The sequence below is a fragment of the Lynx canadensis genome, chromosome E3, assembly GCF_007474595.2.
Source record: "Lynx canadensis isolate LIC74 chromosome E3, mLynCan4.pri.v2, whole genome shotgun sequence".
NCBI lineage: Eukaryota > Metazoa > Chordata > Mammalia > Carnivora > Felidae > Lynx > Lynx canadensis.
The window spans coordinates 25,823,254-26,111,611 of NC_044318.1; the positions used below are offsets into that span (position 1 = coordinate 25,823,254).

The following is a 288,358-nucleotide window of genomic DNA, read 5'->3' on the forward strand; positions in this document are numbered from 1 at the left end:
ATGATCCACTGTATCTAAAATATAAAAATATTCCCACAAACCTTGTGGACATAAAAATACCATGCCTATGAAACTAATACAAAATACAAAACACGCACCATCAAAATTCATTCCAGGAATACTCTTAAGGGCAAAATAATGGCTTTAAAACAAAACTATGGAGAACAGACCCTAGGCATTTTGGACCAGCAAAATGACTTGTTGTACGGGGAGGAAGCCAAGAAGAATTATCTGAAAACTGCACAAAACGTGGAAATGTCTGGTGTCTCTTAATCCCCGCTCACTGGGAGTGTGTTTCCTCTTAATTCGGTCTCATTTCTGAGTTGAGGTGCCATGAAGTTTCCATAGGTGCCTGACTTCCTCCTTCCAGGGTGGTTCGAGGGGCTACTTAGGAAATGCATTTATGGATTCTTACGTGGGGAAAGGATAGTACCATTTCCATCAGGCTTCCAGGTCTAAGGATCTAAGCTGTTTTCTAGGAATATTTGTTTTCTAGGAAGCTTTGGTCAAGGGGGGGAGGTGGTTACTTTCTGTGCAAAATCAAAACGTGGTCCTTTTCTTTCTTGAGTGCCTGCCTGCGTGGGGCTTTCTGCCCTCCAGTGTCTGGGCTCACGGTGTGCTCCCTGCCCTGGGAAGACGTGGTTCCCTCAGAGCAGCACATTTCTTCTTTAGGATCCTTTTTCCTTTTTTTCTCATGTAAGCCTGAGATGTCTGTGTCCCTCTGTGATATTTGGTTTCCTTTCCCTGGTCATCACAAGACTTTCTAAAGCTGGGGATGAGAAGGAGGACTGATCGTGAAAAAAGTGTGTGTTAAGTCTTAAGTGTGGATCATGGGGGGCTTCTCCAGGGACACTTAGTGTTTACTCGTCCAGTGGGTTCACTGAAGGTCTGGGAATGGAAGGTGTCTCAGCGCCGTGTCCCTCCCACATGGTTTGTGCTCAGTGGAGGTCATTCTCCACGTGCTCTGTGGGGACAGGGCACTAAGCATCTTCCACAGGAAGGGAAATGCCAAGGCTGGCGGTTGGCAGAGACAGTGTTGGCCCCCGACTTCCGACCCCAGGACCCTGTCCACTCCGCACACTCACCTCCCTCCCGGTAGAGGGCCCAGACGGAGGTGTGGACGGGCTGGAGCCCCAGCGCCGGGTGCTACTTTCCTTGTAGAAGAGATGGCTCTTGATCATCAGGATGGTTTGCACTGCGGGTACAGCGGGGCCCAGTGTTTGATGGAGAGAGTCTGAGCCAAGGTTTCTCAAGAAAACCCCAAAGCTTTTGTTACTAATGAGTGCACGCGTCAGTCAAGTTGAACTTGCAGAACAGTTCCGTTTGGGAACTGTTTATTTTTCTTTAAAGCCGTTCAGAGTTTTGATGTTTGGACTCAACTGGGACCAGTCTGGTCAGAGACACCCTGGCCTGAGCCCGCTGCTGAGGCCCCAGCACCCCTGCCTCTATTAGGTGGGCCCAGCAGCCCCAGGGAACCGGGGGCCAATCGGCAGGCTCTGTGCCTCAGACCCCGTTTTGTTCCGGTCATGCAGCTTCTGAGGGGTGCTGGGGCAGATCTGGGCAGGGATGATTCTAGAAACCTCAGCCTCTGCTCCCACTCTCTTTCCCATTCTGGTATTTTATTGGGGAAATAGGCGCATAAAGAAAACGTAAAGAAAATCCATCTCTGTTCTTTGTCTGGAAGTAAAATCAGAAATCTCCCTAATATTTTTTTCCTCTGCCTCCATATTTCAGTATAAATTGTATTTTAACACCTGCCAGGAAAATACCAACCACACAGATCTTTTACCTGGTGCGGACACAAATGGAATTCACATGTACAGCATCCGTTGTTGTTTGTTGTTGTTGTTGTTTTCTCCAAATAAATCTTTTGAATGGAGCAGCATATCCACAATATCTTCTACAGGGAGAAAGAAGTAGGCACCTCCGATTTCTCGGCGTTTTTTGAGAGTCAATGGGACAGACTTGAGCACAGTAAAGTAAAATCTGCATCTATCCCACTGCCATGTAATGATGTATCTCCTTATTACCTCAGGCTCCTTGAGGGCAAAGGGTGTGTCTTTCACTGTGCCCTCAGCATCTGGCACTGTCCGTTGATGTGTTTTGAAAAATGTTTAATATTTATTTATTGTTGAGAGAGAGAGAGAGAGAGAGAGAGAGAGAGAATGGGGGAGGGGCAGAGAGGGAGACAGAATCCGAAGCGGGCTCCAGGCTCTGAGCCGTCAGCCCAGAGCCCGACGTGGGGCTCGAACTCACAAGTCCTGAGATCATGACCTGAGCCTCAGTTGGACCCTTAACCGACTGAGCCACCCAGGTGCCCCTATTGATTTGTTGTGAACTGAGGAAGAAAAAGCTCTGTCTTGGTCATTTAAAAAATTTTTTTTTCAACGTTTTCTCTTGGTATTCCTGCACCTTCCTCCCAGCTTTGACCTATCCAAATTCTAGGTCTTAGCTTAAAATATTCATTTACAGACTTCACTGTGCATCAGGATCCCTTGGGAAGTTTATTGAAACACACTGCTGTGCCCTCTCCTCGAGTTTCTTTTTTTTTTTTAATTTTTTTTTCAACGTTTATTTATTTTTGGGACAGAGAGAGACAGAGCATGAACGGGCGAGGGGCAGAGAGAGAGGGAGACACAGAATCGGAAACAGGCTCCAGGCTCCGAGCCATCAGCCCAGAGCCTGACGCGGGGCTCGAACTCCCGGACCGCGAGATCGTGACCTGGCTGAAGTCGGACGCTTAACCGACTGCGCCACCCAGGCGCCCCTCTCCTCGAGTTTCTAATTCATTAGGTTTGGAGTGAAGTTCAATAATGTGCATTTTTATCTAACAAGTTCCCAAGAGATTCTAATTCTGCTGTTCTGGAGGCCACACTTTGGGAACTGCTTAACTGGAAAAGCCAAAGTCATGAACGAAGCCCCTAGCGTAATGCCTCACATTATTGTATGGGATGAACTTCTTAATGCAGCATATGCACTTTTTTCATTATTTCTTCACATATATTTAGCTGTTTGGATTGGAGCCCTTCTCTAAAACATGCTGCTTTTAAATTGTATTAGAAAACTGTGATAAAAGGCTCTTTGCCTAAGGTCACCTGGGTGGCTCTGTTGGTTAAGTGTCTGACTTTGGCTCAGGTCATGATCTCACAGTTCATGAATTTGAGCCCCACATTGGGCTCTCTGCTGTCAGCGCTGAGCCCACTTTGGATCCTCTGTCTCCCTCTCTCTCTGCCCCTTCCCTGCTGTCTCTCTTTCTCAAAACTAAACAAACATTAAAGAAAATCAATTACATTAAAAAAGAAAAAAGATTTTCTGTTGTCATAAAGAGCTATCTTGGTAGCCAGGGCCACTGCAGGACGAAAGTAGGTAATGTGACACCACTCTGGGAATTATTCAGTGCTCAACCTGTGCAACCACATGTGGCAGCCTGGTGGGATGCTCTTCTGCCACAAACGGGAATGAAATTTCCCTTTCTTGCTTTCAAAGCTTCGTTTGTCAAAAGATTTGGGATACACTTAGCACATTTAAAAACGTCTCATTTAGCTCTCCCTCCCTTTCTTTCATCTTCTGGTAACTATTAATCACCTGAGGGATGCCTGGGTGGCTCAGTCGGTTAAGCGTCTGACTGTGACTCAGGTCATGACTTCGTGGTTCGTGAGTTTGAGCCCTGTGTTGGGCTCTGTGCTGACAGCTCAGAACCTGGAGCCTGCTTCAGACTCTGTGTCTCCCTGTCTCTCTGCCCCTCCCCCACTTATGCTGTCTCCCCCCCCCCCAAAAAAAAATACACATTAAAAAAGAAAAAAACAGGGGCACCTGGGTGGCTCAGCTGGTAAAGCGGCCGACTTCAGCTCAGGTCATGATCTCGTGGTCTGTGAGTTCGAGCCCCGCGTCGGGCTCTGTGCTGACCGCTCAGAGCCTGGAGCCTGTTTCAGATTCTGTGTCTCCCTCTCTCTCTGACCCTCCCCTGTTCATGCTTTGTTTCTCTCTGTCTCAAAAATAAATAAATGTTAAAAAAAAAAGAATGAATAGTTTAAAAAAAAAAGAAAAAAACATTTGACAAAATGCTAGTTTTAAAATTCTTCTTTTCACACTGGAAGATGAATGAGTTTTGTCCCCCCCAAGGATGAACTTTCCACATTTTTCTTTCGTGTACATAGAAAATGGCAGAGGCAGGGAGTGGGCCTGGCACTTCTATACTATACTGGACTTTGTGTTTCAAAGTTACACTATTCATTTGAAAACTGGGGCGCCTGGGTGGCGCAGTCGGTTAAGCGTCCGACTTCAGCCAGGTCACGATCTCGCGGTCCGTGAGTTCGAGCCCCGCGTCGGGCTCTGGGCTGATGGCTCAGAGCCTGGAGCCTGTTTCCGATTCTGTGTCTCCCTCTCTCTCTGCCCCTCCCCCGTTCATGCTCTGTCTCTCTCTGTCCCAAAAATAAATAAACGTTGAAAAAAAAATTGAAAACAAAAGATGTCATAGCTTGGTTTTAATTGCTAACAATTCTTTGGGGTTCCCATTTGTTTTTTAAGCTGTCAGTTTCTTCAAATCCTTTTTCAAACGCCACACTGTATTACAAATGATGGCAATTAGTAATGTAGCGTTTCCATATTTATACCAACAAAAGAAATTCACAGGGCATAATAGCATATAACCTTGACGTTTAGTAATAGCAACAAAACATGATAAATAAAAAGTATTTTTTCCCCTGTACAGACCAGCAGAACATAAATCTATTCACGTTTAAAGAATCATCTTGGATTTGACCTACACATCCCCATCTCATTCTACGCATTTCTCAACCCTCTCATCACATCACCCGCACATTCACCAGACTACAGAGTCTGCAAGTAATCAATCCACCTAAATAGAGCTTAGAAAGTCCTCCCTCCTGAAGGTCTTCTCACTTCTCTGATAACCCCTCAAAAAAGAAAAAAAAATCATGCCCTTCACTCATTCCTTCCATGTCACGTTCACATTTCATTAGCAAATCAGCAAGATGGACTTTTTCATCTCAATCCAAACAAGGTTAGAGAGAAAGAGTTCCTCTACTGAGCATCTCGATGCTCCGCCCACGAGTCTGGGGACCCTGGGTCCTGTTCTGCTTATGAGAAGGTCATTTTGGGGCACCTGGGTGCCTCAGTCGGTTGGGCTTCTGATGTCGGCTCAGGTCATGATCTCGCGGTTTGTGAGTTCAAGCCCCGCATCAGGCTCTGTGCTGACAGCTCAGAGCCTGGAGCCTGCTTTGGATCCCGTGTCTCCTTTTCTCTCTGTGCCCCTCCCCTGCTCATGCTCTATCTCTCTCATTTATTCAAAAAATGAATAAATGTTAAAAAAAAAAGAAAAAGAAGGTCGTTTCGTGGATTAAGAGTCTACATAAATTGTGGTCGATTTCAGCCCATACTGTGTTGAATAATCAGTAAAGCTGGGAAGTGAGCTCAGTCACCAAGATAAGGATCTTTATGGCTATGAGGAGACAGCAAACACAATCTGTATGCATCAAAGTTCTTTCTGTTGGAGTTGTCTTGACTATAATACAGCTGTTGATGCTGCCTGAATGTTGGTTGGTAGTATTCGAGGAAGGATGTGATTTGAATCAGCCTTGCCCTAACGTAGACACAGGTGTAATAAAATGGTTCTGATTCCACCCATCCTTTCTATAAATGCTCTGGAGGTCCCGAAATTGCCATGATGTATTCAAGACCTGGGCTGCTGCCTTCATCACTTTCGGAGATGATCTGTCTCCTCTGCCCTTGGTCATGTTTGTCAGCTTCTCTATCCTCCCTGAATCAGCCAGAGCTTTGGCATTCTTCATGTTTTTGCCGGTGACCTTGCGCAGAGCACAGCAGATGGCCACCGTGGTCTCATCAGACAGCACACTGGGGCCAGTCCTGCCGGGAAACCTGTTGACCTGGTCTCGCATGGCATATTTACCAGTGAGCTCCTTGTTGTGAACATCCAGAGCCATGTTCCTCTGGGAAGTTGCCAGAGAAAATACAACTTTACCGTATCCATTCTCAAAAAGTTCTATAAGGATGGAGAGCCCTTCTTCTTTGCGGAAGTCTGCCCGGATGTATGCCGCAAACTCCCAATTTCCAGCAGATGGTTTCTGGAGAGACCTGGCAGAGCCTTCCAAGGCAGCTGGGCTGGAACTTTCTGCTAGAAGGTTCAGGTATGGTTTTAGCACTGATGGATGCCACGGCATCTTTGGGGGGGCTTTGACAGTCCTGGGATAGGACTGACTCCATCCCATTGATCCTCTTGTGGTGTTCTCTGTTTCTTTTTCTTCTTCTTCCCCCAGCAACTTGACTCTGAATCCCTGCTGGGAGACTTTTCCTAGTAAGTCATCCAGCCCACTCAGCCCCAGCAGCCGGCCGACAGGACAGGTTCCTCTGGGTGCACACGCAGTTCTCCACGGTCTGGCTGCTGTAATCGGATGTGTTCACGGATGTAGGGGTTGCATACCGAAGCGAGTCCACCGGCCCCTTCGCAGAAGCGCATTCACGTCCTCGTCTCCTCCTCTCCAGAGCTGAGGTTCCTCAGGCAACCTGTCGTGTTACACAGAACGAGTGACATCTGGAATTTGATTTTGTGATCATCATCCAAAGACCAGTTACTCCGTCAGAGTGTGGAATGGTCACAGGGTTTGCTAAGGTCCAGAGAGCATCTCGAATGATTGCCATCTTTACAGCCTCACGTGAGGACACATTCCAGAGAGTGCCTGTAACAAGCTCCCTCACTTCTGCGCCAGATATTCTCAACAGTCGGAGCAAGGCGGGCACCCCACCAACATTCTTCCATTGTCATTTTATTTTCATCTGTAGACTTGCTAAAACAAGGTTGCGGATGGCACCGTAAGCGTTCTGCTGAACTTGCCCAAGTCCGTGGTCCGAGAGGTCAACCAGATGCTCGATTCCCCCTACCCTACACACCTCCATTTTCACATGGCTGTCACCACAGTGCAGGTGCCGCAGGTGGACCGGGGGCTCCCCTGGGCTGAGGGGATCTGGTGCTGCAGCACGCGAATGACTTCGGGCAACTCGGGATCACACCAGGGGAACTCCCTGGGGTCCTTCTGAATGCTGTCTGTTGATAGGGCACTCGTGGTGCCCTCATCAGCTGGTGCTGGGTGCTGAAGCCTCTTACAATTGCCCTCTTGCCCTCGGTATTGTATTGGCCCGTAGGGATCTGCGTAGGTTGCCGTTGTGTTCAGAGCGTAATTATTCTTTTCGCATGTAAGGGCGCGTCGTTGGCTGGATGTGCTTTGCAGATTTCCGGCACCGGCTGAGCCTGTGCGATAGGACGCTGCCTGGTACCCTCGGAGCTCCATGGTTCTGTGGTTTGGGCTGCGGTACACTGGGCTGTAAGAGGCCCTCCCCTCACGCGTAGGATTGGTGTGTAACTCAGGAGACAGAGCCGCATGAAGGTCTTGCCCAGGCTGGCTGTGCTGACCAGCACAGGAGCTCCGTAAGTCTGTCAAGCTGTGTGGCCGAGGTGGAACCATCTTTCTGTAAATTTCATACAGCTGCTGTCCAAATTGTTCCACGTCGTGAACAGTCCTTTGAAGGAAAGTCCCACGTGTCGTGGTATGGCGATCATCCCTGGGCGTTTGGGGGATGATGACACTGCCTAGCCTTGGGATGGTGAAGCTAGTTGATTCTGTGCATCCATCAGGGTCAGTGGGGACCCTACTGGGCTGGTGGTTTAGTACTGAGGGGTTGGGCTGTTGGGATTGGAGACCTGCTGGGAGGTGACTGAGCCAATCTGACTTGCAGCTGTTGGGAGAGGTGAGTCTCTGTGAAGAGTATGGAGAGGCTGCCTGCTGAGCAGATAATGTGGCGGAGGAATATGCACTGGGGTTCAGGGGTTGGGAGTCGGACAGCCAAATTCACCACCCAGAATTCTCAGTGATCCACTTGAGGAGACCCACCTGCGCTGATAACATAGAAAGGAGGCTGCGTTCTAGATGGAACTGAACTCACTCTTCTCATGGCCTGACCCGGTGTTCATCCTTCCGCTCTTGAATTCTTCACCAAATGGTTATCAGTTGATCCTATGAATGAAGGCTGCGGGCTGTTATTTGCCTTACTCAAATTCTGGCTGTTGCGGGAACTCCCTGCTTCCTGGGATCCACTGTCAGAATTTGTGTTGAACTTGAGTTACCCAGTGATCTTTCACGGAGAGAGGAGTGTTCTGGTGAATGTTCTGGCTCTGTCCTAATGAGACAGTTGTTGTGGCGGACAGCGCCAGAAACTCTAGGTTGGTTTGCGCCAGTATTTGGCACACCTGTCACTCTCCAAGGAACGGACTTCTCAGTTGAGCTGGTGCTGGCCATACTTGGTGATTCTGCCCCAAGCCTACATCTTTCTTTTTCTTTTTTTTAATTTTTTTAACGTTTATTTATTTTTGAGACAGAGAGAGACAGAGCATGAGCGGGGGAGGGTCAGAGAGAGGGAGACACAGAATCCGAAGCAGGCTCCAGGCTCCGAGCTGTCAGCACAGAGCCCGACGTGGGGCTCGAACTTACAGACCGCGAGATCATGACCTGAGCTGAAGTCGGACGCTTAGCCGACCGAGCCACCCAGGCGCCCCCCAAGCCTACATCTTTCTAGCTGACTGGCAGCGATCCGCCTTTCCACTTTCAGATCTCAGGCGAGTCGTTGAAACGGAAGCTCCTGCTGCTGTGATGCCCAGCTAGACTAGTGGCTGTGGTCTCAGGTTCCATGCCTTCGCCAGCGGAGGCAGCTTCCTGGGCGGGTCTGTAGTTGCCCCTCCTCCACCAACCAGGCCTACTGCTTAGGAGGGCATTCCTCTTTCCAGGCGTCACTCAGGGGATCAGGGACAATCTGTGCCCAGGGGTTGCTGCTATGGCACCTGAGATATTACAAAAAGTGCCATGGCCAAGCAGCTGACACCCCTTCCCCCGAAGCGGCCTTTCCCCACCACTCCCAGGGTGCATGGACTCAGCCCCGGTGTCCCCTGTACTGTCCAGAGGCCACCGCCCAGCTGCTAGCCCACCTGTGCTGAATTCATGTTCTAAAATAACATAGTAATATCCTAACACAAACATTTATATCTAAATTCTGGACCCTGCCATGGAATTGTGCCCCGGGTGCTTATGTAACTTCACACTCTCCATATACGAAGGATGCTGAAAACCGGGATGACTTTGAAGACAGGGTAAAATGAACTGATGTCTGAACCACACTCCAGACACACAGTTGCTGCGCTTTGAATAGTCGACCCTGCAACAACACAGGTTGAAATGTGTGCGTCCACTCACATGTGGATTTTTCTCGGTAAGTACAGCACAGCGCTGTAAATGTGTCTTCTCTTCCTTATGATTTTCTTAACATTTTCCTTTCTCCGGCTTACTTTATTATAAGCATACAGTATATAATGCGTGTAATGTACAAAATATGCGTTAATCAGCTGTTTATGATATTGGGCTTCTGGTGAACAGTGTGCTATTAGTAGTTAAGTGTTTGGGGAGTCAAAAGTTATAAGGGGATTTTTCCCCTGGTGGAGAGGGTAGGGGGGGTGGGGAGGGGAGCTGGCACTTCTAACCCCTGGGTTATTGAAAGGTCAATTGTACCGATAGCAAACATGCAGGGAAAATTCGGCCGTGTTCATTATTTTACTTGAGCAAATTTGGTAAAGAAATTGCTGAGAGTAGTTTCTCCAAAAAGCCCTGGGTACACTCAATATTTCTGCAAACCTTGGAAATGGAAATTTATTAATTGTTACTGTAGAGAGCCGGAGTCGAAAAGTGAAACCACCGCGATGAATTTGTACGACGATAAAGAAGTATAAGAGAGAGAGAAGTTTGTCATTGGATAGTCTTTGGCCTTTTGAAAAGGAAAGTATTGTCCTACAAGCACATTTAAGACTGCAAGATGTCCGGGGCGCCTGGGTGGCTCAGTCGGTTGAGCTTCCGACTTCGGCTCAGGTCATGATCTCGCGGTTTGTGAGTTCAAGCCCCGCTTCGGGCTCTGTGCCGACAGCTCAGAGCCTGGAGCCTGCTTCGGATTCTGTGTCTCCCTCTCTCTCTGACCTTCCCCTATTCATGCTCTGTCTCTCTCTCTGTCTCAAAAATAAATAAACATAAAAAAAAAAAAAAAGGACTGCAAGATGTCCATGAGCCCTTCGGGGGTAAATTACCCGTGCACCTGCCCGCACCCCCACGGTGGCTTCTGAGGGAAGTGCCTGAAGTGTGCGTGGGGCGCTGGAGTTCGTGAGGCAGAAGACTGGGTGGCCGATGGACTGCATGTCAGATTCCACAGCTGTGTTTTGGAAATCAGAGTGTCTCTATGAAAGTGGCCTCGTCTGAGAGGCAACAAATGCAGAGGCCAAGGAAATAAGGGCTCAGAAAAAAGTGAGTTCATTTTCATTAGAAATTTGGTGTTTTACACTAGACTTTATTTCTATGCCATTTGCTTGGTATTCCTTCTAAAGGAGAAGACCAATTAAAAAAATTTTTTAATGTTTATTTTTGAGAGAGAGAGAGAGAGAGAACGAGCAGGGGAGGGGCAGAGAGAGGGGGAGACACAGAATCCGAAGCCGGCTCCAGGCTCTGAGTTGTCAGCACAGAGGTCGACGCAGGACTTGAACCCACAAATGGGGGGGATCATGACCTGAGCCGAGGTTGGATGCTTAACTGACTGAGCCACTCAGGGGCCCTGAGAAGGACCAATTTTTAAAACTGAAATGTCTTCTAGGGTGCCTGGGTGGCTCAGTGGGTTAAGTGTCTGACTCTTGGTTTCAGCTCAGGTCATGATCTCACGGTTCGTGAGTTCCAGCCCCACGTTCAAGCCTCTGCGCTTGACAGTGTGGAGTCTGCTTTGCATTCTCTCCTCTCTCTGCCCCTTCCCCACTCATCTTGTCTCTCTTTAAAGAAAATAAACTTAAAAAAAAAAAAACAAAAACAAAACCCCCAACCCTCCCTCCCCCGACATGTTTTCTGAGAAGTTACTTATCTTCCTGCTTGGAAACCTAACCTAACGCTGTAACTTACCTGGCGGATACTTCTCATCTACTAACTGCCTCGTAACAATTTTTGGTCAAAAGTAACAGAATGACCATGTACAAAGAGAACGGTATATGCTCTCTGTTTTAAAAAGCAAAATATGAGATCAGAGATATGGGTCTCCCCCCAAGAAAGGAATTATCTTCAAAATGAAAGGAAACTGAATCAAATCACTGACTCAAGTGCTTGTTAATGCCGTGCCATGAAATGGCTTAGTTTGTGCTGATATGAAAACGAAATTTACAAGCTTCTGAACTCTTTCAAGAGCTTGGGCCAGCTGATGATCCAATCTCAAGGTCCGAAGCAAGACCAAACTTAATTATGTTCTGTGGTTTCCTTTGTTGTGTTTCTTTCCACTTAATATAAAGAGATAAAGACTCTTACAAACTGTTTTAGTTACAGAACTTTATAGACTTTAAACCTTTCTTTAAAATTATATTTTAGAGAGGGGAGGGAGGAGTGGGAGAGGGAGAGAGAATCTTAAGCAGGCTTGGCGCTGAGCACAGAGCCTGACTTGGGGATTGACCCCATGGCCCTGGGATCATGACTTGAGCTGAAATCAAGAACTGGATGGTCAACCACTGAGCCATCCAGGTGACCTGAGCTTTATAGACTTTTAAACTTTTAAAGTCCTATGAATGTCAAAGTTTCTGCAAAGTATTTTAGATAATTGTGGAGAGGCACAATAATTGGTTGGGGTAATAGATAATAGTGGTTCCTCATTCACTGATGGCAAATGAACGTTTTGAATTTAAAATTTTTCCTTGTCTTTCTGGGTTTTTCATCTATAAAAAGCTATGAAAGCCCCAGAGTCACTTTTCATCATAAGATGACCACTATAATTAACGGACTCTTTTGTGCAGATATTTACAAGCTTAGATTAAATCAAAGTGCTGCTGATAGTTTCAAAACCTAACACAGTAGGGAGTTAGATTTTCATAACCTATGAGGAAATAGGAGACAGATGTGTGATTTGAGGAGACATTCAGGGAATCATCTATTGAATTATCAAGTGCTTACTATATTAAGCTCCCGTCCTCCTGGGAGCCTCATTTTGCAGGAGCAATGTGGTGATTGCTAGAACCAAGGCCTGTCTTCCCAGTGTAATCTGGGCAGATACTCTGCTTATATCTGATCCTCACATCTCTCTACTCTCTGGTATGGGCATATTTTATCAGTGAGGACAGAGGCTTAAGCTAAGAGTCACCTCTGGCCAATGTCCATCCACATCTGTTCACACAGGGAGGGAACTTTGCTCTGTTTCCAGAACAGCATAGAACTTGGGAAAAATGTGTATTCATATCTTCTGCTCATCACTTAACTGAATGTTTTTTAGGGGTTGAGTTGTATCGGTTCTTTGTATGTTTTGGATACTAACGCTTTATTGGGTATGTCATTTGTAAATATCTTTTCTCATTTTGTTGTCTTTTAGCTTGTTGTTTCCTTTCCTGTGCAGAAGCTTTTTATCTTGATGAAGTCCCAATAGTTCATTTTTGCTTTGGTTTTTCTTCCCTTGGGAGACATATCTAGAAAGATGCCTGTGCTTTCTTCTAAGATTGTTATGGTTTCAGGTCTCAAGTCTAGATCTTTAATCCATTTGGGTTTCATTATTTTGCATGTAGCTGTCCAGTTTTGTTGAAGGGACTTGTCTTTTTCTCATTGCTTATTCTTGCTTCCTGTGTCAAAGATTGACTATATAATCGTGGTTTATTTCTGAGCTTTCTATTCTGTTCCAATGATCTATTTGTCTACTTTTTGCCAGTGTCCTTTGTAGTATATCTTGAAATCTGGGATTGTGATACCTCCAGTTTTATTCTTTTTCAAGATTGTTTTGGCTATTTAGGGTCTTTTGTAGTTCTATACAGATTTTAAGATTATTTGTTCTTGTTCTGTGAAAAATGCTGTTGGTATTATGATAGAGACTGCATTAAATATGTAGATTGTTTTGGATAGTTTGGATATTTTAACAATATTTGTTCTTCCAATCCATGGGCATGGGGTATCTTTCCATTTCTTTGTGTCATCTTCAATTTCTTTCATCAGCGTTTTATAGTTTTCACAGTACAGGTCTTTCACATCCTTGGTTAAGTTTATTCCTGGATATTTTATTATTTTGGGTGCAATTGTAGATGGGATTGTTTTCTTAATTTCTCTTTTTGCTGCCCTGTTGTTAGTGTATAGAAATGCAATGGATTTTTGTATGCTGATTTTGTATCCTGTACCTTACTGAATTATTCTTCAGTTCTAGCAATGTTTTGGTGGAGTCTTTTGGGTTTTCTCTATATAGTATCCTGTCATGTACAAATAGTGACTGTGTTTCTTCTTCCTTACCAATTTGGATTCCTTTTATTTGGTTTTCTTGTTTCATTGCTGTGGCTAGGACTTCTAGTACTAAGTTGAATAAAAGTCGTGAGAGTGGACATCCTTGTCTTGTTCCTGACTTTAGAAGAAAAGCTGTTTTCCCCCATTGTGTCTGATGTTAGCCGTGGGTTTTTCATATAAGGCCTTTATTATGTTGAGGTCTGTTCCCTCTAAACTGACTTTGTTGAGGGTTTTTAATCATGAATGGATGTTGTACTTCATCAAATACTTTTTCTGATCAGCAGCATTTAATGCCTGCAGGGACAAGGGCCAGTGATTTTCATCTCCACATGTATGTATCCGTGATGATACCTTCAAAATTAATGAGTCGAAATGGAATTTCACAGCAACAATTCTTGGCTAAAAGTATAATCTTGACCTATCAGCTTGGATATTCTAGCTCCTATCCAGGAATGACTTAGTTTTTGATAATATGATTTTTATTCTTTCTTTTTGATGTATCACGTTGACTGACTTGTGAATATTGAACCACCCCCGCATCCATATACTCTGGAAAGTTTTAACTATAAATCCACAAATGATTTTACCTTAATTACGTGCAAGATTTCTAGTCTTGATTCTATCTCCACATGACAGTAAGAAATGTCTGTGGACCTCTTCCCTTGAAAAGCATGTCAACTATGCTTGTTGACCACAGGAAGAGCTCCACCATGAATCTTTTGGCGTTCAAGTGGCTCACCAGACAAAAAGATCTCCTGAGATGTAAATAGTGTTGAGTGTAGGAGACAGGTCTACTTTTCTCTGCAGTAAAAGACTTTGCATTCTTCAATTTCACAACTCATTCACCTCCATTCTCTGCTAACTAGAAATCTGCAGAGATTCAACTAGGAATTTGGTGAAACGGGGGCATCCAAGGGGTGTTTGGAAGGGGTCCTGGGCAATTCAACTACGTGTACTCATTCTTGTGAAATCATTCCTGGGTAGGAGCTGGAATATCCAAGCTGATAGGTCAAGATTATACTTTTAGCTAAGAATTGTTGCCATGAAGTTCCATTTTGACTCATTAATTTTGCGGGTATCATCACAGATACATACACATGGAGATGAAAATCACTAGCCCTTGTCCCTGCAGCCATTGAATGCTGCCAGTGGCAAAATATGTATGCACAACTATCTTCATGATGCAGCAGCAGAAAAATGTTTTCCAATAATCAGTACCTTGAATTTCAGTAAGAGCAGATTGATAAACAAAAACAAGACCTCATAAAGATAATAAGGAGCCTCATTACTACCAAAGTTGTAGGGGCCTCATGATGTGGGCTTGAGTGCAGCATGCAGGAAAAATCATGTGTGTGGCTACTGCTTATGAGCGTTACCCAATTTCCCCCCATCACAGCCTCACGGATGTTAGGTGTGTATGAGCACCCGGGACAAGTAAATGCAAGAGGCTGGTTGCAGGCAGAGATGAATGCCCTCAGGCCGAGGGGATCTGTGCAGATCAGAAGCCACCAAGCAGCACAACAGCACGCATCAGTATGAAGGGTGGGAAGCTTTGGCTCAAAGCCTTGACACCTATTCTAGCTTTCAAGATGGATTTGAAAAAGTCATTAGCAGACACATTTGTCATCACCCACCCTCACTGAGATAGCATGTATTACTCTACAGACATCTATTCCACACCTACTGGGTCCAAATGCGCAATGGCTCATCCTGCCCTTGGGGAGCTCACCGTCTAGCATGCCAGATGGGTATTTAAGCAGGTCTCTAGAACACAAAGTAGGGTGAAATCAAGGCCTAGGAGGGGGTTTCAAAGTGGCGTGAGGTCCCACGTGTATGGGGACAGGTGACGCTTCACAGAAAAGGGCTGTGTTAACAGAAGAGAGTTAATTCTGAACCGTCACCCTGACCAACAGCACACAATACAGCTTGCACTGACAAAGCAAAAGAAACAGCTCAATCCTTAGAACAACCCATTATAGCACCGGCACTGAGAGCACGACCGAGAACCACAATTTTTTAACTACTTTTGAGTAATGAGATGCATATAAGGTAAAAATCTTTTATTTTCTATAGGTTCAGAAGCATGGCTCACATGTGATCTGCATTTGACATTTCTAGAGGTTCCAGCTTTTTAGGAGATCAGTAATGAGAATGAGAAAAACTTACGGCAACGTTCTAACTTTCCTGCTCAAGGTGCAGCTAATGAACACTTCCAGTGACCAGGACTTCCAATCTGCAACACCGCTTTAACTGTCTAAGCTGGAGATAAAGTGTAAACCTGACTACTTAAAATCTTCCCTTGGGATTGAGTTTAGATTGTCTTCATGAAACAAAATGCACCAGTAAAATGGAACCAGTGAGGGCCATCTTAAGGATTGGTATTAAAACAGTAATTCAATTTCAGCACCACAGAAAGCGTTGTGTTCCCAAGTTATCAAGCAGGAGTACTTCTAACACTGTAAGAAACAATTTTGACTTCATAATTTTGATTGGAATTATTTTAAAACGGTCCATTTCTGTGAACTTCTATTAGCAATGAATTCTGAACGCGTATAAAACCCATCTGGGGTTTTCAAGTCAAAACCTCTTCTAGTTAAAAACTTCTATCCATAAAATACGTTTGTATGTTAAATTTGTTTTTTTTTTTTTTTTTTTTAGGTAGGCTTCACACCCAGCGTGGAGCCCAATGCAGGGTTCAAAGTCATGCCCCTGAGGTCAAGAGTCAGAGGCTTAACTGACTGAGCCAGCCAGGTGCCCTTGCATGTTAATTTTGAATGAAACCCTAATTTATGTTCTAGAATATCTTTTTGAAGATAAGCAGATTGAAAACAACTTGCATGTTGTCCATTTAAGTACTAAAATAGTTACATTCAATTATATCCCAAATCACTAAGATTTATCAGGTGTTCAGCAGAACAGGCTCTGTTCTACCCACTCCTCATGGGGCTTATTTAGTCCTGCTGCGAACTCTCCAACCCTACCAGACAACAGGCAGAGAAAAGAAGGGAGCTTGGAAGCTGTCTAGAAACACAAGCCATGGTTTAATAAAAATAAAGAGTGGTTTTATTGATAACATATAATTGCAGCTACATTAATATATATTATAAACTTTAAGGATTAGAAACCAATGACTTTATTCTTTACCGAGAATAGTCTAGGGTACGGCCATATGTTACGCGAATCTTACTTCAGCCCCACACAGTGGTCCTAGATCTATTTTTCACAAAATCAGGAAGTCACCACCCAAGCTTTGTATCAGGCCACACGTTTCATTAAGTAGAAATAAGACATTATGTTTTCTTCAGCAAATACCCCTTTTGTCACATCGTCCTATCTTCTCACATTTATCTTAATATACAAAGCTTAACTTTTCACCCCCAAGATAACGTGCATGTTGGAAAGTGCAAGTCAAGAGACAGCAGCAAAACGCTACTCTGCCCTTTGTATCCTGGATTTTTCATTTTTGTCCCAGGCCCCGCTTTATCGTTAAACTACATGAATCCCACAGTGTGATACTTTATCAGAAAAGTCTTTTTGTGTACACATTACCACAAAGATGGAAAACGTCAAACAGTCCGAGCAAGTGTTTGGCAGACTGCAGAAAGGAAAGAGGACCGTGGGAAAAGAAAACGCTTTAGTGTTTTAGAGCTGAAGAGCTTGACGGGCGTCATTCAAATTTCTCATCCCCTTCTTCCACGTCCTTCAGGTTGAGCACTTCCAGAGAACCTTTGCCTTTTGTCTCCTTTTTTATGAGCTCATCGATTTCTCTGAAGCAGCCTGGGTCAATCAGACACACCTGAAACACGGAACACAGGTGCTCAGCAGGTGCAACGGAATGAACACAGCCCCTGCTTTCTCTCAGACACACAGCACGTTCCAGATGTCTCTACTGCTACCATCCTACAGTGCAAGAACGAAGACAGAGCACAGGGAAGCAGGCAGGGCTCTAGTCTAGCCTCGCTCTTTTAAGTGCACACACAGGCCCCGCGACAGGCGTTAACCTCCCCGTCTGAGGTCGTCTCTGGACTCCACAGCCATCAAGTGAAGTGGCTGGAAGAGGAGAGCGTGGTTCTTTTGATACTACAGTTTAGCGCGAGGATTTACAGTCTGGCGAGAGCACCTCTATTTATCCACATCAGAAGGAGAAAAAGCAGCTTGAAGGCCTATTTAGAAATCACATGTGAAGTTCTGAAAAGACCGGAGAACTTCAGAATGTCAGATGTGTCCCTTCGCGTTTAGGGAGGAATGCCCAACAACAACCCCGGCCAGAGCTTGTTTATACTGGCGCTGGAGCCAAATCTCAGGGCCCGGGTTTGCAGACAACCGAATCTCTGCTGCGTCTGACACCGTGGGGCCAGGACCCAAAGACACCATGCTTTGCCGCGTCTTTAAAATGTTCTATGGGCAATGAGGCTGTCCAACTTTTCGTCTTATTTCCAATTTCCTCATAATAGAAGACTCACCGTAAAATATATTCTCTCGTCTAAACTGAGCATGGATTTAGCCAGAAAAAACAAACAATCCCCCCACCCCCAAATCCCAAGTTGTGCTTAATTTAACTATAATTTCGTTTTAGTCTGACCTTGAGATTTTTACTTAATTCCAGGTAAGATGTTTCTGGAAATGTCTATTGTTCACACCTTTAAATGTCTGTGACACATTTATGACTAGAAAACAGATGATTCTGGTAACATGGACGCAAAAGAATAAGAATATTTTTATCTTACAATTTCTAACTGCTGACTGTAGTCTTCGCTTTCTATAACCTTGATTAGGGGCTTCAGCTTTTCTTTCAGCTTCTTCCCTTCATTCACTGGAAGAAGGAACCGAAGTCTCATGTGAGCACGTTCGATCTTCATCTTCTCCTTTAACTGCTTTATCACTTCCAAAGCCTGGCGAGACCAAATTGAAAATGTTGGCAATTTCTTTGCTACCTTTGCTGCATTACTTTGTAAGGTATTCAAAACAAAGCAGTTCCCATCCAGCCAAATTAGACGGTGGTTCTTAGACAGGACACAAAGAACATAAACACCCGTAGAAAAGAAAAGATAAATTGGACTTGAAGATTACACACTTTTGGGTTTCAAAACACTATTGAGGAAGTGAAGACAGCCCATTAAATAGGTGAAAATATTAGTCAATCACACATTTGATGAGGTGCTAGTATCCAGAATATATACAGAACTCTTACAACTTGATAATGAAGAAACAAATAAAGAATGGCCAAAGAATCTAAATACTGATTTCTCCAAAGATGACCAAAGGTCAATGGGCACAATATGCTGAAATCACTTGTTATTAGGGAAATGCAAGTCAAAACCAGAATAGTACACCCAGGATGGCTGTAATAAGAAAGGTGGATTAACAACAAATATCAAAGATGTGGAGAAATCGGAACGCTTGCACACTGATTGTGGAAATGTAAAATGCCTCAGCTATTTTGGAAAATGGTCTGGCAGTTCCTCAAAAGGTTAAATATAGTTACCATATGACCTAGTAATTCCATTCCTGAGTCCAGAGAAATGAAACACGTCCACACAAAAATTTGTAATGAATTTCAGAGCAGCATTATTCATGATAGCTAAAAAGTAGAAACAACACAAATACCCATCAACAGATGGATGAATCAACAGAATATGGTATTTCCATACAATGGGTTATTGTTGAGTCCCAAAAAGGAATAAAGCACTGATATGTACTACAACAGGTATGAACCTTCAAAGGGCCACATATTGTCTGATTCCATTTATAGGAGATGTCCGGAAGAGAAAAGTCCATAAAAACAGAAAACAAATTTGCTGAACAGCTGTGAGAAGGGTATATGAGGAGTGAGTGCTAATGGCCACAAGGTTTCTTCTGGGGGTGATGGAAACGTTCTCAAGTTAGGTAGTAGGGAAGGCTGCAAAAACTTTGTGAATATGCCACTGAATTGTTCACTGTAAAAAGATGACCTTGTATGTCATGTGAATTAGATAGAAATCAAAAAAATCTAAGATGTGGAGTTGAAAAGGATTCTTTAAAAATTCAAGTTTTATCTTTAAAGGTTTGACTTGGATAGGAAGATGAGAGCTGTAGTACATTTGTGTTTAGTTAAAAAAAAAATTCCATTACTTTTCCCTAAAACCCCCATCATTTCCTTCCTCCCTCCCCCTAACCTCCTACCTTACTGCTTCCAAGTAGTATCACTTTATTATCACAGACAGATCATTTTCAATGGTTTCTTCAGAGAAAATTGATTTTCATTTGGATACTTTTCGACATTAAAAATCACTTACCTGCTGTTTTGTACTTTTATTGGTTTTGACTGAATAGTGGATGTCCTTCATGGCTCTCTCTATAAGGATAACAGTGTATGGTCTCTTTGTTTCAGGGTTCACACACTTGTCGGCCACAATGGTTGCAATGTCCCTGAACATCTGCTCCAGCTGTGTATGCCGTTCTTTATCTGATACTTGAACCTCTCCTTTAGTCAAAATCTAAAAAAACCCCAGATTTAAATGTCTTTATTGCACATTATTTGTTAACTGACCACAAGAATTAATACCTTGGGAGAGAAAATTAAATTCCATCCTCTTCAGCTACTCACATATAGGTAATAAATTGAACTTTGCCTAAATGATACACTGGATTATCTTGTGCTCTAAGATACTATTTATTTAGGTGGGGGGAGGGGAAAAGTCAATTTAGGCAAAGGTTGTAAATGGTGAAAGCCTTGAAAAGAAAATTTAATTTTAGGTATATTATGCTCAAAATATAAAAATGGACAAAAATAAGGTAATTCAGTAGAAAATTTAAGTTTTGGAGACTTTGACAAAATATATTCATGTCCTGCATTATTAAAAATGATGCCACACAAAAAGACTCCCCAAATAATCTGACTAAAACGAGCAGAGAACTCGAATAGACATTTTCTCAAGCAAGACATACAGATGGCCAACAGACACATGAAAAGATGCTGAACATCACTCCAACACCACTCATCATCAAAGGAATGCAAATCAAAGCACAATGAGTTTTCACCTCACACCTATCAGAATGGCTAGAAATCAAAAAAACAAGAAACCAACAAGTGTTGGAGAGGATGTGGAGAAAAAGGAACTCTCAATGCCCTGTTGGTGGGAATGCAAACTGGTACAGCTGCTGTGGAAGACAGTATAGAGGTTCCTCAAAAAAATAAAAATAGAACTACCATGTGATCTTGTAATTTCACCACTGGGTACTTACCCAAAGAAAATGGAAACACTGATTTGAAAAGATATTTGCACCCCAGTGTTTATTGCAGTATTATTTTCAATAGCCATGATGCAACCTAAGTGTCCACTGATAGATGAATGGATAAAGAAATAGTATACATACACAATGGAATATTACTCAGCCATAAAAAAGAATGAGATCTTGCCATTTGCAATGACATGGATGGACCTAAATGGTATAACGCAAAGTGAAATAAGTCAGACAAAGAGTAATACCATATGATTTCACTCCTATTTGTAATTTAAGAAACAAATAAACAAACAAAAAAAGGGCACAAACAAAAAAAGACTCTTAACCATAGTGGTTGCCAGAGGGGAGGTGGGTAGGGAATGGGTGAAATAGATAAAGGGGATTAAGAGGTACAAACTTCCAGTTATAAAATAAGTCACAGACATGAAAAAACAGCATATGGAATACAGTCAATAAGACTAATAACATTGCTTGGTGACAGATGGTGACGACACTTATCATGGTAAGCACTAAATTACAGAATGCATACAAAAGAAGGCAAAGTGATGTGTATTGTTGAATCACTATGTTGTACACCTGAAACTAATTCTAACACTATTAATTATACGTCAATTAAAAAAGTGATGTTACTCAGGTCATGCCTAAAAAATAACGATTCAAGTTTAACATAGCTCTTAGAACTCACCTGCTTACAGATTTCTGTCTGGTCATCTGTTCCAAATGCACTGATCAGATCTTCCTTCTTTGCAACTTGACCTTTAGAAACATTTACAAACACTGAGTGGGTCTGTAGAACTTCATCAAGGTCTTTTTCCCTTGTGACAGCAGGAGAGAAAAGTCCTAAGTGAACACACTTGAAACTTGGAAATTCATTCACATTTAAATACAAGATGGTAGTGACATAATAGTAAGAAACAACAAATACTCAGCGAGAGGGAACATTTTCAAAACTCAGAACCGTATCTGTATTCCCACTTACTCACTGGAGAAAAACGTCACGGGATCATGTATGAAACACTGAGCTGTGGGGGCAGAGGGCGGCTGCTGCCAGGGAATTCCGATCCCTAGATGGCAGCAGCGAAGACACTACGCACTTCGGTGAAACTACAGGGCAAAGATCTGTGACATCAGGATGTGCTATAGCCACGGAAGTATTTGGAAGACTAGGTCTCCACCCTTTAACATTATTTTGGCAAAAGGGCCATATTTTGGGGATTTCTTGGCTGTGGCTTTCAGGACACCAACCAATTAAAACAAAACTCCAAACCAACAACCCAAACCACACCAATTCAACAAAAAGGGAATCCTGGATTTAGGCGCTAAGCTCGGGAAAGACAGTGACTTTTCACGCTCACTGCAGGAATAAATTGTCCATTTCCTTCCCTGTCAAGACACCAGCTCGAACACCAGGGGCAGGCCGCCTCGGAGGCTACAAGCTCCGGCCAGAGCTCGGACGGAGAGGGTCACTCACACGCCGCTCCGCCAGCCAACGACTTTGTTCTTGTAGCAGGCGATTTCGAAGCGCTTCCCGGCGCGCTTCATCCGTACCACGGCCACATTGGTTAGGCGGATCTGGTTGGTGGGGGTGAAGATCGACATGGTGGCTGCTCACAGCCCTTCCCGGGTCTGGTGAACCAAGGCACACCCGTGCGGCCGGCCGGAGGGACCACCTGCGCCTCGCTGTAACGACCCGGCGGCGCGCGGCACGACCACTACCTACCCGGACCGCCGCCACAATACACCCAGTTGACTTATTGCGCAGGCGTCAGGTGTTGCGGAAACCGGGCGAGGAAAAGTGAGCAACGACGCCTGCGCATTGTGGCTTTTACGACATCGTTCGGCTCGCGACAAGAGAAGCGCTCTTCCTTGATGTAATTTACTTCCGCCAAGGAGCTCTGATTGGCTGGTGATGCTGATGTTTTAGCTACCGGCTGGAAACGTAGAGTCGGTCCCTCAGAGTTCCGCAGGTTTCGGGGTCGCGCCCTCAAACTTCTCTTACGGAAAAATTGTAAAATAAAAAACTTGAGAAAACAGTGTGATGAACCGCCATGAACCCATCGCCCTGCTTCAACGATTATCAACATTTTGCCATTCATATTCCATTCTCCCTCTTCTTTTTGGTCAGAGTAGTTTAAAGCAAATTATAAGGTTTTAGCTTTACAGTCTGTACTCCTCACAGATGAACGCAACAAGATTAACCATTATTCCTTAATATCATCTACTAGCCAGCCCATAACCCAATTTCTCGAAATAATGCTTTTTCACAATCGGTGTGTTTGAAGTGAGGTCCAAAGGAGACACAGATTACGTCTGGTTGATGATACGCTTTTAATGTGCCCATCTTTCCCAGGTTTCTTTCCTATACCACCACGCCTGTTTTGACCCTGCTTCCCTCTAGACCCGCCCCTTGCACCTCTGAGCCAATCCGAGAGGAGCCGGGAGCGCTCGGGCTACCTAGCTTGGATCTCTAAGCGGGGCTTCTCTCTGGGCCCGCCCCTTCCCCCTCTGAACCAATCCGGACGGGCTGGCGAGTGGCATGGCTGCCCCCAGCTCTCCGGGCTCCGGGTATACTGGTAATGCTTCAAGATAGTTCTGGTCGTCTCCCGGTGTCCGAGCCAGGTTCTTCAGGTCTGCAGTCCTAGTCTATCGGGCCGCAGAGCCTGGGCTCTGAGGAGAATGGGTAAGCCGTCACCCTCCCCCCCCCCACCGCCCCCCGACAGGCAAAATCGTGGAGGGGGAGGAGAGAGGGAACCGTTTTTCTCACTCTCTCCTGGCGGAGTGGCGTCCTCGAGGACCGTCCTTCAGAGGTTGTTGCACTTGTCAGCCCGGGACAGGAGCCATTGACAGCAAGGGAGGATTGATCCTTGCTTTTGACCTGGCTTTTGCCTCATGAGGTTAGGGGATGAGTTCAGAAGGAACCGTGCTTCTGACCCCAAGTAAAACGCATAGAGAACTGCCCACTTTCTTTACCCACGTGTTTGGTGGCTTTTGGTCTTTTCCAGGGTGGAGCAGCACCTGTAAACCCCAGAATTTAGGCTTCGCCTTTTGAAATTGCCTCCAGTTCAACATTTGAGGCCAGGTCCATTCATACGTCTTTCCAAAAAACGGGGTGTGAGATCCATTGCAAGTAACAGTGGGTCTTTAAAGTAAAACTAGAGCAAAGAGAATAGTATTTTTTAAAGCTTTTCTTATGGAGTACTCAAAACACAGCAGAGTTAATTCCACGTAAAGTGTTTTGACTTTGTTCACTTCTCTTGCTTCCAAGTGCTATACCCAAATGAAGGTACAATTTTGTGTTTTTCTGAGTTAGCATCGTTACGGTAATTTTATCACATGACCACATGCAGTTGTATATTATTTTTATTAGAGTTGATTTTTTTAGAATTCTTAGCCGGGTTGTTGACTATGAAGGTTGGTTTTATTTTATTTTTTATTTTATTTTTTAATGGTTATTTTTGAGAGAGAGACAGAGACAGAGAGAGACAGCATGAGCAGGGGAGGAGCAGAGAGAGGGGGAGACACAAAATCCAAAGCAGGCTCTCCAGGTTCTGAGCTATTCAGCACAGAGCCCATTGCTGGGCTTGTGACAGCTTAGAGCCAGATGTGGGGCTCGAACTCATGGAGTATGAGGTCATGACCTGAGCTGAAGTCAGATGCTTAACTGAGCTACCCAGGCGCCCCTATTTTATTTTTTATTCTTAAAATAAGGATGGGCAGCTTTGTATATGTAACTTTATGTAAAATTACATGTATGTATTGTTTTAAATTTAGATCCTTCTTTGGATACATGGGACTTCTCTTCACCTTTAATATCATTATGGATAAACAGGTTTTACATATATTTGGGCTTTGCCTTTGGCATTAGCCTTTGGATTTGTTTCCAGATTGTCATCAGGAAGCAGGTAAGTGGAGTTGGTTTTTTTTTTTTTTAATTTTTTTTTTCAACGTTTATTTATTTTTGGGACAGAGAGAGACAGAGCATGAACGGGGGAGCGGCAGAGAGAGAGGGAGACACAGAATCCGAAGCAGGCTCCAGGCTCTGAGCCATCAGCCCAGAGCCCGACGCGGGGCTCGAACTCACGGACCGCGAGATCGTGACCTGGCTGAAGTCGGACGCTTAACCGACTGTGCCACCCAGGCACCCCATGGAGTTGGTTTTTATAGGAGAGAATTAAGGCATTAGATTTATAGAGAATTTAGAGTGCAGATTTTCTAAGGTTTTCAGAAAAGCTAAAAGGAACTTTTCAGTCACTTTTATGTTTGGTCTCTACACAGGTTTTTTTTTTTTTTTTATGCCTAAAAATTTTATTCTCAGTTTTTAGAGACAAATTTATTATGAAATAAGTTATTTATGTTTTCTTTGATGGGCTGTGGATGTTTTACTCTTGAGATACAGGAAGAGTTCATAATGAAAAATTAAGCCTTCATAAGAAAAATCTATTTAGCACTTTTAAAGAGTAGTAGTCTTCTGTTTTCTTATCACTAATTAAGGATTGGAAAGTAAGTTCCTAGTCTTATTTCGATAAAGCACATTATGGATGAATGTATGTATAATTAGTTCTGTCCTGGAGGAATTGGGAATCTTTATAGCCTTAAGGATCGTAGGTCCAGCCTTTAAAGGACCTAATTATATCAAGGGATTAATATTTGAGGAGTACACCAGAAAGATTAAGAGAATAGTAAAATCGGTTATTGTCTGTGCTGTCATCACTACTGAAGTTGGGAAAAGACTCAAACTTGATGGATTTTGTGTAGTTGTTTATCTTCAAGGGCAAGAACTCAAAGGATAAATCTGTTCCAAAAGCAACTCGGGATTTGATGACAAATGGTTATATCTCTCTTCAAAAGAAGGACATCTTAGTGTCTGGAGTGAAGATTTTCTATGGTTCCCAGACTGGAACAGCGAAGGTGAGAACTTCATATGATATTTTTCTCTGGGTTTCTTGATCTTTTAGAAGATCGCTTAAAGGTATCCATTCACAGTGAACTGAATCGGTCTTCTAATTTTTTTTTTTTTTCTTTTAAATCTTCTTTTTTCCCTTCCTCAGCATACCTTTTTCCTTCCCGGGGCATTGCGTGGGTTTTTAACCCTTGTGCCCAATTCCAGCCTTGTGCCCAATTCCAGCCCAATTCCAGTCTGATGGTCACTGTCCTGAGGGGTTTTGTGCTGAAGCTTGCTTCTGCCTCAGCAGAATGGAGAGTTCTAAGCCTATTACTGATGGCGGGTGCGGAAGTAGGGGATAGTGAAAAGAGCATGTCAGCAGTAGCGTCCAGTATGGGATGGGGCCCTGACTTTCACGACGTCACACATCTACTTAATAAAATGTGTTTTGATTTAATAGCGTTAAAAGTGTTAACAGTAGACATCGAATGCTGCTTAAAGTAGATACGTGCTGCGGATGTATTTGCTGTCGGCTTCTTTGTTATGAAGGTCACAGCTATTTAGTGCTTTTTAGGAAAAGATTCTAAGGCGAAGGTGAAAATGAAGTTAAAAAGTGTCAACTGATTTTTGTGGGGTACTAAAGAGGGTCGTACTGCCCTCTTGTGGATGTTTTGTAGAATAATATTTCTTCGCTTTTCAGAACTCCAGTGCCGGCTTTGTGCCACATCATAGTTGGTCACTTAACATTAAGGGTTCAGCCTTAAGCAACAGAGGTGGGGAACCAGAAGAAATGTAAAAAAGGCATCTGAGCAGCCAAAACAAAGTCCTTATGTGTTACTTATGTGTTACTCATAAAAGATCTCAAAGCCTCTTTTTATGTGTGTTTTTAATTTTTTTAAAAGATCAAATTGACACTTGAAGACTGTAACAAATCCAGGTGTGTGGAGGGTTCATACTGAAAAGTACTTTCTAGTGAATCTCTTTTTAACTATTTCTTCTTTTTGATTCCTCTGATGGCTGTTTCTTTATGCTGTGTTTCTAGATTGATCAATGTTGGATAAAAGTTATTGACTTCTTGTATTAGTTAACACAGACTTTCCTCAAATATCAGTTGTTGGCCTCTTAGCTTAATGTCGTTGGCCATCTCATTGTTGATACGGGTTAGATGACCCTCCTAAAAGCTATGCCATCTGAATTTCTTTATTCTGCTTTCACATTTAATGGCTTCATATTTGCTGGGTGTAGATTAGTTTTTCCTTACAGCTTTGAAGGCATCACTTCATTGTCTTACCCCGGTCAGTGTTGTTGATGAAAAAGCTAGTCTCCTCATTCCTTTGTAGATGACTTGATTTTTATGTTTCCGGAAGCTTTTAGAGTCATGTCTTTGTCCTTGAGGTTTGGAACTTTTTTGAGATGGTGTCTAGGTTGGATCTTTTTTCAGCTGTTGTGCTGGACACTTGGGCTCTTTTGAAGATTTGTGAGCATTTCTGCTAATGTTTTTGGGCATATTTTTTCCCTTCCATTTTCTGTTTTTTTTTCTTTTTTTTTTATTAAAAAAAATTTTTTTTAATGTTCATTTTTGAGAGAGAGAGTGAGAGAGACGGAGATAGAGTGTGAACAGCAGAGGGGCAGAGAGAGAGGGAGACACAGGATCCGAAGCAGGCTCCAGGCTCTGAGCTGTCAGCATAGAGCCAGATGCGAGGCTCGAACTCACAAACCATGAGATCATGACCTGAGCCGAAGTTGGTCGCTTAACTGACTGAGCCACCTAGGCTTCCCATTTTTATTTTATTAAAAAAAATTTTTTTTAAACTGTTTTTTTTCTTTCTGTCATTTGTGTTGGCTGGATGTTAGAGCTTTTGGATGGGGCTTCTTTGTCTTAAATCTTTTCTCTTTTGTAACTCTTTTTCTTTCCACTTGGGGTTGTGGGATTTCAATTCCAAACCTTTTTGAATGTTTTATTTTGGTTCTTACGTTTTTAGTTGCAGAAACACCATTTTGTTCGTTTTTTTTCTACCCCTCTCCCCAATTTTGTTCTTTTTTAAAACATGTTTATTTATTTTTGAGAGAGAGCTCGTGCACATGAGTGAGTGGGGAAGGGGCAGAGAGAGGGGGACAGAGGAGCCCAAGAAAGCTCCATGCTGACAGCAGAGAGTGTGATGTGGGGCACAAACTCAAGAACTGTGAGATTAGGACCTGAGCCAAGGTCAGACACTTTCTGACCTTGCCATTTTTCTTTCCTTCTGCTTGTTCTCATCAAATTCCTGGTGAACCATGGTTTTCTGTTCATTTTTAGACAGAATGATGGGCTAGCTGGTGTGGGTTTTCTCTGTTCTTGTGTGAACAGATGTGTGTTCTTTAATTATAAATTTTTCACCGGACGCTCTGTGCAGGGTGGGTCAGAGCATACCATGTGACCTATTGGCCCCATATCTCCCTCTAACTGCCATCTCAGATTTTTTTTTTTTTTAAGAGTAAAGCGCCTTGAAAATATCTGCCACTATCTCTAAATCTCCAATTTCCCTACTCCTGTTTTTCTTGGACCACTCTTGTCAGGCTTCTATGCCCTGACGTGTTCCCGGTGCTTTCCATATTGCTAATTAGTTCTCACCTTTCATCTTACTTGGCATTCTTCTCTAGGTCATCCTCCTGCTTGGCCAGGGCTAGTCTTCCTTACTTATCATCTGCTAATTTCTCCTCTGCTTGACCTCTAAAGGTAGGAGTGTCCCAAGGCTCCGTCCTTGAGACCCTGTCTCTATTTGCACTCACTGTGCTCTCTAAGGGATCTTATTATCTAGACTGTGTTCTTGCCTCTAGATACAATTTGGGAGACTTTTTCTGTAAAGGGCAAGCCATTTTATTTTTTACGCTATGTATGTGTAGGTATTTAGGCTTTTAGTTTTTGTGGGCCAAGCAGTTTTTGTTGCAGCTGCTCAGCTCTGCTGCCTTGGCGTGGATGCAGCCACAGACAATACGTAAATTAAGTGACATGACTGTATCCCTGTAACTTGCACCTGTAGAACCAAACAGAGGGCTGGATTTGACCTGCCGGCCTTTGTTTGTATGCGCTGAGGGCCTCTGAATTTATGGTTTTCATCTGAACTGTTCCCCTCAACTCCAGACTCCCATGTCCAGTTACCTATCTTAGATCTTTATGTGATGTCTAGTAGGCATCTCAGAATTCAGATGCTCAAACTGAACTCCCGAGTTTTTTGTCCAGACCTTTTTCACTTACACTCTTTACCAACTTCATCTTTCCAGTTGCCTAGCTCAAAGAAAACCTTTGGCTTCTCTCTTTTTCCTACTCCCCTCCCCCCGTGCAATTTGTCAGCAAATGCTGTTTGTTCTACTTCCACAATGGATCCAGGTGCCAGTCACTTCTCAGCACTGTGGTTCGGGGCACCCTCAGATTTTGTCTGGATCACTGCAGTCACGTCCCCTTCATTCAGTGCCGCTCGGCCCCTCCCTCGGCTTCAGGACCCTCTCAGCTCCGCAGCCAGAGGGACTCTGAAAACTTAAGTGGAACCACATTCCCAGCAGTGACCTCCTCATTCACCTAGAGTAAGTGCCAAAGCCCTCACAGTGGCCAGGAAGCCCTCACGTCTGGTTTTCCATTATCTCTTTTACCTCATTTCCTTGGTCCCCCCCAGTCCCCCTCAGTGTTGTCAGCCTCTTTGCCAAGCCTGCCCCCTCCTTTGGGCCTTTTCACTTCCATGTTACCTCTGTTTGGGGTAGCCGCATGGCTTGCCCTCTCATTTCCTTCAGGTTTGGCTCAAATCTTTGTCTTTGAGACCACTTCTCCAGTTCTGATACCAGCTACCCAGAGTTTTTGTCAGATTCCACAGGTATAAGGGCCCAGTCTACAAGACTTGTCTCCACTTCAGATGCCAGGGGCCACTAGTCCCAGGGGCCACCTGTGCTTGTGACTGGAACAGCTATAAGTTCGATCCCACGGTCCTCCTTAGGTTCGATAATTTCCCGGAACGATTCACAGAACTCAGGAATTGCCTGACTGGCTACATTTACTGGTTTCTTGTAAAGGACACAAGACAGACACAGACAAATGGCAGACATGCATAGGGCAAGGTATGGTGGAGAGGAATGGCTCAGAGCTTCTGGACCTTCTCTGTGCACCACGTTCTCAGGGTAACAACAATGTGTCCACCAACCTAGAAACTCCCTGAAACCTGTCCGTTAGAGGTATTAATGGACATTTCAAATCATTGGCCATTGATGATTGAACTCACTGGGAACGATGGTACTGAAAGTTCTAAATCTCTAATCATGTTGTTGGTTTTGTGACGACCAGCCTCCCTCCTGTAGCTACCTGGGGCCTACCTCCCCATAAGTTACTTCATTAGGATACCAAAGTCAGTAAGTTCCAAGGGTTTTAGGACCTTTGTGCCTGGAACTAGGGGCAAAGACTGAATGCATATGCATATTTTTATCTTATGCACCTGTTCTGACACTCCCTGTGTATAATGACAACTGTCGTCATACCTGTAATACTGTATTCTTACCCTTTACCCCGATTTATTTTCTTTCATAGCACTGGTCATCCTCTGATTAACTATGTGTTTTCTCATTTCTTTGCTCTGTATCTGTCCATTAGAATGCAAGCTCCCTGAAGGCAGGGAGCATGTGTGTCTTGTTCACTGTTGTGTAATATTTCCCAGAACTGAGACTGGCATAGTAGATGCCCAGTAAATTAATAGATGCTTGGTAGGCTTGGCTTTAATCCTGGGAGCTTAGACTACTTAGCAAAAAATAGGAAGGCATTTTCCAGAGTGCCGACACCTGGCTAGAGCTTTCCCCAAACGTTGGGTTCATTTTGTTTGGAGAAGAGCTAGCAGGTGTTTTGTCTGGGGGGTAAAGGGTGGATGTTGCCCAGGCTCTGTGTGCACTTGTTCCATATACAGATTGTCTACTGATGGGCTCTTCTCTGCCCAGGGTCCCCCCCAGCTTTGGTGTAGTGGCTGACTCTGAGCCCAGAACCCCTCTGGGGTTCTGTCAGGAACAGGGACTGTCCCCTAGGGCTTTCTCCTCCTTGTCAACCTGCTTCTGTTTGCTTTTTATCTTCCAGAAACATGTCAGATTTCTTACATCCCACATTCTCTTCCCTCTTCAGGATTTCTTACCTCCTCTATGTTTATTCTAGTGGGGCAAAGCAGCTGGAATGTCAAAAGCCAATTTAGATTTAGTCCCGTATATGTACTTACAGAGTGAGAACAGCACTGTTGAATGATTGATCTCCATAAAGATGCTTGGGAAAATGGTAGAAGTGAGAATAGCGTTTGGGTTTATGATGATAAATGTCAGTGACTGCAAAAAGTTTTTCATGATAAACGCCTATTCCCTTGCTGGCAGAGGTAAATTAAGACTGTACTTTGCTTATTTAGCTCATCGAAGAGTTTGTGTGATTTTTTTTTTTTTTTTTTCCCATTAGGGATTTGCAGCAAGTCTTGCTGAAGCAGTTACCTCCCTAGGTCTGCCTGTGGCAGTTATTAATCTCCAAGAATACGATCCAGATGATCATCTAGTAGAAGAGGTTGGTAATTGTGTTAAGTTTTTTTTCAGTCCAAACTCTCAGATGTAACTGACCTCCTGCATTCTGGGATAAATAGAATCTTCAGAACAAATTTCGTTTTCATGCTAAGGCATTTCAGTTGGCTGAGTTTGCAGGGTCAGTTAGAGGTGTTGAATATATGGTGTGGGACCCGTCCCTCTGGCATGTGGTCTCTCCTGAGGTGGGGGTAAGCGTGGGGAAGCTTGGTGGCTTGAAGTTCCCTCCTCCCTCCTGAACCAACCTCATAATCCAGGGAAGACTGTGATTGATGGCAGTGTGCAGAGCACGTGAACCACGCGTGAGATTGCTGAGAGGTCAGGAGCCACTTGGGTAGCAGAAAGGATGGGTTTGGGACTTACAGAAGTCTCTCACTACCTGCGTGACCTCTGTGCATTACTTAATTATCTGTGTGGGTTTAATTTCTTCACCTGAGAAATGCCCCTTGCTCTCGTCTAGTTACACTCAGAGAAGTTTGCCTTACAGCACTGATTCTCAAGGCATGGTCCTCGAACCAGCATTCTCAGCATCTCCTGGGAACTTGTTGGAAATGCAGGCCGGCCCCGCTGAATCAAAGTCTGGATGGGGGACTGTATTTTTACAGGTGCTCCAGGTGATTCTGAAGCAGCTAAAGTTGGAGAAGCACGTAGAGCAGGGGTTAATGAACTACTTCTGTAAGGGGCCAGATAGTAAATATCATCTGATTTGGGCGCTGTGCACACAGTTCTGCCTTTGAGGCACAAAACAACCATAGGCAATGTAAATGAATGAGTGTGCTGTGTTCTACTAACACTTTGTTTTTAAAAAAAACAGGCAGTGAGCTGGACTGGGCCTATGGGACATAGTTTGCCAGCCCCTTCTTAGTCGATAGCCTCCTAGCTGTAACTGTCCATTTCTTTCTCCCATAAGAAAATGGTGGGGTGCAAATGAGTGACCTTGAATCTGCTCAGAATTTCTTGTGAAAAATTATTAGCAAACTTTGAGATTTAACTATTTTTTTTACCATCAAAATATTTCATTGGGATTTAATTATTAATAAAGGATTGCTTATAACTTATCTCATGACTTGGAATTTAAAAACAACATTTTTTTAGGGGCGCCTGGGTGGTGCAGTCGGTTAAAGCGTCCGACTTCAGCCAGGTCATGATCTCGCGGTCTGTGAGTTCGAGCCCCGCGTCGGGCTCTGGGCTGATGGCTCAGAGCCTGGAGCCTGTTTCAGATTCTGTGTCTCCCTCTCTCTCTGCCCCTCCCCCGTTCATGCTCTGTCTCTCTCTGTCCCAAAAAAAATAAATAAACGTTGAAAAAAAAAATTAAAAAAAAACAACAACATTTTTTTAAAGGTTTGTTTATTTATTTACTTAGAGAGAAAGGATGTGAATGAAGGAGGGGCAGAGAAAAGGGAGAGAGGATCCCAAGCACACTCCGCATTTGATCTCATGACCGTGAGATCTTGACCTAGGCTAATATCAAGAGTTGGCCACTTAACTGACTGAGCCCCCCAGGCGCCCCATGACTCGGAATTTTTGAGGTTCATTCAAGCAGATTGGAATACCATGGCTAGCAGGACTGAAGGCGTATTTTGTTTCTCCGTGTAGATGATAGTGCCACGTGTTAAGTTACCTTACATTTAAAAAGTTTATTACATTAATTTTTCAGATAGTTTTAATGAGATCTTTCTGTTTTTCTTCCCAACTGATTTGGATTTTGTTTCCAGTAGGGCAGTTGGAGATGATAGGAGCTGATAGTCTGAGGACTGGAATGGAATATATAGTTAAGGGCACCAGGGGTGTATTGGCAGGGGCAGAGGACTGGGTTTTCTCCCCGTGCAAAGTGTTCTTGCTCTGTTTTCTTCCACTTTTGAAAGTGAGTAACATTTTGAAAGCACCCTGTGCCCTTAGAGATTAGTATTAATGTGGATGTCAGCATTTTAAAAAGGGATTTTCTTCACTGGTAAGTTATATTGTGAATATTCTTCTGAAATAATTACTTTCTTGGTTAGGTTACTAGTAAAAACGTTTGTGCCTTCGTGGTTGCTACGTATACTGATGGTCGACCCACTGAAAGTGCAGAGTGGTTCTGCAAATGGTTAGAGGAGGCATCCAGTGATTTCCGATTTGGCAAAACTTACCTGAAGGGTATGAGATATGCTGTATTTGGCCTGGGAAATTCTGCCTATGCGAACCACTTCAACAAGGTAGGTACAAAGTAGGTGTATGTTGAATTGTAGGGATAAATTCTCTTTTAATAAAAAAAAAAATTCATACACACATTTGTGTGTGAAATAATCCACAAACTTTGGTACTTAATAATAAACTTGTTGTGTTACTCTATTACAATGGGGAATTGTTACACATATGTATCCAAGGTTGGTGCGTAGTAGGCGGTCAGTAAATTTTATTGAATAAAATGCTTATACCTCCTGTTGTCTAGTGTCTTAGTGGCCTGGATTCACGGTCATTGAGTCTAGTCTGCTGTCCCCAGGCAAGACCTTGTGGATGGAAGATCAGTGGTTCTTTGGACTGTCTCAGCTGCCTGTTCTATAGTTGAACAACCTTTATGGCTCAGGCTAACTCTGAATACCGTTGAGCTCATTGTCTTTTAATGATTAATTTTTTTTAACGCTTATTTATTTTTGAGAGAGAGAGACAGCACGAGTGAGGGAGGGGCAGAGAGAGAGAGGGGGAGACACAGAATCTGAAATGGATTTGGGCTGCAGCTCGGGAACGGTGAGATCATGACCGAGGCTGAAGTCGGACGCTTAACCAACTGAGCTACCCAGGCGCCCCAATCATTAATTTTTAAAGGGAAATAGAAGAAAAGCATTTGCTGCCTTTTATGTAGTAAGACATTGTTTTGTTTTCCTAGATCTTTTTTCTAAATGCAATTAACTTGGGCTCCTTTTCTTTTGCGTTCTATTCTCTATACTTTAAGTAATAAAAATATAGAGCCTCTCCATTCCTTGAGATTCTAAACAGTTACTGGAACTTTTTGTATATGTACCTCTTCCCAAAATTGGGCCCAGCCAGGCTCACCTGTCTTTGGTAGAATGTGAGTAGAGGTGAAAGTAGAGATCTTCTTTTGAGCTTGTTTTCATTCAGTTCTTATATCAAGATGTGTATTTCTGGCTATATTTTCAAAGGAATTAGAAAAAAAAAAAGGTAAAATTCAGATATGTAAGTGTTTAATGCCTTGCCACTCACAAAGCCTGTTAAGTTTTGAACTCTCTCTCTCTTTTTTTTTTTTTTTAATGATTTAGTTTGTGAGAGAGAGGGAGAGAGCCACGAGTACGAGCAGAGGAGGGGCAGAGAGAGAGAGGGAGAGAATCCCAGGCAGGTTCCTTGCTGTCAGTGCGGAGCTCCACACAGCTGTGAGATCCCGAGTGGCGCTGAAATCAAAAGTAGGATGGTTAACCAACCCAGGCGCCCCTTAAGTTTGTGAGCTCTTAACCATGCATCTTGGCAATCCCTGTACCTCAGCCTAACTGCTTCTTACTGCAATACGTTCAAGTTCTGAATTTATAAAGCCATGAGTCGTGCCAGACGGGCTGCACTTTCTTATTAAAGTGGGCTTTGCTACATTCTGAATCTCATTTTGCTAATGAGTTATTTTATTCTGACCATGACTTAGAATAGGAGTTTTCAGAGTATTTTTTTAGGTAGTAATCTTAACCTTAATAAAAGGGTTTGTCTGTCCCTTTGTTTAAAAAAAAGTCTTTTGCAAGGTGCCTGGGTGGCTCAGTCAGTCGAGCGTCTGACTTCAGCTTAGGGTAATCTTGGCAGTTCATGAGTTCGAGCTCCGCATCGGGCTCACTGCTGTCAGTGTGGAGCCCGCTTCGGATCCTCTGTACCCCCGCTTTTTGTCCCTCCCCCACTTGCACTCTAAATTTTTTGTAATGTTTATTTTTGAGAGAGAGAGAAGCAGAACCTGAGCAGGGGAGGGGCAGAGAGAGAGAGGGAGACAGAATCTGAAGCAGGCTCCAGGCTCTGAGCTGTGAGCACAGAGCCCCACGTGGGGCTCGAACCCACACACTATGAGATCATGACCTGAGCCGAAGTCAGACGCTTAGCCGACGGAGCCACCCGGGTGCCCCAAGACATTGAAAAAATAACAATAAAATAAAGTCTCTTGCAGAATCTTGTCCGAATGTAACCAGTGTAGCGTTTCAGGTTGCGGCTGGGGTGGAGGGCCTGCTGCCCTTCGGCTAAGCTCCCTTTTCCCAGCAGCAGCCAGTGACAGGGGTCCCCGAGGATCATGGACCTTTTGCAGAGCAGTCTACAAGCCTGTGATGCCGAGGATTATCTGTCTTCTTGCAGGTTGGCAAGAATGTCGATAAGTGGCTCTGGATGCTTGGTGCTCACCGTGTGATGGCTAGAGGGGAGGGTGACTGTGACGTGGTTAAAAGCAAACATGGCAGCATTGAAGCCGACTTCAGAGTTTGGAAGACCAAGTTCATCTCCCGGCTACAGGCACTTCGGAAAGGAGAGAGAAAACCCTGTGGCGGCAACTGCAAGAAAGGCCAGTGTGAATCATCTGCGGTACGGAGCCTCTGTGTCCCTGTCTCGCTGCTTTGCCCTGGTGTTTGGAGGTGCTGAACCTCACCTCTGCCCGGAGAAGCGCCTTCTCTGGCTTCTAGTTAGAGGGAAGCTCTGAGACTCAGGCGGTGGCGTTTTAGAGAGAGAGCGGCCTTAAGAGTGAAGCCAGTTTGTGCTGTGTGCCTTCCCACCTCTCCTATTTAATAGTTACGTGGCCAGCAGGTAGTTAATAGTTAATAGTTACACGGCCAGAGGCCTGAAGTTAGCTGAGCTCCTGTCCTCGTGTCCCCTAACCACGTCCTCCTGCTGACCTGTCTTACTGAACGATTCCTTTAGTCACTCAGACTGGAAGGCTGTCCCGTCCTAGATTCCTGTCCTCTGTCCCTCACATTCTAAACAAGTCTCTTGGCTCCTGTTTCAGGTACCTAGTTCCTTGGAAGCTCATGTCACTAGGCTGTTTCACGGCTGTCTCTCTGTTCTTTGGCACTGGGTCACTTGTGTCATTCAGGAACCACTTTACATTCTGACTCACTTTCTCTCCACCCTTGTTCCTGTCATTACCCTTTGGGGCAAAGCCATCCATGGAGGTGATTGATCCAGCCGCCCGACCTGCCAGTTGCCTGGCCTTCATACCCCCAGCAGGCATGTTCTTCACTCACCTAGGCCTCTTCCAGGGTCATCTCTGAAATTTCATGTTCCTGTGACCTGAACTCTGACCTGCCTCAGGTGTCCTGCTTTATTTACAATTCTTTTGATCCCATGCCTTTTTCATTGGGGAGTGAAAACTGCTTTCTTCACTTCTGCCCTTATCCAGGTTAGGTTTTATGCTCATTCTCTTATAAACGTCTTCAGTTGCCTTGCCTTCCACTCCCTTTTCTCACCCAAATGGCCAAACCCCAAGCCAGGTTGAAACCTCCCACCTGCCTTCCCCTTTGCCTGCTGCTTGCTCTTTGACCCTGGATTCACGACCACAGGCCTATGTATGCACTCAAACCTGCCCAGCAGTCTCCAGCGTTCTTGTGTGAGTTCCCTTTCTCACTCTCCAAGATGACTGATTAATACTCTCCATGCCTGGGGGCGCCTGGGTGGCTCAGTTGGGTGAGCGTCTCACTCTTGATTTCGGCTCAGGTCATGATCTCACGGTTTGTGGGTTCGAGCCCCACACCTAGCTCTGTGCTGACAGTGTGGAGCCTGCTTAAGATTCTCTCTCTCAGGGGGTGCCTGGGTGGCTCAGTGGGTTAAGCGTCTGACTCTTGATTACGGCTCATGTCATCATCTCACAATTCGTGAGTTCCAGCCCCACAGTGGGCTCCAGGCTGGCAGTATGGAGCTTGCTTGGGATTCTCTGTTCCTCTCTCTGCTCCTCTCCTGTTCATTCATTCTCTCTCTCTCTCTCTCTCTCTCTCTCAAAGTGAATAAATAAACTTAAAAAAACCCCAATTCTCTCTCCCTGTCTCTCTCTGCCCCTTCCCTACTGGTGTGCTTGAGAGTGCGTGCTCTCTCTCTCTCTCAAAAAGAAATAAATAAACCTAAAAAAAGACTTCTCTCTGCCCCTTCCTCCAGCTCTTGTAGGAGGCCATCAGAGATCTCTTGTAGCCCCCAACCCCATCCACACATCTTCCCCATCTCTTATGTGGCAGGAGACCGAGGGTCTGAGTCCTGCGAGAGCCGTTCTGTGCATGCGCTGGAATCAAGGACTTTGTCCCTTTGTTTATTGCGTCTCTCTCCTGTATTGTTAGTCTCTTCCATTCTGCCAGATTGTTCCTGTAAGTTTATGAACGTGCCCTGGAATCACCTGTGTTCAAACAAACAGGAAAAGCAAATATAAAACAAATGTTTCTGTTTTGTGTGTTTCAGCTGCTGTTTTGTTTTTCTGTTCTCCCTCTTTTTTTTTTAAGTTTTTTTTTTAATGTTTATTTATTTTTGAGACAGAGAGAGACAGAGCATGAGCAGGGGAGGGGCAGAGAGAGAGGGAGGCACAGAATCTGAAGCAGGTTCCAGATTCTGAGCTGTCAGCACAGAGCCCAATGTGGGGCTCCAACTCGTCAACTGCAAGATCATGACCTGAGCCGAAGTCAGACGCTCAACCAACTGAGCCACCCAGGCGCCCCTGCTGTCTTTTATAGCCATTCTTTTTGCTTATGTTTGCTTCCCTTCCCACCAGTTGGTCTTTTAATATTTTTTTACACTGTTTAAACAAATTGAGGTAAAATTCACATAACATATCATTAACCATTGTAAAGGATACAATCCAGTGGTATTTAGGACAGAGTCCTGTGCAACCACTTTTGTATGTGTTGGTACGCTTGTTCATTTTTCAGACTGGCCAGTTTCTAACTGATCTGTGTCCGTGTTTTCTGGTTCTTCTGTCGGCTCAAGTCTGCTACTGAAACCCTGTAAGGAGATTTTAGTTTGGTTCTTATGTTTTTCAGATCAAGAATTTCTTTGTTTCCTTTTTATGATTTCTGTCTTTGTGTCGATATTCTGTATTTTGACATCGTTCTCCTAGTTTCCTTCAGCTCTTGGAGCATATTTAAGACCATCGGCTTAAAATCTTTTATTTAGTGAAGTCCAGTGTCAGGGATGGTTTTGGTTGATTTCTTCTGCAGGTAGGCCAGACTTTTTTATTTCTTTGCATGCTTCATAATATTGTGTTGAAAATTGCGAGTTTTGAATATTATAAGGTATTAACCCTGGAAACCAGATTCTTTCCCCCCTCAGGGTTTATTTTTGTAGTTTGTTATGGGTTATAATTGTTTGTTTATTGACTTTAAAAACTATCTTTTTAAAGACTGCCTATTGAACATGGTTTCTTTACTTTGTATTCAGCTAGTGTTGTGACAGATTTTCTTGAATGTCATTTTTGGGTTTCCTTTTTCCTGATTCAGTGTTTACTTGGGTCTTGTAAGCCTTTGTCAGAACTCTGGGAATTAGAGTTGAGTCTATTGGTTTTTGCTTAGTTTTTAGGTGTTTCTGTGGGAGAACAGGCCCTTGGAGTTGTCTATTCTGCTATTTTGCTGATGTCACTCTCGGTTTTTAACATGTAAACAGATTTAAGTAAAAAAATTTTGGGGGCGCCTGGGTGGCGCAGTCGGTTAAGCGTCCGACTTCAGCCAGGTCACTATCTCACGGTCCGTGAGTTCGAGCCCCGCGTCGGGCTCTGGGCTGATGGCTCGGAGCCTGGAGCTTGTTTCCGATTCTGTGTCTCCCTCTCTCTCTGCCCCTCCCCCGTTCATGCTCTGTCTCTCTCTGTCCCAAAAATAAATAAAAAACGTTGAAAAAAAAAAATTAAAAAAAAATTTTTTTTTAATCAAAAGTAACACTTGTACATTTAAGACTTCAAATAGTACTTCTAGGCTTTTAATTAAAAACTATCCTTTCTTCCCTTATTCTGTCTAATTCTTATTTTCCCAGGGTTGTCACTTTTAATTCTTGCTGTTTCATCAGACATTTTACCTCTACATTCCTAAATAATAGGCTCTTCTTGCTATTTCTTGATTTTTAAAACATTTCACAATCTCTCTCCCTCTCATGGACACACACACACACACACACACACGCAGTGTCACTTTTCCTCTCATTTTCTTGTGCAGTTGTAGCACGTTTTCTGGCTAGACTGTTGCTTCATTATTGTGACTATATATGTGCTCACATTTCTGCTGTATATTATGTTATTATATTTTCATTCTTTAAAAAAAAACTTTTTAACATTTTTTTCTGAGAGAGAGAGAGAGTCAGAGAGAGTCAGAAGGAGTCAGAGTGTGAGCAGGGGAGGGGCAGAGAGAGAGGGAGACACAGAATCCAAAGCAGGCTCCAAGCTCTGAGCTGTCAGCACAGAGTCTGACGTGGGTCTCGAACTCATGAGCCATGAGATCATGACCTGAGCCGTCGTCAGAGGCTTAACCTACCACTGACCCACCCAGGTGCCCCACATTTTCACTCTTACACATTAATTTCCCTTAGGTAATGGCTACATCAGTTTTGATTTCTCTATAATTATCACTGATTCATTCTAAAGTTCTATTGGAATGAAAATTATTTCTTAGTGTTCTGTAGTTTTTGTTGATTTCTTGGAGGCTTCTCACGAGTCCTTATTCCTCCACTTTGGTGTGGCTGCAGTCCCAACCTTGGTGTGGGTGGAGTCCTGTGTCTTCTGTCTGCTGTGATGCACAGCCTTCCTGTCACTGGTTTACTGGGTTGGATTTCCTGATTCTGGTATCTCCTTTATCTTCTAATTTCTTAGTTAACTCTTGTTTTTGGAGCACGTTCTCTAATAGTTCTCTGAGAAAGGTTGTTTCGGAAGTAGATTTTCAGAATGTTTATATCTACATGTCTTTATTTTGCCTTCATAGTTGATTGATGCTTCACTGAGTATAGAGTTCTAGCTGGGAGTCATTCCGCCCCGCCCTGCCCCCAAATTGAACACAGTGATCTGATGTCTTCTAGTTAGAGTATTGCTTTTGGGAATTTTGGTTTAATTTGGTTCTGTGTTTTTATTATAAAATTCTCCTTTTTTTTTTTTTTTTTAAATTTTTGTTTTTTTAGCGTTTATTTATTTTTGAGACAGAGAGAGACAGAGCATGAACGGGGAGGGGCAGAGAGAGAGGGAGACAGAATCGGAAGCAGGCTCCAGGCTCTGAGCCATCAGCCCAGAGCCCAACGCAGGGCTCAAACTCACGGACCGTGAGATCGTGACCTGAGCTGAAGTTGGACGCTTAACCAACTGAGCCACCCAGGCGCCCCAAAATTCTTCTTTACCCCTCCCAGAAACTTTAGAATTTTTGAATAAAATCCCTGTATCTATTCTTAGCTCTTGCCTCCCCCCTCCTCCTGCCCCAAAACTCTCTGCCTATGTTTTCTGCTTTCTCCTCTTACATGGAATGTTTATTTCTAGTTTACATGTACATGAGAGATGTAGCCTTGTGGGGTCCCAGCTTTGACTTTGGTCTTCTGTGTTAGACTCTCCTCCTAGTATTGTTTCCTCGACTTTCCTCTTCCCTGGTCCTGTCCAGCTGTCAGAATAGGTTCTCCGGAGTTCAGCAGATACCCTCCACTCCATCACTTGCTTACCTCCTAGGATTCCCTTTTCAGTTGATGCTTGTCCACTTTTAATTCCTCGTATGTTTGTCGACTCAGTGATACGCTTGAAATTGTGCTACTAAAATATTCTGTTACTCAGTGTTGGTTATTTTCCACAGGAAGGGTGTTCAGTGTCTTTCACACCCTGCAGCTGGGAGCAGAAGTCCCAGTTCACGCTCGCCCACTCCGCTTTGGCGCTCTGCCCCACGGTGGCTGCTCCTTTCTAGGTCCGAGGACATCATGTTGTCAAGCCCCGTGGGTATTTCTCTGCCTTCATTTTGCTTGGCCTCTTCGTAGGGTTTGATACCGCAATTCCTTCTTAGAATCACTCTTCTCTTGACTTTCACAATACCATTCTCGTGGTTTTCTTCCTTTTTTCCCCTGGGATCTTCTTCCCTTACCTAGCCTCTGCGTGTTGGAACGATTCAGGGCTTGGTGTGAGGTTCTTTTCTTTGTTGATACTTTCTTCCTGGATGATCTTACCCAGTTTCATGGCAGTTAAGTACTGTCTGAATGCTAGTTATTCCTAAGTTTATATTTTTGTCCCTGAGGTCTGCCTGGAATTTTGTTCTCTTATGTGCATCCTCTTTGAAATCTCTGCTTGGAGGTCTGAGGCATCTCATACTTTACAAATTCAAAATGGAGCTTTTCATTTCCACTCTTCTGGTCTATTTCTCCCCAAATCTTTCTCATCTCAGTAAACAGCACCACCGTCTCAATTACTTAAAAAAAGAAACTTAAGGGGCGCCTGGGTGGCGCAGTCGGTTAAGCGTCCGACTTCAGCCAGGTCACGATCTCACGGTCTGTGAGTTCGAGCCCCGCGTCGGGCTCTGGGCTGATGGCTCAGAGCCTGGAGCCTGTTTCCGATTCTGTGTCTCCCTCTCTCTCTGCCCCTCCCCCGTTCATGCTCTGTCTCTCTCTGTCCCAAAAATAAATAAACGTGGAAAAAAAAAAATTAAAAAAAAAAAAAAAAAAAAAGAAACTTAAGAGTCATGCTTAATTCCTTACTTTTCCTCATTCCTGCCTTTAGTTCTTCACTAAGCCTGGTTGGTTCTGTCTAAAAGAGAGGTCAGGAAACTTTTCTGTGAAGGGCCAGCTAATAAATATTTTCATGTTTGTGGGCCACATGGTTTCTGTTGCAACTGTCAGCCCGGTCATTGTATTAAGAACATAGCTATAGATAATGTGTAAGTGATGGCTTCCTTTAGATTTGGCCTGACGCTGGCTGCATTTGGCTTGCAGGCCATACTTGCTGAACCTGTAGCCTAAAATATCTCAGATCTGTCCCATGAACTCACAATCTTGGAGGCTCGCTACTTTGAACAATATATTTCTGAAACGTTGATGTTCCAGGAGGAAGAGCCCTTTGAGAGCACCAGTGAGGAAGAGTCTGGTACTGAGGACCACCAGAATCTAAATTCTGTCGTTGATGTTGAGGACCTCGGCAAAATTATGAATTGTGTGAAGAAAGAAAAGGTACCGTAACTTTGGGAAAGAGTGCACCTGGATCCCGCTGTTAGCTAACATCTAACATTTGCCTCTTGTCTTGAGAGTTTTCTACTTCTTTGCCATTTTTACATGAACTTTGTGAAAATCTTCCCTCTAAGCCCTGTGAAAATGAGCTTGTAGTAGGATAGGCAGATTTTAGGGCAGGAATTGAGGGAAGGGTGGATGGTTAGAGGGACTTCAATGTTGTGACTGAGGAGACAGGGTGAACAGCATGAAGATGGACTCGTGCTGAGATTCCAAGTAGAACTCTCTCTCTCTCTCTCTCTCTTTTTTTAAAATATTTATTTATTTTTGAGAGAGAGAGAGAGGCAGAGAGACACAGAATCTGAAGCAGGCTCCAGTCTCTGAGCTGTCAGCACAGAGACTGACGTGGGGCTCGAACTCACGAACCGTGAGATCACGAACTGGGCAGAAGTCGGACACTTAACCGACTGAGCCACCCAGGCACCCCCCAAGTGGAACTTTCTTCAAGTGCTTCCGCCTCACGTAGAGTGAGGGCTGTTGAGCTTACGGACAGCACCTTGGCCTGGAGGTGTTGAGATCAGTGTAGGTGGAGGCCCTAGGAATCTAGGAAACATTAGTCTGGGTTGTCATTGCCGTAGACAAGATGAATGTGAGAATGTGCGGTGTAGTAGGAGTCTACGCAGATTCCAATGATGTGAAATGGGAGTAGTATACACAATAGCGTAAGAGTGTATAGACTCCATTCATGTGTGAGTTTTGGGAAATGAGAGTATCCTACACTGGGAATGTGCCCAGTGCCTAAGTTTTAGAAACAAAAGAAGTCAAACTACAGAAAAATCCAAGAAAATCAGTGATAAAATTGACACAAACTCAAATGAAAGAAATCAGTAAGGTAGCAGGATATAATAAGGTAAAAAGCCAATAGCCTTTATCTTTCTAAACAATACCCAGTTAGAAGCCATAGTGGAAGAGAAGACCCCATTTATAACAGCTATATAAAAGATAAAGAAGTACATAAAAATAAATTTAGAAAGAAATATCCTAAATCTGTGTGATGGAAACTGAAAAAATTCCCGATATCTCTTGTTTTTAGATGTGGTGACTCACTCACTGTTCTAAAGATGTCACTTCTCTTTAAATTAATACATAAATTTGATGAAATCCCATTAAAAGTTTCAATAACTTTTTTCCCCTAGAGCTAGCCTGGTTGATTCATGTGGAAAAATAAACATGCAAGAATAGTTAGGAAATCCTTGGTATAGTAATGAGAAAGACTGGACCTACCAGATATTAACACTTACTAAAAGGCATCTGTAATTAAAGCTGTGTTTTGGCTCCTGTTGAGACAGATTGATGCAGCAGAATAAAATAGCAGGAGTAGATCCAGGAATATATGGGGGTTTCATATATAATAAAAGTGGCATCTCTTTTCCCTGGCAGGGGTATGGCACGACAAGCAGATAGCTACCTGTGAACATTTAAACTTGGCTCTGTGCATCTCATAGGTCACCATAGACTCCAATTGGGTTAGAGAACTTGTTGAAAAAAAATTTATAAGTAATAGAACCGGATGCATTATTTTATAACTTAGAGAAGAGTTTTCTGTATGATTCAAAATCTAGAAGCAAGAAAAGACTGAATTTACCAATGAGTTTTAAAAAGATTTGCATGGTTATAAGCATATCAAAAGACAAATGATAGAAAGGGAAAGTATGGGGCGCCTGGGTGGCTCAATCGGTTAAGTGTCTGACTCTTTGATATTGGCTCAGGTCATGACCTTGCAGTCCTGGGGTCGAGCTCTGCATTGGGCTCCGTGCTGAGCATGGAGCCTGCTTGGGATTCTCTCTCTCTCTCTCTCTCTCTCTCTCTCTCTCTCTCTGCCTGCCCCTCTGCTGCTTTCTGTGTGCTCTATTTTTCTCTCTCTCAAACATAAATAAACTTCAAAAAAATTTAAAAGGAAATATTTGCCTCTTCTATAATAAAGAAGGGGTTAATTTTTTTATTATACAGAGCGCTCTTAAAAATCAAAAGAAAAAAGACCTAAAACCTAATAGAAAAAATTGGCCAAACACCTGAATAGGTGAGTCTCAGAAAAAGCTCTACAAATAGACTTTAAGCATATGAAAAAATGCTCACATTCACTCAGAATTAAAGACAGGCACATTAAAACTACTCTGACATGACATTTCTCACCTACCAAAATCACAAAAGTTCAAAAACTGTACGGCATCCATAGCTGGTGAGGCTCTGGGAACATAGGTGCTCACACCTTGCTGAGGGGAGTCCGGAACGGTGTAACCTGTATGGAGGGGCTTTTGATTCACATGCATTTGCCCATCATCCAGCAGGCCTGGTTGTGTGAATTTGCCTTGAAGATTCATCTTCACAAATACAAAACAGCAGATGCCCAAGGTTATGCCACAAGTATATACAGCAAACAGCTGCCAGAGACTGGTTGAAAAAAGCATGATATATCCACACACTACAGACCTTGTTGTGTATCTGTGAGAAATAATAAGGTGGATCCATGTGTATTAATGAGATTTTCATGTGGTGTTGGATTTCATTTGGAGGTTGATCTGAACATAAGATTTTTTCTAAAAAAATAGTTTATTGTCATGGCAGATTTGCAAATTTATAATTTGAGTGCTGTGTGTGTATAAACGGTATTTTGGAGCTGTGGTTACAGAAAGAACCTTTCACGTTCTGACCACTAAACACCCGGTTCTGTTCAATTCTGACAGTAGCTACCTGGAGTTAGCATCAGACTCTGCAGATTTAGGGCATAGTCTTGCACAGGACTGCCTCCATTTCAGATGGCGGCTCTAAGTAGGGGCCTCCTGCCCTTCCCATCAACTGGTTATAATTTTGGGGTCCCGTGATTGCCCTCAGTTTCGGTAATTTGCTAGAATGACCCAGAACTCACCGAAAGCACTATACTTACAGTTTTAATGGATACGAGTTAGAAACAACCAAGTGGAAAAGACAACAGGAGTTCTGAGAGTAGGGAGGTGGGGAAGAGACTCAAGAGTTTCCGCGCCCTCTCCACGTGAAACCCAGGCACATCCTCCCTTCCCACCATATCCACGTGTCCGCTAACTAGGAAGCTGGTTAGTTAGCATCCAGAATGTTTATTGGGGTTTCATTGTGTAGGCATGATTGATTAGATTATTGGCCATCTGATTCTCCAGCTGACCTCCTTCCCTGTTTCTTTCCCTGGAGATCCAGCTGGCCCAGAGTTGGTCTTTCTGGTTGACCAGCCCCATGCTAAAGCTATCTAGGCCTACCCCCTCAGCCACCTCATTTGCATAACAATGACCCTTCTGGCACTTAGAAAATGCCAAGGTTTTTTGAAGCTCTGTGCCAGGAACTGGGGACAAAGAACAGATGTACTCTTTGTTAGGCCACAGACCTAGAAACAAACATGGTGAGCACTCAGTTCTTGTTTTCTCAATATCCTACCTCATTGAAAGGAATCAGGGCTTGGAGAAATGACTGATTCCAGGGCTGAGGAAGGGAGCATAACAGATGGGCCTGGGACGTCTTGTTGGGCAAGTGGATCATCAAAGACTGATGGAGACAAATCAAAGGGACATAGGAACCAGCTTGAAGAGTTTCCCACAGGCCAAATTTGGGACAATTTGAGCATCAAAAATGAACATAATGATAATATGTATTGTATTATATGCAATGGATTGTATTACATCAAATAAAAAAAATCAATCCTTTTGCTGCTCAACAAAAGGGAGGCACAAGAGAAAGTCTTTATAGGTTTCTAGATAAGAAATACAGAGGGTATAATAGAATTAATCATTTGTTTTCTATCCCCAGAGTGATAATTAATTTAAGCAAGGATTGCATGAAGTGCCTTTGGGGGCCATATATGCACGTATTCTCAAAATATCATCCCAGAAACTAACCCACTTAGACATGCCAAAAATAAATACATCACTGGGGGAAAAATACCTACAGATGATTTGCTAATTACAAAGGATAAAATATACCTTTACAAATGGAGTGTTCAGGTGATTTTCGCCTGTACCAAAAAAGTCAAATTTAGCTTCATCATTTGTATTAAAATGACCTCGTGTCCCTCCTGACATGATGGGTAGTAAGATGTATGCAACATCATCTATGTAATTTTGTGTCAAAAATTTTTAGCCTGAGTCTAATTATGGGGAAACAATCAGACAAATCCAAAAAGTGGGACAGTCCAGACTCTTTAAAAAGAGTCAATGTCATAGACATTAACAGTAACAAAACCTGGAGTGAGGACGGGTCCAAGGTTTAAAAACGCTAATGAAACATAACTAAATGCATTGTGTAACCTTTGATCTTGAATCAAAGAGCAAAGGTCATTGTCTGGACATTTGAGGATACTTGAAATGGATTTTTTTTATTAGATAATACTGGATTTTTGTTAATTTCCCTTGTAATAATGGTGTTGTAGTTGTGCAGTTCTGTCATTTTTTAGGAGATGAATTCTGTAGTGTTTAAGAGTGAAGTGTTATGGTGTCTGCCACATACAAATAGTTCAGCAGAGTTTTGTTTCTGCACATACATTCACGTGTATTTTATAGATGTGTATGTGTGCATGGAAGGGTAGACAGGTAATGATCAACAAAAGTGGTGAATCTAGGTGAAGGGACTATGGGTCTTCATTGTACTTTTCGCTTTTCTGAGGATTCGAAATAGAAAGTATGGAAGGAACTACTTTCTCTCCATGCTCCCAAAATAAAACAAAAAAATCTAGTATCAACTGAATTATAAACTATTTATGATATAACCATATGAGAATATCTCCCATTTTTTGATAGGGTCAGTTTTGAATTATATAAGGTCTTAAGAACTTACTTCTTGCATAAAACATGATGACCCTCTAATTTTACTCAGGGTGGTCCCATGCTATAACAAATAGTAATATAAAGAAAAAAAATTAATGTTTATTTAATTTTGCCTAGTTAAAAATTTTTTCATTACAAATTAACATACCTAAAAAATAAAAATTTAGAAAACAAAGGGCCAAAATCTATCAATAATTCTGTCTCCCCAGAAAAATTACTATTAGCATTTGGAATGTTTATTTTAACTTTGTTTCATATGCACCCGAATCTCTATTATAAAAATCTTTGTGATATTTTCAGGTAGTTTTTACCACCTCATTTAAAAATCTCACAGAAAAATCTTTTTGTTTTTTTCAGAAAAACTTTTTTTTAAAAATTGGCTAATTTAAAAAATGTTTTATTATATTTGAGAGAGAGAGTGTGTGCATGGGCGGAGGGGAGGGGCAGAGAGAGGCGGAGACAGAATCCGAAGCAGGCTGCAGGCTCTGAGCTGTTAGCACAGAGCCCGATGTGGGGCTTGAACTCAACAAGCCATTAGATCATGACCTGAGCCGAAGTTGGACGCTTAAGTGGCTGAGCCACCCAGGTACCCCCAGAAAAATCTTTTAAAAGTAGTGTTACAAACAGGGATTAATTTTGGGAAGTTATTATAGAAGCTGCTTTGTTTTGAGTTTTACTGTCCCTTTCAACCTGCACAGGAGGGAGAACTGGCAGATTTCATGACTTTTCTGGTCATTTTTGGTAATAAAGTGTTACAGGTACTTTAAGACACAAAGTTTTTTTCTTCTTTTTCTTTTTATTTTTTTTTTAAGGTTATTTATTTATTCCGAAAGAGAGAGAGAGAGAGAGGCAGAGGGAGAGAGAGAGAGAGAAAGAGAGAGAGAGAGAATTCCAAGCGGGCTCCCCACTGTTAGCATAGAGCCCAATGTGGGACTTGAACTCATGAACTGTGAGATCATGACCTGAGCTGAAACCAAGAGTTGGCTGCTTAACCCACTGAGCCACCCAGGTGCCCCTAAGGCACAAAGTCTTAATAAATTGACAGTAGAATGCCCAAGCCTAGGTAATAGGTAGTAAGTAATACTAAAGAAACTAAGTCAATTTAATTCAAAGGCGAAACTCCTGGGGCGCCTGGGTGGCTCAGTCGGTTAAGCGTCCGACTTCAGCCAGGTCACAATCTCGCGGTCCGCGAGTTCGAGCCCCGTGTCGGGCTCTGGGCTGATGGCTCAGAGCCTGGAGCCTGCTTCCGATTCCGTGTCTCCCTCTCTCTCTCTGCCCCTCCCCCATTCATGCTGTGTCTCTCTCTGTCTCAAAAATAAATAAATGTAAAAAAAAAAAATAAAAAAAAACAAAAAACAAAAAACAAAGGCGAAACTCCTCCCCTCTTGTCTACTTTCTGGCCTATTTGCTAGCTGCTGTTTTGGATCTGCTTAGGGTCTGGGGAACGGATGGGGAGCAGGAGAGAGAGAAGTAGGAAGTTCTTATGTGGTGTAAGGTGACTGTGCTCTCTCCCCTCGTCCAGTTTATTTTTTTTTTTTTTTTTTTTTTTTTTTTTTTTTTTTTTAAATTTTTTTTTTTCAATGTTTATTTATTTTTGGGACAGAGAGAGACAGAGCATGAATGGGGGAGGGGCAGAGAGAGAGAGGGAGACACAGAATCAGAAACAGGCTCCAGGCTCTGAGCCATCAGCCCAAAGCCTGACGCGGGGCTCGAACTCACGGACCGCGAGATCGTGACCTGGCTGAAGTCGGACGCTTAACCGACTGCGCCACCCAGGCGCCCCACCCCTCGTCCAGTTTAAAGTTGACTCTTCCTCCAGCCGGCACTCTCATTGCTTCTGTGGAGACACTGTCCATGGTGTCTCCTGCCTGGTTCCTTGTGCTGAGCAAGTGTACCCCAAGAAGTGTGCTGCTGGTCGTGGCTCACTCCTTCCTCTGAGCCCTGTGCCTCTGGCTTCCTCTCTTTGAGGTCTGTCCTCTGTTTTCCTCTCTGGTTGCCCGGTTGGTCAGCATCTAAGGTCACCCCCACCTGCACGCTTGTCCCTTCCCACGGGAATACTCCTGAGTTCTTTATTCTGGGAGGACAGGCTGATTCCTACCCAGCAGCAGTGCTCACTTGCTGGGGAAACTAGTCAGTCCTTTGGTGTCTGGATTCACTGGGCAGGAGTCCTACACCAGTCAATGATGCCCTCTGAGTGTGGGGCATACAAGCAGCTTCTTTTGAGGGGCCCTGGTGGAGCCTCGGGGGCTTGAGATGTGACAAGGCACCTGCTCTCCAGCCTCTCTCCATTTGAGGCGGGATCTCAAAATACCTTACCAACATTCTCCAAAGAAACTTTCAAAAATCCTCTGTCCTTACCTCTATGTCCTCTATCCTTTTCACATCCTCGATGCGAGGGAGGTGTTTTTAGAGTTTCTGGTTCTTAGCTATTCCCTTTGAAAATACATAACTTGATCTGAACCTCCCTTTGAAGTTTCACTTAATTTCATACCCTCTTTATATATGTTTGAAAGATTCAAAGAATGCAGCTCCCTGTCCTTGTTCTTCCTAAATCTACTTTTCACAGGAAACCAGACTTTCTAGTTTGGCAGTATTCGTCCGGGTGTTTTACTGCTCTTACAAACACACCTGCATTTTGGTCTAACTTTGTTTTTCTGGCTACACAGATGGGATCATTTTGTTCTCCCAAGTCTACAGACTGCTTGTTTTCATCTAACGTGACAGCTTTCCAGTGCTGTCATACCGATTCACCTGTTCATTTTAATGTTTACATAGTGGTCTAGGACTGTGTCCCATGATGTATTTGGCTCTTGATGATTAACATTTAGGTGTTTGAACACTCTTGCTCTTATAATTTTTGCGGCTGGCATAAATTTATCTCAAGAATAAGTTCATAAAATTGAAATTTCTGGATCAAAGGGGATTTTATATCTACATCTATACACACACACACACACACACACACACACGCACGCACATTTTTAAGTAATCTCTACACCCAGTGTGGGGCTTGAACTTACAGCCCCGAGATCAAGAGTCGCATGTTCCACCAACTGAGCCAGCCAGGTGCCTATTTTTTTATTTTTATTTTTTTAAAGTAAGCTCTATGCTCAGTCCAGAGCCCAACGTGGGGCTTGAACTTATGACCCTGAGATCAAGACCTGAGCTGAGATCAAGAGTTGGACGCTTAACCAGCTGAGCCACCCAGGCACCCCGGGATTTTATAGTATTAATAGATGTTTCCAAATTGCCCTATACAAAATTGAAAACATTTTTATTTCTTCTCATAGGAGAGAGATGAGATAGCCTATTTCTCTGTACCTTTGCCAACCCTCAGGTGTTATTAGTCTTTTAAATCTTGCCAGCCAGAAAGGTGAGAAATAATGACCTGATTTTAATTTGTATTTCTTTCATTTTGAGCGAGGTTGAACATGTTATCCTGTGAACAATCTCTTTCTTCCTCCCTGGTATTAGAAAACTACAAGGTCTGAGGGCATAGTCCCCAAAATTGCTTTCACTTCTGACACCAATTGCAAATTTTGGGGGAGGGGGCTCCTAAAAACCACCCTCAGGTTTGATAATTTGCTAGAAAGACTCACAGAACTCCCCCAAAGCTGTTACCCTCATGGCTGTGGTTCTTTGTTGGGAAGGGGTACAGAAAATCAGCCAAAGAGGAGACGCATAGAATAGATTCAAGAGGCGTTCCTTTGTCCTCCTCAAGATGTGTTGTCCTCTCAGCATCAACGTGCAGTAATACACATCAAGTGTTGCCAACCCGGGGGGCTTACCTGAGCTTCGGTGTCCAGTTTTTATTGGGACTTGACTGCCCATGTGGTTGAACTCAGTCTTCAGCACCTTCCCCCACTTGCAGTCAGCTGCGGTCTGAGGGGCCCACCGTGAATAACGGACGCTGCTGTCACTCGGGAAATTCCAAGGGATTCCCCGTTACTTTCCACGAACTGGGGACAATGGCCACATTTCCCTTCCGGCAAGGCCAAATTTTTCCCTGCACGGTGTCCTGTATGCATTTGGTTTGGCTACTTTTATAAAGCTCATAACCAAAAAATTCTTGGTTGGGTGTAAAACTCTAAGCCAATATATCCAAAATTATTTCTCAATTTAAAATTGCTGTCCATCTTTCCTGTTGTTGCAGCTTTTGTTCCTTGTTTCTGAATACTTCCACGTGTGGATTGTGGCTGTCATTTTTAGTAGCTTCTGTATTTCAGAAGCCCCTGGCAGAGCAGCTGTTAAGAATGACAAGTGCGTGGAGTGTGGGTTCAGGGCTTGGCCCAGCCAGTGTGTAACTCAGTGACCTGTGGGCATAGCTTAACCTTCCCTAGTCTTAATCCCCTTGTCTGGGGAACAGGGGCCGGGCCCTCTGCCTTCCTCACAGGTGTGAGTCAGATGCGAACATGCACATGACAGGGTGTCATCACCTCTAAAAGCCCAACAGATGTCAAAGTGAGAAGTTAGTTTGCTTAGATATTTTAAACTGGTTTATACATTTTCCTAGAGCTGGCCATTTAGTCTGTGTCAGGTTTTTCTGCTGGTAAAATTAGCACAGGTCTGAGACCTTTTTACTGTTTTTTTTTTTTTTGTTTTTTTGTTTTAATGGTTTGTTTATTTTGAGAGAGAACGTGAGTGGGGGAGGTGCAGAAAGAGAGGGGGACAGAGGACCCGAAGCAGGCTCTGCGCTGACAGCAGAGAGTCTGATGTGGGGCTTGAACTCAAGAACTGCGAGATCACAACCTGAGCCAGAGTTGGACACTCAGCTGACTAAGCCACGCAAGGACCCTGAGACCTTTTTACTTTGAAAAATGTGTTAATATTTCTTACGTTGTATTGTCCCCAAATTGATATACTGGGTCAAAGCAAACGTATAATTTTACGACTCTTAAATTAAGAATCTGAGTAATTTTTTAGTGGCGAAACAGTCTTAAAACAGAATAGATTTCAGTGTACGAGATACCTGATTTAGACAGATTTCTGGGTTTTTACAGAAGGTTAAGAGAAGATATTTAAAGCTTTGTTTGCAGTGAGTGAAGAGTTTGCAGTAATTGTTTCTCCAACTTTATTGAGGCATGATTGACAAATATGTTAGGGTTGTACACTGATTTTTTAAAGGCATGTAATGTGATGATATGTGTATCCATCGTGAAAAGATTACCACAATCAAGTTAAGAAATCCATCACCTCACATAGTTACCTCGTGTGTGTGTGCGTGTGTGTGTGTGTGTGTGTGTGTGTATTGAGAACACTTCAGATTTAATTTCAGCAAATTTCAAGTGTATGGTAAGAGTTTAGAATAATTTGTGGGTTCATTTTCACTTTGCTTTTCATCTCTGTCCATTAGAGGGCACTGGAGAGAAAGAACAAATGAAAATTTTGAACATCTGTGTAAATTATTTTTTAAATGAAGTGATTTTGGACTTTATGAACTTGAAGCAGTTGGTTTATGACATTTTAGATTTCTCATAAAAAGTTTCTCATAAAGTCATTAGATTTGGGGCAAAAATAAATATTTTTCCGCCTTCAGTGTGACATGAAAATAAAGCCGCCAGTTTTTGTTTTTCTTGTTAGCTTATGGCAGGGTTTCCAAGTATGGCTTGTGTTTTCATTCTATATTGGACAGAATACACTAAACTACTGCCTGGTTGTTGGTTTTTTGTTTTTTTGTTTTTTCCCATGCATTTATTTGGCCTTTTAGGGTCCATTCATACATATTCCTGAGTTGCTTTCTGCCCAGTCGTTGCCAGGCATTGCACTAAATTGCCTGAATTGCTACTCTAGAGGAGGCACTACTACTGGTTAGCAATTGGCTCTAGGGTTGGGCCAGGGTATTCCTATTATATAACCTCTTTTTGAGTAATACTCACTGAGTTTTGTGGAGTCCTGCTGTCTCAGCCTGTGCGTCTTGGGCAAATTATTTTACTCTCTGCTTTTGTTTTCTCATCTCTAAAGTGGGAGATCATAAAAGTAACCTCTTATGAAGTTGTTATGAAGATTAACTAAGTTCATTCACTGGCACGCTTTATTTTATTGCCTGCCATGTAGTGTGTACTTGGTAACTATGAGCTATTATTGTATAAGCAGATATCTTCAAATAGGATAGGTTTGGTCCAACTGGTGTACCACCATGGTATTCTACCTCCCTCACTCTGTAGCAAGATCCAAGATGGTGAGTCTAGGGCTGAAGAGAACTCGAGGGGTGGGAGCGATGTCGAAGAACAAGGGAGCTAACGTGTGAAACGTGGGAAGGTTAGGAGGACAGATACGGATGCAGAGGGCTGGGGTGCTAGGGCGAATGGCGTGTTTGGGGAACAGTTTGGTGTGTCTGTGGTTTCAGGTAGGGGCGGGGATGTGCGGAGAATGAACTAGAGAAGGAAGGCAGGGGCAGGGTACTGGAGGCCTTTTCATTCTGTCAGGGGGGTGTGAACTTCAACCTGAAGGCATTGGGAAGCAATGTGATTTGATTGAATATAGTGGATGGGTTGGGGTATAGGGCAAGAGGGTAGTTCAGTACAGATTCAGAGTATTCGGAGAAGTCAAAGTACATATTGGATTGTCTCATTCAATCCTCACATTGACCTTGATATCCATACTATTATTACGTCCACTTTACCAATTTACAGGGTAGGAAGTAGGTTTAGAGAAATAAAGCAATTTGTCCGAAGTCAGATGGCTGACAGGCTCGTAGGTGGTGGGACCAAGCCTAGACTCCCATCTCTTTGTTTCAGCCCCCAGGGGAGAAATGGTTTTTAGAAGAGAATCTGAAGAGTTTGGGTAGAGCACAAGGAGTCAGCAAGAGCCTGACAGTCTTAGGTTGTTTTTTGTTTTTCTCGTGATTGTGATTTGTAAATGTAGAGCAGAATGTTCCTTTTTTTTTTCTGCAGTAAATAAATGTTGTTAAATACTCCCCACAGCATGTTCCGGTTAAGCAGACAAACAGTGATATCCGTATCATTAGTTTTGGAAATAAATGGTGAATGCTTGGTAATTACTCACCAGAGAAGCATTTCAGTTTATGAAAGCATCTCAGTGTGTCCAGTTCTTATTATAAAGTCGCATAGTACTGCAGTAGAATAATATGAAGTTGTTCTTCTTTCTTTATTATTTTTAAGGCTTTGGGTATTTGATTCACCCAGAAACACAAGGCGACACATTCCTTCAACCCCAAGACACCCACTGCCTTTAAACCAGCCTGTTTCACCCATGGTCTGTGCAGCCAGGAGCACTTAGGATGAGTTCTGGAATTATTTCTTTAAGTCAGGTTATCCAAAATAGAATCACTAGGTCAGAGGAAAACCATTTGAAACCTCTTGACACATCTGTTCAAACTGCTCTTCAGAGAGTTCAGAAAGCTTTCTTAAAACCTAGTAAACAGAAAAACTTCAAGTCCTGTTCAAAATTTGTCATTTAAAAACTGAGCTATGACAAGTAAGTGGCATATAGGGGGTTTCTTTCTTAAAGAAATGGAACCTGCAGATGCGGGGTTAAATTGCAGCAGTTTTAGCTTCAATTCCTGAAGGAGAGTTTTAAAAAAAATTTTTTTTGTTTTTAGCGTTTATTCATTTTTGAGAGACAGAACGTGAGCGGGGGAGGAGCAGAGAGAGAGAGAGGGAGACACAGAATCTGAAGCAGGCTCCAGGCTCCGAGCTGGCAGCACAGAGCCTGACGCGGGGCTCGAACTCACTGACCACGAGGATCATGACCTGAGCCGAAGTCAGACGCTTAACCGACTGAGCCACCCAGGCGCCCCCGAAGGAGAGTTTTTAACATTGAAAGTTGCCAGATCCAAAATCAGTTACCGAAAGAAGGGAGATCTTCTTTTCTAGAGCTAGGAATATCTGTCTGGTAGTTTGGAGGCATTCATTATTCGGCCACCATTTACTGAATGCCCAACCGTTTGCCAGCAAAGCTCCAGGCTTAGAAGGGCTGACTGTATAGGAAGATGACTTCTCGAGAGAGCTTGGGGATTCTGTTTTCTGCATGACTTGATAAGGAAGGGAATCACCTGATGGATCAATGAAATAAACAGATTGAAACAATCAGAAGGACTTTTTCCCAGCAGAAATGTCTGTATGCTTTGGTAATGAAAAGCTTGTTTGTGGCAAAACACCTGTTTGGCACTTAGGTGGAATTTTACCTTAAAGTCTTTAACAGATGACTTTTTTGCTGTGTCCTGTTTCCCAGGTGATAATTGGGATGGTACTGTGGTTCCTGGGACAATGGTATGAAAATGAATTAGGTAATATTGTACGATATCTTTTTTTTTTTTAAAGAAAATTGGTACCACTTTTTGCTCCTGTGATTATGTAAGATTAATGTAGTCCTGTTTATTTATAAAGGACTTTTCACTTATTTATAGTCATTTTCCAAAGTGCCTAGGAATGTAGCTTGTAATTGGCTTTCCTTTTTGCGTGTTGGGAAGCAGCAGCTTGGAGAGGACGTTCGTTTTCTTTCAGGGCAGATGTGATGGGTTTGGGAGTTGGGGAGGGATGAGATTACAAGTTGGAGACAGGGAGACGATTTAGTTTGGCTCTTGCAGTTGTCCTGTCCTTAGGAGAAACCAAGGCTGGTGTGCAGAAGCAATGGCATTGTGGATGGAGTGAGCCAGTCTGTGGGAATTAACCTTTAAAACTTGGTTACTCGTTGTCAAATGGGGCACACAGGAGAGGGAGGAATCAAGGTTGACTAGTTGTAGGATCTTCAGTAATTTCTATTACGGCCATACAGCAGCTATATGTGTTGTATTCTGGGCAAACAGTGAACAGTGTCTGCACCTACAAGATTAGAATTTGGCGCTTTGCACTTCCTTCGGGAATGTTATGAGCCATTGTATTTCTTTTTGGAAATGAAGTTACTGCTGCATATGGAAGATGGGACTAAACTGCCATAGAGACAGAATGGTAAATGTTTGTCCTGAATGCTCAGGATCTCTCATTGTGGCCTCTGAGCTCTTTCCTATATAAATTTTGTATCTTAAATGGTTGAAATGGAGTAGCTACCCTCATATTTTATGATGGATAATTTCTCTAGTGATGGGACATGGATGATGGTCCATGACCGTTTTTTAAGAGTGTTCATTTCATAGGAGTCAGAATTAGTTTTTTTGTGGTGGTGGTGGTGGTGGTGGTGGTGGTGTGTGTGTGTGTTTATAACCACAAGAGGGTGTCTCTGGAACTCTGAGCACACTGGTCAGAGGCCAGTGTCACGGGTGGGTCCAGTTTTGGATTTATGTGGCCTTTGGGATAAGCATACATGCTTGGTGATGTTTTGTGGTGACAGGCTTTTGAGAGCAATTCTTGCATGATTAGTAGGGAGTTCTAGTAACTTGCTGTGGAATTACCTCAGAGACATTTAAACGCTGTCAAGTTCAAGGTCAGTTCATCTTGCTCTGCCACAAACTTCCTTTTTAAGTTGACATCTTTTTAGGTCTGAAATAGACTTAAAAAAAAAAAAAAAGCCAAAGGATACTTTTGTTTTTAAATATTTTAAAAGAACAACTGAAACTTTAAAATTTTTTAAAGAAAATGCCTAGGAATAAATGGATCACTTTTATGATAGATGAGAATAATTTGTTGATGTTTGTAAATTTTTTCAGTTCTGTGTGGAAATGTGTAGTTGAAAACTATATTAACAGAAGCAAAATTGTTCATTAGCTTTGCATTTTGATTATATTTAGTAATTAGGAATGCTGACTTTAGGACAGATAGGACTAACTGGATTTATGTTTCTCATCATGATACCTCTGAGTCTCTACAATAGTTTTTCACTGACTTCCAATTTCGGAGTAAATCCCTGACGTAACAGAGAAGGTAGAGAAGTTAACTCCAAATTTCATTGGTTTACCTGTTTCTTTTTAAAAAATTTTAAATCTGTTTTACATTTTTTGTTTAGAGAACTTTGAACATTCACAAAAGTAGAATGATCTAGTGAATCCCTGTCACCTGTTGTCCAGCTTCAAACAAGGACCATCCTCCCGTCTGTATTAGTTGGACGCAGATTTCAGACATCCAGGGAGGGATCTGTGAGGTGTTCTCACTACTGATTCTCTAGGGGCGGGGCACTGCAAATGGACAGGCACTGAAGGTAGTCTAGGGCTTGGTGGTGGGGCCACTGCCAAGGTGAGTTATTTTGAATTTCTGCAGCTCTTACTAAGATCTGGCAAATGTAGTATAGCACAGACTTTGTGTGTTGCCCTGAAATTATTGATTAGCATTCTACCATCTTACAAAAAGACATTCAGATAACTTTAAAATATATGTACATAGAGTAAGATTTAAAAATAGAGGAAGAAGGCTGAGGCGCCTGGGTGGCTCAGTCGGTTAAGCATCCGACTTCAGCTCAGGTCATGATCTCATGGTTCGTGGGTTCAAGCCCCACGTCAGGGTCTGTGCTGACAGCTCAGAGCCTGGAGCCTGCTTCAGATTCTGTGTCTCCCTCTCTCGCTGCCCCTCCCCTGCTTGCTCTCTGTCTGTCTGTCTCTCTCTCAAAAATAAATACACATTAAAACTTTTTTTTTTAAATAGAGGAAGAAATCAGTGTAAAGGGTGAAGATCATCATGTACTATGAAGCCACTTACAGAGAATTCGAGACAAACATGATTTGAGACTTTACACAGCCATCAGCGTACTGCTGAATTTTCTAGGGCCCAAAGTCAAAAGGAAACACAATCAGCCTTATATTATCCTTCAGATTTCTTTCTGTCACTGAAGACACATTTTCCCCACAGGATCATCTAGAAGGAGTCATTGTTGGGATGGCAGGTAGAGGAGTAATTTGGTCTCCAAACAAATGGCTGTCTGAGCAGCTCAGAGCACTATTTTGACTTGTTTTGGGGGTTTTGCAGATACATAACCAGCAGTATTCTATTTTATTGAACTCCTGTTATGTATCAGGCATTGTACCTGGTGATTTATTTCATTTAATTGTAACATTCCTGCTCTCTAGCTATTACTTTCCTTGTTTTTCAGGTGAGGAAATTGAAATTCAGAGAAATAACTTGATGAATTTCGGCAGCTGTCGGTACTCAGATTGCTAAAAATAATTGACATCTAGATAAGTGGATTGTTGATTTACATTTTGCGGGTGTATGTGTTTGAGTATGTAGTTCCTTTTTTTGGAAAGCAAAAAGAAAAGAGAAAAGACTGGCAGGCCTTCTGCTCACTGTCTGACTGGGAATGTGGTCACTTTGGAGGAGACTGGCTTGTGTGGGCCATGGTTCGCGATGCACCTTCTTACCCATGCCATGTGTCCGTCACTGTTGTGCTGTTGTTCTCCTCGCTCACTGCCAGCTCTGAATTTTGTTCTTTTAATTTCCATACAGAGAGAGAAGGAGCACCAGGAGGAGAAAAGCATTCTGGTCAGGAACGCCGTGAAGGGTGAAGCCAGTGAAAGAAGAGCTATGATAACCCCTGCTCTCCGAGAAGCCCTTACTAAACAAGGTGAGGACCGTCAGGAGGCGCTGTCACTGGACCGCCCTCCCAAGCGCTCTCATTTAATACCCCAGTGAGGAGCGTGAAATAGGGAGGGAGGGAGGGAAGAAGGCCCAGTGGCGCTGTCACTGTGGCGGCCGGAGCTGTCGAGGCAGCCCCCTCTCGTTCCTGCAGAAGGATCCCCTTGTGCGTTGGCTGCGGGCCAGCACATTTCCCCTGTGCTTGGTTTCCTGGGATGTTAGCATCAGCGTGGCTCTGGCACAGAGACGGAAAATGCCATCACAGATCGTCGTTTGTTAAGGGAAAATTATTAAATGCAGAAAAGAAGCTTCTATCGATATTAGGCTGGGTCAATTAGAAATGTTTTACGTAGAAGTGTATTTGGGTTTTTGTGGTCCTAACTCATCAAGGAGGCCTTACTTGAGAACAAATAATACTGATTTCCTGTAGAAGAAGAGTGGTCAGTTGGGAGTCAGTGGACTGACTTCCTTCCCTCCCTCACTCCATCTTTTTGTGTTTATTGAGACCCTTTTGTGTGATAGTCCTGGCCATGCAGAGAAACTTAAGATGCAGTATCTTCTTCAAGGAGCCATCAGCCTATTAGAGGAGACAGACAAGAATATTCAGATCATACATATATTTATGTATATAATATATATATGTATAGTCTGCCTTTTAATAAGGGTATTCAGACAATTTAAACTGATTTCATGATAGGTTTACATTTCTCATGTAGCCATTTGTTTTCTCCTTGTCTTGTGTTCTTTGATTTCCTTTTTCCAGTCTTTGCCTCCTTTAGATTAAGTTGTTTTTAAATTTTTTTTTTTCAACGTTTATTTATTTTTTTTGGGACAGAGAGAGACAGAGCATGAACAGGGGAGGGGCAGAGAGAGAGGGAGACACAGAATCGGAAACAGGCTCCAGGCTCCGAGCCATCAGCCCAGAGCCTGACGCGGGGCTCGAACTCACGGACCGCGAGATCGTGACCTGGCTGAAGTCGGACGCTTAACCGACTGCGCCACCCAGGCGCCCCTAGATTAAGTTGTTTTTAAAATTTTTTTTTAATGTTTATTTTTGAGAGAGAGAGAGACAGGGACAGAGACAGAGCATGAGTGGGGAAGGGGCAGAGAGAGAGGGAGACACAGAATCCAAAGCAGGCTCCAGGCTCCGAGCTGTCAGCACAGAGCCCGATGTGGGGCTCGAACCCACGGACCATGAGATCATGACCTGAGCCAAAGTCAGATGCTTAACTGACCGAGCCACCCAGGTGCCCCTAGATTATGTTTTTATGATTCTGTTTTACCTCCTCGTTGGCTTGTTAGTTATAGCACTGTATTGGTATTTAGTGATGGTTCGAGGTGTTACACATACCTCTTGATCATATCACAGTGTATTTTTGAGTGATTAAGACGCCACTTCATGTCCAGTGGAAGAAGCTGCAGTAACACACTTGTGTTTTCCCCTTGTCAACCTCCATGCGATCATTATCATACGTTTTACTTCTATGTATCTTAGAGGCCTATACTACATCGTTATTATTTTAGTTTAAGTAGTCAATTATCTGTTAATTTTGACTTAATTAGATGTAATTAGAAACAATCTTACATACTGACTCATATAGGTACCACTTAAAAAATATTTTTTTTGGGGGGGGTGCCTGGGTGGCTCAGTAGCCCTGACTTGGGCTCGGGTCATGGTCTCCTGGTTTGTGAGTTCAAGCCCCGCATCGGGCTCTGTGCTGACAACTCAGAGCCTGGAGCCTGCTTCGGATTCTGTGTCTCCCTGTCTCTCCGCCCCTCCCCTGCTCACGCTCTTTCTCTCTCTCTCTCTCTCTCAAAAATAAATAAACCAAAAATATAAATAAAATAATAAAAAATTTTAAAATGTTTGTTTATTTTTGAGAGAGAGAGAGACAGAGCATGAGCAGGGGATGGTCAAAGTTGGGAGGGAGACACAGAATCCGAAGCAGGCTCCAGGCTCCGACCTGTCAGCATGGAGCCCAACGTGGGGCTTGAACTCATGAGCCATGAGATCATGACGTGACTGAAGTCAGAGGCCGACTGAGCCATCCAGGTGCCCCTGTAGATACCACTTTTGTTGGTGTTTTTCTTCCTTTGCGTAGATGTGTGTTCTCTCTGACAGCCTTTTCCTTCTGCCTGAAGGGCTTCATTTAGCGTTTCGCGTTGTGTGGGTGTGTTGGTGCTGAATTATTTCAGTTTTTGTGTATCTGAAAAAGACTTTATTTTGCCCTCATCTTTGAAGGATATTATTTGATGGATGTAGAATCATAGGTTGATGACTTTTTTTCTTACGGCGCTTTGAAGGTGTTCCACTTTGCTCCCATTGCTTCTGATGAGACCTGTGTTGTCATCTGTTGTTTGTTCCTTTGAAAAAAAAAAAAAAAAAAAAGAAAGTAATGTTTTTAGCCCCTGGCACTCTGAAGATTTTCTATTTTCTCTTAATTATGGATTTTGAGCAATTTAATGATAATGTGTTTCAACGTAGTTTTCTTCATGTTGCTTTTACTTGGGATTTGTTGAGCTTCCTGGTTCTGTGGATTTATAGTTTTAATCAAATTTGGACAGATTTTGGCCATTATTTCTTTAGGTATTTTTTCTGTCACCCCCTCTCTCTTCTCTTCCTTGGGGACTTCAATTACATGAGTTTGACCTACAGCTCACTGATACTATTTTCATTATTTTTTAAAATTCTTTGTTCGGGGCACCTGGGTGGCTCAGTTGGTTGAACGTCTGCCTTCAGCTTGGGTCATGAGTCGCCGTTTCTGGGTTCAGGCCCTGTGTCAGGCTCTGGGCTGACAGCTTGGTGCCTGGAGCCCGCTTTGGATTCTGTGTCTCCCTCTCTCTCTGCCCCTCCCCTGCTCACACTCTGTCTCTCAAAAATAAATAAATGTTAAAGACAATTTAAAAAACATTCTTTTTTCTGTTCTACTTTTCATTTTAGGATAGCTAAATATTGCTAATATTTCTATTGCTATGTCTTCAGGTATAATTTAGTAATCTTCTCTAATGTCTAATCTTCCATTAATTCTATCCAGTGTTTTTTTCAGATTTGACATTACAGTTTTCATCTCTAGAAATTCAGTGTTGGCCTTTTTATATTCTCCATGTCTCTACTTAACTTTTTGAGCCCACGAATTACAGTTAGGCAACTGTTTTAATGTAATTCTAACATCTGTGTCATTTCTGGGTCAGTTTGGTTGCTGGATTATTTTTTCATTGGTCATGTTGCATGCTTGGTTAATCTTTGATTGGATGCCAGGTCTAATTTTACCTTATTGGGTGCTAGATATTTTTGTGTTCCTATAAAACATTCTTGAGCTTTGTTCTAGGATGAAGAGCAGTTACTTGGAAACAAGTTTGAGCCTTTTAATCTGGCTTTTATGACTTGTTAAGTGAGACCAGAGCTGACTCAGAATATGGCTAATTACTTATGACTATCGGGGCAAAACACTTCTGTGTACTCTGCCTTGTGAATCTTAAGCTTCTGACTGGTGTGAATAGACACAGTTCCCAGCTGGCTGTGAGCACCAGGCGCACCTCCAGTCCTTTAAGATGGTTCTTTCCCTTTCTTGGTTAGCTTTTCTCTCACATATGCATGAAGCATTACTCAGGCAGAATTTCTAGGAATCCTCTACAGATTCTTGAGTTTAATCTCTGTGTAGCTTTTGACTCTCTGGTACTCAGTGCTGCAAACTCTAGCCGTGTGGGCTCCCCAACTCTTGCTTCCACGTCCTCAACTCCAAGAAAATACCCAGCCGTGTGTGCGTTGCCTCTCCCTGCCGCACAGCCTGGAAACTTTGAGGGCAGTAAGCTCTGGGCATGGCAGGGCTCGCCTCCTGTGTTTTCCATCTTCTCTGGGATTATTGTCCCTTGTTGCCTGGTGTTTCATGTCTTGGAAACTGTTCATATATTTTGTCCATTTTTGGCGTTTCAGGTGGGAGAGTAAATCCTCGGTGACTTTATCTTGGTTAGAATTGTGCAGTGTGATTTCTAGCAGCTGCGTACCATTGGTTTATCTTGGCGTTGTGGTCCGTCCATCCTGTACTCTGCAGTTTTTCTCATACCTACCTCAATGCAAAATTTTATAAAACCCTATGTATCTTGGAAGAGAAGGATGTAAAGACACTAATAGACTGTAGGAATCCAAAAGAAGAACTGGAATTTTCTGTAGGAATCTCTTAAATGCTTATTCTGCATCTGAGATTAGCTGTCCAGTTGCACTCTGTTCTGTCTTCATATAGATAAGCGGTGTTTTGTTTATTTATATGCAAGATATTTACATAAATGTGGAAGTGGGTAAAAGACAAAGCCCAGTAGAGACTTACAATCCAAATTGACATTGTTCCATTAATCATCACACTCTGAATATGGATATTTAACCAGCCACGGATCCACTTCTGCCATCATCCAGACTATATTTCTCCATTTGCCTCATTTGTCTGCAAGTCAAGAGTCTTTTTATACAAGAGACTCGTGATAATTGTGGCTCATTACTTGAAGCCTTGTGAGAAACTTCATTAAGTGCTTTCTGAAATCAGAATGTTCTACTTGTTTGCTCTACTAGTTTATTAAAAAAGGAAATGTGATTACTTCGGCATGGCTTTTCCATGCTTCTCATATCTTCTGTAGTTCATGAATTTTAAATGCTAGGTTGTGGGACTGGTCCTGAGAATTCACGTTGGGTTATGGTTCCTGGAATTTTGTTTTTCCTCTTCTTGGGGCAGTATTTCTTTATTTTTATTTATTTCTTTCTTTATTAAAAATTTTTTTTAAATGTTTATTTTTGAGAGAGAGAGAGAGACACACAGAGAGAGAGAGAGAGAGAGAGAGAGAGAGACAGAGAGAGAGACAGAGCATGACTGGGGGAGGAACAGAGAGAGAGGGACACACAGAATCCAAAGCAGGCTCCAGGCTCTGAGCTGTCAGCACAGAGCCCAACGTGGGGCTCGAACTCATGAACTGAGAGATCACAACCCTACCGAAGTTGGACGCTCAGCCGACTGAGCCACCCAGATGCCCCAGTATTTATTTTAATATCTTTTTGCCCATCTGATTCTTCATCTTTTTTCAAAGATTACCAACGAGAGTTCCCCAGTTGTTTGTTTGAAGTATATCGTTACTTGCTATTGCTTTATGGCCCAGCATTTGGTTTATTTTTACAGAATTTCCTTGGGTCCTTGAAAAACAGGTGAATTCTGTAGTTGTTGAGGGCAATACCATGTGTTCTCAATCACATTTACAGTATAGATTAGATCATACTGCATTTCCATCTATGGAATCTGTTAGATACTGAAAGATGTGAAAATCTTTCCCTATGATTTTGGATTAGCCTATTTTTATGTATTCTGAGTCTATATTATTAGATACATAAACATTTAAAAACACTTTTTTTTAAGTTTATTTATTTTTGAAGGAGAGAGAGACAGAGCGTGAGAGGGGAGGGGCACAGAGAGAGGGAGACATAGAATCCAAAGCAAGCTCCAGGCTCCGAGCAGTCAGCACAGAGCCCGACTCAGGGCTCCGAACCTGTAAACCACGAGATCATGACCTGAGCTGAAGTCGGAGGCTTAACCGACTGAGCCACCCAGGCGCCCCTAGATACATAAACATTTTAAGTTGTTTTATCATCCTGGTGATTTCAACTGTTAATGTTTTCTGCCATTGGGTTGTTGCCTACCATTATGCAGAAAAGAAGAATGATTTTGTTAGTTTTATAATTGCCATTTTTTAAAAGTTTATTATTTATTTTGAGAGTGAGTGCATGTGCACACATGTGAGTGAGGGAGGGGCAGAGAGGTGGGGAGAGAAAATCCCACACAGCCTCTGCACTGTCAGCACAGAGCCGGATGTGGGGCTTGATCCCACAAACCTTGAGATCATGACCTGAGCTGAGATCAAGAGTTGGTTGGATGCTTAATCGACAGAGCCACCCAGGTGCCTTTTAATCACCTTTTAATATGAGGCTTTGAATCAGTTCAATTTTGTGTTCCTTGTTTTTCTGTTCAGGTTATCAGTTGATTGGGAGCCATTCTGGGGTGAAGCTTTGCAGATGGACAAAGGTATTTGTTTTTATTTAAATATTATTTCTGTTTTATGCAACTTTTCTATGGCTGTTCTATGTAGCCAATGAATTTTACCATTTTAAAGGTATAATTTACATTTAATGTAATGATTTTGACTGAATTTGTTAAATGAGTTCAACCTGTATAGATGGATATAAAAAACCCTTATCCACCACCTAAATTAAGATATATATAGGCCATTTTTCTCCTCTGGATAAGTTCACTTGTATTTATTTCTAGCCAGTAGTTCCTCCCCATCAGCCAGGACATAGTTGTTCTAGTTGCTGTCACTGGTTTAGTTTTGCTTGTTCTAGAATTTCATATGAATGGAATCATAATGTGTATTTTTCTGCAGGTGGATTTTTAAACTCAACATAATATTTCTCAGATTCCTCTATGTTGTAGTAAATTTCAGTAGTTTTATTCATTTTTATTGCTGAGTACTATTCAACACAATGAACATACCACAGGTTTGAATCTGTTGATAGACACTGGGTTGCTTTCAGGTTTTGGCTATTCCAAGTAAAACTTCTGTGAACATTCTTATGTAGCACTTTGTTATGAACGTATGTGTCAGTTTCCTTTGGGTATATCCCTAGGAGTGGAATTGCTAGGTCACAAGGTAGGTATGAAACTCCCAGTCTGTTTCCAGTGTGGCCGTATTATTTTATACTTGGATTGGCAATTTATGAAAGTTCCAGGTGGAACATTTTCTCACTATTCTGTGGTACTGAAAATCTTTTTTAATTTAGCCATTCTGATGTGTGTGCAGTGGTATCAGTGTGGTGTTTTTTTTTTTTTTTTGTGAGCTTATTTTATTTTATTTTTTTCAATATATGAAATTTATTGTCAAATTGGTTTCCATACAATACCCAGTGCTCATCCCAAAAGGTGCCCTCCTCAATACCCATCACCCACCCTCTCCTCCCTCCCACCCCCCATCAACCCTCAGTTTGTTCTCAGTTTTTAAGAGTCTCTTATGCTTTGGCTCTCTCCCACTCTAACCTCTTTTTTTTTTTTTTTCCCTTCCCCACCCTCATGGGTTTCTGTTAAGTTTCTCAGGATCTATATAAGAGTGAAAACATATGGTATCTCTCTTTCTCTGTATGACTTATTTCACTTAGCATCACACTCTCTAGTTCCATCCACGTTGCTACAAAAAGCCATATTTCATTCTTTCTCATTGCCACGTAGTACTCCATTTTGTATATAAATCACAATTTCTTTATCCATTCATCAGTTGATGGACATTTAGGCTCTTTCCATCATTTGGCTATTGTTGAGAGTGCTGCTACAAACATTGGGGTACAAGTGCCCCTATGCATCAGTACTCCTGTATCCCTTGGGTAAATTCCTAGCAGTGCTATTGCTGGGTCATAGGGTAGGTCTAGTTTTAATTTTCTGAGGAACCTCCACACTGTTTTCCAGAGTGGCTGCACCAATTTGCATTCCCACCAACAGTGCAAGAGGGTTCCTGTTTCTCCACATCCTCTCCAGCATCTATAGTCTCCTGATTTGTTCATTTTGGCCACTCTGACTGGTGTGAGGTGATATCTGAGTGTGGTTTTGATTTCTATTTCCCTGATGAGGAGCGATGTTGAGCATCTTTTCATGTGCCTTTTGGCCATCCGGATGTCTTCTTTAAATTTTTTTTTTTTTCAACGTTTTTATTTATTTTTTGGGACAGAGAGAGACAGAGCATGAACGGGGGAGGGGCAGAGAGAGAGGGAGACACAGAATCGGAAACATGCTCCAGGCTCCGAGCCATCAGCCCAGAGCCCGACGCGGGGCTCGAACTCACGGACCGCGAGATCGTGACCTGGCTGAAATCGGACGCTTAACCGACTGCGCCACCCAGGCGCCCCCGGATGTCTTCTTTAGAGAAGTGTCTGTTCATGTTTTCTGCCCATTTCTTCACTGGGTTATTTGTTTTTCGGCATCAGTGTGGTTTTAATTTGCATTTTGCTGACGACTACTGATGATGAGGCATGACTTTTCATGTGCCTGTTGGCTGTTCATACGTGTGAAGTGTCTGTTCACATCTTTTGCCCAAATTAGGTTATTTGACTTTATGTTGTTGATTTGTTGGTGTTCTTCATATATTGTGGAAATGAGTCTTTTGCCCAATATTCATTGTGAATATTTTCTTCTAATCTGTGGCTTCCTTTTTTCATTTCCCTAATGGTATCTTTTAAAGTTTTAAGTTTGGATAAGTCCAATTTATCTTTTTTTTTTTCCTCTTTTTAATGGTTAGCATTCTTTGTATATTAAGAAATCTTTGCCAACTTCAGGGTCACTGTTTTTTATGAAAGCTTCATACATAGTTTTAACTTTTACATTTAGGTCTTTGACTTCATCGTGATCTGATTTTCATGAATGGCATGAGGTAAAGGTCAAGATTCATTCCTCTCCTGTCCCCCATGTGGATATTCAGGTGTTTCAGTACCATTTGTTGAAAAGACTTTCCCTTTACCATTGAATTACTTTAGGCCTTTGTAGAATATCAGTCATGTGTCTACGGGTAGGCCTATTTCTGGACTCCTTATTCTGTTCCATTGATCTGTTTGTTTATCCTCATGCCAATACCACATTGTCTTGATAATTGTAGCTTTGTAATAAGTCTGAAATTAGGCAGTATAAGTTCTCTTTGTTTGTTTGTGTATTTATTTATTTATTTCCAAGAGAGTTTCCACTCTTCTGGGTCCTTTGCATTTCCATATAAATTTTAGAATCAGCCTGTGAGTTTCTATTTTATGTTTGTTCTGGTTCCTTAGATTCTGAATTTGTCTATTTGGCATTCATTCATCACAGGGCCAGTTATATTAACTATTTTCTTATTTTGTATTTTTTTTTAAGTTTTTAAAGTTTATTTATTTATTTGAGAGAGATGGAGACCCCTTGAGTGGGGAAGGGGCAGAGAGAGAGGGAGAGAGAGAATCCCAAGCAGGTTCTGAACGGTCAGCACAGAGCCAAATGCGGGGCTCGAACTCAGGAAACTGTGAGAGATCAGGACCTGAGCTGAAACCAAGAGCTGGATGCTTAACCAACCGAGCCACCCAGGTGCCTCATTTTGTAGTCTTGATGCTCTGACTTTTGAGGGCCTTACAGACCTGGGGAGAAACTGTCCCTCCCAGGGCTAGCTAATTCCTAAAGACCATAATAGCTTGCCTTGAGTTTGCCAACCCACCAATCCTGAATCTGTAGCCTTCAGTTACCTCCTTATCTCACTCACACACCATGCCAATATCTTCCCCACTCTGTATGGGGTCAGAGTACTGGACAACTAGTGACAGTGCTATAGCCTGAATTATTCAGACAAACCAATGCTGCATTGTTTACCCTGTCTTGCCTGCCTTTCCCAAGGGATCCCCAGTAAAAACTCTGGCCTAGGCTTTCCCCTCTCTCCTTGTTCTGTCTCCTGAACAAACCTGCTAGTCCTCTGTTACCCTGTGTGGTGGGGGTGCCCTCTTGTCTTGGGAAATGTAAGCAAGATATTCTTTCACTGGCATTGGCCTCTCCAGGTTGGTATTCACTTCCATAAGTTAAAATCCCATGGGAACAAATAAGATGGCATTTTAAAATAGCTTTTTTGAGATATAATTTACCTATTATATAACTCCTACACTTTAAAGTGTACAGTTGAGTGGGTTTTAGTATATTCACAGGGCTTTGCAACCATTATCACAATCTAATTTTAGAACATTTTTGTCCCCTCTGAAAGATGTCATGCACCCACTAACAGTCCACCTTCATTCACACTTCTCCTCCCATCCCTGAAGCATCATTAATCTACTTATTATCTCTGTGAATTCCCCTAACCTGGATGTTCGTACATGATGTGACCTTTTGTGTTGGCTTCTCTCATTTAGCATAATGTTTTCAAGGCACATCCGTGTGATAATACAGATCAATATTCCATTCCTTTTTATGGCCAGTAGTATTCCATGTGTAGATATATCCCATTTGTTGTTGTCGTCCATCATTTGATGGACATTTGGTTTGCTTCCTCTTTTTGGTTATTATGAATTACGCTCCTACGGACATTATTATATGTACAGGTTTTCTTGTGGACGTGTTTTTATGTGCTTTGGTTATAGGCCTACGAGTGGAATTTGTGGGTCGTGGTAATTATGTTTAAATCATTTGAGGGACTGCAAAACTGAGCGTATTTTCTTTTTCCACCTGCAGTGTACAAGGGTTCCAGTTCCTCCACAACCTGCTAATGTTTGTTGTTGTCTGTCTTTTGCATTATAGCCATCCTAGTGGGTGTGAGATTGTTACCCTATAGTGATTTTGATTTGCATTTGCATTTCCATTAATGGGAAACATTGTTGACTATGTTTACTTCTTGGCCTTTGGTGAATCTTTGGAGAAATGTCTGTTCAAATTCGTTGCCATTTTAACATTGGGTTAACAGCGCTTGTAAGAGCTGTTTATATATACTGGATACTAGTTCTTTATCACGTGGATGGTGTGACTCTCCTGCCACTGTTTGTGGCCGTGTCACCAGGAGCTGAGTCTCTGCAGGCCTCTAGCAACTTGGCTCCCGATGTCGCAGTGGCTCCATTGCTGTCTTCCCGGCCTTTTTCCAGCCTGTCCTATCCCCATAACGAGTGTTCCCCACAAAGAGCCACTCTTGTTGAGGTTTTGGTTAGCTCAGACCTGACCGTTCTAAATAAACCAGGCTTTCTTCTCCAGGCATGCTTGACTTTTTTTATGTTCTTTATTCCTGTTCTTACAAATTTCTGTCCTCAGTTCACACTACTACCTCCTGATGTCTGTCTCGTACTTTCCGTTTCTCTGTGTCCTGTCCATCATGACTCCTGCCTCTTCTAGAACCAGCCTTTAACGGTGTGCTCTCTTGTTCTTGGCAAGGAAGCATGCTTCTGGCTTCATCTTTCTCTTGGAATGCCCCTGCCCTCACTGCCATAATCCACAGTTGACCTCTGCTTGGTGCCTCAGTGCCTTGCTGGCCCTCCCTAAGAGGGAGGCTGCTTCTGCAGCCCCCGTTGTTTTCGGAGTATCCTGTCCGCTCACTATTTCCCTGAGCATGCTTTCAGTGCCATCGGCCCCCTAGGCCTTTTGCTGTTGTTGATTAGTATTTGAGAAACTCTTACTTTTTTTCACCACTATTTTTCTGCCTTCACCCTTTGGGGCATGAACATGCTGATGACACTTCTGGCACCTTAGTCACTCAACGTACTGTTGTGTTCAACTTTTTTTTTTTAACCCTTTTAACATCCAGTATTTGTCTCTTCTAATCCAGTGATTTTCAGTAATGTCAGACTCAATGCCTTCTGCTTATAACCAGCATTTTACAACATCCCTTTTACTACTGCTAGATTAAGTTTATGGATTTACAAGTATAGTTTCACATACATAATTTAGAAAGTTAGTGTTCTGCTCTAGCTGTAATGTAAGGAGAGACAAGAGGAAGTACTTTGTATTAAAATGGTTTGTATTTCTGTATAAAATGCTCAGGCACTACGCCATTCGAACGCACTGTGGAACAGGCACTGCTTGCACCTGCTTATGATGGACGACTTTGCAGTTAAGAGAGACAAACAGATTAGAAGTTATTCTGTACAAGAAGTAAAAACAAGCCAGACTTATGTAGGTATAATAACGACAAGAGGGCAGTAACCCTAACTGAAGTAAGGCTAACAGGCCAAGCAATTACACATTATCAAATTGGAAAAATGAGAAAGTAGGATGTGCTCGCAAATGGGTGGTGTTTCGCTTATAACCGTTGACTCAGAAAAATCTTTTATGTTGCAACTTGGGAGGAGTAGAGATGGATTGTCATAGAAAATACTTATCTTCTGCCTTGAAATTCCACATCTTGTTGAGATCCACATTCTGTCTTTCATTTGTAACGAAACCTTGGAGGCCATACCTTTAAGTGACAGTAGGACCAGAGGATGGACTGGAGAGGCAGAAATGGTAGTGTGAGTGGCCAACAGGTGTGGTAGACCTCTGGTGACAGTTTCTGAGTAAGATTTTGAAACGGCAGGCAATCCCCCCAAAACAAGTTCAGTTTCAAATAATTATTGCAAGATAGATACCTTGTCCTTATGTTATAAAAATTAACAATATAACGACTGTAATAATTTTATTATTTTTTTTCTTATTTTTACTTTTTGAGAGAGAAGAGAGAGAGCACATGCGTGCGTGAGTAGGGGGAGGGGCAGAGGGAGAGAGAGAGGGAGAGAATCTTCAGCAGACTCCACGCTCAGCACGGAGCCTGACGTGGGGCTCAATCTAATGATCCCTTGATCCCCCAACTGGGATCATGACTCGAGCTGAAATCAAGAGTTGGACGCTTAGCCAGCTGAGTTACCCAGCTGCCCCAGAATGACTAATAATTTTAAAACAACTTTGATTAGTGAGAATCTTGCATTTCATATGTCTGTTAATTGAATATCTGCTTCTAAGTCTACCAAAAGCATCTTGGATCTCCCCTGTAATGTATTTGTAGGTGGTACCTACAAATACAACACAGATACAGGTATTTGCTCATGACTTAAATATTAGAAAACAGCATTATTTTCATGGTTTTTCAAAATGGTGAAATTTCTTGGAGAAAGTTTTACATAAAAGAAAGTGTTTAATTTACATGATAGCTGCATTCCTGGAAAATTTAGTATCTGGTACAATTGTGCAGGAAATACTTTATTAGCAAGATGAAGTTGGAATCTATGCTCACATAATTATAATCAGATTTTTTGCAAGTATGGAGGTCTGGTGAATCATTTGAAAGGAAGTGGAGACTTTTTTTTTTCCTCATGGGATTTATCCTGAGCATTGCAGGAGATGTGAAACCCTTGGCCCCACCTGCTTATTGCTAGTAGTCAGATTTCCATACCCTCATTGGGTGGTGTCGGTCCCATTGAGAACGCCTGCCCCAATCCATTTTCATTGCCACCTTCCCAAGTTCACGTTGTCCTCTTGAACATTGCAGCTAGTTTTTTTTCCCCTCTAGTACCAGCTTCTAGTGAATCCCCAACTCTGTCTCCCCTGTCCAATTTATCTGACATTAGCTTGGTTAATCTCTGAAGTATACTTCTCCTCTAGCTACTCCCTTCCCAGAAGCTTATAGTGGCTCTCCATTACCTCGTACTCAACATGTCAATTTGGATGTGTAATAGGCATCTTGAACTTTAACATGTCAAAAATGGAATTATTGATTTTCTCTCCTAAATCTGTTCCCCTCAGTCTTCATTCTGTCAATTAATGGCAACTGTATCGTTTGGTCAGGCCAAAAACCTGGGAGTCATTTTTACTCTTCTGTTTTTTTTTCCCCCCTCCCACATCTATTCCATGAGCAAATTTTCTTTTCAGAATATATCCAGAATGTGATTACTTTTCCCCGCTTATGCTACCTTCGTCCAAGTCTCTGTCATATATTCCTTACACTATTTCAGAGATGTGAGTGCTTGTTCTGGTTCCACTCTTGTCTGTTCCCCACACAGAAGCCAGATAGATCAGATCCTGTCACTTTTTGCCCAGAACTTCCAGGGGTTCCCATCTCACTCAGAATAAAAGCCCGAGTCCTTATCACGGCCTCCAAGGCCTTGTGTGATCTGGTCTTCCGGGCTTTAGTCCAGCCATGCTAGCCCTCTTGCTGGTCCCTGAATGCACCGAGTCCAGACTCCTCCCAAGCTTTATGGCCTCTGTCTCTTAGATCTCTGCTCAGAGAGTTTCTATGAGAGCAACTTAGGCTGCTTGGAATTTCTCAGTCGCTCTTACTACCATTTACTAGATGGTACCTTTGTTTATTATCTGTCTCCTCCCTTCTCCTCTCAGCCCCTCCCCAACCTGAGAGTCCTTGTTTTTCTTTCCAATACCAAGAATAGAGTCTGGCATGTAATAATTGCTTAGTAAACATTTGTTGGATCAAAGAATTAGTGTGATAGAGGCCTGAACCGAGAAAGAGCCTACTTAGTGTAGTTCTGATCCACTTGTTCAACATCGTTTTTCTGCCGTAATCTCCCTACGTTGTGTGCTGCTTCTCCCCCCCGCTGTAATCTCCACCTGACCAAATCCTGCCCATCTGTGTCGGCCAGGAAAACAGAAAGCACCCTGGGTATTTTAGCAAGAACAGATTTAATAAAGTAAATTAACTAAACGTTTACAAAGCTGTTGAAAGGCCCGCGGTAGTGAAGGTCAGAGAGAATTGCTTCTGGCTTTGAGGAAATCGAAAGTGCTGGGCTCACAGGCCTTGAGTGACCTGAGCTGCTGCAGCATTAAGGCGGATGTTTCCCAGGAGCCCACTCTGAAGCCGCTGCAGACTTGATGTTCGCTGTATGCCCTTGTGTCTGCCAGCTGCTGCCAGAGAGGGACCACAGTCTCTCCTTTTAGTCTTCTGAATCTTGTATAAATGCCTCTCGTTGTTGGCGTTCCTTCAGACAAGGGAGTCTGAGAAGAAGTGTCGTAGGGCGTCTAGCCCCTGCTTAGACAGGTAGGCGTGGGAGCGAGTATTGTACTGTGTACCTCTTTGGATGTTCAGCATCTATATACACCCTCTGCCTGCAGTTACTTTTTCAAACAATAATGTAAACAAAACGTTTGCTTCTGCCTAATCTGTTGCAACCACTACTCATGCAAGGGAGGATGTATGTATTCATTCACTCTGTTCTTTAAAAGGGAGAACGCTCTTTTGAGACCCTGTACCTAGGGATGAAATCATAAGGTTACCTACCACCGACGCATCCCTGTAAGTAATTGGAGAAGAGAAAGATATGTATGCATAGATACAACTATCCTCACTTGCACCTGTTCCCTGTTGGTATTTGTAACTTTCTTCTTCCACTAGGCAGGTCACATGTCCTTTGTGCTCAATGAATGCCTCGATGTGATGGTTCTTTACCAAGTGGGTGATCCAGTCTGTCAGTGAAGAGTTTGGGCCAGTAGTGGGCCCTCCGGCACTCTTGTCTTAAGTTTACTGATGTCCATGAGTCTGAAGAGATGCCCCAGAAATCCCCTTGGTTCCTGACAAAATTCTTGTTTCTATGGCATGAGGAGCTCAAAGGAGCCAGCTGATAGTGTTAACGGTTAAAAACTATGGGGGCGCCTGGGTGGCCCAGTCAGTTAAGCGTCTGACTTCGGTTCAGGTCATGATCTTACAGTTTGTGAGTTCGAGCCCTGCATTGGGCTCTGCTGTCCGCACAGAGCCTGCTTCAGATCCTCTGTCTCCCCGTCCCTCCCCTGCTTGTGCACACTCTCTCTCAAAAATAAGCGTTAAAAAAACCCAACAACTGTGAAAAGTGTGCTGCTTTCTCTTACTTACAAGCTAACGGCCTAGCAGAGTTGCATAGATGTTGGCAGAGGACACAGAGTTCCTGGGTCAAAGGCAAAGCATAGCAGGCAGTTTGAATGTCATGTTGGTTCCCTTGTCCCCCAAGTGCTAGGAGTTTGATGTGGAAATGGGCCCGAGGGAACTCTGGATGCATGTCAGATTTATGTTATGACTGAGGAACCCAAGTTAAGTCCCCAGTCTTACAAGAAGGTTGCTTGCCAACCTGCCCAACCTTTAGCTGGGAGGGAGACATGGTCTCTGTTATGCTGGACAGAAAACAAATCTGCCTTCTATCCTGAAGGGAGATACTCTAGCTTCCAAGGCTGTTTGCTCTACAGACATTCTTTGAAAGCATGGCCTGGAACTAAAGCTGATCTAAGAGGTGCAGAACCACCATTGAGGGTTGTCCATTAACACAGCTTCCCTGGAATCTGGTGGAAGCATTCTTCCCTTGAGAACCTGTAAACTGGAGTCAGTGTTCAAGGGATGGAAGGCAGCAGTGCAGTGAGTGATGTATTGATGGTGATAGTGAGAGGAGACATCCACCTCTTTAGCTCTCTCCAATAGGACTTCTCTGCAGTGATGGGAATCTTCTGGATCTGCACTATACAGTGCAACATACCAACTGCGTACCTCACACCTAAGACTTCATACCTAACCGCGTGCCTGCCTGACCATGAAACTGACACATGCGGCTTTTGAACACTTGAAATGTGGCTGATGTGACTAAGGAAGAATTGAATTATAAGTTTTATTTAATTTTAATTCATTTAAACTTAAATAGCCACACATGGCTAGTAGCTACTGTACTGGATAGTGGAGTTCTAGGCCTTTTGCTCATCTTTCATAACTACCTAAGGAAACTTTTCTTGTTTTCCATGATGGGAAGTGACTTTGACTACTGTTGATTCCAAAGCTGTTTTTCTGCATCTCTGAAAGCAGTTATCAGTGTCTTCTTCATATTACAAATGTTATGCTTATGTCTTATTGCCCCATTGAAATGTATGTTCTGATTCATTTTATTTTTATTTAAAAAATTGTTTTAAATGTTTATTTTTGAGGGCGAGAGGGTGGGGGGTGGGGGAGGGGCAGAGAGAGAGAGAGAGAGAGAGTCACAGAAAACAGGAGCAGGCTCCAGGCTCTGAGCTGTCAGCAGAGAGCCTGACCCGGGGCTCAAACCCACAAACCGTGAGATTGTGACCTGAGCTGAAGTTGGACACTTAACCGACTGAGCCACCCTGGTGCCCATGTTCTGATTTATTTTTTAAAAAATCATTTATTATTGTAGAAACACTGTGTGTTGTAGAAAATGAAAATATTTAGAGAAATAAAAATAAAGTGAAACGTATTTCCAACATAGTCTCTGCACTAACACCTTAATACATAAGCTTTCTTTGTATATATATTCATTTTAACCTGAATGGGATCAGACTGTATATACAATGAGATCATACTGTTTTATAACCTGGTTTTTCCTGGCAGTGAATCTCTAGTTTTCAGTAAATCTTTGTCTCATCTAATACCCTGAACATATTCGTATTTCCTGAATTAGCCCCCAAATGACCATTATAACTGGTTAATCTTCACATTTCCTCTGTTTTTGTCTGTTGTCACTTTTGTAAACAAGTCTAGTATTTTTTTTTTTTTTAAAGGACACTGACTTTTTTAGGCCAGTTTTGTACAATATCCAACCTTCCAGATTTATCTAGTGTTTCTTTGTCTTTTTGGGCATATTTCCTTATTCCCAATATTTCTTGTAAAGGAGAAACTGCATTGAAAGGCTTAATTGATATTTAATACTTTTGATTATATACTACAAGTCACGTTGATTGCATTCATTAATACATATCAGTAGACTTGATATCTGGTTGACCTAACATTAATGATGCTAATATTGACCACTGAAACAGGATAATGACAGTCTACTCTCTTTTTTATTGTTATGTTTTTCTCCTTGCTGCTAGAACTTTACTTTGGCATTATTAAGACATAAAGCTTCCCCACTAATAATGAAATAGCAGAGAAATTAAGAAAACATTTACAATCATACCAAAAGGAGTAAATACCTAGGAATAAACTCCAAGGAGGTAAAAGACCTGTAGCCTGAAAACTGTAAAACATTGATGAAAGAAATTGAAGAGGACACAAACAAATGGAAAGCTATTCCATGCTCATGTGTTGGAAAAACCAATATCGTTAAGATGTCCATACTACCCAAAGCAACGTACAGATTTAATGCTGTCCCTATCAAAATACCAACAGCATTTTAAATAGAACTTGAAGAAAAAAAATCTCAGAATTTGTATGGAACCACAAAAGACCCTGAATAGCCAAAGCAATCTTAAAAAAGAAGAACAGAACTGGAGGTATCACAATTCCAGATTTTAAGACATACTACATCAAAGTAGTATGGTACCAGCACAAAAATAAACACATGGATCAATGGAACAGAATAGAAAGCCCAGAAATAAACCCATGATTATATGGTCAATTAATCTTTGACAAAGGAGGCAAGACTCTGCAATGGAAAAAAGACAGTCTCATCAACAAATGGTGCTATGAAAACTAGACAACTACATGCAAAAGAATGAAACTTGACTAGCTTCCTTTTTTTTTTAAAAAATTGGGTGGTGGGCAGAGAGAGGGGGACAGAGGATCTGAGGCAGGCTCTACGCTGACAGCAGCAGAACTGATGTGAGGCTTGAACTCACGAACCGCAAGATCATGACCTGAGCCAAAGCCTGACGCTCAACCGACTGAGCCACCTGGGTGCCCCTCAACTACTTTCTTATACCACACACAAAAAAGTGCACTCAAAATGGATTAAAGACCTAACTTTGAGACAGAAAACCATCAAAATCCTACGGGAGAAGACAGGCAGCAACTTCTTTGACCTCGGCCGCAGCAGCTTCTTACTAGACACGTCTCTGGAGACAAGGGAAACAAAAGCAAAAATAAACTGTTGGGCCTACATCAAAATAGAAGGTTTTTGCATAGCAAAGGAAACAACAAAACTAAAAGCATACTGAATGGGAGGAAAAAATTTGCAAATGACATATCTGAAAAAGGCTTAGTATCCCAAATATATAAAGAACTTATACAGCTAAAAGATACCCCCAATAATCCATTTAAAAATTAGGCAGAAGACATGAACAGTCATTTCTCCAAAGAAGACATCCAGATGGGGAACAGACACATGCAAAGTTGCTCATCATCGCTCATTATCAGGGGAATGCAAATCAAAACCACAATGAGATATCACCTCACACCTGTCAGAATGGCTAAACTAAAAAACGCAAGAAATAGGTGTTGGTGAGGATGTGGAGAAAAAGGGAACCATCTTGTGCTGTTGGTGGAAATGCAAACTGGTGTAGCCACTGTGGAAAACAGTATGGAGGGTCCTCAGAAAAGTAAAACTAGAATTACCATATGATCCAGTAATTGCAGTACTGGGTATTTACCCAAAGACTACAAAAACACTAATTTGAAAAGCTGTTTGCATCCTTATGTTTATTGCAGTGTTATTTACAATAGTCAAATTATGGAAACAACTTAAGCGTCCATCCACAGATGAATGAGAAAGAAGTGGTATGTGTGTGTACGCACGCACACATGCACACACGAATATTACACAGCCATAAAAAGGAATGAAATCTTGCCATTTGGAACCACATAGACGGATCTAGAAGGTGTACTGCTAAGTGATGATGTCCCTCATGTGGAATTTAAGAAGCAAAATGGACAAATTAAAAAAGAGGCAAACGAAAAACATGCTTAAATACAGAGAATGAACTGGTGGTTGCCAGAGGGAAATGGGTGAAATAGGAGAAGGGTTAAAAGCACACTTACCATGATGAGAACTGAACAGTGACTGTTGAATCACAATATGGTACACCTGAAACTAATATAATACTGTATATTAATTATAGTGGCATTAAAAATTAATAAATAAAAAAAAATCCTGACTTCTGTCAACTATTAAGCTGTGGTTCGCTTTTTTTCTTTAACACCAATTGATAGTACTTGGCTGAGGCAATACGTGATTAGATTTTGTAAAATCATATTTTCAATTGTTATTTCTTCTGTGTTTATTAACTAGCATTATTCTTTAAAGAAGAAAATTTTTATTATTAACTACAGATATTTGGTTACTCTGAAATACTGTTCCAGTTGGCGAGCAGGATACATGTTTAATTCTTTCTCTGTAGTTACCAGGTTTCAAAGTGGATGTTGTATTATTAGCTGCCTCAGATGGCAATGAATTTTCTTCTCTGTTTTGTAATCTCATTATGTAGTGATGTATTTTCATCAGCTCAACCCATCGTAGTCATTTTATTGATCCTAAATGTCACAATTTGGTTGGTGGGAACTTTTCTAGTTGACTCCTGCATCTTCCCTCCCCACCCCCCCTCCGCCTTAGTTAAAATATTTTTAACATTAATTGAAGTATAATTGACCTACAAAAAATTGTATGCGAAGTATACAATTTGTGAATTTTGGCCTATGGGTGTATTAGTGAGAATACACATCAAAATCAAGGTAATGAACAGGCCCCAGATTTCCTTGTGCTTCTTTGTAATCCATCTATCTCTTTATTTCTATCTCCAGGAAACCACTGATTTGCTTTCTGTCTCTGCATATAAAATTTATATTTTCTAGAATTTAATATAGTTACGCATTATGTTCTCTTTTTGATCTGGCTTCATTCATTTGGCATCGTTATTGATGTTCTTCCATGTTTCTGTGTGAATCAATACTTCATTTCTTGCTGAATATATTCCGTTGTGTAGATAGGCTGCCATTTATTCATTTACTTGTTAATGGACAATGGATTGTTTCTAGTTTTCTGTTATTGTGTTTGCTCATATAAAGTCAGTGCTATGAACATTCATGTACAGTCTTTGGACTTAACACTCATTTTTCTTGGGTGTACACCTTGGAGTAGAATTGCTTAAACACATGTTTAGCTTTTGTAGACATTATGAGTAGTTTTCCAAAGTGGTTGAACTCTCATTCCAACATTAGTTTTCAGTTAATTTCTTTCATTTTGTAATTGTACCACTTTTTTCCCCTCAACAAAATCCTTGATTTTTTTATATTGACAAGATTACTTATTGCTGGTAACCTACAATGGTGGTTCTTAAAATGTGATCTGCAGACCCTTGGGTGTCCCAGAGGTCAATACTGTTTTCATAATAAAACTGTGATGTCATTTGTCTTTTTTGCTGTGTGGACATTTGCATTAATGGTGCAAAAGCAATGTTAGTTAAAAAGGCCGACCCCTCAGTATGAATTAAGGCAGTATACCAAACTGTCAAAGTGCATTCACTCTGTTTTGTTTTGTTTTTTTAATGTCAGTTAATCTTAAGAATTACCTTGATGAAGTTGCAGAAATTATTTAAAAACATCTCTACCTGGGGCGCCTGGGTGGCGCAGTCGGTTAAGCGTCCGACTTCAGCCAGGTCACGATCTCGCGGTCCGTGAGTTCGAGCCCCGCGTCAGGCTCTGGGCTGATGGCTTGGAGCCTGGAGCCTGTTTCCGATTCTATGTCTCCCTCTCTCTCTGCCCCTCCCCTGTTCATGCTCTGTCTCTCTCTGTCCCAAAAATAAACAAAAATGTTGAAAAAAAAAATTAAAAAAAAAAAACCAAACATCTCTACCTGTGACTGTCTTTTTAATATTTTGAAGAATATCTAAAGAGTATTTAATATCTGAAGAATATTAAATGAAGAAATGACAAGTATGTGTAAAGCACTTTTGTTGCATACCAAAGTATACAGTTGTCTTTTTGTTTTGTTTTTTTAATGTTTATTTTTGAGAAAGAGAGAGAGACCGAGTGCTACCGGGGGAGGGGCAGAGAGCACAGGGGACACAGAATCCAAAGCAGGCTCCAGGCTCTGAGCTGTCAGCACAGAGCCTGATGTGGGGTTCAAACCCCCAAACTACAAGGTCTTGACCTGAGCCAAAGTTGGACGCTTAATCGACTGAGCCACCCAGACGCCCCTACAGTTGTCTTTAGGAAAGCATTTTTGCAGTTAGGTTGTAAGTTGCTCTGTTCATGGAATGCCATTTTAATGTACAAAAACAATGAAGTATGGTTATTCAGGCTTAGGTATGTGGCCAATATATATACATATATTTTAACAACCAAAGTCAGCCTGACACTTCAAGGAAAACCACTGAAAGTAGTTATTGCCAGTAATAAAGTTGAGCTTTAAAAAGGCAAAGTAGAATTTTGGAAAACTTGTATTAGTTGCCATAAGTTTGGCAGCCTCCCAATACTTGAAGAGTTTAGTGATGAGATCAGTTGTGATTTTAAAAAGTGTGATTTTTAAAATATTATATAATGAAATGTGTCAGTATTTGGAAGATCTGCATAACTTTGTGAACCAGTGTTTTTCAATACATGATGTTATAAAATCAAATTCAAAGTGCAAGGTAGACAAATGTATTTTAATGTAACAAAACATGAAAAGTTCATTAGTATGTTTTCAGATTCCATAATGCAGTTAATATTTAATGAAACTTGTGGACTTTTGGTTTAGTATTAGAGTAGAACGTTTACAATTTTCTGAAAAGGCTATTAAAATACTACTTTTTTCCAGCTGCATATCTGTCTGAGGCTGGGTTTTGTTCATATACCATAACCGAAATAACATATCACAACAGTTGGAATATAGAAACATCTATAAGAATCCAACTGTTTTATGCTTTTTTTTTTTTTGGTCTTGGAAAATATATTTTTCATAAAACCATGCTATTGTGTTAACACGTAATGGGCTTGTAATTATCGTAATTGAAATACTAAGAAGTATTTTAAACATTTCTTGGTTCTAATTTCTTTTATGTAAATATTGATTGATATAAACCACACAAATGAAAGTTCTTTAGGGTCCTCCATAATTTTGAAGAGGAGAAATAGATTCATTGTAGCTCCTTCTGTCAATAGAATGCATCCCATTAAGAGCATACATTCCAAATGTGTGTTCTAAAGTTCTTTGCAATAAATTGTGTATCTGTGTGACTATGGTGGTGATTTGTTATTTCTTAATATATTTCCATTTGATTTCAATGTAAAGAATTTTAAAGATTTATTTGTGTTTTTGAATAGTCTAGAAAGCTTTTATGTTTTCTAAGGTAAGAACTTAAGGGTTTTATAAAAAATACATACAATGAAGTCAGAATCATTCATTTTTCCTCTAAATCACTTAGCACAGAATATGGTGATTGTGTATTAAGTAAACATATCTTAAATATCTAAAATCAGAATATTTGCCTGTCTACCCAGAGAGCTGCAGTAATCACCATATATTAAAAGGATTTTGTTATAATAAGCCAAAAATTGATCTAGAGCTATTAGCGGTTATATTGAGTGTGAAAGCTCTTTGAAAACTAATAAATTATGATGTGTAGAATTTTTGCCTTCAGGCTTGGAGTGAACGTAATTGGTATAAATGATGTAGGAGTCTATTAACTGGGCAGCCCTCAGTGAACCATGACTCCCAATAGTCACACTCTTGCAATCCTCTCTCACAAGGACTCTAGGCTTGGCCATTGGACCTGCTTGGGCTGTTGGGCTGTGAGCAAGCACAGTGCAAGCGGAGGCCTGATAGGTGCTTGGACATCGAGGCTTCTCCTTTTGGAAGGCTTCCTCCGAGAACCCAGCTGTTGTGCTCTAAAGAAGCCAGTCTAAACTAATGGGGGAAAGGAGCAAGGCCCCCCCCCTTTCCCCCCCCGAGCCAGCATCCAGTGTCAGACATGTGAGTGAGGTCTTCTGGGATGTGTAGCCCCAGCCAGACTGCCTCTTGTTCCAGCTGTATGAGTAACCTTAGCACAGACCCTATAGGGAGTGGGGAGACCACCCAACTGACCCACAGAATTAACAGGGAAAATAGCAGATCGGTGTTGTATTAAGCCACTGAGTTTCGGGCCAGTGCGTAGGTACTGGAACCAGATGATATTGGCTCCTTATAAGGAAGTGGTCATGGTTTGCTGCTGACTTGGTGGGTGTTACACACCTGTGTGTGGCAACTCTCATCGTACAGACATAGATATAGATGAGAATGTGGAGAACAAGACAGGAAGTGGGGTTTATTCTTTTCTTTTCTTGGTTCTGTGTCAAGGGGTATTTGCTTGAAAGACAAAGGGCCTGGGAAGCATTCTATCAAGTTTTGTGGCTTTGCCATCTTCGTTTTCTAAACCTCTGTCATCTGAATGGAGTTGCGGGGAGTGGGAGGTTCTTTCAGCAGGAAATCATGACCTTGTAAGGATACCGATGGAGGAGGACTTGCCTATTTGGTGGTCACTTTAATTGAGAGTGTATTTTCCTGTCTTTACCACTGCAGTCTGGAAAAGAAATATGTATTTATCATAAATATATATGTATATGTATATGCCATATATATCATATATAGCATTTATGTATAGCATATATCACGTATGATATGGCCCTTTTACTTTCCTTTGTGGTTGTGGCTTTATTACTGTTAAGTAGCAAAGGTATTATAGAAAAATCACAAGTCACATGGCACAGGGAGTAGGAGAAATGGAAATGTGGCTGTGCTATACCCATGGTCAGTCTGTCGGCATATATTCTCTGTGCTCAGAGACAAGTGCAAGGTAATGGGGATGTGAGAGATGCCTGCCTTCACTGATTTTGTAATTCAGCTTGGTGAAAAGGGTCCCTCTCCTGTCTTTCCTGTACGTCTTTTCCTGTTTCCCTCTCCCCAGCCCCAGATAAAACTCCAGTAAACCCAAACCCAGATCAGAGGTTGACTTGGTAATAGTTTTTATATCCTTACAGATTTTCAGTCTCGTTCCGTTAGAGAGGAGTGTGGAAAACTCCAGCTCTCATTGTGGATTTGCCCGTTTCTTTTGTATCAGTTTTTGCCTCATGTACATAGAAGCTCTGATGTTAGGTACACTCACACTTAGGATTCTTAGGTCTGCATGGTGAATCTACACTTTTATCATTATGTAATGTCCCTTGTTACCTATGGTAGGGGTCCTTGTTTAGAAGTTAAATTGTCTGATGTTAATTCAGATATCCTAGCTTTGTTTTGATTAGTGGTTGCATACTAGCCTTTCCCCATCTGTCTGCCTTGGCTTCCTTTAGTATGTCTCAGAGTAGGTCAGGTGGCAGTGAATTCTTAGTTTTTCTTGACCTGAGGATGTCAGTATTTTGCTTTCATTCTTTGTTTTTGCTGCGTGTAGAATTGTGGATTGACAGCCTTTCTTTTAGCACTTCAGACATACTCCTCCATGGTTGTCTGGTCTTCATTGGTTTCTGATGAGAAATTCCCAGTTATTCGTATAATTGTTCCCATGCAGTGAGTTCTGCCAGAACACAATCAGTTGTGGGAGGGGAATGTCTATAAGTCTTATTGAAATGCTCAGCCACAAGTAAGTGGTGAAAAAGCACATCGTCAGCACTTGAGAATAGTGTGAAGTAGGGTGCATGGTGATGAATTACGCAGATAGCAGTTGGAAAAGCTAGCACATTCTGGCGAAAAAAATATAATCAGACGGTGCTTAAATCTGTGACCTTATATTTAGTGAAAAGATTCACAGACTTGTGGATGATGCTATGCAAGTTTCTCATTCAAATCATTTTTCCTTAGCAAAACTGCTTTTGTTTATTATTAAAATAACACATGTCCTTTTGTAAACAATAAGAAAAATATAGAAAATAAAACTTACATTCTACCTTACATAAATCTTAAAGTGTATTTTCTTTCAGCCTTTTTTTACTGTTCACCTTTATGCATGTTTTTATGTATTTGAAATCATGTTGTATATGAAATTTTTATCAATTTTTTTCACTGAACATTATAACAAGCATTTTTCCTATTGAAAAATCTTTCCGAAGCATAGTGACTATGTAATTATTGATGAAAGTGCCATAATTTAATTTGGCATTCACCTGGTGATGTGTTTTTTTCCTCCCTCTAATATAAGCAATTATGTGAAGAATGTGTTTTTATATAAAGCTTTGTGTGCATTTAGATTATTTAGAGTCCTAGAAATGATATTACAAATGGAAAAGGTTTGCTAACTATCTTTCCTTATAATTTCCTATGAACTGTTTGTAAAGCTGTTAAAGTCTGGATCTATCATTTATTGAAAAAATTTTTCCTAGGGGTGCCTGGATGGCTCAGTCGGTTATTAAGCGTGTGACTCTTGTTTCAGCTCAGGTCATGATCTTGCAGCTTTGTGGGTTCGAGCCCCACATCGGGGACTTGGGATTCTCTCTCTCTCTCTCTCTCTGCCCCTCCCTAATTTGTGCTATCTCTGTCTCTCTCAAAATAAATAAGCTTTAAAAAGAGAAAATTGAAAAAAAAAATTTTCCTAGTCTATTTTTTGCCCCTTTGGAGGTGGTGGTGGTTGTTTGATGTGCTTAAATTTTATATTTTTGTTTATTTTTATTCATTTAATGTTGCCTTTGTGGTTTTTTCTATTTTTTTAAGCTTATGGAATTCTTTCTCACCCAGGGATTTAGAAAATGGGGACTTCTTTTTTTTTTTTTTTTAATTTTTTAATGTTTATTTATTTTTGAGTGAGAGAGAGTGTGTGTGGGAGGGGCAGAGAGAGAAGGAGTCACAGAATCCGAAGCAGGCTCCAGGCTCTGAGCTGTCAGCACAGAGCCTGACTCGGCCTCGAACCAACGAACCATGAGGTTATGACCTGAGCTGAAGTTGGATGGTTAACTGACCGAGCCACCCAGGCCCCCCTAGTGACTTCTGTCTTTGTACTACTTTTTAAGACTAAGTTTTTTTTTTTTATTCTGTTAAAGTTTCCCAACTTAGCCACTTTTAAGTATATGGTTCAGTGGTATTAAATACTTTACCTTATGCAGCTGTCACCGCCATCCATCCCCATAAGTCCTAATCTTGCAAAAGAAACTTTATACCTATTAAACACTAACTTCCTATTCTTCCCTCTCCACAGCCCCTGGCAACCACCATATTTTCTGCTTCTATGATTTTGACTACTCTGAGTATCTCAAATAAGTGAAATCATACAGTGTTGGTCTTTTTGTGACTGGCTTATTTGACTTAGCATAGTGTCCTCAGGGTTCATCCATGTTGTGGCATGTGTTAGAATTTCTTTCCTTTTTAAGTTTGAATAATATTCCATTGTATGTACATATATCATATTTTTCTTTATCATTTTTGTGTTGATAAACACTTGGGTTGCTTCCATGTTTTAGCTGTTATGAACAATGCTGCTGTGAACATGGGTGTACAAATATCTTTTTGGTCCTGTTTTCAAATCTTTTGGCTACATCCACAAAAGTGGAATTGCTGGGTTATATGGGAATTCAATTTTTAGTTGTTTGAGGAGCCTCCATACTGTTTAACACTGGAGCTATACCATTTCGCATTCCCATCAACAGTATACAGGGGTTCCAGTTTTGTACATCCTCACCAACACTTGCTTTGTTTTTGGTTTTGGATGATAGCCATCCTAATGGATGTGAGGTATCATTGTAGTTCTGATTTGCATTCCCTGACTGTTAGTGTTGGTGAGCATCTTTTCACGCGCTTATTGGCCATTTGTATATTTTCTTTGGGGAAATGTCTATTCTTTGCCCATTTTTTGATTGGTATTAGTTCTTTAAGTCCTTGGTAGAATTCACCCAGTGAAGAAATCAGATCTTGGGCTTTTGTTGTGGTTGCTGGGAGATTGGTGATTACTGATTCAGTCTTCTTATTAGCGATAGGTCTTATACAGGTTTTCTTTTTCTTTGTGATTTCTGGTAGGTTTTGTGTTTCTAGAAATTTGTCCATTTCAGCTAGTTTATCCAATTTCTTGGCATACATTTGTTCATAGTACTCTCATATCTTTTTTATTTCTGTAGAATTGGTAGTAATGTCCCCACTTTCATTACTGATTTTAGTAATTTGGGTCTTCTCTCTTTTTTTGAGTCCCATGTAGCTAAAGGTTTGTTGATTTTTGTCAGTCTTTTTGAAAAACTCACTTTTGGGGCGCCTGGGTGGCGCAGTCGGTTAAGCGTCCGACTTCAGCCAGGTCACGATCTTGCGGTCCGTGAGTTCGAGCCCCGCGTCAGGCTCTGGGCTGATGGCTCAGAGCCTGGAGCCTGTTTCCCATTCTGTGTCTCCCTCTCTCTCTGGCCCTCCCCCGTTCATGCTCTGTCTCTCTCTCTGTCCCAAAAATAAATAAACGTTGAAAAAAAAAAATTAAAAAAAAAAAAAAAAGAAAAACTCACTTTTGTTTTGTTGATTTTTATCTGTTGTTTTTCTGTTGTCTGTTTCATTGATCTAATCGTCATTATTTCATTCCTTCTGCTAGTTTTGGATTTGTTCATTCTTTTTTTTTATTAAAAATTTTTTTTTAAATATTTTATTTTATTTTTGAGACAGAGAGAGACAGAGCATGAATGGGGGAGGGTCAGAGAGAGAGAGACACACACAGAATCTTGAAGCAGACTCCAGGCTCTGAGCTGTTAGCACAGAGCCTGACGCGGGGCTTGAACTCACAGACCGTGAGATCATGACCTGAGCTGAAGTCGGAAACTCAACCAACTGAGCCACAGGCGCCCTGTTCATTCTTTTTCTAATTCCTTAAGTTGTAAAGTTAGGTTGTTGATTTGAACTCCCTTCCTTCCTTCCTTCTTTCTTTCCTTCCTTCCTTCCTTCCTTCCTTCCTTCCTTCCTTCCTTCCTTCCTAATATAAGCAGTTATAGCTGTAAATTTCTCCCTTAGCACTGCTTTTGATGCATCCCATAAATTTTGGTATGTTTGTTTTTCATTTTCATTCATCTCTTAAGTATTTTCTAATTTCCCTTTTGATTTCTTCTTTGATCCATTGGTTGTTTAAAAGTGTAAAGTGTGCAGTTTAATTTCCATTATTTTGTGAACTTTCCAGTTTTCTTTATGTTACTGATTTCTAACTCCATTGCATTGTGGTCAGAGAAGATGGTTGGTATGATCTCTATCTCTTAAAATCTATTAAGACTTGGGGCGCCTGGGTGGCTCAGTCGGTTGAGTGTTTGACTTTGGCTCAGTTCATGATCTCCCGGTTTGTGAATTAGATCCCTGCATTGGGCTCTGTGCTGACAGTGCAGAGCATGGAGCCTGCTTCAGATTCTGTGTTTCCCTCTTTCTCTGCCCCTCCCATACTCATGCTCTGTCTCTCTCTCAATATTATAATAAATAAGTGTTAAAAAAAATAAAAAAAATCTGTTAAGACTTTATTTTTGGCCTAATTAATGGTCTATCCTAGAAATGTCCGATGCTTAGTGGAGAAGAATGTGTATCTGTTGTTAATTGTGTGGAGTGTTCTGCATACGTCTCTTAGATCTAGCTGGTCTTTTTTGTGAAGTCCTGTGTTTCCTTCCTTGTCTTCTCTCTGGTTGTTCTCTTCATTGAAGTCTCCAACAGTTATTGTAGAGCTGTCTTTTTCTCCCTCCAACTCTATCCATTTCTGCTTCATATATTTTGAAGATCTGTCATTTGGTGTATAAATGTCTGTAATTGTTATATCTTGCTGTTTTGAATCTTTTATAATATATAATGTCTTTGGTTCCTTGTAATTCTTTTTTTTTTAACTTTTTAAAGTATTTATTTATTTTTGAGAGAGAGCGACACACAGAGCACGAGCGGAGGAGGGGCAGAGATAGGGAGACACAGAATCTGAAGCAGGGTCCAGGCTCTGTGCTGACAGAGCCTGATGTGGGGCTTGAACCCACGAGCTGTGAGATCGTGACCTGAGCTGAAGTCATATGCCCCAATGTAATCTTTTTTCAATTTGAAGTCTTTTTTGTCTGATGAGAGTATAGCCACTCCTGCTCTCTTATGGTTACTGTTTGCACAGAATATCTTTCCATCCTTTAACTTCTGACCTGTGTGTGTCTTTGGATGTACAGTGATTCTCTTGTATACAGCAGAGTTGGATTGTGTAGTTTTGTTTTTTTTTGTTTTTTGTTTTTTTTTTTTTAAGTTCATTTTGAGCAAGCTGGGGAGGGAGAGGGAGAATCCCAACGCGGGGCTCGAACTCAAGAACCATGAGATCATGACCTCAGCTGAAACCACTAGTCAGAGTCTTAACCGACCAAGCCACTCAGGTGCCCCTGGATCATGTATTTTTATGCATTCTGCCAATCTCCCATCTTTTGATTAGAGTTTAATCCATTTAAATTTAAAGTAATTACTATAAGGGGGGCTTACTTCTGTCGTTGTGCTCTTTTTTTTTTTTTTTTCCTGTGTGCCCTACTGCATTTTTGTCCCTCATTTCCTACCTTTTTGTCTTTTTTAGTGATTTTTTTGTAGTGAAATGTTTAAATTCCTTCTTAATTTCCTTTTGTGTATATTCTATAGCTGTTTTCTTTGTGGTTACCATGGGGATAACATTTCACATCTTAAAGTTATAACATTTTAATTTAAATTTATTGTAGCTTAACTTCAATAACATACAAAAACTGCACCTTTATAGCTCTGTCTCCACCCTTTTCAGTTATTGGTGCCACAGAATTACATCTTTACACATTGTGAGCCCAGAAATGTAAACTAATAACTCCTTTAAATGCAGGCATCTAAATCATGTAGAGAACAAGATTTGGAATTATAAACCAAAGTTACAGTAATACCAGCCTTACACTAATAATTTTTTTAATACATATTAGTCTCTTAAATCAAGTAGGAAAAAAAAGCTACAAACCATTGTTACAATAACACCAGCTTTCACAATTCCCCTATATTTACCTTTATTGAGAACTTTACGTCTCCATCTGGCTTTGGGGTCCTGCCTGCTGTCCTTTCATTTCACCTGCAGAAATCCCTTGAGCAAGAAATGCTCGGGGCAGGTCTAGTGGTCATGAACTGCCTCAACTTTTATTCCTCTGGAAATGTCTTGATTTCTCCCTCACTTCTGAAGGACAGTTTTGCCAGATATAGGATTCTTGGTTTATAGTGTTTTTTTCCTTTTAGCACTTTGAGTATATTGGTCCATTGCCTTCTGACCCCCTGAGTTTCAGATGAGAAATCTGCCCATAATCTTATGAATGTTCCCTTGTATGTGATGATTCACTTTTCTCTTGCCACTTTCAAGGTTGATTCTTTGTCTTTCCCTTTGGAAACTTCGAGTATAATGTGTCTTGGTATAGGTCTTTTTGAGTTCATCTTACTTGGAGTTTGTTGGGTTTCTCAGATGTTTATATTTATGACTGTCATCAAATTTGGGAAGTTTCCAGCTACTATTTCTTCATATATTCTCTCTGCCTCTGGCTCTTTTCTCCTGGGGCACCTGTGAAGTGCGTGTTGTTCTGCCTGATGTGTCCCACAGGTCCCTTGAGCTCTTTTCGCTTTTCTTTGTGCTCCTCAGCCTTGGTAATTTCCATCTTCTTACCTCCAAGTTCACTGATTCTTCTGCCTGCTCAAATCTGCCCTTGAGTATCTCTAGTGAATTTTTCATTTCAATTATTATACTTTTCAGCTCCAGAATTTCTTTTTGGTTTCTTTTTAGGCTTCTTAGCTCTTTACTGATATTTCCATTTTGTTCATATGTTGTTTTGTTGATTTTTTCCACATCTTCCTGTAGTTCTTGGAGCATCTTTAGGACAGTGTTTTTAAAGTCTGTCTAATGTATCTGCCATAAAGTATTTTTCAGGAATAGGTTCTGTTGAATTATTTTTTTCCCTTTGAATGGGACATACTTCCTGTGTCTTTGTTGTGGACATCTGAAGGTCATCGTGTGGTAACTTTGGAAATCAGATTCTCCCCCTTGTACAGGGTTTGCTGTTTTTTGTTGTTGTTTTTGTTTTATTGAGTTTTGTATGCTCTCTCTGTAAGGATTAGGCTGAGGTATAAACTTAATATGTTAACTATGTGTTTCCTGAGCCTTTCCTTGGGCACGCACAGTGACTTTCTATTTTTCCCTGAAGGTGATATTCAGTTGTTTTGAATATCCTAATTTTTAACATCTGGCTCCTGAAAGAGTGACAGCGAAAAGTCAAGGGGGATCAAAATAGGTAGCGGTCCTTCCAATCTCCTGGCAGTCACTTGAGCTGGAGGGGTAGGGCCCTGCAAAAATGGGGAGAGGAGCAACGATGGCCACGCACCTCTCTGTACTTCCATGATCAGAAGCTGCAATTAGTAGTCAGAACACAGGTCCCCAGTATTTTGCAGGACAGGGTCCTTTTTGCCTGCCCTAGCTATGTGCAAGCTGCCCCGGGAACACATGCACAGCTGTCTGCCAAATGGCTGGGGCTGGGGGCTGGGGAGCTCCTACTGTGCTAAGAGCTGAAATGAACTGTTCCAGCCTTTACCTGGAAGTTGCAAGCCTTCAGCAGTGAGTTCCGAAATAGTTCCATCAGATAGATTCTGCCAGTGCAGATGTTGTCCAGGTCGGGGGACTGATTCCAGCTCTGCCCCTCCACCTTTCCCCCAATTCTTCTCCCATTAGTACTTTTTTTAACAGTTTAATCAGTTTGGAGTTTATTTTGTTCTAGAAAATGAAAGAAATATCTAAGTCAGGGGCCAGCAGAGTTTTCCTTGAAGGGCCAGGTAGTGACTTTTTAACATTTGTGGGTCATCTGATCTGTGTTGTGACTTCTTGGTTCTGCCATTGTAGCAGAAAAGCAGCCATAGGCAGTAAGTAAACAAGTTTGGGTGACAGTGTTCCAACAAGACTTTATTTACAGAAATGGATGTTTTTGTCCCGTGGACTATAGTTTATTGACGTCTGCATTGAGTTCTCCATTCTCTGTCACAAATTAGAGTCTGAAATTTTACCCTTCTTGCAAGCTAACAGGTTAGCCGGCTAGAGTGTCATGGATGCTGGCAGAAAGCATGGATGGTACATTATAATAATAGCTGTAGCCAGAATATCATTATTTGCTCTGGTTCCTGAGCCCCCAGTTCCTGTGAAGCAGCTGTAGAAGGGCCAGGTAACATGTGTTATGTATGTTACAGGAGAGGAACCCCAAGTTTAAGGAAAATGAAACTTTTATAGTTGATGATATTCCTGCCTGACCTTTGCCATAGAGGGACACATCTTTATTATCCTGGACAATAAACAGATATGTGGTTTGCTCTAGAGAGACAGTAGATCTTCTAAGGCTCTTCGCTATACAAACCTTTTTGAAAAGATAGTCTAGAGGGCAATTAGTGCTGCTTGCAAGATATTCAGAGGGAGAGAGACCCATGGAGATCTGTCTCTCAGCATCCCACCTCCATTCTTCTCCCTGCACCCCCATCTCCAAATTGATGTGCACAGAGCCTGCCTGCTGATAGTGTCCTGCATTCATTCAGTGTGGCTGCTGGCTGCCGTTGTATTTTCTCAGGCTCTCATTTGCCGTTTGACGCCAAGAATTCATGGATTAATGAATCTGAGGCTATCTATAATTTCCACCCAGATCCATCACGTAGATTTAATTCTAAGTATGTGTTACTCTCAGATCTTGTTCCCTTTCCAGCCTGCTTATTTACTAGTTTTCAGATGTGAGAGTACTTCCTTTCAAAATGTAATGTCTGAGGATTTGTGGTCTGGACAAGAGGGCAGAAACCCCTTTCTCCCTGTTCCTTCCTGCTGTGCACAACCCTGGAACCCTGGGAAACAAAAACCAGATGAGAACTTTGAAAGGTGGTAAGAGGAAGGCTGCCTGGTTCGAGACCCCAGGAGTGGAGGGGCAGTACAGCAGCAGGATGTTTTACATCTCCCATCTCTGAGCGCAACTCAAACCCCATGTTTCCTAATCCTTAATCTTGCAACAGAAAACCACCTAAGGAGGCTCATTTATTCCCAGTATGGAACGAGAGTCCCTCCAACAGGATCGGGCAGGCCCAGTACCACTGCCAAGGAGATCAGCTGGGAGTCCCACTAACAGGAAGTGGCTAGCACAAGTGGTCTCCATTCCTGTTGGACCTGAAATTCTGCTTTCCTGTTAAGAGATACGAGGGTGGCCAAGTGAAAGTGGAAAGAGAGAGATCCCTTCCCACCACCTACTTTTCCAACAAGTGACCTGACTTGTGAAATGCTTTCCATCCCTGCAGGGCCTGAGGCTTCCTTTCCCAATGGAGAGAGAACATGGTGGCTGGGTGGCCCTGGCAAGTGGCATCAGTGGGGAAGTGGTCTAGCTGGGGAAGCCTCTTTGTCCCTGTGAGCCTAAGATTCCCTCTCCCACTCAATTCCTGGGGTTGTCGGGGGCAATCACGGAGGAACTTTGCTGCATGAGCAGCCTACCCTGGGAAGCCAGCTGACCTGGCCTCCTCACTCCTTCGAGACCTCCCAGCGAGCCATCCTAGAGGAACCCCTTCTACCTCTGCAGATGGTAACAGCAGAGATCAGTGAGTGGGATCCCAAGCAAAGTTACACAGCAAAGGTTTGGAAAATTAAACTTTGACACTGGAACCACAGCACACAAAAGACCTGTATGCTCAAGTGACTGCCTCCTGAAATAAAGTAATTAAATAGGATCTAGAGTCCCCTAACATAGTAGACAGAATGTCTAGAATGCAATAAAAATCACCTGTCATACCGAGAACCAAGAAAATCACAACTTGAACGAGAAAAGATAATGAACTGATACCAACACCAGATGAATCAGATGATGGAATAATCTGACAAGGATTTTAAAGCAGCTGTCATACAGATGCTTCAGCAGTCAGTTACAAATTCTCTGGAAACAAATGAAAAATAAAAAATCCCAGCAAAGAAATGGAAATTATAAAAAGAACCAAGGGGGAATTTTAAAATTGAAAAACACAGTAACAAATAAAAAACCAAATGGGCTCAGTAGTAGAGTGGAGATGACAGAGGATAGATAGCATCAGTGGCCTCACCAGATCAACAGAATGATCTGTAAACAGGTCAATAGAATTTACCCCCTCTGAACAACAAAGAGCACAAACCCCAAGTGGGATAAAACGAAAGAAATCCACACCAAGACCTCTTAGAATTAATGGATCTGAAAAGTAAAAAAGAAAAAATCGTGACAGATGCTAGCGATAAATGATGTAGTAATGTTAATTTGGCACCAGATTTCTCATCTGAATTCATGGAGGCCAGAGGGAGGCGGTACGGTTTTCAAATGTTGTAAGAGAAGAGCTGGCGACCATTAATTCTGTATCTGGCCATGCTGTCCTTCCAGAATGAAGATTAAATACAGACATGCATGCAAGAGAACAAAGAATTTGTTGTTGGTTGATCTGCTCTTAAAAACTGATTAAACGAAGTTCTTCTAACCTACTGAAATGATAGAAGAAAGATTATTAGAGCAGCAGGAAGTCAGAAAGAATGATGGGAAGATCAGAAATATGGGTCCATGCAGCAGATGATAATTTTTCTCATGATTCTTATAAATCGCATTTGATGATTGAAACAAAAATTAAGATACCATGTAATACTCAGGGCAAAAACATTTAATTTAAAAGAGGGAAAGTTAGCGGTGCCTGGGTGGCTCAGTCAGTTAAGCATCTAACTTCAGCTCAAGTCATGATTCTCAGTTCATGTCAGCTCTGCTGACAGCTCAGAGCCCGGAGCCTGCTTCGGATTCTGTGTCTCCCTCTCTCTCTGACCCTTCCCTGCTCGCACTCTGTCTCTCTCTCTCAAAAATAAATAAACATTCCAGTCAGAGTGGCCAAAATGAACAAATCAGGAGACTATAGATGCTGGAGAGGATGTGGAGAAACGGGAACCCTCTTGCACTGTTGGTGGGAATGCAAATTGGTGCAGCCGCTCTGGAAAGCAGTGTGGAGGTTCCTCAGAAAATTAAAAATAGACCTACCCTATGACCCAGCAATAGCACTGCTAGGAATTTACCCAAGGGATACAGGAGTACTGATGCATAGGGGCACTTGTACCCCAATGTTCATAGCAGCACTCTCAACAATAGCCAAATGATGGAAAGAGCCTAAATGTCCATCAACTGATGAATGGATAAAGAAATTGTGGTTTATATACACAATGGAATACTACGTGGCAATGAGAGAAAATGAAATATGGCCTTTTGTAGCAACGTGGATGGAACTGGAGAGTGTGATGCTAAGTGAAATAAGCCATACAGAGAAAGACAGATACCATATGGTTTCACTCTTATGTGGATCCTGAGAAACTTAACAGGAACCCATGGGGGAGGGGAAGGAAAAAAAAAAAAAAAAAAGGACGTTAGAGTGGGAGGGAGCCAAAGCATAAGAGACTGTTAAAAACTGAGAACAGGGGCGCCTGGGTGGCGCAGTCGGTTGAGCGTCCGACTTCAGCCAGGTCACGATCTCGCGGTCCGTGAGTTCGAGCCCCGCGTCAGGCTCTGGGCTGATGGCTCAGAGCCTGGAGCCTGTTTCCGATTCTGTGTCTCCCTCTCTCTCTGCCCCTCCCCTGTTCATGCTCTGTCTCTCTCTGTCCCAAAAATAAATAAACGTTGAAAAAAAAATTTAAAAAAAAACTGAGAACAAACTGAGGGTTGATGGGGGGTGGGAGGGAGGGGAGGGTGGGTGATGGGTATTGAGGAGGGCACCTTTTGGGATGAGCACTGGGTGTTGTATGGAAACCAATTTGTCAATAAATTTCATATATATTAAAAAAAAATAAACATTAAGAAAATTAAAAAAAAAATAAAAGAAGGAAAGTTAAAGGGACTTGAATGGAAGTGATGTTTCCATACTTCACTTGAGGTATAAAATGTTAATACCAGCAGACTATAATAAGTCATGTATATATGTAAATATACTACACATACAGTATATACATGTCACGTATATGTATGTAACACTCAGAATAACCACTGCAAACACTATACAAAGAGCTACAAACAACTACAAATATTTACAAAAGGATACGCCAAAAAACAAGTTAAATTAAGATGTAATCCCAAAACACGTTTAAGTAACCTGCAGGAAATCAAGAAAGAGTAACAGGTATGAGAATGAGAGGAAACAAGCAGGAAGCATAAGAAAATAGCAGACTTAAGGGCTAGTGTATCAGTAATTGCTTCAAATACAATTCTAAGTGTACCAATCAAGTGATAGCTATTGGCAAAATAGTCCTGTAAAAAAAACAGGACTCCAAGATATGATGTCTGTGAGAAGCTCCCTTCAAATTTTGTGACATGGGTGGGTTGAGTAAAATGATAGAAAGCCATATACCATGCTGACAGTAATCCAAAAAGCAGGTTTGCCTGTGTAAATATCAGGTTAAGTTGACCTCAGAGCAAAGACACTTTCTCTAGAGACAGAGAATGACATTTCATAATGATTAAATGATAATCCATACTAAGTGAGTATATACCAAACATTGGAGGCTCAAAACTGACCTAGTTGAATGGAGAAATTTATAAAAATAAAACTTCACAGTTCTTGTTGGGGGCACTAACCCCCTCTCAACCTCCGCTGGAACTACTTGACTAAAAATCACAAGATTCTAGAAAATCTGAGCAACATAGTTGATTAATAGGATCTAATTGACAGATAAAGAATATACCATGCAGCAACAGCAGAATACATATTTTTTCAAGTGCCTTTGGAACATTGACCAGGACAGACCATGTTCTAGGCCATTGAACAATCTCAACGAGTTTACAAGAATTGAAATCATATAGTTGTTCCCTGACCATAATGGATAAGCTAGAAGTTAATAGAATCGAAAGGTAAATCTCTAACTATATAGAAATTAAACTAACTCCCTCCCTCCCTCCCTCCCCCCCTCCCCCCCTTCCCTCCTTCCTTCCTTTTTTTTCTTTCTTTCTTTCTTTCTTTCTTTCTTTCTTTCTTTCTTTCTTTCTTTCTTTCTTTCTTTCTTTCTAATAATAATAATATTGGTTTCAGGAGTAGAATTTAGTGATTCATCGTTTACATATAATACCCACTGCTCATCCCATCAAGTGTCCTCCTTAATAGCAATCACCCATTTAACCCATTCCCTCTACCCACCTCCTCTCCAGCAATTCTCAGTTCTCTGTATTTAAGAGTCCCTTATGGTTTGTCTCCCTCTCTGTTTTTATCTTATTTTTCCTCCCTTCCACTGTGTTCATCTGTTTTGTTTCTTAAATTCGACATATGAGTGAAATCATACAATATTTGTCTTTCTCTGACTTATTTTGCTTAGGATAATACACTCTAGTTCCATCCATGTTGTTCTAAATGGCAAGATTTCTGTAATATTACATTGTGTATATACACCACATCTTCTTTATCCATTCATCAGTTGGTGGACATTTGGGCTCTTTCCATAATTTGGTTGTTGATAATGCTGCTATAAACATTGGGATGCATGTGCCCCTTCGAATCAGCTTTTTTGTATCCTTTGGGTAAATACCTAGTAATGCAATTGCTGGGTTGTAGGTAGTTCTGTTATTTTTTAAAATTAATTTATTTTTTAAATCTACATCCAAGTTAGCCTATATAGTGCAACAATGATTCCAGGAGTAGATTCCTTAATGCTGCTTACCCATTTAGCCCATCCCCCCCGACAACCCCTCCAGCAACCCTCTGTTTGATCTCTATATTTAAGAGTCTCATATGTTTTGTCTGCCACCCTGTTTTTATATTATTTTTGCTTCCTTTCCCTTATGTTCATCTATTTAGTATCTTAGATTCCTCATATGAGTGAAGTCATATGATATTTATCTTTCTCTGACTAGTTTTTTAATACCCTCTAGTTCTATCCAAGTAGTTGCAAATGGCAAAATTTCATTCTTTTTGATTTCCGAGTAATACTCCATTGTATATCTATACCACATCTTCTTTTTTTTTTTTTTAATTTTTTTTCTTTCAACGTTTATTTATTTTTGGGACAGAGAGAGACAGAGCATGAACGGGGGAGGGGCAGAGAGAGAGGGAGACACAGAATCGGAAACAGGCTCCAGCCTCTGAGCCATCAGCCCAGAGCCCGACGCGGGGCTCGAACTCACGGACCGCGAGATCGTGACCTGGCTGAAGTCGGACGTTTAACCGACTGCGCCACCCAGGCGCCCCTATACCACATCTTCTTTATCCATTCACCCGTTGATGGATGTTTGGACTCTTTCCATACTTTGGCTATTGTCGATAGCGCTGCTATAAACATTGGGGTGCATGTACCCCTTTGAAACAGCACACCTGTATCCCTTCGTAGATACCCAGTAGTGCAATTGCTGGGTTGTAGTTCTATTTTTAATTTTTTAAGGAACCTCCATACTGTTTTCTAGAGTGCCTGCACCAGCTTGCATTCCCACCAGCAATGCAAAAGAGATCCTCTTTCTCCACATCCTTGCCAACATCTGTTGTTGCCTGAGTTGTTAATGTTAGCCATGCTGACAGGTGTGAGGTTGCATCTCACTGTGGTTTTGGTTTGTATTTCCCTGATGATGAGTGATGTGGAGCGTTTTTCATGTGTCAGTTGGCCATCTGGATGTCTTCTTTGGAGAAGTGTCTATTCATGTGTTTTGCCCATTTCTTCACTGGATTATTTGATTTTTGGGTGTTGAGTTTTAGAAGTTCTCTATAGATTTTGGATACTAAACCTTTATCTGATATGTCATTTGCAAATATCTTCTCCCATTCCGTTGGTTGCCTTTTAGTTTTGCTGATTGTTTCCTTTGGTGTGCAGAAGGTTTTTATTTTGATGAGGTCCCAAATAGTTCATTTTTGCTTTTGTTTCCCTTGCCTCCAGAGATGTGTTGAGTAAGAAGTTGCTGTGGCTGAGGTCAAAGTGGTTTTTGCCTGCTTTGTCCTCGAGGATTTTGATGTCTTCCCATCTTATTTTGAGTTTTTTTTGTGTATGGTGTAAGAAAGTGACCCTGGTTCATTTTTCTGCACTTTGCTGTCCAGTTTTCCCAGCACTATTTGCTGAGGAGACTGTCTTTATCCCATTAGATATTCTTGCCCGCTTTGTCAAAGATTAGTTGGCCATGTGTTTGTGGGTCCATTTCTGGGTTCTCTATTCTGTTCCATTGATCTGAGTGTTTTTGTGCCAGTACCATACATACTCTCTTGATTACAGCTTTGTAATACAGCTTGAAGTCTGGGATTGTGATGCGTCCAGCTTTGGTTTTCTTTTTCAGGATTGCTTTTGGTATTTGGAGTCTTTTCTGGTTCCATACAAATTTGAGGATTGTTTGTTCGTGTTCCCCTTTCTCTGCATCCTCTCCAACCTCTGTTGTTTTTTGAGTTTAATTAACACATTTCTAAATAAACCCTGGGTCAAAGAAGAAGTCTCAAAAGAAAAGGAAAAAAAAACAAAACATACAGCTGAATGGTAATAAAAACAAAACAAACTGTACGTGGGTTGTAGCTCAAGCAGTGCTCATAGGGAAATTTACAGCAGTAAATGCTTACATTAGAAATGAGGCAAGATATCAGATCAGAAATCAATGAAAATCTAAGTGTAAATGTAAATAAAAATCTAAATGTAAATCTAAATAAATGTTGTTTCATTAGAGGACTCAGTACAGCAAAATGTCAGTTTTCCCCAAATTGATCTATAGGTTTAATGTAATTCCTATTAAAATCCCAGTAAGGTTTTTGTAGAAATAGAAGAGCCTAAACAGTGTTGAGGAAGAAGAAGAAAATGGGAGGAATCCTACATCCTGATATTATAGCTTACCGTATCAGACCCACAGATTGACAGAACAGGTTAGAGATCCCAGAAGGAAACCCACAAACATGCCTAAACGACTTTTTACAAAGGTGCAAAAGCAATTCCTTGGAGGAAGGATAACCTTTTCAACAAATGTTGGGATAATTAGACATCCACAGGCAGAAAACCACCACCAAAATGCACACACCCGAAGTACCTGCACACATACACGCGTTGCTTTTAAACTTCACATCTTACATAAAAATTAACTGAACGTGGGCCATGAACTACAGTAAATAAAGTAAAACTATACAACTTTTAGAAAAAAAACAGTTTTAAAATTTTAAGTTTATTTATTTTCAGAGAGACAGCGTGAGTGGTGGAGGGCAGAGAGAGAGAGGGAGAGAGAGAGAATCAATATGGGGCTTGAACTCAGTTGGGAGATCATGACCTGAGCCCAAACCCCGAGTCGGATGCTCAACTAACTGAGCCACCCAGGTGCCCCAGAAAAAAAGCGTTTTTAAAAGAGAAACATGTCATCCCTCTTCTCACATGACTCTGTCTCTCTTATCCTTTTATCCTTTCATCAGTACTTCAGTGCTGTTTGGACATCACACCTCTGGGAAGTTGTCACTTGTCCGGTGAGGCTGGCTGGGTCAGTCATCCATCTCTCAGGCTCTCGTAATACCTTACTGGACATTTGTCTTTTCTCTGCTTGCCCTGCCCGGCATCTGGGTCTTTTCATGTTTGGGGAATTCCCTTTTGGATTAGCTTTGTTTAGGGCAGGGGCCCATTGCCTGCTTCAGAAGTTAAGGAGGAGAGATACTGTTTGCTGGTACCATGTGCTGGCAGCGGGGGTGTAACAGTATCATCAAGGCTGGTCATTCTCTTTGCCCAAGACTTTGAGTGTGGAGTGAGAGACAGAAGGGCTGGGACATGGAGGGTTCATTCTTGGGCTCGTGGCAGAGGCATCTCCATTTCAGGGGTGGTCGTGGTCATGGTAGCCACAGAGCGGTGGCGTTTACAGTAGATGGCTTCTGAGGGATTGAGGGGTGGTCCTGTGGCCAGCCGTCCTTCATTCCCGCCTTTCTAAAGATTCTGTGATCTGTGGGGTCCTTTTAACAAATCCCTTTTCTTTAGCCAGAGTCCGTTTCTGTTGCTTGCAAAAGAATCTTGATTGATTCAATCACCCTAGCATAATAGTATTGCACGTTTTGCCTGTTTACTTGCCATTTCCTCCTCAAACTAGATCATGGTTGGGGCTCTGTCTTGTTCATTATTGTACATTCAACACATGGCATGCTTCAGGTATATTAACCTTTCAGTAAATAATGAAATGTGCAGGTCTTCAACCTTGTTTTCCCATTGGCCTGATATTTAGTGGTAATTATGCTGTGATTTTGGCATTTAGTGGGCTTTTATTTTTAGTTTTCAGTGCTGTTTGCAAGATCTGAATGTTTTGTTTGCCTTCTGGATATTTTATTGGCAACTTGGAAGAGAATTCGTAGTTATCTTGAACAATATTTTTCCTTCGCTCCTTAGTTTTCCTAATCCAAGTACCAAATGTGATGGACTGGAGTACGCTTTTCTATTAGGAAAAAATAAAATAAAAGACTTTGTGATTAACCAACATAATAATCAAGCTGGTAGATTTTTTTTATAACTTTCTTTCATTGTGGATAGCATCGTAACGTTAGAGCACACTGATGTGTAGCGTATACACACACGTACACACATGCACACGCACACATATGGGCTCCTTGTGTCTCCTCATTTTTCCTGTTGTTAATTCCATCATATTTCAGTCACAGTTGAGATGAGGCAACATCTCCATTATCTTGGATGACTTCATTTGCCTGGATGACTTTGTTTTGCCTCTCTAATGGAGAATACCTTTGATTGTACCTCCTTAGCACTCTTCCCCTTTCCTCCAATAATATGAGCCAACTCACCATGATCTTTTTTGCGTAGCCTCCTCACAGGTTTCACTTTTACCGAAATCAGGCCTATCTTGCAGAGTTTCTAGATGGATTTTTCTGATGACATCTGAAAAAGCTTGATAATATCTTGTGATTCCAACTCTAAGTTTATCTTACAGTATTTCTTCAAATTATTTATTCTTACTAGACTCACCGCAGTTTTACCACTCACATATTAAATCGTGTCCTTTTTGGGGGAAAATCTGTCTCTTAACACACATGCCACTTGTCCCCTCAGCAGTTTCAGTATGTTCAAGTTCCACCATTCAGTTGACATAGAATATGCTCTAGGACGCATTCCCTTACTCACTCTCCCTTTCTCAAAGCAGAGATACTCTTTCTTAGGAGTGCTACTCCCCTCTAGGAGCCTGTCTTATCTATCCCTTGGTATTACATATTATTGTACTAATACTATCTGAAGCGGTTGAATGGATTTGAAAATGAAAGCATCAGTGCCATCTTCTCTATAGGGCTTTCAGAGTTAATGGATCATAGGTTTATTTCATTGGGTTTTAGAAAATTTAAAGCACCATCAAAACACTATAATGTTAATTTTCTGCATCATGCGGATACCGTAGGGGCATTTATGGTTATGAAATGCACCCTTTTTTCTTAAAAATGATGCCTTGGCGTTTTCTTTGCCTTGAGGGTTTTATTCAAATTATCATTTGTTTTTTACTTTTGCAGTCGATGCTCCGAGGGAGAGGAGGTTGCTACAAACATACATTCTATGGTATCGAAAGCCATCGTTGCATGGAAACTACCCCAAGCTTGGCATGTGCAAATAAATGTGTCTTCTGTTGGCGGTAAGTAAAAATGAATGGCTGTGGTGACCGAATCCGTAACCATCTGTAATAATCAGTTTCTGTTCAGCCTTTCATTCAAATTTACCTAAAGCTCTGCTGGTTTTAGAAGTAATCCCCATTTCCTTTTCTAATATTATATATTTACGCATTTGTTTTTCCTCAACCAATTTTGTCAGGGATTTGCCAAGTTTTTGTCTTTTTGAAGACATAGATTTTAGCTTTGTGAATCCTTTGCATCATAGCTTTGTTATCTTGTTCAATAGTCTATTTTTTTTTGTTTTACTCCCCTGTTCTTTTTCTAACTTAAATTAGACTGTTAGCTCATTAATATTCAGTCTTCTATAAATCCTTAATCAGGAATATTCATCTAAGTACTTCTTCAGCTATGTTCCATAGATTTTGATTAGTTAATTATTTTTCAATTATCTTTTTAATTTGAATATAGTTGACACACACAGTAGATTCAGGTGTGCGATACAGTGATTCAGCAAGTTTATACCTTATGCTGTGTTTACAAGCATAACTCTCGTCCGTCACCATACAGCATTGTTACAGTGCGCTTGAATGTTATTTCCTTGTCTGCACCTTTTATTTTTGTGACTTATTCATTCCGTAAGTGGAAGCCAGTATCTATCACTCTCCTTCACCCATTTTGCCCATCCCTTATTCCTCTCCTCTCTGACAACCTGAATCAGTTTGTTCTCTGTATTTATAGCTCTGATTCTTTTTGTTTGTATCTTTGTTTATTCATTTGTTTTGTTTTTAGATGCTACACATAAATGAAATCATATATGGCCTTTGTCTGTCTCTGTCTGCCTTATTTCACGTAGCATGATACCCTGGAGGTCCGTCCAAGTTGTAGCACACGGCAGCACCTCATTCTTTTTGGTGGTTGAGTAATATTCCACTGTACGTATACACCACATCTTCTTTATCCAAGTGTCTGTTGATGGACACTTGGGCTGCTTCCATATTGTGGCTGTTGTAAATAATGCTGCAATAAAGTGGGGTGAATGTATCTTCTCATTTCCTTCGGGTAAATACTCAGTAGTGGAATTATTGAATCATATGGTAATTTTATTGATAATTTTTTAAAGAATCTCCACACTGTTTTCCCCAGTGGCTGTAGCAATTTACATTCCCAACAACTGTGCACAAGAGTTCCTTTTTCTCCACACCCTCACAAATGCTTGTTATTTCCTGTCTTTTTTACTCTAGCTATTCTGACAGGTAGGAGGTGATATCTCATTGTGATGTTGATTTGCATTTCCTTGATGCTTGGTGATGTTGAGCATTTTTTTATGTGTCTGTTGGCCATCTGGATGTCTTCTTTTAAAAACTGCCCATTCAGGCCCTGTGCCCATTTTAAATCAGATTATTTGCTTTTTGGTGTTGAGTTGTACATGTTCTTTGTATGTTTTGGATACTAACCCCTTATCAGAAGATATTTACAAACTTCTTCTCCCATTTAGTAGTTGCCTTTTAGTTTTGTTGATTGTTTCCTTTGCTGTGCAGAAGGTTTTTTTTTTTTTTTTCTTTTCTTTTTTTTGCTGTAGTCCCAGTAGTTTAATTTTGCTTTTGTTAACCTCACTTGAGGAGACATATCTAGAAAAATGTTGCTATGGCTGATGTCAAAGAAATTACTGCCTATGCTGTCTTCTAGGAATTTTTTATGGTTTCAGGTCTCACATTTAGGTTTTTAATTCATTTTGAGTTTCTTTTTGTTTATGGTGTTAGAAAGTGATCCAGGGGCGCCTGGGTGGCTCAGTCGGTTAAGCGGCCGACTTCGGCTCAGGTCATGATCTCACGGTCTGTGAGTTCAAGCCCCGCTTCGGGCTCTGTGCTGCCAGCTCAGAGCCTGGAGCCTGTTTCAGATTCTGTGTCTCCCTCTCTCTGACCCTCCCCTGTTCATGCTCTGTCTCTCCCTGTCTCAAAAATAAATAAAATGTTAAAAAAATTTAAAAAAAAATAGAAAGTGATCCAGATTCATTCTTTTGCACGTGGCTGTCCAGTTTTCCCAGCACCATTTATTGAGGACACTGTCCTTTTCTCATTGTATGTTCTTTCCTCCTTTGTCATAGATTAACTGACCATTGAAGCCTGGGTTTGTTTCTGGACTCTCTATCATGTTCCATTGAGCTATGTGTCTATTTTCGTGTCTGTACTGTTTTGATTACTGCAGCTTTGTAGTACATCTTGAAATCTGGAATTGTGATACCTCTAGCTTTTTTCTTTTCTCTCAAGATTATTTTGGGTATTTGGGTCTTTTGAGGTTCCATATAAATTCCATATAAATTTTATAGTTCCATATAAATTTTATAATTATTTGTTCTAGTTCTGTGAAAAATGCTGTTGGTATTATATTGAATCTGTAGATAGCTTTGGATAGTATGGACATTCTGACAATATTAGTGCTTCTAACCCATGAGCATGGGATGCCTTCCCATTTGTTTGTGTCATCTTCAATTTCTTTCATAAGTGTTTTATGGTTTTCAGAGTACAGGTCTTTCACCTCCTTGGTTAAGTTTATTCCTGCGTATTTTATTCTTTTTGGTACCATTGTAAATGGGATTGTTTTGTTAATTTCTCTTTCTGCTACTGTGTTACTAGTGTGTAGAAGCAGCCAATTTCTGGGTATTAATTTTGTATCCTGTGACTTGATTACTTAATTTTATTATTCAATTGTAAATATTTTCTAATTTATATTATGGCTTCCAAAGACATATTTAGAAAAATTACACATAAATTAGATTTGGGAGATAATATTTTTGTTTTTAAATTTCAACCAAATTGGAGGCACCTGGGTGGCTCATTTTGTTAAACATCTGACTCTTGATTTTGGCTTAGGTCATGATCTCAAGGTTTGTGAGTTCAAGCCCTGCATTGGGCTCTGTGCTGACAGCATGGAGCCTGCTTGGGATTCTCTTTGCTTCACTGCCCCTCTCCCTACTGACATGTGTGCATGCACACACATGCTCTTTCTCTCTCTCTCAAAATAAATAAACTTAAAAAGAAACTCAACCAAATTATAGCATGTGATTTTTAATACAAGTTATTTAAAATTTACTGAGAAGTACTATATGTCTAGTAGAAATGGTTAGTGTTTATAAATTTATCACGTACTAGAGAAAACAGGGTACTTTTTTCTTAAGTTTATTCATTTATTTTGAGAGAGAGCGAGCAAGTGTGAGTGGGGGAGGGGCAGAGAGAGAATCCCAAGCAGTTGTAGAGCCTGACGGGGGCGCTGAAACTCATGAATGGTGAGATCATGACCTGAGGTGGAATCAAGAGTTGGATGCTCAACTGACCCACCCACCCAGGCACCTCAAAAGAGGGTATTTTTAATTGTTGGGTAATAAAACAGCAATGAAATTTATTTTATATAACTGATTATTTGTCTTATCATTATTTAGTCATCCTCTTTACCCATAATAATGCCTTTTTGCTTTAAAGTCTACGCTTTGTGATATTAATATAACGATACTAAATTTCTTTTGATTACTAATTCTTGCCCAGTCTTTCTTTTTTTTTCCTTCATGTAACTTCAATCATTGTGCATGCTTATATTTTAGGTGGGCTACTTATAAACAAGTGTTTGGCTGGATAAACTTTTAAAAATCCACTTTATTGAAGCTTTGTTTACATACAGTGAAATGCATTTGTTTAAAATTTTTAAAAAATGTTTTATTTATTTTTGAGAGAGAGAGAGAGAGAGTGTGTGCAAATTGGGGAGGGAGGGAGGGAGGGAGAGAGAGAGAGAGAGAGAGAGAGAGAGAGAGAGAGAGAGACAGAATCTGAAGCAGGCTCCAGGCTCTGAGCCATCAGCACAGAGCCCGATGTGGGACTGGGACCCATGAACTGTGAGATCAAGACCTGAGCCGAAGTTGGTCACTTAACCTACTAAACCACCCAGGCTCCCTGAAATGCATTTGTTTAAAAGATATAGTTCAGTGAGTTTTGGTATATGTGTACATCTGTGTGACTGTGACCACGATCAAGATGAAGGACATTTTCTGGGCACCTGGGTGGCTCAGTTAGTTAAGTGTCGGACTTTTGGCTTTGGCCCAGGTCATGATCTCATGATTCGTGAGTTCAAGCCCCATGTTGGGCTCTGTGCTGGCAGTGTGAAGCCTGCTTGGGATTCTCTGTCCCCCTGTCTCTCTGCCCCTCTCCCATTTGCAGGCACACATGCTCTCTGTCTCTCAAAAATAAATAGATAAACATCTAAAAATACATATTAAAAAAAAGATGAAGGACATTTACGTTAGTCCTGGAGGTTCCCTTGTGCTCTGCCTCCCAGTTAATTTCTCTCGTCTTATCCTAGCACCAGGCAAATTGATTTTCTTTCTGACAATATGTGTTAGGTTGCTTTTTTCTATAGAGTTGCTTAAAAATGGAATCATTCGGTATGCATTTTTGTGTCTGGTTTCTTTCTTTCTTTCTTTTTTTTTTACACATTCATTTACTTTATTTTTTTAATATGAAATTTATTGTTAAATTGGTTTCTATACAACACCCAGTGCTCATCCTAACAGATGCCCTCCTCAATGCCCATCACCCACCCTCCCCTCCCTCCAACCCCCCACCAACCCTCAGTTTATTCTCAGTTTTTAAGAGTCTCTTATGGTTTGGCTGTCTCCCTCTCTAACTTTTTCTTTTTCCCTTCCCCTCCCCCATGGTCTTCTGTTAAGTTTCTCAGGGTATCCACATAAGAGTGAAAACATATGGTATCTCTCTTTATCTGTATGACTTATTTCAGTTAGCCTAACACTCTCCAGTTCCATCCACGTTGCTACAAAAGGCCATATTTCATTCTTTCTCATTGCCACGTAGTATTCCGTTGTGTATATAAACCACAATTTCTTTATCCATTCATCAGTTGATGGACATTTAGGCTCTTTCCATCATTTGGCTATTGTTGAGAGTGCTGCTATAAACATTGGGGTACAAGTGCCCCTATGCATCAGCACTCCTGTATCCCTTGGGTAAATTCCTAGCAGTGCTATTGCTGGATCATAGGGTAGATCTATTTTTAATTTTTGAGGAACCTCCACACTGTTTTCCAGAGTGGCTGCACCAGTTTGCATTCCCACCAGGAATGCAGGAGAGTTCCCGTTTCTCCACATCCTCTCCAGCATCTATAGTCTCCTGATTTGTTCATTTTGGCCACTCTGACTGGCATGAGGTTATATCCCAGTGTGGTTTTGATTCACATCTCCCCGATGAGGAGTGACATTGAGCATCTTTTCATGTGCCTGTTGGCCATCCGGATGTCTTCTTTAGAGAAGTGTCTATTCATGTCTTCTGCCCATATCTTCACTGGATTATTTGTTTTCTGGGTGTGGAGTTTGGTGAGTTCTTTATAGATTTTGGATACTAGCCCTTTGTCCGATATGTCATTTGCAAATATCTTTTCCCATTCCGTCGGTTGCCTTTTAGCTTTGTTGATTGTTCCTTTTCGGTGCAGAAGCTTTTTATCTTGATGAGGTCCCGATAGTTCATTTTTGCTTTTAATTCCCTTGCCTTTGGAGATGTGTCGAGTAAGAAATTGCTGCGGCTGAGGTCAGAGAGGTTTTTCCCTGCTTTCTCCTCCAGTGTTTTGATGGTTTCCTGTCTCGCATTCAATTCCTTTATCCATTTTGAATTTATTTTTGTGAATGGTGTAAGAAAGTGGTCTAGTTTCATTCTTCTGCATGTTGCTGTCTAGTTCTCCCAGCACCATTTGTTAAAGAGACTGTCTTTTTTCCATTGGATATTTTTTCCTGCTTTGTCAAAGATTAGTTGGCCATACTTTTGCGGGTCCAATTCTGGAGTCTCTATTCTATTCCATTGGTCTATGTGTCTGTTTTTGTGCCAATGCCATGCTGTCTTGATGATTACAGCTTTGTAGTAGAGGCTAAAGTCTGGGATTGTGATGCCTCCTGCTTTGGTCTTCTTCTTCACTATTACTTTGGCTAATTCGGAGTCTTTTGTGGTTCCATACAAATTTAGGATTGCTTGTTCTAGCTTCGAGAAGAATGCTGGTGCAATTTTGATTGGGATTGCATTGGGTAGTGTTGACATTTTAACAATATTTTGTGTCTGGCTTCTTTTGTCACACGTTTTTGAGATTCATTCATGTTGTTATATACATCAGTAATTTTTTTCCTTTTATTGCTGAAGCACACAGTCTATTGTATGGTTATATCACAGTTTGTTTCTCCATTCATCTGTAGTTGAATATTTGATTTGTTTCCAGGTTTTGACTGGATTATAAACCTCCTGTGAACATTAGTGTATAAGTCTTTTATAGACCAATATTTTCTTTATAATATTTATTTATTTTTTGAGAGAGAGAGCGAGTGTGCACGCATGTGCGATCAGAGGAGGGGCAGAGAGAGACGGAAACACAGAAGCAGACTCTAGGCCCTGAGCTGTCAGCACAAGATTATGACCTGAGCTGAAGTTGAATGCTTAACCCAGTGAGCCACCCAGGTGCCCCTATAGACCAATATTTTCACTTGTATATGGAATTGATGGATTTTTTTTTTTTAAGTTTTTAATGTTTATTTACTTTTAAGAGAGAGAGACAGCACGAGCAGGGGAGGGGCAGAGAGAGAGGGAGACACAGAATTCAAAGTAGGTTCCAGACTCTGAGCTGTCAGCACAGAGCCCGACATGGAGCTTGAACCCACGAGCCATGAGACTGTGACCTGAGCCGAAATCCTATGCCTAACTGAACCACGCAGGTGCCCCTGGAATTGCTGGATTTTTAGAAGTCTGTTTGGAGTTTAGTTGGTCTTATTGTGATTGTTGATATTGATAAATATTGATAAATTAATAAATTAACGAATATTTACTTTAATTCTCTCGTTTTGTGATTTGTGTTTACCTTGCTTTTCTACATTTTATTGTCTTTTTCTTTTTAAGACTACTTTAATGCTAAGGTATCATGGTAGGTGTTTTGTTATAGGAAGCTCTTTTATTTATCTTGCTGGAAATTCAAGGTGTTGAATTCAAATGTCTTTAAGCCAACTACAGTCCCTCATATGTAGAATTCAATCTTTTAAAGTTGGAAATTTTAAGGGAAAGAAAATGTCTAAATTGCAGAAATCTTTTGTGCTTGCTACTAATCCATTTTTCTCTTTCACTAACACCTGTTTGCTTTTCACCACCTCAATTCTCTGCTGGCTGATGTCTCCATTGCAGTTCGTTTTGTTATGATAGCTAGTGACTTCTTTACTATCAAATCGAATAGAGGTGACTTAATTCTCTCAATTGAACTCCAGGAAAACATGCTAGAAAACAAGGATCTCTACTTCTATTGGATTCAGACACACCTGTCTTTTCTCTGTTTTCTTCCAGCCCTTTGACAGTTACTTTTTAATTTCCCCTTTTAGCTCTTTGGCTTATTGTTGACCTGATGAATTCTTTCTGATTCTACCCTTGGCTTTCTTTTGTTGCTCTATGTTATAATGGGAGGGGTAGTAAACCATCTCTGTGGCTTCATTAAATACCTGGAGTTTGACACCTTTCTATTCTTTATCTCTAGCCCGTCTCCTTTCTGAGTTTTCATCCTTGGTTTGCAGTTGCCTGTTGGATATATTGCCTCAGATGATCCACAAGTACTTTAAGTCCCGTTTGTCCACAGTGGAATCTATTATACTGTTAACCTCTTCATACTATTTTGGTAATGGCACCATTAGTTATCCAGTGGCTTAGGCTGAAAAGTTCTTCTTCCTCTAACTCACTATATCCATTTGTATACTTAATTCTAGAGTCTCAATATTTCATTCTTTAGCAACCAGAATGATTTAATACTTTCCAGTCTATGCCATTTCTTGATTTATCTATCATATTGTTACAAGACCTATAATTCTTCTCTTGAGAAAAGGTTTTATATCATTGGTCATAAAAGTAATCCATGTTTATTGTACAAACTTTTGGAAAATACCAAAAAGTATAAAGAGAAACAACTATCTATAATTCCAGAATCCAGACAAATCATAGTTAACACTTTACAGTATTTGCCTTCATTCTTTTTTTCCTGGGTCTTCTCACTTTTTTAAAAATGTGGTTGAAATCATTCTCTAATTTGTTTTACATCCTTTTTTAGTCTTTAAAATAAGACTCTTGTTCTATCATTAAAATCTTATAGGCATAAACTTTTTGTTTTAAAATAATTCTAGGGGTACTTGGGTGGCTTTAGCTAGTTAAGCATCCAACTTCGGCTCAGATTCATGAGTTTGAGCCCCACATCAGACTCTGCTCATAGCTCAGAGCCTAGAGCCTGCTTTGGATTCTGTGTCTCCCTTTCTCTCTACCCCTAACCCACTCGTGCTCTGTCTCTCCCTCAAAAATGAATAAACATTACAATTTTTTAAAAAATAATTCTCGGTGTGATGCGTCTGGGTGGCTCAGTTGGTTAAGCATCCAAATTCAGTTCAGGTCATGATCTTGCGGTTCGTGGGTTCAAGCCCTGAGTCGGGCTCTGTGCTGAGCTCAGAGCCTGGAATCTGCTTCTGACCCTGTGCTCTGTCTCTCTCTGCCCCTCTCCACTCATGCTCTCTGAAAAATAAACATTAAAAAAATTAATTACAGATTTGCAGAAGAGTTACAAAGATTGTAGGGTTTCTGTATATCTTTCACCTAATGTTCCCTAATGTTAAGAAAGACCTTACTTAACTCTGGAACAATGATCAAAACCAAGAAATTAATATTGATGCAATACTATTAATGAAACTGGAAACTATTTGAGTTTCTTCAGCCTTCCCCCTAATGGTCTTTCAGGATTCAGTTTGGGATCCCACATCACATTGAGTTGTTATGTATGTCTCTTTAGTTTTCTCTAGTCTGCCATAGTTCTTTCCTTGTTCTTCATGATTTCGACACCTTTGAAGAGTTTTGGTCAGATATTTTGTCTAATGTTTTCTCATGGTTAAAGTGAAATTATGGATTTGGGGAAGACTACCATAGAGGGAATGTGATCTTTCCAGCAGGTCTTATTAAGGGCTATATGATATCAATATGTCCTAATACTGGTGTTGTTAACCTTTATCATTTAATTAAGGTAGCGTTTGCCGGGCTTTCAAGTGTAATGTTCCACCTTAAAATTGATTTCTTCTTTGTAAGTAATAAATATTTTGATAAGATACTTTGAGCCTATGCAAATATGCTGTTTCTCTGTAAGCATTTGCCCACTAAATATTTCATTCGTTTATGGATTTTTGCCTGCATCAAATTGTTGCTTTGGTGTTCTAATGTTTATTTTTTATTTCCTTTTTTTTTTTTTTTAACATATAATGGAATTCTTCTGTGAGGAAGCATCATTTCTCCCCCATTTTAAAATTTATATTATATTAGTTTGGACTCAAGGATACTTATTCCTTTGGTTATAATCCAATACTATTATTATTTACTACTCATATTTTTCTAGCTTTGGCCATTAAGAGTTCTGTTGGGTTGACTTCTGTGGCTTTTCTTTCATTTAAAACACTGTGTGTTATATGACTCCAGAAGAAGTTTCAGGCTCAATTTGTGTTTTGCCTGACCAGCCTTGGAATCAACCACTTCTCTAAGGAGCCTTAGTTTCCCTTATTGAAGAATGATATTTAAAGTCTAAAATTTGGATGCTTGCTATGTTCACTGTTATTGAGGTGTTAGTGCTTCCAGGCCTTCTCAGGAGAAAATACATGTATGTGTGTATATCTGTCTGTGTATATTAAAATACGGAACCATGAATTTGTACTGATACCTTCAACTCCTATCAGCATCACAGAGCTCATTCTGGCATACCCTTATTTTGTAACTTTTTTCTTGGGCAGTAAGAACCTGGCCTGGCTGTTTTCAACTACAACATATTAATGTCAATTATAGTTATATGCATGTGAAGGACTTTTAGAATTGCAAACTGACACTTTGGGAGAAATAAATTTATTTTAGGATGGCTTTTTCTGGCTTTGTTATGAGGATGATGCTAATCTCATAGAATGAGTTAGGAAGTGTTCCCTCCTCTTTTATTTTTTGGAAAAGTTTGAGAAGAATTGGTGTTGATTCTTTGAATCCTTAGAGGAATTCACCAGTAAAACCTGTATTGGGGCTTTTCTTTGCAGGGAGGTTTTACTTACTGATTCACTTACTTTACTTGTCATAAGTTGGTTTAAATTTTCCATTTCTACATGAGTCAGTTTTGGGAACTTGTATATTTCTAAGAATTTGTTCATTTTGTCTAGTTTATCTAATTTGTTGGCATATAGTTGTTTATAGTCTTTTCATAATCCTCTTTGTTTCTGTAAGGTTGGTAGTGAGGTGTTAATTTTCATTTCTGAATTTACTAATTTGAGTCTTTTTTTTTTTCAATCTAGGTAAAGGTTTGTCAGTGTTGTTGATCTTTGCAAGAACCAGTTTTTGGGCTCACTGATTTTTCTCTAATGTTTTTGTTTCTATTCTGATCTTTATGATATCCTTCCTTTTGCTGCCTTGAACTTCATTTGCTTTTCTTTTTTCTAGTATTTTATGGTATATAGTTAGGTAATTGATTTTTTTTTTTAACGTAGGTGTTTATAGCTATACATTTCCCTCTGAGCACTGTTTAAGCTACATTCCATTCATCTCTTAAGTATTTTGTAATATCTCTGTGTTTTCTTCTTTGATCCATTGGTTGTTTAAAAGTGTTATGTTTAATTTCCACACATTAATATTTCAGTTTTCTCTCTGTTCTTCATTTCTGATTTTATGCCATTGTGGTTGAAGCAAATATTTCGTATGATTTCAGTCTTTTAAAGTTCATTGACACTATTTTTTTGGTCTAAAATATGGTACAACTTAGAAAATGTGCTATGTACACTTGAAAAAAATGTGTATTCTGATGTTTTTGGGTATATTGTTTTGTTTATGTCATAGGTATTTTTGGTTTATCATATTGTTCAAATGTACTATTTCTTTATTGATCTTCTGCCTAGTTCTGTCCGTTATTTAAAATGTGGATTTGAATTTTATAATTATTAATTTAGAGCTGTATTTTCTCCTTAGCTTATAAATTTCTGCTTCATATATTTTGGTGTTCTTTTATTAAGTATGTATTTTGTTATAATTGTTAACATGTTCTTGATGGATTAACCCGTTTATCAATATATAATGTTCTTTGTCTTTTGTAGCAGTTTTTGACTTAAAGTCTATTTTGGGGGCGCCTGGGTGGCGCAGTTGGTTGAGGGTCCGACTTCAGCCAGGTCACGATCTCGCGGTCCGTGAGTTCGAGCCCCGCCTCCGGCTCTGGGCTGATGGCTCGGAGCCTGGAGCCTGTTTCTGATTCTGTGTCTCCCTCTCTCTCTGCCCCTACCCCGTTCATGCTCTGTCTCTCTCTGTCCCAAAAATAAATAAAAACGTTGAGAAAAAAAAAATTTAAAGTCTATTTTGTGTTATATTAGTATAGCTGCCTCAGCTCTCTTTTGGTTACTATTTGTACTAAATGTTTTTTCCTCCTTTCACTTCTATTTGTGTCTTTGGATCTAAAGTGAATCTCTTGTAGGCAGCATATTGTTAGACTTTTTTTTAAGTTTATTTATTTATTGTGAGAGAGTTGGTGGGGGAGGGCAGAAAGAGAGAGAGAGAGAGAGAGAGAGAGAGAGAATCCCAATCAGGCTCCACACTATCAGTGCAGAGCCCTAAGCAGGGCTCTAACTCACGAATTGATAGATCATGACCTGAGCTGAAACCAAGAGTCAGACACTTAACTGACTGAGCCACCCAGGCGCCCCTAGATTTTTTTTTTTTAAATCCATTTGCCAATCTCTGGCTTTTTTTTTTTTTTTTTTTAATGTTTATTTTTAAGAGAGAGACAGAGTGTGAGCGGGAGAGGGGCAGAGAGAGAGAGAGAGAGGGAGACACAGAATCCAGAGCAGGCTGCAGGCTCTGAGCTGTTGGCATAGAGCATGATGCGGGACTCAAACTCATGAACTGCGAGATCATGATCTGAGCTGAAGTCAGATGTTTACCCAGCTGAGCCACCCAGGCGCCCCAATCTCTGGCTTTTAATTAGAGAATTTGATCCATTCACTTTTGCTCTTTGTTTTTATAAGTTTTTAATCTTTTTGGCTGCACACTTTATTACTGCCTTCTCTTGTGTTTGATTTTTTTGTTGTGTACAATTTGACATAACACAATTTGTTGTGTACGGTGTTTCCCTTTCTGTACATTTTTTAGTTATTTTCTTGGTTATTCCCCTCGGGATTAAAACTAACCTCTTAGACTTATAACACTCTACATTTAATTTTCTTTATTTGTGGTAGTTCTATAAAGTTGGCACGAATCCTGCATTAGCAAATACTAAACTGTGACTTTTAGGAGAAATAAAGGATTAGGTTCTTGCACTCCTCTTGGCACAACATATTTGCCATCTTATCAGCACATAACTTTGTTTTATGTGTGTTTCTGTTTAAAGATGCCTTATTTTATATATACTGTTGATTCATTAACATTGAACTTACGGCCAACAGCACTGTAATTCACGCCTCAATGAAGCTTACCTAACACACGTATTTTCCCTGCAAGGCACATCACACCTAAGAACACTACACGGCACTTTAGCAGTGTGCTTGGAGACTATTTTAAATAGTAGTATCACTAACAAGCAGCACAAAGTGCAGAAAATGGGGCATTAAGTTGACTGCCAAAAGAACACTGTTTGCAGTACAAGAGCTTAAACAAGGCAAAGAGAACATTGCCTTGTTTGACCTCAGTTGGGAGTGTGTGTACTATGCGACTCAAATTTTTTGCTGCTGAGTGGCCACGAATGACCACAAATATGCCTCAAATATCGATTTTGGGGTTACAGATAAAGTTTAGCAAGTAGGTGATTTTGCAAATATGGAATCAGCAAATAGTGAGGATTGACTTTATTTTGAACTATGACCACCCTTGGTTCAACTGTATTCAAAAACTTTGTTCATACAGAGCTTCATTCCCGTTCTTTTATGTTGTTGTCAAAAATTACGACTTTATGCATTGTGTGCTCATTAACATACATTTGTGATTATTGTTATATACATTTGTCTTTTAAATTGTATAGGAAAAAAAGAGGAATTAGAATCCAAAAGTGCGGTAATACAGACTTCTGTATTTGCCTATGTAATAACCTTTATGTTGTTCTGTATTTCTTTGTTTGGTGCATGTCTGTCTAGTGTCCTGTCATTTCTGCTTCAGGGACTGCCTTTAGCATTTCTTGTAGTACAGGTCTTAATATTTCCTTTGGTTTTGAAGAATAGCTTTGCCAGATAGAGAATTCCTGGCTAACATTTTTTTTCCTTTTAGCATTTTAAATATGTCATCCCACTGCGTCCTGACCTTGATTGTTTCTGCTGAGAAATTGACTGTTAATCTTACTGAGAATCCCTTATGTGTGATGAGTGTCTTCTCTTGCTTCCTTCAAGATTCTTGAATCCTTTGTTTTTCAGCAGTTTGATGAACTGCTGTGTCTTGGTGTGGATTTTTTGAATGTATTCTGCTTGAGTTCATTGAGCTTGTTGGATGTGTAAATTCATGTCTTTAATTTGGGAAGTTGTTACATTATTTTTTCACATATTCTTTCTGCCCCTTTTTCCCTTTCCTCTCCTTCTGGGACTTCCATTAAACATATGTTGGTATTCTTGTTTTTTTTTTTTAATGTTTATTATTTATTAGAGAGAGAGAGAGAGAGACAGAGAGAGAGAGGCAGAGACAGAGAATAAGCAGGGGAGGGGCAGAGAGAGAGGGAGACACAGAATCCAAAGGAGGCTCCAGGCTCTGAGCTGTCAGCACAGAGCCCAATGCGGGGCTCAAACCCATAAACAGTGAGGTCATGACCTGAGCAGAAGTTGGATGCCTAACTGACTAAGCCACCCAGGCGCCTTGTATGTTGGTATTCTTGATGGTTGTCCCACAGGTCTTGTAAGGCTGCGTGCACTTTTCTTCACACTTTTTTTTTTCCAGTTCCTCAGATTGGATAATTGACATATCTTCAAATTTACTGATTCTTTCTTCTCAAAGCCTGTTCAATCTGCTGTTGCAGCCCTCTGCTGAATTTTTTGTTATACTTTTCAGTTCTAGAACTTCTTTTTGGTTTCTTTTTATCATTTGTATTTCTTAATTTATTGTCAGCATCTGTTGAGATCTTTCTCCTGGTTTTCTTCAGCTCTTTGACCATGGTTTCCTTTGGCTCTTTGAGCATGTTTTTTTTTTTTTTTTTTTTTTTTTTCAACATTTTTTATTTATTTTTGGGACAGAGAGAGACAGAGCATGAACGGGGGAGGGGCAGAGAGAGAGGGAGACACAGAATCGGAAACAGGCTCCAGGCTCTGAGCCATCAGCCCAGAGCCCGACGCGGGGCTCGAACTCACGGACCGCGAGATCGTGACCTGGCTGAAGTCGGACGCTTAACCGACTGCGCCACCCAGGCGCCCCTCTTTGAGCATGTTTAAGACAGGTGACTTAGTCTTTTTCTAGTAAGTATAATGTTTGTGCTTCTTTAAGGAGAGTTTTTGTTAATTTCTCCTGTGAGTGGTCCATACTTTTCTTGTTTCTTCGTATGCTTTGTAATGTTTTATTGACAACTGACATTTTGGATATTATGATGTGCTAACTCTGAAAATCAGATTCTTCCCATTCTTCAGGTTTTTGTTGCTTGCTCTGGGTTTTAGTTGTTTGTTTAGTGAGTTTCTAGACTATTTTTTTTTTTTAAATTTTTTTTTTTTCAACGTTTATTTATTTTTGGGACAGAGAGAGACAGAGCATGAACGGGGGAGGGGCAGAGAGAGAGAGGGAGACACAGAATCGGAAACAGGCTCCAGGCTCTGAGCCATGAGCCCAGAGCCTGACGCGGGGCTCGAACTCACGGACCACGAGATCGTGACCTGGCTGAAGTCGGACGCTTAACCGACTGCGCCACCCAGGCGCCCCTATTTTTTTTTTTTATATATATGAAATTTATTGACAAATTGGTTTCCATACAACACCCAGTGCTCATCCCAAAAGGTGCCCTCCTCAATACCCATCACCCACCCTCCCCTCCCTCCCACCCCCCATCAACCCTCAGTTTGTTCTCAGTTTTTAACAGTCTCTAGACTATTTTTATATAGACTTTATTCTATGTTGTGTATTGTCTGTGAAGCCTTTGTTTTAGTGGCCAGGAAATGTGTTGACAGAGATTTCCTTGAGCACATGGAGTCAAAGAAAAAAAGAGGAATCCCCCCCCCCCCCCCCCCGCCCCCAGTCTTTGCAGATAGATTCTGTGTTAGGGCATTCCTTCAAAGCTTGGCCAGGCTATTTATTGACAACTCTGTCTTTGCCTTCACTGCCTGCATGTGCTGAGCCTGAAAATCAGATGTAGGTGAAAGTTTAGTGTCTTTTCAGGGCTTTTCCTAGAATGCATTGTATCCTCGGTGTGGTTCAGGCTTCTTTTATTCCCTGGTGTGTGTGAGTGCTTTTCAGTGCTTTGACTCACCCAGGACCCTGTCTCCCAGCGTTTCTTTACAGGCAGTCAGCCACTTGTTGTTTTCTTACTTTGGTGCAGTCAGCAGCAGATTGTTTATCTCCTGAGATCTGTGCAGAGTTCTTTTTTTTTTTTTTTTTTAACTTTGATTACAGAGTTTTTTGAATATAGGTAAATAGTATAATAAGATTTTGTGTGTGCATTTTATTAACACAAAGCCAGTCGCGTTCCATTTATCTTACTATTTATCCACTTATCCTTACTATTTTGATGCAAATCCCAGCCATCATATTGTTCTGTCTGTACATATCTCAGTTGAAGGTTACTATATGTGCTGCCGAAGCGAGCACTCTCAGTTGAAGGTTAATACAAAAAATAATATCTTTTAAGAAAGAATAGACCCATAATATCATCATCTCATTAAATTCTCATCATCTCCTATTGAAGGAAGTACATGTATTCCCTTGTCTAGTTATCCAGGGATATAGTGGGAAACAACAACAACAACTGAAATGTATCTCTTTGGACATCTTGTTAAATCAGTGATTCTCAGCTGGAGCAAAATTGCTGCTTTTCACTTGGCGGGGGTTGCAGGGCAGAACCTGGGCCATTTGACAATGTCTAGAAACATTTTGTATCATTCTTATCGAGGGAGGTACTTCTGGTGTCTTTTGGGCAGAGGTCAGAGATGCTCCTAAACATCCTGTATTGCACAGGACAGGACAAACCTGTACAACAAAGAATTACCGTGTCCAAAATGTCAGTCGTGCTGAGGTTGAGAAGTCCTGTGTATAGTCTAGATCCACAGCTACTATTTCAGTCAAGGAGATTGCTAAAATGTGGTGGCATTGCAATAAAATGATACGTCACACCTCCTTTTTATTTAATTTAATTAATCTATCTATCTATCTATCTATCTATCTATCTATCTATATTTTAGAGAGAGAACACAAGAAGGGGAGAGGGGCAGAGGGAGAGGGAGAGAGAATCTTAAGCAGGCTCCATGCTCAGTGCAGAGCTCAACGTGGGGCTTGATCCCACGATCCTAGGATCATGACCTGAGCTGAAACCAAGAGTCAGATGCTCAACCAACTGAGCTGCCTGGGTGCCTCATTACATCTCCTGTTTAGTGATAGAGTATGCGCTTACAAGTCTTAAAATATTATAGGATGAATATTTGCAAAACAAAAGTCATATGATTATGTGAACTGAAATATTTGGATCACCTCTACTTAGCTTGTAGAGGAGAGAATCAAGTGCTTTGTGTCCTAGTTCTCATTGCTACACATTTTATAGTCTCTTCTCTCTTGCTAAGATTCTTGACATAAGTAGTTGTCTGTGTGTGTGTGTGTGTGTGTGTGTGTGTGTGTGTCTGTCGTTGTTGTTTTTGAAGGTCAAGATTCAAAAGAGGATACCCCTTACTTGTAGTACCTGTTTATAGCCAGTAATGCAGTTCTTTAGTTTCTGAGGCAATACATTTACCCAGTTTTTAAAAAAGCAAACAATATACTTAACAAATTCATTAATGAGATGTTAGAAAGATAAAAGTAAATGGAGAGGTTTCCTGTACTGTGGCTTCTGATAAAGAAGTACTAATACACTGACTTTTAAGATTAGAATCCACCATCTGGTTCAGTTATAAATAATTTAGTACATATGTTAGAAAAGGCCTACAAAAATTGATTTAAATGCTTATGTGAGCATTTTGTTTATTTTTGTTTCATTTTACAGGTTCTTAAAACAGCCTCTGAGTCTCAGTTTTCTTAACTGTAAAATAAAAACAGTAATACCTTCCTTACAAGGTTGCTATGAGGCTTAATTGCTTGAGGGAGATGGTGCATATGAAAGTACTTCAAACTGCAACATGATGTGCAGATGTGAGTTTTCCTAAATGAATTTCTCTAACTTCATTTGGATAATATGGGTAGCAGATGGCTTTAGATAGATAAAATATTACTCTGCTCATTTTCAGAAAGAGTTGTTGAGTGTTATGTGTGTAGATAGCCCAGACTTACCATTGTTTGTCTCCCGTTTCTGCCTGTGTAAGTGAAAATTTTTACTTTGAGATGTCAAGTTAAGAGTTATATCTGTCTTGGGGCGCCTGGGTGGCTCAGTCAGTTGAGCATCCGACTTTGGCTCAGGTCATGATCCTCATGTTCATAGGTTTGAGCCCCACGTCAGGCTCCGTGCTGACAGCCCAGAGCCTAGAGCCTGTTTGGATTCCATGTCTCCCCCTCTCTCTGCCCCTCCCCTGCTTGTGCTCTGTCTTTCTCTGTCTCTGAATAAATAAATAATACGTTAAAAAATTTTTTTTAAAAAAAGTTGTATCTGTCTTGAACAAATAACCTGATTACAAAAATGGGCAAAGGATCTGAACAGACTTCTTCAGAGAAGATATACAAATAACACATGAAAAGGTAATAATATTCCTCAATTGGAAATAAACGAAATGCTCATCAGCTGATGCATGGGTAAACAAAATATCCACCAATGGAATATTATTTGGAAACAAAAAGAAATGAGATAGTGATACATAGTACAAATTGATGAACCTTGAAAACGTAACACTAAGTGAAAGAAGCCAATCACAAAAAAACATATGGTATAATCGTATCGTTTATTTCTATGAAATGCCCCAGGATAGAGGAACCTGTAGACACAGAAAGTAGATCAATGGTTGCTTAGGGCCTGGGGGATGTGTGGATTGAAGAGTGATAGCAAAGTGGAGCAGGATTTCTTTTGGGGGTTGACAAAAATGTTCTAACATTGCTTTGTGGTGATGGATGCCCAACTCTATGAACTGAGCAGTTCAGTTGGGCAACTCTATGCCCAACTCTATGATAATGAATGCTGTTGGGTTGTACACTTTAAATGGAATTTTATGGTATGTGTATTATATTTGAATAAAGCTTTTAAGAAAGTTTTGCTTGAATGGTAAACACGAGTCTTTAAAATATATTTTAAATGTATTTTGAAAGGTCATCCTTGCATATAGTGAAAATTCAAAATGCATAAAAGGTTATACTGTGAAAATCCTTTTTTCATCCTTGTCTTTCAGTCAGTTGGGTTTTCAGAGATATTCTGCACAGGTGCTAATAGATGTGTGTGCGTGTGTGTGTGTGTGTGTGTGTGTGTGTGTGTGTCTTTGTAAACACACACACACAAGTGGCAGACTGCTTTACAGTGTTCTGCATCTTGCTTTTTTTGTTCCTACTTTATAGAGATCTTTTCATATCAAAGCGCATATAGATTTAGAACCAGATTTTAATCTGTTAAATTAAATCATTGTTTGGAAAGCAAGAGAGAAACATGTTCAAAAGGCCTTTGTCTTTAAAGTAGTGACTAAAGTGTGTCTCTTCCACAAAATTTCCTCATTCCCCATATTTAGTGGGATTGTAATTTAATTTTGCTCCAAAGTAATGTTGTTGTTGTTATTTTTATTACTACTGTGGTAAGAATACCTAACATGAGATCTGCTCTCTTAACAAAATTTTAAAAGTACAATACAGTATTGTTCATCGAAATGAAAGGTTCTAGAGAACTTAATAATCTTATGTAACTGAAGCTTTATATTTGTTAAATAGCAATTCCCAATTTCCCCCTCCTTTAGCCCCTGGCAACACCATTCTACTCTCTGCCTCTGTGTGTGTGACTATTTTATAGACCCCATATAAGTGGTATCGTGCAGTATTTGTCCTTCTGTAGACAGCCTATTTCATTTTAGCATGATGTCCCCCAGGTTAGTCCACGTTGTCACATATGGCAGCATTTTCTTCTTTTTTAAGGCTGAATGATATCCATTGTATGTGTATACCACATTTTCTTTATTCACACATCGTGACTAATAATGCTGCAGTAAATGTGGGAGTGGATATATCTGTTTGAGATTCTGTTTTTCATTCTTTTGGAAAAATACACAGAATTGGGGTTCTTATATCAAATGGTAGTTCTCTTCCTAATTATTTTTATAACTTCCATACTGCTTTCCATAGTGGCTATACCATTTTGCTTTTCTAATAGTGCATAAGGTTCTGATTTCTCCATATGCTTGCCAACATGTGTTATTTTATTTTACTTTATTTTTTGTCTGATAGTGGCCATAGTCATGGGTATGAGGTGATATCTTACTGTGATTTTGATTTGCGTTTCCCTGATGATTAGTAATGTTGAGAATTTTTTAATATACCTGTCCGTCGTTTGTATGTCTTCTTTGGAGAAATGTCAAGTCCTCTGCCCATTTAAAAATTGAGTTACAAGTCCTCCGTCCACTTTAAAATTGAATTATTATTATTATTTGCTATTGAATTAATGGAATTCCATATATATTTTGGTTATTGACCCTTATCTGATATATAGTTTGTAAATATCTTTGTCTATTTCTTAGGTTATCTGGTCACTCTGTTGTGTTTTGGGTTTTTTGTTTTTTTGTGTTTTTTTTTGGCCTGAATGTGCTTTGTAGTTTGGTTTAAGGCAAATGAACTTAAGCTGTTCCCGTAAATTTTTTGATGTGCTCTTTTTGCTCTGGTAGAAGATAAATAGCAAATAAATTTCAAGAACAAAATCTTAAAGACTTGATTAGGTAGTGTGGTGTGTGGGGATGTTATCAATCAAATGCAATTGAAATTGGTAGAAGTTTAATGATATTTGTGAGATCAAAAAAGGAGAGAGGGAATAAATAATATTAACTAATGAAAGAGGATAAATAATTATTGATGCTGCAAAGATTGAAGACAGTAGACAGTAAAGTATTAATATTTGAAAATTTGAAAAATAATCAAATTCCTTGTAAATTTATTTATTTATTTAAAAAAATCTACAGAGTTTATTCAGATTTCATCAGTTTTAAATGCACTCATTTGTGTGGTGGGAATACGTATGTATGTATTCCTATACAATTCTATCATATTTTTGAATTGTGTGTCCATCACCACAATCAAAATACAGACTTTTTCCATCACCAAAAGGCTCCTTCTTGTTACCCCTACTCCCTTGCCCTCCACATTCCTAGTACCTGGAAATCACTGGCCAGTTCCCAATTTCTAAATTCCTTGTAAATTTAGATTTTCAAAAGTAATTCAGGAAGAATGTCATTCTGAGCAGTTCTGTAATCACTGTAGTAATGGAATCGGTAGTTACAAACCGTATCAAAAAGAAACCAGACCTAGATGGTTTTATAAGTAAGTTCTAAGCAGATACTCAAGGAAAAGAAATTCTCCAGAAAGCAAAGAAAAAGGGAACACTCATAGACTAATTTTAAGAAACCAGTGTAACTGGAGTGTCTGGGTGGCTCAGTCGGTTAAGTGTCTGACTTTGGCTTAGGTCTTGAACTCACGGTTTATGGGTTCAAGCCCTGCTGTCAGGCTGTGTGCTGACAGCTCAGAGCCTGGAGCCTGCTTCAGATTGGGCGTCTTCCTCTCTCTCTGCCCCTCCCCCGCTAGTGCTCTGTCTCTCAAAAAATAAAATAAACGTTAAAGAAAATTAAAAAACAAAACAAAACACTAGCGTAACCTTGATAGCAGCCCAGAGAACAGCATTAAAAACAAATATTGCGGTGCAGTTTCATTCATTAGTATGGGTGTAAAATCCTAAACAATATATTAAAACACTGAGTCCAGCATTGAAAAACAAGAGATCGTGGTCAAAATGGGTTTAATTTTTGCAAATATAATTTTTTCTTTTTTAAAATTGAAGTATAATTAATATACAGTGTTATATTAGTTGAACATGTACAATATGATTCAGTAATTCTGTACATTACTCGGTGCTCATCAAGATAGGTTTTTTTGTTTTTGTTTTTGCTATTATAGCTGGTTGTGTTGTAATGAGTACTCTGCTGTATAAAATGTTTTCGGATTTTTACTATATATTTTAGACCCAGATCATATCAATTTATACTTCAGCATGTGAATATGATGCTTCTTTCCCTGTGTTTCCAACGTTTCGTGTTTTAAGGAAGGAAAACTGTTTCTTACGTGGCAGGTTGCAAAGGTTGTTTGGAAAGTTCTGGTATCCGTTCATTTACCTTCCTGTAGTGTTAATATCTTAACATGGGACATGGGACAGTTATCACAACCAAGAAATTAACATTTCTTGCTAATTAAAATATATATATAACACTATTAATTAAACTGGAGACTGTTGAGATTTTGCCAGTTTTTCCATTACTGTTCTTTTTCTATTCCAGGATCCGGTCCAGCATCCCACATTGCATTTAGTTGTTATGTGTCCTTAGTCTTTTCCAGTCTGTGACAGTTTCTTAGTTCTCCTTGTTTTTATGGCTTTAACACTTTTGAAAAATCTTGGTCAAGTATTTTGTAGAAGGTTCCTCAATTTGTATTTGGTTTATTTTCATAATGAGAATGAAATTATGTATATTTTTGTGTGAAGCAATGTGTTTCTCAGTATATCAGTCCTACCAGAAGGTATATGCTATCAGTTTGTCTTATTACTGATGATGTTCAAGGCATGCATGGAAATTGGTTTTTTTGTTTGTTTGTTTTGTTTTTTGTTTTGGCTTTTGGATATCCAACTGTTGTAGCAACATTTATTGAAAGGATTATCCTTTCTCCCTTAAATTGCCTTTGCACCTTTATAAAAAGATCAGTTCACAATAATATAAGTTGGGTATATTTCTGGATTCATTTGTCCCTTTGATCTATGTGTCTTTCTTTGGCCAATACCACAGATTCTAGTATATAATAAAGACAGTTGATTTTTGTATATTGACCATGCATCTTATGCACTTGCTAGGCTCTCTTACTAGTTCTCATTAATTCCAGTATATTTTTTGTAGATTCTTTTGAAGTTTTATATAGACAAACATGTCATTTGTGAAGAGAGAGTTTACTCCTTATTCTGGCTTCATTTCACTACTAGGATTTACATGCTGTATAGGAGTGGTCAGAAAGGATATTTTTACAGTGTTTCAGATCTTAAGAGGAAAGCATTCATTCTTTCACTGTTAAGTTTGATGTTAGCTATGAGGGTTTTTTTGGATCCCCTTCATGAGATTAAAGAGATTCTGTTTTTTATTTTTAGTTTGCTGAGAGTTTTTGTCATTAATGGATGTTGCATTTTATTCAGATAATCATTTTTTCTTCACTCTGTTAAAATGGTGAACCAGAGGGGTGCCTGGGTGACTCAGTTGGTTAAGTGTTCAACTGTTTTTGTTTTTTTTAATTTATGCATTTATTTTGAGAGAGAGAGAGACAGCACGAGTGTGGGAGGGTCAGAGAGAGAGGGAGAGAGAGAGAGAACCCCAAGCAAGCTCCCCACTGTCAGCACGGAGCCTGACATGGGGCTTGAATTCATGAAACCGCGAGATCATGACCTGAGCCGAAAGCAAGAGTCGGACGGACAGTTAACCTCCTGAGCCACCCGGGTGCCCCATGTGTCTGACTCTTGATCTCAGCTCAGGTCTTGATCTCAGGGTTGTGAGTTCAAGCCTTGTGTTGGGCTCCATGCTGGACATGAAGCCTACAAAAAAAAAAAAAAAAAAAAAAAAAAGAAATTGGTGAACTAAAGTGATTGATTTTTGCATATTGAACCAGTCTGTGTTTCTGGTTCAACTTGGTACTTGGTTGTGACACATTATCCTTTTTATGTGTTGCTGCATTTGATTTGCTCAGGGTTTTTGTTTGTTTGTTTTGTTTTTTTAGGTTTCTGTGTCTCTGTTCGTGGAGGGTATTGGTCTGTAGTTTCCTTGTAATGTCTTAATCTGTTTTTTTGTTGTTGTTGTATTAGAGTAATTCTGGCTTCATATAATTTTTCTTTTCCTTTTTTTAAAAAATGTTTATTTAGAGAGAGAGAGAGAGAAAGAGAGAGAAAGAGAAAGCAAGCAGGGGAGGGGCAGAGGGAGAGAGAGAATCCTAAGCAGGGTGCACACCATCAGTGTGCACCAGTGCAGTGGTCTCATATAGACTCATCTGATAATCTCCCTTCACTGATGCTTTAAACCATTTATATTGAAAGTGACTATTGGTATGGTTTGATTAAAATCTACATCCTGCTGTTATCTATTCTGTTTTTTATTTTTCTACCTGCTGTCATGTTAATTGAGCATTTTAAATGATTTTATGTTTAAAAAAATTTTTTTTAATGTTTTTATTTATTTTTGCGACAGAAAGAGACAGAGCATGAGCAGGGGAGGGAGGGAGACACAGAATCTGAAGCAGGCTCCAGGCTCTGAGCTGTCAGCACAGAGCCCGATGCGAGGCTCGAACCCACAGACTGTGAGATCATGACCTGAGCTGAAGTCGGACACTTAACTGACTGAGCCACCCAGGCGCCCCAAATGATTTTATGTTTAATCTTGGCTTATTATTTATGTATTTTAAAAATATTTTAGAGATTTCCCTAAGGTTTACAATGTACATCTTTAATTAATCAGAGTCTACCATCAAGTAATGTACCCCTTCATATGTAGTGTAAGGATTTTACAACAGTATATTCCCTATTCCTCTTTACTACCCTTTGCTATTGTTGGCATAGTAAGTTTTACATAAGTTGTAAACGCATAGTACATTGCTACTCTTTTTTACTTACACTGTCAATTATTTTTAGAGCAGTTAAAGGTAAAAAAGGTAAATATGATTTTCCCCTTTCCCCCCCTTTCCAGTGCTCATTATTTCTTTGTATAGTTTCAGGTTTCTATCTAGTATATGTTTCTTTAGTCTAAACAATTCCCTTTAACATACCTTGTGATGTAGGTTTTCTGACAAGGAAGTCTCTCAGATTTTGTGTGGAAAAGCCTTTATTTTCCATTTCTGAAAGATACTCTGAGTTTAGAATTCTGGTCGATGCGTTTTGTTCCCTTTTTTTTTTTTTTTTTTTAAGCATGCTTCTCAGGTGTCATTATAATTTCAGCTGGCTTTTGTTTTCTGATGAGTTGTCAGATGTAATTTTTAATCTTTGTTCTTAGGTAATGTGTCTTTTTAGGCTGTATTTTTTTTTTTTTTTTTTAATATCCTGGGGATGCCTGGGTGGCTCAGTTGGTTAAGCATCCCACCCTTGGTTCGGTCCAGGTCATGATCTCTGGGTTCATGAGTTTGAGCTCTGCGTGAGGGCTCTGCAACGATAGGGCAGAGCCTGTTTGGGATTCTCCCTCTCCCTCTCTCTCTCTGCCCCTCCCCTGCTCATGCGTGCGTGCTCGCTCTCTCTCTCTCTCTCTCTCTCTCTCTCTCTCTCAAAATAAATAAATAAAATAAATACATCCTGGTTGTTCTGAGAGCTGCTTGGATCTGTGGTTGTTTTTCACTACCTGTGAAAAATTGTTAGTGGTCATTTTTCTACTATTTCTTCTGCTTTGTTATCTCTGTTTTCCTTCCGGGATTCCAAGTATGTGTATTTTGGAGGTATTTGTGTTGTCCCACAGCTCTCAGATGCTGTGTCCCTTTTTTTTTTTTTTTTGTCACTTAAAAAAGAAAACTTTGTGTTTTAGGTGGCTTATTTGCATTGGTCTCCAAGTTTTTTTACTCTCTCCTCAGCTGTTTCAAGTTACTGCTGAACTGGTCGAAGGCCTGTTTTTCATATTTAGCATTTCTCTTTGGTGGTTGTGTTATAATTTCCATCTCTCTGCTGAATTTACCCATCTGATCTTGCATATTGCCCACCTTTTCTATTAGGGCTTTTAACATATTAATCATAGTTTTTTAAAATTCCCTGTCAAATAGTTTCACCACTTGGGTCAAGAGTTTGGTTCAGCCAGTTGCTTTGTCTATGGGGAATGTGTTGTTTTCTTGTTTTTTGTATTCTTTTTTTTTTCTGTTTTGTTTTTGTTTAAAGTTGGACTTCTTATGTAGTACTTAAGAGATGAGCGAATTTTTTTATGTGTTTGAAAATCAGTACACCTTTCCTTTCTGCTAGGCCTTTACTTTTTGGAGTTTAGGTTAATCTAGTCAGGAGTTGGGCTTGAGTTGAGATTTACTGTTTCTGTGCTTCCCTTCAGTGTACCACAGGTTTAAAGTTCCTCAAGGCGATCCTTGTGTGTAGCATGGGGGCTGGTTTGACAGGTTTTTTCCTTTATATTTTTTAATGTTTATTTTTGAGAAGAGGGAGAGAGAGGGAAGACCTGTGGGGGAGGGGCAGAGAGAGGGAGACAGAATCTAAAGCAGGCTCCGTGCTGTCAGTGCAGAGCCCCATGTGGGGCTTGAACCCACGAACCATGAGATCATGACCTGAGCTGCAGTCGGACGTTCAACCGACTGAGCCACCCAGGCGCCCCGACAGGTTTTTTCTTAATGTCTGATCCATCCTAAGCTGTAGGTGTTTCCACTGTGCTGCCTCTCAGGGAGGGTCAGTCACTGTGATTGTGCAACTCTTCCAGCAATATTCTATCGGTCGTTAATGGATGCCTGTTAACCTGGTGGTGGGTGGCTGGGAGAAAAGGTTGCACATTTCGTATTGTTCTGATTAAATCCTCAGTCTTCGCTAGGCACTTCTCTGCCATCTAACCCTCTCTGCTAGATGTCATGACTTAGAATAAGCTGGAAAACACTGCTATAAATAGCTGAGCTCCTAGGGGGAAACCAACTCTAATTTTGTGATTTTATGGACTATGGCATAGTAGATGACTGAGGTGTTATTACAGAGAGTCCTTTAGAACTTTTGCCTCTCGTTCTCAGGCACCACACCAACCCAGTGGGCACTGAATGGCGGTGGAAGATGGACCAGCCTGAAATGATCTTAAAGGAAGCCATTGAAAACCATCAGAGCATGATTAAGCAGTTTAAAGGTATTTATCTACCTTTTACAAAGGAATGCTAATTAGTGCGAATTAAATTGGCAGCCGAATTGCCTCTTTCACAGGACTTTGACCCCACTGGCAAATTTTCATACAGGGAAGTGAAAACTTTATAGAAATACTGTATACATTTTGGCTTTTTTCGTTTTTACTGACAACTCTTACATCCCATATGATAGAAGAACTAAAAAAACGTAATTCAGAGCTTAGCAATTGCAAATATGATGCACGAGGCCTGTAAGTTTTGCCTGGGAGTGTATTATCATCCACCCTGAACACTTTTGATATTGTTCTGTCTCAGTAAGCACAAAGCAGCCTAAGAACGGATTGAAAAGTTGAGATCATTGGAAAAATCTTAAATAATATCAGTGATATAGTATTAGTTATATAAATGCCTTATAAAAAAGGAGGGATACTATTTTTTTTTTTTAATTTTTTTTTCAACGTTTTTTATTTATTTTTGGGACAGAGAGAGACAGAGCATGAACGGGGGAGGGGCAGAGAGAGAGGGAGACACAGAATCGGAAACAGGCTCCAGGCTCCGAGCCATCAGCCCAGAGCCTGACGCGGGGCTCGAACTCACGGACCGCGAGATCGTGACCTGGCTGAAGTCGGACGCTTAACCGACTGCGCCACCCAGGCGCCCTAAGGAGGGATACTATTAATAAAAATTCCCTCCACCTGATCCATAGTGATGTAAAAATTCTGCCCCCCAGTTTCTGAACTTCCTGATTCAGTTCTGTTTCATACTTAAAGGTATATGATTTTACTGGAGGTTTCTGATTCTCAGGCTTTAGTGTAAATCAGAATCATCTAGAAGTCTTGTTAAAACACAAATTCCTGGTTTCCTTTTCCAGAGATTGTTCAGTAGATGTGAGCGGGGCCCAGGCATGTGCATTTCTGCAGCTTTCCAGGTGGTGTCAATGTTGTTGAGCTGGGGACCACTTCTTGAGGCCCAATGCTGTAATGGAGGTGGTGGACTCACAAAGTGTTGGCTTGGTGAGGTGATAGCTGCATATACTGAACTGAAATTTGTTAGGTTCCCTGTTAAATCTATGTGTTTGTCTCCACCTACCACTTACAAGCCCTCCTGTCCTGTCCTTTCCTTTGCTGTGCAGTAATAAAAAATGAATTTTAACCAAGGTGTTGATAAAGGCAGGCCCTCTTGTGGTGCTAGCTTCATATGTGGGAGTCTTTCTAAACCCCAGTAATAAGCATTTTGAAGATCAGGCGATTCTTTTCTTTTACGTGAAGAAACTTGTTGTGTCAGGTCACTGCTCCTTGAGATTATATTATAGTACTTCTAATAAGTGCTGTTTTCTTTTTTAGCACGCCAAGCAATTCTTCAGTTCTCAGTAGACACTGACTGGGTGTCCTATAAATTTAATTTGGTTCTAACACTGTCTGGAGGTCGCATCAGGCCCTACAGGGTCAGGGTTCAGTCCTGTAAGACTGCCCCACATCAGACCCCAATCTCAAGTCCTGGTTGTTACCTGTGCTTCTGACTGGCAGTAAATTGGAGGTTCCCACTCCCTGTTCTTTGGATTTGATTAATTTATTGGGGTGGCTCACAGAACTCAGAAACATTCACTTACATTTACCAGTTTATTATAAAGGGTATTTTAGAGGATTCAGATGGACAGCTAGAGGAAGAGGTGACATAAGGCAAAGTCCGCAAACCTCCTAAGCACTGGAGCTTCTGTCCTAGTAGAACTGGAGCGCATCATCGCCCTGGCACTTGGATACACTCACTACCCTGGAAGCTCATCAGCTCTTGTTGTTCACGAGTTTTTATAGAGCTTCATACCCTGCCCCCTTTCCCCTCCCAAGAAGTCTGTGGTGTGGTTGAAAATTCCAGCCCTCTAATCACTTGGGCTCTCCGGTGACCAACCCTGTCCTGAGGCTATTTAAGGGCCCTAAGTCACCTCATTAGTGTAAACTCGGGTGTGCTCAAAGGGGCTCCTGATGAAAGACAAGAGACGCTACTTTCCGTCAGGAAATCCCAAGGGTTTTAGGAGCTTTCTGCCAGGAACCAGGGCCAAAGACCAAATGTATTGCTTATTATACCTCAGTACTTATTACTGTTCTTATTTTCGTATGAGAAATTGAGAAAAGTAATGCAAATCATGATTAAGATAAATAGTAATTTATTAAGGATAAACAGTCAATGATTATGCCTTTATTTTATTTTTTATGACTTTTCTATGCAAAGTGGACCCATGTGTGTTTGCGGGTGTCAGTGTATGTACTGACTTATTTTTGTACATCTGCAAAGATGCTCATAAATACTTAAATTTGCATCTTGGCTTTAGTCTCAAGCACTTTTTATTTATTTTTTTTAGCAAATTACTTTCCCTTGTTTGGATAAAGCAATGTCTTTTATCAGTGTTTAGGAAAATTAAATGAAACTGGTGAAGAACTAAGTCTTCACATCTGGTATCAGACCAATAACAGTCAATGTTGATTTAATGAATATTGATTATTGATCTCCAAACAAACCATATGCCTTCTTAAAAAATTTCAAGGTGAAGTCTTGTTTTCTTTTGGATCATGTATTAGTCAGAGTTCTCCAGAGAAACAGTCACCAGGATGGTGTGTGTGTGTGTCTGTGTGTGTGTGTGTGTGTGTGTGTGTATGGTTGTGTGTGCAGCGATTGAGAGTGAGAGATTGATTTGGGGAACAGGCTCACCTGATTGTGTAGGTTTGGGGTAAACCAGCAGGCTGGAGACTCGGGGAAAATTGCGGTTCAATTTCAAAGGCAGTCTGCTGGCAGAATCCTTTCTTGCTTGGGCAGAGTCAGTTTCTGTTCTATTAAAGCCTTCAACTGACTGGATGAGGATCATCCACCTTCTAGAGGGCAGTCTGCTCTTATACAAAGTCCACTGATTTCAATGTTAATCTCATCCAAAAGACAGCTTCACAGAAACATCCAGAATAATATTTGACCAAATATCTGGGCACTGTGGTTCAGCCAAGTTGACAGATAAAATTAATCATCACAGATCATAACATCAGAAGCTGACACATGCCAGTAATTTATCTTTCGATTCTAGTAAGTTTTATTTTAGTGCCTAAAGAGCCAATTGTACCTTTCAGTAATGGGACGATGACCGTGAGGACGTGTTTCCCAGACATCTGGCAATCTCCCTGAGTGGGCTGTGTCCCAGGCAGTTTGTGTGGGGAGGAAGCAGCCCTAAGGACGAGGCATTCATTCTTTCATTCTGAGATGTCCTTGATACAGGATGACAATTTGAGTTTGGATAGTAATTTTTCTGACAGGAACATTTTTGCAAATTCACTTTAAATGGAAATAAGTAATGAATAAATCATAAGGCTGACTTTATTCATGTTAATAACATGTTAGGTGAACTCAGAGAGCACATGTTCTTTATTGTCTGCCTTGCTGGTCGGAAGGGCTCGTACTGTGTAGGCCGGTGTATCTGATCAGTTACCTTGTACTTACCTGCATATACTGTAATCAGTAGGCATCTCAAATGGTTTGTCTTCAGGTTCCCATGGGGGTAAGAAACAAGAGTTTTAAAAAATGTATATTATCTTGTAGGGGGAAGATAGAGAATGGATTGCATAGAGAAAGAATAGAGCGTATCTGTGGACCAGTGAGTCCTGAATAGGGGTTTCAATGCCTAAGGGGGAAGGGATGGTATCTATGTTACCACGACAGCAGAACAGCTGTTCACATAATCAAAAATAAATTTTCTACAAAGGTTTTCAAATTGGAGCTGGTTGACGTTTGTATGCTGACACTGTTCAGGGCGCCAGAGCAGTTTTTCTTTAAAGTAGTAGTAGCAGTAGAAAATGGATTTATATTTGAAGGTGGGGTGGGTGTAGAAAGGCTGACACATGAGCATAAAGGAGGTCTCATTTGTTAAATTTTATGTTTTCACAAAGAGCGAGAGCTCTCTTCATCACCAGTTTTAGGATTGTGGTAACTCTTTGTTGATGCTTTTTATTTCATTCCAAGCTTAACTAAGACATTGGCTTCTCTGGAAATCTTATTGCTATAATAATGAAAAAAAATTTTTTTGAAGTTTATTTTTATTTTTGAGAGAGAGCATGCACAGGGTAGGGGCAGAGAGAGAGACAGGGAGAGAATCCTAAGCAGGCTCAGCACTGTCAGTGCAGAGCCCGATGTGGAGCTCAGACTCGTGAACCGTCAGATCATGACCTGAGCCGAAAGCAAGAGTCATTCATCTAACCGACTGAGCCACTCAGGTGGCCCTTATTGCTACAATAATTATCGTACACCTGGCTCTGATACTATAGTATTATAAAAGGGGGGGGGGAGTGGGGCGCCTGGGTGGCGCAGTCGGTTAAGCGTCCGACTTCAGCCAGGTCACGATCTCGCGGTCCGTGAGTTCGAGCCCCGCGTCGGGCCCTGGGCTGATGGCTCAGAGCCTGGAGCCTGTTTCCGATTCTGTGTCTCCCTCTCTCTCTGCCCCTCCCCCGTTCATGCTCTGTCTCTCTCTGTCCCAAAAAAAATAAATAAACGTTGAAAAAAAAAATTTTTTTAAAGGGGGGGGAGGAAGCCCTAAATGTTAAAGGATCAAATACATACTTTGTGAGAATCCAGAGCTCTTCTAGAAAACGGCTGGTGGTCTGTAGCCCTCGACAAACATGTTAATTGTATTCTTGTAAAAAATAACGTAACTTGGGCAAAATAATGGAATTTTAATGTTTCAGAATATTGGGTATGTTTTCTCTTTTCTTGGCTCTCAGCAGAAAGTAATCTAAACCATTCAAATTCACGGTTGTTTATTTTATTATACACATTCATCAGGCAGTGAGATTTTAATTTATAACTTCACTCAGTGGTTATAGTCTAAAGTTTTCTTTTGTTATGAAGCCAAATTCCTCCTGCAGTGAGTGAAATCTCTGTGTTCTAGTTTTCATTCATCCCTAGGGGAGTGGGTGTAAATAAAACCGGTCCCCTTCCTTTCTGAATAGTGAGCCTCAGAGTAAGGATGGTGAGGTTCATACAAGTCACACTACTGCTTCTGAACCCCGTACCCGGGTGCAGTCGTGACGTGGGTCCTGAGTTTGGACTCTACAGATGCAGATACGTACCTCTAGATTTCATCTTAGCCCTGGTGGAGTCTGTTGTCTCTCTTCCCCAAATCTGCACTCCTCAGTAGGGATTGGTCTGGAGAGATGGCTTACCTCGCGTGATGTAATTACTCACTTTCCGAGGCCCTTCAGGAAAGTTCCCCTTTCTTTTCTTCCAAACCCAGATTAGAGTTTCCCTGTTGGAGCGCCAGTGCTATTACCCTGTGCCCCCTTGTGGCTTGAAAAGAGCAAAACAAAATAAGAAACCAAAGGAATTAGGGTATTAGCGGTTTCCTTAGTTGGAATTTGGGTTACATTTTACTATAGGAAAAAATTTTGTATTTAATTAGGTAACATCGAAATAGATTTATTAGTACTGTAGTTTTAAGTATATTGCGGATTAATTTGGTGTTTGGGGAGTTTGAATGGTAACTTAATCTTCATTTTAATAATGCTGTATCTGTGGGAATACAAATTTCAGGCTTAAACAGAAATGCTTTAGGAACATTTAAAGACAATTTTCAAAGAATTAAAGCCATTCTTAGTTGGTTATATCCTGCATATCCTGACTACATCCTGTATTTAGATAAGGTTTACTCTTAACTCATTAATCATTTCCCTTATTCCGGCTTGGAGTCCTTTGTTTTTTAGTGTGCTTTTCTAGCCCATGGTGAATACCTGCCTTCTCCCATGGGTCTGGTTCAGTCATTTTATGATTTTATTTTTGTGGAGGATGAGACTTGCTGTGTGGTTGCTTATTCCCGCGGGGTGTCAAGCTTTAGCTGAGTGGCCAGCCTTGAACAGATTTTGAAGATATTCTGAGTTTTTAAATGCTTCCCTTTTGTGCTTCTGTTCTCAGTTCCGAGGGCAATCATTGTCTTTTCAGTTTTTTAATTGAATCATTAAAATATCTTTCTTTTCATGACCTTCATTAGCTTTCCCTTTATACACATGCAAAATTAAGTTTATATTGATTACAAGTGGGTCAGAATTTCAGTGCAGCTCAGCATCTTTTCAGAATGCTGCCTGTCCCCCTCTAAATACTACCGTGGCAGGAGAAATAGTTCCCGGAGAGTGGGGTGGAGGTTTTCTTAGCTCAGTTTCCCAACAGTTCAGCAGTTGGGTGAGTGCACACTCTTTGTCAGGAACGTCCTCAGTCCTGAAAGTGCAAAGATGGAAAAGACATTATTTGTTGCCAGATATTTTTCATCTGTAGTTTAAAACTGAAGTAATGCCAAAGAAATAAAGGGTCTCCAACTGATGGTTTTTACAAATGAGGTATGTTAAAGTACACATCCAGAAGAAACGTGGGGGCGGTGAGGAACAGCATCACCTGCTAATTGTTTTCTCAAGGTTGTTTATGAGAAACCTCGCAGTGGAAGTGACAACAGCAAAGTTATCTATGACGTTCAAGAGGGGCGGGGTTGGGGGGGTTTCTTAGGAAGATCTTGGCCAGGAGCTATATTGTTACGAGAAGAAAGAAGAGAATGTTTTCTGATTGACCCACACTTTAAAATAGGCATAAACGGGGCGCCTGGGTGGCGCAGTCGGTTAAGCGTCCGACTTCAGCCAGGTCACGATCTCGCGGTCCGTGAGTTCGAGCCCCGCGTCGGGCTCTGGACTGATGGCTCCGAGCCTGGAGCCTGTTTCCGATTCTGTGTCTCCCTCTCTCTCTGCCCCTCGCCCGTTCATGCTCTGTCTCTCTCTGTCCCAAAAATAAATAAAAACGTTGGAAAAAAAAAATTTTAAAATAGGCATAAATACTCTGTGCTGAGCAATGTATCATGTTTATTTTTGTGTTACTTGGTTTTATTGCTATGACATGAGGGTAACACTTCTGGCATCTTAAGTTTCTGCTTTGGCATCTTTGCGTGAGAGAAGGTATGCTTTGTAGTTAATCTGATGGCTGTAGTGATGGTCCAGGATCAGGAAGCTGTTCAGGATAAGAGAAATGTCAGAAATTTGCTGGTGGGGGTGGGGGTGGGGGTGGGGAATCATACCGACAAAGCACATTGTAGTAGTGAAGGGGCTAAGGTTAAGGGAAACATGAGAATAGAGTGTGTGTGTGGGGGGGGGTGAGGGGAAGGAGACCCCGTGGGAAGTATCTGTATAGATGTGTTACTGAAATGTAGCATCTGCTGTTCCCTGGACTATTTTCCTGCTCCAAAGCTTCTTTCTATTAGAAATTTAGAGGATGTCTTCTTTTCTGACCTATTTCCTTGAGGACAGTGAAGGCAGGCGGGAAATTGTGTCCCTAAGGGCCTTGTTTCAGGAAAGATCACTATAATAGCCTCTGGCAGTGAGCACGAAATAGAAATCTGCTTTTATGAAGGAGAGAACCACGATTTTATGTCTTCTTCTCAATACCTTACTTTTGAGAAAATTAGGATAAGTTTTAAATCCCGTAATCATTACTCTTAGAAGATTTATCCACAGGGCTTTTTTTCTGTCTTAGTTTTTGTTGTTGTCATTGTGTAAATGGGCAAGTTGTTGTTTTTAGTTCAGGCTCTCAGAGAAGATGACAGCCGGTTCCTTTGCTTTTACATCGTCCTCCTTCCCCAGCTGCTCCTTGGTCGTGTCCTCTGCCGACCCCTCTTGCTTTCTCTAGATACGCAAGTGTCCTAGCGCTCAGTTCTCTTCTCTGTCTTCACTCACTGCCCTGGCAGTCTTGTTCAGGCCAGGAATGGAAATACCATATGTTTGCCAAAATGTTTGTTTCTACCCAGTTCCTCCAAAATCCAAACTTGAATGTTGGACACTCATTCACACATGTAACATAAATTTCAAACCTTACCAGTCTGAAATTGAACACAGGTTATTCCCTCCCTGCAATACCTGTTACCCCCAAGGCGTTTTGTTTGTCTCCTTTGGTGGTGCTCTGTCACTCTGGCCAAAAGCTTTGTAGAAATCATTGACACCTCTCTTTGTCTCATATCCTGCATCCAATCCGTTAGAAAGTCCTATTGATTAGATCTTCAAGATCTCTTCCCGCAGCCTCCACTGTCACCGCAGCCTTGGAAGCCACCATCTTAGATTGTACAATAGCCTCTGGCCAGATGAGCCTGTCTCTTTGCCCCTTTGTTCTCAGCATAGCACCCAGGGGGTTCTATTTAGAGGGAGATTGAGGTTATGCCACTTTTCTCAAAACCCTGCAGTGACTACCCATGTTTCTCAGATTCCCTGGACATGTCAGCGTGCTCCCACCGTGGGGCCTTTGCTCTGCTGTCTGCTGCCTGGAGTGCCCTTTCCCTCTTTCTTCTCTGGGCCCCCTCCCTCATCTCCTTCAAGTCAGATCTCACATTTTCAGTGAGCTTCGTCTCACCGCCCTTTGTACGAGACGGCCTACCTCTTTGGATCCCCAGTTTTCTTTACCCGGCTGTACATTTTCTGTTCCATATGCTGATCACCTTCTAATATACTAAAGATACGCATGTCCTGTGTGGTAGTCCTTAGCCACGTGTGGCCCTTTACATTTTAATTAGTGAAAATTAAATAAAATAAAAAATTTGGTTCATCATCAGTGACGCCACACCACATTTTAAATGCTCAACAGACATGTGGCTGGTGGCTGCTGTATTGGATTGAATAGACAGAACGTTTCCATCATCTCAGAACCTTTTCTTGGACCACAGTGGTATAGAATTCACAGATTTATTATGTTTAATGTTTATTCTGTATCTCTCCCAAGAATATAAGCTTCACAAAGGCAGAGGGTTTTCTGTAAATAGAGAAATTATTTATAAAACAATTTACTATAGAAAACTTGCCCCGAACACTATTTGGCACATAGTAGGTGATCAATAAATATATGTTGAATTGAGTGGAATTAACATTTTAATTAAGATAACTGAAAGATTGAATTTCTGTTGCAATTCAAAAAATAAATAATTATTATTGTAATAAAAATATTTGCAGCTAACATTTTTTGAATGCTTCTGTGCTGGGCCTGGTACTGCACTAGGTATTTCAGTGAATTCTTACAAAAGCTCTGTGTGTGTGTGTGTGTGTGTGTGTGTGTAAAATCCCCACGTGTAGATCAGGGAATGGGAATAAAGAGGTTGAGTGGCTTGACCAAGGACACAGAGCAGCTTACCGGTAGAACCAGAATTTAGACCTGCTTCACATGACATCCAGTTAGGGCCTAGCCAGTGCTCAGTTATTCTGAGTTTCAGGTTACTTTTGCAGTTCAGGTTAAATCTGCCCTTCTACTCTTCTGCTCATGAGGGGATTAAAATTAATGATGTTTTTTATGAAAAGGAAATTGTATGCTTAATGCGGAGTTGTTTTGGCAACGTGGAGTTGAGTCAAGAATGAGGTTTTATTTAAAACCTTGATTCAGGGGCGCCTGGGTGGCGCAGTCGGTTAAGCGTCCGACTTCAGCCAGGTCGCGATCTCACGGTCCGTGAGTTCGAGCCCCGCGTCAGGCTCTGGGCTGATGGCTCAGAGCCTGGAGCCTGTTTCCGATTCTGTGTCTCCCTCTCTCTCTGCCCCTCCCTCGTTCATGCTCTGTCTCTCTCTGTCCCAAAAATAAATAAATGTTGAAAAAAAAATTAAAAAAAATAAAAAATAAAACCTTGATTCATTTGAGTTAAGATCTTCGATTTCAGTCACGTAAAAAACTATTCATTTAAAAATACTGATGTGAAATGTGAAGTACATTCTCAGAATTGCAGTTAGAGAGTGATCAAAGAAGATCTCACCTGCCACATTTATATTGTTCTGATTTTAGCCTGTATTGCGTTAGTTTGATCTCTCAGGTATTTAGTTGCAGTTGCTTATTTCCACATAGATTTTGTGTGTGTGTGTGTGTGTGTGTGTGTGTGTGTGTGTGTGTCCCAAGCAGGCTCTGCACTGTCAGTGCAGAGCCTGATGCGGGGCTCGAACTCATGAATCCTGAGATCCTGCTGAGCCAAAATCAAGAGTTCAATGCTTAACTGACTGAGCCACCCAGGCACCCCTCATTTCCCTTTTTATATTCTTTCCAAGTCTTCCAGATTCTTAGATTGAGGGACTGTCAGGAGTGCCTTCTGCATTAGAAGAACAGTTTTTCTCAACCCATGCTGTACACTGGAATCAAATGGGAAGTGTTTAAAAAATGCTGGAGTCCCATCCTCCCCAGAGGTTTCGATTTAATTGGTTTGGGATACTACCTGGACATCGAGATTTTTAAAAGTACTCTGGGTAGTTCCAATGTCCAGTGAGGGTTGAAAACTGTCCCCAAACTTTTGTTTGCACATTGGAATCACCCGGGGAGCCTCAGAAGCTGCCGATGCCCGTGCTTCTCCCCCAGGGACTGTGATTTAGTTGGTCTGTGCTGGGGCCTGGGGTTTGGAAGTGTTAAGGTTTCCCAGGTGATTCCAATGTGCAAACACATTTGGGGAGCTCTGGTTTATGCAGTGGTGTTCGACCTTGGCTGCACATGAGGATCACTTGAGGAAGTTTAAATCTCCTGTTATCCTGGCTTATACCCATCCCAATTAAATAGAATCTTTGGTGGTGGACCTAGTTTTTGACATTCCTGGTGATTCTAACATGTAGCCAAAGGTAAGAGCTTCACGTTTGTTTTTCTCTCCTGTATACTTTTGGACCAACTCCATTTAGTTTCACAATGCAGAATACTTGAGGAACGAAGGGGGAAATGACTGGTCTAGAAGAGGCTTTTCCTTATACTGAGTTCATTCCCTTCACCCCCCATATTTTTGTGGTAAAATATACATAACACAAAATTTACCATTGCTGCCATTTTTTAAAATAATTTTTTAAATATTTATTTATATTTGAGAGACAGAACGTGAATGGGGGAGGGGCAGAAAGAGGTGGAGACAGAATCCGAAGTAGGCTCCAGATTCTGAGCTGTCAGCACAGAGCCTGATGCAGGGCTCGAACACACGGAGCCGTGAGATCGTGACCTTAGCCGTGAGATGGTGACCTGAGCTGAAGTCGGACGCTTACCCGACTGGGCCACCCAGGTGCCCCTCATTGCAGCCATTTTTAAAGTGTATGACTCAGTGTCATTAGGTACATTGTCAATATTGGGCAGCCGTCAGCAGTATCCGTTTTCAGAACTTTGTCATCATCCCTAACAGAAGTTCTGTACCCAAGAAAAAATAACTCCTCGTTTCTCCCTCTTCCCAGCCTCTGATAACCTTCTACTTTCCGTCTCTCTGAATTAGCTTATTCTGGGTGCTTCAGATAAGTGGAAACATACAATATTTGCCCCTATGTGTTGGGCTTATTTCACTTAGCATAGATTCATCCATGTTGTCACCTGTCAGCATTGCAATTCTTTGCAAGGCTGAATAACTTTCCATTTCATGTTTATACTAAATTTTGTTTATCCACTTATCTGTTGATAAACATTTGAGCTCATTTCCTTAAACCAACATGAAAGAATACAGAGCTAAGCAAATTATGGAAAGTAATACGTTCTGCATTTCAGATAATTAGCTATCAAAGTTCATTTCGCCTGCTTGTATTGATGTAGTTTAATTAGTATTAAGACTGAGGATGGGATTGCTGCTTTCTCTGATTTACTAATTCTAGTGTTTCTCCCTCCCAGCCCTTGTTTTGTATTATTTGAATGGTATCACAAATGAATTTTCCGTCTCTAACCAAAGAGCCATTTAGAAAAATTAAAAATCTGTAATTAAGAAAAACAAAAGTGATAGCCTGTCTCTATGCCTTACTGAGCTTGTTCCTTTTCACTGTGTTCTCCAGGAGTCCCAGGTGTCAGAGAAGATCGTTTTGAAGAAGGGATGATGGTAAAGCACTGTGCCTTGTCCCTTGTGGGAGAACCCATCATGTACCCAGAAATCAATAGGTTTTTGAAATTACTCCATGAGTGTAAAATCTCCAGTTTCCTGGTCACAAATGCACAATTCCCTGTGGAAATCAGGTGAGACATCCAGCTTATTAAGATATTCTTGGATCTGTGTTTGACTGTGAAATGAAATAGGCAGTAATGTATTCAAAAGGGACTTATCGATTACTAGCTACATACAAATGTTGGCATTTTGGGAACAGAGATGGTCCTACTCTTAAAAATTCATTCTATTAGGGAAGATAACATTAGTAAAAAGAGTAGAGGCACAAATCAGTTGCTGGGGAAGTTCAAAAGAGAGTGCAATTTTTTTTTTTCCAGGTGGGAGAAACAGTAAAACTTCTCAGGGAAGCTATCATTTAATTGGGATCTTGAAGGTAGGAAGCTGTAATTTTTAATAAGAATCTCCCGAGAAAAATAGGAAGTTAGGGTGTTTGTGACACCATTATGTAAATATAGTTCTGGACCACAGAGTGTGTGAAGGAGACTGGCAGCTGGAAACCAAGTTGAAAAGGTTGGGGGTAGATTGTAGAGGATTTTAAGTGCTGTTCTTTGGAAAGATCTTGCTTCCTGCAGAGCAGTCTGCCAGCATGGTATAGAATGGGAGAGCCAAAAAGCAGGCAACTAGATAGAGTGTTCTTTTAGGTAAGAGTCATAAAGATGAAAGTAGGACAGTGAGAATGAGGAGTCCTAAAAAAGATATTATTGAGACATAATAGATCAACTTGGCAAACTGCATGGCTCTGAGAGCCCAGCGTAGAAGAGGACCAATTAACGACTGGGAAGGTTCCAGCTATGCTGATTGCTAGGATTAGGGGGCCCCAGAGCAGCAGAGGATCACATAAGGAAGGAACAGGTTTTGTAGGTAAGATGATTTGGTTTGGATGACTTAGAGGGAGCGCTTTCCAGATGGAGATGACCATCTTCTGGGGCCTGGAAATGACCTGTTTTTGTATTCCGCTTGAACTATGCGTATATTATAATATGGAAAACATTACATTTTATTTATTTACCTGTGTTTCCCCCATTAGACTGAGTTGCTTGAGACTGGTGCCCCCTGCTTATTTATCTTCATGTCACCAGTATAATGCCTGTAAGTTCTCAGTAGATGGCTGGTGAAATATTGGTGAAATTCCCACATAGGAATAGAAGACAATGAACTTTCAAAATTCAAAGTTGTTTTGTAAATGCTGACCTCTAAAGTACCACATGAAAAAAAAGAAAATAATTGTCAAATATAAAAAGATACTATTGGAGTGATGTCAGAGTCATGGCAGCCGGCCTTCTTCCTTTTTTCCCTTGCCTTCCATTTACAAGTAATGAGATATCGTAACCAAACAAAAACACACCTCTGTGCAGCACACCAGGACACCCAAGAGATTCATTCACGTGTGTACCCAAAAGTGGGTAGATTGGGTGTTGGAGGAGGCTGTGGAGTGAGGGGAGTGGCAGCAGAGGCTGCAGGGACAGGTCTGATAGGGGTGGGGACGACCCTACTGGCAGAGGATGTGGAGGCTGAAAGCATTTGCTACACAGCTGGGGAACCACTGCTGTCTCTGAGAGACCTTGGTGACTGGGGGAAAGGAAAGGGAAAGGAAGAAGGCAGACACAGAACTGGAGAGTTTCCTGCTGTCTGCCCCTGGGGATTTAGGCTAAAGGACTGCCCTGCAGCTCTGGGAACTCCCCACTTTAGGATCCTTTTACCTCGTCACGGGCACACCCACAGCCCCAGGTGCTAAGCACACACCTCCTTCCATTTTGCTGCCCCCGCCCCACCCCACCCTCTTTAAATGCACTGCTCTCCCCACCTTAGTGGGGGAGTCCTCTCTTGCGGGAGAAAGCAAAAACTTGTGCTTTAGCACCACCTTCTGGAAAAGAAAAGGAAGACTCCCAATTACCAACCTGTCTAAATTATTAGACTCAAAGTAAAGGCTTGACCTAAGTAAGAAAGGTGTTTCCTACTTCAGATTCAGTGGCAGAGGCACTTATCATGAATCACTATGAAAAATCATGGTAATATGGTATCACAAAAGGAAAATGACAGTTTTCCAGCAACTGGACCCCAAAACACAGACTATTCCAATCTAACTGATGACATAATTTACACTAGCTATTATGACAAAATTCAACAAGCTACAAGAAAACTTAGAAAGGCATGAATAGAAGGAGTACTTTACTGGGATACCTGGGTGGCTCAGTCGGTTAAGCATACAACTCTTGATCTTAGCTCAGATTTGATCTCAGGGTTGTGAGTTCAAGCCCTGCTTTGGGCTCTGCACTGGATGTGAAGCCTACTTAAAAAAAAAAAAACGGGTACTTTACCAATGATGTTGAAATCCTAAGGAAGAACCAAACAAACTCTAGAGCCGAAGAACTCAATGAATGGCATGAAGAATGCATTTAGAAAGCACCAGCAACAGAGCAGATCAAATGGAAGAGAGAATCAGTGAGCTGGAAGAAAGGAATCTGGAAATGATTATTTTTATATTTACAGTCATTTATTTTATCAAAATGATAATATTGACATTAATCTTTTTTTTCTTTTTATATAATTTGTTATCAAGTTAACAAACATACAGTGTATTCACTGTGCTCTTAGCTTTGAGAGTAGATTCCCATGATTGATTGCTTACATACAACACCCAGTGCTCATCCCAGCAAGTGCCCTCCTCAATGCCTATCACCCATTTTTCCCTCTCCCTCGTCCCCCCATCAACCCTCAGTTTCTCTGTATTTAAGAGCCTCTTGTGGTTTGTCTCCCTCTGTGTTTGAAACTGTTTTTTCCTCCTTCCCTTCCCCCATGGTGAGAAGTAAGATTTTAAGATTTAGGAAAGAGAAACTCTGTGAGGGTGCATGGGTGGCTCAGTCTCTCTCTCCCCCTCCCGTGCTGGCACTCTTTCTCTCTCTCTCAAAAAAAAAAAAATAAGCATTAAAAATTTTTTTAAGAAACTCTGTGAGAACTATCAGACTCCATTAGATGAATTGGTATACCAGGGGAGAAGGGAGCAGAGAGTGTATTTAAAGAAATTAATGCTGAGAACTTCCTAAACCTGGGGAAGGAACTGGACATATAAGTCCATGAAGCTAATATAACACTTATCTCAGTATGAAAAGACCTTCTTCAAGACATATTGTATTGAAACTGTCAAAAGTCAATGATAAAGAATTTTAAAGGTAGCTGGGGGGAAAAAAAGACAGTAACTTAAAAAGGAACCTGCATTAGACTATCAGCAGATTTCTCAGCAGAAACTCTATAGCTTCAGAGAGAGGAATAACTTTTCAGAATATTGAAAGATAAAAACTGCCAGCCAAGAATACCTGGCAAGGTATCCTTCAAACATGAAGGAAAGATAAAAGCTTTCCCAGACAAACCAAAACTGAGGGGAGTTCACCACCACTAGACCTTACAAGATAAGTTGCAGGGAGCTCTCCAAGCTGAAATGAGAGGATGAAAGTACACACAAAACCCTGATTAAGGTGGTAAATAGACAATCAGAATTAGAAAACTATAACTGACTTTTAGAATAGCATATTCTACTCTTAATTACAGTATAAAGGTTAAAGGAAAAACATTAGAAATAATTATAGCTACTACAACTTGGTAACAAAATCACAGCATGAAAAGATTTGTGACATCAAAAATACTGAATAATATGGGGCACCTGGTTGGCTCAGGTCCGACTCTTGATCTCAGCTCAGGTCTTGATCTCAGGGTTGTGAGTTCAAGCCCCATATTGTGCCCTGTGCTGGCCACGGAGCCTACTTAAAAAAAAAGAAAGAAAGAAAGAAAGAAAAGGATGGAATCTTTATAGGCAAGTCAAGATTAATTGCTATCAGTAGAAAATGAGTATTTTATCTATGAGATGTGTTTTGTAACCCTCATGGTAACCACTAAGCAAAAATGTAGAGCATAGACACGAAACAAAGAAAAGGAAGACAGAGCAAATCATCATGGAAGACCACCAACTTACAAAGGTAGGAACAGAAGGAAAAAGAAACAATGGAAGGCGAGAGATAAGACGCCACTAGTAAATCCTTACATGTCAATAAGTCACCCAAAATGTAAACAGACTGAAACCGCCAATCACAAGGCTCAGAGGGGCTGAATGGATTTAAAAGACCACAAGACTCAACTATGTGCTGCCTACAGGAGATTTATTTCATCTCTAAAGACTCACACAGACTCAGAGTGAAAGGGTGGAAGATGATATTCCAAGATGGAAACCAAAGGAGGTGGAGCAGTACTGATATCAGACAAAATAGACTTCAAGCCAAAAAAGGTAATAAGAGACAGGAAGGTCATTATATAACGATAAATAAATCATTATTACATCAAGAAGATAGAACACTTGCAAATATATACAGTCCTAATATCCAAGCACTGAAATAGATTAAGCAAATACTAAGAGATCTTGAGGCATAAATAGATAATTCAGTAATAGTATGGGACCTAAATACCCCACTGTCATCAATGGATAGATCATTGAGAAAGGAAGTCAAGAAGGAAACTTGGAATTGAACCACACTTTAGAGCAAATGGACTTAACAGACATACACACAACATTCCAAGATAAATAAAGAAGTCAGTCAACTTAGTAACAAAAACAATCTGATTAGAAAATGGGCAGAAGAACTAAATAGGCAGTTTTGCAAAGAGGACATCAAAATGGCCAACAGGTGCATGAAAAGATGCTCAACATCACCAATCAGGGAGATGCAAATCAAAACCACAATGAGATCCCACCTCATACTTGTTAAAATGGCTACCATGAAGAAAACGAGGGACAACAGATGCTGGTGAGGATGTGGTAAAAAGGGAATTTATACATTATTGGTGGGAAAGTAAATTTGTCCAACCACCAAGAAAAGAATACGGAGGTTTGTCAAAAAATTAAAAATAGGTCTGCCATATGATCCAGCAATTCCACTTCTGGATATATACCCAAAGAAAATGAAAACAGGATTTTGATGAGATATGTACTCCCATGTTTATTGTAGCATTATTCACAATAGCCAAGATATGGAGACAACCCAAATGCCCATAAACAGATGAATGGATGAAAAAAACTGTGGTACAATACACAATGAAATCTACTCATCCATGAGAAAGCAGGATATGTTGCCATTTGCAACAAGTTGGATGGATTTCAAACACATTATGCTATGCAAGTCAGACAAAGACAAGTACTTATATGTGGAATCTAAAAAAGTTAAATCTGTTAAAAAAAACAATAAAGTAAAATGGTGGTGACTAGGGAACAAGGTGGGGTGTAAGATTGTGGTGTTTAAGGGTACAGACTTGTAACAAGTAGTAAATAAGCCATAGAGACCTAATGCATAGTATAATGAATATACATAATAATTACTATAATTATGTAATATAATAAATAGTATATTGGCAATCTTATTACAATATATAAATGTAACATGCTGTATACCTTAAACTTACACAGGGTCACATGTCCAATTTAGTAAATAAAAAAGACACTATTGTTTGTAAAAAAAATGATCATACACACAGGCATGCACAAAGTTTAAAATTTAACATCATAGGAAATCAGAGAGTTGGTTAAAATTATTGGCCACCGGGCAGTAATATGAAAAGAAACAAAGTTGTTACAACAATAGCTAAAATGTTACTTTTTGAAGTTGTATAAATAGGTAGAGTTAAAAGGGAAAGGTTTTTAAAATGTCAGTGTATCAATTTTGCATGGGGTTACCATTCTTTTTTAAACAACTTTTGTTAGGTTTAAAACCCTTGGGTTTTCAGAGGGCTCATGAGGGAGAAGTTGGGATAGAGAGGTGTTAACGATACACACACACACACATAGCATATACAAAAAGGGAGTCTGTCCCTAATTTAAGGCATGTTATACATGTGTAAAAAGAATTAAATCTGCCAGAAGTAGGATGTAGGTGATTCCCCGCAAAATAATAACCAAGGAAGATAATTCATTGTTTTTTCATGCACAGTATTCTTTGTGAATGCCAATATGGACTGAGGAGAATTACAGAGAAGTAAATAAGCTGTGTACTCAAAAGCGTCCAGCAAAATGCCTGACACATAGTGAACGTTCAGGAAGTGTTACTGGGTCTCTCTTCCCCACTCTGGCTGGTGAGCCTCCTCTTGTCAGCAGGAGGATCATGATACGACACGACACTGGTACGGTCTTGACTGCCATCAGTGAACAAATGGGTACAAAGGCATTGATTACCCAGTCCTCTAGAATGGGCACTGGTAAATTGGGAGGGAGGCAGAGAGGAAGAGGTGAAGTGGCAGGGGTGGGGGAATGGGAAGTTAGCAAATTTCTCTGATGTTGAACATAAGAGTTTTTGTTTTTGTTTTTTTAATGTTTATTTATTTTTGAGAGACAAGAGTGTGAGCAGGGAAAGGGCAGAGAGAGGGAGACACAGAATCCAAAGCAGGCTCCAGGCTCTGAGCTGTCAGCACAGAGCCTGATGCAGGGCTCGAACTCACGAACTGTGAGGGCATGACCTGAGCCGAAGTTGGACGCTTAACCGACTGAGCCACCCAGGTGCCCCTGAACACAAGAGTTTAATAACTGGACGGGTACACCCCATGCAGAATACTCAAGAAAGAAAGAGTTCTTGGAAAAGGGAGGTTTCTGTGTTGGATTTCTAAAGCATTCTTTAAGCTCCTATATTAAGGGTGCCATGGTTCAAGGGAGTGTGTCCTTTCTTGAGTTATGTCCTTACCTGGGCAAAGGAGAGAATGTATGGGAAGCAGCCATTTTAGGTTTGGACTTCAGAGAGTTGGCATATTTGGTTATTTATTGAAATATCTACCTAGACAGAGGAAAAAACCCAAAGCTGAGATACACTGATTATTAATGCGTGAATCGAGAAGAATTTCTGATAATTGATAGCCTAATAGAGACGGATTAACGAGCTTAATGTTTAGGTGTACTTTCTCTAAAACAGAGCAATCCTACTGGTGTGGGAGTAATATGTTAGGGGTCCCAAATATAAGGTGGCTTTCCTACCCCTCATTTCTCCAAAGAAAGATGTGAATAGTTCAGAAACAATTTAAAAGAAGAACACTGAGATTTGACATACCAAATAGTGCAATGTGTTATAAAATGACAAGTTTCAAATACTCTGGACTGTAGAGTAGTGAAACAATAGTCCGGAGATGCTCCTACTTGTAAACTAATACTTTCCTGACTTGAGGCCTCTTTGAATTGAGCCAAGTGCTCTCTCACTTTTACCCCTGTGGCCCAAGAGAAAATGGAAAGAGAAATGCTTCTCCAAGTACAGATGATATTTGGAGGAATCCAAATACCAGTTTCTCTGGTGTCTTAGTGTCTTTCAGAAAAACAAGGCAGTAGATTTATGAACAGAGCATAGAGGTCTTGAATTTTGGAAGTCCTCCCTAATGTTTATAGTGCTAATTCTGTATAGAAGTTCAGCTCCTTCAGGGGTACCTGGGTGGCTCAGTTGGTTAAGTGTCTGACTTTGGCTGAGGTCATAATCTGACGGTTTGTGAGTTCAAGCCTGGTATTGGGCTCTGTGACGGCTCAGAGCCTGGAGTCCTCTTTGGATTCTGTGTTTCCCTCTTTCTGCCCCTCCCCACTCACTCTCTGTTTCTATCACTCTCCCCTCCAAAAAATAAAGAAACATTAAAAAAAAAAAAATTCAGCTCCTTTAGTTGAGCTTTCAAGTGGACATCTTGCGACCATTTTAGCATTGGGCATGCACTAGGAAGTGATGAAGCTGTCTGAGTGACTGGGGGGTTTATTAAGTTGTTTTTTTTTTTAATTAAAACAATTTTTTTTCTAGATTACTGTAGTATCGCCCATACTCTGAGACCTTCTAAGGAGATTCTTGGCTTTGTCAGTTGGCCTTCCCTTGACCCACATGCAAGTGTTACTTTCAGGCTACTTGCCTTTCCAGGATACTCAACTTCTCCTTAAGAGAATTTCAGTTTCCCCTCCAACTCCAAAGTGTGTGGCTCTTTGCTGACAGTTCTTCCACTGAGGGGAGTTTTTACAGTGAGTGGTCCTCAAGGATTATGGAGGATAGAAGCGAACACCTTAGGCAAATGAGAAAGCTATTAGACTCTGTGCAGCTTTATGATTTTGTCAACACAGGGGCTAATAAAAGTGACGAAAATATGTAAGACACATAGTATTAATAATAGGACCGGTAGTGATTGGACCATAAAAACCCTTTCTCTTGAGGAAAAGCCCTCTTCATTTCACCAAAACAAGTGGTTTTATAGTGGTATTTTTAAATTTTTTTTGTCAACGTTTATTTATTTTTGAGACAGAGAGAGACAGAGCATGAACAGGGGAGGGGCAGAAAGAGAGGGAGACACAGAATCTGAAACAGGCTGCAGGCTCTGAGCGGTCAGCACAGAGCCCGACGTGGGGCTCGAACTCACGGGCCGTGAGATCATGACCTGAGCCGAAGTCGGACGCTTAACTGACCAAGCCACCCAGGCGCCCCATATAGTGGTTTTTTTAATAGGCATATAACCTATATATCATAGTCTCTTATCAGTTATCTTTTCTTACAGTCACTCATCTTAAAACTGAGTCCCTCAAACTGACAGTCAATTTATTTAGCTCATAATTCTGGGTCAGCTGGGAGGGCTTTTGATCTCCTGTGGCTTTGCTGGCCTCAGTGCTGTTCACGTGTCAGTTGGCAGATCTGCTGGGCTGGCCGGTTCATGATGGCCATGGCTGGGACAACTGGGGCTTCTACTCATGTAGCTTATTTTCCAGCAAGTTAGTCTCAACTTCATCACGTGGTGGCAGGGCCTCAAAGAGCAGCAGGAGAGGGCAGGCTTCAGTGCACAAACATCTTTTCAGCCCCTGCTTGTGTCACACTTGCTCACTTCGTTGGCCAGAGCAAGTCACAGCTGAGCTTAGAGGCAGCGAGAGGGCACTCACAGCTGCAGGGCAAGGGGACGTGGATGTAGGGAGAGGAGGAATATGTCCGTGTCTGCAGTCCGCTCCATGGCACAACGGGCTGTAGTTGTCAAGGAGGATAAACTTGAGCCACCGGGACCCGGTATTTCTTCGGCACTCAGTTGAAAAAGAATATATAGTTATGTGGGATGGTTGGAGTGTCATTAAAACCAGAGGTTTCAGGTTGGCAGTTTACCAGAAGTAGGTTTTATTTGTCCTGCACCATGTTCAAAAGCTTTTTTGTTTGTTTGTTTTCTGAGCCAACATTTAACATCCAGAGATTTTGTATAAAATCTGAATTTCTGACTTTTGGGAAAGACAGTGTGGCAAAAATTATCAAAGTCCGAGTGAAAAGTGCCGTTTTTACCACACTATAACACTTCACTCTTACCTGGTTTTATTACTTGCTGCACTTCTAACACCAGCTGTGTGGATTTTTTCCACATCAAGCAATTCTCCAGTTCTCTGCGGACACCAACTGGGTGTCCTACAATTCAGTTATGACACCATCTGGAGTTAATGCAGACCACACAGGTTCAAGACTCAGTCTCACAAGACTGCCCCACTTCAGACACCAGCCGCAGTCCCAGATTGTACCCGTACTTCTGACCAGCCAGCTATAGATTGGGGCTTCCCGTGACTCGCTCTTCCGGTTCAGTAATTTGCTAGAACGGCTCACAGAAATCAGGGAAAACCGTTTACTTATGATTATTGGCTTATTATAAAGGATACGACTCAGGAATAGCCAAATGGAAGAGGTGCATGGGACAAGGCCTGGGGGAAGGGTCGCTACACTTCCACACCATCTCCCGGAACACTACCTTCCCAGGACCTCCGTGTGTTCACCAACCTGGAAGCTTTCTGAACCCCATCATTTTGGGGGTTTTACAGAGGTTCCATCACATAGGCATGATTGATTCAATCATGGCCAGTTGGTGATTAGCTCAACCTCTGGCCTGTCTCCCCTCCCGAGAGGCTGGGGGTGGGGTGGGCTGCAAGTTCCAAACTTTTTAATCACGTGGTTGGTTCTTCTGGCAACCAGTCCCTATCCTGAAGCTGTCTAGGGACCCATCAGGAGTCCCCTCATTAGTAAAGTAATTCTTTGTGGTTGTAGAGGTCTATTACGGATAATGAAAGATGCTTCCCTCACCTCTGTAATTCAGGAAATTCCCAGGATTCTAGGCACTTCATGCCAGGACCCAGGGACAAAGATCAAATATATATATCTTCTTATACAGCATCGCACCGTGTAATGTTTATCTTTATGATGAAGCCTGTGGTTTTCAGCCTGCGTGACTGTTGTCCATTTTGTCATCTCCTCCACCATGAGGCTAAGTATCACCTGCCACTTGTCAGAGGGGTCGCACCATGCATTCTCTTATAGCAGAGAAATTTGTCACCATTTCTAGCAAATGTGGAACAACAAAGGGTAGACTCTGTGTTTCACATGCAGTCTGTGTTTTGGTGTCCAAAGAACTTTTTCCTTTAAAAGTGGCTTGCTTGATTCACACTATCCTCCGCCCCTACAGACATGGGAATTTAGGACCCTTATTCTAATTCTGTACAGTCTGTGCTTGCATTCAACCCTGCAATCAGAAAGGTCCGTCACACCATTTGTCTACCAGAGCACACCATGTCACTCCTTCTTGTAAATTGCTCTGCGCTGTGATGCCAATGACCTACAGAAAGACACCTTGTTAAAGGCAGACCTCTGAAGGTCATCGTGCTGTAAGGTGATGAAGTTGTTGAGAGTGATGTTCTAAACACCGAACAGTCTCTTCTCTCTGAGGACTCGCAGAAACTAACTGGTTTGTTCTTCTTTTGTGTTCATTTGAAACTTATGACTGTGTCCCCGTCTTTATAAATGTGTTGGGGTGAGAGGCCCTTTGTAGACTTTGTGTAGCTCTTTGTAGACCGGCACATTCTTAGCTTCGTCTTGAGTCCCCCCGCTTTACTTTTATTTTATCATTATTTTCTTATCTGTTTGTTTTATGTTGTTTTTAAATTTACATTTAAAATCTTATTATTTTTTTCTTTTTTGGTAAAATATTGTTGATGCAAAGCTTTCTGTGTGTTAGCTGCTGATCATAAGTCTATAGAACTATGTTCCATATTTAACTCTGGCACAGTTAACACTTTGCTTCTCAGACCTCCTCACCACCACCAAATTTGTGCTAATGTCCATTTACTTTTGAGCACCTTCTTCTAAAACCAGGTGTGAACTTCATTCTGTGTTGCTTCTTCCAGTGGTATTTCTGTTACTTTGTTTGCTGTGTTTTTTTCCTTTGGTTTGTTTTTTTGTTTGTTTGTTTTTGAGAGAGAGAGGCAGCAAGCCGCGGAAGGGCAAAAGGAGAGAGAGAATCTTAAGCAGGCTCCATGCTAACCATGTGGTTGCAGGATCACTGCAGGGCTTGATCACATGATCCCGGCATCATGACCTGAGCCAAAATCAAGTCAGACACTCAACTAACTGAGCCACCCAGGTGTCCCTGTTTTCCTTAGTTTTTGCTAAGACATTCACCATACAGATGTTAGAGAACCTTTATTGTATTGCTCTTCATATATTAGATGCTTATTGAATATTTAAAGAAATGTATGAGTTTTAATAAAGTTTTCTTGTATTTGTTAGCTCTAAGTGGTTACAGGAAACCACTTACGATGAAATAAGAATTATAAATACCACCTGATCCTTTCAGTAGAAGCTTTTTTCCCTCCTCCCAGCCCATTTTGTTTGTAGCAAACATGTTAAATTTAAAATACAGTCTTCTCTTGTGTCTGTGCATTGAAAGAACACTTTTCAGAAATATGCATGTCTAGATAAGCTAAAAAAAAAAGAGAGAAAGAGAGAGAAGAAGTACAGTGATGTGATAAGAGCTGGGGTCTGGTCTAAAAGAAGCTTTGAATCTTAACTGGAGCTCTTGCTGTCTTAGTGACACTGGGAAGATGACTGCTCGGGGGCCTAGTTTCCTAACCTGTGAGCTGATTTGGTATTAATGTGGCATTGTGAGTGTGTGAGATAATGCATGGAAGCACTTAGAAGTTTCACTTTTGGAAAGGTAGGCTAAATAATAATCGGTCAAAGTATACTTTAAGACAAGAACCGTTACTTGAGATAAGATGGACATTTCTTAATAAAATATTAAACCCACCAGGAATATAAAACAGTTGAACAACTTAAAACTTGCAAACACTCAATAACGTAATCTCAAAATTGAAAGAACTATAAGGAAAAATGGTAGGTTTTTAACACATTTCTCTCAAACTGATAAAACAAGCGAATTAAAATCAATAGCAGCAGTGAAGGTTCAAACGACTAAATCAACACATTTAGCCTATATTACAGAAAGAGAGCATTGGAACAAGAAAACTTTGGAATATAATTTCTTTTCAAGAGCAAGTTCTGCAACTTGCTTTGCAGAACAATTACCAAATGGCCATATGCTGAGCATTATAGCAAGTTTCAACAAAGTATTGAAATCATACAGAGCATGGTATCTGAACATACTGGAATTAAACTATAAATCAATACAGAAAGATTACTAGAGTATTCCAGTATGTTTGTAATGCAAGCAGTGCACTTCTCATTCACATATGGGTTAAAGAAGAAATCACAGTGGACATAGAAAATGTTGTGATGAATAATGGTAGAAATAAAAACAAAATGTAGGGGCACCTGGGTGGCTCAGTCGGTTAAGCGGCCGACTTCGGCTCAGGTCATGATCTCGCGGTCCGTGAGTTCGAGCCCCGCGTCAGGCTCTGGGCTGACGGCTCGGAGCCTGGAGCCCGTTTCCGATTCTGTGTCTCCCTCTCTCTCTGCCCCTCCCCCGTTCATGCTCTGTCTCTCCCTGTCTCAAAAATAAATAAAACGTTAAAAAAAAAATTAAAAAAAAAACAAACAAAATGTACATGATGAATGTCAGCAGGAATAACAGTACAGACCTTCAAAACCTGCTTCTCTATAAAAACAGTGAGAACACTGGCAAAAATTGTCAGAGTCTTAACCAAAGGTCCACAACAATCTGAGGAGCATTTATTCTAGAAAAATGGCTGAATCTCAATAAGAACAGTAAGCTTTGTGATATGTCGATATGTCCTATTTTATGTCCTGAGTTTCCTGATGTCTTAATATGTTCTATTCCATTCTGACTTCCCAGCTCTGCAGTAGCCATAAAAGCTAATAGCTTATAGTCCTAGTAAAAACCAGCAGCCTGGCAGCCAGGGGAGGAGGCAAAACAGAGTTGGAACTCCTTCAAAGTCCCATTTCCAGAGAATTGTCATCATGTGGGTTGTGTGGCAGTTCCCTGGAACCCCTCATGCACAGGGGTTGTCTTTATTTGAAGTGACTCATATTTTGTCTAGTGAAAAAGCCTTTCTCTGGGGTGTTTCTCATCAACAGTCAGCGGCAGCTGTTTAACTTCACAGCTGCCTGAAGCAGCAGTAATGGTCGGGGCAAACGAGAAGCTGACCAAAGAACTTAAAGAAAGGGGAAAGCTGGGCAGTGAGATGTTCATAGGGAACTTTGAAAAGCCCCGTATGTTCCTGGGAAGCTGGAAGCGCACACACGTGGGCAGGGCTGTGGGCTTGCCAGGGAAGATTTGACAAGGCTCTGTGTTCTCACCTCTTCCCCAGTGTTGACGTCTTGAACAAGCAGACAGTGAAGACTAAGGCAGAGCTGTCAACTGCCTGACTGGGCATTGAAGGCATGCCCCAACACACACACGCACAACCCGTAGCAAAGTCTGGGAGCCTTACCAGTTGAAGGCATTTAAGTTATCTCTGGCCAGTCATTAGCAGCCCACTAAGCTAACCCAACAGGCTAAACACAAGAAAGAATACAGAATTTACCAAAGTAGTTCAGTAACAACAAAAGCAGCAATAAACAAACAGAGCGACAGTGCTTGGTTTGGGAGGTATCCGATGCACAGACTTGCCACATAATATTATTTAAAATGTTAAGTGTTTATTTAAAAAAGTCACGAAACAGACAAATGAGAGTATGGCCCATACACAGAGAAGAAAACAACTAATGGAAACGGTCTTTTTTAGATTCCACACATAAGTGAGTTCACGCAGTATTTGCCTTTCTGTGTTTGGCTTATCTCACTTGGCATAATGTCCCCCAGGTTCATCCGTGTTGTAAATGACAGCATTTCCTTTTTTCTCGTGGCCTGAATAATATGGCCTGTGTCTGTCTATATTTTTTCTTTATGCATGTGTCCACATTTTCTTTATCCATTCATCTGTTGATAGAAATGTTGTTTCCATGTCTTGGCTATTCTGAGTAATGCTGCAGTAAACATGGGGGTGCAGGTATCTTTGCAAGATACTGATTTCATTTCCTTTGGATAAATACCCAGAAGTGGGATTGCCACACATACAGTTCTATTTTTAATTCATTGTTAATTACATATTTATATATAACCATTATTAATTGTATAATTAATTAATATTACTTATTATTCCCATTTATTTGGGTCTTCAATTTCTTTGATCACCTTTGAGAAGTTCTTAGACGAATATAACAATACGCTTTCTAAGGCTCCATTCCTGGAGAGTGATTCCGTTTCAGGAGAGGCCCAAGAACCTGAGTTTGCAGGTCCTTCTGATGCATGTTGTCCTGACCACAGTTGGAGACATTCTGCTGTGAGACTTGAAATACTGCTCTTGGCTTTCTGTGACAAGAGGCCTGGCCAGCGCTGCCTGTGAAAGGCCGTTCTGATGGAGACATTGTGGTGCAGGGCTAGGTGAACACGCTCCGAATCTCTAGGCTTGAATCTCATCGTTGACACTTGTGGATTCTTGAACAAGCTACTTAGCTACTTAACCCTTCGAGTCACAGTTTCATCAACTTTAAAATGGGCAAAACTGGCAACCACCTTGTTAGTTTACCATGAGTGTTCAATGAACTGGATGAGAAGGGTAAGGCACTTAGCACAGTGCACCCAGCACATGATGAATACTCAGTAGATGGTACTTTTCTCCTTCCTCTTTATCCTCCTGCTCTTTAACTCCTAAATTATTTGACCAGGCCTAACAGCCCCAGATTATCTTAGAGATTCTGGTTTTTTTTTTTTTAATTTTTTTTTTCAACGTTTATTTATTTTTGGGACAGAGAGAGACAGAGCATGAACGGGGGAGGGGCAGAGAGAGAGGGAGACACAGAATCGGAAACAGGCTCCAGGCTCTGAGCCATCAGCCCAGAGCCTGACGCGGGGCTCGAACTCACGGACTGTGAGATCGTGACCTGGCTGAAGTCGGACGCTTAACCGACTGCGCCACCCAGGCGCCCCTTAGAGATTCTGGTTTTAATAGTATTGGATCTTTGGGCTGTTTTGGTTGGTTATTTATTTGTTTGTTTGTTTGTTTGTTTATTTTTGTCCAATAGGAGCATCAAACTTCTTCTCTAAGCCACTTGATTTCTTGCAAACATAAATCTCTCTTCCTTTTTTCCTTTCTGTACAGATTAGAAGGCCTGAGGCCTTTCCATACAGAAAGGAAAAAATGAAGCATTTTTACGTTCAGTTGTCAGTGCATTTCTATATATGATCATTTTTAAACATGTTTATTTATTTAGTTATTTTGAGAGAGAGAGTGCGCGCTTGCACGAGTGGGGGAGCGGCAAAGAGAGAGGGAGAGAGAGAGAATCCCAAGCAGGCTCTGTTCTGTCAGCTTCGAGCCTGATGCAGGGCTTGATCTCACAAACCATGAAACCATGACCTGAGCTGAGATCAAGAGCTGGACAGTTAACCGACTGAGCTACCCAGGCACCCCTATGTATTTGATCATTCTTAACTTAGAGATATAAAATGAGCAGGATGAGGGGCGCCTGGGTAGCTCAATCAATGAAGCATCTGAATTCGGCCCAGATCATGGTCTCATGGTTAGCGAACTCGAGCCCCGCGTCAGGCTCTGTGCTGACACCTTGCACCTAGGAGTCTGGAGCCTGCTTCAGATTCTGTGCCTCCCTCTCTCTCTGCCCCTTTCCCACTCACACTCTGTTTCTCTCTGCCTCTCATAAATAAATAAACATTAAAAATTTTTTTTAAAAATGAGCAGGATGAAGGATCACCACAGTAATCATATGAAGGTGCATTGGGCATTTTCAGTGGGGTTTAGGCTTTCAGTTGTATTTCCCTTTTATTATGTGGTCCTTTTTAATTGTTTTCAGCAGCAATGTTAGATTCTCAAACACAAATTATTATCATGATTTTAAAGTTATAACATTCTCTTGCTTTTGGGGGAACTAAAATGATAGCTATCATTGTATAGAATGGAGATAGGTAGATGACCATGCTGAGAACCACATTGCTTGCCCTGGGGAATAGAGGCCAGTACCAAGCACATATAAGATCCCTGAGGCTCAGAAAATTTCTCCAAGTACTTTTAATATTTTGAGTCCCTTAGGAATAAGTTCTGTAATTCCTAGGAATTTTTCCTCTTTTCCATTCTTCGCCTGCTCCTTGGTAAGAGCAAGCAATAAACTTCCTTGATTATAGCATCTCAGATATTTAGTATTGCCTAAAATTTCTTATTGGTACTGTCAGTGTTCAGGGCTTCCCATTTTGCAACTGATGGAGGTTTGTAAAATAACTAGGGCCTTTGGAATTTACTGTTCATAATCTTAAGTAGTTTTGGAGGCATAGTGAAAAGGTCAGGTCAGTTCCCATTTTTGCATTAGGCAGCTTTATGACAAAGTCCTGCAAGTATCAGATAATGATAGCCAACAGTATCCATTAAGACAACCTCTTTTATTTTTATTTTTTGTAAAACATGAGTCCATTTAAGGTAGCATGCCCTGTCTGTTATTAAAGAGGCTCCCAGGAAAAGGAATGATGAGACAGAAGTATGCTCCTGTTTTTCATTTTCAGTAATTGATGTCCTTTGCTCAGTAGTGACACAGTATTGAACTTTTAAGGATTCCCTTTGTAGCCAGCATTGGAGAGGGATTAAAGCAATGAGTCTGCCAATATGTAATCACTTCTTTCTTAACTTTGGTCAGACCTTCTCTACTTTTAATAACTTCGGGTTCAGACCCCTGTGATTTTTCCATATGTCACTAAGCTAGATCGTGGTAAGCGTTTGTGTGGCCTGCATGCCCTCAGAAGCTTTGTTAGCTGAAGTCAACAATATCAAGTAAAAAGTAGCTTTAAGCATCTGCCTGTAAGGCTGGTACAAAGAAAGCTATGGTTCCTGCCCTTGAAGGTCTTACACTCAACGACAGATAAGACCGATACTGATAGATACAAAAAGCATATAAACCCCTTTGATGGTGAATTTCATGGCATGTGAATTATATTTCAGTTTTTGAAAGTGCATAGACTTTGAAACAAAAACGTGTAAATAACATTCCAGGGGTAAATACAAATCCTGGAATAGTTATAGAAAGTTAATAGTGGGAAAATTTGGTCAAAGGATTATTAAAGGGAAGTTTCTTTCTTGTTGCAAGTTTATTGAAGGGAATGAATTATGAGACCCACTTGAAGGGAGAGGAGAGAGGTTTTGGAAAGAGCACAATCTGGGCTCGATGCATAACTGGCAAATAGGATAGTAGATCAGAATGACTTAATGAAATGAGTCCGTGAATTTGAGAGACGTGGAGAATGAGTGGTATTCATGGAAACTGATCAAGAAGGCGAAGAAAAAGAATCTGCAACGTACGGTTTTCTTGGGGGTTGTGCTCCTTTGTAAGGGCTTGGTTGTTGTTGTAGCTCTGCATTGCTTAAGGCTCCCTGGCTAGGGAGCTTTGCCCATGCAAGGTTGGACTTTAAACTCACTCTGGCTCTTGGAGGCATAGGTGAGCTACTGGTGTGGCTTTGTGCCTTTCTAGGAAGGCTTAAGCTTTTTGGGGTTGTTTCTTGTTCCTTAGGAAACTTCCATCAGGGAAGTGACGATGGGAGGTGGCCTGTCAGCAGGGACCCCATGTGGCGGTGACATTTCAGCTGTATAATTCTTGAACGGCAGAGTTCACGGGGAAACTTAAGTCTGAGAGCCCCTTCTAATTGCCCTGGGCTGATGGTACCTGACCTGAAGCTAGAGCTCATTTTGTTTATTTTCCACTATATACTGTTTGAAGAGGGACCAGTTTTAAGTAATTGAATGTTTTCAGGTTATTAATGATAGTGTCCAGTCCATTTTAGAAATAATCAACTGACAGCCTATCGTACCACATCATTCAAATCATTGCTAGACCCCGTGACATGTTGAATTACCCCATCTATTATCGATTGTAAATTTTACAGCATGACAAGCCTGACATGGGCATAATTTTTTCCCTATTGTTTTTTGTTTTGTTTTTCAAATTATGAAGGAACCTCAAACCAGTCACACAGCTGTATGTCAGTGTGGATGCTAGCACCAAAGATAGCCTGAAGAAAATTGACCGCCCACTCTTCAAGGATTTCTGGCAGAGATTCCTCAACAGCTTAAAAGCCTTGGCAGCAAAGGTAAGAATTATGACATCTTTAAAAGAGAGACGGGGGGGGGGGGAAAGAAGAAGTGGAGAGAGGTGGTTTTTAAAAAAAAACCTTCAACCTTGTTTTAGACTTCCACCCACTTTGATTATTCAATAAATATTTATTGAGTTCCTCTTAAGTTTGTAGCACTCTGCCTTTTATGTATAATTTGTCCTTCATGTATTTAGGGAGAGAGATACATGCTCCCAAAGTTAATTAATAAAACATAGTAAAGTAGCAGTTCATAGCTACCCTAGAAGAGATAGCAGCAAATAGTATATGTTTAAATACGAGATTAATTTTCTTGAATTTCTAAGACCAAATTTCCTACCTATAAGGGACTCAGCCTCAGAATTTCCAAATTTAATGCCTTTTTCTTCCAGCATTTGCCCTCTTTTATGTCTTCTCTTAGGTCATATTTACTTTCCTAGTCTTTTGTTTATTTTGAGAGAGTGAGCACATGTGAGCGGGTTGAGGGCAGAGAGAGAGGGGGAAGGAGAGAGAACGGGCAGGGGAAGGGTAGAAGAAAAAGGGGGAGAGAGAGAATCCCAAGCAGGCTCCCAACGCGGGGCTCGATTGTATGATCTGATCCGTGAGATCATGACCTAAGCCAAAACCAAGAGTCTGATGCTTAACTGACTGAGCCACCCAGGCACCCCTACTTTCCTATTCTTTTCGACCTAAAGTAACCTTCTGATTCTTCTTTTCCGTTAACCCCATATTGTAACAGTTGGTATTTTCTGTTAGTTCTGCCTCTCTTCTCTCATAGCCGTTCCCTTGTCCTGTTCTCTTTGCTTTTGCCTTGCAGTCCTTCACACTTTACTCAAACATGACAGATAATGAGAGTCACCACAGAAGCTTCAAAAATTACAATTTCCTATTCCTAGTGGCATTTGAGAATCTGCATTTTAAACATCGCAAGTGGCTTTTGATGTGCCGGCCCCATCTGGGACTCACTGTCCCAGAAAACCTCCCTCTCTCTCCTTTGCCCAGCCCTTACTCACTTTGCCGTTCCTGACCCACCCTGTCTGGCCCCAGGAAGGCCATCCTTCCCTGCTTATGTTGGTGTCTCTGCAGATGCACCCACTACATTTTCCAAGTCTTTGGTTACCTCCCCAGAGCCGAGATTGTCCTTTCTTTCCATTTCTTTGACTTGTGTGTGACCTTCCATGCTCAACTTCACTATTACCTCAATTTTGAAGCCTTTTCCAGTTGCAAACAGCTGCCCCTGTCCCCCTTAAGTTTTATATCTATAAACACACATTATTTCTGCTGTTTTATCTCATCGTCTCTCTTCTCAACTGAATTCCTTACTCATGTCTTAATTCCACTCGAAGTCTGCACAGCACATCTTATGGTACTTGAAAAGTGTTTCTTGAAAGAATAAACGGGTGGAAACTCAACAGAGCTCTGTTGTGGTAAGATGTATACATACATTTTCTGGGCCGTTCAGATGATTAAAACTCCCCCTTCCCCCATTTTATGCTTGAGAAGTTAAATCAGTGCCTTTTTGGGCAATTAGCACTGACAGTATTTAGGTAATGCAAAATAGGCATTTGGTTTCTCATCTGACCGGTCTTGGATTATTTAGAAAGCTGGCAAGCCAGGTGCTTCTTGGGCTCCTAAAGTCTCTTCATCTCTGGACTTCACCCTCAGCTCTATCCCCTTCACTCATTGCCGAGACAGGAGATACATGGCGTACAAGTCAGAATGCACTTAGATAGAAGCCAGACAGCAGGAGCTGGCATTATCGGACCCATCTGAGATTGTTACCTAGGCTGTATTCTGAGTCAGATGTGGACGATGAGAAGCAGGCATTAGTAGAATGGCTTAATAGCTTCTTTTTTCTTTTGGCCAAAATTTTCCACAAAATGTATTCTTGCTTGGAGTTATAAGCCCTTAGATATCCTATTCAGTTGTAAGTACTCTGGGTTGACTCATTGAGAGTAATGAAATAATTTAAAGTTGTGCAGTATTTTCTAACCTGTGAGCTTCTTACACGTAACGTCATAAATTGTGTCCATGTAACTCTGGTTGGAAGATTTTCCTTGGGCTGTTAGACTATCCTGGCAGATTACGGCAAGTGCTTTCTAAGCATTTTGTAGCAATTAGAGTGCATGTTTCTTATTGTATTGTTCATGTTGCCATTTAAGAAAGATCTGTGACAGGGAACTGCTCTTAAATTAACTAGATCTAGCTGTTACTTCCTTCTGAATATCTAATATTACTGTTACAGTAGATACTATCAAAGTTCTGCTTTACTGCTGTTTAATACTCAAAAATAACACTTATGTTGTAACTATACTTATTAGCTAGGCTCCAACATGTTATTACTGTAATCTGGCATCATTTGAGTTTTTAAATAAAACATCTTAAATGAAAGTGACTTTAGATACTTTAATTAGAACATCTATGCATTTATATTATTATCTTTATTGCCTGTTGAGGCTTTTAGTACGTTAGTACTTTTTGTTATTTGTTTTAGGCTTAGCAAGGAAAGGCATTAGAATTGAAAGAATTTCTTGAACTTTATAAACAGAAAAATTTGATTTGTCCCAAGATTTTCAGCGTTTTTATGAGCTAGTGTAACCCAAAGCAGAAAGAGGTAGGGTATTTGGGTTTTTTTTGTTTTTTGTTTTTTTGGTTTTTTACTCATGGCTAGTATAGTATTTTCATTTCTGGATCTTTATCCTTTGTCAAATTGTTCTGCTTCAAATATGAGGAGAGAGATATATTGGTACTTGAGTATATGGGGCTAAAAAGCAATTCCATCAAGGTAACACAGCAAAAAATGTGTTAGCTTCAATTTCCGTCCACGACAGCTACTTGTCACACAGTTTTTTTTTTTTTTTTAAAAGAAAAATCCATCTTGTCAATGACAACACTGACTGCCTTTGGCAGGAGACTTTTATCAGCTGTGTGACCAGATGTGTTTCTGCTGCACATTGTTATGCCAGGTTGAAGATCCAGCAGGATAAGCAGTGGTATTGATATCCTTGAAACGTTATATTTGAAAAGAAAGACAAAAATAGTTGTCTGCATTACACATTCTTAGATCTCAAGAGTGAACATTAGCACTCTTTTCCGCAAATGTGAGCATGCTCTGACCTGATGTTATTAGAGTTAATATAGTTTCATTGTTAAGAAAGGCTTATTGTACATTAATGAGGTAGATTTGTATCTAATAAGAGGTAAACCAGTGTATCCATGTGGCCCACAATTTGCAGCTTAAAAAACAAACATTTAATATTTGACTTCCTTATCTCTGATTATAAAAACATTATGTGTTCATTATGGAAGCTCAGGGGACGTAAAGAGAAGTATAAAGAAGCAAGGAAAGAGGTTACTTATAAATCCAGGACCTTGAGACACCGACTGCTAACATTTAAAGTACTTCTATTTAATCCTTTGGTGACGGGGGTGGGGGGGTGGGTGGGCTGCGTTTTTACATAGGTAACTCAATTCTATATGTTGCTTTTTGTTGTTAACATGAGGTCATAGCATTTTTTCATGCTATTAATTTTTCTGTATGACCTTCGTGTTAAAGACAGCTTAGTTTTTCACCTCAGCGTGAGATCACAGAAAATACATATATTGGTTTCTGCACCCGGTTTCTGGCACGGAGCTCCTAGAACCCTTGTAGTGTTCTAAGTGGTAAGGCCATCTTGTTTTAGTGTTTCACCTTTGACCCCATACTTAACATAGGGCTCCTAAAACCCTTGTAAATTCCTAAGTGATCAGACCACGAAGATCATCTCTTGTTCTAATGAGGTGACTCTGGGGGGACTCCTAAGTGGCTCGTAGATTGAGTCTCATCACCAAAAACATGAAGCTAATCAGAAGGCTGGAATTTTCTGTGGGTTCCCCGCCCCCCACCCCACTGTGCTTCCCCATTTCTCTAGAGAGGGGAGAGGGCCTAGAAATGGAGTAAATAATTGATCATACCTACGTGAGGAAGCCTCCATAAATCCCAGTAACAGAAGCTCCTGGGCTCGGGAGCCTCCCAGACCTCACCCTGTGTACCTCCTCATCTGGTTGTTCATCTGTATCCTTTCATAAACTGGTAGATGTAAGTAAGTGTTTTCCCGAGGTCTCTAATCTGCTCTAGCCAATTAATCGAACCTGAGGGAGGAAGGTCAGAAGCACACGTGGTAACCTAGACTTGACATTGTCTAAAGTGTGCTGCAGTGTCAGAAATGAGTTAAGTTGTAGAACACCCAGTTGGTGTCACAGAGAATTGCTTGTGGGGGAAAACTGCCCACATGTTCAATGGCTGGATGTGTTCTGTCTTAGTGGAAAGGGAGACACATAGGAGAGGACACTGGGTTGTTTCCTACTCACTCGGTTTCCTGCTTGTTGGCCAGTAGGGGGGTCTAGTGAGAGTGTGTCATGTTCTGGCACACTTCTTCAATTGTGCGTGTCTGGCAGTAAAGTCAAATTCCTGTCTTTATCACACTCGCGAGGGAGCCTTGATGCCTGTGCCGCTCGTGAGTTGCAACATACACACGTTGTCATTTAAAACCATTTCTGAAGTCACGTGCAGCCAGAGATGGCATGTCCTAGTCGGTAGCATTGCTATTTTCATTGTTGTGTGTCTTACAATCTAGAGTATCTTAGATGAAATGAAAGAGCATATCTTCTCCCTTACCTCCTTTTTGGGATGAACAAGTCTCCCCTCCATCGTTCTGACTAGTCCTGCTGCTTATTGACCCATTTTCTTTATTTCCACCTCCCAGCATTGATGCCAAAGTCTGCTCTTCAGTCTTTGTCCATCTGGCTGTGGTCTGCATATGTTTTTTTATTGTCATCTTTTTTTAGACTTTATCTTGCCCTTTACCTTCGTCTGTTACCCATGAGCCCGCTCCACGGGACGGGCCTCCCAGGCTGTGGATTCTGTCCAGCCTGGGTTTTTTTTGGGGTTTTTTTGTTTTAATTTTTTTTTTTTAATGTTTATTTCTGAGACAGAGAGAGACAGAGCATGAGTGGGGGAGGAGCAGAGAGAGAGGGAGACACAGAATCCGGAGCAGGCTCCAGGCTCTGAGCTGTCAGCACAGATCCCGACCCGGGGCTCGAACTCACAAACCGCGAGATCATGACCTCAACCGACTGAACCACCCAGGCACCCCTGTCCAGCCTGGGTTTAATGCCACCATACCCTCCTCTGCTTGACTAAAAACCATGTCTTGGTTTTAGCCACTTTTGAAATCAGACCAAGACTGCCGTGCTTGGATCTCTCCAGCGGTGTCATCCAAAGCCAGTGTCTACAAACTGACTGGTTCCCTCCAGTGCCAGGAAGTTCTGTCATAAGTACATTTTTCTCCAGACGTGACTTCTGCCTAAGCTCATTCTAGGGAAAGATGAACGTGTTGCATGTTGGGTTCATGTTGAGGCACTGGGTGATTTGGTCAGGCAGATAATTGCTTCAATCTTGGGGACTCAGGAACGTCATAGTAGGAACATGTAGGTGTGAAAGTCATCTCTGTAGCAGTTTGTCGAAGGCAAACAGGTGGACGGAATTGTCCAAGAAGGGTCTAGAGAAGGCCAAAGAAGGAGCTGTAGGGAAAACAAATTTTGAAGCTTTCAAAATGAGGAGCATATGGGGAGTGAGTCTGGGAAGAATTTGATAAAGGTGTTGGTGCAGTTTCATGCAAGTGAACGTATGTATGTTAACGTACAATTCAAGGAAACAGTTCGGTTCCAGAAAGAGAAGGGGAACGTTAAGTATGATGAAAAAGAAACTTGGTCTATCAGTTAGTCTCTAATGACTATGGCAAAAAGAAGTACAGTGTTTTGTGTAGAAGCCATTGTGTAGTGGGTTGAATGGGGACAATAGATACTAATGTAATAAATACTAACTTTTTGAACCAAGAGCAACAATATTAATGAAGAAATGAAAGGTATTTCCTTTTATCGGATAAAAATTTATCTAAGCATATGTGCTAATTTGAAAATAAATATTACTGTAATGAAGAAAATAAGATGACTCCTATGTCACCAGAAGTCAAAGGTGAAAAAACACTATCGCTATAACGCGTAGCTTCCGGGGTTTTAACTCTTGTGTGTATGTATATGTATGTGTATTTTACTTACAAAATGAAATCATGCCATACATATTTTTACAACAGTACTTCTTATTTATAATACCATATTTAAAATATTTATTTAAAATATCAACGTCTGTCAGCATAGATTAATTTTGCCTATTTTCTGGATATAACAATTTAATTTTGCCTTTGGCGGCCTTCCCTGACTCCCTCCTTCCCCCTCCCTGGTTTATATACCACACTGCCCATACCCAGCACTTACGAACTTGAAAGATCCCTGAGAGAAGGCAGAGTGTATGTGAGGTCTTTGTGCCCACCATGGTATTCCCAGCTCTTAATCACAGGTCAACACACAGTTGCCAGATAACCAGAATGCGATTGATCCACTCCCGTCGTGATGTGTATTCAGTTGTTTCCCATCGATTTGTTGTGTGTAGTAGTTATGAGCTTGGGATTCTGAAACAAGACCACCCAGGTTTGAATCCTATTTCCTACCACTTCTTGGCTGTGTAATATTGGTCGTGGGATTCAGTTTTCTCTTCTGTAAAATGGGGTTGATAACAGTGCCTTCCTCATAAGGTCTAGATAGAAACACCTAAAAATATCATAGAGTGCTTGTGTTTAAATTTTAAAATATAATGCCCTCTATCACCAATCTTGTGTATATAATTGATTTTGGACATCTTAAAAGGTACAGTACATGAGGTGGTAAATACTAATGTAACTACCATCTAGCTTAAGAAATAAAAGATTATAAACTCAGTTGCAGTCCCTGTGAACCCCTTTTCTATTATATTTCCTTTCCTTCCCTCTCTTGCAGAGGTAATCAGTATGTATTTTGTGTTTATTTTTCCATGCTATTTTTATACTTCACTCTATTTACTCTTCCATAAACAGCTGTTTTCCATATTTTAAAACTATTTACATAATAGTATCATTCTATAAATATCGTTCTGCAACTTTTCCTTTTTTTGACCATTTAAAAGATAAAATTTACCATTTTAAATATTTTTACATATACAGTTCAGTGGTATTCAATACAGTCATATTGTGTAACCATCACCAGCATCCATTTCCAGAACATTTTTATCTTCCCAAACTGAAACCGTATGCCCATTAACCAATAACCCCAGTCCTCCCCTCCTTGCAGTTTTTGCTTGTTGGTTCAATATTATATTTGCGAGATGTACCCGCATTGCTACGTTTTGCTTTTGAGACACTGAAACTGCTACATAGCAATCCGTCCTATAAATATCCCACAAGGTACTAATCATTCTCCTGTGGATGGGCATTTAGGTTTTTCTGTAGTTTTCAGCTCTGCAGTGAATGTTAGTGAAAGTGAGGCTCATGTACCTGTGCCGTAGTAGTTTCTTTAGGGTCTGTACCTAGGCGTGAACATTGCTGGATTGTAGGGTATACACATCTTCAACTGGATTTTCTGTTTTTGTTGTTTTTCATAGTACTCAGGAGAGTGGCTGTACTTCAGAGGGAAGCGTATGAGTTTCCACTTTCTATCCTCACAAGCCAGTAGTATTGTTGGCTTTTAAAATTTTGCTAAGCTGATGGATGTGACTTGGCCTCTGTGGTTTTATTTTGCATTCCTCTAATTAGTGAGGTGAGCATCTTCTTATGTTCTGGGTCATTTCCTTAATCACTTTTACATACCTTGCTTATTTTTCCATTGGTTGTTTATATACATTTTCTGGTTATTTCTTTCAGTAATGGCCTTTCCCTAACGTTGGCACGGTTTGTTTTCTCACTTCCTTCAAGACTCCATTCAGATATCCTGTCATCAGAGAGTCATTCGCTGACCATCCTGCGTAAAGGAGCTCCCCTCCTTGGTAGTATTCCTGTCCCTCTCCCCTGTCTGTTTGTCACATAGCACAGGTCACTACCTGACTTGTGTGTTTATCGTGGGTCTCTTCCCCAGTTCGAACATACGCACATACGCTCACAAGGGCAGGGACATTGTCTCGTTCTCTGCTGTATCCTTAGTGGCTCCCATCGTGCTTTGCCTGTAGGGCACATTTAATAAATAAAGAGAATGAATATAAGAACACATGTATGCTGGTATTCAGGTTTCCAGAAATGATTACCCCCCACCATGGGCTATGTAAACAAATGTTAGAAGGTAATAAAAAGACACTATTCCTCCAACTTTGTGAGCCTCCACAGGATCGATACATCCGGTTCGTCAGAGAACCTAGAGAAGAGCGCTGCAGATTTCTGCTGGGCCAGAGACACTAAAGTTGATGAAGATACAGGTAACCACTCCTGGTTCTGCCCGGCTCCCCTCAGTACCTGCCCCCCACCCCTCCTGGCAACAACTGGATAAAAACTCCTCAGAACCAGTGAAATGGAGAGAGAAAATGTTCTGTGTCCGTGTCTCTCTTTTTACTTGACGTATATATTTACATACTATGAGATTCTCCCCTCCAGGCCGTGCAATTCAGTGATTTTTAGTACATTCACGAGGCTGTGCAGCCATCACTACCATTTCGTTTAGGAACATTTTTGTCACCCCAGCCGAATTTCCTTTTTACTTATAATGTTAAAACACTTTTTTAAAAACGCCTTTGTGTTTCGTGCTTAGGTCTCCAAATACCTGTGTTTTTCTGGAAAGTGTGTGCTGCCTCCAGGGTCTACCCAGCAAACTCGCACAGGCTCGCGAGTTCGGCCCCCGCCGACCAGCAGCTCCCTGGGTGTTCGCCCCTGGGAGCCAGGCCTGCGCCACTCCAGCCTTGCTGGTGACACTGGAGGCTAGGTTCAGAATTGAAATAAATATAAGGCAGACCTTTGATCTTGCAGAGAGCATTATTACTGCAAGTTTCTGTGTTTAATAATAAAGCGCCGACAGCTAACATCTGTTAAATGATTGCCAAGTTCTAGTCCTGCTAATCGTTTATGTGCATCATATTGCTTTATCTTTGCACACTTCTTCTGAGGGAGATATTGAAATCACCCTCATTTGACAGATGAGAAAACTGAGGCTTATGAAGTTGTTTGGCCTGTTACCTGTTAGCGTTTGCTTATCCTCTGTAGCCACAGTGGAGGTCACCGTTTCTGAGAATCTGGATACAGCTACTGAATATCAGAACCTGAAAACTGGTATTTGAACTCGGGTTTGGTTCCAAAGTGCTCCATTTTGTCAGTCAGTACTCTCTATATCCGGAAGATCGAAGTTAGTCCTGTTGCCTAAAATTACCATTTTCCCTTCTTTTATTTATTCTTTGAACCGGGACAGTAAGACGTATTTATTTCTAGATGATGTGAAGAGGTGGAGATTTTCATGGGTCAGCAAAAGTTTATGAAAACATTACAGTTCTGTAGCTCTGTAATGATCTATTGCCAAGATATTCTAGCACTGAGGGAAGATTTCATCTGATCTGAATAACATCTTACTCATAATTTGCTCCTTGTTTCACATGGGAAGGAAGTATTTTTGGATTTAATCCTCATAATAATGTGTGATTCAGAGTGCTACCTGATGAGCTGTGGAGACTGACAGTAGTCTTCGTAATTTGATGAAATGTAGGTCCATATGTAGGTCCATGTATTGTGTATCAATATATTATAGTGAGATCATGATGAAAATGTAAACATGATTGACTGTTAGAAACTAACATATTTTAGTGAGTGGAAGAAAATTGCACGTTTTCCTGTTTTCTTAGAGGTGTTTTTGGTTGAGAATTGATTGGTTCCAATAACCTCCTTCCTCCACCACTTTTAGAAAGAGAGGGGCTGGGACTAAAGATTATTCTAATCAAGCCTTCCGAATTCCTACTCTCAAACAAAAAAAGAATTCCTACTGTCTTGCAGTTTACCCCTTCTTTATTGTTATTTGCTTCTAAGACTAAGTCTTTTTCTTCATCCTTTTCTAAGGGGAGAATTACAGAATGTTCCAAACTGAATTTTAAACCATATATTTGGTAGCCCTACCTAGCAGAACATGGTAAAGTGCCCTTTGCTGTTTCTACTGGGTGAAATGCTCCTAAACCCGCATAAAAGGGACTCCAGGACTCCAGGGGTGGAATAATTCAACACCGTGTTGCCCGTTTAAACAAAGCCTCAGGGAAGCATTGCTGGGTGACTTAGTCTGCAGAGCTGAACGTTGGGACTTCCCCATTGGATAGATTTGTGTGTCTAGAGGTGGGCATTCAGACCTAGCCTTGAAAGAAGAAACCTGTGAGATGGCCTGTAGGAGGAATCCGTGAAGAGCCCCCTGCATCAGGCATCCTGCCAGGAGGGTCTGTATCTTCATCACTCTGGTGCTTAGTAAGTACTCACAGCCACTGTTGAAAACGACCTTATCTCAGCAGCACAGAAAGTCCCATGCTCTTGCCCCCTGCCCCTCTTCTTCATCTCAGAGCACTGAGAAATACTTTTAGACTGAGAAACTTGGGAGATGGCCGCTGATCTGGAATCGGCCTTGTGTTCTTGTTAAATAGATGAAGTGGCTTTTGAGAAAGCCTCTGGGCAGCTACCCCACTGTGGCCGAGGGCCTGCTTTGCCGACATGGCACTAAACAGACAGGAGTAGAGTTCCTTCCCTGATACCCTGTTCTGTAGAGCCTTGGCTTTCTTGAGCCTTGATTTCTAGAGCATGTGTAGACACTTCTAAACCCTGGAGGGTGACAAAATCCTTTGTGACCCTCTAGGCCAGGATATCACTATTACTTGTCAGTACCCTCCTGTATCAATTTATCCTGGATTCTGCGGGCCTCCTAGGTTGGGCTGCCTTAGACCAGCTGTGGCTCCCTGCTTTGTATGAACGCTAGGAAGTGTAGTGTTTAGCCAAGGCATCTGTATGATGCCAAACGGAATGTGGGGTACCAAGCTGGGTAGCCCTCCTGGCCAATCAAGGACATCCAGTGATTTCTGAGAATCTGTGGGTACTGCTGGCAGATCATCCTGTATTCATCCAACGGAACACTTTGGTAGACCTTCTAAACAAAGGTCTCATCTCTAGCCACAGAATATCAGTGGAAAGTGATCAAGAAAATCTGGTAAGGATAGGGTCAGATGCTTGCATACAGTTGTCCTTAGCCATAATCAAAAGCCATGAGAGTAGGCAAATGGGGACCCTGGCCATCTTGCACCTGGCAGAGTGTTCTTCACGTGGTCCAGGGCTGCAGCACACGTTCAAGGTGGAAGAGGTTATAAGTTGGACAGTTTGGATGCTTTTGTTAGCGTGAACTTCTTTGCTATTAAGATCAACCTTGATTCTCAACATTGGTAGAGCAGCAGGACGATGGGGTAGATCCTGGCGTGGCCTGCTGCAGGCTTTTGACAGAGCTTGTGCTCCAGAGCCACACTGTCTGTCTTTGAATGCTGGCTCCACCTTGGAGAGCTTTGGGACCTTAGGCAGCACGTTCATGCTTCAATTCTTTTATCTGTAAAATGAGGATAATAGGGCACCCGCCTGACTGGGTTATTGTGAGGATTAGATGAATTGTTACAGAAAGTGTTACCGGAAAGGCCTAGAAAGCAGAGTAAGACTTAATAAATGCTAACATACTTACAACTCTCCAAAAAGGGTGAATGGAAATGTGTAATCTACATTTCAAGTTGAGGATTATACATGTTCTGAAATTTTAAAATATGTTATTTTAAGTAAAAATTACTCAATGAAAACGCAGACTTAAATTTATATATATTTTGGATATGTGCATTTTAAAGCATTCCAAGTTTACCTGTTTTGACTGTTTAGACCAGAATAACTTTTTTTTTTTTTAATTTTTTTTTTAACTCTGACTCTTTAGAGGCAGGAGAAATTCAGTACAGGAGAGAGGTTCTAAAAAGAGTTTTGAGGGACACCTGGGTGGCTCCATTGGTTAAGCATCGACTTTAGCTCAGGTCATGATCTTGCATTCGTGAGTTCGAGCCCCGCATTGGGCTCTGTGCTGACAGCTTGGAGCCTAGAGCCTGCTTTGGATTCTGTGTTTCCTCTCTCTGTCCCCTCCTGCTCGCACTCTGTCTCTCTCTGTCTCTCAAAAAATAAAACGTTAAAAAATTTTTTTTTAAATAAATAAAAAGCGTTTTGATACAAACATCTGCAGCACATAATCTAACCTATTGCTTTACTTCATGTGTATAATCTGTGGATCCTTTTTCATCTTCATTTTTAAAATGGGACAAATATTTGTAATACTTAAAGCCAGTATACTTAGACACATACATATTTAGACACATGTATGTGCATATATGTTTTTGTGGTATCTGTGTGTTTATGTGTATATGAAATACATATGTACGTATGTATGTATTTTGCAGTGTCTCCAAATAACAACTTTAAGTCACAAAACACGAGAAACTGTAATGCTCAATACATGAAAAGAAAGCCCTGTTTCTGTCTCTTAGGATTCTTTTCTTTGTGAATCATTACACTCCTTCGTGACCGGTTAACATAAGAGGGAAAGAGCCCTTGTTTTTTGCCTTTAGAACTTACGAAATACTAGTCAGGCCTCTCGTTTCTTTCCTTGAATTTTTCTCAGTTATATGATGGTGTGTTTGGGATGGGGATAGTTTTGGAAAAAAGATTTCTAAATCAAAGTTTAAAATAAAGTTAATAAAGTGAACAGTTAGTAAAGTTTAAAAAGTACCAGTCGATTTTAAACTTGATGAAAATGCTACTACCAATCATTAAGCAAAAGAATAATAAACCCAGTAGAGAAATAAGACAAAGATACAAATGCTTAATGGAAAATGAAATGCAAATGGCCCATAAATATAGATAAAAATATCAGTGAGGAAACAAGTACTCCCACACAACTCTGGTGAGAATATAAATTGGTCCAATCTCATCTTTGAAGGACACTTTTATGGTATCTATTAAAATAAAAAATGCATGTGCCCTTTGAGTGAGTGGTTCATATCTCGTGATTTACCCTGAGACCTAGTTAACATCCACGTGAAGTAACATATATGCAAGATTATTCATTGTGACATTATTTATAATAGCAAAAGATTGGAAGCAAACTAAATATCCATCAGTTAAATAAATTATGGTACAGCCATACAATTTAATTCTTTTTGACCCGAGTGTCTGAAAGTGGAGGGAGATCTTTGGCCATTTTCCTCTTCGTCTGTTTTCAGAGTGTTCTTGCTTTTCTTTTTTTTTCTTTTTTTGTTTTAAATTTAATATTAATTTTTTTTAAATTTACATCCAAATTAGCATATAGTGCAACAGTGATTTCAGGAGTAGATTTTTTAATGCCCCTTACCTATTTAGCCCATCCCCCCTCCCAGACCCCCTCCAGTAACCCTCAGTTTGTTCTCCATATTTATGAGTCTCTTCTGTTTTGTCCCCCTCCCTGTTTTTAGATTATTTTTGTTTCCCTTCCCTCATGTTCATCTGTTTTGTCTCTTAAAGTCCTCATAGGAGTGAAGTCATATGATTTTTGTCTTTCTCTGACTGACTAATTTCACTTAGCATAATACCCTCCAGTTCCATCCACGTAGTTGCAAATGGTAAGATTTCATTCTTTTCGATTGCCCAATAATACTGCATTGTGTATATATACCACATCTTCTTTATCCATTCATCCATCGATGGGCATTTGGGCTCTTTCCATACTTTGGCTATTGTCGATAGTGCTGCTATAAACATGGGGGTGCATGTGTCCCTTCGAAACAGCACACCTGTATCCTGTGGATAAATGCCTAGTAGTGCAGTTGCTGGGTCATAGGGTAGTTCTATTTTTAGTTTTTTGAGGAACCTCCATACTGTTTTCCAGCGTGGCTGCACCAGCTTGCATTCCCAAGAGTGTTCTTACTTTTAAAAAGGATAACCATCAGAAGCTGCCTCAAGGAGATAATTTTTCTAGGCAAAAGAATTGTAACTACTGTGTCAAATTCCTCTTCTTTCTAGTATTAACAGTCATTACTGCTTGACCAAAGCAGGGAAGGTGTTGTAGAAGCTAAAATAGGATTGTAAATCAGGACATAGTGGGTTATAGAAAGTAGGACATGTTAATTGTCTCATGTAGAAACATTCTCATCTTAAGCACTTTTTCAACATTACATATATTTGTTTGTCCTAAATATTCTAGCCAACACTAGTGATTGGTCATCTTAAACTTGTTATGTTACCATTTCTTACAGTGTTCACTGAAAAACATTGGCTTTTTTTTCGCGTTCTATCTCCAGTTTGTTTTCTTGTTGTTGCTTTTTAGTGTTTTACCCTTTGGAGGCTTTTGGGCAGTGATTGTGTTTGCAGTTAGTGCTTGGTCAAAGTGGTTGACTGGAACCTCAGGGCTATCTTTCCAGTCCTCAGAAAGTGAGCATAGTGGAGGTACTTGATTCCACGGCAGCACCATATCAGCTTTGTAACCTTGGCTAAACTCCTGCTAAATGTCCATAAAGACCATGCTTCCTCATCAGTTAAATGGGGTTAAGAGGGATTCCTTACATGCCAGACGCCGTTCGGGGATTAAATGACGTTACACGTGTAAAACGCCTAGTACATTCATTGGTTGGCACGTGAACTCACTAATGTTAATGCTCTTGTTAATGAAATTAGTTCAGACTTAAATAGTGGTCATCTGCCTCTTAGAATGATTTTTGGTTACAAATGATTGTCAACATTTTAGAGACTCTGGTTTTACTGTATTTATGTCGGCCACCTCTTACTTTGAGTTTATTATGTTTCAAGTCCTGTGCTAGGCCCAGGAATATAATTGGATATGGCCTGGTGCCCTTGAGGAACTGTAGTCTTCTGGGGACAAATAGACGGTTTCAGCAGGAGGTGGCCAGTGCTGGGGTAGGAGGTTGCACAAGGGCTACAAGAACACGGGGAGACACTGGGATCAGAAGCTTCCTGCGGGAGGTGATGGGAGCTGAGCCAGAGGGTTAACCATCAGTTACTATTAGGGCATAATCTGTAAGGGTCACAGATTGATATGGAGTTAAAAGTAAGCTTCCCTCCAACCCTGGTCTCCCAGTAGCCCAGAGCCACCACTGACTACTAAGATGCGTTCCCAGTGGGAAGGAAGAGCCGAGCTTGAAGATACGGAAAGCCTGTGTGGCTTGTTAGCAGGTTCAGTTCTGCGGGAATCCAAGAGCAAGGGGGTCGGTAGGGTGAGGAGTGGAATGACAAGAGAGGAAACCAGTGTTGGGAAGGAGGTTCCTCAACTGTGGTAAAAAAACAAAACAAAACAAAACAAAACAAAACAAGGGCGCCTGGGTGGCTCAGTCGGTTGAGTGTCTGACTTCAGCTCAGGTCATGATCTCGCGGTTCGTGAGTTCAAGCCCCGCATCGGGCTCTGTGCTGATGGCTCAGAGCCTGGAGCCTGTTTCAGAGTCTGTGTCTCCCTCTCTCTCTGCCCCTCCCCCGCTCATGCTCTGTCTCTCTCTGTCTCAAAAATAGACATTACAAAAATAAATTTAAAAAAAAAACATAAACAAAACCCAAAAAACAACCCTGATCTCTGCCAATCAAAAAATGCAAAATGGTCTTAGAGCTTTCGCTAGTGCCTAGCACACCAACAGTTCAAAAAAATTTGTTCAAATCTGTGGTTCTAAAAACATTCTCAAATAGTCATTTGAAGGTGAAAAGGCATTTTTTAATGTATATTCCAATTAGATACTTTTTTCACTTAAAAATTATGTTGAACAAAAACATTCATAATAGCTATATAACCATGGGGTCATGAGTGATATTTTAACAAGTTTTCCACTTTTCACCAAAAATAAAATCTATGATAACATTAGAGAAGAAAAATGTATATTTTATTTTTAAAGTCAGCTGTAATTTTATGTAGGTCATTAGTGTGGTAGTGGGTAATTTATCCCATAGAAATTTCTAGAACTTGATGGTCTAAATAACCAAATATATAGAGTAATATCCATTTTGGACAGATGGCTTTCAGGGCCAGCCTTTTTCCATTTGAGCAAGTGGCTTTTATATGAAGCCTGATGTATATTAAGGTCAGCCCTGCGTAGATTGTGGCTTGAATGATCGTGAATAGTAGTGACACACTATAGCTCAAAAAATGATAAATGGGTTTTAAAGATCTAGCTATCCACAAGTTAATAGAATGTTACCTACCCTTTGACCTTCGACTCGTATATCATCAGATTATCTGAAGGATATAGGAAGAGACACCTCTTCCAAAAATAGGCATAACTACAGACCATTTCCCTGTAGGGTGCTGGTTTCCCAGTACAATACCTTTCTTTAATTTCCAGATTTCATAGAACATATGAGTCTTTCACTACAGTGTTTTTAATTGGTATATTTATGAGGGCAAAATCTATATATTTTTTCAAAACATAACATAGCATTTAAAACAAAATGATGATGCAAGGAAAGTCCTGAATGACATTCCAGATACAGTGGGTAGATCATCAGAGTCCAGAGTAGATGATTTGAAAAGCTCACCAGGTTGCGGCCGAGGGGACTTGGCTTCTGGATTGTGCCGGCAGCGTGAGAGGCCACTGTCCTTCACTGCGCAGTTGCTGTTAACCGTGTTTGTTTTCACTTGTTAAATCCGGAAGTAGTGTTGAACACATATTATAGACTGGTACAGTGGTTATTATATTTATGGGCATTTTACCTTGTTTTAGTTTCATCTTAAGAAAGTCTTTGGCAGTTTTGAGTTGATGTGTAGCATTTTAATTTCTCTCACTTAAAATAATGGGAAATATGCTTTATTTTTTGTGTATGATGTTAGGTTTCAGGAACAGATTACTGCTGTTAGCTGGGAGGTGCCTGTGTTCCTATTGTGATGGATCTTGAAATGTATTGGGTGTGTGTTTCCTGTGGCCACTTTTTTTTTTTTTTTTTAAGTTTTTACTTAAATTCTAGGTAACATACAGTGTAATGTTAGTTTCAGGTGAACAATTTAATGATGCAGTGCTTCCATGCAACACCAGGTGCTTGTCAGGGCAGGTGCCTTCCTTAATCCCAATCGCCTGTTATCTCTATCTCCTTCCCTCCCCCCACCCCAAATGTCCCCCCCATAACTATCAGTTTGTTCTCTATAGTTAAAAGTCCATTTCTTGTTTTGCCTCTCTCTTTTTTTTTTCATTTGCTTGTTTGCTTTGTTTCTTAAATTCCACATATGAGTGAAATCATATGGTTATTTGTCTCTGACTTACTTCGCTTAGGTGCACAAGATAGTGATTTAACGCTTACATACAACACCCAGTGCTCACCTTGACAAGTGGGTGCCTTAATCCCTATCACCTGTTTCCCTCATCCCCTACCCCTCTGAGGGGTAACCATCACTGTGTTCTCTGTAGTTAAGAGCCTGTTTCTTGGTTTGTCCTGTGGCTACTTTTTCTGGATGTCTTTCTGCTGCCCACTGTATTTTAAATTGCATTTTTGAAATTCATAGTGTTTAGAGAAATGCTACTTATATTCTCTTTAAATTTTTAAAAAATGATTGTTTATTTTTGAGAGAAAGAGACAGAGTGTGAGCAGGGGAGGGGCAGAGAGAGAGAGGGAGACACAGAATCTGAAGCAGACTCCAGGCTCTCAGCTGTCAGCACAGAGCCCGACTTGGGGCTCAAACCCAAAAATCAGGAGATCGTGACCTGAGCTTAAGTCGGGCGCTTAGCCAACTGAGCCACCTACGTGCCCTTGTATTCTCTTTTATTATCTTTATAGTTCTTAGGCATAAATTTGGGTTTTGGGTAAATAGTTGTAATCATACTGCATGTATAACTTTATCTCCTTTGCAACATAAATGTCTTTCAGTTCTATGATGCAATCTTGCTTTATTATTTGCTAGTACTCTAACATTTATCAATTTTTCTTTGTATTTTTATCATGATCCCCTTTTATGTGTGCATAAAATGTAATATACTAGCCTGTAAACAAATGTTTAAAATCTAAACTGCACAAAGTGCATTTATTCATTCATTCAACAAATATTTATTCAGTGCTTAATATTTGGTCACAATTTTTCTAGCCACTGAGAATCAGTGAATAAGGCACATGAGATCGCTCTTCTTTGGCATTGGAGACAGAAAATAAAGATATGCCATTTATAGAACACTGAACACAACGTGGCAAGACCAACAAAAATTTAGAGAAACAAAGCCCAACCACTTGGTAATACAGAAGAGTAACTTTCAGTTTTTATTAGGTAAAAGAAAATCAAAAGTACAATTACAGATGTTTGTAAAGTAGTGTAAATCAGGGACGCCTGGATGGCTCAGTCAGTTAAGCATCTGACTCTTGATTTTGGCTCAGGTCATGATTTCACACTCGGTGAGATCAAGCGCTGCATCAGGCTCTGCACTGAAAGCATGGAGCCTGCTTGGATATTCTCTCTCTCTCTCTCTCTCTCTCTCTCTCTCTCTGTCTGTCTCTCTCTCAAAATAAATAAATAAACTTTAAAAATAACAAACAAAAAAATAAAATAGTGTAAATCAGAATACTGGATCGATATCTAGGAACCAAAGGTGAATTGTATCACTTGGGATTCAAATGAACTACATGTAACAGGTCCCCAAATAGTGAGTAGGATAATCAAATTAGAAATGCCTTTTCTTCTGTTGTCAACAGAAGCCCAAATATAGTTGAACCAAGGGCTGATATGGTGTCTCTGAAATAAGAGAAAATACGTATGTTGGTCTCTGTCCCTGCTTCCAGGCACAGAGCTCCTAAAACCCTTGTAATTTTTTAAAATGGTGAAAGCACTGAGACTGAGAGCATCTTTTGTTCTGATATTTGGTCTTTGACCCCATTTCCTGACACAGCTGCAAAATCCCTTGGAATTTCCTAGGTGATAGCAGTGTCTTTTGTTCTAATGAGGTCACTCTCAGTGAGCTCCTCAATAGGGGGGCTATTCACCAGAAAGACCAAGCCATGATTAGAAGCTTGGAATTTTCAGCCCCATATCTCATTCTCTTGAGAAGGGAGGACTGAAAATGGAGTTAATGATCTATCATGCCTATGTGAAGAAGCCTTCATAAAATCCCAGAGGTATGGCTGTGCGTTCAGGGAGCTTCTGGGCTCTGAACACATGGAGGGGCTAGGAGAGTACATGCCTGGAGAGAGCACGGGAGCTCCTTGGCCCTTCTCACATACCTTGTGCCACACCTATCTTCCATCTGGATGTTCGTCTGTATCCTTTATCATATCCTTTTATAATAAACTGGTATATAGTAAGTAAACTATTTTTCTGAGTTCTGTGAGCTGCTGTAGCAAATTAAACCCAAGGAAGTCATGGGACTTGCCGATTCATAGCTGATCAGTCAGGAGCACCTGGACTTGTAGTTGGCATATGAAATGGGACAGTTTTGTGGGACTGAGCCCTTAACCTGTGGGATCTGGCTCTGTCTCCAGGTAGGTAGTGTTAGAATTGAGGTGAATTGTAGGACATCCAGCTGGTGTCACATTAATGGCTTAGTGTGGGAAAAATTCCCCCACATCTGGGGTTGGAATGTTATAAATGTGGTAGTAGTGTGATAGTAAAGGAGAAACACAGGAAAGAGTGAGTTTTACTCAGGGACTTCACAGTATCATCAGAGACCCAAGTTCCTATCTTTATCCTCTGACATTCAGTGTAGGACTTTGATTCTGAAGTTTACTTCCATGGTCCAGAATGCTTGCTAGAGCTCTGGTCATCATGATGGCATTCCAGCCTTCATTTTGAGGAGGCACCATGAGGTGGATGCAAGGAGGGCACATCTTTTATTTATTTATTTTTATTTCTTTAAGCTTATTTATTTATTTATTTTGAGAGAGAGGGAGAGAGAAAGTGCAAGTAAGGGTGGGGCACTGAGAAAGGGAGAGAGAGAGAGAATCCCAAGCAGGCCCCTCATTGTCAGCACAGAGCCTGATGCGGAGCTCAAATCCACGAATGAACCATGTGGTCGTGACCTGAGCCGAAGTCGGACACCTAACCGATGAGCCACTCAGGCGCCCCACATCTTCTTTTTAAGATGATTTGCCTAACTCTTCCCTTTACATCTTGTTGGCCAAAACTTGGACCCTTGGCACATCCTGCTGAGGGAGGCTGGAAAGTAGAATCTGACAACAGCTGAGTGCACCGTTGTCCCTAAGTAGTTCAGGCATTCTGCTTGATACGGAGGAAGTGGAGAGTGGGTATTAGCAGGTGTCTAGTAATCTACACCAGTGAACGAAGTATTCCAAGTGGCAGCAAAATAAACCTAAGAAGAAGAAAATCATCAAGATAAAAGAAGTCAGTTAATTTCAGGGAAGGGCCCCCAAATATTTACATACAGAAGGTTATCGATGCCCATTACCGAAGTAATCTCAATGGTTTAGTGGAGACGGAAGGCAGATTGCATAACGTTTGTGAGAAGGACAGAGAACGCATGGCATCTTGGGAAGAGAAGGGAGACAGAAAGCTTTGGGCTTTGTTTGGTGTGGGGGGTGTTATTTGTTGCCTGGTTTGAAGTGGAGGAGGCCTGAATATGAACATGTAGATAGAGGGGAAGATGATCTTTATCTATCTTAAATAGAGGTGGGTTTTATTTCTAATACCTAGACTAATGGTTTCATTGGTGCCTTAGGATTCTTACGTTATTGTGATGTATGTGTATGTGTTATTAAAATAAATAGTATTCTTTATACTCATTCAGCACAGTGTGTTTTTTTATTTATTAAAAAAATTTTTTTTAATGTTTTTTATTTTTGAGAGACAGCACGAGTAGGGAGGGGCAGAGAGAGAGGGAGACTGAAGCAGGCTCCAGGCTCTGAGCCGTCAGCGCAGAGCCTGACACGGGGCTTGAACTCACAAACCATGAGATCATGACCTGAGCTGAAGTCGGATGCTCAACTGGCTGAGCCACCCGGGCGCCCCTACAGTATTTTTAGTAAGATTTTTTTAAAAAGTTCGTGATAGTCCTAGACACCATGTTGGAACTGATGTCACTTAATGGGGCTTATTTGAGAGGTCGAATTATTTGTTCTAGTGTACGTAATCGATCATGGATTTTTACCTGCCAAAGGAATGGGGAGGAAAAAAGCAAGGGGACCCAGGTGGTTTGAACAGACATTTGGAAAAATGACCATCATTTTCAATTTTTTTTTTAACTGATATTTACTTTGAATTTTCACATAGTATTAAGGGAACATTCGCTTGTTAACCAGAAGTGGTTTGGCGTTAGAAGTGGTTGAGATCTACCACAAATGGGTATCCCGGAAGTCATCAGCCCTCCATCACTAAGGGACCTGTGGGCATTCTTTCCCGCCACTTTGTAGACTTCATCCTCTCCAATTTCCTTTGAATGGAATAGTTCACAGCCGTTCATCTCAAGGCTCATTTAAAAAAAAATTAGCTTAGGTGTTGTCATTTTGGAGATTCGAGTTGAACCTTTTTATGAGAATCACTGTGTTTGATTTATGTAAAGAGTTTGGAGGAAAGGGAATTTAAAAGAACGGTCAGAAGCTAATTTCTTCTGCTTATTGAAACCAGAAAGAAGGAAGCACTTTCTCAAATTGACATTTGAAGACCTTTATTAGTGCATTTGGGAGATGAAGATAGCGGAGACTCTGAGTTTGGTTTGATTTATGGCAATAGGAAGCTGGTCGCTCCTCGGATGTGGCCGCAAGAAGCCAGTGTATGTGGCAGAAACTCATTTGCCACCTTCATAGGAATTAAAAAAAAAAAATTATGCCGTTAGTTCCTTTCTAGTCTGAGATACTGGATTGAAATAAATACCATTTATATTCAGTCATTTGCACCTTCACTTCCTCCAGCCACACAGTGGAGAAAAAAAATGTGTTTTGCCTGTAACAAGTTAGAAATGTTAAAAACCACAAAAATAGAATTTGAGCAACCCTTAGAGTTTATTAGCTTCATCTCCAGCAGTTTTAAGAGCCTTTCTGATGAGATGGCTTCTATAGCTTTGGAGCTTGGAGTCGTGTCTCTAGATGTCGGGAGACTTTGACCAGGTGCAGTGACTGAACGAAACCTCTCTTTTACATAACCATGAAGAGCATTTTTATTTCTTCCTATTCCTAGCTCAGGATGGAAAATTATCGTCTTTTGATTTTATGTACTTTGAAAATATCTGGTAGACATTGAAGACACTGGAGGATTCCTCAGTTTTAGGTCCGTTTTTGTATTTATGACCCATTACAATCCAAGTCCATCTTCTCTGTCTTTCCCTGGGAGAAAGGCAGTAATTATTTGGAGATTCTTGGTTTCCAGTTTCTGGGTGTGCTGGGATGTAGGGCCGAGGACCAGGATGGAGTAGAGAAGTGCACAGATCACTTCCTGCCCATCTTTTTAGATGGTCCCACTTAGTAGAGTTGCATTTTGAACACATTGGTTTCTTTACTGAAAGTAAAGATCATATCCTAAAAAAATCCATGTGGTAGGAAAAGTCACATTTGAAGAATTTAGCACTTAGAGCAAAATTCAGATTGAAATTTGGAATTAGAGAATCATGAAAGCTCTTACAAATACTGTATTCATAGAGAATATTAATAACATTTTATAAATCTTTAATTAGTAATGGGTACTATTCAGTTACTTTCTATTTCTCTGTTCCTTGCTTGCGGTGATATTTTTAGACTCCCCCACAGTCACCACATAATTGCAAATTTGTTTTGTTCTGTGTTTATGCATAGTAAATAAAGCCTTTGCTTTTTTCTTTTGGTTTGACCCATGACTGAATTGTTGACTTTGGAGTTCCATTGTGGTTCAACAAACCCAGAGCCTGGGGTTTAAAACCCAGAGTCTGAAATTAAAATCCTGGGGGTAAATTTTATTTAATTCATTTAATTTATCATATTTTAAAATGTTCTCCTTAACACATAGAGTTAGCTACCTGCAGTGCCACCTAAGGTAACTTTATACCAGATCTCACTAGGATTTACTGAAATTAGAATTCCAGCCTCTTAATAGGTTAAGGTTAATAGGTTTGTCCCTTTAACTCTTACTCATGAGTATAATCCAAAAACCTCCACTGCTTGCCTTTTATTTTCTGTCTTTTTTTTCTCTTACTAATACCTAGGTCTCTCTTTTTTGTAACATTTCCCTTCAAAGTGATTCAAAAGCTCCTGTACATTCTTACGTAAATGTTCACAGTTAAGGGAAATGTATACAGGAGTAAATGTGCAAGTGGTGGAATTTTATAAATAAGGAACTGGTGATGGAGGAGGTCTTACTGTCTCTAGAGGCAGCATCTATCTGAAAGCAGTTATTTTCCAGCAGGCATCATGGAGACTGGTGTGGGGGTGGGAAACTACAGCCCTTGGCCCAAACCTGACTTACCCCTGCCCTTTTTTTTGAATGTGTATTTATATTTATTTTATTTTGAAATAGAGTGGGGGAGGGGCAGAGAGCAAAGGAGACAGAGAATCCCAAGCAGGCTCTGCACTGTCAGTGCAGATCCCAACGCAGGGCTCAGTCTTAGAACCCTGATATCATGACCTGAGCCAAAATCAAGAGTTGGATGCTTGGGGTGCCTGGGTGGCTCAGTCGGTTAAGCGTCCGGCTCTTGATTTCAGCTCAGGTCATGATCTCAGGGCTCATGAGTTTGAGCGCCGAGTAGGGCTCTGTGCTGATAGCTCAGACCCTGCTTGGGATTCTCTGTCTCCCTCTCTCTCTCTCTCTCTCCCTCCCTCCCTCCCTCCCTCTCTTTCTCTCACTCACTCACAAAATAAATAAACATTAAAAAAAAAAGTCAGACACTTAACCGCCCATAACCGCCCAAGCCACCCAGGCACCCCTGCCCTGCTTTTGTAATAAAGTTTCACTGGAACACAGCCATGCTGCTTGTTGGCACACTGGCTGTGGCCGCCTTCCTGCTCCTCTGGCAGAGTGAGTAGCTGCCACAGAGACCCTTCAGTTCCCAAAGCCTAAAACAGAACAGGCTTGTGCCCCCTGGGCACCCCCCGGGACTCACCGACACGGTGCTGGGGCCTTGCTGGCTAGTTGCCTGGTCCACAGCTGCTTCCCCGTTGGTCCTCCTGAACTTGGCACTGCTCGCCTTACCACCGCTTGCTTCCTGAAACTCTCTCTTCCCCTGGTTTCTTAGAACATCTCATTCTCCTCATTTTCTTTCTTGTTCCTTACCACCTTCTCCACCTTTAGGCTCCTCCCTGCACCCTCTTACCGGAGGTGTTTCCCACGCTTCAGTCCTCAGGCTTCTTTTGTCCTCGTGATCTTGCTGGAGCACATCCTTCTGTGCTTCCCCCCCACCCCCGTTCCTGCTCCTGAGTTGTTTCCTGTTTCCCAACTAACTGTGCCTCCAGACATACTCAACTGTTGCTCTGCTGACTCCTGGGCAAAACCAACCTCATCTGTGTTCTCAAGCCTACTTTCCCCTCATCTCCCTTCTTATTAGCACAGCTGTTCTGCAGTCACTCTTTACCAGGAAGAAGTCATTTTTACACTTAATTCACATTTACCGTAGTTGAGATTAGCATCTTATGTTTCTTGGGCTTTCCCCCTATCAAAGCAATACATGAGGAGTGTAAGTCCTTTTAATCTTATGTTTATGTATACACGTATGTGCCAGTATTTTTTTAGGTATCTTACTGTATGTATTGTTTTATAGTTTGTGTTTTTAAGATAAAAAATTACTTTGTCAAGTTTACTCTCATAAAAGATGCAGAAGTATAAAAACTAAAAACCTCCCTGTTTGATCCCCCACCTCTTCTCACCTTAAATCTTATTTCCCAAAGGGATTTCTGTTTACTTTAGAAGTATCTTCATTGACATATGTAGTGCATATAAACTATACTTGAATGTTGTTGTTTTTTTTTTTTTACATTTATGTATTTTTGAGAGACAAACAGAGCACAAGTGGGGGAGGGGCAGAGATAGAAGGAGACATAGAATCCAAAGCAGGCTCCAGGCTCTGGGCTATCAGCACAGAGCCTGACGCGGGGCTCGAACTCACTGACTGTGAGATCATGACCTGAGCCGAAGTCGGATGCTTAACCGACTGAGCCACCAAGGCACCCAAACTCTACTTGAAGGTTAAAAATACAAATAAGATCTCACTTTACATAGTGCCTATAGGTTGTTCTTTTTTTGTTTGTTTATCAATATATATTGTACCTCTTTGTGTTTGAATGCAAATAATTTTACCTCATTCTTTTACATAGCTGCACCCATATGGCTATGTTGCTTAACCGCTTCCTGATTGATGGTTATTTCTATTTCTATTTGTTTATTATTATAAAGAATTGGGTATGTTTTTAATTTTTTAATGAACTTGTATTTTAGAACAGTTTTAGAGCTACAGAAAAATTAAAAAGACAGTACAGAGTTCCCACGAACCCTTACTATTATTTCTGTATTATTAACATGTTACGTTTGTATGGTACGTTTGTCATAGTTCATGAACTTTCCTTGTTTTTCCATAGTTCGGACTTTCCTTGTTTTTATTGCCTTGACGGTTTTTAGGAATACCGGTCAGGTATTTTTTAGAATGCCCCTTGATTGGGATTTGTCTGATGTTTTTCTTGTGATTTGACTGCAGTTGTTACATGTTTTTGGGCAGAAGATCACAGAGCCAAAATTTGTATACATTAAGATTCTCTCTTTGAGCTGTAAAGTTCTGTGGTTTTGACTAATGCACAGTGTCATGTATCCACCATTACACTATCATATAAAACAATTTTACTGCTCTAAGAAATCCCCTGTGCTTCACCTATTCAAAATCCCCCCACCTGCCCCCAAATCCCTGGCAACGACTGTTCTTCTAACTCTCTCTTACAGTTTTGTGTCTTTGGTATGTCATATAATTGGAATCATACAGTGTGTGGCCCTTTCCCATTGACTTTTTTCACTTATGTATATATTCACTTAAGGTTCCTCCATGTCTTTTCATGGCTTGAAAATTCATTTCTTTTTCTCACCAATACTTCATTATATGGACACGGCACAGATTATCTGTTCCTCTGTTGAAGGACATCTTGGTTGCTTCCAGTTTTTGGTGACTATTCATAATCACCAAATGCTATAAACATTTGCATGCAGGTTTTTGGGTAAACACAACTGAGTTGAGTAAATCTCTAGGAACTCCATTGCTGGATTGATGGTAAGTCTATGTTTAATGTTCCAGTGAACTGCTTGAGCTGTCTTCCAAAGTGGCTGTAACATTTTGCGTCTCCCCTAGCAATGGAGAGTTCCTGTTGCGGTGCATTCTCATCAGCATCTGTTATTGTTGGTTGTTGAGTTTTAGACCTTCTAGGAGCCACATCGTTGTATCTCGTCATTGTTTTGTGGTTCTCTAATGGTACATGGGGTTGAGCATCTTTCAGTACGCCTGTTTGAGATCTGTACATCCTTTTTTTTTTGAGTTGTTTGTTCAGATCTTTTGCCCGTTTCTTAATTGTTTTTTGAACTGAGTTTCAAGAGTTCCTTATATATTTTGGATATGAAATTTTTATCAGATATATGCTTTGCGTATATCTTTGCATATTTCTTTTAGTCTGATATGTCTTTCATTCTCTTCACAGCATCTCTCTCAGAACAGAAATTTTTAATATTAATAAAGTCACTTACCAATGCTTTCTTTCTTGGATTATGCTTTTGGTTTGAATCTATAAACTCTTTATCAAGGGGCGCCTGGGTGGTGTAGTCGGTTAAGCGTCTGACTTCAGCCAGGTCACGATCTCGCGGTCCGTGAGTTCGAGCCCCGCGTCGGGCTCTGGGTTGATGGCTCGAGCCTGGAGCCTGTTTCCGATTCTGTGTCTCCCTCTCTCTCTGCCCCTCCCCCGTTCATGCTCTGTCTCTCTCTGTCCCAAAAATGAATAAAAAAACGTTGCAAAAAAAAAAAATTTAAACTCTTTATCAAACCCAAAGTCACAAAGGTTTTCTTTTGTGTTTTCTTCTAGAAGTTTTATAGGTTTGCATCTTATATTTAAGTTTTTGTGTGTGTGTGTGTGTGTGTGTGTGTGTGTAAAAGGTGTAAGGTTTGCATCTAAATCCATCTGTTTGTGTGTTTAATTAATTAATTACTATGGACGTCCAAATATTCTGGCACCGTTTTGTTGAAAAGACTGTCTTTTCTCAATTGAATTGCCTTTGTTCCTTTGCTAAAGATCAGTTAATTCTATTTGTCTGGATCCATTTTTTAGCTATCCTGATGATCTGTATGTCTTGTTTTGCCAATACTGTACTGTCTTATTTACTATAGGTTTATAGTAAATCTTGAAAATGTATCATGTGAGTTCTCCAACTTTGTTTTCCTTTAGAATTGTGTAGGTTGTTGTAAGTCTTTAATGTTCTGTATAAACCCTACAGTCAGTTTGTCAGTATCTATAAAATAGCTTGCTGACATTTTGTTTGAAATTACGTTGAATCTATAGATCAAGTTCAGAAGAAGTGACATCTTAACAATATTGGGTCCTCCAATTCATGAACATAGAATATTTCTCCTTTTTTAAAAGATTTTTTTGATTTCTTTAATCAGACTTTTATAGTTTTCTGCACATAGATCTTGTGTATATCTTATTAGATTTATGTACCCATATTTTATTTTTGTGGTGCTGTTGTAATTTTTAAAAAATTTCCAATTCCAATTGTTCATCTCTGGTATATAGGAAAGCAGTTGGCTTGTTTGTAAATCTTGAATCCTCTGATCTTACTATTCTCACTTAGTAGTTCTAGGAGGAGATTTTTTTTCAGTTTTTGCAAATAAAAACAGTTTTATTCCTTTCCAATTTATATACCTTTTATTTCTTTTTCTTGTCTTATTGTAGTAGTTGGGTTTTCTGGTACTTTGTTGAATAAGAGTGGCAAGAGGAAGCATCCTTGCATTATTCCCAGTCTTGGGCAAGGGGGAAATGTCCAGTTTCTCACAATTAAGTGTCATATTAGCTGTAGGTTCTTTGTACATATTCTTTATTGTTTTGAGGAAATTCCCCTTTATTCCTAGTTTGCTGAGGATTTTATCATGAATAAATGTTGACTTCTGTCAAATACTTTACTGCATTAATTTATAGATAGTATGATTTTTCTACACTAGCCTATTGATGTGTGATGTTGAATTTTTTTTTTTTTTAATTTTTTTTTTCAACGTTTTTATTTATTTTTGGGACAGACAGAGACAGAGCATGAACGGGGGAGGGGCAGAGAGAGAGGGAGACACAGAATCGGAAACAGGCTCCAGGCTCCGAGCCATCAGCCCAGAGCCTGACGCGGGGCTCGAACTCACAGACCGTGAGATCGTGACCTGGCTGAAGTCGGACGCTTAACCGACTGCGCCACCCAGGCGCCCCTGATGTTGAATTTTTTGAATACTGAACCAGCCTTGGATACCTGAAATAAATCCCAACTGGCCAGCATGTGTATAATTATTTTTAAACATGGTTTGATTACTAATGCTTTTTTTTCAAATCTATGCTCATGAGAGATATTGCCCTCAATTTTCCTTTTTTAAATGCCTTTATCTGGTTTTGATATTAGGGTAATACTGGCCTCAGCATTCTGTGAGAAGTGTACCTCGTTTCTGTTTTTCTGGAAGAGATTGTGGTGAATTGATGTCATTTCTGGCATAGATGTTTGGTAGAACTCATTTGGGCTTAGAAGGTTATTAATTATTCAACTTCCTTAATATACATAGCCCTAATCATATGATTTCTTCTTGTGTCTTCACAAAATTTGTCCATTTCATCCAAGTTATCAAATTTGTGGGCATAGTGTTGAGTATTACTTTATTATTATTTTATTGTCCATAGGATCAGTAGTGATGATCCCTCTTATTTTTGATCTCAGTAAATTATGTCTTCTATCTTTTTTTCTTGGTTAGTGTAGGTGAAGGCTTATCGATGGTAAGTGATTTTTCTTTCTTCAGAGAACTGTGTTTTGGTTTGTTGATTTTTCGCTATTGGTTTTCTTCTTTACACTGCCATTGATTTCTGCTCTAATTTTTATTATTTCTTTTCTTTTATTATTATGGTTTAGGCTTAAATTGCTCATTTTCTGCTTTCCTAAAGTGAAGGCTTAGGTTATTGATTTTTTTTCACTTAGGACTATGTCGTGATCCTTTGTGAAAGTATTCTATTACACTGAGTTTAATTGCCACATAGTCATTCATCCAGTGGGTTTGCTATTGTTTTTTTTTTAACCCATCTACTAATAAATACTGTGAAACCTATGTACATCTTTGCTCATATTTCTGATTCCTTAGAATAAATTCTAGAAGACGAATTCCTGGGGTAAGAGATTACAGTTATAAAGGTTTTAAGTAGATATTGCCAAATTGGGCATATAGTAATAAGCTTGTATCACATTCTGCACATTCTTACCAACTTCACATGTTAATATTCTATCATTACTCAGCTTTATAAAACAATAAAGTTGTCTTATTTTATGTGTGCTCTTATAAGTCTTATTTTTATTGTTAATTTTCTTTTTGTTGAAGTGTAACATTTATCACTAAAGCATAGAAATCCTAAGTGTACAGCTTGATGAATTTTTTTTTTTATTTTATTTTTTAACGTTTCTTTATCATTGAGAGACAGAGAAACACAGAGCATGAGCAGGGGAGGGACAGAGAGAGAGGGAGACACAGAATCTGAAGCAGGCTCCAGGCTCTGAGCTGTCAGCACAGAGCTCGACACGGGCCTCGAACCCATGAACTGTGAGATCATGACCTGAGCCGAAGTTGGTCGCCCAACCCACTGAGCCACCCAGGCGCCCCTGATGAATTTTTAAATAAAGTCAATCCACCTGTATAATTAACACCTTAAAGGTCTCTTTCATGTCCCTTCCACACTATCCTTCATCTCCCAAATTAACCACTATTCTGAATCATTAAACATGTACTCTTTTATTTGGTCTAGCTTCTTTAGTAGCATTAGATCCATTAAATTTATCCATGTTATTGTATGTAGCAGTGATTAATTTTTTTCACTGATCTATAGAATCCCATTGTAAATGTGTCACAAATGTTTTAATTCATTGAACTTTTGGGGCGCCTGGGTGGCTCAGTTGGTTAAGTGTCTGACTTCGGCTCAGGTCATGATCTCACAGTCCATGAGTTCAAGCCCTGTATCAGGCTCTGTGCTGACAGCTCAGAGCCTGGAGCCTGTTTCAGATTCTGTGTCTCCCTCTCTCTCTGACCCTCCCCTGTTCATACTTTGTCTCTCTCTGTCTCAAAAATTAAACGTTAAAAAAAAATTTAATTCATTGAACTTTTGTTGAGCATCAAGGATGTTTCCAGCTTGTGTCTATTATGAACATTGCTACTTTGAACTTTTTTTTTTTTTACCAGTGCCCATTGTTTTAATGTGCATTTAATTATTTGTGATATTAAAATAATTTGCTATATTTTAGTTGACCCTTTGTATGTATTCTTTTGTGAAATACTGTTTTGGTTTTTAACCGTTATTTTCTTTTGAGATGTGTATGATTTTCATTAACTTGCAAATGCTTTTTATTAAGGACCAAATATCTCTTTCTATGAGCATATGTACACACACATACACATGTATATGTGTGCATATCTGTTTATTTATTTAAAAAAATTTTTTTAATGTTTATTTACTCTTGAAGGAGAGAGATAGAACATGAGTGGGGGAGGGTCAGAGAGAGAGAGGGAGACACAGAATCCAAAGCAGGCTCCAGGCTCTGAGCTGTCAGCACAGAGCCCGATGCGGGGGCCCCATCTGTTTATTTTTTTAAGGATGTTATGAAGCAGGGGTTCTTTTCCTCCCATGTTAATAATCGATTGCAGCAACATTCGTTGTTGAATAATTTGTTCTCTACCCAATGATTTATAATGGCTGCCTATCGTAATCAAGTTTTCATATATTCATGGATGTTTCTAAACTTTCTACTGTGTTATGTTGATTATTCTTTGTCTCATTGCCCCATGGTTACTATAGCTTTATAAGACTTGATATTTAGCACCAAAGACCCCTCTTCCTTCTTTAAAATTATTTTTCTTCAAAATTGTCTTGCTTATTCTTACCACCTTGCTACATTTTCATATTTACTTTAGAACCAATTTGTCAATTCTCATATACACACAGAACTTGGGGATATTGATTGGAATTGCATGTAATTTGGGCAAGTTGCCATTTTTATGAAGTCATGTCTTCAGTTTATCGCTTATTTTTAAATTGCCTGCTCTATCACTTTAATTTTCTTTTACTAACATTTCTCTTCTGATTGTAGATTATGTTGGCTGTCTGGGGGAATGTTAGATTTCCACACATCTTTTGGAATTGTTTGCAGGCTCTTCTTGAGTAGGAGGTTATTTTTGTTCCTATATGTTCCCCTAAGAGGCTGCTAGGTCCAATTCCTGATCATAAGGCTGTTTCATTATATATTTTTTAGCCAGTTTTATCTAATTTACTTTTCATTTTTCATTTCATCTATATTGCCATGGGGATGGTTCAAGAGATGAACTTGAAGTATCCTTTTGACTATATGTCCATTGTATGCACTATTTGGTAAATAATGCAAATTAGATAAGTAAGGATTTTAGATGAGAGGCTTAATTTTGGCATTTTAGTATTTGTAGAGCAAGTGCCATCCGCCCTTCTTCAGGCTCATCTTGCTGTCATTCCAGAGTCACTTTCTTATGAGTCAGACATGAGGTAGAGTACTGTATACACAGGCACATCTTGTCACTGTTAAGCTTTCCAGGGAGGAAATTTTATAGGCTTACTTCAAGGGTTTAGTCACCTTCTAATGAGTCATTTTTTTTTTTTTTTTTTAATTCTGGAGCCAAGTTTAGGCACAGGGAGGTTAATTGGTGGGTTAAAACAATCTGAACATTTCTTAACTGCAGAGTGTTTGCATTTGGACAGTTAATTCCCAGGAAGGGAGCTTTTAGTACCTAACATTTGGTACTTAAACTCATGAATTGTTACAAGTAATATTTCTGGAGAAACAGATCTATAGGATCTATTGATTTTGGGGATGTATGGTTTCTGGCTGTTCTATATTCCTTCTGGATTTACTTTATCTCAATAGTTTTGTGAAATGTGGTTTGGCTATATTGAGATAACCTTCTCATTCCATCTTTACACTTTGGATTCAGGTGTTTCTATCTGTTTGTGTCTGCTGCATGATGATGGATAGATAGACTGCCTGTGGGAACATTGCCAGAGATTGTGCTCTTTTGTCAGTATCTGGAGACATCCAAGTCGATGTGTTGCTTCAGTGATTGGAGTCTGTGTACGCACCCTGCTTGTAGGCAATAACATGATCTTCTGCTTATTGATTTTTATGACATTGTTTATCTGACCTGTATTTACTCTTCTGTACATAGGCTGTCACTCACCTCGTGGTGGTGGCTTTAGACTTCTCAGTACAGATGTTCTCTCACGCGGAAAGTAGAGAGCGGCCCTCGGATTTTGTGCTCAGCTCTTGCTTCCGGTAGAAACCTTCCCATTTATTTATTCTTCTTCATTTATTTTTGCTTTTGTCCTTATTCTTTACATTCTCTCTCCCTTATTCATCTTTTTCAAAAATTATTATTCTCGTTCCTTTTCCTTGCATTCCCATGTTGTAAGCTTCTATGTTAGTGGTTCTCAGGATACAGGTCATGTTCACACAGTGGAAACTGTACCGTTAAGATGCCAGTGGAGCCACCTCTTCCACTTTCTCCCAACCTCCAGAGGATGGAGAAACACTGCTCTGTACTATTCGTAAGCTTTTCTGAAGTGTAAATATTCTGCTTTTTAAAAAATCCTCTAATGGGAATTTTTTCCTTGCTATTGAATATTTATTTACAATCTCTCCATGTCTCATCCAATTGCCAGTGCTCTCAGCCCCATTTGTCTTTTGCATTTTGCACTTCTGAGCTTTCTCTTCTTGTGGTTTCTTAGGAGATGAATCCCTTTTGCCTGTATGTCTATTATATGCATTATAATATCTTGTTGTATGTGTGGACTATTCTGTGTCTATACATATATCACATATACGGTTTCACCCTCCTTCTACTCCTTCACACAGGCAACATCTTCCTGCGTATTAACCACATTGCCAGGAAGACGTTGCCAGGAAGATGTCAAGTCCTTCTTTCTTTCTTTTTTCTTTTTTGCTGTTAAGTAACTTGGGGAGGCACATGACCCTTCAAACTCTGGGCACACTCTGTCTGGTATTCCGGCTCATACGCGTGGTCTTCTGAGGCTTTGCTGAACCTAAGGCAAATCTTTTTCTATATCCTCTACTGAATTTCTGGTTTTTGAGCAGCAGAATTTTGTTTAAGCCATCTGCTATAATGGATAGTTGAGATCAGGAACATCAAGAGACTGTTAAGCTGATTCAGTCTCCTCTCAAGAGTCAGTACTATTTAAAAATGTGTGTGTGTGTATGTGTGTACATGTTTTCTGATCCCACAGCTTTCGTTATATTTCCTTTAAGCCTTATTTATGTCATTAATACTATCATATATGTACAGTTTTCTTTTTAGCTATTTAAAAATTCAGCACTATTGCATAAAAATGATCCCTCATCATTAAACATTCTTCTAACACCAGTTATTCTCCGTAGGAACAAATACAAAAAAACAAGCCCCCTCCTCATTTCCTACCCCTTTCTGAAAATCGCATCTCCATTGAGCTCTTCTTTTGTTAGGAATGTGTTTCTCTGCTATGTTAGGATTCATAACCACTGTTCTGAAATATCATCTTTAGTGTTAAATAGCTATGCCCTAAATCATCTTGCTCTTTCTTGGGATTGAAGCTCTTGAGAATAATATCTCATTATTATGAACAAAGCTGGAATGAACATTCTTAAATATCAGTATGTGTCCACAATTTTTTATCACTTCCAAACGTGAAATTTTTAGAAATGCAATTATTGGGTCAACAGATTTAAGTATTTTTCAGATTCTTTAATCATGTTGCTGTGTTACTTTCCAAAATGTTTTCGCTGGATTTTGCTTTCACTGTCAGTGAATGAGTGTGCCTGTCTTGCTAAACTCTAGGCAGCATTGAATATTGCTATTTTGAAAAATCTTTGCCGATATGATAACCCAAAATGGTACCTCATTACTGCTTCAATTTGCATTTCTTTGATTACTAGTAACTCAGTACCATATTTTAGGAGACCATTTTATCTTGTTTTGACACAGCTTCAACTCGAGATTGTCTTGAATTGCAACTGTCAAGATAAATCGTTGAAATTAAGAGCTGTAGTCCTGGGATATAATAACCTCATCCAGAATATGTAGCACTGAAAGCTGCCTAATTAGAAACAACAGAATTCTGTCCAATTCACAGATATATATATGTGTCCAATTCACATATATATATATATATATATATATATATATTTTAAACACACACACATATATATATTTTTTAAACTTTTTATTACAGATTTTTAAAACACCCAAGAGAAAAGAAAATACTAGAATGAATTCCTGTGTAACCACAGTCTTTACTTTGGCAACTACTGGCACTCTACATTTCTTATTTCACCTGTCTCCCCTCTGTTTTTGGAGTGGAGGAGGCACTGGAATATTTCAAGTCAAATAAATACATCACTTTACCCATGAATACTTATGTATAGAATGCCTCTTCCCAGAACTTTGCATATATTTTATCTCCAATAGGATTTATTACTATAGTATGTCATAGGTACAGAAAAGTGCATAGAGCTTAAATGGACAGCTTGGTGAATTATTATGAACAAACCTATGTTTTCAGCAACAAACTTAAGAATACAGTATGAGTATGTATGTAATATGAAGAACACCTTCAGAGTCACCCTTTTGCACCATTCATGTTCCTTCCCGGTCATCAGCCCCTCTTCTTTCTAAAAATAATCACTGTTTTGTCTTCTAACACTGTAAGATAGTTTTCCCTGTCCTTGAACTTTATAGAAATGGAATCATACAGTATAGAATTGACCCTTGAATAACGCTGGGGTTGGGGTGCTGACCCCTTGCGCAGTTGAAAATCCACGTATAACTTTCACCTCCCAAAACCAGCTACTAGCCTGCTGTCACCTAGAAGCCTTACCGATAACATAAATAGTTGATGAACACATACTTTCTATGTTATACGTATTATGCTGTATTCTTACAATAAAGTAAGCTAGAGAAAGGCAGATATTGAGAACATCACAAGGAAAAAACACATTTACAGTACTGTACCCTAAAAAATTCACGTTTAAGTGGATCTGCGCAGTTCAAACGCATGTTGTTCAAGAGTCGACTGTATTTTGCTTTACATGTTTGTTAGATTTATCCATGATGTTGTGTACCGCTGTAGGCTGTTCATTGCTATATTTCATCATGTGAATATGCATCCTTGCTACCAACTGGTTTTGTGTTTCTTTGAAATAATATTTTCTTGTGGATTTAATTTGCATTTCTGTTGGGGCACCTGGGTGGCTCGGTTGGTTAAGCCTCTGACTTCAGTTCAGGTCATGATCTCATGGCTCGTGAGTTCAAACCTCACCTCAGGCTTGGAGCCTGGAGCCTACTTCAGTTTCTGTGTCTCCCTCTCTCTCTCTCTGCCCTTCCCCTCCCCCCCCATTTTTTTTTTTTTTTTGCATATCTGTTTATTGGTCATTTGAATCCCCTCTTACAAGAAGGATACATTAAAAGTTACTGTCCTCTGTTATTAAACTGTAAAAACTCCTCTTATTCAAGGCCATACAAGAACATTCATGGCTTTTGTCAATTTTTATTTTGCATTATCTTTTTCTAATTGGTTTTCAGGAGTTCTTTATATATTGTAGATAATGAGTAAATGTCTTTTTTCACTCTGTAGCTTGTCTCTTTCTTATAATATCTTTTAATAAGGAGAAGTTGCTAATTTTAATGTAGTCCAGCTAAACACGCTTTCTTTTCTGTGAAGTGCATTTTAAACTGTTTAATAAAGTCATGAAGAGATTCTTATTTTCTAGATATTTTGTTGTTTTTCTCTCACATTTAAGTCTGTAATCCATTAAAACATTTTCTAAGTGTGAATGCTTTTATCCCCCCCCACATATGAGCACCCATCGGACCCAGCACGGTAAATTTAAAATACCATCCTTTTCTACCTTATTCGATAGTGCCAATTTTGTAATAAATCAAATATCTATACTTGTTGCTCATTTCTGGTTTTTTTGTTGAGATGTAATTGATAATTGACATGTGACATTTTATAAGTTTAAGGTGTGTTCATTTGATACATGTATATAATGCAATATGGTTACCATGGTAGTTAATACTTCATCACATCCAATAATTATCATTATTTTTTAATGGTGAGAACATTTAAGATCTAGTCTCTTAGCATCTTTGTTAACTAAACTGTTAACTAAACTAATGAAATCACAATGTTAACTAAATCACAATGCTGTGCTGTACATTAGAGCTCCAGAACTTTATTCATCTTATAACTACAAGTTTGTACCCTTTGACCAATATCTCTCCAGTTCCCCCACCCTTCAGGGGACTGTTTCCATGAGTTCCCCTTTTGTAAATTCCACACATAAGTGGTATCGTACAGTTGACTGTTAAACATCATAGCAGGTCGGGGCACTGACCGGTCACCCTGTGCAGTGGGAAATCTTCATATTAACTTTTGACTCTCCCAAGACATTTAGTATGTTCTACATATTATACTATATTCTTACAATGAAGTAAGCTAAATAAAAACATTATTAAGAAAATCAAGGAAGGGGCGCCTGGGTGGCGCAGTCGGTTAAGCGTCCGACTTCAGCCAGGTCATGATCTCGCGGTCCGGGAGTTCGAGCCCCGCATCAGGCTCTGGGCTGATGGCTCAGAGCCTGGAGCCTGTTTCCGATTCTGTGTCTCCCTCTCTCTCTGCCCCTCCCCCATTCATGCTCTGTCTCTCTCTGTCCCAAAAATAAATAAACGTTGATAAAGTTAAAAAAAAAAAAAAAAAAAAAAGAAAATCAAGGAAGAGAAAATATATTTATGGTACTGTACATATATATTTACTGAAAATCCATGTATAAGTAGGCCCACACAGTTCAAACCCATGTTGTGTAAGGGTCAGTTGTATTTGTCTTTCTCTGTCTGATTTACCTCACTTACTATAATGCCTTTGATGTCCATGTTTATCCGTGTTGTCACAAATGGGAGTATTTTCTTCTTTCTCTTGGCTGATGTATATATATATATATACACACCACATGTTCTTTATTCATCTGTTGATAGACACTTGGTTTGTTTCCATATCTTGGCTATTTTGAGTATCCTGTTTTATTTCCTTTGGATATATACCCAGAGGTGGGGTTGCTGGATCATATACTACTTCTATTTTTTTATTTTTTGAGAATACTTCATACTGTTCATAGTGACTTTACCAATTTACACTACCACTAATGGTTCACTGAATCCAAAACCCAAAAAGCGTTCCCAGTTTTCCACATCCTTTTCAACACTTGTCTTCTCTTGCCGTCTTAAGGATGGCTATTCAACATGTGTGAGCTGATCACTGAGATCATTGTGGTTTGGATTTACATTTCCCTGATGATTAGTGATGTTGAGCTTCTTTTCACGTCCTTGTTGACCATTTGGATGTCTTCTTTGGAAAAGTGTCTATTCAGTTACTCTGCCCGTTTTTAAATCAGATTGTTTGGTTTTTTGTTATTGAGTTGTAGGAGTTCTTTTAGCTATTAACCCTTTATCAGAAGATGATTTGTAAATATTTTCTCCCATTCCATAGGTTGTCTTTTCATTTTGTTGCTGGTTTTTTTTGCTGTGCAGAAGCTTTTTGTTTTGATGGTAGTGCCATTTGTCTATTGTGGCTTTTGTTGCTCGTGCTTTTGGTGCCATATCCAAAAAGTCATTGCTAAGATTAGTGTCAGAGAGCTTTTTCCCTGTGTTTTCTTCTAGGAGTTTTACGGTTTCAGGTCATATGTTTAAATCTTTAATCCATTTCAAGTCATTGCTTTGTATGTTTTACAGTTTTGCAGGCACCATTTACTGAAGACACTATCTTTTCCCGATTGAGTATTCTTGGTTCCCTTGTCAAATATTAGTTGACATGTACACACAGGTGTTTATTTTGGGCTCTCTGTCCCATTGGTTTATGTGTTTGTCTTTATGCCAGTGCCATACTGGTTTGATTACTGGAGCTTTGTAGTAAACATTGAAATCAGGATATGTGATGCTTCCTGCTTTGTTCTTTTTTTTCTCAGGATTGCTTTGGCTATTGAGCGTCCTTTGTGGTTGGATACAAATTTTCAGATTGTTTTTTCTAGTTGGGTGAAAACTCCCATTGGAATTTTGGTAGGGATTGCATTGAATCTATATAGATAGCAAAGTGTATAAATTCACTGGCTTTTAGCTTATCACAACATTGTGCAATCATTAGCATTATCTAATTCCAGACGATTTTTAAGTGTCGGGCTTCTTTCAGTTAGCATAATGTTTTCAGGATTCACTCATGTTATTGCTTTAATCAAAACCTCATTCTTCCTCCCTCCTGCCCTCTCCCCCCACTGAATAATATTCCACTGTATGGATACACTACATTTGTTTATCCATTCTACAGCAGATGGACATTTGCATTGATTCCACCTTTTGCTCTTATGATTAACAAACTATGAATATTCATGTACAAGTTTTAGTGTGAACCCTACATTTTTAATTCTCTCAGGTATATCTACCTAGGAATGGAATTGCTAGGTCATATATTGATTCTATGTTTAACTTTTTGAGGAACTACTAAACTGAAGCAGGAAAGTTAATTTTGATGAAGTTCACCTTAGTTTTTCATTTGTTGCTTGTGCTTTAATGTCATGTCTAAGGCCTAATCCAAGGTCCTTGTATTTTTTTCATAGAGTTTCATTGTCTTAGCTCTTACGTATGGATCTTTTCACTTAATCTTCATGTAGAATATGAAGTAGGCTTCCACTTCATGCATTTGCACGTGAATATCTAGTTGTCTCAGGACTGTTTGTTGAAGAGACTATTTTTCCTCCATTGAATGGACTTGACCTGCTTGTCAGATCAGTTGTCTATATATGTGTAGGTTCACTTCTGGACTCCATTCTGTTCCATGGTTCTGTATGTCTGTTCTTATGTCAGTTTCACACAGTCTTGATTAGTATAGCTTTGAGTAAGTCTTGAAATCAGGAAATGTGAGTCCTCCAAATTTGTCTTCTTCAAAGTTATTTTGGCTGTTTGAGCCCATATGCATTTCTATATGCATCTTGAAAATCAACTCCCCCACCCCCGAAAAATGGGCAGCTGGAGTTTTGACAGGGATTTTTTATTTTTTATTGAGGTGAAATTCAAATAACATAAAGTTAACCATTTTAAATGAAGAATTCACCGGCATTTAGTACGTTCATGGTGTTATGCAGTTACCACCTCTACGTAGTTCCTATACATTTTCATCTTTCCAAATAAAGTCTTGTATCTATTAAGTAGTTACTCCCATCCTCCCTACCCAGTTGCTGACAACCACTAATCTGCTTTCTATTTCTGAGGATCTACCTGTTCTGGATATTTTGTATAAATGGATTCATGAAGCACGTTATCTTTTTCATTCCTGGCATAAATCCTACTTATTCATGGTACATAATACTTTAATATGCTATTGGATCCAATTTGATAGTATTTTGTTGAGGATTTCTGCATTTATATTCATAAGGGACACTGGGTATTTTCTTGTGCTATGTTTGGTTTGGTTCAAAGGTAATGCTGACATCAGAGAAGGAGTTCAGAAGTGTTCATTTTTCTTCTGTTAATGGGAGGAGTTTAAGAATATTACCCTTGAAATGTTTGGCAGAATTCACCAGTGCAGCCATTGTTTCTGGACTTTGTGTGGGAGTTTCTTCATTACTGATTTAATCTCTTTACTTGTTGCAGATCTGTTCAGATTTTCCATTTCACTTTGAGTCATTTTTGGTAATTTGTGTGTTTCTAAGAATTTGTCCATTTTTGTTAAAGTTTATTTATTTTGAGACAGAGAACACAAGTGGGAGGAACAGAGAGGGGGAGAGAGAGAGAATCCTAAGCAGGTTCCACACTATCAGTGCAGAGCCCAATGTGGGGCTCAAACCCACAAACTGTGAGATCATGACTTTAGCTGAAACCAAGAGTCAGACACTTAACCGACTGAGCCACCCAGGTGCCCAGAATTTTTCCATTTAATTTAGGTTATATTTAATTTATTGACATAGTTGTTCACAGTATTCTTTTATAACCTTTTGGTTTTTGCAAGGTTGGCAGTATTGTCTCCACTTTCAGTTCTGATTTTAGTTGTGTCTTTTCTGTCCCTTTTTTTTTTTTTTTAGTCTAGTTTCAGGTTTGTCAATTGGATTGATATTTTCATAGAACCAACTTCGGTTTTTTTTTCTTCTCCATTGTTTCTCTCTTCTCTATTTCTTTTACTTCTGTTCTGTTCTCATCTTTATTATTTCTTTCTTACTCTTTACTTTCGGTTTAATTTACTCTTCTGGATCAGATACTTGAGTTGTGAATTTTGAGATCTTTTTTTTTTCTAATGCAGGTGTTTATAGCTATTAATTTTTTTGTCTTTTTATTTTTTTTTAAAGATTTATTTATTTATTTATTTATTTTGAGAGAGAGAAAGAAAGAGAGAGAGAGAGAGAGGAGAGAAAGCACATAGGGGAAGGGCAGGGAGAAAGAGAGAGAGAGAGTCCCAAGCAGGCTCTGCACTGTCAGTGTGGAGCCTGATGTGGGGTTCAAACCCACGAACCGTGAGATCATGACCTGAGCTGAAATCATGAGCCGGACATTTAACCAACTAAACCACCCAGGCACCCCTCTTTCTTTGTCTTTTGACAGTTTGATTATAATGTATCTCATTATGAGACTCTTTGAGTTTATCATTTTTGGAGTTTGTAGAGCTTCTTGGATGTGTAGATTTATGTTTTTCACCAAATTTTTGAATTTTTTGGCCATTCTTTTTTCAAACATTCTTTTTGCCATTTTTTCTTTTCTCTCTTGAGACTTTTGTAATGTGTATGTTAGTACACGTTGTAGTGTTTTATGGGCCTTAAAAAGAAATTTAAATAATAAGCCTATAGTCTTTCTCTTCCTTTTTGAGAAATAAGCATTATTAATGAATTGATGTGTTTCCTTTAAATGATTTCTTTTCCCACTGGATCAGATTTTCTTCACTGAGGTTTATTATCTTGTTTTGCCCTCTTTCCTTTATTGGAATTTTCAGTTGTTCATTAAGCTTGAAATTTGTTGGTTACTTTATTTAGAGAGTAATTCTATAAGAACAGTTTTCCTGCTTATCTTTGAGCATAAAGAATGTTTCATTTGGTTGCATCATGAATTATATCTTTGAATTTACCTTTTCATTCTTTGTTTATTTGATTTACCAAGTTGACACATTTTGTTTTGTCTTCCACAGATAGTATAAAGCTTAGTTTAAAGCCATTTCAACAACAAGGCATGCTTTCTAAAGAGTTTGATAGGTTGCCCAACTTCTAGTAGAGGCATTAAATGTTCTTTGCTTTTAGAAACAATGGTCATCAGTGAGGGATTTTGTGTGTGTGTGTGTGTGTGTGTGTGTGTGTGTGTTTAAAAGTTTAATTTTTGAGAGAGAGAGAGAGAGAGAAAGAGAGAGAGAGAGAGAGCATGAGCAGGGCAGAGAGAAAGAATCCCAAGCAGGCTTCAGTGCAGAGCCCGACACGGGGCTCAGTCTCACGAACTGCAAGATCATGACCTGAGCCAAAATCAAGAGTCGGATGCTTAACCAACTGAGCCACCCAGGCACCCCAGTGAGGGACTGTTTCAATTTTAAGTTGTTTTTTGGCTTTAAGCCATTCAGAATTAGTTTTTGACAAACATACAATTTGGTCAGTATTCAGTTTGCTTTTTATAAATTGAGAAGATCGTGCAAAAGGCATCAGTGGTGGAGTCGTAACCTCTGCTGGTTTCCCAGCTCCTCTCCTCTTTTGGCATTACTATGGTCACTAATTTTTTTCTGACTCTGGTTTTGTTTATTTGTCAGACTAGAATGTAAATGACACAACAGTTGGCACTTGGCTTTGTTCGCTGCTGTATCTCTAGCACCTAGAATTAGGCCCAGCATAGAGACGGACCCGGTGACTATTGGTTGATACCTGTGATGAATCTGTGGAGCTGCTGGTGGTGGTGGTGATGGTAGCCGAAATTTATTCATACCTTTCTTTGTGCCAGGCCATGTTCTAAGACCGTTGTTTTAGTTCTTTTGACTTTACAACCGTACTACAAGATACTGGTACTGGTGCTCTCCCCATTTTACAGAGGCAGAGGGTGCGTGCCTGAACGCACACAGCCGATTCCAGAGCCAAGAGCCGTAGCTTAATTGTTACTCTGTGGTTCTTTTTCCTCCTTTCTCCTGGCCTTCCTGACTACTCGGGCCTTTTCTACTTTGCACTTAAAATCTTTTTCTGCCTCGGTTCCCCTTGATAAGCATTTAACATTTACCTTAGGTATTTTGACCTTAGTTTTCACCCCGTGTATTTTCAGTTCATCTATTACTTCCCTCTAAGAAACAACACAAGTTAAAACCCAAATTTGAAATCTGTCGCAAAGATCTGATCGAAAATTTCAAGGTGAACATCTAGGTCTCTTGCTAGGGACCAACCACATTTGATGTGATATTACTTTCAAAATTCTGTTACTGTGTGCAGACCCCTGGGGCAGGTTGGGGGGATCTTAGACTCTCAAACAGAAAATATATGAAATTATAATATGCCAACTTCTTGACATTTTTGACAAGTCACACTGTGACATTTTACAAATAACACTGTACATTGAACAGCAAGTAGGTAAACTGTTTGTCTGAAGTCAATACCTTCATCCTATTTTTATATTCATCCTATTTTTATATAACTGTCCCTATGAGATAACATGCCACATTCAGAAAATTCTGCAGTAATAACCATTCCAGAACCTATGCAAATTAAAATTACTAAATCTCCAAACTGAAAAAAATAAGTTTAATTCAAATGAAATGAATACAGTCCAGTTGACACTCCAACTTTTTTTTCTTTTTTAACAGAAGATAAAATAGCAGTGGTAAGTATTTCCTCTGCAGAGGAAATCCCAGCCTTCACCTTTCAAGAAACATCTGCACCCAGTTTTTGTTGTAATCTAATCTAACTAGAGTGTACCACCCTTTTGTTCTTCTGTAGACCTTAGGAACTGCTTTAACTAATTTTAAACAGACTTTAAATAAAATCTCTGAAATGATTCCATTGAACAAGCTCCCCATAGTCACAGCAAAACCCAGAATGCAAAGTTGATAATTTGAAATGAACTAATCAAATCCACTAACATTCCTTTTCCAGTAACCCCATAATGTTTCTCTTTGTAGCAATTTGATACAAGTATGCTATAGATAAAAAGGTATGAAAATTAGCTATTTCTGCTAATCAAAAGATACGAAGAAAGTGAAAAGGAAAGCCATAAAGTGAATGGAAATGTTTCCAAGGCCTTTATAACAGCTCTCTCATAGCCAGGATATATAAAGCATTTGAAAAAAACAAAACAAAACAAAAAACAGTCAGTAGGAAGAAGACAGCCCAATACAGAAATATTTAAAACACTTGAACAAGTACTTCCCAATAGCCGGCATCCAAATGGCCAGAAACATAATCAACTTCTTTAGTAGTCAGGCAAATACAAAATAGACAACGCAAGAGTGGCAAAATTTAAAGACTGAAAACTGCAAGTGTGGTTAAGGAAGAGAAAGAGCTGGAACCCTGAGACACTGCAGGTGAAAGTTTTGTAAAATCACTTTGGAAACCAGTTTGACAGTATATGCTGAAACTGCATGAATACACCTCCTGTGACCCAGCGTTTCCACACGTAGGTGCATCCAAGAAAAATACATGCTCTTGTGCATCTCAAGAGTGAAGTATAATAACACAGAGGGCAACAGACACTATTTTGGTAGGACCCAAACTGGAAAATAACCAAAACTTCCACTAGTAGTATATTCACATAATAGATACACAGCAGTATGTTTAATCTCACAAACATCAAATTCAGTGAAAGAAGCCAGACCTAATTGAGTATAAGTCATAATAGCATTTTATACAATTTCCTGAAACAGGCAAAATTAAACTCTAGTGTGATAAAAATACAACAGCACTGTTTTAGAACAGCTAAAAAGTGGAGATGATCCAGATGTCTATCGTTGGGGGAATGGTCGAATGAATTGTTGTATATTCAAATGATGGAGTACTGGCTAACAAGGAAAATGAGCAAATGTCAACATGCAGCAACACGGATGGATTTTCTGAAAATGTTGGATGACAGAAGCAAGACACAAAAGAATAATGGTGTTGGGTATCTTTGGGACAGAGTGAGCGGATAGCGACTGGGTGATGGGTATGTTCTTTGTGTTAACCCCTTTTGCTATACGGATGTGTCTTATATACATTTCTCTTTGTATGTTTTGTTTCACAATTTGAAAAGGTTTAGCAAAGCAGAGAGGGCCATGCCCCTTGGGTTCACATGCCAGTTTTGCCGCTTTCCAGCTGTGACTTTGGGACATTTATCTAACAGCTCAAGGCCTCAATTTCACAACTGTGATGTGAGGATAATAATCAAACCTATTTTGTAAGATTTGTTGTAAAGAGTAGACAGATACTGGACTCTTCGCTCCAATGTTAAGCACTTACAATAACAGCTGGCATGTAGTCAGTGCTGAGTAACTGCTAACTCCTTTTCTTGTTATTGTTGGTATCATTGCCAGTTTATTTGTCCAAAGGAATTATAAACTCCCGTTGGAGTTAACATTATATTATAAATCTATCATGCCTCTCCATGTAGTGAGTTTTTGTTTAGGTCTTTCAGAAAAGTTTATTTTCTTCAGTGTCCATGTTATTTCATAAACTAATCACTAGATATTTTATAGATGTATTTTATAGTTGTAAGTGGAATTTTCCTTGCCTTGTATTTCATAATTGGTTGCTGCTGGCATATAGTAGCTAATACTTCTTGGGGTTCTAAGTTCTACACAGGTTGAAGCTTTTAATCCTGTGTAGGACCCCCATTTTTCACAGGGTAGAAACTGAGAACAGGGAGATGAAAATAGCTAAGTGTGTGGTCTGGGCTTTGGTCCGGCCCCAGCGCCCATATTCATTCCACTGATCCATGCTAAGGAGGCAGTTCATTTTTATACTTTTCCTTAATACAACTTTTTAGTTGATTTTCTTAGGTTTCCAAGAAGCCAGTTACATCATTTGCAAGTAATGATTTTTTGTGTAGTGTCCAGCAATTCTTGCTCCCTTGCCTTATTGCTTGGATTTTAACTTTCAGGGAAATGTTCATAAAAATAACAGAGTGGACATTCTTCTGTTAGTCTGACTAAATGGGAATGCCTGTATTTTTCATAAGCCACTGAGAATGACATTGACCATTTTATGTTAAGGTTGTGTTTTTTTTTTTTTTTAATTTTTTTTTCAACGTTTTTATTTATTTTTGGTACAGAGAGAGACAGAGCATGAACGGGGGAGGGGCAGAGAGAGAGGGAGACACAGAATCGGAAACAGGCTCCAGGCTCTGAGCCATCAGCCCAGAGCCTGACGCGGGGCTCGAACTCACGGACCGCGAGATCGTGACCTGGCTGAAGTCGGACACTTAACCGACTGCGCCACCCAGGCGCCCCAAGGTTGTGTTTTTTAATTGTGTAGTTTGCCAAATGGTTTTTGATTTGATTACTCTGTTTTGTTTTCAAATTAAGGATGGCTTTTAAATTATACCAAATACCTTTGTGTGTCTGTGAAGATGATCGCGTGTACTTTTCTGTGTTGAACTCTGTGATGAATTATATTAATATATAACCACATATCGAATCATCTTTGCATTCCTAGAATTTTCAACATACTGCTGAATTGTATTTGCTAAAGTTTCTATAAGATTTTTGTATCTATAAGTACAAGTGAGATTGGTCTGCTGTTCTCTACCCGTTTTTGTTAAGTGAATTCTGGCTTTATACGTAATCTGGAAGAATCTGGAAGATCTCTGTCTTTTCATGCATTATATACTGTGTTTTAAAGTAATTTTTGAGTATATTTTCTGGTATGGCTGCCAAATACTGTTCAGCGGAGATCTTTTCATTTTGTTCATCGAAGATCTCGAGTGTTTCTTCTCTTTCACTAATTATGGAAATCTTCAAACATAGGCAAAAGTAGAGAGGTTGGTATCATTTTGTTCCTCTCTCGCCTCACGTTTTCTCTCAAGTATTTAGAGCCTCACTACTTAAAACATGCTGTGCGTCGTAGCAGCATGGATATTATCCGGGAACTTGCTCCAGATGGGTGTGGCCCTGCGTGCGTATGCACATAGACACCACCTCCGCCATATACTACTGGTTATAGGCAAGTCCTAGGTCCCGCTCCCCAGTCTTGCTTTAGATTTTAACCTCTTTTGGGGCGCCTGGGTGGCTCGGTTGGTTAAGCGTCCCACTTTCAGCTTAGGTCATGATCTCACGGTCCGTGAATTTGAGCCCCACGTCGGGCTCTGTGCTGATGGCTCAGAGCCTGGAGCCTGCTTCCGATTCTGTGTCTCCCTTTCTCTCTGCTCCTCCCCTGTTCATGCTCTATCTCAAAAATAAATAAACGTTAAAAAAAAAAAGATTTTAACCTCTTTTTCATACTGTCCTGAGATGTTTCAATAACGCTTTGAACGTTTGAAAAATTGTCTCGGGTCCTGGAAGGGAGAGAGCTACAAAGTCAAAGGGCATAAACTTGTTAAAGCCTTTGATGTCTGTTGTCTAATTGCTTTTCGGAAAACCACTACCTCATTTGGTTAAGTGGTAAACAGGTGACAATACTGACAGTTCATAAATGTGCCTTTTCTGCCAACAGGAGATCATTAAAATGTTAAGAAAGCAGGAAAGAAGAGAAGAGTAATTAGAAATTCTTGTCATAAACACTTGAGTGATTGGTACCTGAAAGCCTGAAGGTTATTTGAATTAATTTTCAACAGTCTTAAACTATTTGGTCAATTTACTATTCCTTACTAAATCTAATTCAGTGTGTCGTTTTCAAGAAACATTTGGGTGCCTAATGTAGTGGTAGAGATTGTGAGAAAAGATACATGCCAATATCTGTGCCCTTAAAAGGCTTATGGGAATCTTATTATATTGTTTTCATTTTTTTTTTGTCTTTCTACAAAATATAACTTTGGCTTATAGAAGTTCTGTCTGGGGGCGCCTGGGTGGCTCAGTTGGCTAAGCGTCCGACTTCGGCTCAGGTCATGATCTCACAGTTCGTGAGTTTGAGCCCCGCGTCAGGCTCTGTGCTGACAGCTCAGGGCCTGGAGCCTGCTTCGGATTCTGTGTGTGTATCTCTCTCTCTCTGCCCCTACCCTGCTTGTGCTCTGTCTCTGTCTTAAAAATAAATAAAACATTAAAAAAAATTTTTTTTTTAAAAGTTCTGGCTGAATTTCACATTACCTGGGTCTCTAGGGGATTGAAGAAATTTGAAAGCCTTCCAAGGTGTGACTTCCACCAACATAAAAACGAAGTTGGCTTTTCCTTTGTTTCAGCAACAGCGTACCGTGTACAGGCTGACTCTAGTGAAAGCGTGGAATGTAGACGAACTCCAGGCCTATGCCGAGCTGGTGTCCCTGGGGAATCCTGACTTCATCGAAGTGAAGGTGAGCTCCTGCTGGCCAATGTCATCCCACTTCCTACGGTGCTTTGTTGTGGTGAAGTTAGTACCTTATAAAACTCTATAGGAGGTCCCAGATGTGTTATTTATTCATTCAGAAATATTAATCAAGAACGTGGCACCATTCTAGGCAATGGGGATAATAACAGTAAAGACGGAGCTTTTGCTCTTATAAAGCTTATATTTATTGAGAGGGAGGCAGTCAGTGCAAAATAAATAATTAAAAACTACACAGTAACATTAGTATGCTGAGAAATAAAATAGTGTTACAGTGAGGAATTGGTTGGCTTTAAAATAAACTTTTAGGGTTGACTTGGTGGCTCAGTTGGTTAAACGTCTGACTTGGGCTCAGGTCATGATCTCATGGTTCTTGGGTTCAAGCCCCACATTGGGCTCTGTGCTGACAGCTCAGAGACTGGAGCCTGCTTTGGATTCCGTGTCTCCCTCTCTCTCTGCCCCTCCCCACTCGCACTCTCTCAAAAATAAACATAAAAAAATTTTTTTAATTAAAAAAAGTAAAAAAATAAAATAAAATAAAAATAAAAATTAAAAAAGTAAAATAAACTTTTATTATAGAGAATTTCAAACATACATAGAAGTAGAGAGATTGGTCTAATGACCTCCATCTGTTCACCCAGCTTCAAAAATTACCAACTCATGACCAGTCTTGTTTCAGTTCTACCTCTACCCATTTTCTCTGCCACATCCTATTATTTTGAAGCAAACCCTATGTTATATGGCTCATCTATAACTGTATATGTCTCTAAAAGATATACACTCACTATATACACTTATTCAGAATACTGTTCTCATAATTGAACAGTTTTAACAATAGTCTCTTAAGTATTGGAAATAGAAGGTTTCAGACTTGACCAACTATTTCTTATTAAAATAGTATTTGTGAATCTAGATCCAAATAAGGATCATTAACTGTAATTGGATTCTTTCTTTTTAAAATTTCTTTTAATCTGTTAGTTCCTCTTTCATGTGTTCTCTCTCTACTCTGCTCCCCCTGCCCCCACACCAGTAAGTTTGTTGAAGAAAATGTGTCATTTATCCTGGCTAGTTCCCCCTGTCTATATTTTAGATTTTGCTGATTGCTTGTTCCTTTGCCCCCTGTATTTCCTGTAGATTGGTAGTTAGATCAAGAGAAGATTGATCAGATGTGTGTGTGTTTGCATTTTAAGATTATTTAGTTGGTGGTATTGCATACTTACAGTAGGAGGTGGTAGTGCCTGGTTGTCCCTGGCCCGTTGTTTGGCAGTATTTCTTTGGGATGATGGATTCCTATAAGTGGATTGATGTGCCAAAGGGCAGATAATTGTTTTGGTGGACATTGTGATTGGCTGTTTTAGATTTCATAGGCGGAAGTCTTTTCTTCCGCCTATGAAATCTAATGGAGGAGATGACTCTTATACAACTGATTCCTAAATAGTAAGAAGCAGTGCAGTCACCAGGGGATCAGAGCATTTTGGGCAGATGGCACAAGTAAGTATTCAAGTCGGGCGCCCCGTGTGAGATCAGGGCAGTTGGAGTTGGCAGAGACACAAGATGAATCACAGAGGTGGGATGGGGCCAAATTTTGTTAGAACTTTCAAGCAAGAAAAGAACTGGATTTTATACTAAGTTTGATGGTAAGCTTTTTGAATAGTCTGGTTTATGATTTTAAAAGATTACCCTGCTGCTGTCATGGGCGGATTACAGAGCTCAGAGTGATAGTGGTTATAAAATGAGATGTTATGGCTTGTGGGGAAGGTCATTGGCAATATGATTGGAGAGGAGTGGGTGCATTTGGGATAAATCGTGGAAGTGGAACCAATACAGCGTGTTGCCAGACGAGACACAGGGAGTGAAAGAACAACACCTGGATTTTGGCTTAAGCAATCGTGCGGATGTGGAACAGTTTACTGAAGCAGGAAAGACCAGCGGAGGAGGCAGGCAAATTTGGGGAGTAATTTCACGAGTTCTTTGTTGGCCTTAATCATTTGAGAGACCTTTTAAATATCCACATATAGGTTCAAATAGGCCAGAGGTTATATACGCCTGGAGTTCTGGGGATAAGACAGGGCTGGCAGTAATCATTTGGAAGGCATCAGTGTGCCATGGTAGTTAAAGCTGTGGACTGTTACAAGGCAAATGGCTTTTCTGGACAACTAAGAATCCACAGAATGAGAAAACGTGACCAGAAAATTCCGCCCTGTCTCTGAAAACCCGACTCTTCAGTGTATGTCATTTCACTCTGTCATTTCAGAGGATAGTTCATTTTTACAGCTGTCTGTTCAGCTTTCTGTGGTACTATAGCCTAGAGCAGCAGGGAGGTGGGAAGAGATAAAATATTGCTGTCTGAGTGTTCAGCATTTTATCCCTGGTCAGGTCAAAGACACTCTTTTCTTTTGAAATTGCTCTTAATTTTAAAAGGCTACTCTTGGCAAGAACTCTAATGATGCAGAGATGCAAACTACATCTGCAGTATATTTGTTGGCTTAAGCAAACCTTGCCAATGTCAGGGATTAATGGTGTTTTAATTTATGATTTAGCTATTAAAGAATGCTGTCTCCAGTGATGTTGGAGTAAAACTTCCATTATAAAGCAAGTTTCTGGATCATACGGTCACCTTTTTTCTGCCTCCCTCCGTTCCTCCCTTCCTCCTTTCCTTCTTTGCAGTCATGTTTTCTATAATGTATGACATCTTTTACAATCTGAAAAGAATCACCCGGTATTATTTTTAAAAGAAAGATGGCTACTTTGTAAACAGTATAATCCTCCGATGGGTATTTTTTTAGTTTGACAGACTATTAATGTAATACCCTCTGTCTATACCTGAGATGTTATAATGACATGGTTTCTTTCACATGAGATTTCCATTTTACTGTTTTACCCCTGCATTCAACAGATATCTTTCAGCTCTTTCTATGTGCTAGGCCTCATCAAAGCACCAGAGATAGAAAATTTGATATGGACATGCTGTTTGGGAAATGGATGGTCTTATTGAACAAGGCCAAGTCTACAGAAGTAAAATGAGCCACTTGGAGAGATTTTATTTAAAAGTTTCTTGAAGAAATATGTAATATAATCACAATTTTAACTATCTTACATGAATGATAAAATATAACGTAACAGGTAACAGTCGTACCAAGGGAAAGCATGGTGATGATCAGCTTGTTTCTTATAGAAGGTTTGAGATAGAAATGGCCTCTGTTAAGTGTACCTGTGCCACTGAGGACTGGATCTCATTGCTTTGTTAAATTCAGCTCTCATTTGTCCTGCAGGGTAATGAAGTATCTTTCTTTAAAAAAAAATTTTTTTAATGTTTATTTATTTCTGATAGACAGAGCATGAGTGGGGGAGGGGCAGAGAGAGAGGGAGACACAGAATCAGAAGCAGGCTCCAGGCTCTGAGCTGTCAGCACAGAGCCCAACGTGGGGCTCGAACTCACAGACCGTGAGATCACGACCTGAGCCGAAGTCGGTCGCTCAACCGACTGAGCCACCCAGGCGCCCCTGAAGTATCTTCCTTTTAAACTGAAGCAGAATATAGTATACTTCAGAAACAGAACAAGTTATAGAATAATGTTTATTATTTGATTATATATATTTTAAAAGTTTACTTCTTTGAGAGAGAGATGAGTGGGGGAAGGGGCAGGGAAAGAGGGAGAGAGAATCTTAAGCAGGCCCTGTGCTGTGAGCCCTGACTCAGGGCTCGAACTCACAAACCATGAGATCATGACCTGAACTGATATCAAGATGCTTAACCAGCTAAGCCACCCAGGTGCCCCTGATTATATTTTTTAGCAGTATATGTTTGGATATATTTATATAAGAAAAGTACGGAAGGATTATATCAGACTGTTCACAGTGTTGTAATTTGGAAGAAGGGCAGGGAAAGGCTTAGTAATTCTATTTTCCATGTTTCCGTGCCCTGCGAATTATTAGAGTGAGCGGGCATCATTTTTGTAATCCCACTGATTGAAACGAAATCAGTAAAGGAGAAGGCAGCCTTTCCTGTTCAATAGAGTTAAACTATTTAAGTCTGAAAAGGCATTTTTGTTGTTGTTGTCTAATTAATTGAATTTAAATTTTGTGGGGGTGGGGGGGCGCTTAGGTGGCTCAGTCGGTTGAGTGTCTGACTCTTGATGATCCCAGAATTGTAGGATCCAGCCCCGCGTCCAGCTCCACGCCGAGTGGAGCCTGCTTGGGTTTCGCTCTCGCTCTCGCTCTCGCTCTTCCTCCCTTCACCCCTCCCCCCACACCAAGTGCCCGCGCATGTTCTAATTTTAGTATATGTGCTGCCAAAGGGAGCACTTGCCCGTTCTTTCTCTCTCACTCTCGCTGTCTCTAAAATTAAAAAAAGTTAAAAATTTTCTAAATTGGAGGAGTTTTAAAAGTAATGGTAATGAGGACATGTGGCTCGCTCAGTTGGTAACTCTTGATCTCCAGGTCATGAGTTTGAGCCCCACACTGAGGTTAGAGATTACTTAAAATAATAACATTTAATAAAATAATAATAGTAAAAACCCTCTCTGAAAAACATTTGATGAGAACTAGCAATATGGTAGGCTAAGTAACCTCAGCTTCCTCTAAAAACAAACACTTAGAAGTAACTGTGTTATAATAAACATACTTTTGAGAGCATGGCCATCTGTCAGGTCTGTAAGGGAGTTCCTTTGGGACTCAAAAAAGAGAGACCACCCTGGTGGTACTTTGTAGCTCTGATAGAGATGGGACTTGGGTTTAAAGGATGGAACACGAGGCCCTTTTGCCTTCAATGAAAGCACAAATTAGGACAGAATTTACCCACTGACACAGAATGGCCCTTGGAAGCTTGTCTTTCACCGATGCTCTTGATTAAAAAAAAAGGGGGGGGAGGGGTCTCCCAGGGCCTGGCATTAAAATTTGAATAGTACCTCATGGTCACATAAATAAATGCCTTGAAGCTAGGAAACTGATAATACAAATTGACCCTAGGGTAGTGACATGCCTGGGTTCCCTGCAGAAGCAAACAAGTACTGTTCATGTCTTGTGTTTTCCAGGCGTGTGCAAGTGTGCACGCACAGGGGGTCTCTCCTGGACCCCCTGGGCACTCTGGAGCCTCATGGGGAATGGGGAAGAGCACAGCTTTGATACATTCCGAAAAAGTACTGATGTAGATCTTCTCTGCATCTAAATTTCCTCCATATTAGAATTAGAATAACAGTATCATTTTAATAGGTTTGTTTTGAGAATTCAGTGGGATAATGTATGCCCAGATTCAGTAAATGTTTAGATCACTTCTCATTAAGCACATTTATTTAAACTAAATCAATAGAAGCTATTTCTTTATTTTATTGGTTCCCGCTTTTCTTTCATTGCTAGTCTCATAAACTATTTTTCTGTTTGATTCCCTGTAAATGAACATATATTTTAGTTTCATTAGGCTTAAATAGGCCTTTATTTGCTAGCCCTAGAACCTTAGTGATCATTATTTGCTTGCTTGTTTGTGAAAATGTGTATCATGTTCTAAACATCTGCCTTATTGAAAAACTTTCATAGCACAAACCATTTGTAAATGAAATACTGTCTTTATACTCCCTGCCTTGCATTGCACCTTGAGAATAATAGTAAGTGCTTAGTAATTATTTGTTGTCAGATGATTTAAACCTCTTTTATGCTGTTGGCACTGTAGCTGTCTACAGAGCTCAATCCTTGTCGCGTGCCTTTTGCAAAACAAATGCCTTAGCCTGACCTCACTGTCTTTCTCTACACAAAGATAAGGAATATTAGCGGTTATTCATGTAGCAGTCCCTGACTGGCATTCCTCAGTTGCTTTGTCATCAAGCATTAAAGAGTAGAGGGGAGAAAAGAGTAGAAAAATCCAGATTAATGTGAATGAAATTTTATATTATATCAGAAAAGAGTTCTGGAGTTTAATGTCATATAAAATATGTGACTTGATCTTTAGGTCATTCAGCATAGATTGGTTGGGGGTACAGAGAAGAACAGAGCACAGCCCCTGCCTGTACAAGCTTAGAATTTACACATGTAATTATACCAGTTGGTACAACCTATGTACCAGATATGATGAGCTTGGGATCAGGTTGGGTAGGCGTTCTTGAACAGAGATTAAAGAGATGGTGGGAAATTTAGCCAAGTAAAGACTGGATGCTGAGGAGGGCAGTCCACTTAAGAAAGCCTCATGAGTGGCTCAGTCAGTTGAGCATCCAACTCTTGGTTTTGGCTCAAGTCATGATCTCACCGTTTTGTGGACTGTAGCCCTGCGTTGGGCTCCGTGCTGACAGTGCAGAACCTGCTTGGGATTCTCTCTCTTCTTCTCTCTCTGAAAATAAATACATAAATAAACTTAAAAAAAAAAGAAGGCCTCATGTGCCATGCTGAGAAGGTTGGGCTGTTTTTTGTTTTCCTGTGTGTGTGTGTGTCTGGGAAGAGTTGTTGAAGCATTTTTAGGATGGAGTGACACGTTTTGGGTATATTGTGCAAAAAGTAAAAGTCATGAAGACAACAACATTTCTCATTAGACTATAGGAAACAAAAACAATAGGAGTCTTTTGACGTTCAGTTTAATTAGAATATCAATCAAACTGCCAAAATACTACTCTTTCCACAGACCTTGAATCCCCAGGTAAAGTATCCACGCACCCAATATAGGACCTTATGGCTTCCATGTCCTGCAGCAGAGTGATCCATCCAAAAGGCACCAATGTAATGGCGTGGGTTATGCTTTTCACTACAAACCCAGGGGTGCATAAGTGGTTTTGTTCTTGAGGAACTTTCTTTGGGTCTCTGCTTGCCACTCCTCAACCTGGAGATTACAAAGTGAGTGTTTTTCAGTTGCCACACGGTACCCATCTGTTTTCTTGAGTTCATTCTTTTTTCAAAGTTGTGATGGCAAAACTTGGTGCTGATGATAGATGGGGTGGGGGCAGGATGGTGGCGGGATGAGAAGATGGCAGACAACTGTGATGTCATAGAAAAGGAAGCACTTTTAGATAGTTTAGGTAAAGTGTGATCAGGAATAAAGTCAGGGCAAGTCAGCCATTAGACCGGAGTGCAGAATGAAGTAGCCAGAGCAGAGAGGGGAGCACCAGAGGAGGGGGACATCAGGAGCCCAACTGAGGGAGGGCTCAGGGGTTCCCAAAGGTGACTCCACAGAGTAATTCACAGAGCCCATTCATGTCACAGAGGCTCAGAAAGTTGCCCATACTGCCTACCCCAGAGGATTTTGCCTGGCTAAAATGAGAACTTTTATGTGAAGAACTTAGTTAACTATGAAGCACCATGTGAGTGTATGGGAAAGTATTATGTGAAGACCTAGTAATGAACCGTGGTGCTCATTCTCTCATTTCCTTCCCAAACCAAATCTGTCCTTGATGGTTCATGATTTATTATTGGTGAATAAGAAATAATATTTTCCAGAGCTATTGTCATAGATGTAAGATCTTATCTAAAAAATAGGGGCACCTGGGTGGCTCAGCTGGATAAGCATCCAACTTCAGCTCAGGTCATGATCTCACAGTTCATGGGTTCGAGCCCCACATCGGGCTCTGTGCTGGCAGCTCAGAGCCTGGATCCTGCTTCCGATTCTGCATATCCTTCTCTCTCTCTCTCTCTCCCTCCCCCCCTCCCTCCCTCCCTCCCTGTCCCTCTCCCGCTCGTACTCTCTCTCTCAAAAATAAACATTAAAAAAAAATTTTTTTTTTTTAAAAATTTTTTTTGGGGCGCCTGGGTGGCGCAGTCGGTTAAGCGTCCGACTTCAGCCAGGTCACGATCTCGCGGTCCTTGAGTTCGAGCCCCGCGTCAGGCTCTGGGCTGATGGCTCGGAGCCTGAAGCCTGTTTCCGATTCTGTGTCTCCCTCTCTCTCTGCCCCTCCCCTGTTCATGCTCTGTCTCTCTCTGTCCCAAAAATAAATAAAAACGTTGAGAAAAAAAAATATAAAAAAAAAAAAGGCGTTTAAAAAATTTTTTTTTCAACATTTTTTATTTATTTTTGGGACAGAGAGAAACAGAGCATGAGCGGGGGAGGGGCAGAGAGAGAGGGAGACACAGCATCGGAAACAGGCTCCAGGCTCCGAGCCATCAGCCCAGAGCCTGACGCGGGGCTCGAATTCCCGGACCGCGAGATCGTGACCTGGCTGAAGTCGGACGCTTAACCGACTGTGCCACCCAGGCGCCCCCCAAAAAATTTTTTTTAATATGAAAAATAAGTTCCTTTGAATTAGCTACTATGTACATGCTTTTTCATATAATTCACAGTATCATAAAAAGTACTTAAGTTGAAGTAAAGTTCATTTTTATGACTAATTTGACCTATCAATAAATTGTTTTCATGTTTGGTATACATTCCAGTAAGTTTAGCACAATTTTTCAGCCATTCCTAAAGATTTTCAGAACTGTTGTAGTACTTGCTTTTTTTTTAAATCACCTAAAACTCAAACTTGGTTTAATGAATTTTCTAAAATCACTGGGCTGATAGAGATGATGCTCTTGATTGTTACAACTGAGCTGGGTTGCCTCTAGTTTATGTTCAGCAAAGGTCACGGTTTAGCATAACGGGAATCTTTTTGAGTAGTCATCTGGAGTAGATCATTTTACAGAGTTCATCTGAGTCTTCAGCCGGTTCCCAGCCCTGAGTGTTTGCTCATCCATGGGTTTTTCATTCAGTGGTATCCCATCCCCTCTACTCTGTATGTGTGTGTCTTTGTGTGTGTGTGTGTCTGTCTGTCTGCGTCTGTGTGAGTGAGACAGAGTGTGTGAGTGCATGTCTTTTTATTTTAGTTATTCCCTCCTTAGTAGCAGCATGTCTAGAATATTCAAAACACTTGTCCAGAAAGTTTAATTCTGGAGTATTTAAAGAGCCTGCAAAATTAAGATATCCCTTATTATCAGAAAATTTATCATTATGTAACTTAACCAAATAGAGAACTTAATTATGAAACTTTGGGGTCCTATAAGCGTGGGCTGTCAGGTAGTGTTCTAAAGCATTAGAAGCCAATTTACCTTACCGCATTTGTACAACTCAAATTTCTGTAGAGGCGAGATGCATGTATATGCATGTAAGTGTGTGAAAGGTATGCATGTATAGCCACAAATGTATTTCCTGTTTGGCACAATTCTGTGTTTATACATACCCATGTACAGAAAGTAATCTCCTTAAAGAATACTTTCAAAGGGATCCCTAGCTGGCCCTTTGCAGAAGAATCTTATCAACCTTTATCAAACCTAAGTTATATTGGGAAATGGGGGCTCATCTTATTTTCCCAGTGAATAAACTGTTCGGTGAATTTTTGTGCCAACCATGCCTCCATTATTAGTGTATGAGATTTATAATCCCTTGAGCATTAACCTCTTACAGTGCACCAAGAAATCTGAATGAAAAGATACGTTGTTGGTTCAAATACATTGTTGTGCCTAGACAGCATGGATTGTGACAGCACTGAGCACCCTCAGTCACAGGGTGGGAAGGCCATCTGCCTGGGAACTCCTAAGCAGATTTTATCATCTCTAATTCACTGTTACTTTCTTCACTTTTGGATTGAATTGGATTGGATTGGGTGGGATGGAGTAGATTCCCTCTAGAAGCCTTTCTGGCTCTGAAACTCTTAGTTGATTTCATTTAAATTAGGTCCGTAATTGTCTCTGTTGTCTTGCTTCCCCAGGGTGTCACCTACTGTGGAGAGAGTTCAGCAAGCAGTCTTACCATGGCCAACGTGCCCTGGCACGAGGAGGTGGTACACTTTGTCCGCGAGTTGGTGGCTCTCATCCCCAACTATGAAATTGCTTGTGAACATGAACATTCCAACTGCCTCCTGATAGCTCACACAAGGGTAAGAATAGCTCAACTATGCCTTCTTTTCTTCTTCTTTCTTCTCTTTATTTTCTCCTGTCTTTATTATAGTGGATATCTGCTTGTTTGCTACCTTTCCTGAAATAGACGTTAAGAAGGCCCTCCAGTCTGTCCATTGGGCTCACGTACTCTTATTTCGTTCTTAGCCCTCAGCTAGGCACTTGAAGGGCCTCCTGGTTTGCAGTTGGTGCATACTGAAAAAGAAAAGCAAAAAACACCCTTGTCGTAACCTCTAATCCTTCCTCAGAATGACAAGAGAAAGCTGAAATAGTGGACAACCCCCATATGACTTCCAGAAGAAATATTGAAGTATTTATCAAATTTTATATCACTTTGAATCTCAGCCTCTGGAGAAATTTTCCTGGAGTTTTGGTTTCCATTTTTCCCTTTTAGCACTTTTACTAGACAGAATAAGTACCCAGATCTTGCATATTTCTTAAGAATGTCCAGCAAAGGAAAAATTCAGCTCTTGGTAAAGATAGGCCATTAAAATAAGAAGGAAAATCTGCTAATCAGAAGGCCATTGTTGGAGTAGCTATCACAACGTGTCCTTACAGAAGTATTTGTACAGAAATAATGTGGCATCTGGGTTTGATTTAAAATAACATGAGGTGAAATTATGTGGGTGTGTGGATAAGATGACTGTTGTCGTGGCTAGATGATGAGCACATAGAGGTTTGTTATACTATGCCTAGTTTTCTGTTCAAATTCTCCATTAATAAATACTTTTTTTTTTTTTTTTTTTTTAAGTGGGCATGGGGTGCCTAAGGGGCTCAGCCAGTTAAATATCTGACTTTAGCTCAGGTCATGATCTCACGGCTTATGGGTTCCAGACCTGCACCAGGCTGTGCACTGTTAGTATGGAGCCTGCTTGGGATTCTCTCTCTCTCTCCCTCTCTCTCTGCCCTCCCCCACTCACACTTTCTCTCTCTCAAAATAAATAAACTTCAAAACAAAAGTCGACATGGATGAACCCTGAAAACATTATTCTAGGTGGGGAAAAAAAAAAAAACCCAGACACAACAGGGCACATATTGTATGATTGTATGAAATATCCAGACTAGATAAATCCATAGAGATGGAAAGTAGGTTGGTGGTTGCCAGGTGTTGGGAGAAGAGCAGACTAGGAAGTGACTGCTAATAGGTATGGGATTTCTTTGGGGGATGATGAAATACTCTAGAATTATAGTGTGGTGTTGGTTGCCCATCTTTGAGACTAATCCAAAAGTCACTCAATTGTACACTTTAAAGGCTGAATATTATGGTCTGTGGATTATATCACAATAAAGATAGATTAATACCAAGATGATAATAAAGGTTAAGGGTGGGCTACCTTTTCTTACATAAGTTGTTTTTATGCAAGTAAAGTCAGGGTCAATTTGAACATGAAAGACTCAGTATATTCTCACAAAAACCTAAATGACTTCCTGAACAGCTTCTCAAGTTAATGACATTTAATAATATGAGATTTGCTCAATTAAAATATCACATCCTGTAGTCTCAATAACCATGAGGTTAAAAAGGCTCTCATGCTTTGGTTGCAGTTAGATTGTATGTAGCTGACTTGTGGTCTGTCAGATGTTTAGACAGAAGAATATGTTCTGGGACATTAGGGAACAAAGAAGTAAAGGCCACCTGGTATTTGAAATGTTAATGATAGCTACAAAGCTAATTAACTTACAAAGCAAATCTTAAAAATTAAAGCCAAAAACCTAATTTTTTTTTCTAGTTTTTCATTCACTGTTAACCTTTTCAGGTAAGATAGTACCTTTAAAAAAATTATTTGAGGGTCGCCTGGGTGGCTCAGTAGGTTGAGCATCTGACTCTTGATTTTGGCTCAAGTCATGATCTCACGGCTTGTGGGATTGAGCCCTGTGTCAGGCTTTGTGCTGGCAGCACGGAGCCAGCTTGGGATCCTCAGCCTCCCTCTCTGTCTCTGCCCCTCCCCCACTGATGCATGCACACTCATGCATGCATGCGCTCTCCCTCTCTCAAAATAAATAAATAACATTTAAAAAAATATATTTGATTAAAGAGGCAGTGCTCTGGAAATAATCCTGACTCTGGTGGCAGAGTTCTTTCTAACTCCATTGAGATGCCTCAGTGACCTCCCGTTGCTTTTAGCATGAAAATCAAAGTCCTTAATGTGACCCTAGGGCCCTGCATGGTTAGGCTGTCTACCTCTCCAGATGCTTTTTAAATTGCACTTCCCTCTCTCTCTGCACTTCCTTTATTTTCTCAGACACAGTAGGTGTTACTTTGGAATTATTTACTGTTTTCTTTTTTTTTAATGGTTGTACTAGAAGTGACTTTATGATCCTTGACTAATCAAAGTATAATGTTAAAGAATACTTTTACCCTCTAACTGCAATGCAAGGACCTTAGAATACCTTATTAACCTCCATTTTTCCCTTCCCAACTCACATGCTATTATTGTTCTGTCCATGAATTATAAATGTGTGTGAGGAGAATATTGTTACTGCTGTATGTAGTCACTGTTCATTTAGATTTACCTGCATCTTTAACACTGTTTTGCACTCTTTTCCTTTCTTCATTTTTGACTCTCCATACAGGATTGTGTTCTTTCTGCCCAAAAAATACTTTCTTAAAAATTTATTTTAGTGGGCATCTGCTGATGGAAAATTCTGCTCTTGTTTGTCTGGAAATGTATATTTTAGCTGGGTATAAAATTCTAGGTTGACATTTGTTGTCTTTCAGCACAATATAATCTCTTGTCTTTTAAATTCCATTGATAAAGTCAGCTGTTGGTCTGTTGCTTGTTTTCAGATAATCTGCCATTTTCATCCTTCTGGTTTCTTTTTATGATCCTGCCCATATGCACAGGAAGTTCTCAGAAGGGACCAAACAACTGAAATTTTAGTATGATAAATGCAATAACAGACAAAGCCTACAAGGTACAAGCCAACATAAGGAGACAGTCTGAGATTGACCTTCATTATTTCATGTTTGTTGTGTACCCAGGGTGTGTCAGGCACTATGCTGGGTACAAAGAATACAAAGATGAGTTAAAAAAAAATAGTCCCTGCCTTTCAGAATGGTCTAACAGAAAAAGAGGTAACTATCAAAACAAACACATACCCCAAAGTTTTATCAGAGCAAGATGGAAGAGTAGAATTGAGCCCAAGGAGGCATAGTTGGGAATATATGGTACCATCAGGAAAGGCTTCACAGAGGAGTTGCTGTTTGACTGGATGTTCAGTAACAGCCCAGGTAGAAACGACATTTAAGCAGAAAACAGCCTAAGAAAAGGTCCACAGAGAAGTGCAGAGGCCTGGCACATTGGGAGAATAAATAGTTTGGTGTGGCCGGAGGTCAAGAGAAGGATTGAAGGGAATGGAAGGGGGGTGATTCACCAGGGGCGAGAGCATTGATGGCACTGAATTACATCCTAATTGTGCTGTTTTTTGTACAGCATGGGCAGGCACTGAAGGGTTTTAAATAGAAGTGACACAATCAGATTTGAGTTTCAAAAAATTTCTTTGGCAGTATTTCAGGGGATGAAGTGCAAGACTTTAAGAGAAACCAGTTCAGTTAAAAACTGCTATAATAGTGGGTGCCTGGGTGGCTCAGTCGATTAAGCGTCTGACTTTGGCTCAGGTCATGATCTTGCCGTTCCTGAGTTCAAGCCCTGCTGACAGAGCCTGGAGCCTGCTTCAGATTCTGTGTCTCCCCCTCTCTCTCTGCCCCTCCTCCGCTCACACTCTCTCTCTCTCAAAAATAAATAAACATTACAAAATTTTTTTTTTGTAAACTGCTGTAATAGTCCCAACAGTCAGAGGTAAAATGGTGAGGGTCTGAAACAAAGGGTATAAAAGGAGAGAGGAGAGTGGTCAGGCATTAAATGCAGAACTCGCTTTCATCCTAGGTGTATTGTGGGTGGGTGTCGCCTTATTACTGAGACATTCAGGCTCACCACTCAGCCTTCATTCACCTGTTGAGGGAGGGGAGCTTTGTTGTGGCTGATTTGGGGGTGTAAGTTCAGGCTTTCTCCTCAATAGCCTCTGATACCATTCTGATTTGGGAAAGGAGGACCACCTCATCACTGCTCCCCGGGAATGGTATGGAATGGACATGGCCTCCTTGCCCCTAGGCAGTGGCAAAAGTCTTGGCTCTCTGCTAAGCTTCCTCTGCCCCCACTCTGACGTGGGTGGGGAGAGGCACCTTGCTGCCACAGGCGGAGGTCAGTGCTCCCTGCAGGGTCTCCACTGAGACCACAGAGAAGGGTTGGGGTTGCTGGATTCTCCGCTCCACCTTCTCTGACAGCTCCCCAGCAGTGAGGAGGGAGGTTATGGCTCACCATGGCTGGGCAAATGTAGAAGTCTGGGGTCCCCACTCGGTGCTGACTGACTGGGGGGAGAATGAGGCATTTTTCTCGTGGCCTAGGTTGGTTATTATCTAAAAGTTTTGTGTCTTGCTAGGCTGCTCTTTTCCTGGTCCTTTGGCCAAGAAAAGCAGATTTTTTTGGCGCTGTAAGATTTTTTTTTTTTTTATTGTTTATGCCCGCTGGTGTTTCTGGATTGCAGGCTTCAACCAGGCTTCTGGGCTTCCGCACCCAGAAGGATAGAAGAGCCAAAAATGAAACCCAGGGAATGTATCACTGTGTTGTTCCTTGGGTCCGAGGTCCCTAGCCAGTCTGCCTTCTTACCTCTACCTTCAAAGCCTTCTTACGTTTGCTTTACATATACTATTGAGGGATTTTAGCTGTATAGTGGGAGAAATACGAAGACGTGCTTTTCCTCCATTTTGTCTAGCATCAGAAGTCTATGACCACACAGCTTTGACATTTACGGTTTTTGGTATAGTATCTCCTCAGTGACCAGCATGCCAGTCCACTTCGCACACTGTGTCATCAGTAGATTATTTCCACATAAACTGATTTTCTTTATTTATGTTTATTATGGTTTATTATGTTTTATTTATGTTTATCAAGTGTCACCCAGTATGGTTACAGGGCTGCCCCTGCAGTGTTACTGGAAAGATTTTCCTGAAACTTCTGTGAGAACATCTTTGCCTGATCCTAATCAGAGCCTATCAGGTCCCATTTGAGAAGTAGGCTAGCAGTTTACAGATGGATGCCTTTTTAAGGGTACTAAAAACAGAGATATAACCAAAAACCAAACAGAGGAAAGAAACAGAAGAAGACAAAACAAAACCTAAAGAGTAGGCAAATCCATAAAACAAATCATTGAGTTCATAAATAACAGAGTGGGTGTTGGCCATTTAACAACCTCATTGTTTATCCTGCCACCCCCAAGCTCATTGTTTCCCTGCCATGTTTTTATCTCACAGTGCATGCAAAAGAAAAACCTAGATATTTTATTTGAATCATGATGGCTTTCACAATTAGGGCCTTTTTGGCTTTATTTCAGGCCGCCCCCTGCCCTACCCCTTTACAAGATACTGCCATGATTCTTTCCTCTGTGTTTGCCCAAGATACCTACCTCTTCTGCCAGAAATGCATTCACCACCCTGCCCCATCTCAGTTCACCTGCTGAATTCTCCTTAAAACTGTAAAACAAACCTCCTTGGGGGTCACTTCTCTCAGATCTATATGCACATAGGTAAGGCTGCCTTCCTAAGGAGTTGTGGGTTCCTGGAACACAAGGACTGTTATCTCTAGCACTTCTAGAGGAGCTGATGCATAGTAGATTCTTGGTGTTTGTTTAGTGAACTAACAGCCTCTTCACTTTCGTCTCCTTCCCTTTTTCACAGTTGTACCTTCTGAGAGCAGTTGCTGAATCGCCCTTGCTCATTTTGCTGTATCTCTACCTTCTTCCTTATTATTTATTCATTCATTCATTCCTTTATTCAACAAATAAATACTCAACTGAGTTTGCTATTTTATAGGTCATCAGTGACCTGCTACTTGTTAAATCCAGTTGTTTTCCTATTCACCATTTCTTCTGTTTTTCTGTAGCAGGAATCTGATGCCAATCCATGCTTTTGGAAAGTCTCTCCTATCTACTAGATTGTACTTTTCTGATTCTAGTAAAGTTGGCTAGCAGAAAAAAGAACATTGCCATAAAGTGCAGCATTGAAAATCCCTCCATTGTGGCATTTCTTTCTTTATCCATTTCAAAAATTTTGAATTCTCTGATCCAGGATACCACATAACCCAAGATGTAAGGTGAATTCTTAAAAAGAAAAAAAAAAAAAAATTCTAGAGAGATTCCAAGCATTGGTTGAATATTTACATTTAGGTGACCTTTAAAGATTATGCATTAACTTGTAAAATTTTCACAGCATCAAACAGCCTCTGGAGAATCCATTATAATCTGCATTACCCTATCCATACCCAGAATACTCTGTGGTCATTTGCAGTACAAATGCCCTTGTTATTGCCATATGCTCTTGTTATTGCCATATGCTATTCCACATACAAAGCATTTCATAGTTGTTAGTGGGTTATTTTTTTTTAATCTCTGTAGAACAGTTTTTTGTTTTGTTTTTTTTTAACAGTCCATTTATTTATTTTGAAAGAGAGTGTGTGAGTGGAGGGAGGCACAGAGAGAGAGGAGAGAATCCCAAGAATCGCTCTCTGCAGGGAGCCAATGTGGGACGAATCATGAGATCATGACCTTAGCCAAAATCAGATCATGGCCTGAGCCAAAATCAAGTCTGCTGCTTTGGGCACCTGGGTGGCTCAGTCGGTTGAGTCTCCAGCCTCAGCTCATGTCATGATCTTTTGGTTTGTGAGTTTGAGCCCCACATTGGGCTTTCTGCTATTGCCACAGAGCCCGCTTCATATCTTTTGCCCCTCCCCTCACTCATTCTGTCCTTCTCTCTCTCTCTCAAAAATAAATAAACATTAAAAAAAAAAAAAAGTCAGCTGCTCAACTGACTGAGCCACCCAGCTGTCTGAACAGTTCTGTCATTTAGAGGTGTTGTTTAGACTCTTGATAAAGGTGTTTCTGCTCTTGATAAGAGGCGGTTTCTTTAGTGAGTGGGAGTAGAAAGTTCAGTGAGTTTCTTTGACTTTGAACCAAGGAAAGACAAACTCAAGTTAAGTCAGCATGTTTTGGTTCTAAAGCTGAGCTTGAGGGACAAAGAGAAGTACAGCTGCCCACTGGAAACAGTCTACTCGAGGAAGGTGGACCTGCCTGTGTGCTTTGGACGAAGCAGCTGGGACAAGGAGATACGGTCCCCCTTCTGCCTCTGTGTTTTCCATTAGCAGCTCAGATGTAACCTTGGACCTGTCAGTTTGCAAACTAGTGAGACCATGATGAACCCAATACACTCTGCTGATGGTTTTAGTTCAGAAACACTGAAGTCCTTCCTCCCTGCATGTTGGTGATGTCCTATTATAGCGGATCACCGCCAGTGGAAACCAAGTAGTAGATCACATGTACAGCTTCCAGAAATCCACAGATCATTGTTTTAAAACGTAATTTCTTCCTTTTTTTTTTTTTTTTAAAAAAAGTAGACTTTATGCCCTAGTACCTACAGATTGGGATTTACAGCAAACTTGATAAGATAGTATAAAGGTTTCCTCTGTACCCTAGAGTTTCCCTGTTATTAACATCTTTCATTGGTATAGTATATAGGTTACAATTAATGAACCAAAATTACTACATTATTAGCTAAAGTCCATAGTTTATTTAGATCTCCAACTAGTGATGTTGACCTTGGTCAGCAAGTCGAGGTAGTGTTTGTCAGCTTTCTCCACTGTTAATTTACTCTTCCCCTCCCCGTTTCTGTACATTACTCTTTGGAAAGAAGTCACTATCTATAGCCCATATGTAAGGAGTGAGAGTTAGGCTCCATATCCTTGAGGGTGAGATATCTACATAAATAGGTTTGTCTCTTCTTCCCATTTATTAACGTATTCAATCTTTTTTTTATAACAGTATGGATTTATAGTATTCAGTTTATACTTTGGGTTATAATCCAGTTGTACTCTATTTCCTTTGTTGCTCAAATTGTTCTAGCTCTGGCCGCTACGTTCTCTTCCAGTTGCCTCTTTTGCTCTTTTAACATGCCCCCCTTCAGGGTCGGAGGTTTTATTTGTTTTTGTTTTGAGCGCTTCCTTACTTTCTGGCACTACAAGATACTCCAAGCTCATCTTGTATTTTTCTTGCTCCAGTCCTAGAATCAGTCATTTCTTCAGGAGCCCTGATTCCTTTTATTGAAGAATGGTGTTAGAAACCAAGATCTGGGTGAAGGTGTGCTTGTTGTTGACTAGGGTGTTGTTTCTTCTTTTAGGCTCTCTAAAAGGTGTAACAGAGCAAAGACATTGTATATATATTCTAGCCTTCGTATATACACATGTCTGTAAATACTTCCACCTGTGACCATTTGTATCTAGATGAAGCTAAACATACTGATGTCTCAAACTCTAATCCATTGCTAACATAACTCACTGTAGGCTCCTCTCCTTACTAATTTGAAAACTCCTCCTCTAACAGAAACCTAGCGCCTAATAGCCGTCATCTGTTTACTTAATTGTTCACTTCCAACGTACATGTGTAGCAGTATCAGAACGTTTAACCCAAGAATACAGTGCTTGTTTGTAGTTCCTTTTGCCTGTAGTCTTAGAGGCTCCACTCGTTTCCAGAATTACTTAGGTCAGCGCCTTTTCCTCTTTCTCCACTTCAGTGAAGTTATTTCATACATTTGTAGCAGAGTTAGATTCTCACACACTGTCTGCACCTCTTCCTGGGACCCCCTGACCTCCTAAATGATTTTTTTTTAATTTTCATACTTTAAGGGTCAGTATTTGTGCTATAAAGTTGTATAGATTTGAAAACCACATGACATGTGATGTCATAAAAAGATGAACATCTTTAAGTAGGCTTATTTGCAATCCGTACATTTTCTTTAGTGAGGTGTCTGTTCAGATCTTTTCCTCATGTTTTAGTTGGGTTGGTTATTTTCTTAATGTTGAGTTTTAAGAATTCTTTACATATTTTCGATACTTTCCATTTACCAGATGAGTTTTGCAAATATTTTCTTCCGGCCTGTGACTTTTCATTCTCTTAACTGTGCCTTTCTCAGAGCAAACATTTTTAATTAATAAAATCTGGCTTATCAACTTTTTCTTTCATGGGTGATGCTGGATTTCATCCTATGTTATCTTCTAGAAATTTTATAGTTTTATATTTTATGTTTGGGTCTAAGATCTGTCTCGAAAACTGTTAGATTTATATCGATATTTTGTTGTTTGTTTTGTATGCAGATGTCAAGTTGTTGAAGTACCATTTGTTGGAAAGATTATTCTTTCTCCATTTAATTGCCCTTCCTCCTTTTTCAAAGATCAGTAGACTACGTTTGTGTGTGTCTATTTCTGGCCTGTATATTGTTACATCGATCTATATGTCCATTCTTTCACCAATGCTGTGCAATCGTGACTTCTGTTAGCTTTATTGTAAGTCTTGAAATTGGGTGATGTCAGTCCTCCAACATGCCAACTGGCTTCTTGGGTTGGCTATTCTAAGTCTTTTGCCTTTCCATAAAAACTTTAGAAAATCCATTTGTTAATACCTATAAACTAGCCTACTAGGGTTTTGTTTGGGAGCGAGTTGAATCTACAGATTAAGCTAGGAAAAATTGACAATATTCAGTCTTCCAATCCATGAACATGAAATATCTCTTATTTAGATCTCCCATGACTTTTTTCAGGTTTTATTTCCTGCATATAGATCCTGTACATATTTCATTAGATTTATACATAAGTGTTTCATGTTTTAAAAATTTTTTTTAAAATGTTTTATCTATTTTTGAGACAGAGAGAGACAGAGCATGAATAGGGGAGGGACAGAGAGAGAGGGAGACACAGAATCTGAAGCAGGCTCCAGGCTCCGAGCCGTCAACACAGAGCCCGATGCGGGGCTGAAACTCACAAACCGCAAGATCATGACCTGAGCCGAAGTCAGAAGCCCAACCAACTGAGCCACCCAGGCGCCCCAAGTGTTTCATTTTTTGATGCTAATGAGCATGGTACTGTGTTTTTAATTTCAAATTCCACTTGTTCATTGTTAGTATATGAGAAAGCAGCTAGTTTTTATGTATTACCTCATATAGCGCAGTCATGCCGTAATCACTTATTAGTCAGGAGGGTGTTTTGTTAGTGTTAATTTTTTGTTTTTTTTCTACATCGATTACTAATCACATCATCTATGCATCTCTTTCTTCCCAATCTGTATATCTTTTATTTCCATTTTCAATCTTATTGTATTGGTTAGTGCTTCTATATGATGTTGAATAGAAATGGTAAAAGGGGACATTCTTGCTTAGATTCTGATTTTAGTGGGAAAGCAACTGGTCTCTCACTTAAATATGATGTTTACTGTAGGTTTTTGGTAACTATGTATCAGGTTGAAGACATTTCCCTCTATTTCTAGTTTGCTGAGAGTTTTTAATCATAAATTGGTTTGGATTTTTGTCAAATACTTTCTCTGCAATTAATGATATGATCAGTTTCATTTCTCTTCTTTAGCTTGTTGACGTGATATATTACATTAATTGATTTTCAAATGTTGAACCAGCCTTGCCATACCTGGAATAAATCCATGGTTTTATTGGTATTATTGGTTGTGGTGTATAATTTTTTTATACATTGTTGGATTTGACTTGCTAATATTTCATTGATTTTTTTACATATATGTTCATCACAGTTACTGTTTTGTAGTTTTCCTTTTTTGTAAAGTCTTTATCTCATTGTGGTATTAGGGCAATGCTGGTCTCTTAGAATGAGTTAAGAAGTGTTTTCTCTGCCTCTATTTTCTGGAATAGATAGGGAGTATTGGTGTTATTTCTTAAATGTTTGATTGAATTCACTAGTGAATCTTTCTGGAACAAGTAGTTGTTAAGCCACACTCCTATCTACCCGTCTGTCAGCCTTTCTGACCAGCTCCTTCTTTTTCCTTTCCTCCCTCCTTTTCCCTTGGCTTCTTTTGCTTCTTTATTTTCCATATCCCCTGATATGGTGGCTGTAGCCCCAACTTAGCTTAAGCATCTACCACCACTTGGTTCAATCTCAAGTGCCAAATTCTCAAGAAAAGGCACACCTACATATAAGATCGTATCGTCTGCAAACGGAGATAATTTTACTTCTCCTTCCTTACTTGGATGTCTTTTACGTCTTTTTCTTGCCCAGTTGCTCTGGCTAGAACTGCCAGTAGTGTGATAAATGGAAGTGATGAAAGTAGGCATCCTTGTCTTGTTAAGTGATAGTAGAGGAAAAGCTTTCAGTCTTTCACCACTTAATCTGATGTTTACAGTTGTTTTTTAATTTTTTACTGTTTAATAATGTTTATTTATCTTTGAGAGAGGCAGACAGAGCATGGAGTAGGGGAGGGGTAGAGAGAGAGGGAGACACAGAATCTGAAGCAGGCTCCAAGCTCTGAGCTGTCAGCACAGAACGCGACGCGGGGCTCGAACTCACAAGCTGTGAGATCATGACCCAGCCAAAGTTGGACGTATAACTGACTGAGCCACCCAAGCGTCCCATATGTCCCTTGTTGTTGTTGTTTTTTTTCTTGATTGTTTTTTGTTCTAATGTTTATTTATTTTTGACAGAGAGAGAGACAGAGCAGGAGTAGGGGAGGGGCAGGGAGAGAGGGAGACACGGAATCCAAAGCAGGCTCCAGTCTCTGAGCTGTCAGCACAGAGCCTGACACGAGGCTCGAACCCACAAACTGTGAGATCATGATCTGAGCTGAAATCCAGAGTCAGGCGCTTAACCGACTGAGCCACCCAGGTGCCAGTGGTGTAGGATCCTTTTAACATGCTTCTGAATTTGCTTTGATATGATACTGTTGAGGATTTTTGCATCATTGTTCATAAGGGATATTAGTGCTTTGTGGATTTTTTGGGTTTTTTTTTTTTGGTAATATCTTTATCTGGCTTTAGCAGGCAGGCCTCATAGTCTGAGTTAGAAAATATTCCCTCTCCTTCAGTTTTTGGAAAAGTTTGAGAAAGATTGATATTAGTTTTTTTAAAGTTTAATAGAATTCAGCAGTGTGGTCCAGGGCTTTTTTTTGGCGGGGGGTGGGGGGGAGATTTTTGGTTACTGACTCAGTCTCCTTACTAATTATCGGTCTATTCATATTTTCTGTATCTTTGTGATTTAGTCTTAGTAGGTTTTGTGTTTCTAGGAATTTGTCCATTTCGTCGAGATTATCCAATTTGTTGGTGTACATTTATAATAATTTTTCATAATCCCTTTTACTTCTGTAGAATCAGTAGTAATGTCCCTACTTTTATTTCTAATTTTAGTAATTTGAGTCTTTTCTCTTTTTTTCTTAGTCTAGCTAAAGGTTTGTCAATTTTGTTGGCCTCTTTGAAGAACCAGCTTTTGGTCTCAGTTTTTTTCCCCCTATTTTTCTATTCTCTATTTCATCTCTGTACTAACCATTATTGTTTCCATTCTTTTGCTCACTTTTGGCTTAATTCTTTTTCTTGTTCCTTAAGTTGTAAAGTTAGGTTGTCAATTTGAGATCTTTCTCCTTGTTTAAAGTAAACATTTTTAGCTATAAATTTCCCTCTCAGTACTGCTTTTGCTCTGTCCCATAAGTTTTGGTATGTTGTGTTTTCTTTTTCACTTAGTCTCTTAACGTATTTGCTAATTTCCATATGATTTCTTCTTTGATCCATTGGTTGTGTAGGAGTGTGTTGTTTAACCTCCACAAATGTCTGCATTTTGTAGTTTTCCTTTTGTTACAGATACTTAGCTTCATCCCATTATGATTAGAGAAGATACTTTATATGATGTCTGTCTCTTAAAATCTATTTAGACTTCATTTGTGGTGTAACATACGGTCTGTCCTAGAAAATGGTGAAAACTTGAGAAGAATGTGTATTTTGTGTTCTTGGGCAGAATGTTCTGTTAGATCTAGTTGATTTCTTGTGTTGTTCAAGTCCTTTGTTTCCTTCTATCTGGTTGTTTTATCCATGGTTGAGAATGGGGTACTGAACTCTCCAGTTATTATTGTAGAACTATCTGTTCCTCCCTTCAATTCAGCCAGTATCTCTTTCAGTATTTTGATGATCTGGTACCAGATATACAAACATTTCTTTTTTTTTTTCTTTCTTTTTAAAAAAAAATTTTTTTTTTTTAACGTTCATTTATTTTTGAGACAGAGAGAGACAGAGCATGAACTGGGGAGGGTCAGAGAGAGAGGGAGACACAGAATCTGAAACAGGCTCCAGGCTCTGAGCGGTCAGCACAGAGCCTGACGCGGGGCTCAAACTCACGGACTGCGAGATCGTGACCTGAGCCGAAGTCGGCCACTTAACCGACTGAGCCACCCAGGCACCCCTATACAAACATTTCTAATTATTGTTTCTTGCTGCATTAAACCTTTAATTAATATAAATTGTATATTTGTCCTTCTTTCTGTCTTATAATCTTTTAACTTGAAATCTTTTAACTTGAAGTCTGTTTTGTGTGATATTACTGTAGCCACTCCTGCTGTCTTTTGGTGACTGCATGGAATATCTTTTTCTGTCCTTTTGTTTTCAACCTGTGTGTGTCTTTGGATATAAAGTAAGGCTCTTATAGACAGCATATTGGTGTGTGTGTGTGTGTGTGTGTGTGTGTGTGTGTGTGTGATCCATTCAATCTCTGGTTTTTTTGTTTGAGTGGAGAGTTTAATCCATTTACATTTAAAATGATTACTGATAAAAAGGGACTTATGTCATTTTGCTATTTGTTTTCCATATGCCTTATATAGCTTCTTTGTCCCTCATTGCCTGTATTACCATCTTCTTTTGTGTTTAGTTGTTTTTTTGTATTGAAATGTTTTAATTCCTTTCACATTTCCTTTTGCTTATATTCTATGGCTATTTCTTTTTTAAATTTTTTTTTTTTAATGTTTTTTTTTTTATTTATTTTTGAGACAGAGAGAGACAGAGCATGAACGGGGGAGTGGCAGAGAGAGAGGGAGACACAGAATCGGAAGCAGGCTCCAGGCTCTGAGCCATCAGCCCAGAGCCCGACGCGGGGCTCGAACTCACGGACCGTGAGATCGTGACCTGAGCCGAAGTCGGACTCTTAACCGACTGAGCCACCCAGGCGCCCCTGGCTATTTCTTTGTGGGCCATAGGGATTGCATCTAATATCCTAAAGATATAACAGTAATTTGAATTTATTCCTGAATCTTTCCCTGGGAATATGTGATTACTTTCTAATTTCCACCCATCTGTTGTTGCTTTTGAATCTTCTAGTCTTTAATGTCTCTCTCCTAAAAGGGGAAAAAAGGAAAGTGGAAGGTGATGGGGAGCACTAGCCCTTTATTCCCCCGGAAGTCCTTCAGCAGGAAGGGGAGAGGCTTTCTCCAATGGCGGAATGGGTACCAATGGCTGCCACTATGTCTGTACTCTGATCAGAAGCAGCAGGTGACAGAGAACAGATCCCCAGTGTTTGGAGGACAGGGTCCTTACTGCCCAGCCTGTCTCCCACAGGCTGCGTGCAGGCTGTCCCAAGAACAGGTCACAGTTGCCTGCTGTGGGGGTGGGCCATGGGGGATGGATAGCTACTGCCATCCAAGTTGAAACTGACTAAAATTAACTGTACTTTACAGTCCAGACCTTTCCTTGAAAGTTAGAAGCCTTCGACTAGAGTCCAGAGTTCCAAAGTAGTTATATCAGACAGATTCTGCCAGTATAATTTTTGTTTGGGTGAGAAGAACGATTTTTTAAGATTTATTTATTTAAGTAATCTCTCCACCCATCGTGGGGCTTGAACTCAATCTTGAGGTCAAGAGTCACATACTCTTCTGACTGAGCCAGATAGGTGCCTTTTTAAAATTTTTATTTAAGATTCTATTTTTAATTACCTGTACATCCAGTGTGGGGGCTTGAACTCACAACCCCGAGATCAAGGGTCATAAGCTCCACCACCTGAGCCGTGCCAGGTGCTCCGTGGATGGGAAGAAGGATTCCTGGTGCTTCTGCTACTCCACCATCTGCTCACAATCTTGTACTCCGATACTTTGAAATTTGTACTTAGTTTAACTCTAAAGTTAATCAACATCGCCATCCTCCTTCAGCACAATACAAGGTCTTCCCGGGATTCTTTTGCACAGTTAATGGTTGTGTTGATGGATCCATGTAAACCCCACTTTCTTGGTTCCCCTTTGCTTCTTGCATCCATTGATTCTGCTGGGTGCAATTTTCTATTCGCTAGAATGGTAAACTCAGTCTTCGTTCCCTCTGAAACGTCTTTATTTCACTTTCTCTCATGAATAATAGATTATCAGAGTGGATAAGTCTAAGTGGAGGTATTTCCTCTGAGCATTTACAGATATTATTCTGTTGTCTTCCAGCATAATTTTCTAGAACCTTTCATCACTGATGAGCTGTCTGGTGTCATTCCTTACTTTGGTGTCTGCTGATAAACTCAACAACCAATAACAGTTATTAAGTTTACTTTGATAATGCTGTGTATGCATTAGTTCATTTAATTCTTATAAAAATACGATGAATTATAAATATTGTTTTTCCTCATGTTTTAAAGGAGAAACCTCAGGCTGAGAGAATACAAGCAGAGTTAGAATTCCATCCCAGATGTTTCAAAATACAAAGCCTACTTTGACTATGACATCATGCCATCTCCTAAATGCTACAGAGCAGTCACAAGGTAGGGAAACAGAGGCAGGTATCCACTGAAAACCAGGCAGATCCCCTCCCAGTTCACCGAGGAGTCTGGTGGACCTCCTTCAAAGCCACCTCTGGGAAAGTTTTGCCAAATTTGAGGCCTTCTGCATAATTCAGCATTGATCACAGAGGCCTCCCTCTTAGACATATAAACTTGCAGTCTACAGAGGAAGGGAAGAAAGAGCTGTCCTCTCCCTGAGCCCTCCTTTCTTGGAGTAAGAAGGAATTGCGTGTCACCATTTAGGTTTTGTGCAGTTTTTCCCCAACAAAACCTACCGACGAATATTTTACTTTCTGTGATACATGTAGAACTCATGCTTGTCAGAGGCCTGGTTGCTCCCAGTAATTACATGCAGAGAAATGTCAGAGAAAATTGGCATTTTGGTGACATGGCTGAGAGGACTTAGCTCTATTCCAACAAAACTGTAGATTAAGATAGAAATTCCAGAAATTGAGTTTCCAGATTTAAAAGCTTTTTAATTGCACTTGGATATATCTAGAATTCAGTCACATTGTTGTAGTTTTGCTTCTCAAAGTGGTTCCTCGGGCAGCTGTTGCCATGTGAATTCTACTTGTCACCAGCAAACCCAGAAAAAGGAGGCAACTTTGCTCGGGGCTCCACAGTCGCAGGCAGTCAGGTGCACTTAGAAGTGATCTGTGCCTCCTCTCAGCCACGGAACAAACGACGCAGTTGTCGCTAGGATAGTCAAGAACAAAATCCATAAATCTGGGAAGTTTAAGAAGGACTACAGTAAGCACTCTCTTTTTTTGAATTCCTAGATCACTTCTCTCTCAAACTAACCTGGGATCTCCTCTCCTTCCCAGTTCACATGCACTTCTGAATTATGAGAGGGCCTGGCAGCCCCTCATCCATCCTCTCACTGGCACTTTCCCAAGGTTTCGTTTGTAAGTATTACTGTGTGTTTGCGGGACCAGACTTAGAAAATAGCCAACGCTGGGGCCACCTGGGGGGCGCAGTCGTTAAGTGTCCGACCCTTGATCTCAGCTCAGGTCATGATCTCATGGTTCGTGGGTTTGAGCCCTGCATCAGGCTTGTACTGATAATGTGGGACCTCCTTGGGATTCTCTCTCTCCCTCTCTCTCTGCCCTTCCCTCCCTTAATAAATAAATAAACATTAAAAAAAAAAAAAAGAGCCAACACTAAGATCATATAAGAGTCCTCCTTTAGGAGTGTGAAAATTCACATGAAATGTAGGAGTCTTTTTTTGTTGTTAGTGTTCTTTTTTATTTTTGTGTGTTTCTACTTTATCCATTGTATGTGGACTTTGAGTTCGGCTGTAATTTTACCTAAAGAAAGGGCTGCTCTTTGCCCTCAGCTTCTAAGAGGTGATTTTCTTTTTTTAATTTTTTTTTTTAACGTTTATTTATTTTTGAGACAGAGAGAGGCAGAGCATGAACGGGGGAGGGGCAGAGAGAGAGGGAGACACAGAATCGGAAGCAGGCTCCAGGCTCTGAGCCATCAGCCCAGAGCCCGACGCAGGGCTCGAACTCGTGGACCGCGAGATCGTGACCTGAGCTGAAGTCGGACGCTTAACCGACTGAGCCACCCAGGCGCCCCCTAAGAGGTGATTTTCAAGCTCTTGGAATGTCTTGTCTGGTCAGAGTATCTTTGTTTATCTGGGGGCCTGGGGTCATGCTAGGTAGTCTACCCTAGGCATGTGATTTAGGGTAGAGGCTTTGGGCTACACTGTATTTGCTTGACGTTCAGAGGAGCTGGAAACTAAAGTCAGCCACTCAGCAATCAGCTGTCTAGGGGACTGAGCCCCAGGAAAAACTCTGGACCTCGAGGCTCAGGTTGAGCTTCCTAGGTTGGCAGCGCTCCATGCCTCTTCTCGCGCATCATTGACGGGTGATATTAGCTCTGACCACTACTTGAGTGACAGAGGACAGCTGGAAGCTCTGGGCATGGAACTTTCCTCAAGTCTGTCCCATGTGCCTCTTCCTTATGCTGATTTTCATCTGTGTCCTTCCGCTGTAAGAAACCATACTATTAACAGCTTTCAGTGAATTCTGTGGGTCCTTCTAGTGAGTGGTCAAACTGAAGGTGGCCTTGGGAACCCCTGCATTTACAATTGGTGACAGAAATGGGGGTGGTCTTGGGGACTCCTGAACTTTGTTGTGGTATATCTGTTTTCAAAGCCCAGCCTCACCATTTCTCATTTTCTTATCTGAAAAATAGTGGTAACTGTGTTTACAGGGTTATTGTGATGGCTGAGTAAAGTGACAAATATGAAACATCTGGAATGGGGCCTTGCCTGTTACAGGCCTTTAATAAAGGCTCTTTCCTAAAGGTGCTGATAATTTGACTTTGCCGTAAAGAATACTACAGTAGCATGTGGAGGAATGTTTGCAAAGACTATCTCCAATGGTGATATTAATAAATAGCTCTTGACTTGCTCTTTTTCAACTGCTATGCAGAATTTCCTCCTTATTTTTAACTCTTGCATATGTAGAAATATGATGCCTTTGAATGATTAGAACTTTCCCAGTAGCTACAGAGTATTTACCATTTAAAAGCTGGAATAACTTCAGCACAGCATGGTTGAGGCATGAGATTGACAGGCCAAAGTGGTAAGAATTTTTGTTTGGGACATTTGGAGTTTGAAGTAGCTATGGATATTCTATATAGACTTTCCGTGTGGAAGATACCGTGAAACTAATGGGACGTCAATTTTCATCTACAAAAAAAGAAAAAGTGTGCTCACCTATACTGCCTGTACTATTAGGAACCAGTTAAGATAATGGGAAGCATATCTTTCACTATGGCAGTTTTATTTTTTTAATTATTATTTTGCCAGAAGGGACAAAGACTGTGTAAATAAAACAGAACCAATCAAAGGCAGAGCAGGCTGACTTCAGAAGTCTGCATATAAATCTTACATTTCCCCTGCATTAGCCTTGGAACAGACAGTCTCTATTATGCTGTACTTGGGTAGAGAAATAATTAATAGACAGTAGGTTTCTCCTCAGTGTGCTCATTCTTTAGACTCTATGCTGAGGAAGGTTGAAGGACACTAAGAATTTGGGATATACACATTATTTTCTGTAACTTTTAGATCGGTTAAACAGAGGGAGTTAACTTAGAAATATTATACTTAAAAAAGTCCAGAGGTGAGAAAAATCTCTTTGCACTCCAAAATACTTAAAAGATAAAATGGTTATTATTAGTTCTGTCTTTTTTTCCAGTTTGACAGCTAGCAGCGTGCAATCGTGTAATGACCACAGGCTCTTGACGACCCACAAATTTGAATTGTGGCTCTCCACTTACAGAGGATGTCACCTTTGACATATTTGTTAGTTTTTTGGGACTTTTGCCCTTTTTTTTTTTTTTAACATTTATTTATTTTTGAGAGAGAAGGAGGGATTGAGAGAGAGGAGAGAGAGAGAGAGAACACATGCTGACATGAGTGGGGAGTGGCAGAGAGGGAGACAGAAGATCCCAAGCAGGCTCTGCACTGTGAACAGAGAGCCCAATGCAGGGCTTGAACTCACAAACCATGAGATCATGACCTGAGCCCAAATCAAGAGTCTGGCCCCTTAACCAACTGAGCCCCCCAGGCACCCCTATTTATTTTTTTAAGGTGACTCCATACCCATCATGGGGCTTGAACTCACGAGCAACCAAGAGTCACATGCTGTACCAACTGAGCCGCGTAGGCGTGCCCCACCCGTTTTAAAGATGGGCATCCAACCACATGAGTTTTGTAAAGTGCATTACACCAGCTAGAGAACCAAACAGTGCCTAGTGCACAGTAGGATGCTTCCTGAATAGCGGCTGCTACCATCGTCCTGTAGGTCTTCCCCTTACCCCCACCCTATTTTGTTGGCTCACGTTGTTAATAATATACTCTTCCCTCACTTCGATAGATTGGTCATTACTATTTTTAATTTTGTTTTTTAGTTTTATCAAAATTCTACATCGTCTAAGAAGTCAAAGTTTATTACAAAAATCAGTAGTTCCTTGTATTTTCCTCAAATATACCTCCTTTCCCTCCTCTCAAGCAACAGCTACTTTCAACTTTTGGTTGATTATTTAGGTATTTGTCTTTACCAAATATTGCTGCTATTCATTGTTTTTTCTCGTTGTCTCTTCACTGTGGAAGATGAGATGAAGCTCTCCCCTACATTTGCTCATCATGCCCTTTCCTGTTCTCCCACTTTTGCAATGCATGTATACCGTAGTTTTATGCGTTATGTGACCACGTGAACACTGTTCACTGCTGAGCAGTGCAGTCTCCTATGATTGCTATTTGTTTCCAGCATACATTTTGGTTTCCTTGGAGTTAATATTTATCTTATTTTTTCTTTGTCTAGACTTCTGTATTCTTTAGCTAAATCAACTCTCAAACTCTCTGCCACCTGTATCTCCTCTCAGACTTTCAGATGCGTTGGAGGTTCTATCTGTTCATCTTTTTAAAGGAGTCTCCCCAGAGGCACTTACTGACTCACCCACTTTAGACACACACTATCATACTGGGACTTCCTTGAGCTCTCTCCTGTGTGGGATGTCTTGCTTTGGGGATCCCATGTCTCATTCTAGTGAAACACCCTCCAGTAGATTCCTAAGAAGCGGTATGTGGGAGGTCCAATTGATTGAGATCTTAAATATCTAAAAATGTTTATTCTCCCTACAAGCTTGATTGATAGTTTTGCTGGATATAGAATTCTCAGTTGCAAACCAACTCGTATGCAATCGGAGCCACTGTCTTTGAGCTTTCAGTGTGGTTATTGAGAACTCAGAAGGCATTCTGATCCTTGATCCTTTGTATATGACCATTTTTCCCTTGTTAGGATTTCCCTTTGTCTCCATTGTTTTGAAATTTCGCTGAGATGTGCCTCAGTTGGTATGTTGGTTTTTATCTATTGTCTATTCCATATGTTTATCCTTTGTCTACATGAGTATGTTTACTCATGGCCTTCACTTTACAAAACTTTTCCATAATTATTTCATTGAGGATTTCCTCCTTCCTATTTTTTTCTCCTTTCTTTCAGAAAGTGGTGTTATTTTAAAATTGGGTCTCTTGGGCTAGTCCTTTAATTTTTTATTCTTTTTCTTTTTTTTAGTGCTTTCTTTCCTGGTTTTTGTCTTTTTTATTCTACATTCTATAAAGTTTTTTTTCCCTTAACTTTCCTGTGAATCTTTCTTCTTTGCTCCTATGGTTTTAGAACCTAAGGTTCTTTTCATTCTTTAAGGGTTCCTTTTTATAGGGTAGTGGTTTTTGTTTGTTTGTTTGTTTGCTTTATGTATACAGTATTGTCTCATTTCTCTGAAGACAGTTGTTTTAGTTTAGTTGTTTGGGTTTTTATTTTGTTTGTGTGCTGTTTTCCCCTTGCCTAGGCTATTTACTCTGTTACTCTTTTCTTTTGGTTTATTTTTAGTGTTCTTGTTAGGAGTTTTCTTCAGATGGTCACTAGCTGTCTGCTTATACTTAAGTGGGATACTAAAAAACATATTGAAAGTCCTAAGTGTGTGTATGGTGGGGGGCGGTGCACCTGGGCTGGGTGGCTCCATCGGTTAAGCATCTGACTTAAGCTCAGGTCATGATCTCACGGTTTGTGGGTTCAAGCCTCACATTGGGCTCTGTACTGACAGCTCAGAGCCGAAACCCTGCTTCAGATTCTGTGTCTCCCTGTCTCCATGCCCCTCCCTTGCTTGTGCTCTGTCTCTCAAAAATGAATAAACATTAAAAAAAAAAAAAAAAAAAACAAAAACCAAGTATGTGGACGGTGCTTGACTTTATCTTAGAGAAATCTAGTGGAGTCATTTACTTAGGAAACCCAAACAGTACATTTATTTATTTATTTTGAGAGAGAGCAAGCATGAGTAGGGGAGGAACAGAGAGAGAAGGAGAGAGAGAGAATCCCAAGCAGGCTCCTCACTGTCAGTGCAGAGCCTGATGCAGGGCTCAAACTCACAAACCAGGAGATCAAGACCTGAGTCAGAATCAGATGCTTAACTGACTGAGCCACCCAGGTGCCCCTGTAATTATTTTTTAAATATCTGTGATGGGGCCAAGTCCATAGTTAGCATTCTATAACTGTTATAGGAGGGAAGAAAAAAAGGTAGCCATCATTATTGGCCTCATTTTACATGTCACACACGGTAATGACATGTTTACTCCTATGCTAGCTGGAGTGTTCCCCCATTTCCAGTAAGGTGTGAGTGTTGTGCCCCCTACACCGATACACTGTGAAAACAGCACACAGTATTCTACGGAGCCAATAGCAGCAAATTCCATTCTGTCAGGATGTCAGTAGAACAGGTGGGAATTTTCCTCATCCTGTGGTCTTCTAGTTTTGTTAAGAGGTAAGGAGGAAGAGGCTGAGCTGTTGTATGTCCTGAGTACCAACATAAATTATAAGTCAGATGTATTCACAAAGCGAGCAGTTCTTATGTGGGATAGAGTGGGCTGGGGGAGGTAACTACAGAAGCAATTTTAATATGTGGTTGGCCAAGTTCAGGGTAGTGAGGTCCTGTGGCAGGTGAACTGTCATAGTTTAAAGGGATTCGGGAAGACTTCCCAGAGCAAAAGGTGTTTACCAGGGGACCTGAGACATAAGTAGGTGTTAATCATACAGCAGGAGTAGGATAGGAATCACATGACAAGGGGGTTGGCTCCTGGGGAGTCTCCAAATGGAGATTTAGTATTTAGACTGTAGATACTAGGGCTCTATTCTGTTGTAGACATAGTAATCCCAGCATCTCCGTCTGCAGAAGTTGAAAACAGTCAAAATTGGCATCAGAAGATCAGTCAGCAAGAGGACTGTTGCTGAGTCCCAGAAGTGAGGACCTGTGTTAGGGTGGCGTCAGGACAATAGAAATGCTGCTGAAGGGGGCACCTGTGTGGCTCAGTCGGTTAAGTATCCGACTCTTGGTTTCGGCTCAGGTCACGATCTCATGGTTCGGGAGTTTGAACCCTGCATTCGGCTCTGCACTGACAGCATAGAGCCTGCTTGGGATTCTCTCTCTCTCTCTCTCTCTCTCTCTCTCTCTCTCCTTTCCTCTGTCCCTTCTCTGCTCTCTCTTTCTCAAAAAATAAATAAACTTAAAAAACAGCTTCATGAAAAAAAGAAAGAAATGCTGCTAAGGAAGAATCAATGGGGCCTGACATCTTTTGGATGTGAGGGACCAGGGAAGGGAGAGGCACCTTTGACTCTGGAGTTCTAATGCTCAGTACTCAGGGATGACTGTTTTCTTGGGCAGCAGAGAACATTTGAGAGCAGTCTGTCTTGGGAGGGAAAACGATGGGGGAGATGTGGATTCTGTATCTTGGGTTGCAGTGTTCAGAGAGGCCTTTGGGGCACCATTTCAAAGAATGGTCTTGTTAGAAGAAAATTTCTCATGATTCATAGGTAGACTAAACTTTCCCATTTATTGGATAATTTTTGTCCACTGGAAACCTCTTAGCTGTTGGGTAAAAAATCAGATGTCCTTGAAATTCAGCATATTTTAATAGTATTCTGAATCCAGGAAACTATGCATTTTCAATATTTTTCTCAGCTAGAACCCAAAATTGTTACTTCACTTGGGTCATAATTAAGAGTTTTTGAGAAGATAGCAGCTTAACAAAACTATTTGTCTGTTTATAAATCAGGTATCAGTGTATTATCTGTTTACACAAATGAGTGCCAAATAGATGCTTTGAGTCAAAAGCCTTCACAGTTCTACAATTAGTAATTCCTTCAGAGCTTCGTCAGTTTATTTCCTGTTTCCTTCGTCCTGGTCATTATTCTACAGGGACTTTTGAGAAGCGATTTTCTTAAAAGAGTACAAATTGGATTATTCCCCTTTATTGAATTGAAATTCTTAACAGGCTTTCTGCTAATGAGATATTGTATCCATGTTAGGTTAAACAGGCCAGTTTGAATCATTTTGTTGGCATTTCAGAATTAGAAGTCATTGATTAAAAGCCTAATAACTCAAGCCAAGTTTAATAATAAAATGGATTCCACTAGGTGCTTCTAACACAACCAAGAAAATTCATACCAAATCAAAAGTGGCAACAACAGGAATTACAATTAGCTTGTCCATTAACACATGATAATGCCAAAAAAATGTAATTAACCTTCTTTTAGTGAGACTGCTGACAATAAACTTGACTTTCAACTCCAGGATGTATTTTTTTTTCTTTTCAAAATTTTATTTAAATTCTGGTTAGTTCGGGCGCCTGGGTGGCGCAGTCGGTTAAGCGTCCGACTTCAGCCAGGTCACGATCTCGCGGTCCGTGAGTTCGAGCCCCGCGTCGGGCTCTGGGCTGATGGCTCGGAGCCTGGAGCCTGTTTCCGATTCTGTGTCTCCCTCTCTCTCTGCCCCTCCCCCGTTCATGCTCTGTCTCTCTCTGTCCCAAAAATAAATAAACGTTGAAAAAAAAAAAATTTTAAATTCTGGTTAGTTCATATACAGTGCAGTGTTGGTTTCAGGAGTAGAATTCAGTGATTGATCACTTACAGACAACACCCAGTGCCCATCACAACCAGGGCCCTCCTTAATGCCCAGCACCCAGCTAGCCCATCCCCCCACCCTTCTCCCTCCATTGACCCTCAGTTTGTCCTCTGTCATTAAGAGTCTCTTGTGGGGGCGCCTGGGTGGCGCAGTCGGTTAAGCGTCCGACTTCAGCCAGGTCACGATCTCGCAGTCCATGAGTTCGAGCCCCGCGTCAGGCTCTGGGCTGATGGCTCAGAGCCTGGAGCCTGTTTCCGATTCTGTGTCTCCCTCTCTCTCTGCCCCTCCCCCGTTCATGCTCTGTCTCTCTCTCTGTCCCAAAAATAAATAAACGTTAAAAAAAAAAAAAAATTAAAAAAAAAAAAAAAAAAAGAAAGAGTCTCTTGTGGTTATATTCTGTATTCAGCAGTTGGGTCTTCTAGGCCCAGCCTGGCAGCAGTCCTAGGAGAGAAGAAGCTCATTCTGCTTTGATATGGAACCATATCTGGAGCACAAAAGGATTTTCTTGGACTTGATAGAAAAGAGACCAGGCTGGTTTTCGAATGTTTAAAATACTTACTTGACAGTTTTAAGGACGTTTGTGCTTCTGACCTGACTATGCTTTTTCTTTCCAGTTTAAGATTGACGGCGAATGGTGGACATGGATTGATTATAACCGGTTCCAGGAGCTCGTGCAGGAATATGAAGATAGCGGTGGATTAACAAATTTCAGCGCAAAGGATTATGTGGCCAAAACCCCCCTCTGGGCATTATTTGGTGCCAGTGAAAGAGGCTTTGATCCCAAGGACACAAGATACCAGAGAAAGAACAAATCCAAGGATATTTCCGGGTGTTGAGATTATCTGACTATAGGGTACTGACGGACAAGAACTCCCGGCCCCCGAAGGTTCTCACGCCTCACTGTGGGTTTTCAAAGGACACGTCACGTGACTTGTGTTTCATGTAGGGAAGAATGGAAGGCTGCACACGGGGACACAAGTCACCCCCCGGGGTTGGGGAGGTGGCATCCACACTCTGAGTGCCTGGGACTCAGCCTCACGTGTCTTTTCAGAGCTCAGTCCCTTTCCTGATTTTACTTTTGAGAGGAGCATCATTGCGGGGGAAGTACACAGCCATTAGAATTTAACTGGTGGTTTTGAATCATAACTTGTAAGACTCCCAAGAATGCTATTCCTGAGGGTGTTATAAGGGATGAACGTCTGTTCCTCTCCCCTTGGTGGGCTGTTGACCTTTGTGGACTGTGTTGTTACCCTAAGGTAAGTAGATCTGCCCCCTCCGAGACCTCCATCCCTTCTTTAGATTTAAGATAACACCTCCCAGAAGTCATTTAAGTTGTCACAATTCTCAATTATTTTTAAATACTGCACAGATTAAAGTTTTGCTTAGTACCAGCCCTTTATGAACTTGCATTGGATCTGAATGTCCTAGATCTCACTCCGTTCTCGTACAGATTGCCATAGAAGGTATTAGTGGCTGCACCAGTGTGAAAGGGCTCTTCTGGAAGAAGAATGGCTCTGTGATGTCATCAGTTAGTCTCACAGACAAACTCTGAAACTGAGTATGGTTTGCTTTTTGTTCAAAAAGTCAGTGGTCAAGCCCCCTTATACACAGAACAAGTCCCCACCTTCTTTTCCCTCTTGTAACCCGAGCTACTTTACACAATCTGTTCTTCAGGGTTCAAGTTTTTTCTACTTGAAAACATCATTGAATACCCAATAGTTTTTTTAAAATATCATAGTTATTTTTAAAAAATTCCTTTATCCTAAAACTTTGATTAATAAAATCTTTTGGAAAGACTAGAGTTTTCTTTTGAGTGTTTATTTGAAAGATGCTTCTAGTGCCGTGGTTGTAAACCCTATCAGATCGACCTCCTCCTGTATACCAGCCGTCTGTCTTGTCACCCCCTCTGTTTTCTGCTGAAGTAAAACCCATACATAATGTAACCTACCTACTCACCCAGTTGAAAACTAGGCTCTGATTATTTCTAAGCAGTAGAGTCAGAACACTTCTGTCTGCTGTGACATGGGATGGGAGGGTTGCAGAGTATCACAGAAATCCTTTGTCCTTTCTTGAACCCACCTCATCTTCAAGCTTATGTTTGGTCTCCTGTTCTGGTGACTTATGAGACCGACAGGAGACAGGAGTGATGCAGGTCGGTGAGGCAAGATCTCCTTGAAACCCAGATGGGTTAATGTTCATTGAATTTGAGGTGCAAAAATACCCTAGAGTAGAAGGAAGTGTTAAAAAGCAAGAGCTCATGCTGAGCGGGGAGCCTGGAGGCACAACATGCTGGGCTTTGGACCATCCTAAACCTTTTTTCAACCACAGTAAGGACTGTAGGGAACCCACTTTCCCTCCAAAACAAAGAAGACATAGGCAAAGTGACTAAAATCCTTAAATTTTAGAATTTTGACAAGAAACTGAAAATCATCTGTTAAGAGAAACCAGTGAACCTCAATAAAACTAACTGTTGGCTTCTCATCAGAAACCGTGGAGGCTGGAGGACAGAGGCGTAGCACCTTCAAGGGACCAAAAGAAAAGGCTTTCTACCAACAATTCTTTGTCTAAATCCTCCTTCAAAAATAAAGGAGAAATTAAGACATTTCCGGATAAACAAAAAGTGAGAGAATTCACCTGCAGACCTGCCCTGCACGGAATACTGAAGGCTCTGATGAAATACACTAGACACTAACACAGAACCACATGAAGAAGTAAAGAGCGCTGGTAAAAGTAATTTCAGAGGTTTTATAAATGTATCTTCGTACCTCCTATTTTAAAAAACAGTTGCCTAAAGTGATAATTATAGAACTGTGTTGATGGGCTTACAATGTGTAAAGATGTAATTCGTATGACAGTAATAGCTCACGGGGGTACAGCACAAGGCATAGGCATATTGGAGCAACTATTGACTGCCTACTGGTGAAATTTAGTATGAATCCAAAGTAGATTGTGTCACGATGCTACTTATAATCCCAAGAGCAGCCACAAAGAGAACACATTTTTAAAATATGGTAAAAGAATATGATTCTGTTCCCAGTCCCTGTGTTTGGGCTTTTCCCCACACCAAGCACATCCAGCACACCAGCTGGATCTCCTACAAGTCACTAAATCCTGACTCTGTCTACCGAGAGATAGTGTGAGATGATCACAGGTTAAGGGCTCAGTCCCACAAGGCTACGTACCCTCCCCTTCAGATGCCAGCAGCCAGCCCGGGTCTTTCACCTGGACTTCTGGCCCTTGACTCTCGATGGGAGGTTCTCACAACCCCCTCCACGGGTTTGATTAATTTACTAGAGCAGCTCACAGAACTGAGAAACGTTTTACTTCCTAGATTACTGGCTTGTTATAAAAGGAAATAACTCGGGAACAGCTTAGGGCAAGGTATGGAGAATGGGTGCATCTCCCATGCCTTCTCTGAGCATTCCACTGCATCATTACCAACGTGTGTTCACCAGCCCCCAAGCTCTCTGAACCCTGAGCTTTTGAGCTTTTACAGCGGCCATATTCCATAGGCACATGGAATAATCATTGGTTTAATTGACTTAATCATTGGCTGTTGGCAATTGAGCTCCATCTCCAGCCCCTCTCCACTCTGCAGAGGTTCTGGGGGTGAGAACAAAAGTTCCAACTCTCTTATCACGTGGTTGGTTATCCTGGCGGCCAGCCACGTTGCCTATGGGCTTTCCAAAAGTCACCTCATTAATATAACAAAAGACATCTTTTCTGCTCTCATCACTTAGGAAATTCCAAGGGTTTTAGGAGCTCTGTGCCAGGAACAGGGACAAAGACCAAGTACGTGTTTATTATAAATCACAATATCACAAACAGCAAAGGAATTGAAAAGGTACACTAGAAAATAACACAAAAGAAGGCAGTAAGAGGAATAGAACAAAGACCTAAGACATTCAAAAAACAAATAGTAAAAATGTCAGGCATACATCCTACCTATGGTAAGTATATTATGTAAATGGGTTAAATACCCCCAATCAAAAGAAAGATGACCAAATGATTTATGTATTTATTTATTTAAAAATTTTAATGCTTATTTATTTTTGAGAGAGCACAAACGAGGAAGGGGCAGAGAGAGAGGGAGACACAATCTGAAGCAGGTTCCAGGCTCCAAGCTGTAAGCTCAGAGCCCGACACGGGGCTTGAACCCACAAATTGTAAGGTCATAGAAGTTGGATGCTTAACCAACTGAGCCACCCAGGCGCCCCCAAAATGGATTTTTAAAAATCCAATTATATGTTATCTATAAGAAAATCATTTCAGATTCAAAGACTAAAAAAAGATGGAAAAGGGTGTATCATGGAAGCAGTAAACCAAAAGAGAGCTAGAGTGGCTATACTAATAGCAAAAAAAAAAAAAAAAAAAAAAAAAAGACTTTAAGACAAAAAAATTGTTACCAGCGAGGAAAAAGGACATTTTACAATGCTAAATTATAATTGAATTCGAATTATTTATAATTTAATCTACTAGGAAGATGTAATGGTTATAAACATATATGCACCTAACAAGAATCCCAGAGCCTCAAAATACGTGAAGCAAAACCTGACAGAACTGAATGGAGAAACAATTCAATAATAATAATAATTGGAGACTTACACGATGGCATTGAACAATGGTCAGAAGAACTAGGCAGAAGATCACCAAGGACACAGAAGATCTGAGCAACTTTGTAAACCAACTATAACCAGGCCTCTAGAGAGCACTCCACCTGACAACACTTCATCCTCAAAGACACATGGAACATTTTCCAGCATAGACCTTTTGTTAGATCATAAGACAAGTTTCAATAAATTTAAAAGGGTTTAAATTATACGCAGTATGTTCTATGACTAATGGAATGAAATTAGAAATGAACAGAAGAAAACTTGGGAAATTCACAAATACGTAGAAATTAACCAACATCCTAAAAAACCAAAGGGTCAAAGAAGAAATCACAAGGGAAATTAGAAAAGACTGTCAGATAATTGAAAATTAAAACAATGTACCAAAACTTAATGCTGCTAATGTACCCCTTAAAGGGAATTTATAGTGTAAATGCCTACATTAAAAAGAACATCTATCCAACCAATAACATAACCTTCATCTTAAGAAACTAGAAGAACAATTAGACCCAAAGCAAGCAAGAGGAAGAAAATAATAAATGTTACAGCGGAAATAATGAAATAAGGGAAAGGAAAACAATAGAAAAAATTAATAAAACTAACTTGGTTCTTGAAAAAAATCCAAATTGATTAACCTTTAGCTAGGTTCACCCAGAAAAATGAAGATGCAAATAACTAAATTAGCAATGAATGCACAGTCTGCGAATATAAAGCTGTAAAAACTACATTATACCCTTTATTTTTCATTTTTTAATTTGAGTATAGATGGCATATGATATTAGCTTCAGATATGCAACACAGTGATTCAACATCTCTATACCTTACGCTGTGCTCACTACAAGTGTAGGTACCACCTGCCACTATTCAACACTATTACAATATCATTGACTATATTCCCTGTGCTGTGTCTTTTATTCTGGCGACTTACTCATTCTAGAACCAGAAGCCTGTATCTCTCACATCCCTTCCCTCTGGTGAAATTAGAACAACCATCAGTTTGTTCTTTGTATGTATAGGTCTGACTCTTCTTTATGTTTGTTTATTCATTTGTTTTGGGTTTTTTTTTTAGATTCCACATGGATGTAAAATCATCTGGTATTTGTCTTTCTCTGACTTATTTCACTTAGCATAACAATACTCTCTAGGTCCTTCCATGTTGTTGCAAATGGCAAGATCTCATCCTTTTTATGGCCATGTAATATTCCATTCTATCTATCTATCTATCTATCTATCATCTATCTAATCTATCCATCCATCCATCCATCCTTCCATCCCACATCTTCTTTATCTGCTCTTCTATTGATGGACACTTGGGTTGCTTCCATTATCTTGGCTGTTGTAAATACTACAGTAAACATAGGGGTGCATGTATTTTTTCAAATTACTATTTTCATTTTCTTTGGGTTAATACCCAGTGTATACTATTCACTTTACATGGGTGAATTTTATGATATGTGAAATATATCTCAATAAAGCTATATAAAAAAGCAAAGAGCAATATAGTATAAGAGAAGCATCATAAATCAATGGGGATTTTTTTTTTAATTTTTTTTTCAACGTTTATTTATTTTTGGGACAGAGAGAGAGACAGAGCATGAATGGGGGAGGGGCAGAGAGAGAGGGAGACACAGAACCGGAAACAGGCTCCAAGCTCTGAGCCATCAGCCCAGAGCCCGATGCGGGGCTCGAACTCACGGACCGCGAGATCGTGACCTGGCTGAAGTCGGACGCTTAACCGACTGCGCCACCCAGTCGCCCCAATCAGTGGGGATTTAGTTCTGTCTTTATACTAAATAATAGGAAGAATCAAATGAAACAAAAGCTCTGAAGAAACCTTAGGTTAAAAAAAGGCCTGTCTTGACCAGGAGCTCCCAAACGTTCTCATGCATCAGAGTCACCTGGAGGGCTCGTTAAAACACAGATTCTGGGTCCCATCCCACAGTTTCTGGTACTGTAGGTATGCAGTGGAGAGCAATGTGTTTTCTAACAGGTTTCTGGTTATACAGATGCTAAGAGAGCACACACTTTCAGAACCACTTGCAGATATAAAAACAATGTAAGAACTCATAAAGGAAAGGTCAACAGCTTTACAGAATATGTTTAAGTATCTAATAATATCAAACATCACAAACTAAAAAGACATAAATTGGGAAAAATAATTTGCATGAAATAACGATTGACCCATCCTTACTCTAAAAATCTCAACACTCCATTTAAAAAATGTTAAGACATGACTGGTTAAATAAGCAAAGACTATACAACATAAAGTTTCATCTGTGCGGAACTAGAGCTAGCTACAAAATGTGAACAACTGTTCGCTTTCAGCAAAGAAATGCAAATTATTTTTTTTATCAAATTAGCAAAATTTCCATATCATATTAAGGTGGACTACAGGTGTTCCAAAAGCAGTTTGGCAAGGTATACCAAGAGCCTTTATTTTCGAAAAAATATCATTTAAAAAGAAAAATAGTTTTATGTTTAAAGATATTGATTATAGATAGCATTTTATAATAGCAAAATCCAGGAAACCTGAATGTAAAATATGACAGGCACTTAACATTTCTTGAAAGAGTGGCAAAGTTGTATTACACCATATTGTCTAGGTAGTTCATTCTTTCAACAAATGTCTATTAAACACTGATTGTGTTCTTGCTGCTGAGGATTCACTGGTAAGTCAAAAGAAAAGAGGGAACATCGTTCTTATCATTATGATGCTGACATTCACCAAAGACAAAGATTCATACAATAGATGTGAGTCATCAAACACTCTGTGGCAAGTGCTACCAAGAGCGACGGGTCTTGATGTGAGGGCGCCAATGGGGAGGTTTCCTAGTCGGGGAGATGTGCCCTGGGACCTACAAGAGTCCCCATTCCAGAGGTGGGGTCAGGGAAGAGCACTGCAGGTGGAGGATGGGGCACATTCGAAGGCTGTGTGGCGAAGGGTCACAGCACACCTGAATAGCTGGAGGAAGGCCACAGCGGCTGGAGGCTGCTGCAGAAGGTGTGGGAAAGGGCCAGGCCACTTAGGGAAACCAGGGGAACATAATGAGTGATGACTCAGGGAGATGTAGGCCAGGCCTAAGAGCAATTACACAAAGGAACAACATGATTAGATTTGCATTTTAATGAGCACTCTAGCTGTGGGTCGCAAAATGGCTTGGAGAGACCTACAGGGAGATGAGTTGGTAGGTAGTCCCAGGTTATGGCCTGGATGGTGGCATTTATGCAGTGCACACTCCTACATACTGACCCTGTGGTGGTGGGGATGGAGAGCAATGGATAGATTCGAAAAAGACCTTAGAAAGTTAACACTGATTCGGCCACAAATTGGATAGATTGGGGTGAGGGGGTGGGGAGGAGGCAAGAAATGTCCAGGATGACTCCTGGTTTCTGGCATGAGGACAGGATGGATGATGGTGTCATTCTCCAGGCTGCTTAATCCTGGCAAACGGCCAGGGGGAGATCCTGGGTCATTTGTGGACACATAGGCTTGACTTCTGTTAAAAAGAAAATCACAGACCCAAAATGGTGTTACTTGGGCTAGACCAAGTCACCAAGCCAGGGCTGAATCCTTAACCTAACTGCAGTCTCAACCTCCCCCAGAAATGTGAAGTCTTAACCTCTCCATTGGGGATTTTCTGGAGAAGCACCAATGAGGTCATCTATCACACGGTCCTTCTCCACCAGAGGAAGATGAGGTCACTTGCATAATAGGTCTCCCTGAACCTATACGTCTCCCCTAAGGGAAGGTGCTCTTGCCTGAAACAATCCTTTCTTTTCTTTTGTTTATAACTTTCCTGCCCCACCCTCCTTCCCATAAAAACCTTCCATTTTGCATAACTCCATGGAGCACCCGTCTATTTGCTAGACGGGATGCTTCCTGAGTTCATGGGTCATTCAATAAAGGCAAAGAGATCGTCAAATGTACTTAGTTTAGTTTTGTATGTAAACACCACCCAGTGGTCAGGCGTATAGGTCTCGGGGGAATGGGAAATGTGCAAACCATCATCTTAAGTTATAATCAAGCCTCAAGGAGACCTGAGATCATCTAAGGAGACAGAATGCAATGACAAGAGGGAAAGCCCTGCTCATGAAGCTCCAGCAGGTAGTGGCAGGACAGAAAAAGAAGGGTCAGCTGCCTGAGGAGTCAGGGTACAAACCAGCAGGTGTGGGGAGGGAGACACAGAAACTCAGGGTGGAGGATGAATCAAGAAAAGACTGATCATGGGGTGCCCGGGTGGCTCAGTCAGTTGAGTGTCCAAATCTTGATTTTGGCTCGGGCCATAATCTCGAGGTTTGTGAGTTCAAGCCCTGTGTCGGGCTGTGTGCTGACAGTGTGGAACCTGCTTGAGATTTTCTCTCCCTCTCTCTGCCCCTCCCCTGCTCACACACACACTCTCTCTCTCTCTTTCTCTCAAAGTAAATAAACATTTAAAAGAAAAATAAATAAAAGACCGGTTGACACTGGAGGGGCCAGCAGGAAGTGAGCCAAGGAACATGGTGGCAAACGTCCTTCAGATGGGGGTCATCCACATCCTGCGCAACATTTTGAGCAGAGTGCTGGCCCCAAGTGGGAGGTTTCTAAGCATTAAAAAAATTTTTTTTTAATGTTTTTATTTATTTTTGAGACAGAGAGAGAGCATGAGCAGGGGAGGGGCAGAGAGAGAGGGAGACACAGAATCCGAAGCAGGCTCCAGGTTGTGAGCTGTCGGCACAGAGTCTGACGCGGGGCTGGAACTCACGGACCGTGAGATCATGACCTGAGCGGAAGTCGGACGCTTAACCGACTGAGCCACCCAGGTGCCCCGGTTTCTAAGCATTTTTAAGGACAGTTGATGATATAATGCTAAGTTTAAAACATAGAATACAAAATCACAGTTACTTTAATTACATAAAAATCGTATGAAGTGACATACGACTGAATATGTATTAATGAGAATGACACAGTACAAGGTATGAGAAAATGCTTTTCCTATGTCCTTGTGGAGTAAGGCTTTAAGCTTCTTCCTTAAATAAGATCCTGAAATTTAAATCCTCCTATAGTTGGAGTCAAATACATATTCAAAACAGCATATTTTGTTAGGAGGAAGATCATTTAATCTTTTCCCGTTATTCTTTCAGTGTGCTGGGTTGTTTTTCTCACTTTTTATTAAAATACAAATCGGTAAACTCTTCCCGGGGCGCTACTGATTTAACACAAGTTGACAGTGACTAATCTTGCTAGCTATTAGTCTGCTTAGCACTTTAGCCTTTTACCATTTCTTTTCATTTAATGTAATAAAGCACGTTATTCTCACGACTCGGATTTGAAGGTGTTCGGGACCATGTTGTAAAATCCATTGCATTTTCTAAATTAAGAAGGCCCTCTCTTTTGGAAGGAACCCCAGGGCATTAGGCTTCTTCTTACGGATTTCAGGAATTCTGGCCTCAATGTTAGAGAAAAAGAAAAACCCCTAGTGGCCTCAGAGCTCAGTATAAGGCAAGATGTCTGCAACCGACTATGAGGAAAACTACCCACTTCTGGGTGAGAAAAGACAGTGCATATTTGCAGAAAATCTGAACAAGCAATCACCCTGCAAATTTTTCTCAGGACACCTTGAAGCCCCAGGCAATGCCTTCACCTTCCTCCTCATTGAAGGAGCTAATTAGATTTATACTCTGATTATTGGCTAAGGAGAAGTTGGATAAAATAACTTGGACTTTTTTTGAAAAGTGGGAATGTTGTTTTCAACGGCTGGGCCCCCACCTCCCCTCTCCCACAAGGAAGAGCCTGCGTTCCCAGATCTGCTGGTCACTTGGGCCATCACTGGGCTGGCCCCATCATGGGGACCCCTGCTCAGGAAAGGATTAGGAAATGCCAGCGTCTCCACAGTGCCATTCACTCCAAGCAGTGGGGCAAATGTGATGATGGGGAGAAGTCTGGACCGTTCGGTGGTCACCTGAGCCCTGGTGGAGGGTGTGTGGGCACAGCTGGGCTTAGCAGGAGTGCCATGGTCAGGTTGTGACGCCTGCAGGGGCACGGGATGTGGTCTTGGGAAGTTTTGCCACTTTTTGACCTCAGTAGAACAGGAGTTCCTGGTGAGAGGCCCCAAGGCCCCTGGGACACTGGGACTTGCGCTGCTCTGGTCTCTGACCTGGACCCTCCCCGGGTGACCAGAAATCAGCGCTTCCTCTGTGACACGGCTGGCTTCTGTCCCCCACCCAGTGCCGGGGCTGGGAGCTGGGGTTCAGTAAGAGAAGCAAGGCCCTCTGAGTCACGTAGAACCTGAAGGTGAGAGCCAGGCAGGCCTGGAAGGGACAGGCGCCGCTGCACTCGCGCGTGGAGAAGCCGCCGGTAGCAGGTTGTCTGGCCCGTGTGGCTGTGTCATCGGGCGCAGCTGATGCGAGCGCCTCAGCAGCGACGGTCCTCCAGTTGATGCGCTCTATTTAGCCATCAGTTTGCAGATGGTGCTGGTGGAACATAATCATGGAAGTGACGGCCGTGAATTGAGCCCTGCCTGTGCACCACGTGCTGTGCACGACTCTGCCCTCTGACCCAGGGTTTATTGTGTGCAACCCTGTGCCTCACCCCAAACTCCGCCCCCCCCTTCCGTCCAGCCACCAGACAGGCTGCCAGAGTGAAGGTTCTAGAATGCACGTCTGACCACATCCCCGCCACCTAGACCCTTCTATGACTCCGTCAAGACTCCGGCAGCACTCTGACCTCCGCTCTCTGACGCCCCTCACCCCCTGGTCCCGAGGAGCAGCTTTGATTCCTGGGGACCCCCCTGGTGCTGCTGCTGCTGCCTGTCGCTCCCGTCCTCACCTCCGACCCCCAACCGGCTCTCATCCAGTTTCTAACCTCAAACCTTTCCAGTTTGTCACTTTTGATTAACCTCATTCAGGTGACCTCTTTGGCTTGCTGGTTAAAGTATACGTTTGCCTTGACTTTTTTCTCCGTAGGCAACTTAGCACAGAGCTTTTCAACATATTTGCATAATTCATCGCATTTGAGTATGTTACTGCGTGAGATGTTACCCTGGTGGCAGAGCGTCCTTATTCCTGTTGCTCCGTCTTCAGGGTGGGAGCCTTGGCGAAGGGTATAATGGCCCCCAAAGGGGAAGAGCGAGACTGCACGTGCTTGAGTGGCTGACCCAGGGGTTCCGACCTCTGGGTTTATGTTCAGGCCACAGAGCATCTTTATTCACTTGTACTTGGCTCGAAACGATTGACTGTTGGACACAAAACATGGACAATATTTTGGTAATTTTTAATTTTGAAGTGGTTTTGTCTTCCCATTTTTTTTTTTTTTTTAAGCCGGTGCTAGATGGGAAAAGATTTGTTTGTGCTGTAGAGTATGCTGCTGTCTTGGACACAAAAGCATGTATTAACATGCTCTCCACGACCAGTAACAGAATTACCCACCAAAAGTGGTTTTAAGCAACAGGCATTTTTATGGTCTCATCTGAATAATCTGGAAGTTGGTGGTCCCCACGTTGGTTCTAAAGACGAAGAATCGAAGATCCAGGCACATTCCCATCTTTCCACCGCATCGTTTTGGACATGCTGGCTTTTGTCTTCAGGCTGTTTGCCCCACGGTCTCAAGATGGCTGCCACCGCTCCAGGCATCACATTCTCTCACTGTCGTGTTCAAAGACAGGAAGGAAAAGGACAAGGAAGACAACTCTCCTCTTTCAAGTTGCTCTACATATCCAAGATGGGGGAAAAGCCCCTTGGAGACTTCTCTTATTAACCATAAATCGGTCACCTTGTAAGAGGAGCTTCACACCGTTAAGAGTCGGTCCCTGCCTTGCTCAGCCCAGGACTGAAGCAGTACCCATGAACCAGAGATTAGATTTCAGCAAGGTAAACCCAAAATACTCTTGGAACCCGGGAGCAAGGCTTGGTCTTGGAGAATTGAGAGCTTCACAGAGGTCGTGGCATTTGAGGCAGAAGAGGGGCGCTTGGGTGGCTCAGTCGGTTAAGCGTCTGACTTCGGCTCAGGTCATGATCTCGCGGTCCGTGAGTTCGAGCCCCGCGTCGGGCTCTGTGCTGACAGCTGGGAGCCTGGAGCCTGTTTCGGATTCTGTGTCTCCCTCTCTCTCTGCTCCTCCCCTGCTTATGCTCTGTCTCTCTCTCCTTCAAAAATAAATAAAAACATTTAAAAAAAACCCCAAAAACAAAAAGAGTTTACCAGAAGAACAATGCAAGGAAAGGCCATTTCTGGCCGAGGGACAGCACAGCAGATCCAGAGTGCCGGAAAATCCTGTTTTTGTTCTTTGAACCGTGACGATCTCGGCTCAGTTTTCTGCTGCCTCTATCACTGCCCAGACTCTGAAGGAGCTCCAGCCTTTCTCAGATCTCACTTCCCGGCCCGTTTGGCCATGCTGAGAGCAGCGGGGACGTGTGTGCTCGTGCCTCTCGGAGATTCTTCGTTCAGAGGGGTGGGAAGTCCTTCAGACCCGCAGCGAGTGTACGGGCTCCTGTGTGGGGCACTGCTTCCTTGTTCAGCCCACGGCGACCCCCCACTTCTGGGGGGACACCCTGGCCCTCACCCACTGTAGCAGTGGTTCTGCACTCTTAGCCCTCCCCCCATCTTGGCCCTGAGTTGGCGATATGACCCGGAGCCAGGCCAGTTGCACCATCTGCCCCTCGCCCCCCCACCGGCTGAGGCGATGGGTCCAGATGTGAAGAGGACTCAGGCTGAGCCAGCGGAAGGCCCTCCCTAGGTGTCTGCACATCGGGCGGAGAGAAAGGGCTGCTTTTCCTCTTGGGGCGCAACCTGGAAGGAAGAAAGTTCAGAGCTGCCAGCTCCCTCGTCCCCGGCAGCTTGAAGAGGCCGATTGGAGAGGCACAGGGCCCCTCAGGGCTTGATCCCCATACCCAGGCTTCCCCACGCAGCCCAGTTACGGGAACTGGTTTTATCTAGGGTCATCGGAGCGGATTTTATCTCTTGCAGTGAAGTCGTGACTAACGCAAGAGCACATCGTGAGTGCAAGCCCGCTGTCTGCTGTCCCTGACCCGGTGACGCCTCGTCTTCTGTCCTGCAGGGAGGCTGGTTGGGGGAAGAAATAGTCCGGTGAGGCCTGCCTCAGCGGTTCTGCTCCCAGTTCCCTGGGACCTTTCACCCCACGCCATCGACCGGCTCTTGTGGGCCCAGCAGTCCTGGGCTGCCCGGCTGCAGGCCAGTTGCACTCCCACAGCTACGGGGACCCCGTGCCACCCATGACATCCCCCTGGGGGCCTCCAGAGCCTGCTGCGGGCGGGCAGCAAAGCTTTGGCACTCCCTTGAGATGGAGGGTTCACACCTTCCCCCGTGCTTGGGCTTCATGGCCCAACGGAGCCCATGAACTTGCTGGCACGTGGGCCGGGGCACAGAGGTGAGGGCAAAATCAGCATTTTTACCCCTCCTCGTGTCCAGAGCTCCCTTCCCCAGGCAGCCCACCCAGCTGGGGTGTGTCCAAGCCCCCATCAACGAGAGTATCCGATAGGAAGATGATGGTTCTGCTCCGCATTTCCTTCTCCTGAACAAAAAGCCTCCTGCGCTCCACCCCAGGGATCGGCCCATGAGCCACAAAATCTAGCCTTCGACCTATTTTGTACAGCTGCACGCTAAGAATAGTTTTTATTTTTTTTTAATTTTTATTAATTAATTAAATTAATTTTTTAACGTTTATTTATTTTTGAGACAGAGAGAGACAGAGCATGAACGGGGGAGGGGCAGAGAGAGAGAGGGAGACACAGAATCTGAAACAGGCTCCAGGCTCTGAGCTGTCAGCACAGAGCCCGACGCGGGGCTCGAACTCACGGACCACGAGATCATGACCTGAGCCAAAGTCGGCTGCTTAACCGAGTTTTTATGCTTTTAAATGGTTGAGGGGCCGGGCGCCTGGGTGGCTCAGTCGGTTAAGCATCAAACTCTTGATTTCGGCTCAGATCATGATCTCACTGTTCGTGAGATTGAACCCCACTATCAGCCCAGTGCCTGCTGGGGCTTCTCTCTCTCCCGCTCTCTCTGCCCCTCCCCTGCTCATGCATGCTTTCTCTCTCTCTGAAAAGAAATAAAACTTCAAAAAAAAAAAACTGTTGAAAAAACCCCAGGAGAATAAATATTTCATGACAGGTGAAAATTGTATGAAATTCGAATTTCCGTGTCCATAAGTAGAGATTCATCGGACCTCGCCACACCTAACCCTGCATATTGTCTGTGGCCGCTTTTCACAGGGTCGTCAGTTGTGACAGGAACCACGTGGCTCTTCAATGACTGAATTATTTACTCTTGACAGAAAAAGGGTGCAGACCTTGCTCTGCCCTGTCCCTTTGGCTTTCCGGTGACTTCTGTCCCACCCAGATCTCCCAGAGAAGGGAGCACTCGTTGTGCTGTGGGCACGTGCGGACTCTGAGTTTACAGGGACATCAAAGAGATCAAGATGTTGCTCTTGGAGCTCAATACCAAAGAGATCTCTCTTAGTGCTGACATTTCGGACATCTGAGGGGACTTCTTACAGGCTGGCCGGGCTGCTGCCGCCTTTCAAATGACAACGCGTGTCAGGACGCGCTTCAGACGCTTCAGGCCCCCCGCGGGGCTGGTCTTCACGTCCTGTTGCCTGTGCACCGGCTTAGGGCTGCCTTAGGGGTATCCACCTGGCTCCCCCAATTCCCCCCTTTCCTGGGCCAGCTGTTGTTTGTGCTTTGCTGTGAGGATTCAGGAAACGAACAGGGACCTTGGGCCAGGGTGTCTTGGGGGTCAGCATGGCAGCCGCCCGCTAAATTTGGGGTCTGGAACCCCAGAGCGGCAGACTGTGGACCGCCGTTGTCCCCAGTCTCTGCCGGCCCAGCCACGAGGCAGGGTTACCCCAGATTCCGTTCCGAGTCCCGAGACCTGCCACCACCCGCTCTTAAGTCTGGTGCATCTGAGAGGCACAGGTGGATCTGTCCGGAGGGGACCCCGGGGGGGGGGCATCTGAACTAGAGGGGGGCGATGTGAGCTTCGCTGGCGGGCTGACATGGATGGGCGAGGCCGCGAAGGTCCCCCAGCGTGCGCTGGCTGCAAATGACAATCCCACACCCGCAGAGGCTGAAGCACAAAAGACACTTAACCCGTCTCACATGGGAAGACGTCTGGATGTGGGGGTCCTGCTTTTGCTTCAGTGTCTCAACAACGTCGAGATTCAGACTCTTGCCCTCCTTCCATCTACCGTCTTCCCAATATGGTCACCGGAGCGCCAGGCATCGATCGCAGCCGCATTCCGAGGCAGGAGGGCTGGGGCAGCGGAAGGCTTTCAGCTTGCGGGGCTCTTGCCCTTTCTCTGCCTGTCCCGAAGCCTCCAAGTGGACCTTCTCGTACATCTCCTTGGCTACAGCCATTGCCCCCCCCCCCCCCCCCCCCCCGGTGAACAAAGGAACTCTGCCCAAATCAGGGTTGCGTTGGCAGGAAGATGGGGAGACGCCGCCTTGGAGGTCCCCCCTTGGGTGGACACAGGGGAAAGGGATACCCAAGGACTTTTTGGTCCAGCGAGAGAAGAGCCTCTTCTATTCTTTCCTGGCCAAGTCCAAGTCATTCCTTCTAGAAGGTGCCCTGGAGGAGCCAGATGTGGGGAGCAGCAGGGATGCAGCTCAGTGTCAGGGCTCTATGCTCATCTCAGAGCCCTGCAGGGAAGAGGGAAGAGGGGTTGGGCCAGAAAGCTGCGGGGCCAAAGTAACTCCTTCGGAGGCGGGGATGGCGGCGAGATGGCCCACACGGCCTGTAAGAACACTCAGATCATCAGGTGCTGACTAGTACGGAGGCCGGAAAGGCAGGGGGGTGGGAGGAGGGGGGGGGGAGTTGGCACCCCCCACCCCCGGCCTTCCCTTCCCCTTCACTGGTTACCCCAGTATGAAATGCTGAGCATGCACTGGGGGAGCCCCTGCCAGGGTCTCGCTGGTGTTGCTCCCTCACAAGGCTGTCACCATGTCACGTGGCCTGGTGCCAGACCACGCCTTCCTTTCCCCCAGCCAGTCTCCCCTCCTCCCAGGCCTCCCCACCCCACCACACCTCCTCTCGTGGGGGCAGGGCTGGGGGGGGGAGGGGGACTTCTCTCACTGGAAAGGATGGTTTGGAGTCTGCTGTTTGTCCTTGAGCGATTTCCTTTGTCATTGCCAAGTTAAACCTCGCAGTAGGTAGTCCTGATTCTCTAGTCACTGTGGGCAGCTCCTGGGACTCCCGGCTTTCTTTTCTGGTTTCCTAAACGGTGCTTCTGTTATGAAAAATCAAACACAATGTCCAATGAATGGTGTAAGGTTCTTCAAAGTCTAGGATAGTTTAACCGAGAGTACTTTTCTCTCATAAATTATTTGAGGGAAGATTAGTTTGAATATCAGCCGGGAGGGACGTCCCTAAAACACGAACGTAACAGCCTTGAACCGCTCCTGAGAGGGTACAATTGTTCAATGGAACAACATCGACTCATATACTTTACAGGGCAAATTGTTCACAGTGCGGACATTTGTGCCTGGGATCCCTTCTTGGCCTGTCGCGGTGAGTAATGAGGTTCTCCTCTTCTGGAATTCTTTTAGCTCCTTTGCCCCGAGGGGATCGTGGAGGTGACACTTCAAGCCGGCCTCTCCAGGACCAGTCGGCCACAAGTCTGTCTAACGTGCTGGGCGCGAGCCATTAAGTAGAGCCCGCCTGGGCTCTTGTTTTAAAAGCCTATTATTTTAATTCCCAAAGCTTTTACAGGGAACAGGCCGCAAATAGAGCAACAGCAACGCACTCTGTCTGCCTTCTAATTATGACAAGTCATGACTCACAATCTCAAATTGGTTATTTCTTTGGCCACTCTTCCCAGCACCCCCTTCAAAAGAGTCAGCCGGAGGAGGGACTGCTGATGTAATGCATCAGATTACAAAGCTGGCTGCCCTGGGGGTGGGGGGAGGGGAGGGATAGCTGTGGTGTCAGCAGTAGGGCGGAGTGTGGGGGGAGGGGAGGACTAAACCGTATCTCATTAAAAACCAAGAGCGATCACATCAACCCATCAACCCTCACCCCTGAACACTCTCCTTCCTGTGCTCTGTTTACTAAAGCTCATGCGCGTTTATTTAATTTTATTGGAACATTGGAAAAGGCCGAAACAACATTGCCTCACCTCAACACGCCTAAAAAGAAAATCAAGTGTTTGTGTGTAATGCTCATCGACTTTATCTCATTAAAGATCACTTCCGGGAAACGGGAACCCTCTTGCACTGTTGGTGGGAATGCAAATTGGTGCAGCCACTCTGGAAAACAGTGTGGAGGTTCCTCAGAAAATTAAAACTAGACCTACCCTATGACCCAACAATAGCACTGCTAGGAATTTACCCAAGGGATACAGGAGTACTGATGCATAGGGGCACTTGTACCCCAATGTTCATAGCAGCACTCTCAACAATAACCAAATTATGGAAAGAGCCTAAATGTCCATCAACTGATGAATGGATAAAGAAATTGTGGTTTATATACACAATGGAATACTACGTGGCAATGAGAAAAAATGAAATATGGCCTTTTGTAGCAACGTGGATGGAACTGGAGAGTGTGATGCTAAGTGAAATAAGCCATACAGAGAAAGACAGATACCATATGGTTTCACTCTTATGTGGATCCTGAGAAACTTAACAGGAACCCATGGGGGAGGGGAAGGAAAAAAAAAAAAAAAAAAAAAAGGACGTTAGAGTGGGAGAGAGCCAAAGCATAAGAGACTGTTAAAAACTGAGAACAAACTGAGGGTTGATGGGGGGTGGGAGGGAGGGGAGGGTGGGTGATGGGTATTGAGGAGGGCACCTTTTGGGATGAGCACTGGGTGTTGTATGGAAACCAATTTGTCAATAAATTTCATATATAAAAATAAATAAATAAATAAATACTCTGTAAAAAAAAAAAAAAAAAAAGATCACTTCCGGCCTGACGGGATCCCGACACAGTTCTTGGAGCACCCTGGGGTGCTGTGTTCCCCACCATCTTCCCTCTATTGAAAACAGCTGTCAAAGATATTTCGGGGCACCTGGCTGGCTCAGTCCGTTAAGCATCCAACCCACCTGATCCCAGCTCAGGTCATGATCTCATGGTTCGTGAGTTCGAGCCCCACGTTGGGCTCTGTGCTGACAGCATGGAGCCTGCTTGGGATTCTCTCTCTCTCTCTCTCTCTCTCTCTCTCTGTCTCTCCCCTCCCCCCTCAAAATAAATAAACTTAAAAAAAAAAAAAAGAAATTCTCTGTTTTGCAAGTCCTGAGTCTGTTTCCTTCACTGTTTCCTTCAAATAACAGCTGGAAGTTGCTCTCTAAAAGTCAGTTTTGTTGCTCCCAGTCCGGTGAGCAAAAACGCAAGGTGAAGAGACCTCCTTTGTCATCTCCTATCGTTCCCCTGCTGAGTCCACTCCAGCCCGGCTGTGCTCCCAGCCATGTGGCCGCATCTGCCCCGGCGAGGTCCTCAGGGACCCCCCCGACCCAGCCCGCCCGACCGGCCCTCATCCCTCCCGCCTCTCCCTTACCTGCCGGGTGTCCTGGCCCCTCTGGCTACTCCCAGCCTGGCGAGGCTGATCTTTGCCTTCTCTCTCTCTCTCTCCATCCCCTACCCACGGCGACCCCAGCCGTCCCCCCTGGCCCACTCGGGTGTTGCCTACTCTGCTTTCTCCTCTGACCCATGAGCCTGCTTATCCAGCTGCCCGAGATGCCCACCCGCTCCGCACACTCGGCCAATCTGCGCTTGGAGGCTTCCTGAAGGGGCCTCACCAGCCCACAAGTCAGGACCCTGGCCGCATCCTCGGGGGCTTTGCCGGCCCTCATCACTGCTGCCACCACCTGTGGTCAGGCCCTTCTCCCTCCTGTGTTGGGCCTTTGCACGGCTCCTCACTGCCCTCCCTGCCTCTAGGCCCGGGGAGGGGGGGGCGGGGGGGCAAGGGGGGACGGGTCTTCACACTTGTATTGATCATGCATCCCTCTCAGAAAAAATTCTAGCAGGCACTCCCAGGACATGCATGCGAATGTATACATCGCAGGCAGAAAACTTCTGCTAGTATACTATAAAACATTCACCAAGGCAGATATTTTATTTTTTAATATTTATTTATCTTAGAGAGAGAGAGAGAGCGCGCGTGCACGCAAGTGTGAGTTGAGGAGTGGCAGAGAGAGAGAGAGAGGGAGGGAGAGAGATGTGAGAGGTAAAGGAGATGATTCATTTTCAGAAATACCAAATAAGAGCTGTGCCCTCTAGTTCGGGGTATGTTTACAACCTGTTGGAAATATATACAGACCCCCCCCCCCCCCCCCCCCCCCCCATGGAGTCCCAAACCCTTGAACACCTCACTTCCTGGTTCTTCTTTCCCTCTTCGATTCGCGGGCTTATTTTCTTGGGCTTTGAAATGAGCATGTGCCAAAGAAGGAAGGAAAGAGGGACTGAAAGTCTCTGCCCCTCGTCAGGAAACGTACACTTGTTCCACTCAGACTATGTTTTGCCTTCCGTGGGCATAGGCGATGTCCCGGTGAGGCTGTCACCTCTGCAGCACTCAGCCAATGAGGAACCAGGGGAGGGACTTACCTCTGTAGCACTCAGCCAATGAAGAACCAGGGGAGGGACTTGCACGTTTGGAGATAAATTGTCTGCTGTGACCATCAGAGGGTGCCTGTCCACCAGACACCTGCTCTTGCAAGAATACTGTCTCCATGTCCCTTCTTTGATTGGGTCCATGGGCTTATTTCTCACAGAGAGAATCCCAAGCAGGCTCCATGCCATCAGCACGGAGCCAGATGCGGGGCTCGACCTCATGAACCATGAGATCATGACCTGAGCCAAAGTCGAGGAGGTCACTGAACTGACTGCCACCCAGGCACCCCTCTAGGCACCTTTCTAACCACATCTCCTACCACTGCTTCCCCTTTCCTTCACCATCCCCTAACACACAGGGCCAAGCCACCCATGTATACTTTATGTCTTAGCAATACCACTTCCTTGGAGTCCTGCCAACAAGGCCCTGCATGTACAGGTGCTCAGGTTGTGCACTTGAATAAGTAGCTGCATGTAAGGAGGGTCACAGCAGGGACATATACTAATTTATACAAAAGAACAGAGGCCTTCCCATCAAAAGTGCCCTCACAGGTACACTTCGGGGAGCACACAATAAAATTCCTACCTGACTTGTTAAAACTCTACAAAGGTGGCGTCTTTTCTGCTTTGTACATACACGTTGCACAGCTAGTGGCAGCCTTGCCCTTAAACGCAGAGCAGTTTTATCTTTGCCTTTGCCTTTGCTGTACCCTTCACCTTGAGCACTCTCGCAGCTTTCCCCTTTTCTCCACTGCCTATTCACACCTCTCAGTACACAGCCAAGATATATGGCCCCTCAGAGGCCCGCTGTGCCCCCGCCTGAGGGGACTGCCCTGTCTTTGTACGTACTTCGAGTACCGGGGTTGCACTTTATTGGTTTAAATCAGATGGAAGCTCCCGAGCAGGGACTGGGCCCCCGCCACCTTCCTCTCAGCAGTGCGTGGCTCTGCGCAGGCGCCTTGCAAAGCCACGGGACTGTCTGCCCAAGAACGACCGTAGGAATTCCTTCTCCTGGCAAGCTCACAAAATAACAGATTTCTAACTGCCCTAATTATCTTCCCTTCCCCCCTATTCAACTAGTTCTCAGAGCCCTAATATCTCATGAATACTTTTTAATGGACTCATTTATAAAATCATTCTCTGTTTTAATAAGTCAGGGGTAACTTGCCACGTCCATTATTAATGGCCTCTTTCAAAAGGCCTTCTTGGCATCTCTCTTGATTTTGAAAAGCCCTAAATGGTTTTCTGAGTTTGAACGGGGGCAATTTATCCTTTTAAGTTCTAGCAATCTGCAGTGAGAACGTCGTAAATGAGTCATCATACCTATATTGTAGCTTTTCTTCAAAACATTTTAGTCTCTTTGATATTTTTGTCCCGATATGTGGTGTCAGCGAACCGGGATCCCCTTTTAAGGGACCATGCCTCCCCCGCCCTGGGGTCAGCGCATTTGTCCTGCACATTCACTCACTACCCCTTTCTGGGGCCCATCGCGTGAGCACCCTTCCTGGCGCTTCCCCTGTGGGGGGAGCAGACTTCCCTTCTGTCCTGCTCCCTTCCCGTGTGGCTATCCCACTTCCTTTGGCCTATGGTGTTGGGGGCCAACAGGACAGACCGTGTATCCCAGGAGAAGTTCCTTTTTTCTTTTTTTAAAAATTATTATTTTTTTTAATGTAATTTATCGTCACATTGGCTTATATACAACAGCCAGTGCTCATCCCAACAAGTGCCCTCCTCAATGCCCTTCACCCCCAGCAGAAGTTTCAAGAAGAAGCTGACTGGTACACACGCTGTGGGGCCTGCAGAGAAGGAGACTCATGTGTCTGAAAACTTTTCAGAGGTTTTCCCGCTAGCCCTTGGGCTCCTGCGACACCTGCTAGCTCTCTAAAAGAGGCCCACCTTGAAGAAGACTCATGAAATCTCCCAACCCCATTTCGTATTGGAAAAGGTCACTATCCCCAGCTTTGGTGCCCTTTCTTCTGTTACTGTAGCAACACACATTCTGGGACAGGGGCTGGACTGTCCTCAGAAGGCACCAGGGGAGAATTTTCACCTCCTCCTCTGACCTCAGAAACCTCACTTTACCTTCTGTGGCGTTATAATCTATGGTGAAGTTGAAGGTAAAATGCTCTAAGACATAAGGGGGAGATAGGCCCATCAGGTGACCCGGCTTAAAATATCCACGGGTCCTATGGGTACTTACAACCAGGCACGCTTACCAAGAAAGGAAAAATTCCATACAGTCCCCGTACCTCCTCACCTTCCTTCTTTAAGACCGGCCCCACCCACTGGCTCGCGGTGGACAGCCTCTCCTGTGCTGTCCTGCCCTCCACTCCCATGCAGTGTATTCGATAAGCTTCTCTTTTGTTATGCCTTGGGTGAATCTCTTACCGCCCACGCCACCGGCTTCCACCTGATCATCACCCCACATTTGGAGGACCCCCGTTGGATCGAGAGAGACACCACAAAGTGCACTCAGAGAAGGTTCGATCGCAAGGAGATTGCATATATGTGGGGCTCCAGAGAGGTCCCCCAAGTCCACACATAGCAGCAGCTTCTAGGAGGCACTCTGTTGGGCACGTGACTTGGTAGGGGATCTGCTCTGCGTGTCACGGGGTTCACTCACGTCTTGGAACCAGCAGCCCCAGGTGCTCTGAGGGATCATGTGTCTCTTGAGGTTCCTGAATCTAAACCAGGGCACGCCACTTATATCTCTGTCAGGAAGGATCTGGCACGTGCATCCTTTCCTTCTTGCCCGGGAGCCTTGGTTTTCATTTGGATCATCCAAGAGCTATGCCTGGATTTTTTAAAGGAGGCATTTCAACCCTGGGCTTCAGAAAGAAATGCCTGGCTCACTTTCCATGCTCACACCTGACTCAACAAAACCAGGGTGGATGGGAGCAATGGTTTATGCCAGTGTCATGTGTATGCATCCTGTTTTGGAAACCTTGGCTTTGGGGCACCACAGGAGGAGCTCAGCAACATGGGCCTGCAGGGTAGGTGTATCAGTCAGGGTTCTCAAGAGAAAGAGAGCCAATAGGAGATCATATATATACATGGAGGAGATCATATATCTGTATCTATATCATCTATATCTATATCTACATATCTATCATCTATCTATCCATCTATATGAACTTGATCATCTCATCGTTGCCATCTATATAGATAGATATAGATAGATATAGATATAAACATATATTGATGAAGAGGAACTAGCTCACACAATTGCAGGGACTAAGATGTCCCATGATCTGCTGTCTGCAAGCTGGAGACCCAGGAAAGCTGGTGGTGCCATTCAGTCCAAGTCTGAAGGCCTAGGAACAAAGGGGGCTGATGGTGTGTGAATCCCAGTCCAAGGGCAGAAGATGAGATGGGAAATCCCAGCTCAACAGTGAGGCAGGAAAAAAGGGGGGAGGGTGAATTCTTCCCACCTCCCCCTTTAGTTCTCTATTCAGCCTCTCAGGGATTGGACGGTGCTACCCGCAGTGGGGAGGGCCACCTTCTTCACGCAGCCCGCTGATTCAAATGTTAGTCTTATCCAGAAACACCCTTACAGACACAACCAGAGATCATGAATCTGGGCAGCCCGTGCCCAGTCATGTTGACACACAAAACAAACCATCACAGGAGGGAAGCCCAGAGCGGAGGCAAGGCTGGACTGAGGAGTGGGCAAGTGAGGTAATGCCAGGAGCCCGAAAGGACATGGGGGGAGCTGGGATCCCATCTGGGGAGGCCCAACGTGGCTGGAAGTACACAGCCCGGGTCGGGAGCATGTGGCCTCAACAGTGTGGTCTCGGGGTATTCCACTGTCAGCCAGACCTGCCTGGAGTGCTATGACAGAAACCAAGGCAGACTTCCTGTGGCTAGATTTGCACTGGACAAATGTACCAGGGAAGGCTCTGTGACTTGTGAGCTTTGGGGTCCCACGGCTGTCCCCAGAGTGTTGGGAGACAGAAGTTTTGGTGGAGCAATCCATTCCAGCCTCCCCTGCTGGCTGCCCTGGCTGTCACAGGTCTTCGTGGATTCCATGGGGTGGCCCTTCTCAGGCCACCAGAGACATGGGGGAGCCTGCAGCGTCATAGCCCCCACCTTGACTCAGAGGGCCTACTTGTTTCTCCCATCCTGGCAACTCCATCTGGCAGTTTCACTCTCCTGGGCTGTTAAGATGTTCATTTCCTTTCAGGTACAAATGGAAATTAGATGAAATAAAAATGCCCTAGAATTATCTGCTGTTTTCCTAATTTGATTCCCAGCTGCCCTGTGAATCTGATCATCTCATAGCTGCCACGGAACAAAATGTGAGAACATTGGTGAGGGAGGGATTTTGGTCTCTGTCCTCTTAAGCCAACAAAACCAAAGTGCCCCTTCGAGAGAGAACGTTTGTTATCCTCACACAAATAGATGGATTCCGTAAATTAATTGAAAGGCATTTAGTTATTTCTGAAGGAATACTAAGAGATTTGTGTTCCTGTTCATGATCAATTTCTATCAGCTTCCTCTGGTCTTTTCCCTTTGGGGAGATGTCTGCCGGAAGGTGTCAGTCAAGAGTCCTAGCAATTATGGAGCTTTGACCATCCTGAGACGGTCGTGATGGTTATGAGACAGAGTGAATGTTCTTGTCTCCCTTCTGTTTGGAACAGGGGGTTGGTCTGGGCTTCAGAATGCTGGTCTCCTTGGCTCTGTTACAGCTTTGGAAAGAGCTCCTGTGTAGTTCTGCCTGGCTTAGGGCTAGCAGCTCCTATCGTCTGCTCCTCAGGCTCCTGGGTCTGCTTGAGTGGCAGGTACCTCTCTGCCAGAATAACTTTCCAGACTTGAAATGGAAAGAAAGCAGTGTGATGAGAGCTAATAATGTCCCGATACTCTGGAATTGTTTGCAAATGAATTATTCAGCGAAATGAATATTTGAAGTTGAGGTGTGTGTGTGTGTGTGTGCGTGTGTGTGTTAGAGAGAGAGAGAGAGAGAGAGGGTGAGGGAGAGAGGGAGAGAGAGAGGTGGAGAGAGAGAGATTCTCTTAAGTCTTTGGAATCTCTCCAATGTAAATGCAATATTAACTTGTCTAGTAACCACAGCACACAAAACACATGGGGATTTTAGGTAGAAAATCAAAGATTTAAAGGATTGGAAGGGACCCTTGAAGTGCCGGAACGCAACTCCCAGCCAGTGTTTTGATTATTTCTACAGAATCCTAACCTAGGTTTGTCCCTTCCGGAATGGAAAGCCTCTTGTGATGGAGACCTTACCACCACTCAGAGGCACGCATTTTACAGGAATCACACCACAAATGAGAGAGTCTTTTGGTAGAGCTGAAGGAACCCTCTCCCAGTGGTTGTCATGCCCTCATCCTGGTTCTCACCTCTGGAAAGTGTAGAGCAGCCAAATCAGCTCCCCGAGGTTCCCTTCTCCCCTCTCCTCCAGATCAACACACCAGGTGCTTCCATCACCCATACAACAAGGGCTCCATCACCCATACAACAATCCCCTTGGATTTCTGGCACATTCTGTGTCATCTGTCTCTAAGGGCTGAGCCAGGCAGCCACTCCTTCCACTTTGGGGACTTGAGGAGCAGCCTGCTTGGAAACCACAGGACTCTGCATTCTGCCAGGCTACAGCCCTTTGTTTTCTCAAGACAGACACATGCAAATGAGGGTTAATGGCCAAGTAGTACACACTAGGTCTGCTGAGGACTTGAGACTCCAAGAAGGGTACTCTGATCCTTGAACTGAGGGCCTTTTAAAACTGCTGTTACTCAATTTACTGAGATATAACTGACCTACAGTATGTTGCACATATTTATAATTTGTTTTAATGTTTATTTACTTTTGAGAGAGACAGAGAGTGTGAGCAGGAGAGGGGAAGAGAGACAGAATCCAGAGCAGGCTTCAGGCTCTGAGCAAGCTGTCAGCACAGAGTCTGAAGTGGGGCTCAAACTCATAAACCGCGGGATCATGACCTGAGCCAAAGTCAGATGCTTCACCAACAGAGCCACCCAGGACCCCCCCCCCCCCAAGTTGCACATATTTATAAATATACAATTGGATAAATAATACAGATGTATACATCCACAAACTATCACCTCAATCAGGATTGTGGACATGTCCATCCCCTACCCAAATTTTATTGTATCCCTTTATAACCTGGTCTTCTCCTCCCTCCCAGATAACCACTATTCTGCTTTCTGTCATCAAAGATTTGTTTGCATTTTACAGTGTTTTATATAAATGGAATCCTATGGGATGAGATGTACTTTTTTTTTTTTTTTTTTTGGTCTGGCTTCTTCTACTGGCACATTTATTTTGAGATCCATCCATGTTGTTGAATACATCATCATTCCTGTTGATTGCCGGTAGTATTCCATTGAATGGATATACCACAATTTGTTTTTCCTTCCACTTGTTTGGATTGTTTTCAGTTTGGGGCAATTACAACCAAAGATATTGTAAACATTCATATACAAATCTTTGTATGGACATAGGCTATCTTTTCTCTTGGGAAAATACCTAGAAATGGAATGGCTGGATCATAAAGAAGGTATATATTAACTTTCAAGGAAAATGCCCAACTCTTTTCCATCTTAAATTTCTACCAGTGCCATGAAACAGTTTTGGTTCCTCCACATCTGTACCTGTTTGCAGTTGTTTTTGCCATTTTAATAGGTATGTAGTGGTATCTCACCTAAGTTTTAATCTGCTTTCCAGTAATGATTAATGATGTCTGAGCATCTTTTTATCTACATATTTGCAACCCACATGTTGTCTTGTGTTTTTTTAGTTTTAAAAAATTTTAAGTAATCTCTACACCTAACGTTGGGCTTGAACCCACGACCCTGAGATCAAGAGTCTCATGCTTCTCTGACTGAGCCAGCCAGGCGCCCCACTCAATTCTTCTTTAATGAAGTTCAAGTCTGTTATCTATTTTTAAAAAGTGGGTTGTTGGCTGGGGCACCTGGGTGGCTCAGTCAGTTGAACGTCCGACTCTGGCTCAGGTCATGATCTCACAGTTTGTGAGTCTGAAGCCTGCATTGGTTGCTGCTGTCAGTGCAGAGCCTGCTTCGGATCCTCTGTCCACTCCCAACTCGTGTTCTTTCTTGAAAATAAACTTTTTAGTCAGCACCTGGGTGACTCAGTCGGTTGTCTGACTTTGGCTCAGGTCATGATCTCACAGTCTGTGAGTTCGAGCTCACAAAAGCCCCAAAAGCACAAGCATAAGAGAACAAGATGATAAATTTACTCCATCAACATTAAAAACTTCTGGGGGCGGGGCGCCTGGGTGGCGCAGTCGGTTAAGCGTCCGACTTCAGCCAGGTCACGATCTCGTGGTCCGTGAGTTCGAGCCCCGCGTCAGGCTCTGGGCTGATGGCTCAGAGCCTGGAGCCTGTTTCCGATTCTGTGTCTCCCTCTCTCTCTGCCCCTCCCCCGTTCATGCTCTGTCTCTCTCTGTCCCAAAAATAAATAAACGTTGAAAAAAAATTTAAAAACAAAAAACAAAAAACAAAAAAAAACTTCTGGGGGCCCCTGGGTGACTCAGTCAGTTGAGTGTCTGACTCTTGATTTTGGCTCAAGTCATGATCCCAGGGTTGTGGGATCAAGCCCTGCATTGGGCTTTGCACTGAACGTGGAGCCTGCTTAAGATTCTCTTTCTCCTTCTGCCCCTCTCCATTCTCTCTCTCTCCCTCTCTCAAGGAAAACAAACAAAACAACAACAAAAAAAGAAAAACAACTCTTGCTCTTCAAAAGACACTGTTAATAAGAGAAAAGAAAAAAATATTCCACAGACTGAAAGGAAATATTCATAGAGCATGTATTTACAAAGTACTTGTATCCAGAATATTCAGAGAACTCTCAGAATTCAACAATGAGCAAACAACCCACTTTTTACAAATATTTATTTTCTTTAAAAAAAATTTTTTTTAATGTTTATTTTTTAGAGAGAGAGAGACAGAGCATGAGCAGGGGAGGGGCAGAGAGAGAGGGAGACACAGAGTCTGAAACAGACTCCAAACTCTGAGCTGTCAGCACAGAGGTCGATGTGGGGCTCGAACCCATGAGACGTGCTATATCTTCTCATGCTATATCTCCTTGTGACCTACTTGTTTTATGACTGGAAATTGATGCCTTTTGATCCCCTTCACTCATTTTGCTTACTCCCTACTCTCTTTGGCAACCACCAATCTGTTTTCTATATCTATGAACTTGGTTTTTTGTTTGTTTCCTTTGTGTTTTTGCTGTGTGTGCATGTGTGTGTGTTAGTTTTCCATATATAAGTGAGATTGTATGGTATCTGTATCTGATTTATTTCATTTAGCATAATGTCCTCAAGGTCCATCCATGCTATTAAAAATGGCAAGATATTCTTTTCTCTCATGGATGAATAATATCCCACTATACATATATGTATGCATATACATATATATACATGCATATATGTGTTATCCATTCATCTGTATCCACTCATCTGCCTACAGGTAATTTAGATGGTTTCCATGTCTTAGTTATTGTAAATAGTTCTGCAATGAACGTATGGGTGAAGATATCTTTTCAAGTTAGTGATTTCATTTCCTTAAGATATATAACCAGAAGTGGGATTGCTGGATCATATGTAGTTCTATTTTTAATTTTTGAAGAACCTCCATACTGCTTTCTGTAGTAGCTGTGCCAATTTACATTCCCAGCAACAGTGCACAAAGGTTCCCTTTACCCTACAACCTTGCCAAAACTTATTTCTTGCCTTTAATGATAGCCATTCTAACATGTGTGAGGTGCTATCTCCTTATGGTTTTGATTTGTATCTCCCTGATTAGTAACGTTGAGAACCTTCTTCATGCATCTGTTTGCCATCTCTATGTCTTCCTTGGAAAAGTGTCTTTGCCAATCCTCTGCCCATTTTCTTCATGTTTCTTGTTAATGTAATGTGTTTTTTTTTTTATCATGTTTGGGAAGATTTTCAGCTATTATTTCTTCAAACATTTAACATTTTTTTGTCTCTTCCTTCAATTTGGGGACTACAATTACATGGATTATTAGTCACTTGAATTTGTCCTACAGCTTACTGAGGTTGTATTTATTTATTTTTAATTCTTTTTTATCTCTGTGTGTCTCATTTGAATACTTTCTCTTGCTAAGTCTTCAAGGTTTGTTATTTTCTTCTATTATGTCTAATCTGCCATTAATGCATCCACTACAGTTTTCGTTTTAGACATTGTAGCTTCATCTCTAGGATTAAAAAAAAAAAAATATATATATATATATATATATCTCCTATATCTCCTCTTAATCTTTTGAACTTATGCAATACAATTATAATCACTGTTTTAATGTCTCTGACAATTCTAACATCTTTGTCAGATCTAAGTTGTTTTCTTTTTGAAAAGTCTGCATCTTTTTTATTGAAATATTAACATACAATGTTACATATTAGTTTGCATCATTTTCAATTCATTACCTTTTCTTCTCCTTATGAGTTCTATTTTCCTACTTCTTTTTGTAATCTTCCTTTTGTAATCTTTGATTGGATGCAAGACATTGTAAATGTTACATTATTAAGTGCTGGATATTGTTATATTCTTATATTTTTTACTTTTGTTCTGCCAGGCAGGTAAGTAACTTGGGAACAGATTGATCTTTTAGGGTCTTGATTTTAAGATTTGTTAAGTAGAACCAGAACAGTGTTCAGTCCAGTCTATTGAGGCAAGACTTTTCTGAACTCCCTGCCCAGTGCCCTGGATGATGAATTTTTTCCAGTCTGACTAGCAGGAACAGGCATTATTCTCGTGTCTGTGTAAGCACCAGGCACTGCTCATTCTGATCCTTTTGGATGGCTCTTTTCCTGGCCTTTGGCAGTTTCCTCACACTAATGGGTTTATCAATATTTGACTAAATTCTCTGGGGAAATCTGTGGTTCTCTGAGGCTCTCTTCCTGTGTAGCTCTCTCCTCTCCTTTCCTGTACTCTGTTCTGCAAACTAGGTCTTCATCTCGTGGCACTGTTTTTAAAGCTGCATGATTAGAAAAGCATTAGGTATAACACACACTTCACATAATCAGAGGCCAGGATAAAATAACCATATAACATGATAGAATCTTAGATTTGATCCCATCCTACCAGCTAAAGATGTGTGTTGGGGTCAATGGGCATTACCCCTTGTCCTGACAATATCAGGAGGCTGGGGATTAGCCTTTGCTGTTGCCAGTGGCAGGATTTACTACTTAAGAACTCACAATGGAAGAAGCACCCTCTTCTTTACTCATGATCAGAAGGTTGAGGCCTTTTCTTTCTTGCAGGAGATCAGTCTTGGAAAAGTTCATTTTTAAATTAAATTTAAAAATTTAAATTGTGGTGCCTGGGTGACTCGGTCAGTTAAGCGTCCGACTTGGGCTCAAGTCATGATCTCACAGTTTGTGGGTTCAAGCCCCGCGTTGGGCTCTGTGCTGACAGCTCAGAGCCTGGAGCCTGCTTCGGAGTCGGTGTCTCCCTCTCTCACTCTTCCTCTTCCACTCATGCTGTCTCTCTCTGTCAAAAATAAACGTTAAAAATTTTTTTAATTTAAATTTAAAAAAAACCCCAGCAAATTAAAACCAAATTTGTGCAAAATACACATCAGAGTGAAATGGCTAAGAAGTAGTCCATGTAATAAAAAACAAGTATTAGCTGACATCATATGAGTCAGAGATGGCTGCCAAAAAAAAAAAAAAGCTAATGTGACCTCAGGTTGACTTAAAAGAAATATAATGGCTAAGACAAAGGAGGTGACATTTTCTCCACTCTGGCATCCTGCTAAGGGGGCAAGAACCTTGATGATACTATTGACCTGCTCACCAAATCCAGAATCCTTTTCTTTTACATGTTTTGATTTAATAGATAATTAAATATCTGCAATTTGAAGTTGCTTTTGCCTGGATATTCTACAGCTTGCAGCTGAATACATCTTCACTAATGCAAACTTCCCAAGGAAAATTAATTTCTCCCCACCATGGACAGGTATGTCTTTTCCTAGACTGTGATCTCATAGGACTATACTCATTATCTGACACATAGTATGGAGTATAAATACATATTGAATGGTGCATGAAAAATGAAATTCTCTATACATCTGACTAGCCTTGCTCATTTTCCTCCATTTATGGAGGAAATGACTCTCAGTCTGTGTGTTAGGCTTCTTGGTGTGTATTAAGCCCAGATGCTCAGGTGGCATTGCCCAGAGATTCACCTTTGGTAGATCTAGGGTGGAGTTCTCAGGTGTTTTGAACCAGCATCCTAGAAGATTCTAATTTTGATGATCTGCAGGTTACTTTGAGAAACACTGATATAGAGAACCAAAGACTGATAAAATATATACATGGGGACTTCCCCAAATTTGGAAGGTAAATTTTCCAGTCACTGACCAAATTATCTGTAAAGGCTCTTTGTGTGTGCGTGTGTGTGTGTGTGAGAGAGAGAGAGAGAGAGAGAGTGTGTGTATGTTTTGAAAGAGAGAGCATGCATACACATGCAAGTGGGAGTGGGGAAAAAAGAGAAGGAGAGAGAAAATGCCAAGCAGGCTCCACACTGTCAGTGCAGAGCCCAGTGCAGGGCTCCAACTCACAAATCATGAGATCGTGATCTGAGCTGAATCGAGAATTGGACGCTTAACAACTGAGCCACCCAGGCACCCCTCTTTATGTGTTTTTAAGTGATGTAGAGCAAAATCATTTTTCCGAGATATTGTAAAGATTTATCCCAGCCCAGTCCAGCCCCACTCCTGGGAAGGAAGTTGTCCTCAGATGGCCCTTTGAAGTCTTACTTTTTTTCATGGTTCAGAAGTTTCTCCCTGGCATTCCCTAGGTATCCTTAACACTACATATTCTCTTTCTTATCAAACAGGTTAGTCTGCTAGGCATGGCCTGGATCTTTGTTCCAAGTCTGGACATAAGAGAGAGGGAAAGGAAGGAGGGGTAGAGATAGGAAAAGAGAGAGAGAGAAGAGAGAGAAAAACCATCAAACACAGATAGCCCTTTCTTTTTCTTTAGAGAATTAATTCAGTTCTTCTGGATTGATCTCCTAAGAACTTTTAAAAACATTTCCTTTTGATCCAAAAGAAAATCTATGCACTTAATCATTTGCACAGCAGGAAGGATCCCAGCAGACAAGAACACTGGGACCAAAAATGATACCGGAACAAGAGAAACATATTTTCGGTCCCATAAACCACATGAAAGTTATGCAGAAATTAAAACTTTTTAAAAGAAAATATTCAGTGTTTCTTAAAATCATATTAATTGGAGAATATTTAGAAAAATGGAAAAACACAAAGAAAACAATAAATGTTATTTGTAATTCAATAACCCACATATAACTATGATTAGTTTCTATGCTTATACAAACATATACTTTTTAACTCTTTCAAAATTGGAATAGGGGCACCTGGGTGGCTCAGTCAGTTACGTGTCCAACTTCAGCTCAGGTCTTGATCTCATGGTTTGTGAGTTGAGCCCATGTACAGCTCTGTGCTGACAGCTCAGAGCCTGGAGCCTGCTTCAGATCCTGTTTCCTTCTCTCTGCCCCTCCCCTACTCGTACTCTCTCTCTCTCCAAAATAAATAAACATTAAAAAATTTTTTAAAAATTAGAATAATTTTGAGTCTACGTTTTCCACTTAAATTTATTATGAACACTTTTGCATGCTATCAAATATTCTTTTTTATGTTTATTTATTTTGAGAGAGAGAATGTGTAAGTGGGGGGAGGGGCAGAGAGAGAGAGAGAGAGAGAGAGAAAATCTCAAGCAGGCTTGATGCTGTCAGCACAGAGCCTGATGTGGGGCTTGATCTCAGGAACCATGAGATCATGACCTGAGCCAAAATCAAGAGTTTGATGCTTAACCAACTGAGCCACCCAGGTACCACAATGCAATCAAAAAGCCTTCAAAAACTTATTTTTAGGGGCGCCTGGGTGACTCCGTCAGTTAAGCATCTGACTCTTGATTTTGGCTCAGGTCATGATCTCACGGTTTGTGGGGTTGAGCTCTGTGTTGGATTCATGCTTGGGATTCTCTCTGTTCCTCCCCACTCTCTCTCTCTCTGTCCCCCACTCTCTCTCTCTCTCAGAATAAATAAATAATCTTTAAAAAACCTTATTCTTAATGACTGCATTATATATATAAAACTAATATATTTATGCATCTATATTTATAATGTATATGTTATATATAACATATATAAATAACATTTCTTCTTTTTTAAATTGTTCGTGTTCTTTGATTATTTTTTATTGGTGGGTTAGTATTTTACATATTGACTCTAAGAACCAGTTCATTTTGGGGCACCTGGGTGGTTCAGTCGGTTGAGCAACTGACTCTTGATTTCAGCTCAGGTCATGATCCTAGGGTTGTGGGATCCAACCCCATGTTGGGATCCATGCTGAGTGTGGACCCTGCTTAAGATTCTCTCTCTCTCTCTCTCTCTCTCTCTCTCTCTCTCTCTCTTTCTCTCTCTCTGTCCCCCTCTCCCTCTGCCTCACTCCCCTGCTCACACTCTCTTTCTTTCTCTAAAATTAAGAAAAAAAAAAAAAAAGCAATTCATTTTGAAACCTATTGATCTTTTGTTTCCTTAGGAATCTTTTTTTCAGTTTGCCAATTTCCTATTTTGCTCTTGCATTTTAAAACAAGGAATTGAATGATTTTTAATAGTCAAAATATGACTCGTCTAAAAACAATGTGCCTTCACTTGGATATATTGGATCCTGAATAGAAAAAAAGGCATTAGTAAAAAAAACAACTGGTGAAATCTAGACTTTAGTTAATAGAAATGTACCACTGTGATTTTTTTCACTTTTGATCAAAGTACCATGATAGTGTATGATGACGACATTGGGGGAAAATGGATGAGGGGTAATATGGAAACTCTTTGTACTATCTTTGCAACTTGTCTGCAAATATAAGATTATTCCAGAGTAAAAATTTATTAAACACACATGCACAAATATCCACCTTTTAATTTTTTTTATTTCTACTTCTCATGATTTTATTTATTTTTAAATGTTTTTATTTATTTTTGAGAGAAAGAGAGACAGAGCATGAGTGGGGGAGGGGCAGAGAGAGAGGGAGACACAGAGTCAGAAGCAGGCTCCAGGCTCTGAGCTGTCAGCACAGAGCCCAATGCGGGGCTTGAACTCACAAACCATGAGATTACGACCTGAGCTGAAGTCGGACACTCAACCAACTGAGCCACTCAGGCGTCCCTTCATGATTTTAGACTTCGGAAGATTTTGCTCACGTGGAAATCATGAATATATTCATCCATACTTTCCTTTAATGTTTTCATGTTTTGAGGCTTACAATTTTATTTCACTCTTTTGTCTATCTGTAGTTCATTTTAGTGTTATGTAATAAATCAAGATCTAATTTGACATTTTTTCATATATTTAACTGTTTTCTCTAAAACCGTTCATGCTATAATTATCTTTTACCACTAATTTGAGGTACTTCGTTTATTATACATAAAATTTGTCTCTGACCTCCAGACTTTTGCTAATGGTCAAGAGGGAATAGCAGGGATTGGATTTATCCACTCACTTGCAACAGTAGAAAATTGGCAAAATATGAGACAAAATATATGAAATAATGACTCTCAAGACAGTGGACACAAAGCAATGAAGAATGGTGCTCTCTGAAGGACAGGAAATAATGCTTTCCCCAGCTTGCAGTCCAAGGTGAGTGTTCAGGCCATGGGGCATGGTGGGGAAACCGATACAGAGCTCAAGAGTCTTCCTGACTTGATAAAGGGCTGGGAGTCCAGGGAAACCAAGATGGGCAGAGTTTTCAGGGCAGAGTAGTAGAGAGAAGAGAGATGAATAGAGAATGCTGGAGATTGGCAGGGAGTATTCAGTCTTCAGCTGAGTTTTGATCAATATGTGCATGTGAGGAACTACCTAACATTGGGGACAAAATCTTCTGAAGAGATCAATGAGAACAAACCCCATTTTGGACAGGACCAGGAAGAGTTTCTATCCCCACAAGACACAACAGCATTGGATAGAGTGCTAAGAAGGGTTTTGCCTCAGTGGTGAGGAAAATAGAACAAAGAACATGTGAGATGAGCAAAAAACAAGTAGCATAATGAATTAAATTCTACCATATCATTGATCACATTAAATATAAATAGTATAAACATTCATTTAAGTGAAAATCATGTATAAACATCCTTTAAAATTTTTTTTTGATGTTTATTTATTTTTGAGACACGGAGAGACAGAGTATGAGCAGGGGAGTGTCAGAGAGAGAGGGAGACACAGAATCTGAAGCAGGCTCCAGGCTCTGAGCTGTCAGCACAGAGCCCCATGCAGGGCTTGAACTCACAAACTGTGAGATCATGACCTGAGCTGAAGCCGGACGCTTAACCGACGGAGCTACCCAGGCGCCCCATAAACATCTTTTTTCAAAAGTTTATTTATTTTGAAAGAGAGAGAGAGGCAGAGGGAGAGAGGGAATCCCAAGTAGGCTCCCCACTGACAGCACAGGGTGCAACACAGGGCTTGAACCCATGATCCATGAGATCATGACCTGAGCTGAAATCAAGAGTCAGACACTCAAGCAGCTGAGTCAGAGAGGTGCCCCTATAAACATCCTTTTAGTTAAAAAGCAGAGAGGGTCCGATTGGACAAAAAGTGATGACCTGCCTGTATGTGTCTTCAAGAGATCAACTTTAAATATAAAGACAAAAATAGGTTAAAAGTAAAAAGAAGGAAAGAAATAGTCCACTCTAGTTCCAATTGTTTACAAAGCCAGAGTAGCTATATTGACAGCAAACAAAGTAGATTTCAGAGCAAAGAATATTACCAAAGATAAAAAGGTCATTTCATAATGATTAAGAGCTCAATGAATTAGGACACAGCAATCCTAAACACCATGCATTAGGAGAGAGAGCTCTGAAATTTATGAAGCAAAAATTAATGGCAATGCAGGCAGTAATAGCTATAACCGCAATTATAGTTGGATATTTCAACAATCCTCTCAGTAACTGATAAATGAGTAGACAAAAAATCAGTAAGAATGTACAAGAACTTAAATAACACTATCAATCAACTTGACTTAATTGATATTTATAAAATACTCTACCCAACACTGCAGAGAAGAAAAAGCTTTCTTCTGCCCTCTTAGGTTCTGTGGCTGACCTAAGAATTAAACTAACATAAGAAAGGTTAACAGGAAAACAAAGCACACAGATTTATTTACCATTTTTACATGTAGACAGGGTTCTTAAAAAAAAAAAAGTCCTGAAGAAGCAACTAGGTCCCAAAACTTATATACTCTCCTACACAAAGAGCAATGAATTGTGAGGATGGAACAAGGCAAAGGGGCTTGGGCCAGGGGCAATAAATTGTGGGCCAAGTGACGAGGAAATAGATGGAACACTAACAGAAGTTGAGGGTCATTTTAGTTTGTTTGTACAGGTCTCTGGTGATAAGAATGCTGAAAGCACCTTTCTCATAGGAAATTTTATGACCTGCTTAATGTAAAAAGGAGAATGTCAGAGAGCCTTGTCATCTGCTGTTTCCCAAGTGCCTTTAGCTCAAAATAATTAATACGCCAGAGTGACATATTTGGAGATGACATGTTCTGAACTCTTGCAATAAAAAAATACACACTGTTTTCAGTATAAACCATATTCTGGACCAGAAGTTTTGATAAATTTAAAAAGATGCCAGTCAGACAAAGTATAGTATCTGATTACAATGGAATTAAATTAGAAATGCATTACAGAAAAATATCTGGAAAACCCTAAATATTTGAAAACTAAATATCATACTTCTGAATAACCCATGGTTCAAAGAAGAAATTAGAAGATTAGAAAATATTTTTGAATTGAATTAAAATGAAAATAAGACATAACAACATTTGATATTCTAAGCTCTGCTTAGATATTTATAATAATAAATATTTATATCAGAAAGGAAGAAATATCTCAAACCATTTATATAAACTTCCCATATCGAGTAACTAGAAGAAGAAAATAAAAACAAACCCGAATGAAGCAGAAGGAGGATGATAATAAAGACAAGAGTAAAAATCAATATAATTATAAACAAACAGAAAATCAGTGAAAGTAATAACATGTTTTTGGAAAAGATAAAATAAACACACTTCTAGCAAGGCTGACAGAAGTAAAAAGAGAAAAGACACAAATGACTAATATTATAAATGAAAGAGGGAACTTCAATATATACCCACACAAACTTAAAAAATTAAAAGAGAATAGCACAAAAATCTTCACATCTATAAATTTTATTAATAAATGGACAAATTCTTTTTTTTTTTTTTCAACGTTTTATTTTTATTTTTGGGACAGAGAGAGACAGAGCATGAACGGGGGAGGGGCAGAGAGAGAGGGAGACACAGAATCGGAAACAGGCTCCAGGCTCTGAGCCATGAGCCCAGAGCCTGACGCGGGGCTCGAACTCACGGACCGCGAGATCGTGACCTGGCTGAAGTCGGACGCTTAACCGACTGCGCCACCCAGGCGCCCCATAAATGGACAAATTCTTAAAAAACCTAGACTACTAAAACTTATTCAAGATGAAATAGACACTCTGAATAGTCTATAGCTATTAAAGTCATTGAATTTGTAGTTCAAAACCTCCCAAAAAATAAATCCCAGCTGTGTTAGTTTGCTAGGGCCACTATAAAGAGAATTATAGACCTGGTGGCCTAAACAACCAAAACTTATTTTTCTAAAATTCTGGAGAGAATCCTGGGAAGATGGCGGTGTAGGAGGAGCTGGGCTCACTGCGCGTCCTGTTGATCACTTAGATTCCACCTACACTTGCCCAAATAACTCAGAAAACCGCCAGAAGACTAGCAGAACGGACTCTCCGGAGCCAAGTGCAGACGAGAGGCCCAAGGAAGAGGGTAGGAAGGGCAGAGAGGCAGTGCGTGCTCCATGGACTGGTGGGAGGGAGCCGGGGCGGAGGGGCAGCCTGCCGGCCAAGCAGAGCACCCGAGTCTGGCTGGCAAAAGCGGAGGGGCCATATGGAGTGTGTTCAGACAGCGAGTGGGACTTGATATCTGGAAGGTTATAAGCTAACAGCTCTGCTCAGAGAATGGGAGGGCTGGAGGACAACGGGAGGGAGAGTTGTTGAGCCCTGGACGACAGAGCGCAGCTTGGCGGGGAACAAAAGCGCTCACCAGCGCCATCTCCCTCACCCATCCCCCAGCCAAAATCCCAAAGGGAACCCGTTCCTGCCAGGGAACTTGCTGGCACCACACAAACACCCAACGCTGTGCTTCTGCGGATCCATCCCTCCGGTGGGTCTGACTCCCTCCCGGTGCCTCAGGGCCCCTCCTGAAGTGGATCTCCGAAGGAAAAGCGAGCTGAGCCTGCCCCTCCCACCCCTGTGCACCTTGCCGATCCATCCCAGCTAATATGCCAGATCCCCAGCACCACAAGCCTGGCAGTGTGCAAGTAGCCCAGATGGGCCACACCACCCCACAGTGAATGCCCCTAGGAGAGGGGAAGAGAAGGCACACACCAGTCTGACTGTGGCCCCAGCGGTGGGCTGGGGACAGACATCAGGTCTGACTGTGGCCCGCCCACCAACGCAAATTATTCAAGACAGCACAGGGAAAGTGCCCCACAGTCCCGCACCTCTCCAGGGACTATCCAAAATGACGAAATGGAAAAATTCCCCTCAAAAAAATGTCCAGGATAACAACAGCTAAACAATATAACAGAAAATGAATTTAGAATAATAGTCATAAAATTAATTGTTGGGCTTGAAAACAGTATAAAGGACAGCAGAGAATCTCTTGCTACAGAGATCAAGGGACTAAGGAACAGCCAGGAGGAGCTAAAAAATGCTATCAATGAGCTGTGAAATAAAATGGAGACAACCACGGCTTGGACTGAAGAGGCAGAGGAGAGAATAGGTGAACTAGAAGATAAAATTATGGAAAAAGAAGAAGCTGAGAAAAAGAGAGATAAAAAATCCACGAGTATGAGGGGAAAATTAGAGAACTAAGTGATGCACTAAAGAGAAATAATATACGCATAATTGGTATTCCAGAGGAGGAAGAGAGAGGGAAAGGTGCTGAAGGGGGACTTGAAGAAATTATAGCTGAGAACTTCCCGGATCTGGGAAAGGAACAAGACATTGAAATCCAAGAGGCACAGAGAACTCCCTTCAGATGTAACTTGAATCAATCTTCTGCACAACATATCATAGTGAAACTGGCAAAATACAAGGATAAAGAGAAAATTCTGAAAGCAGCTAGAGATAAACGTGCTCTAACATATAAAGGAAGACCTATAAGACTCGTGACGGATCTCTCTACTGAAACTTGGCAGGCCAGAAAGGAATGGCAGGAGATCTTCCATGTAATGAACAGAAAAAATATGCAGCCGAGAATCCTTTATCCAGCAAGTCTGTCATTTAGAATAGAAAGAGAGATAAAGGTCTTCCCAAACAAACAAAAACTGAAGGAATTCATCACGACTAAACCAGCCCTACAAGAGATCCTAAGGGGGATATTGTGAGACAAAGTACCAGAGACATCGCTACAAGCATGAAACCTACAGACATCACAATGACTCTAAACCCATATAATAACACTGAATGTAAATGGACTAAATGCGCCAACCAAAAGACATAGGGTATAAGAATGGATAAAAAAACAAGACCCATCTATTTGCTGTCTACAAGAGACTCATTTTAGACCTGAGGACACCTTCAAATTGAGAGTGAGGGGATGGAGAACTATTTATCATGCTACTGGAAGTCAAAAGAAAGCTGGAATAGCCATACTTATATCCGACAAACTAGACTTTCAATTAAAGGCTGTAACAAGGGATGAAGAAGGGCATTATATACTAATCACAGGGTCTATCCATCAGGAATAGCTAACAATTATAAATGTCTATGCGCCGAATACGGGAGCCCCCAAATATATAAAACAATTACTCACAAACATAAGCAACCTTATTGATAAGAATGTGGTAATTGCAGGGGACTTTAACACTCCACTTACAGAAATGGATAGATCATCTAGACACACGGTCAATAAAGAAACAAGGGCCCTGAATGAGACATTGGATCAGATGGACTTGACAGATATATTTAGAACTCTGCATCCCAAAGCAACAGAATATAGTTTCTTCTCGAGTGCACATGGAACATTCTCCAAGATAGATCACATACTGGGTCACAAAACATCCCTTCATAAGTATACAAGAATTGAAATCATACCATGCATACTTTCAGACCACAATGCTATGAAGCTTGAAACCAACCACAGGAAAAAGTCTGGAAAACCTCCAAAAGCATAGAGGTTAAAGAACACCCTACTAAAGAATGAATGGGTCAACCAGGCAATTAGAGAAGAAATTAAAAAAATATATGGAAACAAACGAAAATGAAAATACAATAATCCAAACGCTTTGGGATGCAGCAAAGGCAGTCCTGAGAGGAAAATACATTGCAATCCAGGCCTATCTCAAGAAACAAGAAAAATCCCAAATACAAAATCTAACAGCACACCTAAAGGAAATAGAAGCAGAACAGCAAAGACAGCCTAAACCCAGCAGAAGAAGAGAAATAAAGATCAGAGCAGAAATAAACAATATAGAATCTAAAAAAACTGTACAGCAGATCAACGAAACCAAGAGTTGGTTTTTGAAAAAATAAAGAAAATTGACAAACCTGTAGCCAGGCTTCTCAAAAAGAAAAGGGAGATGACCCAAATAGATAAAATCATGAATGAAAATGGAATTATTACAACCAATCCCTCAGAGATACAAGCAATTATCAGGGAATACTATGAAAAATTATATGCCAACAAATTGGACAACCTGGAAGAAATGGACAAATTCCTAAACACCCACACACTTCCAAAACTCAATCAGGAGGAAATAGGAAGCTTGAACAGACTCATAACCAGCGAAGAAATTGAATCGGTTATCAAAAATCTCCCAACAAATAAGAGTCCAGGACCAGATGGCTTCCCTGGGGAATCCTACCAGACATTTAAAGCAGAGATAATACCTATCCTTCTCAAGCTATTCCAAAAAATAGAAAGGGAAGGAAAACTTCCAGACTCATTCTATGAAGCCAGTATTACTTTGATTCCTAAACCAGAGACCCAGTAAAAAAAGAGAACTACAGGCCAATATCCCTGATGAATATGGATGCAAAAATTCTCAATAAGATACTAGCAAATCGAATTCAACAGCATATAAAAAGAATTATTCACCATGATCAAGTGGGATTCATTCCTGGGATGCAGGGCTGGTTCAACATTCACAAATCAATCAATGTGACACATCACATTAATAAAAGAAAAGATAAGAACCATATGATCCTGTCAATCGATGCAGAAAAGGCCTTTTACAAAATTCTGCAACCTTTCTTAATAAAAACCCTCGAGAAAGTCGGGATAGAAGGAACATACTTAAAGATCATAAAAGCCATTTATGAAAAGCCCACAGCTAATATCATCCTCAGTGGGGAAAAACTGAGAGCTTTTTCCCTGAGATCAGGAACACGACAGGTATGTCCACTCTCACCGCTGTTGTTTAACATGGTGTTGGAAGTTCTAGCATCAGCAATCAGACAACAAAAGGAAATCAAAGGCATCAAAGTTGGCAAAGATGAAGTCAAGCTTTCGCTTTTTGCAGATGACATGATATTAGACATGGAAAATCCGATAGACTCCACCAGAAGTCTGGTAGAACTGATACATGAATTTAGCAAAGTTGCAGGATACAAAATCAATGTACAGAAATCAGTTGCATTCTTATACACTAACAATGAAGCAACAGAAAGACAAATAAAGAAACTGATCCCATTCACAATTGCACCAAAAAGCATAAAATACCTAGGAATAAATCTAACCAAAGATGTAAAGGATCTGTATGCTGAAAACTATAGAAAGCTTATGATGGAAATTGAAGAAGTAATAAAGAAATGGAAAAACATTCCGTGCTCATGGATTGGAAGGATAAATATTGTCAAAATGTCAATACTACCCAAAGCTATCTACACATTCAATGCAATCCTAATCAAAATTGCACCAGCATTCTTCTCGAAACTAGAACAAGCAATCCTAAAATTCATATGGAACCACAAACGGCCCTGAATAGCCAAAATAATTTTGAAGAAGACCAAAGCAGGAGGCATCACAATCCCAGACTTTAGCCTCTACTACAGAGCTGTAATCATCAAGACAGCATGGTATTGGCACAAAAACAGACACATAAACCAATGGAATAGAATAGAGCCTCCAGAATTGGACCCGCAAAAGTATGGCCAACTAATCTTTGACAAAGCAGGAAAGAATATCCAATGGAAAAAAGACAGTCTCTTTAACAAATGGTGCTGGGAGAACGGACAGCAACATGCAGAAGATTGAAACTAGACCACTTTCTCACACCATTCACAAAAATAAACTCAAAATGCATAAAGGACCTGAATGTGAGACAGGAAACCATCAAAACCCTAGAGGAGAAAGCGGAAAAAGACCTCTCTGACCTCAGCCATAGCAATTTCTTACTTGACACATCCCCAAAGGCAAGGGAATTAAAAGCAAAAATGAACTACTGGGACCTTATGAAGATAAAAAGCTTCTGCACAGCAAAGGAAACAACCAACAAAACTAAAAGGCAACCAACAGAATGGGAAAAGATATTTGCAAATGCCATATCACACAAAGGGCTAGTATCCAAAATCTATAAAGAACTCACCAAACTCCACACCCGAAAAACAAATAACCCAGTGAAGAAATGGGCAGAAAACATGAATAGACACTTCTCTAAAGAAGTCATCCGGATGGCCAAAAGGCACATGAAAAGATGCTCAATGTCCCTCCTCATCAGGGAAATACAAATCAAAACCACACTCAGATATCACCTCACGCCAGGCAGAGTGGCCAAAATGAACAAATCAGGAGACTATAGATGCTGGAGAGGATGTGGAGAAACGGGAACCCTCTTGCACTGTTGGTGGGAATGCAAATTGGTGCAGCTACTCTGGAAAACAGTGTGGAGGTTCCTCAGAAAATTAAAAATAGATCTACCCTATGACCCAGCAATAGCACTGCTAGGAATTTACCCAAGGGATACAGGAGTACTGATGCATAGGGGCACTTGTACCCCAACATTTATAGCAGCACTCTCAACAATAGCCAAATGATGGAAAGAGCCTAAATGTTCATCAACTGATGAATGGATAAAGAAATTGTGGTTTATATACACAATGGAGTACTACGTGGCAATGAGAAAGAATGAAATATGGCCCTTCGTAGCAACGTGGAAGGAACTGGAGAGTGTGATGCTAAGTGAAATAAGCCATACAGAGAAAGACAGATACCATATGGTTTCACTCTTATGTGGATCCTGAGAAACTTAACAGAAACCAATGGGGGAGGGGAAGGAAAAAAAAAAAAGGAGGTTAGAGTGGGAGAGAGCCAAAGCTTAAGAGACTCTTAAAAACTGAGAACAAACTGAGGGTTGATGGGGGGTGGGAGGGAGGGGAGGGTGGGTGATGGGTATTGAGGAGGGCACCTTTTGGGATGAGCACTGGGTGTTGTATGGAAACCAATTTGATAATAAACTTCATATATTGAAAAAAATAAAGTAAAATAAAATTCTGGAGGCTAGAAGGCTGAGATCAAATGTCAGCAGGATTGGTTTCTTCTGAGGTCTATCACCTTGGCTTGCTGATGTCTGTATTCTCCTTCTGTCTTACTACAGTATTCCCTCTGTGTATGTGTCTTAATCTCTTTACAAGGATACCAATCATTGGATTAGACCCACTCTAATGAGTTCATTTTCACTTAATTACGTCTTTAAAGATCCTATCTCAAAATAAAACCATGTTATACAGTACTTAGGATTAGGACTTCAACATATAGATTTTGGGGGAACACAGTTCAGCTCATAACACCAATCCAGATGATATTAGTTGTGACTTATACCAAACATTTAAAGAAGAAAAACACCAAATCTGTGTACTTTTTTCCTAGAAAATAGAGAGAAAATATTTCCCAACTAATTTTATACAGGCAGCATAGTATCAAAACCAGATCAAGATGGTACAAAGAAAAAAAACCCAGAGCAATATTTCTTATAAATATGGACATAAAATACAAATAAAATATTTGTAAATCAATTTAATCTCTATATAAGAATAGTACAACATCACCAAGTGGATTTTATTCTAGAAATGAAAACCTGGTTAAACATTCAAAAACCAATCAAGCTAATCCACCATATTAACAGTTCATGGAAGAAAAACCATATGATCATATCAATTGGTGTGGGAAAAATTGTTTAACAATTTCAATACCTGTTCATCTCAACTTGATAAAGAGCATCTATAAAATATCCACAAGTAATGTCATACTTCATATTGAAAGATTGAATGCTTTTCCTCTAAAATTGAGTACAGAGCAAGAACATCTGCTCTTACCTCTCTTATTCAAATAGTACTGAAAATCTTAGCCAGTGCAATAAGGCAAGAAAAAAAGTAAAAGACAAAAACAAACAAATAAAAAAACATATCAGAAAGGAAGAAATAAAACTGCTCACAAAATTGTTTATGCAGAAAATCCCAAGAAATCTATAACAAAAAGGCTAGAACTTATAATTGAGCTTAGCAACATACAAGGCAAACATAAAAAAAATTGTATGTCTATAAGTTAGCAATGAACAACTGAAAACCAAAATTTAAAATAATACCACATACATTAGCTCCCCCACCCCAAACAGAATTCTAGAAAAACATGTACAACATTTGTATGCTTAAAAGTACAAAACAGTGGTGAAAAAAATCAGAGAAGAGCTAAATAAATGGAACGACATATCATGTTCATGAATTGGAAGATTCAACAGAGTAAAGATGTCAGTTGTCCCCACATTTCTCTATAGTATGTGTAATAAGGAATCACCCAAGGAGGGGTCTGGTCATAGTCATTGGCTCACATTTCCCAGTGTCTTTGTTATTTATGATGAGTTACTCAGACCACACCTGATAATTTATGCTAATGGGGTGATTCATGGTAGGCTCCTTGGAACATGTGATATCAGCCCAATATCCAGAGAGTGGGTAGGGGAAGAGGGCTGGAGATGGAGTTAAATTCCGTGGGCAATGGACATTCAGTCATGTCTATCTAATGAAATCTCAACAGCAACTCTGGATACCAAAGCTGGGGTGGGCTTCCTTTGTTGGCAATTGTGTGTGTGTGTGTGTGTGTGTGTGTGTTGTCAAGCATAATGACTTGTTCCAGACTCTGCTACATGACTCTCTTCCTTTGGCTGGTTGAAATTTGTACCTTCTCTCTGGGGAAAATGTACCCATGAGTATTTAGGCATATCTCATTTTACTTCACTTAATTGTGCTTCACAGAAATTGCTTTTTTTTTTTTTGCACACCAATTGAAGGTTTGTGGTAACTCTGCATCAGGGAGTCCACTGGTTCCAGTAGCATTTGTGTTGCAATAGCATTTGCTCATTTCATGTCTCTGTGTCACATTTTGGTAAATTGAAAAGCATCTGCACAGCGAAGGACACCATTAATAAAGTGAAAAGGCAACTATTGAATGGCAGAAAATATTTGCAAATCATATATCTGATAATGTTCAAAATATGTAAAGAACTCATACAGCTCGATAACAAGAAACACCTAATCTAGTTAAAAATGGGTAGAGGATCTAAGTAGACATTCTTCTTTTTTTAAAAATTTTTTTAAATGTTTATTTATTTTTGAGACAGAGAGAGACAGAGCATGAACAGGGGAGGGTCAGAGAGAGGGAGACACAGAATCTGAAACAGGCTCCAGGCTCTGAGCCGTCAGCACAGATCCCGACGCGGGGCTCGAACTTATGGACCGTGAGATCATGACCTGAGCTGAAGGTGGATGCTTAACCGACTGAGCCACCCAGGCGCCCCTAAGTAGACATTCTTCTAAAGAAGGGCTACATATGACCAACAGTACATGAAAAGGTGCTCAACATTTCCTCAAAAGGAAGTGCAAATGAAAACCACAATGAAATACCACCTCATATCTGTTAGAATGGCTACTATCAAAAAGACAAGAAATAACAAGAGTCTGTGAAGATATGGAGAAAAGGGAACACTCATGTACTGTTGGTGGGAGTGTAAATAGGTGCACCACTAAAAAAACAGTATGGAAGCACCTCAAAAAATAAAAAAATACAGAACTACCTTATTGTCCAGAAATTCCATTTCTGGGTATTCATCCAAAGAAAATGAAAACATTGACTTAAAAAGATATATGCACATCCATGTTCAACGCAGCATTATTGGTAATAGTCAAGATATGGAAAAAATCTAAGGGTCTATCAACAGAAAAATGGCTAAAGACATTGTGATATATGCAGAAATACAAATAATCATAATGGAATATTCGGAAAAATTATATGCCCCAAACTGGGCAATTTGGAAGAAATAGACAAATTGCTAGAAACATACAAACTACCAAAACTGAAACAGAGAGCAATGGAAAACCTGAACAGACCCATAACCAGCAAAGAAATTGAATCAGTAACCAAAAATCTCCCAACAAACAAAAGGCCAAACTCCTAAAGACCACTAAAAAGGAGAATTAAAGGCCAGTGATGAGCATGGATGCAAAAATTCTCAACAAGATACTAGCAAATCAAATCTGACAGTACATTAGAAGAATTATTCACCATGATCAAATGGGATTTATTCCTGGACTGTAGGGATGGTTCAATATTTGCAAATCAATCAACGTGATACGCTACATTAATAAAAGAAAGGATAAGAACCATATGATCCTGTAAATAGATGCAGAAAAGACATTTGACAAAATACAGCATTTATTCTTGATAAAAACTCTCAACAAAGTAGGGAAAGAAGGAACATCATAAAGGACATATATGAAAGACTCACAGCTGATATCATCCTCAATGAGGAAAAACTGAGGGCTTTTCCTCTATCGTAGGAACAAGACAGCCATGTCTACTTTCACCATTACTATTTAACATAGTACTGGAAGCCTTAGCTTTAGCAATCAGACAACAAGAAGAAATAAAAGGTATCCAAATCAGCAAGAAATAAGTCAAACTTTCACTATTTGCAGACGGCATGATATTCTATGTAGAAATTTCAAAAGACTCCACCAAAAAATTGCTAGAACTAATACATGAATTCAGCAAAGTCACAGGCTATAAAATCAACATACAGAAATCTGTTGCATTTCTATACACCAATGATGAAGCAGCAGAAAAAGAAATCAGGGAATCGGTCGCATTCACAATTGCACCAAAATCTACAAGATACCTAGGAATAAACCTAACCAAAGGGGTAAAAGATCTGTATCTGAAAACTACAGAAACCTTATGAAGGAAATCGAAAGGGACACAAAGAAATGGAAAAACATTCCATGCTCATGGATTGGAAAAACAAACATTGTTAAAATATCTATACTACCCAAAGCAATCTACACATTTAATGCAATCCTTATCAAAATACCACTGGCATTTTTTACAGAACTAGAACAAACAATTCTAACATTTGTACGGAACTAGAAAAGACCCTGAATAGCCAAAGTGATCCTGAAAAGGAAAACCAAAGCTGGAGGCATCACAGTCCCGGACTTCAAGCTGTATTACAAAGCTGTAATCATCAAGACAGTATGGTACTGGCACAAAAACGCTCTTAGATCATGGAACAGAATAGAAAACCCAGAAACGGACCCACAACTATATGGTCAACCTATCTTTGACAAAGCAGGAAACAATATCCAATGGAAAAAATGTCTTCAACAAATGGTGTTGGGAAAACTGGACAGTGACATGCAGAAGAATGAAATTGAACCACTTTCTTACACCATACACAAAAATAAATGTAAAATGGATGAAAGACCTAAGTGTGAGACAGGAAACCATCAATATCTTAGAGGAGAGCACAGGCTGCAAGCTCTTTGACCTGGACCATAGCAACTTCTTACTAGACATATCGCTGAAGGGAAGGGAAACAAAAACAAGCACAAACTATTGGGACTTCATCAAGATAAAAAGCTTCTGCACAGCGAAGAAAACAATCAATAAAACTAAAAGGCAGCCTATGGAATGGGAGAAGTTATTTGCAAATAACATATCTGATAAAGGGTTAGTATCCAAAATCTATAAAGAACTTATCAAACTCAACACCCCAAAACCAAATAATCCAGTTAATAAATAGGTAGAAGACATGAATAGACATTTTTCCAAAGAAGACATCCAGATGGCCAACAGACACATGAAAAAATGCTCAAAATCATTCTTCATCAGGGAAATAAAAATCAAAACTATAATGAGATACCACCTCACACCTGTCAGAATTAGCAACACAAGAGACAACAGGTGTTGGTGAGGATGCGGAGAAAGGGGAATCCTCCTGCACTGTTGGTGGGAATGCAAACTGGTGCAGCCACTCTGGAAAACAGTACGGAGTTTCTTCCAGCAATTACCTACTAGGTATTTACTGAAAGGTTACAAAAATACAGATTTGAAAGGGTACATGTATCCCTATGTTTACTGCAGCATTATCAACAAGACCCCAAATGTCCATTGACTGATGAACAGACACACACGCACACACACACACACACACACACACACTGGAATATTACTCAGCCATCAAAAGGAATGAAACCTTGCCATTTGCAATGACATGGGTAGAACTACAGTGTATTACACTAAATGAAATAAGTCAGTCAGGCAAAGACAAATACCATATGATTTCACTCATATGTGGAATTTAAGAAACAAAACAAATGAACATATGAGAAAGGTGGGAAAAAAGAAAAAAGAGAGAGGGAATAAACCATAAGAGACTTTTTACGATAGAGAACAAACTGAGGGTTGATGGAGGAAGGTGGGTGGGGGATGGGCTAGATAGGTGATGGCTATTAGGAGTGCACTTGTTACAATGAGCACTGGGGGTTATATATAAGTGATGAATTACTAAATTCTACTCCTGACACCAATATTACACCATATGTTAACTAACTACAATTTAAATTAAAAATTTGAAAAAAAAAAAGAAATTCTACAGTATCTATCTTGAGAGCATCATGCTAATTGAAATAAGCCAGACACAAAATATGAATACTATTTGATCTCACTTATACATTGAATCCAAAACAACAATAACAACAACAAAATAACTCATGGATATAAGAACAGATTGGAGGTTGTCAGAGATGAGAGTGGGGGTGAGAAATGGGCAAAATGGGTTAAGGGAGTTAAGAGGCACACAAACTTCCAATTATAAATAAATGCCATGGAGATATA

At 41.0% G+C, this 288,358-nt stretch overlaps 2 protein-coding genes and 1 pseudogene across 2 annotated transcripts; 1 reads left to right on the forward strand and 2 right to left on the reverse strand.

Moving 5' to 3' along the window:
* Window positions 1–5,043: 5,043 nt before the first annotated feature.
* Window positions 5,044–11,027, reverse strand: LOC115503902 (annotated as a pseudogene).
* A 4,361-nt stretch (window positions 11,028–15,388) lies between these two features.
* Window positions 15,389–22,394, reverse strand: SBDS (SBDS ribosome maturation factor). The gene is made up of 5 exons (XM_030300562.2): window positions 22,039–22,394; window positions 21,253–21,382; window positions 19,619–19,819; window positions 18,071–18,235; window positions 15,389–17,139 (listed from the first exon to the last, which is right to left on the reverse strand). Exons 1-5 carry the CDS (start codon window positions 22,164–22,166, stop codon window positions 17,011–17,013), a joined length of 753 nt encoding a protein of 250 aa, XP_030156422.1. The 5' UTR covers window positions 22,167–22,394; the 3' UTR covers window positions 15,389–17,010.
* Window positions 22,395–23,079: 685 nt separating this feature from the next.
* LOC115503973 (S-adenosyl-L-methionine-dependent tRNA 4-demethylwyosine synthase TYW1) lies at window positions 23,080–240,746 on the forward strand. The gene is made up of 16 exons (XM_030300561.2): window positions 23,080–23,247; window positions 24,339–24,469; window positions 25,323–25,475; window positions 30,896–30,997; window positions 33,012–33,206; window positions 35,326–35,547; window positions 41,977–42,099; window positions 58,271–58,388; window positions 64,406–64,458; window positions 100,932–101,050; window positions 127,115–127,224; window positions 139,015–139,192; window positions 157,358–157,493; window positions 204,892–205,002; window positions 214,666–214,833; window positions 239,550–240,746. The coding sequence occupies exons 1-16, from the start codon at window positions 23,244–23,246 to the stop codon at window positions 239,769–239,771; spliced, it is 2,145 nt and encodes a 714-aa protein (XP_030156421.1). The 5' UTR covers window positions 23,080–23,243; the 3' UTR covers window positions 239,772–240,746.
* The last annotated feature ends 47,612 nt before the right edge of the window (window positions 240,747–288,358 follow it).

Bases quoted from the DNA above. Each gene is read 5' to 3' on its own strand.
- SBDS (XM_030300562.2), bottom strand. From the start codon at position 22,166: ATGTCGATCTTCACCCCCACCAACCAGATCCGCCTAACCAATGTGGCC. The intron at 19,820-21,252 runs GTGAGTTCTAAG...GGGTTTTTTTAG, and splicing joins AGACAGAAATCTGTAAGCAG to ATTTTGACTAAAGGAGAGGT. The intron at 17,140-18,070 runs GTAAGATAAAAA...TCCGTGTTTCAG, and splicing joins ACAGTCAGCAGTTAGAAATT to GTGTGTCTGATTGACCCAGG.
- LOC115503973 (XM_030300561.2), top strand. The intron at 33,207-35,325 runs GTAGGTACAAAG...GTCTTCTTGCAG, and splicing joins ATGCGAACCACTTCAACAAG to GTTGGCAAGAATGTCGATAA. The intron at 127,225-139,014 runs GTATTTATCTAC...TGTGTTCTCCAG, and splicing joins CATGATTAAGCAGTTTAAAG to GAGTCCCAGGTGTCAGAGAA.